This window comes from Aptenodytes patagonicus, chromosome Z (genome assembly GCF_965638725.1).
Source record: "Aptenodytes patagonicus chromosome Z, bAptPat1.pri.cur, whole genome shotgun sequence".
In the NCBI taxonomy this organism is placed as follows: Eukaryota; Metazoa; Chordata; class Aves; order Sphenisciformes; family Spheniscidae; genus Aptenodytes; species Aptenodytes patagonicus.
This window is the reverse complement of record NC_134982.1, coordinates 39,467,826-39,711,618: the sequence shown is the minus strand read 5'-3', so window position 1 is coordinate 39,711,618 and position 243,793 is coordinate 39,467,826. Positions and strand designations below refer to the sequence as shown.

At 42.3% G+C, this 243,793-nt stretch overlaps 3 protein-coding genes across 11 annotated transcripts; all 3 read left to right on the top strand.

The window, feature by feature from the left end:
- Window positions 1-299: 299 nt before the first annotated feature.
- Window positions 300-120,141, top strand: PIP5K1B (phosphatidylinositol-4-phosphate 5-kinase type 1 beta). 3 transcript variants are annotated; one of them, XM_076362761.1, is made up of 16 exons: window positions 300-339; window positions 3,289-3,506; window positions 35,756-35,833; window positions 36,470-36,538; window positions 52,857-52,987; window positions 63,421-63,538; window positions 68,365-68,517; window positions 70,266-70,565; window positions 82,364-82,575; window positions 85,016-85,099; window positions 85,200-85,248; window positions 85,795-85,879; window positions 93,049-93,204; window positions 93,966-94,110; window positions 107,820-107,937; window positions 119,402-120,141. In XM_076362761.1, exons 4-16 carry the CDS (start codon window positions 36,470-36,472, stop codon window positions 119,402-119,404), a joined length of 1,623 nt encoding a protein of 540 aa, XP_076218876.1. In that variant the 5' UTR covers window positions 300-339; window positions 3,289-3,506; window positions 35,756-35,833; the 3' UTR covers window positions 119,405-120,141. The 3 variants fall into 3 exon arrangements, with proteins under 3 accessions (XP_076218876.1, XP_076218877.1, XP_076218878.1); XM_076362762.1 differs by lacking the exons at window positions 300-339; window positions 3,289-3,506 and adding an exon at window positions 4,234-4,250; XM_076362763.1 differs by lacking the exons at window positions 300-339; window positions 3,289-3,506; window positions 35,756-35,833; window positions 36,470-36,538 and adding an exon at window positions 38,676-38,709.
- A 6,385-nt stretch (window positions 120,142-126,526) lies between these two features.
- On the top strand, window positions 126,527-139,359 carry FXN (frataxin). The gene is made up of 5 exons (XM_076362782.1): window positions 126,527-126,649; window positions 128,576-128,673; window positions 130,048-130,168; window positions 133,631-133,728; window positions 137,152-139,359. The coding sequence occupies exons 1-5, from the start codon at window positions 126,527-126,529 to the stop codon at window positions 137,303-137,305; spliced, it is 594 nt and encodes a 197-aa protein (XP_076218897.1). The 3' UTR covers window positions 137,306-139,359.
- A 3,414-nt stretch (window positions 139,360-142,773) lies between these two features.
- Window positions 142,774-210,370, top strand: TJP2 (tight junction protein 2). Of its 7 annotated transcripts, none has more exons than XM_076362781.1 (24): window positions 142,774-142,835; window positions 155,923-156,043; window positions 185,861-185,914; window positions 187,961-188,085; window positions 190,464-190,566; window positions 191,263-191,842; window positions 193,370-193,473; window positions 193,618-193,771; window positions 194,812-194,920; window positions 195,032-195,171; window positions 195,683-195,749; window positions 197,807-197,957; window positions 198,721-198,829; window positions 199,534-199,744; window positions 201,601-201,788; window positions 202,876-202,971; window positions 203,079-203,158; window positions 204,202-204,412; window positions 204,839-204,939; window positions 205,312-205,524; window positions 205,877-205,987; window positions 206,971-207,309; window positions 207,738-207,823; window positions 209,461-210,370. In XM_076362781.1, the coding sequence occupies exons 3-24, from the start codon at window positions 185,870-185,872 to the stop codon at window positions 209,627-209,629; spliced, it is 3,492 nt and encodes a 1,163-aa protein (XP_076218896.1). In that variant the 5' UTR covers window positions 142,774-142,835; window positions 155,923-156,043; window positions 185,861-185,869; the 3' UTR covers window positions 209,630-210,370. The 7 variants fall into 7 exon arrangements, with proteins under 7 accessions (XP_076218896.1, XP_076218895.1, XP_076218890.1 ...); XM_076362780.1 differs by lacking the exon at window positions 142,774-142,835 and adding an exon at window positions 143,389-143,485; XM_076362775.1 differs by lacking the exons at window positions 142,774-142,835; window positions 155,923-156,043 and adding an exon at window positions 163,873-164,046.
- Window positions 210,371-243,793: the final 33,423 nt, after the last annotated feature.

The following is a 243,793-nucleotide window of genomic DNA, read 5'->3' as shown; positions in this document are numbered from 1 at the left end:
GACCCCTCGCAGCCGTGTCTCCTGGGGACCCGGGACCCCCAACCACCAGCTGCTCACCCGCCCTGGGCCCCCACGGTGCTCCAAACAACCTCCCGCGCCCAGAGCGCCCGCAAACACAGGGCAAGAGGCGGCAAACGATGAGGGGAGGCAGCCAGGGCCACGGGGACGCCGGCCCGCGGGCGGGCTGGGAAGGACACACAGTGTGCACACCGGACAGCCGCCGCCGCCTCGGCCCCCGGGGCGGGCGGGAGGAGCCGGCCCGCGGGCGGGGCCTGGGCCGCGGCCCGCCGCGCCGCGCCGCGCCGCCCCGCCTCACGCTGCCACACACCGGCGCTGGAGGTGAGGGAGCAGCGGCGCTGCCGTCCAGAGGGGGCGGGGGCGGCAGTCCGGTCCTCCGCTCCGGCCTCGGAGGGCTCGGCGGGGCGCCGGAGGCGGGGGGGAGGCTTCCCGGGGGGCGGGGGGCGCCTCGCTGGAGGCCCTCACAGGCTGGCCGCGGGCACCCGTTGGGTGAGGCGGGTACATCCGTACGTGCAGTGCCGCTGTTTTTTCTTGCCTTGTTTTTCCCTCCCTGTGGGGTGGGCGGTCTCGCCGCGGGGCGTGGGGGGCTTCGGCGCGTGCTGTCCCGGTTTTTTCTGATTTTATTTTTCGGACTGCTTAGTTCGCCCCCAGGGAGGACGTCTGCGGGGGAAGCCGGGCGGCGCGGGGCTGAGGGCTGAGCGGTGGGGGCCGGTGGGGGCGGTGGGCCCCCCGAGCTGGGCTCGGGCAGGTGCTGATCCGGGCCGGACGCGGCGGGTCCCTGTCCCCGCCGGGGAGCCCCGCCTGCACCCGAGGCCGTGCCGGCTGCAGCCTAAAGGACTGACAGAAAACGCGTCTCATTTCTGGGCTTTTTGTGTTTGTTTTGGGGGGATTTTTTTGTGAACTTCCACGGACTTTTAAGGCTTTTAATTGTAGGATTGTAGCTTTTTAAGGGGGGGGGGAAGCCAACAGCGTGCGAGGGAATTGCGAGGGGTAGGTTCCTGCATGCCTTAGGCACTGGCTGTTCCAGGATTAAACTCTGCTGCGACTGGACGAGCTTATTCAGGTGCGCACAGCCCATCCCCGTGGAGGTCCGGCTGGGCGCCACAGGGCGAATCCTCGCTGCTGCCGGTGCTGCCTCTGGGAGAGCAGGGGTGGACGGAGACGTTTCTGTCCAAGATGCCGATTTTGCTGAATAGCGTCCGACAGCAGGAAACTCTTTAATAGTAAACTTACTTCTTAGTACCGTAAAGTGGCTTTCCTAAAGTAGCAATGTTTCCAATACACTACTTAGGTGATCAGAGGTTGTTTGTTTGGTTTTTTTCCCCTCCTCCTTTTCTTTTTAATGCTGCTTCTTTAAGACGGAGCTATTGTACGTGCTGTTGCTTTAGGAAAACTTTGTGCGGATGTTATGTTAGCTCTCCCAAAGGAAATGTAAATATACTTGTTTCATGTTGCTTCTAAAAGGATATTGCTTAAGGTAAAGAAACAGTGGGTTTGTTCCTTCTATTTTGTTACAGAGTTATGTATTTATGTAAATGATTTGAGCTAACATTTGGATAATGTAAGGTGGAGGAGGGCTCAGATCAAAATTAAAACCACGGAAACTCCTCTTGAAATGAACCTAACATAAGGAGCATTGGCAGTTTGGGAATTAGTGAATGTATATTGTAGCACCCACTGGGTTTTTTATGTCTCAACGTAAATTTATAGCGTGTTTATCCCATGGTTTATTATGGTAGAGATGCTTTTTAATAAAGGTCATTAAATGGTCTCTCAGAATTCTTTGATCTTCAAAGCAGAGAATACATAGTCTCATGAATGCCTAAGGTAGTTGTACTCTGACTCTTCCAGAACCTAAAAAACATAAATAATTCTTAATTTGTCACATCTCTTCCTCCACCCAGATACTTTCTCCCATCTTTAATGTACTTTTTTGCCTTGTAGCCATCTCAAAATTGATTGACGAAAACCAAAGTTGAACACAAATATTTAAATCTGTTTTGTTTTTGAAGGTCAGTTTCTGGTAATTAATATATTGAGGGAAAAATAAAACATGATTGTAAAAATGTTCCTCTTCACTCTTTTTATTTTACTATACTTCATCTCTTTCCTGGATTCTTCCTCTCCCCCAGTTAGATAAAACAGGGAGTGGAAAATCGTGTTCTAAGTTTAGGAATTGATCCTTAAACCATTAAAAACAGCAGGAGGTTTTTTTCACTGAGTTCAGTTGGTGCTGGTTAAGGGCTGTTTATAATCTTAAGTTATGTATTTAGGTCTTCTTGATATCAGGAGAATTGAAACACGTGCCTAAAAATAAGCATATGCTTACATGGTTTGCTGTAATAGTGTGTGTTTGTGGAATGGTGTTGATTTTTTTTCAGTTTTGTTACTTACCTAGCCTGTAGGTAGCTAAGGGACTTCTTTTTTTACTTTTGACACCAGCAGAATGGACTAGAAACTATAAAAAATACTTCTCTGTGGCTCTCATAATGTGGTCCATATAGTGTTAAAAATGTGCTTACTGATTCTTGCATCTCCATGTATACAGTGTCTACTCTGGGTGTTTATGGCCTGTGTAACCAAGGCACGTTAAGTGTGTTGGCGTTCTTGGCTTCTTTAGGATAGAAACTGGCAACAGCCTTTCCTTAGGACCTGGGCAGCTGTTTGTAAGGTGCTGCCTCCTCTTCTTCCCCCAGCTCCTATTTGATTTTAAGGGGAGTTAAGAGCTGGCACAGCTTCTGTGCAGTTTTCAGCACCCTGCAGGTTGCAGTGCTGTGCTAACAATTGCTGAGAGCCTGCCTAAGCATTTGTCTTAGACAATGATTGCAGAATGTATACTTGTTGGTGTTGCAGTGTGGTTACTTTGGTTACTGCTGGTAATTATATGGTGCTATAGTTGAAATTTATATACAGTGGAAGCTAAAAAGCAAACTTCACTAATCAGGTGAAATAAAACGTGCTCTTGGAAGCATATAGATGAGCAGTTTGGTATATGTTATAATGTTCAAAACCCCATATTGCTTAGAACTGAATAGTAAACTCTGCACACGTTAAATGCAATGAAATACTTTTCTAAATGAAGTCTTATTGACAGTGCTAGGCAGGGATTGGGAAAAGGGTCCTCATGCCTTCCCTGCCATCCAGCGTTAGGTACAGCTCGGACCATTCTTCATCTTCTAGGTGTAATTTGTGTTTGAATCCATTTTGTACTGTACCTGCTTGTTGTGGGCCCACACCACTGATACTCTGAATTTTATTTTCCCTAAATAGATCAAGTGTCTGATTTGTCATCGCAGATTCCTGCTGTGGTTATGAGGTCATGCGTCTTGTCTTATTCTTCACGTTTGTACAGTCCAGAAAGAGCTTTTTCTCCTTCTATGTGAGGAAGAAACTTCAAGTCCTCCCTCAGTGAGCTGGAAATCTCATCTTTTACCTTCCCTCTTCATTCTCCAGTTGTGAACTAGAAAACCATATCAGCCTGTTGCAAGGTACAATATCTACCATGTTACTGTTATTTCCACCTTGCTGTAAAACTAGCTGTTTTATTTGTGATCAGCAAAGTAGGGGGAAGTTGTAGGTATTGTAAGGGCCTTGTATATTTTCACCATTGTCCAGATGTGCTTGTGTTTTATATTTTGAAATATGAGATTTTTAAAAACTAAAAGTAATAGTAAGCTAGCATTAGTTCCTTCAGTATGTCACAGCTATGATCTGCATCATAGTCAAAAAGTAAGTTACTTGTAAAATTTTGTGTGGAGCTGTGTATGTGCATAGTTATGCTTCTGTCTAGTAAAGCAGGTGCTGGATGATGGCTTATTTTATTAACTGTGCTCATTTTTATTGCTAGCTTTTTTAGCTCGAGATTCATGTCTTGTGTGACTTCGTGCCACCTGGCCAGCCCCCTGTGTTTGGTACCCTTTGTTTTTTATGTGATCCTTGTTACTGCAGTATTTCAAATTCTATAGATAGTGATATACCTTTTAAAATGTCTCTTTGAAGGCAGGGAACACCCATATTACACACTCAGGAGCTGAGACACAGAGGCTGAAAGATTCATCCAATGCCGTGTAAGAAGTGCGTGTCTGCAGGTCACGGCCCAGTGTTAATAGGATGATTTTTGTCCTCTTAGTGAAGACCAATTCACTGTGAATCATAAAACTCAGCCTATGAAGAAAGTACCAGCGATCTGGAATCAGGTTCCGCTTGGCTCATATTGTCTCTGCACAAACTTAGTGAGTTGGCAGTTTTCTGGCACATGAAGACATAAATTGGAAAGCTATCTTGGTGTCCTTTGACTAGAACTGCTAGTTTATGGTCAGAATTAATATTAAGTATAATGGACACAAATACAAAGATGGTTTGATTAGACAAATACTTAAAAAAATTGAATACCATTCAATAGTAGAAATACTGCTGTAATGTACAAATGCAGTTATTAAATCTTGTTCACAACTCTAGAAACATAGCCATGCCATTTGAACTGAAGGAAACTGCTAGCATTTAAGTTTATAACTTCATGAGCAGTGCAGTTTAATGGGATTTTGCCTTCAGCACCAAAGCTGACTTAAAAATATGACAACTGTTACGGCAGTTTACTACTTTTTTGACTGTGGTTGCACAACTGTTGGTGAGGCTTTGTGATAATATCAGATCACTGAACTGATCTGGGTTAAAAATAACTTTGCAAGAACAAAAGAAATCGGTGTGGAGGGCAGCTGTTTTTCAACTGACTCTTTGACTGGTGCAATTTGCTGGTACGACCGTTTGTGGGGTTGTGCTGTGGGGTGTGTAAACGGCAGTGGAGAGGCAGAAGAGAAGTGGAATTAGTAGAGTGAGACCTGTTAGCTTCTTTTCCTCTTGAGAAAATAGTATGTGAGATTGCTGTAATCTAGTCAAGAGAGAGAAACTTGTTTCTTGGTTGCAACAGCTGTTGCCCACACCATGTCCCCAGTCTGCATCATAGTCTAAATCTCACTTTCTGTGCCTATCAGGGCTTTTTCTCTTGTTGCCGCGAGCTATAGCGTAGCAAAGCCTGTGGGCAGGCCTGTGTCTGCAAAGGGAGTGAACGGGCTGGATTCTCCTTAGGCTGTTTTGCACCCAGAACTTCCTGTCCCTCTCTATCTGGGAAAGTAATTTGCTTTTTTCTCCTGCTGGGTTTGTTTTCATGAGAAGTTCTTGGCCTGAGTACCAGCTAAATGCCAGAGGATACATCCATGCGGCTAAATGATAGCTTAATTGTAGCAGGGGTGTGCCTGTTACTCTCCAGGTCTCAGCATAGCTAGTCCCAGCAGCAGCAGCTGGGGGAGCAGGGAGGTACCTACGGTGGCAAGCTGATGGGAGCCCCAGGTCTGGGGGCTGGTAGCCTGTGCTGGCCTCTGTCCTGTGTTAGTTTGCTGCTCTTGCTGACTGGCGTGTGTAGAAAGGTTTCCTGGTGCTGGGATGGCACTCCCCATTTAGTTACGTAAACTCTTGTGAAGTCTCCTGCCATTAGCTCCAAGACCACAAGAGCAAATAAGCATTTCCTCTTGGATTTGTTACAAACTGTTGTTTCTTCCCCAAATCTAAGGTTGATTTTTTTTCAGTTCATGAAGAGGATGAGCTGCATGAGGTAGCATGTCTCAAACTGTGGTTTGCTCGTTACTGATGATTTTTGAGGCAACAGTAGGGTCACAGACTGTGTGTCAAATGGTCTTTTTTTTTTTTTAGCTTATTAAAGGTTTCTGCTGGTCTCTGAGTGATTTGGAGGACAGTTTGTAATCTGTTGGCTTGCAAAATTTGGGAAAGGTGTTTTCTTCATTTTTTTTTTTCCCCAGAAAACTCAGTTGTTGGTAAACCATTCTAAGCGCTCAAGACCCAGAGCAATGGGGAGCAGCCAAGTTTTTATTTGGGTAATGTAAAAATCCGTTGCAGCCACCACTGCTGCCTATCTCCAATTAGAAGATTAATGAAAATATTTATTTTGGGTCAAGATAGCAGTGGTTACATACCTTCCCTAACCAAGTTGCAGGATTATTAAAAAGGAGTTTAGAAATTTATGGGCTTCCTGTTAGGGCTATCTATGAAAATCTTCAGAAGATGATTGAACTAAGTGGAAAGATTCTGGGATTCCCTGGATACTGCTAAGATAACTTTCTGCCATGAAAGGTTCTGCAGATGTTCTTTCCCTTTGTACCTAATTAAAGTCCCGGTTTTAATGTGTCATGAGTCAAGGCTTTTTGCCTGAGAGTAATGCAATGTTTGTATGAGACCATGCCTAGATTTACAGTGTGGCAGTTAGCACTACACGGCTTGTTGGTGCTTCCTCCTCGGTAGGAAGGTGTGCATGTGCAGTGGTATGTGGTTGGCTTGTCTGCTAATCATTGATAACTGTAGGACAGTGACTTTTTTTTAACCTCTGGAAAAGAATCAAAACCATCTCAGGTAAGGACACTGAACTTTATTTTCAGTAGTGATATCTGAGTTAAGTTTTTTGGATCACTTTATTATTTAAAGTTACTTCAGTGTCAAGTTTGACATTCAGAGCTCCAGTAAGGGATATGTCAGATGTGTCATGGATCTTTGTCTTTAGTGTGCACTTCTCTTGTTCTAATGTCTTACAGATTTGAGAGGGCTTGTGTACTGATATGTTTGAATATACAAATATTTTTGCATGCATAATTCTGAAAAAATATTGCTAAGGTAATAAAGAATCCTGTTCAGCTTTTTTTCTCCAGTGTGTCTGCTGACCATATTGGGAGAGGTTTATCTGAGGATGGAGGGGTGAAAATTTACCTTCTTGGCTGATGGAGAGGTTGCCATGCAGTCTAGTCTTTTGGCTTACGAGTCAAGGTAAAGATTACTGCATATTTACCCTCTTCATAGTGCAAAGCATAATCAGCAGATCCACACCTGCAGGCACTGATTAGGATCTCCTCTGTTCTTCTTTGTGATATGTTTTATGTGAGTCTGTTCAGAGAGCAGAAGTGGTGGTCCTGATTTGTGTGGTGTGGAGATCACCTCTTACCCAGCCCACCCTCCTGGTCACCAGGCTGCAGAGAGGTAAAGTGGTATTTCTGTGGCTCTGAATGGTCTTGTGTAAGACCCCTCAGAGCTCTGGATAAGCAGTCTGGAAAGAAAAATGCACGTGTGGCTTACCTTGCATGGAGGAGCACACCCTTAAGTACCCAGGTTCTGCCAAAACTGGTGTCTTTGCTTGATTTTGAGTGATGTGGAAGTCAGTATGGATAATTGTATAAGGTATATCGCAGTGCATGAAGGCAGGCACACACAGAAGCCTTTGAGGGACTGGTACTTTAGTCCTTTATTCCCCACTCAACCTTGCACACACTTTGAGGAAAAGAAACTTGCACTTTCAGAGTGGTAGTGAAAGGTCCTGGGAGGGAAGAGAGATGTCCCACCAAGTTCAGTCACTTTGTTCAACATGGAAGCAAAGGAAGTAGTATGAAGAGGTTTTTGGCTAGGAAACAGAAGACCTCTTCATGGGAGTCCACTGGTTTTGTTTTTAATACAAACATGATGATGTAACAAGTCATCTCGTTAGGTAATGATACTTGTACATTTAATGTTATCAGGTTTTGTTTACGCTGTAAACCTTTTGCCAGCTATTCACAGATCACTATAGTAGGACACTGAAGTATTGCAAATGGAAAGAACATTATACGTATTTCTGAGTGGCAACAGAAATCTAAATTGGAACCTTACTTTGCTTCGAGGCTTTGCTGGTCTTCACAGTAGAAATAGTTTGAAACTACTAGGAATGTGGATGAGTAAGGATCATAGACTTTCATGATCACTTTTTCTCTGGTTGTTAGACCTGCTGAAATGTGTGGTGGTGATGCTGTACAGAGATGTGGTGCTGCTGGGACTACTTTAATCTTCGGTCGTGTCAATGTGGTGATTCTTAGCATATGCAGAAAGCAGAGATGACATTGTCAAAGAGGCAGTTTGAAATCTGATTTCTAGGCAGAAAAACACACATAGAATATTATTGCTTGGTGTGCAAATAATGGAATTCAAGTATGAGATATTAAAAGTACCTAAAATTGAAGCACAAATACCTGTGTAATTTTAAGATACCTTTTAAAATTCTGTTGTAACTAGATGAAACAATGAATTTAGGAAAAGTTTTAGTGATACTGATTCTGAGAAGGAAGAGTTTCAGACCTCTTCAATAAAATAATCCATAGTAATTCAGAAGGACCTCTTAAACGGCAGTGTGAATGGCAAATTGCTTTTGTTTCATTTATGTAGGAATACCTGCTAAAATGTTCACTGTTAAATTAACATTTCATTTGTTTGGGTTTTTAAAATACAGTTTTTCAGAGCCAGGACTAAAGAATGAGTAGCTTATAACTATAAATACTGAGGTTAAGATGGTTCATGTACTGCTTCACATCTGAAATGTATTCTTAAGGATGTTTTATTCAAAGTCTTATGCTTCAGTGTTTGAAAAAAGAAACTCCAACAGTAGGAGGAGCGTCCTACTTGTTAGCCCTCAAAACTTTAATTAAGCCTTGGAGTATTGTAAGCTGTCATCTTTGCTCACTCCCAAGCTCTTTGTCTGGAATTATGTAGAACATGGGCAACTAATTTTGACCTGTCTGTGGAGAAATATTTTAATTGTCTTCATACGTTAAACGACAGATTCAGTGTACTGTGGTGTTCTCATGCAAAATAGTCAAGAAACATACCAGTGCCTAGCTGAACTGGATATTTTCTAAGGCTGTCCCATGCCTTTGTTTAGGGTTTACAAGGTTGCTCCTCTTTCTTTAGGTTACTATTGTGCTAGAGAACATACCAGTTTTTGCTGTGTGTTATTGTATACCTAGGTGCGACTTCTGTCATGTGCTTTGCATACACTTACATTGGAGCCTGAAGCGTTAATGCAGACAGACGGACCCCGCCTAGGACTATGTTATTTGACTACCTGTTTGTAGCAGAGTAGAGAGTAGCAAAACCTGAGGTTTTGAGCAGTGAATGAATACTTTGAGTCACCTACAGCCTGCACAGCCTGCAATGAAGGCAGTGTTTCCCTCATTTATGTCTCCTTACCTCAGCAGACTAGGTTATTATTATTATGTGAGCACAGGCAGACTAGGTTGTTATTATTAGGTGAGCACAGGCCTTCCTGTTGTGCTGTAATTAGCCAAGAGCGAGCATACAAAGCTTCAGGATAAAAGAAGAAACGCATTTGGAACCACTCTTCAGAGTTACTGCTCTCAAATTGAGATTTTTGCCTTCTATTAGCAGCTGAACTGATCAGTTAACTTCCTTTTTCCAATAGTGATCCAGTAAGTCATTAAAGTAATTAAAGTAATTATTCCATTGCTAATTAGTACTCTCACTTTTTTCCTTTTCTGTATAGGCTTGGTTGTAAAGGAGTGTCTGTAATATGCACTTGTCTCACTCTTAATTTTAAAAGATACTGTGCTTGCTGTGGGAAGGCTGATTGTGTTGTAAGATGAATGTACCTTGCAACACCAAGAAAGGAAATTGTTATCTCTATGTTTTAGCAATGTATATTAACAGTATTTTCTTACTATATAAATAGTTAGAAATGTTGTTTAGAAAGGAAAAAAGAGCTATGGTCTGCTCTGTCTGTGGGGGCTCTAGTTTCTAGATTTAGCTGGATTTCTTTGGGATCTGAACTCCATTGTACCAAAGCCCAAACAGAGCATGTCTTGCATGTTACTGACCTCTGAGCTCATTTTGACAAGTCTTTTCAATGTTTGAACCTACCCAGCTTCTTTCTGTTTCATGAGCTTTATGTCTCAGTGGTGACAGGTACTCTACAGGGTGGAAAATGCATCTGAAGATTGACATGTCAAGCTGACTGTCAGAGAGCAGTACCCTCTTCACCTTAGTTTCTCCAGAGGAAAAGTTGTGTAAGGATCTCTACAGTAGCTGTGTACTGCAGAACTCATCTTTGAACCTGCTCAGAAAAGATCACTGTAGTTTAAGTGCATTTGTGATCAGACTGTGACTTTGGTGCAGCCCCAAAGCACTTGTGCATCGTAGGAGTATCCTACCTCATATTTTTGGTGCTTGAATTTATTTACCTGTGATGTAAGAATGATAATTTTTTAACAGCTGTTTGACCTTATGTGGAGGTCAATCATTAACTAGTAAGCAGCCATGAACATCTGCACGATTGCTAAGTGCATTGACTGTTCCCAGTTTGTGCATACACATTGCAGAGACTACCTACCATTCAGAGCTGCCCTTTGCATCTCACCACTTGAATTGTGTTTCCAAGTTTGGTATGAAGCGACTATCTGCGACCACAGAATGTTGAAACCTAATCAAGACCCTTTTGTATGGTCCCACTGTTCGTATTTCCTTTGTTAGTTTGCTGCACAGGCTTCTCTTCCACAGCTTCTCCCTCTGACGCATGTAGGAGCTGAAGTGGTGAGTTCTGAGTCTGGGTATTCTTTGGGTGAGCAAGGGAAGCCCCCATGCTAGGCGTAGGTGTGTGCCCTCACGCAAAGATTGAAACGGCGCTTCTAACTGGCACAGCTTTCCCATACTTGCCCACGTTCTTTTATGTGGGCAAAGACGCCTCTGGCCCTTACTGGCAGTCTTCCCAATGGCAGCCTTGCCGGTGCCCTAGATCAGCCTTATGGCACAATGGTCTGGGCAGATGTGCCCCAGGACACAGCTCGCAAAGGGGAGACATCAATGCAGTATTGATGCAGGTGACTGATAGCGAGACGATGTACATCTGGGGTACATGTAATGTATTACCATAAAGAACTGATGCACGTACGTAATCTCTGGCTGGTTCAGGTCTATGTTTAACTTACAAATGAATTGTGAAAGTCACCTGTGTTTGAAGGACTGCCTGATCTCTTTGGTCGCGATGTGGTATTATACAGCGAAGTGTAGCTTTGCATGTTTCATTCTTCTCGCATCAGGTTGTATTTGAGTAATTAAAAGTTCTGTTTGAAAAAAAAATGGCTAATGAATGAACATCTTTTTATTAAATTAAGGCATTTAGTGAGAATTGTAGTAAGAAAAAAAGTATCCGTACTAATTGTGTATTGGAAGCTAAGTTGCTTAACTTCATTATTTTAAATAATAACATATATTGCCATGTCATAATCTAACTTTGATTGTACATTTGCCTTTCAACAGGGAGATACTGTAGACTGATGTATTTATTTTATTTTTTTTTTCCCTCACCCTGAGGCAGGCTACCAAAACACTGGAGTGGTTTTTTGCTGAAATATGCACCACAGCAATTATGATAAAATCTCTTTAAAACTTTTTCCATGTATGGCATTATCACAGCACTTACTTGAGCTGAATCTTATCTATTTATGACTGTGATCAGAGGGGCCTTGGAAGTCAGTGGGAGACAGTAGTGTCAAGCAGTTCATAACTTTTTGCAAAACTCAAGGGGATTTCCCCTTGGTTGGGAGAGGCTCAAGGAAGAACTTAAATCTAAAATCATCATGTTCAGTTTATTTTAATCTTAAATTATTTGGCCTATTCTATGTTGTTCATACAGTTATTATAGAACTTTGAGTTGAATTTAAGCAGCTAACAAATACGATCTGAAATTCCCTCAATCTTCTAATTTATTTGCCCATGCAAGCCTGATCTATCTTTTTAATGTCTGGTATATGTCTGATTTAATGTGCAATATCAGGATAGCATCATTAGCTATAGCAGGTGTGAAATCACGTGAGTACATTGTCTGTTTGGAATGGTTAAACTGGAGGCTAAAATGTCAGTGGCAATTTCAGCTGCTTTCAGCTGAAGCTACATGTCTAATAACAGACTGTGGTAGGAAGTAATTTATAAGTTGTTTGCTTGGTTTGGGTTTTTTTTTTGGTCACAGCATGACATTAGTAGAATAATTTAGTTTTGCTTTGCTATACCTGCAAATGATGAAGTGCATGATGAGAAGTGTGGCTTATAAAAGTTGAGTTAAAAACAAGAGATGCCTTAGGATATTTTTGATGGCTGCTATTGAGCAATGTCTTGATTTTTACACAGACCTTCAAAGCAGAAAGAATTTAACTTGAAACTTCAGGTCTAATTACAGGGATAGTAAGTTTCTTTCAGGATTTTAACTTGTTTGTTGAAATGTAAACATTTTTCTCAGTGTTTGCAACACGGTAATATTGTGCTAAAGCATCACAAATTATATGAAAACTGCTAGAAATATGTATGTTTTTATGAAATAGATTGAGGGGGTAAGTAAGTAGGCGTAGTGAAAAATGAGACTTAATTTTTCCATTTGCAATAATCTGTAGGCATATTAGTGATGAACCTCTGACTGGAATTTAGTAACTGCTTGGGTTAAGACTTTGTTGCAGTACCAACCACATTAAATACTTCAATGTTTGCTTGCAGTGCTCATTTAGTATTGTTTATGTTATGTTTTTATGCCAAATACATTTGAAACAATGGGGACTATTCCATTGAGAGGCAGCAAAGCTGAGGTTGAAAAGGTTGGGAGCAAATGATTTTTGACTTAGGTGTTTTGGTGGTACTTCTGCTAATTGAAAGAAGTAGCAACTGTTCACACAGGGAGATGGAGGGTCAGAGTCTTTCAGTGGGACCTCAGAAATACTGAGTATAAACATTGATTCTATGAATTTGTTGCTTCCAACTATCAACTGTAAATGATATTTAGGAATTGCTTTGCAAACTCTGAGAAATACTATATAGTATGTATCTACAAAGTGAGAATGTTAGTATGTCAGTAATGTACGGGAGGGTGGGATTTGCAGGAGCACCCCCAAACTTGGAAAGGGGAGAAATAAAATTCTGGTTTTCTTATAACTTATATGAGGTTTGCTGGATACTGTGTCTTTGCCATTAAAATTAAATGTAAAGTTGCAAACACAGATTTTATAAAGCACACCTGATGCAACTTTGCATTTTATTGAAGAATTAAAGCTAGCTAATATGTGGAACTAAGTAGTTTAGCAAGCTGTAGCTGGTTCTTGTAACCTCAGTTCTGGTTGTGTAGATTTGTTGTATAAGGCACTGAAAGTAAAAACATTTCATGAAGTTCAGTATATATGGCCTAGGCTAAGTAAGTTTTTAATTATTATATTTAAAACTTGCATTTAGATTGTCAAGTTCAACTCAATACTCTGCAACAAGCTGTCACTTAAAACCTGGGATATGAGGCGAAAATCAGGGCTCACCCCGTGAGAGCTGTTGAGCCCTTGCAGTTTCTTCAGGCAGAAGTGAGGGATGCAAAGGTTCAGCCCTCTGTGAGAGACTCTTAAGGACTAAACAAAAAAGTTGTAAGAGCTGTACCTTTAAGGGCTAACTGGAAAAAGAAGAAATACAGTGTACTAAGTATTGGAAAGAGTAATGTCTTACAGTGAGGGCCGCCGTCCATGTTGTGTGTTTCCTGTGGTTTGTCACTGTATTGCAGTAGAGCGGCATGCTCTGCCTGTTACCTGTCTGTACGCGTGGTAAGCAAATGCAGGCTGTGAACCTGCTTGTGCTGTAGGGTTTCTAAGAAACTCCAGCAGCACGCAGAGTCAGATTTGACACTGTGAAGCATCTATGTTATTTAATGGACCTTGACAATGCATTTTATGCCATATATTCTATTAGGTGACTTTTTATTTGTGCCTGTAAAATACTGGAATATGTTCTACTCTACCATACATGTTCTGTTGACCCAAAGCATTGTGTGCATGTAACTGAGAATCAGACCTGGCATTCACTGAATAATTAGCAAAGCCAGCAGCGATGTTGGGAAGTTACAAGGTCATTCTTGATCCTTCCATCTGTTCATTTACATTATCTTCAAGAGAATAGGGCTCTCTGCAGCAAAAGCAAACATTTCAGTGAACTAAACCCTCAGAGAGTGAACTAGCATTTCAGATGTGTGCAATGGCTATTAAATGTAGAGGGAGAAAAATAATACCATTTGTTCCAGTTTTAACTTTGTTGCGCTGATAGCAGATAACAAAGGTGGGTGACAACAGTAGCAAAAGCCAACTTGCAAGGAATATTACTGTAAGTAGCCTGGGAATGGTATGTGTGACATTATTTTATCTCCACTATGTTGCATTCTGCTGAGTTATCACCAAAGATGATTAATAAGGTCTTCTTTAAAAATCTGTGTACGGGGCAAACTGTATCCCAAGGTATCTGGGTTTCACTGGGAAGAGAAATTCTCATTCCTGCTCAGCTTGAATTGGACTGATTTGGACATGGTCCATGAAACGTGGTTGTCACTGCAGCTCCCGTACCTCCTATTGACAAGGAATTTTTTCTTTTTGTGCAGCAATACGGCCTAAGAATGCCAGTAATCGACAGCAAGTTTGGCTAAACAAGGACTTAAACAAATGCAACACAAAATAATTTGTCTGTTTAGGTGCTATGATAAAGATACAGGGATTTGAAAGCCAGGAGTCACTCAGATCTAATACTGTGTTGCAGTGCCACACAATAAAATTGTAAATAATTTTGAATACAGTGTAAAACTAAGTTAAAACCAATTCCTTTTTATGAAAAGTCACAGACTTCCAACATCAGCTACAGTATTGGAGAGGCGACCTGTTATTCACTGATTCGTAATTCTATTATGCAATGATTTTAACAAATAGTCATATATTTGCTTTGATATTCATTGTATTTCAGATATTGTAAGAACATATCTTCTCCTAGGTAAGAATGTATCTTCATTACGTAGTAAAAAAAGTTAGTTTCCTAACATTTCAAATACTACTTTTCAGTAAAAATCTATCTTTTTTAGTATAAAAGAGTTATACGGGAAAAAATTACTTTTCCATTTCACAGTTCTGATGTTATTTTCTGTTGAGGATATTTTGCTATTTGTCACTGCATGTTAGCAACAAATTAATTGTATTTTGTAACCCTTTATCTGTGTGCCTGTGTGTATGTACAGTATACATATGTATAGCATCTTCATAGTATAACAAAATTGTATAATATGTAATATATAATGGCAGTATATATAATATAGGTATGTTTATAAATTGTATATGCATGTATAAAAGCATTCTTCAGCTTACTTCTGAAGAGCCTTTCTAGACTCTGGTAGGGTTTACTTTTCAGCCTAGCATACCTACCTATGGCTTAAATATGTGCTTTTACAGAGATTAAAAGCATATGCTCTTTTCCTGTGTTTTCAAAAGTTTGCTCTAAATAGCAATATTCTTAAATTCAAGTTTGTTTCTAGTAAAATGGAAATGATGACAGTAAGTTTGTGAATACTTACAGTATAGGTTTTTTTGTCTTGAATTACATTATGGAGGGGAAAAAAGGCTGCTAAGGAGGTAATTTCAAGCCACACTTTCTTTGAAAATGTAGGAATGATTAAGGAGGCTTCCCCCCCCCCCCCAGCCCCCCATCTTACTTTGACCCTGTAAGAACTTGAACACATCTTGCGTGATTTCATAGTTTTGAACGTAGAAACTTCACAGGTTGCTTAGGCTATAGGTGTCTGTACTGTCGTCCACATGGGTGACTGTCTCTTGCTACTTGTCCCACTGCTAGAAGGAAATCTAGAATATGTTTTATGAGGTACATGGGGCCTCCTTGAAGTTGTAACTCAAGAGAGCTTCTTGTAAGCAAGTTAGGATTCTTACATACTTCTTGTGCAACTCAGACCCTGGAATTGAAAAATACTCTTTCAAGTCAAACTGCTGAAGCATTAATAGAGCTTTGCTGTGCAGGCATGAAACCAGTAAGCATTCTCTTTTCAGCTGTTCTTAGCTGTCAAGCAAAGTGGGCAAAGCTGTACCCCAGGTGCATGCAAACACTGATGTTTAAGCCTTGAGTTGCTCGACCAAAAGAGTTTGTGCTAGGGGAAAAAAGAATGAAGATAGAAAGTGTTTCCCAGGTCTCTTGCCAGCTAAGTGTGAGAAAGTGTAGTGTACCACTTATACCATTTGAAAACGTGCAGAATTATGTTTCCTGCTACCATTAAGTCAGTGGCCAGGAGAATGCTATGGGTTTTGGTTTCTAGCCAACTTGTTTCCTGCTGATGTTTGGTGAAAATTTGTTTTTCACAACAGAAGGGGAAAGGCTAAAGCCTGTCAGGGAGCTTGGTCTGGTCTCCTTTTTGGATGGTGAAAATTTACAAGGCACTTATGTCCTGCATCAAATCCAGCTTGCTTTAGAAACCACAACTTTTCTGAAGTGGTACACTTCTAGTTCATGAATTGAAGTATGGATACTTGGGGGGGTGGATGTGGGGGTTTTTATAGGGTCGTCTTGCCCCTCTCTGTCCTTCCAGCAAAGGAGTTGAACAGGTGATGTGCTTGCCTGTTGCTCTGCTGGCTGGTCTGCAAATTATATTGCCAATAAGTTGGAGGAGGCTGACAGTTTATCCTTGCCATCTACCTGTGAAGTTAGACAATATGTCAGTTTAATGAAAAACTGAAGCAAACTGTAAGGGTGGGGAGAAAAATGACCTAGAATAACAAACTGGTTTATTTTCAATAAGGCCTGCTTTCATCTCACTTCTCTTCCAACCCTCCCCCTCCTCTTCCAATCCCCAGTGCAGACAGACCACAACAGATACTTATCTGGTAGCGTGTAGGATTCTGGCAGTGAGCAGTGACCAACAAAATCAGGAAAAAGAAAGATTCTTGTTCCTTCATGGTGTTTCAGGAAGCATATTCAGCTCCTGAAATCATTGGAATAAGTGCAGTTAAAGCTTCAAAATACACTGTTTCAATACAGGATTATAAGAAACTGAGCTGGTTTTGTCAGTTTAAATATGCCTCCTGTGTGCTTATTGCTGGCCTCTCTTGTGAAAAGTGATACAGGTTAGTCCTGTCTGGACCTATAGCACATTACAGATACAGCCTCCAGGACCTCGTATTTTTTCAACTGTTCAAAACCGTATTTTTAACTCCAGGACTTTGTTTTGAGTCCATGCTATAAGCAGCTTCAAAAGCTATTATTTCAACAAAAACAATTTTAAGAAGTGTTTTCATGTGAGGTAGCTCCCGTTTTCTTTCTCAAGGTGTTTCCTTAAATACCATTCATCAGAGATGAAGTGCCTGTTGTAGGGTTGTGCGCTGTTGGTAACTTAGGCAAATCATTTGACAATAAAGAGTTTTAGCAATGGAACATCTTAGAGGAGAGAAAGAGTACCAGGTTGAGGATGGGGGATGAAAAGAGCTTCCATTTTCTAGTCTGTGGTAGGACCACACATTTTTTCTCTGACTCTTCTGCACTGTCGCAGGATGCATCCGTAAATTGCCTGCCTGCTCTTTATCTAGCAAGGTGATCTTCTGGAGTGATGGACCTACCTCTCCTGTCTTGTGTTTTTCTTCGTGTTTTCTTTAGTCTCTTGAGATTTACATAATATACTTGTTTGGGGTGACATTTTGTTGTGGTTTAACCTGGCAGGCAGCTAAACACCACACAGCCGTTCACTCACTCTGCCCGCCTTAACCCCAGTGGGATGGCGGAGAGAATCAGGGAGTGTGGGGGGGAAGTAAAATTCGTGGGTTGAGATAAAGACAGTTTAATAGGATAGAAAAGGAAGGGAAAATAATAGTAATAATGATAAAAGAATATACAAAGTAAGTGATGCACAGTGCAATTGCTCACCACCTGCTGACCGATGCCCAGCCAGTTCCCGAGCAGCGGTTACTGCCCCCCTGACCAACTCCCCCCAGTTTATATCCTGAGCATGACGTCACATGGTATGGAATGTCCCTTTGGCCAGTTTGGGTCAGCTGTCCTGGCTGTGCCCCCTCCCAGCTTCTTGTGCACCTCCAGCCTTCTCAGTCGGTAGAGCATGGGAAGCTGAAAAGTCCTTGACTAGTGTAAACACTACTTGGCAACGACTAAAACATCGGTGTGTTTATTCTCATTATTCTCCTCCTAAATGCAAAACACAGCACTGTACCAGCTACTAGGAATACTTCTACTTCTACTTCTGATATTTTTTAAGCCATTCCGTATTACACAAATGTTTACAAGAGCCTGAAGGAGTGAAACCACAATTCAGCTGAAATCCCAGTGCAGAACAAGGTGGTTAAATCAGCTGCCCTCCGTGAATTCAATGATTCTGGATTGTTCAGAATGCACTCTAATTTTGGCAGTCCAATTTCTTCCAAAGCAAAGTCAAAACAGGCAATGGCAACAATAATGGCACTTTTAAAATACAGCTGATCCTTGCAGTAATGTGGCTTGTATATAATTTCTGTTTTTTGGAGGTGAGGAATAAGGAAAGTGGCAGGAGTGTTATGACATGCTTCTGCAAAGGAAATAAGGATGTCAGAGACTCTGTACTTCCATGATTAGACATATCTTTTTGTCCTGTGGGCTCCAGATTCTTGGCTATCTAACTAAAATACAGACTCTTTTCCCATAAGAGATGGACGTGTTTATTATCTGAAGATGCAATTGTTGATGGCGTAGTATGTGAGAATTTCTCATTAAAGGGAAGCTTCACGTGTAAGCCTGTCTTTATACTTACAGCTAATAAAAGCATTCAAGTAGTTTCCCTTTTAGACCACTCTGAGCTGTGGTCTAATTTCAGGAGGGGGTGGTTTCCTAGTCATTGTTTCCTTAGGATTAGTTTTGCTGTTCCTATTCTATGTGGATACTTCTGCAGCTGTTGCAGTAAAGGTGAGGTTTTTGTTCGGTTTGTGACATAGGTACTTCCACTTAATTTTTTTAAATTTTTTTTTAATTTTTTTTAAACAGGGCCTGGTTCTGCAAGCAGCTAAGCATCTGAGTAATTTTACTAAGGCCATAGTGATGCAGGAAGTAAGGAAGACACATTTCTTCAGAAATAAAACCGCTTCTCTTATTTTTGAGCCACCTCTTGTGATACTTAAACTTGTTCACAATTATTTTATAAATATTGTCCAGAAAGACACTCAAGGGAGTAGATGTCGACTGTTCATCATTCACTTAGTCAGTCTTGGTGTTATCATTGCATTTTTGCAAATATTATAGGCCCATGGAAATAATGATGCATGGTGCCAAGTGATAGGCGGAAACTATATTGGGAAAAGTGACAAAGTTAGAGTGTAAGAATGTAGTGGTCCTGCTCATACAGGATCATGCATGCTGCAGCATACAGTCAAAATGACATTGATTTAATGAGCTGCAAAGGCAGTTCTTGGACTCATATCTCAAATTTAACACTGATAAAATGATGCGTTCTGCAAAAAGCCTACTCGGACTGTATTTATGGACTGTCTTCATGTTCAAAAATATTAACGAGTTTAATTTGAGTGTTGGGTGTGGTGGAAAAATCATGCTGTATTTTTTCCCTTACTATCAAATACATGTTTTCCTGGTAAGACTTATATAACAATGAGCTGCAAAATGGGAAAAACAAATGTGTTTCAAGTTATCCTGAGAGCATTAGTATAGTTTAGTGTTGGAATTTGGAGATTAAGCTAGAAATTGTCTAGCGAGAGTGTGGATCAGTTGAAATGACAAGGTAGTCCAGATGTTGAATAGGAAAGAGCACTCCGAAAAATCATCTTTTAAAAATTTCAGTGAGCTCATGAAGGAACAAACCTGGTGAATGACATGTTTGTAGCTAGGAATTATGTCATCGTGTTCAGGATGAGGCACGGTGAGAAAAATTCGGGCTTCTGCAGGGTGTCTCCTCTTCTGTGGGACGAGGAACAGAGGCCTCAAGCACTGCATGTTGAGTGTGGTGCTTTGTGTTTGGGCCTTGCAACAGGCAGCATGTGACTGAGGTCTGTGCAAAAATACAAGAGGTGGGCTCCTTCTGTCATTATAAACTGCTATACTAAAATTCACACATGAATGCTATTTGTTGAAATTGTGGCCATGAGATGTAAATGCAGGTAAATCACAATAGTGATATCCTGTATTTCTCTCTCAGGGCCTATAATTAAAATTGTATGTGACTTAGAAGAAAAATGCTATGCATGCAACCTTTACATTCTCTGTTCTCTTTAATCTGTGATCTATTTTGCATGGTATGATGACAGAGGAAAAGAAAGGGTGCATGAGGCCTAGATGTCCGTGGTAAAGGCTCTCTGTTATCAAAAAACATGTAGCAGAAGTAACTTCACTCATTTGAGCCTTTTCTGGTTTATTGTGGTTGTGCTTCTCATCCCTGCGAGGCTAGTTTTGGCCTCTGGTAACAGCAGTAGGAAAGGAGCTGAAACATGTTGTTCAGTTTGCAAGAACAGTGTAACACAGAACTTTTGAAAGATCAATACAGGTTCACGTCTTGCTCTTTTGACTGCTCCCATTAGCTCAAAGGTTCCTTTTGTAACCATCAAATTATCCCACGCGGAGAGTATGCAAGCAGAAACTCTTTTCTGCATGCAAATGTTACTTTCTGCTGCAGAACATTGTGCACCTAGACTTCCAATTCTGTCTGTTTTGCATGGTAAAACACTATTTGGTGGGTCATCACAGATGTGGACAGTAATGCAACCATAGTTGCTTGACAAGGTTTTAAAATATGCTTTACCAGCATCTCCTACTAAATATCGATGTATTTGAAATAACCATTCAGGAGGATGTTTCCCATTATTGACAGCACGTACTGCAAAAAATAGAAGTAGTGTTTAATATCTTGCTGAATTCTTCAGTATATTTGTTTGCTTTTGTAAAGGTTTAATCTGGTTATTAAGCTGTAGAACTGAAGTCTTACCTCCTTTTGCTTCTGGTACCAGAATTCTTGGTATGATTGCTTTTGTTTTAGCCAAAATTATGCATACGGGTAATAGTTTAGATTGATCCATCTGCAAATATTGCTGTACTTGATGTCTTCCTCACAGAGATGCATCAAACTATGCAGTGGCTAAAAGATACATATATATGGTGGTTGGTTTGGGTTTTTTTTCTCTTAATTAAAGAAATGACAGCAGAAAAGGATATAAATTAGTTGTCTTCAAGCCAGTGATACTCAACTGCCTACTGAAAGAAGATTAGGAGGCTTGATAGTTAGTAGAGGTGTGAAGAGTTAATAAAGACTCCAGACTTTCCGAGAGGTGTGTAGGACTCTTTCTCTGTTGAGGCTGTCTAAAACTGCAACTATTTTTCATAACAGCACCGTGCCTATTATGCGGTGTAACTAAAAATCCTGTTTAAGTTTGGGATCACAATGTTATGCACAGTTAAGAGTAATAGAAATCACATCTTGCACAGTTAAGGGTAATAAAAATCACATCTCACACAGGTACACCAGCTGCAAGTTGGTACTGAGTGGTAGAGGAAAATATGAAAAAAAGTGTGTGTGTGTGTATGTGTGTGTGTGTATGTGTGTATATATATATATAATCTTTCACTGACTGTGAAGACTAAATTTCTGTCTGTAGTTTGTGGTCCACCTAATAATAGTTCGTGGTAAATATCCAAAAGTGATGAAGCTAAGGCAGGACAATCCTTTCTTTTCACAGTAGCTTGATATAAGCAAATGTGATTCAGTGTAGCAAGCTGCTCAGGTCTGCTGGCCCGTAACAGGCTTCTGCACGAGCGAGTTCTGGTTTGTTTGCACAGGCCCCCTCCAGTGGTCCTTTGCAGATACATCTCTTCAGGCTTTTCTGCAGCGCAGTTAACAATGGTTGCCTCTGCAGCTAAGCTCTACTGCACTTTGGGTTTGGCTGGTTGGTTTGTTTTGATCTGTCTCCTTGATCCTGACCATGGATTGACATCATTTTGTATAGGTAGTAGTTGCCTGACAACAGGCAATTGGGGCAGGACTGAATATCTCAGGCCCTTTGTGTGAGATAAGCATGTGTATCTGTGCTTCACAATGAACTGACCTTTCTGTATGTTTGGACAAAAATACCTGAATTGTCCTAGGGATAAAAATCAAGTTTGTTTTCTTTGCTCTCTTCCCTACAACATCACTTTATACTATCAACTGTTTATTGACTTTTTTTATTTTTTTCCCCTCCCCTGAGTATGCTTTTGAGTATTAAAAGTTAATGGCACTGAATGCCTGTTTTTAATAGACCAAAGCAGAAAGCCTTTCCTATCCATGTATTTCCCTTCTACTTTGGCTCCCTTTCTCTTCATCCACTATTGCTTCCCATTTCTCCTTTCCTCCCAGTTCAACTGTGCAAAATTTCTTGCTGAGTCTCTCCCTCCCCTTCTTGCCTGTTTTTCTCTTTTTTTCTTTGTTCCCCATCCCAAATTGCTCAGTGTGTTCACTTGCACCCTTCCTGTCTGTTCTGTGCATGAAAGTCTTCGAAGTGAAAGAAAGTATGCTTTTCAGCTAGTTTTAGTTTTCTTCCTGCTGTGAGGACATAAACACAGCAAAGGAAATGAGCAAAGTGAAGGCTAGCCCAGAGAGACGGAGTTTCAATACCCTTGGCTTCTTTCTGAGCAAAGAAGGGTGCACACCCTTATGGAGATACATTCCATGCAGGTATGAAATACCCTTATAGATTCCTCTTCCATCCACCCACCCCGATACATGTCAGCTCTTGGAAGCTGTATTTGTTATGCAGAATACCCGTGCTACCTTAAACTCGCTGGTATGGAAGGAGATCCTTCCAAACCTGTGCAGAGACCACTCTGGCCGAGTTTGGGACCTGCTGGGCCCATTGATGCAAGAGGTTGTTCAGAGACAGGTGTACCAACACAGGCAAATTGTTTGGTAGAGCAAGTAATCAAGGATTATTTAATTAGAAAACTTCATTATTAATTCCATGATTCAGAGAAACTCTCAAGTGAAGTGTCTACCAAAAAGCATTGCAGGACTTCCACTTTACCCCTGTGACGGGAGAGTGGTTTGCCATCAGCTACTGGATTAAATCTGTGTGTCCTTGGCCATCATAGCCTCACTTAGCATCACCCTAGCAACTCCTTCATCCTCCTGAGCGAAAATGCAAGCTTAGACCTCTATCTCCAAACCAGTGCTTTCTGCTGAAAGCCATTTGCTTTGAAGCGGGGGTATGGATAGTGTCCAGTTTTTCTGGCTTTTATGCCAGACCAGTGTTAGTCACTGTTAGTTAACAGCAGCTTTTTTTAATGTGGTACAGCACCTTCGGTCTGGCCTTGTGAGGCATCTTTACAGTGTCTAGCCTTCCTCTCTGTCACTGTGGTATGTGCATACGCTAACTTGCATGCACACACAAACACACCATCCAGAGCACCTCAGTAAAGATTTTTAGCTGGTCTCCTAATCCGCTTCTTAAACTTCTTAATGGCCTTCTCTTACAAGCATGTGGATAATACAGTGCTCTGCAAGAAAAGCATTCACACCACCATCACCATTTTTGTGACCTTCTGCTGCACCTGCTCCTGCAATGAAGGGGCCATCTCTGTCTGTCCTGTGTCCATCCTTGCTGCTGGAATGATGAGGAGGGGTAAGCACACAGGGTAGCCTGGCTGGCTTTTATTTGTCCCGCTATTTTCATGCCCTTTATTTGGTGGTCATTAGTAACTAGTGCAGGGCTGCAGTTCAGTGCTCTTACAACAGTATCACATTGCAAGCAAAACTGAAGACCGGTCTCTTTATGTGCTATAAAGTAAAAGCATAGCCAGCTAGTCCAAAACATAATGAGTATCCCTTTTCTCTTACGTAGCTAATTGTCAGGCTGCTTACTCCTGGGAACAAGACACAAAAGCGAGAGGTTCAGGGGGTAGTGGGTGTACGCTGCTAACAGCAACTATTGAAAGGCAATTTTCTATAAATACATTTAAACATATGTGCTGTTCAGCATGCTGATTTATGTCACCTTGGACTAAAAAAAATAACAACCCAGTAACCAGTAAAATCATAGGCTGAAAAAGGTATTTATTTAATCAGACATTCCAGCTGATTAATGCCAGGTAAGACATATCAGAAACTGGAGTATCACATTGTATACTTTAAATTGTGAGAACACTCTGTTCCTGTGAGAACGTATTGATTTAACTGATTTTTTTTTTTTTTTTAGTTTAGTTATGGAAACTATATAATGTTCATAGCCAGTGACAATATTTTATCTTGTTGGAATTTTGTTCTCTTTCTAGTTAATGATTCATAAAACAGTATGCATTAAGCAAAAAGCGTGATTAATGGGTTTTTTTATTTCTAAATGCTGAAAGCTGTATTTTTACCTTTTGAAAACCATGGTGTGGGCCATTAACTGACTTACAGATAATACTGTATGCCTTTTCTAACCTAGTCATAATGATGCTTCTAACCCAGTTATAATGATGCATTGAGAGGTGTAGATTATGTTTCAGAAGGCTTCTGTGTGAAGGAAGGTAATTCTTATTCAGGCCTCTCAAGAATTCAGAGTCGTCTTTAATTTGTGGGAAAACTTGCACTCATTTTCCTTGGAAGAGCTGACAGGTTCTGGTCTGTTGTCTTTAAAATTCAGTGGTGTCAGGCTGTGTATGGTTCTGCTACAAAGTGCTCACCCACTGATTGCTCTTGTTGATCGTGGAGAATTGTCTCCTTTTTGTTGTAAGTCCCATTCTCATTGTGTTCACTGTCTTTTTTTAATTGAAAAAGCTAATTTATGTGCAGATGTATCCTTTGCTTGGAGTGATAGCTTAAGATTTTGAATTTTCCCAGCTAGATTATTTAAAAAAAAAACAGCTAGACATTTGCAGAGAACTTCTTGGGGAGAAAGACTGTGGTGGTGCTTATATATTGTTTATGAAATTGCATTTTTTTATACAATAGTGTTCATACTGGTGCAATTAATGTGGAGTAAAAACCACATCTAAAAAACAATGGAATGTTTTGGAACTGGCAAAAATATTTAGTAATGAGTTCATTTTACTTTCTTGCTGCCAAAAATGTTCAGGGACAGGTTTTTCAGTTTGGTTTGGCAAATGAAAGACTGTTGGAAAACTATTTGCTTATATCATTTGGCTGTAAATAACTACTTAAAAATGTTTATTTCAAAACATTTGTATCTCCATTTAAAAATTCTGTGGCTAGGTTTCCATACCTTAAAACAGCTGTACATGTTTCTTCTCAAGATACACCTCATGTTCCTTAATGTCAGTAGGATAGGTACGTACGCTGATGTGGTTTTGTTTCTTAAAGTACACTACAAGTATATTCATAATTTCAGATGAGTGCCAAATTCAGCATACTGTCAGGCTGCTGCCAGGCAAAAAAGTAATCAGTTGCTCATTATGGTCTGCCCATCGAAGACTGACTTGGAGAACAAAAGTATATGGTTCCTTATAAGGGCAGTAGTAACTTTTGCATTTAAGCAGCCACATGGTCAGAGAATGGAATAACTTTTTAAAAATACTAGCAGGTCTTTTGGTGCAGTTCTACTCTAGTGGCTATAAAATGGCTGTCTCAGTTTGACAACTAGACAGCAGCTATAACAAATAGCAGCTATTTCCTTACGTGCTGAGCAGTTCTTTCCTTAATTGTTTTCGGAATTTCATTTTATTGTATTACTCTTCTTTTTTGAACTATTCTTGTCTGATGCAGCTTCTGAGTTTCTTCTTAATCTCAGGGGAGTCCATATAAAAGCTGTGCTTGCCATTGGAAGGAGTTCCATTATGATTAATATTCTTTGGTAGGTTACTTTTTTGTTAGTTTAATTGTCTAGGTGAGTTCTCCTGAGGCCTGAGGAGCACTGGTGCTGTAACAATGATGCTAGCGAATGCGTGCTTGGAAGGCAGGACCATAGCAGCACCAGCTTGGATCAACTGAAATTGTTGCAGATACACAGCCTGAGTGGTACGTGGTGATACTATGGAAACAAGGAAGAATTATGACAGGGTATCCAGACCTTTCCTTTCCTTCAAGACAGTACCAACTACATTTAAAACAGTTGTCTAATCTGTCAAAAAATCTCCAATATTACCTATCACATCCTCCAAGGTAGTCTGTTCCGCTCTTCAGCTATCTTCTTGCAGCTGTATGGAAGTGCCCTCAAATGGACGCAAAAATGGGATTTTAAAGACTTGAATTTCTTAGATAAACCTGGCTGCTGAGAAGCTTAACTTAGCTAGCATTCAGTGAAAGCTGAGCTTGAAGCTCATGATAATCCACTCCAGCATTGAGCTCAGTGTTTCCACAGCATATCCTTCTGTAAACTTTGTTGTGATTGATTACATGCTAATATGCTAATGGGCTGAATAATTTCCAGTGGTGTTTCACTTACAAGTTACCTGTGGAGAACTGATGAACAAATTATGCCATCTGTTCAAGTGCATGTGAATTATTTTAACCACAGTTTTTGTGTGTTGTCCACTCAACAATCTTCTTTGGAATATTGTTCTAAGCAAGTAATTTCTATTATCTTTCTTTATTATGTGCTTCTGTTGTAAAATTATGTTTGCATAGCAATTTTGAGTTGGTGAAGAAAAATACAGTATGGCTGACCTTTTGTTGAGGTGGAAAAAGGTGGATGAGTAGAGAAAAGATAAAGGTCTCAAAGTAGAGCGTTACAACTGTTGTGAAGTTCTTGTTGTTTCATACACATTTCTCATCATAGTAATTTATTCTGTGCTTTTTTGCTTTTGATCTTGGGTGTTCACTCTATGCTTTTTATACTTAGCCTTATCCATTTGACCTATTTTCCATTTTTTTGTATGATTCTTTCTGGAGTTTCAGATCACTAAAGTTGTTGGTTTGACCAAATTCCTCTTTCATATATATTCCCCACCCAGCAAGGTGGGATTGTTTGCACCTCTGTTTGTGTCATTGCTTTAGAAAATAACACTTCCACTGACCTCCTTTACCCCTTGTATGAGACTTCGTTCCCCTTGGATCTTACCTACTGATTATGTGAGTGATGCAGCTTGCCTCGCTTTCCTTCCAAAAATCATGACCACCGTGTTACATGATCCCTGTCATTCAATTTTGCATGTACTGTCAAAGGCAAATGTAGAATAATTTTCCCTCTGATTGTGCTTTTTGCTCTTAATCAACCATTTGTCCCAACATGCTGCAGTATTTTGTTGGGCAGCATGCATTATTTGGTGGTGTTATCTCAAAGTGCAATATCTGATATGTGTTAGTAACATTAGGACCATTGCCATATGAAAATTGCCAAAGTAAAGGAGCAGAGCTCTGATTCTGGACTCTGCAATGTCGTCTACCTGTGCCCCTACCTGTGATACTACCGTAACTTTTATTTTCTTCTTTGCATACAGTTGTATATAGTGTGCAGATGTTTCCTTCTTTCACTTGCTTCAAAGAAAACCCCATCTTGACAGTTTTTATTCACTTGTAACTCCAGTTGGCTTTATAGAAAGATTGCTGGTCTTTGAAAAGCTACTGTTGTTGGCACATGAAATCTCAATTATGAAAACACAAATAGCAATTGGGAAGTCTTCTTTGGCTATGTACAAATATGCCTTTCTACTTCGTATGCTTTCAGTCTGTTACAAAATAATGAGAAATTAATGAGGCCATTTCACTTGGTAGAAGGAGGACCTGTTAGCAGTTTCTGCAAAATACACAATGTGACGTCAGTTATGTCAGGGATCAAATGTTTGTTCTTTCTGATTGCTGCTCTGGGATCAGTGATTTGGAAAAGTCGCATAGTTCTTAATACATGAACACCATCTACTACACAGTAGAAAGTTTGCTCTGCTTTTACAGTTGGTGTTTGGAAAGACATAAGAGATCCTTCAGTGCTTCTGGGAAAAGCAGAAGACACAGCAGTTAACAGTAGAGATTAAATAGGCTAGTAGGCAGTAGAGGAGTAAGATAGATTTAAGACTCTAGGAATGAAGCTCTGAATTTGGAAATTCATGGAGGGGGAAAAAAACAACCCACCTCTTCCTGGAGGGCTTTCAAGTTATCTGTGAGATGCAGAACTTAAAAAGTACAGAAGTTACAAATGGAAAGGGATGTGTTTTGTTGGAGGAGCACAGTATGCTGCGTTTTCAAGGACTCCTAAACTTTGATTCCTTTAATAAATTTGCAGTTTTATTTCCATTGTTGTAAGCAAGTTTCCCTCTGAAAAATCCCAGCAGATTATTTTCAAAACAAAGAGTGTGATTTACAGAAAATATAATATGTAGCTATAGCTTGTGCTCTTGTGGCTCTTTCTGTGACTCTGGAACTACTCCACAACTTACGGTTGTGGAGTAGTCTGTTTCGCCTCAGAGGACAGGTTAATGCACTGGGTGTACCACTTTAAATGGAAGAGGGCAGGACTCCTGTAAGTTGTCAAATCTCCCAGGTAATCAAACTGTATTCTGAGTATTCGTAAACTTTGATGGAGGTGGTATTTGCTGAAGTTCTACCTTTTTATTTGTTTTCCCTTTCTGAAAGCTAAAGGAGGAGGATAGATGATCTGACACTTCTTGCAGTAAATCAAAGTGTTACAATATAAACATACATAGTTTATAATATAAATAACACTGATAAATTACTTTTCAAATTCAGCCTGCAAACTAAAAAAAAATGGGTACTCCTATTACCACTTTTTTAAAAAAAAATTCAAGTATGTGCCATATTCCTGGAAATAGGGGGTCACTGTAGAAATCAAACCGTATCAAAATCTTAGCATTGTACTCGGGTTAGTTACTGAGAGCCTAAAAGATCTGGCAGGACACTGAAACTAATGTGTGTTTTTAAGCTAGGTAAATAAAGGTGGTGTGAACAGCTGAGATGACTTAGACTAGGTGAACAGTCTGAATGGCAGTTTTGTGATGCTTTTTGCTTGCTGCTTTCTCTGTAGCCTTTGTGCTGTCCTGATGTTACGAAGACCATGAGAAGGAGGAGGAGATTTTTTTTTCCATTTTACTTTAGATGTGACTTTCATCACTTTCCATACCAGTTGTGATCTCCATCTCCCTCTTATTTTTGAGGCAAAATAAAAAATGTAATTAGATTTGTAGGCTAATCGAGCCTTGAAACTGGAAAATATGAGCAGGGTTGTCTTAGGAATAATTCTTTTTTTTTTCCTGGGCATAACAGGCTATACAATTTCTGATCTGCTTTTTTTAGCTCGTGTCGTGGTTTAACCTCAGTCAGCAACTAAGCACCACGCAGCCGCTCGCTCACTCCCCCCCATCCGGTGGGATGGGGGAGAGAATTGGAAGAGCACAAGTGAGAAAAAGTCGTGGGTTGAGATAAAAACAGTTTAATAATTGAAATTAAAAGATAATAATAATAATAATATGATAATAATAATAATACACAAAAACAAGTGATGCACAGTACAATTGCTCACCACCCGCTGACCGATGCCCAGCCAGTCCCCGAGCAGCGGCCCCCCCGGCCAGCTTTCCCCAGTTTATGTACTGAGCATGACGTCATGTGGTACGAAATGTCCCTTTGGCCAGTTTGGCTGTGCCCCCTCCCAGCTTCTTGTGCACCTCCAGCCTTCTCAGTTGGTAGAGCATGGGAAACTAAAAAGTCCTTGACTAGTGTAAGCGTTACCTAACAACAACTAAAACATCAGTCCATTATCAACTTTGTTCTCATCCTAAATCCAAAACACTCTACCAGCTACTAGGAAGAAAATTAACTCTATCCCTGCCGAAACCAGGACAGCTCGGTGCAGCTGTTCACTCTGAAATGGTTCATCCTAGCATTAATCAGTAAGACCAGCCCCTTCTAGTTTTCAGTAATGCAACGACAGTACTATCACAAATTTCACCCAGAAGGTTTGACTTTCAATCACTCTTAAAACCTCCATAACCAAGGGGGGCTGAGGGGAACTTACCAGGATAACAGACCTAACCATTCTTTTTTTCTTCACTTTTTTCCCCCCTCTCCTTTACAATTCATACAATATATTTTTCTTCTGCCAGATAGGCAGAAAAGATAGATTTTTTTTTTTTTTTTCTTTTTTAGCAGGATAAATCAGTAGTATCTACGATGCAGTAAAAAGTTTGCTCTGCTTTTGTAGTTGGTGCCTGGAAAGGCATAAGAGATCTTTCAGCACTTCTGGGAAGAGCGGAAGTCACAGCAGTTGACAGTAGAGGTTAAATAGGCTAATAGGGCATTACAGGAATCAGATAGATTAAAGACTCTCAGATTGAAGTTCTGAATATGAAAACTCATGGAGGAAAAAAGAGTTTTTCAGATTTGAAGCTTTTTCAGAATTTCTAATGATTGTCCAGTGCATTGCAATATGTAAATGTTGGCTTCATTCTCAGGATGTACTGGTTTAAAAATATATACTAGGTTTTACTCCTTGGATGTTTCAGGTATGGGGACATACAGGCATGTTTGATCTTAGATGGCTACCTGACTTCTGCTGTAAAGAAGTGAATCCATTCCACAGACTAGTGTCTGGGATGTTATTAAAAAAAAAAAGAAAAAAAAAAAAAGAAAAAAAAGAAAAAGAGGAGGAAAAAAGAAAAATAAATAGCTGAACTGTATATGTATTTTCTTATAACTGAGTGACCACATACATTACCTCAGTTTTTACTTGAGGACTATATAACTGTCCAGACACTCATGTACAAAGAATGGTCGCTGACATTAAAAGACATAAGGTTTTTGGAAAGGGGGTTAACTTGTGATGACTGTTGCGAAGGCTCTAGGATGTTGCCTCTTTTCTTACTCTGTGCACTACACCAAATTATGCTTCCTTTCACTTGTTTACATCTGCTTATTGGCACACTGCCTAGCAATGCTTGCAGGTTCTTAAATACCACTCTGCATTGTCTGGTCACGTCAGAATGAAGGCAATTAAAGAATGAAAATTATAGTCAGCATTGTTTTAAAGTGTAAAGAAAAGCTCTGTAAAGAAGCTAAAATGTAATAAAAACACTTTTCACCTGATGTTAACAATTCAGCTGCCTCCTGAGTGTTCTGAAAATAGTGCAATGCATAAAACCTCTGAGATCCCTTCTTCAGTTCCTGTTCCCAGGGACACACAGAAGCATGCTGATATTTTTAACTTGATTTCCTATGGAAACAAGATGTACGTATGCAATTTGTATGTGTATCAGAGGATGTTTTGTATGTCCCGAGCCCCTTCCTTTGCAAATAATCTTATAAATAATCCTACTGTTCAAATTCTACTGGAGAGGGAAGGGGAAAGCTATTGTCAGTTTTGGTTGACCTAAATTTGTTGACTAAATTTGACAGTGGTCCAGAGTACCAGCAAGTTTCATGGAAAAATAGACAAGACGAGATGATATCTAATTGGGAAAACCGGTGCTGATGTACATATCGTATTAGGTGGCAGAGAATCCAGATGGGAGGGAGACTTTATAAATGTATCATCTGCGAGAGAAGTTTGTGCAGTGCCGCAGAAGGTGTGAGCTTCAGTCTTGATTGTGGCAAGGAAGTAGGGGAGTTAGCTTTATTAGTGCCTTTTGATCTTGGAGCTACTCTTCCATAGCTCCAAGAATACTGTGAATGGTTTTGGGGCACTCGGGGCGGAAGGGGATCACAAGAGGACAAGTACTTAGAGAGTAGGTTTTCATTAATGAATATGTGTTGATAGATTTCTTCTGCTGTGGAGCATTTTTGGTTTAGAAGTTTTTCGCCTTCCCACATAACTATGTAATGAAGATTTGCAGTTTCACACTGGAGCTGAAATCTGGCAGTGTATGACTCTGTCCCCCAAGTGGTTTGGTGGAAACATGTTGCCATATAGATCTGCAAGTCCTTTTAGTGAATTGAGGAACTGACTTGTCAAGCTACTTTCACAACTACCACAAGGAAAAGTATAACCGGTCAAATCTTACCAGTAAAAGTGAGTTTTGCAGTAAATGAAATGGCTGTGATTTTCATAGTTGTACTAAAAGATGCTGCTTTAAAGTTGTAACAGAGGAGTGACAAGGGCCACCAAGGAATTTAACTTGATGACTCTTTTTAATGGAATACACTACAAATACTGTTTATAGAATTAGAAATGCCTGGCAACATCTTCACATGTCATGCTGACAAACTGCCATCGTCAAGTATGCAGTCTTGTGTTGAAAACTTCCAGTTACTTAGGACAGATAAAATGATCATTCTGATCATCTCCATTTTTTGTCTGTTGCTGACTTAATATCCTTGATAACTTAACTTAATTATCCTTAATAATGAATTTAATATGAGATTCTGTGTGATTTTCTGAGGAGTCAGCTGCCCCATTCTGGGGGTTTTGTGTCTTCCTGGAGGAAGAGAACTGTTTAAGGATTAGAAGGTGGCTATCTCTAATAAATAGGTTATCTGAAATGCATGGAAGTATGAGAACCAAATTTCTGGATTAATTAAAAAATTGTGTATTCCATCCCAGTGCATTCACTTACCAAAAAAAAAAAAAAAGTGTTTCCTGAAAATGCAGTTGTGTGTTTCAGACTCTTAAAGATGAAAAATGTGCACCAAACAGTCTATTTTATTTGTATATTATTGGTCTTAAACAGGCATAATTACTTCTTGTATTCTTTAACTTCTGGTATTTTCCCTATGCCCACTGGAAAATTTTAAGTGTCATTTTGTTTTGCTTTTTGTTTGTTTTTTATTCCTCATATTTAAAATGGTACATTATGCCAGGTGAAAAGATGATAGCAATACATTTTCTTTCAAATGAGGTTTCTTTTTCTGAATGTTCTAGCCATTGTAGAAGCCTGCCAGTAGAACACCTGGGGAGATAGCTCTCACAAAAGCTAGGAGGAAAAAAAAAGTAGATTTTAACTATCAGACAGGACAAGGTGGCAGTTGTAGTGAGAAGCTATGTGGCTTGTATTTGGAATGTGATTCTTAAATAGCATGTTTTATCAGTGCTTTTAAAAAATGATTTAAGAAAATGATCTAAAGATGCTAAGAAATGCATTCTTCAAACAAATATTGTTTTCTTGATAATGGAAAGAAGGCAGAACTAATCTTTGGTTGGATGAATTAATGCATGAGGCCTGCAGGAACCTAATGACAGCGTTTGTCATGGATGTTGGCTTTCACTGAAGTTGGTGGTAATTCTCAAGTTCACTTGAAATTGAGCTGAAAGGCCATTCAAATGTTAGTACCAGTAGCTGTTCCTGTGAGCTGGGCCAAAGCAATTAAGGTTGTGTAAAAACAGATAGTTACTTATAATCTGGCAAAATGAATGCCTTGTGCTGTCAGTAAAAGGTGAATTTCTGCTATATAAGGAAAATGCAATTAAAAATTCAAAAACAAAAAAGAGAAGCTGGGTAGGAAGCTTGCATTTGCTGTCTGTCACCTCGGTGCTCAAAACTCCGGCTGCATGGTGGGCAGGGTGGTGCTGACATAGAGGGCTTCTGGCTAGGCAGAAAAATTAAAAAGGCACCCCTGTAGTTTTAGAGGAAAATGAATATGGCACTTTTTTCCCAGAACCATGGAAACTGCAGTTTGTGTTAGTGAAGAAGCGTACGATTCCACAATTCCAGTGGGAGAAACTAAACTGTAAAACATAGATTTTTTCGCTTAAAGGTTGAAGCATATATTGAGTAGGTGTGATTCTTTTAAGTCTGCATTTAGGACAAGGAGATGTTCTGAGCAGAAAGTTGGAATTGAAGGCTGTAGACTTGTGTCTCAGGAACTGAACAGGCCACGCTAGTTTTTGCTGCGAATAAGACTCATGACCAAAACGTTGACTCTTCAAGAGCATTTGGGAAAAATACTCTTTAAATTTCTACCGGACTTTAATGTTTCTCTTTTTTGTCATTAGATGGGATATGTGGCATCTAAGCTAAACAGGAGATCTTTTATAGCCCAGTCTTTCACTGAATACCTACAGTATTTTTGAGACTAAATATTTTCCTCCTCTGCCTCCCCCTCCCCCCCCCCCCCCCTTACTTTATTGTGAGCCTGCACTTTGTCAGATACATGCAGAGATCCAATGCTTTAGTTATGGTAGTTTCCTGCTATTGTAATAAATAAATAAGTAGTTGTAGCTTATCCTGGAAGTAGGTCCAAGACTGTATGTAAGTTGTGACCTGTCTTTGTACTGTTAAACCTCAGCGGAACTGAGACAGTAGCTCTTGCTATGCACAATATAAAGCACGTGAGAAGGCACCCTGTACCATTTCAGTAGCTGCAGAGCAGGGAGAAAATACACAAAATAATACTTGCTTTGCAAAAAATTATTAGCATGGATTAGGAGACGGTTGTCACAGCGAAGATCGTGGAAGATGTTTAACACAACCCGTTAAGTTAGAGCTCTGTGCTCTGTTTCTCAAAAGATTAGGAACTGGAATAATTCTATTCTAGATGCATCTAGGAATGAAATAAACTGGCATAGATAGGAAAAAATTACCTTCTTCATGGTGTATGAGTTTTTGTACTTGGTAATTACTGAATTTGGGATCTCATTGTCTGTTTTCCTATCCTTGGCAATATTACAAGCTGTATTTTCACATGAATAAAGTGTTCTTGAATAATTTGTCTGACTATGCTAGGAACAAACAAGTCTTTGCTTCCATGTCTGGCATGGAAGCATTCCTCAGCTAACTTCGTACTGAAAGGGAGTTCTCATGTTGCATTCATATTTGGCTTTTGCTGAGTATGTATGATCATATTTTAGGAAGTCTTGGGAGTAGTAGAACATCGTATTGTATCGATAGTCTTGGGGATGTGAGGAGAACAACAGTTTGGAGGTTTTTGGTGGTTTTACCCATGGATCAGTTGATTAAACAGTCTTCCTCCTACTAGTGATTAAAATGACATTTCTTTTCCTACAAAAGCTGTTTTAACAGAAGTTCTTGATGTCTGTGTTTGTGTACTGACAGAGTTACAAGCATGGATCAGTATTAATTAATATTAAATGTGTGAGTATAGGTAAGTATAGCTAGATGAACTACACTCAGTTTTAAAAGCTATCAAAACTGCCTTTAAGTAGGAGTTTGATGTGTAGGATGATGCTAATGCACATCCAAGTAAAGGAATTATTGATTAAGATACACTAATTGCATGAAGGCTACAATGAAGAATGTAGCTAGCTGCAGTAGGAAAATACTGGTTTGTAATGTTAGAGTTTTTCTAAGGAGGCATTGTTTCGTCCTCAGAAAATCCAGGTTTCTATTGTCCTTTTTTTTGTCTCAGGTGCAATTCATAGTCTGCTTCTCTGAAGAGGAGGAAAATACTGTTTTGAAGCCTTTTATGAAAAGGTTTCTTACTGGTGTTATGTATACTTTTCAGATTACTGGATAATTAAATTCAGTGAATGAAGCCTGGGAATATTTTGTTTTTTAAAATCAATTTTTAGTTATGCACAAGATGCTATTTGTACTGATTAAAGACAAAATAGATTTTTTTTTCTTCTGGTGTGGTTGAGAAATTAAATTGAAGAATAGCTTTACTGATGTGGCTTCAAACAGATGTGGAAGATGGGAGGGAGAGCTGATTCCAAAGTATCAAATAATATTTGATTATGTAATATTTTCTCATATGTTTAGTCAAACCATTTTAACTATGAAATAGCTCACCTCAGCAAGACTACTCGCAGCAATTATGCTGATAGTAACTACCATTATGGAAAACTTCCAAAGTGAGTTTGTTATCTATGACTATTCAGTGTGCAGCCCTCCAAACTGTCACTCCTATTGCTTATCTTTTTGGCTTTGGTGGAAATAAATACGGCCTATCCCAAGTGAGTGGAGATTATAAGGTTTAGTATAAAGCCCTCATGGAAGAGAGCATGTAATTACACAACACTCCAGAGCATGTATGTCTACTGTTCCACATAAACGTTTTATTGTAGGATTGCTTGTGCCACAGTAGTGAAATATCTAGGGCAAAGGGAAATTAGGCTGCGCTGATTCTATCCTGTGTAGTATTGCTAGTTTCTAAGTACATTAAATGACCCATTAGTAACCAAGTTATTTGAGATGATTCTTGCTTGGGCTGAAGAGTAGTAGAAAAAGGAAATCTAAAGCTATACTGAGAGATGTACATTTGTGATGGCATAGTGATAACAGATTTTTCTTTTAATAGGTTCTGGAAAACATTAACAATACCAATGGCTTGATCTTCTCTCTCAGCTCCAGATGACTTGTCCTGTTGTTCACAAGGGTATGTATACTTCCATTGTGAAAGTGTTGGCAAAATGTAGAATGATTTTAAAACACGTCCTTGTAGCTTTTTGTTTTATTCACTTTGGCAGCCACGCTTAGAGTGTCTGACCTAAGGGATCTCTAACTTAGTGGTTTATTCTTGATCTAGCGTCGCTTTACAGCTGTGTTTAGATGCAATGTCAAGTATCTCCTTGCTCCTTTGAGAAAATACAGTGTGTCAATGCAGCCAAAGGCCTTGGACCTCTGAGACATGTCACTGAATATCTGGCTCCTCACAAGCTTCATAGTTTTGCTCATTATTGTACCTTTCAAGATCATCTCATGCGGTCTGCTGAGGAGCAAGATTTCACTGCAGTGTCTTCCTTTGGACCTGCGTACTGGTGTGGGGAAAAAGAAATAGAGGGTCATGTAGAATCAGTCGTATGCTGGATATATGCCTGGGGCAGTGCTGTCTTTTTAGTCTGCTTGGAAAATCCTTCTAGGAATATCCTAGATATGTCACTGATCTTGGTGACTTGCTGTCCTCTAAAAAGTTTAAATTTAGCAAAAAATGGATAAAAATTATATGATGTTTTCTGAACACTTACTTTTCTAAAGCAACTACTTTGTTAATAACTTAAGCTTCTGTTGTTAGATGTCGTCTGTTACTGAAAATGGAGATGTTACTGCTGGAAAGTCAAATGAAGAGAAAACATATAAGAAGGTAAATAAGACTTACAACCTTTTCATTTCATGTTTTTCCCTTCATGTTGGTAATTAAAACCTGCTGTAAGTGAAATATATTTCAGAACTGACTAAATAGGAGAACAAACAAAACACGTTCCATGGATTTTTTGAAAGTACTTTATTCCTTCTGTGAAATCATAAGACATTTCTACCCACTGCAGAGCTGACTATTTGAAAGCTTGTTCAGTAAAGCTTAAAGTATACACTCTTGCTAGATTGATGGAAATTCTTTGCTCTTAGCAACAGGTACGCCTCTGGGCATAAACACCATTGTCAGAAATTTAGTACAGTAAGTTCCCAAATGCTTTGAATGTTTATGCGATATGTCTGGACTACAAACCTACCCTACCACCTCCTCAGTGCTTTGACAAACAGTATACTTTTTGTTTGCTTTGTTTTTTAAAAAAGAAAACTTGTTTAAGAGAGGACATATTTAATGTAGGAGCATGCATCAACGGTAGCCGCATAGGGCTATTTAGATGTTGTAACAGTAGCTGATACTGGTTTTGTTTTTGTTTTTCTGTTGCTGATTGTCTGGGACCAGCATTATTTAGGTCCACCTAGCACTGTTGATAACTAAGGGGAGCTATAAATGCACATTTTTCTATACATATTTACACAACCAAATTGTTAGCTGCTGGATTTGATCATTTTCTTGACAGATCACCTCAAAGAATTGGTGATTTTTTTTCTTAATTTTTGTTATCTAGCACAGAGATCCACGTGCCCCTACAGTATATATTATGGGTTAGTGTTTTTCATTTTTGAGCGTTGCCTACAGCACTGCTGGTGAAATCAAGGAGAATAATAAGCTACTATTTCTTTTCCCACCTCTTTTGTTGGCAGCTATGTTTTCAGTATCTGGGTGGCCTTAACATTCCAGATAATTTTCTCAGAAATGAAAGGACATAATGTTTGAGAAAATGCCTTTTTTTTTTTTTTTTTTTTTTAAATATAGATATAGGGGTTTTTTTAGCTATAGGTTATCTTCAGTCTTTGAGTTTATGACTTTAAAGTATTGAAGTCTGAATTGTTCTTGACATTTAGTACGAGAAAGGAAGAAAAGTTCAGTGCCTGAGGTAGACACTTCTGCAGTTTTATATTGCTAGACTAGACAAGACGAATCATGGTAGTCCCACCACAGGTGAGTTTCCATTCCCCCCAGTCATCCTACATGCTCTTCTCTGTTCCTGTTCAACTCTAAATTCACAATATTCCAGAGGAAGCCTTGTAAAGACTTCTCACCATGGCACAAATTGTTCTGTGTATTTACTGGAAATACATCTCTGACAAAACTTAGGATTCATGACCACATCGCATTGGGAGATCACAGTGACTATCATCTCCAAATTCTGCTCTTTCCCCTGAACCACCTGTACTTGTATCTTACGCCAGTTTAATTACTTTTCTTATACTTACACCGTCAGTTGTTCTGTGTTCAAGATCCTGTGTTGCATATGCCCCATAGTTTAGTGTTATCACCAAATATTATCATTATGCTCCTGCTTTTTGTGATAACGTTAATAAAAAAAATTAATAAATTTTGACCCCAAAATTTATCCATGCAGGGCTTACTGGTAGCATGTCTTTGCCTGATGGTTTCACTTTTAACAATATATCTTTTGTCTTAAGCCAAATTCCTTACAAACCTTGCACTTTCTGTTAATTCTCACCTTCCCCAGGTATTCCATGTAACATTGTTTCATATTTTTTTACAGAAGTCCAGAGGAATCAACTGCATATGTGTAGAAAGTTGATTACAGGGTGAGCCTGGCACGACCTGTGTTTGACAGAGGCATTTCATGCCATTTCCCATTTAATTCCATATTTTTAGGTAACTTTCACAAGGAGAACTTGCTCTGTTGAAATCTTGTTTACAGTTAAGACCCGCCTGTCTTTTATTGCCCATGTCACTTTTATTCGCTCTTTTATACAGGTATTGCATTTACAGTTCTCCAGTCATACGTTGTTGCACTTGGTTTGTTTGGCTGGAAAATACTTGCAGTTCTGACCTGTGACTTTCTGTGCCACTTTCTCCAGAAACCTGGGCTGGGGAAGAGCTTGTTTCCTCAGCTGGTGCTTTTTCAGCTACTTGGGCAGTTCCTGTTCCCATCTACCACTGCCCTTGATTGCAGTGGAGGCACTTAGGTGAGATACTCATGCAGTTCTGAGGTCAGACCGTGCTTGCTAACCCATTCTCATTGCTCAGAGGCTTCACTTCCACTTTTTTTAAAAAAAAAAACCAAACCATAATAAAGGTGAAGAAGCTTGTGATGTTCAGCTTAGAAAAGCAAAGGACAGTACCTTGGATTGAATTGTGGCAGTTCTGGTTTTTACTCTGCTCTGGTTTGAGGTCTAATGTAGGGCAGCCCTATAACTGCTGTTAAAGATGGGACTCCATAAATTTATGAAGGACTGTGTGGCATGGGACCTGTGGTACTGGTGTGTATCTTTGACCTGGAATATTCTTACCAGTGATGTGCTCCCCTGAAGAGGTCTGGTAGCCAAAGAAGTTGTGTCATGAGGTGTGGGCATGCAGGGTTTCAATGGAGCAATAGTATAGCTGGAAGCAGAATGAGTAACTAGCACGTAGTTCAGAAACACAGACATTAGAAAAGTTTTGTAATGTCAAGTTTTATGTGGGTAATTCAAGGGATTTCTAGTGATAATTCTGGGAGATAATCATCCTGAAATGTGATGACAGTTTCAGTCTCAACTCCACCCCAGGTAAAAGGTCACCCTTGCAAAGCAGAGAGATTAGTGAAGGCAGAGTTAACGTCATCCTGCCATCGTCTCCTGTTGTGGGACCCACTGGTTCCACATGAAGACTTGGTAACAGTAACTCTGTCATTAGCTGTGTGGTTTGGTCTTAAGTTTAAAATATTCCTTGGGCTCTTTATCTTCTCACAGAGCAAAATGCCGGTGTGCCTCTTTTTCCTCTCCCAGCAATTGCAAAGGGGCTTGCTGATTCAGGCTCTGCAGTCGCTTTGTGGCAAAACATACATGATACTCAAATGCATGCTGGAATGTCCGTAATGCCCAAAATAAAATGAAATCTCTGGGGATAAGGGATGCACTAATACTGCCCTGCTGAAAGGTTACATTTTCCTTGCATGGGGTGGGGGGTGAGGGGGAGCAATCCTCAATCTGATCTAAAAAGCAAAATAGCTTTTTGTTTTAAACAATTTTTCATTTTGCCTAATTGTACCTTCTGTCCATTCATCTTCCATAATAGCATGCAAAAATTATGTCTGTGGAGCTTTAGTCATATATATATATATATATATAAAAATTACATACAAACAGGAAAAGTGATGCATTGAAAACATCTGCTTTGTGATGTAAAATCCAGTGACCTGTAAGAGAAAATTAAATAAATGTCTTGGCTTCAGAGGCATTTTCCTTGTGCTAGATCCAGTGAGAAATAAGCCTAACTAATCAATATATATTAAGCACTGTTTTAGTTGCTTGATCTGGAAATGTAAATATACCTTATTAAGAATTTTGAATTGTCTCGTAAGAGAAACCTGGGGGAAAATTAGAAAAAATAATTGCAAATACTTGAATATTTTTTTAATCAATCTGTTTTATGCAAGTGTAAAAAATTAGTATTTTTGTCTTGGAGATAAAGGTTTTTTTATCTAGTGTAAATGAAACTGCTTACCTTAGCCAATACAATCTGTCCCATTGATATAGAGATGAATGATGGCTTACTAAACCCCATTTCCATCAGAAAACAATTTATTTCTAACGGCTGTTTGAAGAAAAACAATATTCTGCTGGGGCATGTAGAAAACCTTCACATTCTTTTCCTTGTGGTTCACTCCCCCTTACTTCTGAAGACTCCAGAGCAGATGATGTAGATACTGCTTTGAGTAGCAGCTGGACTGGACGGGACTGACTAATGTGGAAAGGACATACAGCTGCAGTTGCACCTAGTGACGTGGGAATCAGTTGCAGATGCAGAATAAGTGGGAACGAAAGACTCCTTAATCCACTCCCTCTTCTGTTCCATCTTCGTTCTGTAATTCTGCCTTTTGCACGCTGTTCATACTGTCAGGGTGTGCACTGCTGAGGGTGATATTCTCATCTAGTGTACCTCATCTCTGAGGGCTAGTTAGCTGTGATAAATTAGTTTGTAGCTCTGTGCTAAGAAAAAGTAGCTGAATCATTCACTGGTGAAAATGGGCAGTCCTCAAAATGTGCTTGTCCTTTCTCTGTGTGTATGCATCAGTGTATTTTGGCCTGCTGTAACTCTTTAGAATAGTTTGGCCTTGGAGCGTTCCCAAAGGGATTACTTGCCTGTTCGTCCTGGGGGAAAAAGGAATCTTGTTTATAGTGGAAAAGTTTATTTCTGATTCTTGACATCTTTGCTGTGCAGTAGCAGTATGTTCCAAAGGTGTTTGAATCTATGTAGATTAGTTATAAGAGCTATCCATATATAACAAACATCTGTAGTAATGACTGTTTTTCATTGTTTTTAACTTCACCTCCATCGGGTAAAAACAAACTTTCTCCAAGAGAGCATCTCTGACTTCATCCAGGATGAAGCTTTCCAGAATAATAAGTAATCTGTAGGCATATCAGTTGCATTTCTGGGACTTTAGATTCTTCCAATATTTTCTTTACAATTTTGTTCAGCTCAGCTAAAACAGAGGTAGGTAACATCTTTACCTGAATTACTTAAATCTGCATTTCTTAAATTTCCTACAATAGTCAAGTTTTGGCCCACTTCCCTGGCAGAAGAAAAACTGACTTGCCAGCTGCATGAATGTAAACACCTTGCTGCTCCAAGGAAATGTCTTACATTACTAAAACTTTGTGTGAGGCCTTGCACGAGCATTGCTACAACATCCTTTCAGGCTCTGAAATGCATAACTAGACCAAGATAGTGGCACAGTTTCTATTATGAGTCATGCTTCTTCATTCAGGTCAAATTTTTTTTTTTTAAGCTTTTAGTTTTTCTGCCACTGCAATCTGACATAAATGCTCTTCTGGCTTTTAATTGTCTATAGTCAAAGTCCTTGAGAGGTGATGGAACACAACTGTATGGGTTTTTTTGTTTTTGTTTTCTTTTGAAAACCGCAACCTTCCCTTGCATATCCTCTCTTTATGCGGTGGTGGTGTTATTTAAGGTGGGTCTATTGGGCTGTTCAGTTGCAGTCATTTGCTACAAGCGTTATAATCTCTGAAACTCCTCCTGGGTTTTCTCTGTATCTGTAAATTTCAAGGAGTTGCTAAGTTTACAGTGTGAATATCCTTAAAAAATTTCAATCACTCTAATCAAAGAACTTAGTTAATGGAAGAGAAACTTCACAGATATATGTTGAATGCAGCTTTTAGGGTAGAGGATTCAAATAACTTTGAGATCAAAGAAATCTTAAATTATGCAAACTGTGGCCAGCTCTTTGAGGGTGGGGTTTTTTTGCTTGGTTGGTTTGGTTTTGAGTTGGTTTGGGTTTGGGTTTTTTGGGTTTTTTTTTTTCAGAAAGAAACGTGGCAGGGGCAGGTGGGGTGGAGAGAAGCTGTAGTTATTTGCTCGTTTCATGAGTGAAGATCCTAAGCAAAGTAGCAAGGGAGCCTGGCAACAAAATGCAGTCACCAGACTGTAGCTTCTCTTGGATATCCATCACAGTCTTGTCACTGAAATCTGGAGTATGCAATAGCCACTGTTTTTCATTTCCTCCTGATATTTTCCAGACTTTGTTGTGAGAAGCTGCTGACACACATGCAGCTTTTGTATTGCGATGTCATCAATCACACGGTAGTCCCTAAATCTGCTTCCTGACAAAACAGATTTCAGTAGCATCCTGATGCTTGATGCTAGGATGATGGCAAGAATGGGGCACAGACAGGTCTCTCAAAGCACATTAAGCATGTAGAAGAAAATCACACCAGAAAACAAAGCAGAGAGAGAGAGAGTGCACTTGTGGAAACCTCCTATTAGATTACCAGAATCTCTACTTGTAATCTAAAGGCTGCCACACACGTATACAATTAGACTTTGTTTCTTGTTATTACATATCTTGCGGCTCTTCCGCTTAGTGTATTACAAGCACTTTATGTAACCTGTTCAAAACTGCGTATCATAAGTGTGAGTCACTTTGCCCAGGAGCAAAGGGAATTTGCCTGAATAGGAAACCAGCTACCTATTGTTAGAGCTTGCAAACATGTATGAGCAGCATTGCTGCATCACTTTTGGCATTGGCTTATACCCTGTGTCTAATGTCTGCATGTAGGGTACTTATTCTTGCAGACGTTGAAACTTGGCTACTGGAGTTCTTGCTGCACTGGGCCCTATGTTTTCAATAGCAGACTTTTGAGCACTTTGTACATCTGCAAAGATACTCAAATGACTATCTTTAGTGGCTTTGCCTGGAGTAATGGCTGCTACCAAACTTACAGGTCTCAAATTCTTTTTCTCAGAGAGATAGACAGAAGAACCAAAGTGCTTGGATTCATGGCTACTGCTGAAACTTCAGCATAAATGTTTTCAAATGGAGGAAAAATTAATTGAAAGCCATGGAGTCACCTGAATCCAGTTTTGGAAAATGAAGGGAGATCACATTCAGCTTGGGTCAGAAAATCATTCTGTTAGCAGTTGAGCTGGAAGAATCTAATGTGCGGATGTCTTAACTGTTTCCTGGGAGAGCATCCCGACAAAGTTGTTAAAATTATTCAAAGAACTACAAGAAAACTACTTTCACCAACTTCAAACAGTAATTATATAAAGAGGAAAAAAGAAAGATACAGTATTATCAGTTGCACTTGTTTAATGATCTAGCATTTATGCTAGCATTCAGCATAGTACACCCAAAAAAGATAAGGTCTACTGTTTATATTTTAATAGCACAGCTATTGATATGTATAATTTAGAAAACACAGCCAACACTATATAAAGCAGCATGTGGTGCTGCATTAGTTTGTACTGCTGTAGGGTGCAAAGAAAAAGAATGACAAAAGAACATAGCATAGACCAGTATAATTTCAGCTTTCTGAAAGAAGAGATACACCCTGGATATTTCTATTCTTTGCTGCAGACCTTTATTTTTCTAGGTCTATGGGACCATTTCTAATTACATCTGCATTGTACAAATAAATACCTGTCTGTCTTTCTGGTTATTTTGAGTTACAGATTGCGTTATTATAAGAAAAACATCGGGTAGAGTTTTCCTCTCAAGGTTACAGCTGCTTCTTGCAAAGCAGACTAGTGGCACTAAGGTAATTTTGTTCTGTAGGAAGAAAGAACAACTTAGTAATAGCCATTCACTGCCCCCCCCTAGACCCCACCCCCCGCAGCAGCAAGGTCCAGAGGTGAGGGTGATGGGCAGAAGTCCAGCTTCATAAAGTGTGACCTGCAGCAGCTGGGCAAACATTTGATAGAGAGAAAAACAGTGTGAACTGAAAGAAGAGTGAAGCTGTAAAGCTTCAGCAGAAGCAACTGCAAGAAGCATTGTTTCACTGGGACTGTAAGCAGAGCAGGCACTCAAAGGCAAAGAGGGCTCTAGTACAGAAGCAACAGACTAGGCAATTACCACACATACACCTTGAATCTAATTGCAACTGCCTAATGTTCAAAGAGGGCTCTTTTTAAATGTTGCTTGAAGAAGACATACTGTTTTTCAACAGGCACTCTCCTCAGGTGGTTTGGCTTAAGGGTTTGCACAATTTATGGAGGCTTAGTATCTTTTCAGGAGTCTGGAAAAGATAAGCTGTGTTTGCATGGGAGTGATAGTGTGCATGGATTCCTGGTACTTTAACTGAAGAACAAATACTTACTTGTAGAAAATTCACATCTGGTCTAACCCATGTGGCTTGAATCATTTTGACCAAGTGAGACCCTGTGGATTTTTTTTTTTTTTTTTTTTACTTCACTGAGAATGCTGCCTGAAGGAAAGCAGCTGTTCTACACCAGTCCAGTTCATTAAGTCCCACCAAGCAGCAGAGTGGGCTGGTGAGGGAGTTAAGAGCAGGCTTCTCCACAGGCAGTAGTAGAAATTAACTAATGGCAGCTACGTTGTGGGAAGCATGGCTGCAAAGCAGTGTTAATCATTGGTGGCTTCTGCTCACATGTCTTTTTCTCCCCATCTCACACAGAACTGTGAAAACTAGGTATCTCTGCCATTTCATTAGGCAGATTTTAAAATCTGTTTGAATGACAGTAGTACAGAGGGTGAAAGAAAACAAACATCATCTTGCCTTCCAGAGTGATAATGAGGTGGAGTTGCTGAGGCAGGGTTCATTTTTTTTCATTGCTTTATAGCACCTGCAATAAGGCAGATGTCTGCTGGAAGAATCACCATCTTTGCCCCAGAAAGTTCATAGGCCAAACTTCAGCTGCGATAAAATGAGTTATAAAAAGGGAGAACAGATAAACAAGGACAAAGTTTACATCCACACAGTCCTAAAGGACATCCCCAGGATGTCTACTTTTAAAGAAGGCAAGAATGTTAGTTACATTTTTCATGAGCTGCTTGTGGGGAATGCATAAAGACTTGGCAAAGAACAATTGAGAGTTAAAAGAAGAATGGGAAAATAACTTTGTGAACGAGAGTAGAGGGGAACTTCTATTAAATTAAATGAAGCCTGCGTCCCACTCGGTTCCTCTCTGCTCATGGTTTGTTAAATAGTTTGTTTTCTGCCTTTAATAGTCCCATACAAATATGGAGAAAATACAAGAAAACTTGTTTAAAAGAATAAACCTATTTACCATATCTGAAGTCTTTGTGCACTGTGTACTCAGAACCAACCCTTTACCGTCACATCAGTGGTTAGTTAGGTTTGCCAGCTGTTTACAACCGCCACACTCTAATGGAAATAATTATTGAGCAACGCATAATACACTTTCTGGAATGATAGTACCTATATTTTTGTCATCCCTAGATTTTTTTTCTTTTTTTTTTAAAGAACAGACTTTTCCAATCCTTTCAGTAGCCTTGTCCCTAACTTGCACAGTTGTTAAATAGCTTCAGTTCAGTTGGGTTTTTGTTATCTGAACGTAAACTGCCTTTACATACATCATGTGTGTCTGATTAACACCTTTCTTTGGTGAAAAGAACAAATTTAAATTTTACAGAACTAGCCTGAAAGTGATTCTCTGTAGGAAAAGCAATGTTGAAATCCTACCTAGTACATTCGTGGGGTCATGCACAAACTTAATACCTGATTTGAAAGTATTTAAGTTCTCATTTATTTTGCTACTTTGAAAAAGGATTTCAACTTGGAGTGATACAGAGTGAGTGGAAGACCCATCTGTAGAGAACAGTAATTAATGAGACAGCACATCTAGTGCTAGAATATTTATCAGTGAAGCAGATATTCCATATGCCTAACTGTGTTCTGTATTATATTCTGTTTTCATCCTTTAACCTGTTGTTACGCTTTATGACTCTGCATATAATTTTTCATCTCTACAGGCCTTTAAGCAACACTGTATGACAAAAATAGAGAAAATATGTAGTTACTTTTGACAAAAAGGGGCAAAGGTATGTTTCATCAGAATGAAGACAATTTAAGCTTTTATATGCAGGGATAAAACTGTGGAGAGGCAGTAGACAGGAGGAAGAATTAAGTTTCATTTTGTATATGGTCATATTTTGGACAGCAAGGCAGACTGACTAAAATAAAAAAAGTGGGAATAGTAAAGGTGGAATTACCTAAGCATTATGAGATACAGTGAGGGAATTTTGTAGCTTGAGGTGAAAATAACAAAGTCATTACAATAAACCCCTCTATTATTTGCCAATCTATTACTTGGATGGAGAGCAATCTAAAGAGGTAGGGTAATCCCATTCGTTGAGCGTGGAGCTGGGTCTAGCAGAGTCTGTCTGGAAGGCTTTTTGTCTCAACAGTTTAGAAATTGTGGGACTTCTCCTGGAGCACTTTATCCCCAGTACATCTCTTCCTGAAATGCAGCTCTTTTCCCTTTGCTGCTCTGTGCCCATTTAAAAGACAACTGGTTGTAGGTGGAAGAGAAACATCCCTACCTGCTTTGAAATACTGGCGCTCTGGGGCAGTAGTACAGGGAATGGGCAATTTCTCAGTTTGCATGACTGCAGGAATTGTAATTTACATTATACTTAATTATATAGTTTCACGCTTTCCTTCTCAGTATCTACATAAGGTACAGTTTAACCTGACTTTGTGTGACAGTCTTGCTTTTCTCTCCTGAACTAACTTGTTGAAAACCTAGAGTGGGGAGAAACTGTACCTGATTCTGGTTGTGGATTGGAGAGAAATCCAGGGCTCTCGCTACCAAGACCAAGGGTGTGCTGGCCATATGGCACAAAGCACTGAGCTAGCATAAATTCAGTGTCCGTTGATATGTGTTCAGGAGGAGACGACACATTAATTTTGAGGAGGTAGGTTTTTTGCTAGTTCAGACTTCACTTGTCCTGCTGCAGCCAATAGAAAGACAAACATAAGCCCTATCCAATTTGTTTTATGCTGTGAGGGTGTGATGGTTTTTTTATTCAGCTGGGTGACTGACATTAGTGCTTATGTGAATTGGGGAACTGATCCTGCTGAAGACTTGTAGTTTTATCAGCTCTTTTGTACCTGGTTGGCTGAACACAGAGAAACTGTTGCTGGCACAGTGGGAAGAGTACCAATGCATTGGTTTTGGGGGCTGGAGAGGAAAGAGCAGGTCTGTCCTTTGCAACAGTAGCATCAGAAGTGAAGATTAGTGTCAGTTAGTAAGACCTTGGCTGGTCTGAGAGAGATGAAGTTGTGTGCCTACACCCATTCAAGTTTATGCTGTTATATGTTACCAAGGAGGACAGATCCTGGCCTGGCACATTAGGATCCACAGTATTGGAGCCAATAAAAAGTAGTTTAGTCTGAAACTGGCAACGTTTGTATGGGTTTCTGTCCTCATTGTCAGTACAAAAACCACCAAAGCACCTTTCCAGTAGACAGTAATACCCTAATCAGCAAAAGGAGGATGGTAAAACTTTTGCTTTGTTGTGCGTCTTTAGGTAGCAAAGACAGTTGTTGTCACAGTGTGCACTATTTGCCACAAATCCAATTAGTTTCATAGTCTAAAATTCATCAGCTGAAGTTGTTTATCCTGCTGATGTTCTCATCCTTTCATTTCTTAGATCTTCAGAAGGTGTTGATAATAGGTTAAATGATCCTAGAGTCACTGTACTCTGTCAGCTGTACAGTTACAGCTGATACATGGGCTCAGGGCCACTTTCTGAACGTCTGAATGAGGCTAATAGGAAGAAAAATTTATTTTGGTCTCTAAAAGAGAGAACTCGTGGCACAGAAGGTTGCTGAATTTTATTGCTTTCTCTGCAGCAGGAGAGTATTCAAGAAGAATTGAAAGAAATAAGGGGCTTAGGTTTGAAACTAGATTTTGCTATCTTCGTGGGCATTAAAAGAGGTGCCTGAGTAAGGAAAAATGCGTGAGAGAGCTCAATTTTTCCATTTGCATTTGTAGATACCAATAAATAAATTTTTGTAGTAATAAAACAGATAAATCAAGAACATCTCTCCTAAGGCTTGAGGAGCAGCTTTTTTATCTCTTCCTTGGATTCCATTCTTAATCAAAAAATAATAACAATAATAAAGAAGTTAGACCAAGACAAGTGTTTGTATTGAGACAAATTCCAAGGTTGGTTTTGTTTTCATGTTAAGGCTTCTGGAAACAAAAACTTGTCATTTGCTAAGGGGATATTGGGTGACCAGCCTTTGTTGGGGTTAACTTATAACAGTGGTTCACAAGCAATTGACTTTGGGCCAGCAGCTGCCTTCAGCATGCTGTAACTGCTGTCAATTTGTTTTAAAACAGTTGTTAAAGTATCCTGAATTATTTCATAACGTTACTTTTCTGTTAAACCCATTGCTGTGATTGCTGCAGAAATGACGGGTGATTACTAATGGCACTCTTGAATAGGAGTGGAAATTAACAAAAAGGTAACCTTGCAGGTAAGGTCTGCACCGTACTAGTAGAAGGCCTTACGTTCTGCCCTCCAGAGACTGTAGGTCTTCTTTTGAACTTACAGAAATCCTACAGAAATTGTTTATGAGCTTGAAAGGTGATCCAGAGTTCTCCTCTTGAAATCACATTGCCAGGTTGCCTGCCTTGAGGTTTTTTTGGGTTTGGGATTTTTTTTTTTGTTTTGGAGTGGCTTATCCTCTCTCATTAACAAAATACAGTACTGTGCTATCTGCTGCTTTTTCAGACATAGTCCCTTGCTGTGGCAGTGAACAAAATGGGCATCCAGCTATGAAGCAGAAACTCTATTTGTATGTGTATTGGTTTGATCAAAGTTACACAATTACAGCTTTTGTTCGGCATTAATCATTCATGAATAGAGGCCTTTCAAGGAGAGAAAAATATGAATCTTCTTATGACCCAAAGCCAAATCTTTTTAATAGTCGAAGTAGCAGTCTAAGAATGGTGGTGGTGTTTGTTCCCACCAAATTGCCTGTTCTGAACTGTTATGCAAGTGCAAGTTCTGCTTGGTGGTGCAGTCTTAATTATTTAGGAGCTACACATCTCTGTCTTCTCTTTTCTAAAAATAAGTAGTCACTCTAGCATATGCTGTTCCGAGAACTATAACAAGAGTAGTTTTGTGTACTTGAACCCTTTCTTATGTAATTCCCACTGCTGAAATGTTTTTGTTCAAGTACTGAAGTAGTTCTGACCATGAAACTTCTGGTGTTCTTTGCTTCCACTGATACAGTCTCTTGCTTATTTGGTGGGTGGGAGGTAAAACCTGAAAACAGGCACCAAAATGGTATCTTCAATCTGGTGAAAATACACCATGCCAAGGGAAGATACTCCCTTCCTGATAGCCTTCTTTCCCTTCCCAATGGTTTTCTTTATTCACTCCTTCCATCTTTTCTTAAGAATTCCTTTCTTGACTAATTTCTTACTTTGACTCAGCCCTGCCATTTTTTTAATCCATCCAGCAGGATTGTCTAGTCAGCATGAGAAAGTTTCAGATATGGTCTCAATTTACATATATACAGTATCTCTCATAATTGGGCACTGTCCTTTTGAACTCTTCTCTCCCCTGCAAGCCCTGTTTGTTGAATTTAAGTCATTTCACTCTATGCATATAGGTTTTTATATAGAGATTTTTGTTTCCTCATCACTTTCATTTCTCTCTGAATTCCCCCCAGTTAATGCACCTCTTGCACTGACTGTTAAGCAGAACTTAATAAATACATTTGTATCCAGAATCTGCATTTAAACTGTTAGCCTGCATTGTGATGCCTTGGCATGCATGTACAATCGCCTGGAATTTGTGACTTTTTTCCAGAAGATAATGCATGCTGTTTCAAACTCCTGAAGCAGTTTGAATGTCCAGTTAGATTGGAAATGTCTTAAGAGGATCGTGATGGATGGCTATAGGCTGTTTTGTAAAGACAGGCAGGGAAGAAGAGGAGGAGGAGTCATGTTCTATGTTAAGGAGAACACTGAATGTACAGAAGTCAACTACAGCGATTGTGGAAGCCGTATCGAATGCCTCTGGGTCAAGGTCAGAGGGGTCATCTCCAAGGAGGATCTTATAGTAGGCATCTGCTACTGACCTCCAAACCAAGACAGTAAGGCCAACAGAGCAATATTTGGGTCACTTAGGGAAGCTTTGGGTCAACAGAACCTGGTTCGTATGGGTGACTTCAACTAACCAGATGTTTGTTGGTAGAACAATACAGCAGCTCACATGTCATCCGTCAAGTTCCTGGAAGGCGTAGAGGACTGCTTCCTCATACAAATGTTAGATGTGCCAACCAGGAATGAGGCACTGCTGCACTTGCTACTCACAAACCAAAAACCTGTTTTGCAATATCTTGGTTAGTGATAGCTCTGGCTGCAGTGATCACAATATTGCAGAGTCTGGGATCCTGCTGAGCATGCGGAAGGTTAGTACTAAGACAAAGGTTTTAGATTTTAGAAGAGAGAACTTCAGCTCGCTCAGAGCTCAACTGGGAGGGATTCCGTGGGAAGCTTCCATGGAGGATAAAGGAGCTAGTGAGTGCTGGGAGTTTTTCAAGAACGCTCTCCTGGAAGCACAAAAACACTTCATCACCTTTAAAGGTAAGGGAAGTAGGCAGAGCAAGAGACCCCCTTGGCTTAACTGCGAGCTTCTGAGTCTGCTCAAAACCAAAAGAGAAGCGTACCAGAGATGGAAAAGCGGATGAACACCCATTGAGAACTACAAGGGCATTGCCAGGGCATGCAGAGATGCAGTTAGAAAAGCAAAAGCTCAGCTCAAATTGAAATTGGACAGAGATGTCAAAAACTGCAAGAAAGGGTTCTTCAGGTATGTAAACAACAAGCAGAAACAGAAGGAAAATATTGGCCCGCTGTTAAACAGGAGAGGTGAATTAGTCACCAGCAATGGTGAAAAGGCAGAGGTTCTCAACACTTCCTTCACCTCTGCCATTACCAGCACTGTTGGACCCCAGGCCTTGGGAGCAAAAATCCAGGTTGATGCAAACACAGACCCACCGTCAGTGAAGGAAGAGTTGGTATGTGAACCATTACAGGAGCTTGACCCCTACAAATCGATGGGCCCTGACAATATCCACCTGACGGTGTTAAGAGAGCTGGCTGAGGTTGTTGCAAGGCCGCTCTCCATAATCTTTGAGAAGTCGTGGAGATTGGGGGACATCCCAGGAGGCTGGAAGAAGGCTAATGTCACCCCCATCTACAAGAAGGGCTTAAAGGAGGATCCAGGAAATTATAGGCCCATCAGTCTTACTTCAGTCCCTGGGAAAGTTATGGAACAAATCCCCCTGGGGCTATCACAAGTCAAATGAAGCACGTGATTGGGAAAAGCCAGTACGGATTCACCAAGGGCAAATTGTGCTTGACAAACCTGATCACCTTCTATAACAAAGTAACCTGCCCAGTTGATGTGGGGTGAGTGGTGGACGTTGTCTACCTGGATTTCTCCAAGACTTGCGGTACAGTTTCCCACAGCCTCCTCCTAGAGAAACTGATGCGTTTCAGTCTAGGCAAGTGGTCTGTGCAGTTTGTGGGGAGCTGGCTGACAGGCCGCGCCCAGAGGGTGGTGGTAAATAGGTCCTTTTCAAACTGGCAACCTGTCACAAGTGGGGCCGATATTGGGCCCAACGCTGTTTGATATCTTCGTAAGATGATGGAATCAAGTGTACCCTGATGAATTTTGCCAATGATACTAAACTGGGGAACTGGACGCTTCGGAAGGGAGGGCAACCCTGCAGGAAGACCGAGATAGGCTGGAAGAGTGGGCTAACAAGAACCTTTTACAGTTCAACAAAGACAAATAGAAGGTCTGGGAAAACCTGGGAAAACATAATCCAGGAGTGGAGCACAGGCTGGGATCTACCCGGCTGGGGAGCAGCTCTGTGGAAAGGGCCCTGGGGGTCCTGGTGGACAACAAGCTCAATATGAGTGAACAGCGTGCTGCTGTGGCAAAGAAAGCCAACAGGATGCTGGGCTGCATCAACAAGGGCATCACCAGCAGAGATAAAGAAGTCATTACCCCACTCTACTCAGTGCTTGTCAGGCCACACCTGGGATACTGTGTTTAGTTTTGGTCCCCGCTATGCAACAAAGATGTGGACATACTGGAGAGGGTCCAGAGAAGGGCCACAAAGATGATCAAAGGACTGGGAAGCCTGCCATATGAGGAAAGGCTGAAAGAACTGGGTTTGTTCAGCCTTGAGAAAAGAAGGCTTAGGGGAGACCTTATCACCATGTTCCGGGATTTAAAGGGTGGCTACAAAGGAGATGGGAAGTGGCTTTTTACAAGAAGTCACATGGAAAAGACAAGGGGTAATGGGTACAAGTTACTCCTGGGGAGATTCCGATTGGACACAAGAGGAAAATTTTTCACAATGAGAACAATCAGCCATTGGAATAATCTCCCCAGGGAAGTGGTGGATTCCCCAACGTTGGACACTTCTAAGGTTCAGCTGGAGAGGGTGCTGGGCCATCTTGTCTAGACCGTGCTTTTGCCAAGAAAGGTTGCACCAGATGATCCTTGACATCCTTTCCAACCTGGTATTCTCTGATTCTATCATAAGTTAGAACCCAATGTCTAAATTATTTAGGCAACTTGAAAAGTCTCAGTCTGTACAACCAGAGAATTTATTTTTGTAGCTTTTGCTACAGCAGTGTTTCTTTTAAATCTTTTAATTGAAAAGCAGTCATCTCTCTGAGGTCTAGGAGGTAAAGGTGACATGGCGTTGTTATTACAAAAATTATTAAGAGTTTTGCATATAATATTACTGATAAAGAACAGGAATCTATTTTTAGTAAACTCATGCTTGAATTCTTACTTTCTACGCAGACTGCATCCTCAGCTATTAAAGGTGCTATTCAGCTGGGAATAGGATACACAGTAGGAAACCTTACATCAAAACCGGACAGAGATGTTCTTATGCAAGACTTCTATGTAGTGGAAAGTGTCTTCCTACCGAGGTAAGGACAAGCCTTTTCAATTTACTTTCAATAGAATTTCATAATGAAACTCTAACTAGATATTTCAAGCAAGGATTGTTTTCCAGTTCTAACGAAATGGGCTTAGAGTAAGTTTAATGTATAAGCACTTGAAAATTATCCTGTCTTCATGTTGTCATTGGAAATGAAGGTAGGGAGAAAACGGGAAGATCACACTTCAACTGAAGATTTGAGACTTGTCACTTCTAGAGAAGGAAAGTAATTGTGACACTTTCAGTTAAAGGAACTGTTAATTACAGTTGGAAGTCATTGGTAGATCTATATGCAATTACATCCAACATTCACATGTTTGTTTAGTTTCAGTTTAGTTTCTAAAAACTGAGACTAATACTTGTCATTTTGCTGAGGTGGTATCAAAATTTATGAAAATTCAAGTCCTGCAGTGTTAAGAGTAATATCAGAATTTACACTACACTATAAAATTCTAGCCAGGACTTTAGCCCGTGAGAAGGCTCAGCTCTTACTAGGTGACTACAGCTTGTGCACCATTACTGCTTTGCATTTGGCCACTTCAGCTTGTATCGTTGCCAAGTTGATGGTATAGAATTTGTAATAATACAGTTATGCTGATGAGAGAAATCAAGGTCATATTCATTTTGGGGGTTCAGAAGCTGAAGTACAGTGCCATGTAACTTTTCCAAGTTACATATGCTAGGAATGGACAAAGAAGGTTTAGGAAAAATATACTTCAAAACCAGGATGACTTGCTCTGTTCAGTGCTGTCTGGGTTCTTAGACGTGCTAAGTACCAGCAGTGCCCATCATTTCCGTAAGGACATGCTATGTATGCAGTATTCCCTGAATTTGGGAATGCTTTCTATGAGTTTTTCAAAGTTTTGTTCATGTGCAGTTTGAATGCTACTTCATAAACTGTTTCTAGTAATTTACAATCCTTAAAAATGACTGATGTCACTAAAATGAAGTTAAACTGACAATGTATGAAATAATTGCAGGCACTTTGAAGTTTGTCTCTCCTCATGTAAATTTGATTGATTCAACTCCTGTTTTCCTCTGAACTGAGATTTCCTTTAAGGAGAAGAAAATTTATTTCCTATGTGAAATTAAGCTTTTACATTACATTCTTTAGTTCCTAGTAATTGAGGGTATTGATATCCTTGTTCTGGTGTTAACTATAAGGTTTGTGCAGTTTTGTAGTCTTTCTCTTGTAGATTAAGTAAACATAGAGAAGTTAACTATGTGCATGTGTTTCCATACACTGTAATCACAAAATTTTGTTTGTTTAAAAAAATCCAAATTATAGCTGAGAAATTTGCATATCATGTAACAAAAGATTTTATTCGTCTGAAAAATGGAGTAAGAGGGAGCGGGCCATGGTATTTGTGAAATGTGTGACTGTGACAGCAATGCAGGATTCTGTAGTTTGTTTGGCTGTGATACTAGCTTTGTTGTTAATGGAAATTAAATGAAACATACATGCTAAAACTGTTTTATTACATAGCACAGTTTTGGAGAAAAATCTAATCTCTACCTTTTTTAACATAGTTTTAAAGGAACAAGTAAAATAAAATGCTTTGTAGTCAATAGCATTGCATATGTCTTCTCTCCTGTGAAACTTACATGCATGTAGGCTCAGAAATGAGATTTCCCTGTTTTGTTTTGGTTTTAAGGGAGAGCTGGGAGAGATCCCTTCTGGCTTAAAAAGAAAACAAAGGCAGAAGGAATAGCTTGTTTGCACTAACATAAAATTTATTACAAAAGCTTTAGTGGCACCTTTCTGGACAGTTTCCTATAAATAAATAAATAAATCATATGAGGAAAATTACACAAATGAAAGTAATGGCCAGAGCAGCATAGCTTTTTTTTTTTGTAGAGCTATCTAGTAAGCAGGAGTATACAAGTGAGTCATCTTGACTGTAACAAAGAGCTTCTCTATAAAGAGCATTTGCTGATAACATTCTCTGTGAAACTAAAAATTGGCTATCCATAGCAATCTCTTAAAACCATAACACTTTATTTCTTATGCTAATACACAGAAATGTCAAATTTCAAGTCCTTCCTATGTCTTAATGTAACATGCACATTCATTTATCTAAAATGGTTTCAATCCAAAGTGGTATTAGTTTGCATAGATTGTAATAATTCAGGATTGCACCTAATGTTACAGGCTTCTTTCTTGCTGGTTGAAGGTGTTGGGACGTTGGGTCTTTCATCATGGCATTACATGGATCGCTCCTCAGTCATATCTATAGGTAGCTTTGTTACTCTAGTCGGAGGTAAAAAGCTAAGGTTGTCTGTTCCTTCCAGATAGGGCTGTGTTCCCGAAGTGCACCTCAGGTGCTCTTCACTTTTTCTTAGGACGGTACCTACATGTGAAGGCAGTATTGTTAAAAGTCATTACCTTAATGACTTCCCCTTCTCCCCCCCTTTGGATTGGTCTGGGTTGAAAGCAATTAGTTGAAATTAGTTACAAGAGCAGGTGCCGTGGGCTGACCCTCTACCTGGAAGCACACCAGAGCAAGCTGAGGTTAAGTAAGCTTTTTGCCAGATGTCCGCAGCTGGAGGAGAATCTGACAGTGCAGCAAGTGTGGTGCTGAAAGCAGGTGCTTAGCAAGCAAGGAGCAGCATTTTTCCACTTGCTTTGGGTATGCGTAATTCAGCTGCAACTCCAAGCAGGCTAATAGCTGAACTTCCCCTTCATTGTGGCCAATTCACAGCAACCTGCCTCTTCACAAGCTGTCCTGCTCCACCTTCCACCCATGGTTTCCCTGTGTCCACCTCGCTTCATCCAGGTCTGGCAGTGAGGTGAGAGGACAGCTGTTTTAGAGAGTCACAGGCACACCCACTGCTTTGACAGCAACAGGAGCGCTGTTACGGTGGCAGTGATAAAACAGACCTGAGCTAGTAGAAATGCAATGAAACAGCAGCCTGTGCGCCAGTGAGCAAAATAGTGTTATCTGTGCCCTTTTACTGTTAGGGGAAAAGAGTCAACAGTTGTTTATAAATTTTATCAGTTGCAGAAGATAAATAGTCTCTGCCTATCTCTCAGCCCCTGAAGTAAACCTCAGCACCACCTGTACCTCAGCTTCGGTAACCATAGCAAAACACTTCCAGCAGTGCTCAGGATTCATGAAGGAGGGAGAAAAATGCCAGGGGAAAAAAGTGGTCGGTTCAGACCTGAACATAACTGCCCTGCTTATTGTGGGAGCTACTGATGTAAATCAGGAAGAACTCCATGGATTGCAGGTTATGCCTAGTCCAGAGTTACTTTGTAACTGGGTTAATTAAATTGGTCAGAGTTTAGCCCAGATTCATTTAGATGTTTATTTCAGGAAGTGACTTTGAGTGAAGTACAGGTATGGCTGTACAGCGGGTGGATTTGAATTGCAAAGGTGCTTGCTTTCATTTGTACATTGTAGTGGTGGAGGGGGTGGAAAAGTGCCTTTGTCGCTTTCTGCTTCACATTGTGGCATTCCCTTTGTCCCGTTCTCTTCGGGCTGCCCAGGAGTTTGTAACATGTTGTTTTTGGGAACTAAGTAAGGTATTCTTAGGGGCTGCTATAAAGGAGTTCATTGAGAACCACCATCCAAACTGAGTTTAAATGGCACTATGCAAATGTGCTCCTTGGACTGAGAAACAAATGCAGGCTGCAGTGACCCAGTTGATTCTGAAGATAGTGTCTGAAGTCTCCGCCTAGCTCCCTGAATAGGGTGAAACCATAGAGGGAACTACTCCAAGTAACCTCTCTTCTGGCTTTTAAACACTGCTTTGGAAATCCAGCATTGGAGTTGCTTACCTTGTGCTGGTACTGCTGCAGCAGTGGCTGGAGGATTCAGTGGGAAGTTTGTGCATCCTGCCTGTGCTCTCTACACTCTGTCCTATGAGTCAGCTGCATGGGGCATATTCTTCCCTTCCTGTGTTATGCCTTGTGCTCCTGAATTCCTTGGTTGGAAGCAATTAATTTCTTGGTGGCAGACTTTGTCTCCAAATCAGTCATTTGTACAATGTGGCTACAGCAATGTTTTGACAGCTGTTTGATTCAAGTGTGGAGCTGGCTCCAAGTAATGTGACTAGAAGGGCTCATTGCTGAGCTAATAAGCCTAGCTGTGTCAGGCAGCGGTGGCTCAAGCTGGTTGCTGGGCCATGGGGCCATGCAGCTGCCTATGAGTTGGCAATGTGGGCAGCTTGCTAAGCTCTTCCAGCACACACGTACTAAGCAGGCACATTTTCTATGGTGATGCTTGACAAGCCAAACAGAAGCTGCTCCATTCTGTCAGCTAACTTTGGCTAGTCAGTCATATGCAGCTTCAGAAATGTGGAGCATTTGGAGCAAGGCAGTATGTTTCAAGCTCCATCTCTTTTTATTTCTTAGATGCAGGCTGCTGCTAAGCACACCTGTGAGTTTGACCTTTTTGCAGCAAGCTGTTCATCAGTCTTGTGTGCTTCCCTTGCTAATACGCTTTATTTTCAGGGTCTAGACCCTGCATATTGAGAACACTTGCTATGGTTTCTAATTTAACTAGTAAGTCTGTTAGATGCTGTTGACCTGAATGCACCCTGCAGCTAGTCATCTGTACAGCAAACTGGTTCAATTACAAATTGCTTTCTTGTGATGCTAATGGAAGATTATTCAGTGCTTTCTGCTATTTAATGTCAAAAGCTTAACATTGTATTATGATAGCATTTGGATGACAGCTCGAATAAGTAGTCAAAAGTGGTAAGAAAAGTAAAACCTTGGACATATTTTAACCAGTCTGGGTTTTACCCTACATCTAAAACTGAAGTGTACTGTTTTCTGGTATGTTTTTGGGGAATGATTTAGAAAAATGAGGAAAACTGACACTTGCCCTTGGAAATATCTTTGTACCAAACCTATACCATAGGCTACCTGATGGGCTAAGTAGTGTCTTCTTAATTATAGAAGTATAGAATGCTCTGCAGGCTCGGTGTGAATAGTACTCAAATGTTCACACTAATGCTTAGTTGTTCTGTAATTTATGCCACTGTATTTGTTTCCAGTTGGGCAGTTTCATAAGACAGATAAGAAAGTGGTCTGAAGGCTTTGATAAAGCGCTGCTGTTCTTCTTTGGTGCTTTGGTTGCAGAGATGCACAGGATGACCCAAGTTCTGACACACTTTTTATGGTTTGTGAGTAGAAAGATAGCATAGATAGGAGGAAAACGTTTCTGTTTGCAAAACAAATAGTATTCAAAATGGGGATACTGTGGCAACAAAGCAAAAACATGTTCATTATGAATTACTGCTCTGAGCTACTTATGTTAGTGTCAAATTCTTGTTAAACCTGTGATAACCTGGATACTTGCATGGTTATGTAGACATACTTAAACTGTTTTTAAAGTACTCTGAGATCCCTGGCTTTAATAGCATCTCCAGTTGGTTGTGAAATAGTCATATCATCATCATCATAAGAAAATGTCTATGTATTCAGCTGTTACATAGATATGATTGGCTTGACTTGTTTTGAAGATATTTACTATTCACAGTTGTATTTTAAAGCTGCCTTGCAGGGGACTGCTTAGGATAGCGTAGAGTAACCGAAAGTATAGGAGAACATACAGTGAGAAACAAAGATATTACCACTGGACTTTGTCCCACAGTATGAAAAAACCAAACACACACCTATTTGTACAGGTAACCATAATACCTACTTCCATCATGTGGGAAACAATTGCTTTCCTGAAATGACATATAGGAAATGAATACTCCAAAGCACTACCTGATCTGTCAGTATGTACTTACTGGATACAGTTTGTAGAGTTTAAACACATTTTGATGTATTGTAAAAGAGCAGCTTTATCCATGAACAATGAAACTGAGATTGGATACTCTTAGTTTTTAGTATTGGGAGCATTTAATTTTATATGTTTTATTTTGATTTTAAGATTGAAAAAAGAGTTGCGTTCACATGAGAGAACTGAGGTGTTCCTCCTCTTGAATCTTTTTACATTACATACAAGAAGGGTATACATGGGTCTATGAGTACAGTGTGACTATTTCTTTTGTTAACAGCTACATCAGAGCCTACTGACATTGTTCTACGATGAAGGCTTGCTACCAAGAGATGCAGCTAGCCTTCTCTGCCCCTTCAGATAGGCGTGCTATTTCCTGAGTACGTCCTACCAGGGTGAGGCCATAGTAAAGAAAAGCTGCCAAGAAACATATCTGGGTGTCTTGTTTAGCAAAATTTTTGCAAGCCACAGGGTTAACCATTAAAAATATAATTAGTTCATTTTTAGTTTGATAGTGCACCTTCTACACTTTAAATCAAGCCTCAGCATTTACTAAGAGACAAGTTAAGATGCACATACTGTCATTTCTAGGTGTGCTTGATCTAAAAAAAAAGATCTAAAATTTAAGTATTAAAGCAAACTGGCATAGTAAGCTTAAAGTCTCTCTTTTTATTCTCCTTACCAATCTTTTGCTTTTGTGTGGTCTTACAGCTAAGGTTATTAGAATACGTCATAAGTTACAATTGCTTCCTAATCTTTCCAAAGCCCATATTGTTTGTCATAAGCTCGTATACAGAGTCTTGAATTCCTCAAGATTGCCAGAATCAAAGCTGGTATTAAAAGCCTTTATTTTTCCTTTTCTTTTTTTTTCTGATAGACCTGTGCCCTAAACTATCTGAGAGGAAAATTATACGATTACCTCCTTTTTTTTTTTATAGAGTACATTTCTATTATGTCCAAAGCTTCATTTTGCAGGTTAAGTTTTTTGTCAACAGATCACGTGTATTTTTCTTGTTCAACTTCAAAGACATAATCATCCCCGTAAAACTCCCTAGCCTGATTAAAAGTTGTTATACGTACTGCTTTGTGCATATACATTAATCCGGCCAGAGTGAAACGCACTTGTAAAATGCGCTAAGAAAATGTGGGGAGAAACCACAAAATACATTCTCCCAAGAGCTAATAGAGGGGAAGGTGAATAATTTCATGTCTAAATAAGGTAGAGATGTATTTACATCAAGTGTTCTGTACAGTGGAAACTGTCCTTTTCAGGTAAAAGCAAGGACATACTCAGCCACAAGGAATTTGAAGGTTTTCCATTACTGTAGGAGATTACTGGAAGTGAGGGTGCTTTTTGTATTAAAAGTAGCAACAAGAAAACCTTACAAATCTTCTTCCAGAGGGGTAACCAAGAAATCTTAAATTTGTGTCGAGCTTGCTTCTTGCATCACAGAAGAGCTTACTGTTGGGATCCTGTAAACAATTCTATTAGGCAATGAAGCTGAAACTAATTAACATGTTTAACAGAAATGGTAGGGAATGATAAAAAGCTCTGCAGGCCTTTATAAAAAGGTTTTTTTAAAGATGATTTTACAAAGAATAAGGAAACTTGTCTGCATAGTGAAATTGACTATCATATCTGTAATAAAGTAAGCTGGTGTGCTCTAAATATATGGAATTGCCCTCTGTGTAGATGCTGTTCCAAAATAATTGCTCTGTTTTGCAATTATTCTGGAATAAATCTCCGCTTACTATATATTACTCTCCACCTGCAGAGCCAGTATTGGTCATTTTACTTCATATGCACTTATGAAATGGCTTTGACCCATGGTATTATCATAGCAAACCTCCTATCTTCATTTCAGCCTAGTGAAGTTCCAACAACAGTACATGTTCTGGTGTAGTAAGGACATGTAATCTATTTATTGCCACACTTTCACAAAAGACGCTTTTGAGTTATGGCTGCAGGAGGCAGATTAATAAAGGTATTTATGTACTGAAAGGTAGGACTTTTTTATAAAGTTTAGGTGATTAATCTTCCCTGACAATGATGTGATGCTTCAGCAGAGAACACTCTGTTCTGTTCTTGTCTGCATCTTACAACAATTAACTGCATTTACAAATATGCCCCCAGGTTCCCAGTGTAGCTATATATTACCCTGTGGCATCCTCATATTGCACAAAAATGCAATGAGACTCATCCAGCTATATAAACTTAATGTCATAGAATCATAGAATCATTAAGGTTGGAAAAGACCTCTAAGATCATCGAGTCCAACCATCAACCCAACACCACCATGCCCGCTAAACCATGTCCCTAAGCACCTCATCTACACGTCTTTTAAATACCTCCAGGGATGGGGACTCCACCACTTCCCTGGGCAGCCTGTTCCAATGTTTCACCACTCCTTCAGTAAAGAAATTTTTCCTCACGTCCAATCTAAACCTCCCCTGGCACAACTTGAGGCCATTTCCTCTCGTCCTATCGCTAGTTACTTGGGAGAAGAGACCAACACCCACCTCGCTACAACCTCCTTTCAGGTAGTTGGAGAGAGCGATGAGGTCTCCCCTCAGGCTCCTTTTCTCCAGGCTAAACAACGCCAGTTCCCTCAGCCGCTCCTCATAAGACTTGTGCTCCAGACCCTTCACCAGCCTCGTTGCCCTTCTCTGGACACGCTCCAGCACCTCAACGTCCTTCTTGTAGTGAGGGGCCCAAAACTGAACACAGTATTTGAGGTGCGGCCTCACCAGTGCCGAGTACAGGGGCATGATCACTTCCCTACTCCTGCTGGCCACACTATTTCTGATACAGGCCAGGATGCCATTGGCCTTCTTGGCCACCTGGGCACACTGCCGGCTCCTATTCAGCCGCCTGTCGACCAACACCCCCAGGTCCTTCTCTGCTGGGCAGCTTTCCAGCCACTCTTCCCCAAGCCTGTAGCGCTGCATGGGGTTGTTGTGGCCGACGTGCAGGACCCGGCACTTGGCCTTGTTGAATCTCACACAGTTGGCCTTGGCCCATCGATCCAGCCTGTCCAGATCCCTCTGCAGAGCCTTCCTGCCCTCGAGCAGATCAACACTCCCACCCAACTTGGTGTTGTCTGCAATGTATTGCATGCAGGGGTAACTAGGTGGGTTGGGTAGACTTCTGTCATCGAATTGTTATTAATGGAAGGTGACGAGTTCATATGATAAGCATTAATTGTACAGGATCAAAACTCTTAAATATTTTCATTATATTTAATTTCGCCTTTGCAGAAATGTTGCTTAGAGTCTATTCCTTTTCATATCTGTGTGAATTCCTAGCTTTTTTCCCTTTTTTTTTTCTTTTTTGTATACTTTGGATATTCTTATTGCCAAGCATAGAGGTACATGCTGCATTTCTGAATAATTTTGTTAGGGTAAATGAGTAAAGTGCTGGAAGAGCTGATTTCGGCCACTGTGTCGAGTCTTGGATTTTGTACTCATCTATTTATCAAACCATTTGGAGACTGACCAAACTTTGTCTTAAAGCTGTTCTTGTTTGTGTTGAAATCATAGTGTAGAACTTTACTCTTCTGTTTAAAAGCCTTCTTTTAGTTTCCATCATTAATGAATCCACAGGCAGTTTTTATATATTTTTTTCTTCTGGCAGCGTTTTGCTGCTGACCTTTTCCTTTAGCTTAAATCATGTAGTATTCATCTCAAGACTCATACAACTGCAGCCTAAAAATACAGTGAAATGGTAAATATAAAACAAGGAAAAGAACTAAGGAGGCTACAATGATTCCCCCCCACCCCCTTTAAGAAACAGTCTCTTCCAGGTTGGTTACCCTAGTAGTCTTTGTGCCTCTTCTAGTTTGAATCTGTATCTTGCATATATCTGCATACAGTTTTCCAAAATTCCCCAAAGGGTCTGTACCCTGTGTTCCTATTTAACCAACTGAGCGTGTAAGCTAGTGCTCGTTTAGACTGAGGTGGCGTAAAATGTGTGACATGACAGGCAGACAAACAGAAAACCACTTTAAGGTCAGCAAAGCCAGAGTGACTTCCCAATTCTGGACTGTACTAGCAAGAAAGAAAGAGATACCATAACTGCGGTTAGCCTGCAGAAGAGGCTAATGCTGAGGGTGCGGTTTCATAAATAAGGCTGAGCCAATCAGTGTTTGCTGGTGCCAAAAAACCTGTGTAGTCCTGCTTCCTTCCCGCTGCTCTGGCCACATGGTTCTGCCCTCTGTGTTGTGCTGTCCTTAGTATCCATCTGACTCCCCTGCAAACCCATTCAGGTCACCAAGCTAGCGTGAAGTTGTTTTGCTGCGTTGACTTCCAAACTTTTTGCAAGAGCTTACATGAGGTGGGGTGACCCTTCCTGCGCCAGTAAGCTATTAGACTGGCTTACCTTGGAGGGGTATGAGGAGTTGTAGCATTAGTTTAAACCTGTCCTTTATGCAAATGGATATGGGTGGTGAAAATAGTCATTTCCTTTAAGGCGGGAGAAAGGAATTTGCTGGCAGTGTTCTATCTCTCACAGACATTTCTGTTACACTGATTAATGGTGATAGGGAGGTTTATCTGCATTTATGACTCTTGTCTCAGGTGGCCAGTGGTTGAGTTAGGCAGCTTTACAGTAAAACTAGCTGCAAGAAGGAAGTTGCTAAAAATTGCTCAGTAATAACTGGGTTTGGTTTATTTTTGTTCTTGTTTTCAGTGAAGGGAGCAATCTCACCCCTGCTCATCATTACCCTGACTTCAGATTTAAGACGTATGCACCTCTTGCCTTCCGCTATTTCAGAGAACTTTTTGGTATCAAGCCTGATGATTACTTGGTAAGAGCTTGCAGTTTTCCTTTGAGTTACAAATTTTTATAATGTATACTAGTTTCATAGTGACAGAAGAGGATGCTTTAATGGTGCCCAGATGGGTAGTAAATTTTGTCTGTGGAGTGGTTTATAACTAGTGAATATTTTTAGTGTTTTATGAAAATTTTAATTCTTCATCTTTAAAGACAATTCCTATAAAAACCTGCCTTGTTAATTGGCTAGAGTAACTTGAGTATTACTGCTCATTCAGGTCATTATTTCTAGAGAAGTTATAATCAGTATTTGTGTGACTTCTACCAATTCAGTTCCAATAAAGTGCTCTTGTGTTATTTGCGTTATTTATTCACTTCATTAAAGAAGTGTTTGTCTGCAAATGTTCCCATCTAGCCTTGAGAAAAGTGGGTGGCGGGCTAAAAAAGAAGCATTTTAGAGTATCTCCTTAGTTCTCTGTATTTTATAGTTTGAAGACTTACTCCTTCTCAGTATTCAACTGTTCATGTGAGAAAGAAGTGATGCATTTGCTGCTGTCGTAAAAGCAGGCTTTACTTGGTAGAACCACTTTGTGCACTGCCAGGGATGAGGATCCACTATTTTACTTCTCCTGTAGTTCTGCTTTTGGAAGGGTAGTGTGAAAGCAAAGAGCTAGATTGTTTTCTAGATGTTTGCCTCATGTCCATGTTCCATGCCTGTCCACCCAACAAATCAGAGTCCCAGTACAAATTAGCAATTTTGTATATGGGAGTTTTATTGTTAACTTCTTTTGAATGAGTTTTTAGATCTTTTTGTTCCATTATTGGTAACTGTTTTTTTAAAACCAAAAGAATTTGAAAGAGCTTGAATGAATAAAAAAGAAAAATTGTTAAATGGTGCTGAAACATTACTTAATATATTACTTCACTGACTTCTGTAGTGTTCAAGTGTGTTATAAGCGTTTTTTTCCTTCTTGGACAATGAGCCTAAAAGCAAAACTTACCTGGTTTTGCTTTTATTTAGGTTGAATGTGGGTGTCTCATTTTAATTCTTTAGTACTCTGTATGGATTTTATATTGCCAGCCCTCATGACAATAGTTATGTATAAAAACAGATCATTCCTTTGAATTATAGATGTTAGTAGCAGGGAAGTGCAGTTGGGTTGGAGTTTTATAAAGGTGTCATTTTGTAATGTGTTGTTTATCTATCTCCTTCATGGGGAAGAGTGGCTGGAAAGCTGCCCAGCAGAGAAGGACCTGGGGGTGTTGGTCGACAGCCGGCTGAACATGAGCCGGCAGTGTGCCCAGGCGGCCAAGAAGGCCAATGGCATCCTGGCCTGTATCAGAAATCGTGTGGCCAGCAGGAGTAGGGAAGTGATCGTGCCCCTGTACTCGGCCCTGGTGAGGCCGCACCTCGAATACTGTGTTCAGTTTTGGGCCCCTCACTACAAGAAGGACGTTGAGGTGCTGGAGCGTGTCCAGAGAAGGGCAACGAGGCTGGTGAAGGGTCTGGAGCACAAGTCTTATGAGGAGCGGCTGAGGGAACTGGCGTTGTTTAGCCTGGAGAAAAGGAGGCTGAGGGGAGACCTCATCGCTCTCTCCAACTACCTGAAAGGAGGTTGTAGCGAGGTGGGTGTTGGTCTCTTCTCCCAAGTAACTAGCGATAGGACGAGAGGAAATGGCCTCAAGTTGGACCAGGGGAGGTTTAGATTGGACGTGAGGAAAAATTTCTTTACTGAAAGAGTGGTTCAACATTGGAACAGGCTGCCCAGGGAAGTGGTGGAGTCCCCATCCCTGGAGGTATTTAAAAGACGAGTAGATGAGGCACTTAGGGACATGGTTTAGTGGGCATGGTGGTGTTGGGTTGATGGTTGGACTCGATGATCTTAGAGGTCTTTTCCAACCTCAATGATTCTATGATTCTATGATTCTATGGGCCTGGCAAAAGACGAAGTATCAGGCTGTGTTGCCAGCTGCTAAAAAGGCTGTACTTCCTAGAGTAAAGCTATTGTCACCTGCAATATTCCACTTAAGGAAGCATTTTCAGTAGCATAAATCAAAGATTATAGAAAGGCTGCTTGCGGTTGATAAGAGATTTGTGACACTCAGCTTAACTACAAAATGACTAATCCCTGAGGTAAATTCCCAGTAAAGGCAAATTGTTGCAGATTCTTTTTCCTCTTGGCACAGCAAAAGACACTAGTGATATGTTTCCAAGGAAAAGGGGCAACTAGAAAAGCTAGTTTCAATATTAAGTGCACCTTCTTTTCTTGAAAAGGCAAAAGCAGATTTCCTTCAACAAACAGGTATTTTTGTGAAATACAGTTGGAATTTCAGTGTGTGTTGTTGTAACTGATGCATGCCTCTGTTAGGGTTATACTTGCTCTGCAAGCATGTTTAGAATCCATTTCTGTGGTTTCTGATTCTAAATGGGCATCACATTGTAATCAGAGCGAGTTGTAGTCCCTTGTGATCCAGAGGCAGATGTGATCAGAGGGGTACTATGATCATAAAACAATACTATTTTTAGTTTGGGACCCTTTTCCCAATTGGTTATGACTAAAACATCTGGTTAAGAGTTTGCTCCCAATAGCATGTGTCAGGGTTCTGGCTGAACAGTCCCTCTTGCTTCTATGAAATCTGGATCTGTCATGTAGTGACCGTAATTCCAATTCAGTGTTTAAAACACTTTACTATAACAATATGCCAACTAATTGTCCAACTGTGTCTGAAGGGGAAGGGAAGTAAAGTAAAAAGAGGAGAAATTACAGGAGGTGTATGTGAGTTTACACTGTGAATTTGCAATGACAAAGCCCAAAGATTTACAGTTTCACTTTTCCCAAGGAGGTTGAGTGGTAATGCACTGTAGGAGTCAGACTGAGTAATGAGGCTAAATACATTTGAACAGCTGGTAGAATTAAATTCTCACTGGAAACCTCATGGAGTACTGGCATTTTGCAGGGAAACTTCTTGATCATAAAGTACTTAATTGTCAGGGGTTTGGGGATTTTCTTACTTTCCAGTTTTGATTTGGCTTTCGTAAGTGTCCAGTCAAAATTAGCTGGGCTCTTTGTGTAGCAGCACTTGGTGGTTAGACTTTATTTTACAGGAATGAACTCAACTGTAAAATGACCAACATACAGTGTAGGTTAATAACTTGTGCTTATGCTATACTGGTTTATTGAGCTTTAATGTTTAGGGTAATTGGTTTCACATGCTTACAACGACAGTTACTCATGAAGCTTTATATATTTTGGCAAGAAAAACGCAGGGGTTGCAATACAACTGCTGATTTGCTCTGAAGGTCTGTAGTGTTACAGACCAGTATTGCTGTTCTATCTATAGACAGTTGCAACTATAGGATTAATAAGAAAGGTCTCTCGTATTAATTGGGATTAAGTAAACTGGAGAAGCAGGGAGAGAAACAGGAAACATTTTTATAGCATGCAAAAGTCTCTTAAAAATTGCAAGCGTGGGAAGACCCTCAGCTGGAGCCAGGATAAGAAAATGCATTAAGGCAGTGATTTGAGTCCATAGGAAGCATGCTTCTTTAGTTCAAGTGCTCACAAAAGAACATATTCATTAGATTTTCTTGTATCACTTTTCTTTGCTATCACCACCCGCTGAAATCAATGGCAAGACTCCAGTTGAATTTAATGAAAGCTGTTTTCAACAAACAAAACTGTTTTTTCTTGTGGAATTGCTCAACTCATCTCAGGCAATGACCCAATAAACCAGATATTTGTTACTGAAACAGTTATTTCTTTTGTTCTGAGAAGACCAGAAGACATACTGCACTGCTAAGAATTATTCCCTGGTGCTTATACTACTCAGAATTCACGTCCTGTGTAATTTTGTTTCTTTCAAAGACTGAAGCCTTAAAATATTGGACTGTACAGTAAATCTCCAAGTGTGTAAAATTGATGATATATAACAAAGGAAGAGAGTGTGTGAATGAAAGTTTAATGATATTATATTTTAAACAAGCTCTTGAGTTTAATATAAGCAGATTTTTCCATGTTTTTGAGCTTAATGTCTCCTCTCCATTTAGTTTGAATAAGCATGAAGTATGAATTAATGGAGATTTAATAAATGTACATTAGCCTGTGTGTGAGATCTGGTTCTACGACTAAGGAATACTCCTTGGTGTCTTTTTCCTCCTTAATGTGATCGTAATTATTACTGTCTCCCTGTGGAAGAGAAAGCCTTTCTAAGCATCCAAAATAATGGTCCTCCAAAACCCAATTTTTCCTACTTACTGGTATTTAGTTTTTCTGTTTCAGGCAGTTTTCAATCAGAAAACTACATTAGCAGCTATACTGAGATTATTATTCTAATGGTTTCAATCCCAATTTCACAGAATAGGACTTGCCTATTTGTCTATAGTGAGAAACCTCTACTGCCAGTATGTTTGTCTAACATCTTCCTGTACCTGTTTCATAAATGTCTGTGAAAAGTGAACAGTTGCAGTGAAAATGTCATCTTAAGGCTTCTGACTCAAGAATTTGCAATGCTGACGGTGTGGGGATGGACTCTCTCCACCTCAACCACTCGCTTCACTCCAGGGAGAGTTCAGCTGGTGCAGTGGGACGTGAAGAGGGACCGTACGCTCAGCTGCCCACTGCTCTTTCATGGTTGTGCAGCATGTCCTGGGCAGAGTGGAGTGTAACAACTGCCCTGCCAAATCTGAGCCAAATTACTGTGACCCAGCTTGCTGTACAGTAGTAGAGTTGCTGCAGTTGAAGCACAAAGAATAAGCTCCATGATTCTCCTGTGCCTCTTTGACCATGCAGTTCTTTGTATTAAACTTGTGTTTGAGTAATGCATACGTTGGCAGTGAAAAACAATTTTTGTCTCTTCCAGTACTCAATCTGCAGTGAGCCTTTAATTGAATTGTCCAACCCAGGTGCCAGTGGGTCCCTATTTTTTGTAACTAGTGATGACGAGTTCATCATCAAAACAGTTCAACACAAAGAGGCTGAGTTTCTTCAGAAGCTCTTGCCAGGTTATTATATGGTAAGTAATTGAAGACTGTATTTTACCTATATTTTTCCTGTTTCATGTCACACTTCTGAAGATTCAGTTTCATTTGTTGTCTTTTAATCTTTCATTGGCTTTTCCGTATTTTTCATAATATTGTTATTTTTTACCTTTCAATTTTGTACCCCACACACCCGTCAGAAAGAATAGATATAAATCAAGAATATATTTAAGATAATAATTGCTGTTCTTTCAGCATTCAAGGTGAAACTGAATGTCAGCTTCTGATTTGATACCAAACTTTGCTTCTAATAAGCTAGTAACAAAAAAAGGTTTCTAAATTTCTAATTCAACTTTTTTTCTCTATTTTGTGTTTGTCTACCCTCTGCATTGCACTCAGAGTGGACAAATAAACTAGACCGGTCAGTTTCACTTTTGTTTCTGGACTACTTCTAATTTCCATTTCTCATGTATTAAAATGATGTGAAAAATATTTTTATCCATATAATTTGTTCAAATTTTAATTTTTAAATTGAGCTTTTAGAGGGCTAATGCTAAGTCGGTGGCATTGTTTTATGTGTGTCAGTCATCAGAAAGGGAAACCATTGATCCAAAGTAAGTAGAACTTAATTCTCCTTTCTTTTTTTTATAAACAAACGACACTTATACCTATGAACAGAGATCTTCTGGGTGGTATGCAGGACTTCAGAGTATTAGACCTGTGACTGACTTTCTTTTCTTTCTTTGCTTTCTTAAGTAAACACTTGAAAAGTTACCCTTTCACTTGTACTAAAAATGAGGAATATTGTCATTATTACACTAAAATAACATGGATTCACTGTTTGTTTAAAAAAAATTATGCACTGACAGCATCAAAAAGAGCAATGGTAGCAGGTACTTTTTTTATTGTTTCTAATCATGATAATCAGCTCAGCATAAGTTTGAGTTATTACAAGTAAATATAAGGCCACTCTGCTTTGTTTCTGGGAACTTCATTCTCACTGCTACTATATGCAAGAGTTTCCAAAGTAAAACTTTAATCACTGTGATTATTTACTATGAAAGTAACTTTCTTCCCATGGTTGTATGTTGTGACTTAGTAATCATGTAAGACTTGAAGTAATTTTTCCCCTTCTTGCTTTTTCATGCCAAAAACTGGCAGTAGTTGTATTCAGAAGGAGGATTTTCACTGTCACCTCTCTTATCCTCTCCTGGTTAACTTTTTGCCTGTTGTGGAATTTGGATTATTTCACACTTTTCTCTTCTGATGATCAGTTGTGGTTCTGTTATGACCTCACACTCCTGTAGAGATAACTTGGTCATTTGGCACTAACTCTCAATGTGAAAAGCTTCATGGAGACAGGGGTTCTGTTTTTCAGAATCCAAATCAAGGTAATGAGAACTACATTTGACCCAAACTCCTTCCAGCAGGTGGAATGCAAAGGTTGTTCAGGTCAGAATAAATAAATTAAATCTTGGGGATGCTTTTGGGTTTGGCCTAGTCTGCTCTTTCATGGGATGTGAGAAAGAGAAACCTGGCATAAATGCAGTTACTGCTCTGCTCTTGGCCTATGGAAGTTCCTGGCAAAAAGGCAGTGTTTATGCTAGCTTTCTGAAATACAGACCCACAAAGAAAATCAACTGGTCAAAGAAACTGTACTGAATAACAAAACATGCACAGTTTTCTTGATGTTTGTTAATGTCCTTCGGTATTAAAAAACACTTTCTTAAGCATGGAAGTTTATTGAAAATAGACACATTTAACAATATCTCTTTTGTTTTAGAATCTGAACCAGAATCCAAGGACTCTTCTACCCAAATTTTATGGGCTGTACTGCGTTCAGTCAGGAGGCATTAATATTAGAATTGTTGTAATGAACAATGTTTTGCCACGAGCCTTGAAAATGCATTTCACATATGACTTGAAAGGCTCCACATACAAACGGAGAGCATCAAGAAAAGAGAGGGAGAAGTCCAACCCTACATTCAAAGACTTGGATTTCTTGCAAGACATGCATGAAGGGTTGTATTTTGACTCTGAAACACACAGCGCACTAATGAAAACACTACAGCGGGATTGTCGAGTGAGTAAAAATTATTGACTCTTTAAACTTCTGTGTTCACATCTGTTCTAGATTTACCTCAGCAAAACAGAGAGCAGGACGTTGCTCTGGATATTGTTTAAGCTCCATTCCTTTTCCATGCAATTTAATTAGGAAAAACTATGGATGTCAAAGCACTGATGAAGCCTGTATTTTAGTTAAGCTGTTGGGATCTGAGATCATAGAATCATAGAATGGAATATCCTGAGTTGGAAGGGATCCGTGAGAGTCATTGAATCCAACTCCTGACTCCACACAGGGCAATCTCAAAGTTAAACCATATATCTAAGAGTGTTGCTAAATACTTCTTGAACACCAACAGGCTTGGGGCCATGACCACTTCCCTGGGGAACTTGTTCTAATGCTTGACCACCCTCTCACTGAAGAACTTTTTCCTAATATCCAATCTGAACTTCCCCGATGCAGCTTTAAGCCATTCCCTCACATCTTATCACCAGGCACCAGAGATCAGCACAACTCTTTCTGCCCCCCTCATGAGGAAGTTGTAGACAGCAATGAGCTCACCCCTCAGCCTCCTCTTCTCTAGGCTGAACAAACCTAATATCCTTATCCACTCCTCACAAGTCATGCCCTCTAGTTCTTTCACCATCTTTGTTGCCCTCCTTTGGACACATTCTAATATTTTTATATCCTTCTTATATTGTGGAGCCCAAAACTGCACACAGTGCTTGAGGTGAGGCCATACCAATGCTGAGTATAGTGGGACAATCACTTCTTTCAACCAGTTGGCTATACTGTGCTTAATGCACCCCAGGAGGGCACATTGCTGACTCATTGAGCTTACCATCCAGCACAACCCCCAGATCCCCTTCTGCAGGGCTGTCCCCCTATTTTTCTGTACATTCAGGATTACACTGATCCATCTGTGGAAATACAGATTAATATAGGAAAGTAGTCCAGTAGAGGGTTTTTTTTTTATTCTTGTTCTTGCTTTCCATTAATTTGGAGATTTTAATTATTTTTTTCTGAGGCACAGTAAATAGCCCTGTTGTACCATTGTTACATATGACAAACTGTATGTAGAGCTGCAAACTCAGTACTGCTTCGGTAAGTCTGCCTCTTTATAAGTTAACAAGAGCCAGGAAACTGAATGGAGGAGGCGTGTCTAGCGGCAGCAGTCTTATTTCTGGAGCAAAGTAATTTGTTCCTCAGCTGAAAGGTAGTGCTTAATGTCCACATAACATTTCCAAGGTCGGAGAAGGATATCTGCCATTGTCTTTTGAGAGGACCTTGGTGAATGGAATTAGTACCTCTTGTGGATAGGGTGAATTGTTGTAAAATGGAATTTTTTATGTAGCAAAGGTAAGAAAATATAAAGTAGGAAAAAGGGAAGTTATCCAGGTCTCTCAGAGTTTTGCAAGATTCACAGGGGTTGTGGGAAGAAAAGATTGGCTTTAAGGGGAATCCTAAGAGTTTTGTAATAAAACAGCAGAATGGATAGACTGAACTCATCACATAGAAGAGGCATCCGGAACATCAGAGTTTGTTGTTCGCTGCCACCTGTGGTGCAAGATGGAAAGTGTTGGTTTTGCACATGAATAGTACTTCTTGTTTACTTATCACAGAAGTCTGCAATGCCTTGTGCTTGGTTTGTAAAGCTGGGTGACCTAATGTTCAGCTGCATAATCAGTGTGAGACATTTATCTAACACCACACATTGTTCTTTCTGTAGCCTCTTGCAGTGAGCGTTTCCTGAGCTCCTGCCATGTGTGATAACGCAGAATGCATCAGTATGTCACATCTGGGGATCTGGATGCCCTTTTGTGCATCCCCCCCACTTGTTGAAGGTTACTTACCCAGGCAAAGCCTGCGGGGATCTATTGTATAGAAAATAATAAACAGAATCTAAAAGAGGGAACTGGACTGAAAAGTAAACACAAGAATCAATCATTTAATTGTTACATACAAAGGGGACTCTTACTTATTCTTTGATAGTACAGGTAAATTCTTGCTACGTGTTATTTGAGTGCTGAAATAAACATCAGCTTTTTCACTGTGTAATCTTAGATTAACAACTCTAAAGTTAGTCTGGAGTTCTTAAAGGCCCAGCTAAATCTTAATGTTAATAAAAGAAAAGAAGAAAATTATCTTTAAATAATCAGTGTGTATACATAAATACAAATATATACACTATAGTATAGTGTGTGTCTGTGTATGTATATACACACTGAATGTTACATGTATATAAAAAAAATTAGACTGGCATTTTTTTTCTGTTCAAATAAGTCTTAGTCTCTGTTGTAAAACAAAGGGAGCAGACACTGTTTTCTTTCACATAGCTGAATTTGCTCAACAAATGAGGTTGGATCTGACTACCTGCCTTGTACTGCTGCCTTTAGAAAGAATAGAAATACTCCACCCATTTCAGGAAGAGGACATCAGTTCTGCCACTGCTTTTTTCTGCCCATATGGTATTTGGATAGCTGCTTAGCATGAGTGATAACTGATCTAGATTTTTAGGGCTTGAAAACTTGTCATCTCTTTTTCTTTTACTCCAAAGTGAGAAAGTTAGTGTAGGCACTGGAATTAAAAATTCCTTAAAGAAAGAAAATTTTTTATCTTGCCAATATTTCAGGGCTAAGAAATTCTCTTCTGTGTTGCTTAAATTTGGATTATATTTTCATTGTTCATATTTGCAATCAGAATCAGTACGCAATTTTTTTTTTCCAGCTTCTTTAATATTAACATCCTTGGCTGGTAGCCCCACTCTTCCTTAAGCCCCATCATTAAGTGCAGAGGCCTGGCAGAACTTGCTGGTGACAACAAAGGTGGCCGTGGGGACCTGCTGTGATCTGTGTCTGCTGCCACTGCATCACCTGCCCCATTCAGCAATGGGCCCATGTTTTCTTTGGTCAGCCTTTTACCACTAATATAGCAGAAGAAGCTCTTCTTTGTGCTTTTGACATCCCTTGCAAGTCTCAACTCTATCTGAGCTTTGGCTTCCTTGACAATAATTGCCACCCCTACATGCCCAGGCAGTGTTTCTCAATTCCTCCTTTGTAGCCTGTCTGTACTCCCCCATCCTGTACGCTGCCTTTTCACATTCAAGCTGTGCTGTCGCTTCCTTGCTTAGCTGAGCTGACCTCCTGGTACATCTCCTCAGGTGACACAGAACATCTCATCAGCTGACACAGAGCACCATCCCCAGAGAAAGGCAGTAGCGGGTACAGCAGTGGTGGACCACTGCTGGAGTATCAGTTCTTGTCTGTCACACCTTCCTGCAGCTCTGATGAGGAGATGCATGATCTACACGGTTAGAGGATGGAGCTGAGTGGCTTGTGGTGATCTGTTGTGGGCTGATGCCTCCAGTAGCCACTCCAGATTGTCTACTTTGGGACAGGTACAGATTGATAGCGTTCTCCAGCTCCTATGTCCCCTGCTTGTTATGTTCACACTCAAGGTGACACGGTCTGAAAGCTCTGCTCACAGAGCATTTTGCACTTTTTGTGCCTTAGCTAGACTAAGGAGTATAACATTACAGTGTTCGTTAAGATGTACTATTCCTGAGTTGATCATACATACAATGTGCACAATTGAAAATTTGAACTAGCTTTCAAATTCCAGACTATTGCTGAGACGACTTACAGCTCTCCTATCCTTGCCAGCAGGCACTATCACAGTTACTGGGGACGGGGGGGGATGAAGACAGGGGACACACTACAGGCAAATGGTACTAAAAATAAATAATTTCATTTGCCTGAATAGCTTTCCTAAAAATCTTTGCTTTGAAGCCTTATTCACTTCAGAGTGCTTTAATTTGTAAAGCCAATGTGCCTGTATTTTGTATCATGGTAAATACTGAGAGTATTGGAAGGTAGTTTCAGTAGCTGTGATTTATTTTTATTAATCATGCTGTTAGCTACTCTCATCGTTGTATAAAATTATGAATTATTAAAGAACAGAGCAGATTCTCCAATTTCCAAATAAAATTAGTCTTATAAATATTAACAGAAACTGTTCTGCTCATGAATGAGGCCAAGATTTAAAAGCTTTACAGCACATAAGCAAGTACTAAGTAAAAACAAAGTCAGTAAAGACATTAAAGATAGTTTAAAGTGCATTTGGGGATTTCTTTTTTTTTTTTCTTAAAGGTGCAGAAAATTAAACTCCATGTCAAACTTAGCTGCTGTTATGTTTTGTTATAAACACGTAATCCTGCAGAAATTCTTTCTGTGTGGAGGAATACTTATGTGGGGCAAAGGATAAGCTATGGCACTAAATGATGTGTTAGGTACAAGTAACATTAGCACAACTCTGTGTGAGAAAGGCTAGAAGTGCATTAATAGTATTTTATTTTTCATAGTTGATATGGAATCGAAGTAAAGCTAGGCATCCATTATTACTTATTTGATCTTTACTGGGGTATTAAGCAGTTTAATAAATACAAATTACCTCTGTTCTGGGCAGAAGACATGGGGAAGACACCTGTTCTCTGTTACAAGGAATTCACAGTCCAAACACACAAGTAACAAAGTTTGTCTTTTGAGCATCCGATGTTAAAAATGAAGATAGAGTTTTACAGAGGTCCATGTCAAACATTACTGTAGGAAAGGTACACCAGCACATCTCATCAGAATATGGTTCAGTGGTTTGATTATGAAAACACTCTTAATATCTTCCCTGTAATCCCTTAAAGTACAGAAGAACTGGTAACTGCTTATTAAAAGAAAAAAAAGAAGGAAGTCCCTTTTAAAACTGACAGTGTCATGGTTATACAGAGATATTATTCTACAAACTGTTTCTCATCCAGTTACCTAGCAAAGCATGTTAATATAACTTTAAACAAGAAACATGAATTGCAGGAGAATAGATAATCACAGGATTCTGTAGTTGTAAATCTTTGCTTCACACGCTCACACAGGTGCAGTATGTTCTTGAATGTCAACTAGTCATATGCAGGAATTTGGGGTATTCCTATTAAAAATAGCCTGGTTGTGTTTTTCTCTTTCCATCTGCTGCTGAATCCAAGAGAAAAGAAGATTTGAAAGGGCTAAAAGGAGGAGTGCATGTAAATGCAGTTAGCTCTATTAACTAGGCAAATGGAAAAAAATTTTCCAAGTGCTGTTCCTCTTGCTCTTTACTTTGCTGTTAATGTCTGCTTAGTAAGATGTTTATCTGTATGCACTCAGATAACCTCTTTTTGTTAGTCAGTGGTCAATTCCCAGTATTTCTCCCTCCTCTTGCATAACACTTTTTCATGTATATAAATATCAGAGATGAAAAAACTTATCAATGCAAATCAAGCATTATTTATTTATGCTGAAACTTGGGATAAAATTCCCCAGCGAAATTGCAAAGACATGATATTTTAAAAACTGAAGTTAAGTTTTGTTCCCCACCTAGAATTTACAAGAATTTATAGTCCCCGCCAGAGTTTATAAAAGCACTAGTGATCTTCATTTGTTACTTAAGGATGACTTTTTTCTTAATGAAGCATATTTAAGAGCTGCCCTATAAACTCAAAACTAGTTCTTCTCAGTTAACTTGGTGACCTTAGGGATCCTGTGACACCTGTCACATTTAAAACTATATTAACAAATGTTGTTTTACACAAACAGACAAGGCAACTCACTGTAAAACTAGGGAATTTTCTCTTGCAGTAAGTAAGTAGATTTTTCTGTCTCAATAGGAAGAGTATTTTTCGAGCTACCAGTCGAAGTGCTAATGACCTACAAGTAGGCAAAGTATGCATCTTTTATGATTTCTTGCTGGGGATATGTCTTTCAAATTCATGAGGGTGGAAAAATAAATTTGTTCTTCTCTCTGTAAATACAGCTATTACTAAGAAGTGAGATTCAAATCATCTTTACTGTTTCCTTCTTCACCTCTATCCTTAAGGCATGTCTTGCTGCAGATGAGGAAACCAAATCCTTTCCTGATGGATGAAGATTGACTGGGTGTTGTTCCTTCTGTGGCAGAACACTTAATTTTTATAGTGTAATTTTGCATTAGAAAATTAAGAGAATTATTAGATGCGTCATAGGAGTATTGTCATGTATATAGCTAATATCTCCACACTATCTGGAGGATTAAAGTTTGTGAACGCCATTTTTTGTCTGGTGGTCAGAGTAGGAGTTTGAGTCATGGGGTTTTTTTTTTCTTTCTCATTGCTTAAAATTTTTCAAGACATGAAGGACAAAATGCATTGCTGCTAAGACTTATAAATAGAATTAGAAACCAAACAACAGAATTCAGCTTTTTGTATTATGGGATTCCCCTTCTGATAATTTTAAATGGAAATTGAGCCTATTTATTCCAAAGTTGCACTTTACCAGAATTATTATTTAGTTTGCTGCGATACTGTTATGGTTTCTGCTTTGTGTTTTTCCTTTTCAGACTTTCAGTAGCAATGGTTGGAAATGATCCTGTTGCTGGAAAAGCAAAAGGCATAGTTTGTTAGGGATGCTCTCTACATTTATAAGAATTTCATGCAAGTGTTGAGGAATGTTCTAAACAAAAGTATGTGCTTACCCATTTTTCAGTTGTAAGTTAACATTAGAACAATCAATATATTGATACCTGTATTGCAAAATATCTGTTACAGAAGCAATGACAATCCAATTGTGGTCATGCGGTTTTTAAGAACAACAAAATAATTTCAAGATGTTTTTACTAGTGAGAATAGAATGGCTTTTTAGAGTCTGCATTTTTCCTTTATTGTATTAGCAAAGAACACTATGGACTTTTCTAAGGAAATCACCTTTTAAAAGTGGCATTAATGGCCTGACTAACAAAGAAGCCTGTAAAGGCAAGAAAATTGAAAACTGAAGACAGAGGGTTATATCTCATAAATTTCAGGTCTGGGTATTATTTTCATTACTATTGTTTTAGCCAGTTGCTGCAAAAGTCTCAAGCTTTATGGCATGAACACATACCTGTTTTGTGCTGAAGCAACTGTGACAGAGACCTTGTATGATCAAATTTATTCACTGGATTTTTCAAAACCCTTAGTCATGGGAGGGGTTGTTGATTTTCCTGTCTTTTTTCTACCTCAAAGGGTCTACGCAGATTATTCTTTAACCCAAATAATTTCAGTGACCCTTCAGTGTCCTTACAAACAAGTAGTGTTGACACAACTTGAAGGAGTATTGAACTGCAGCATAGGGCAGAAATAATAGATGGCATGGCATGGAGGTGGAGCATGTGCTGATCTTAGATGAAGGGCCGCTTTGTCAGAAATGGTAGTTTGAGGAAAATGAACATGGACGGATACTGCAGATCTCTTGTATCTTTATATATTATCACTCCTGTAGTATCAATTGAAATTCCCTATTTCTCTTTACTTCTACTTTGAAAATCAGAAACCAGATTGTAATTTTAGGAGTGTTAGTTAACCATATGTTTCAAGAATTCTGTTGAAATGGGAAGTGACTCCATATATGCTTTGGTGGGTTGGTGATTTATTTTCTTGGGATAGATTGTTTCTAAACCAGAACCATCACTAGACATTTGACATTTGCGAACTTGTTTCTAAGAAATGCTTATTTTGCAAGATAGTCCTTTATTTTGTGGGATTTTTATATATCTCCTTATGTTGGAGAGTAAGTATTGATTTGGTGTAAAATCAGTCTTCTTTCTGTTATGTTAGTTCCTATGTTCCTTTTCCAAAATGTTTTTATGAGAGGAAGTGCTAGCTTGCGTGGTCATCCTTTTAGTTTTTGCATTTCATAAGCTTGGGAAATTATATTTTTTTGAGTAGTGTTTTCCGTGGTTCTTTTATGAAAATGACCTGCTGACTTGAGTTGTTTTGCCTGGTTAGCAACGTGAATGCCGATTTCTCTGTCAGACAGTACACAGCTTGGGCTGGCTGCATCTAAAATAAAAATGACATTCCATGGCAGAAATACTTGCTTTGCTCTATTAGTCACTGGCTGAGATAATTGAGTGTAACCATGTCTAGGATGATTTACAGAATGCTTTAACATCTGATTAGCTCAGAGAAAAGAAAATCTGATTCAGGGAGTTATTTTTCCATGTTCTGAAACAATGCATTTTGTGATGCCATTTCACTGGGTTTTTTATGTGGTATGAAAGCGAAGTAGCGCTTAAGGCTAGAAGGGGATGAGCGATGCTAGCCATCTGGAAGTTGTTAGAGCAGCTAAAGCCAGCCTTTCAAGCAGCGCTTGGTGACCAAGTGACATCATGTTGACAGAATCTGTGTAGCTAGTGAAATAACACATATATAAATACAAACGAGATGAACAATTTAATGTCAAGTTCATGAACTGAACATTTACTTGTCATTATAACACTTAATCATGTGGTGTACTAACAAATAAGAGTATTCTTGCTGAAATCTTCCAGTGCCATTTTGCTAGCAAGGTGCATTTCAGAGTGGTTACATGAGTAAAGATTGCATTTCTCTCACTTTAACTACACAAGGGTTGTATTTCTGGGGGTTAATGACAATTTCTGGTGATCTCACATGGATGACATCAAGTGTTTTACAGGACTTTCTCATTTTGCTATGACTATAGCCCTTTTAATACTGTGATTTGTTTTGAGTGTTTTTTCATTAGATTAGGATCTCATTTTGGTACCTTTGTAGAAAAAACTTGCTGCTGCTTCTCAAAAGCAGTTCCATCTAAAATCATCAAAGGTACTTGCAAGCACCCCTCAACCCAGGAAACGGCTTATGCCTTTTTGTGTTCTCATAGGATTCTGCATGTTCAGAAATAGCTCGATGTGCTGCATTCTGTAACTTTTCCTTGGCAAACCAGATTAATTTGTACAACTGTCTGTGCAAAATGTTAATTTAAAAATAATAATGAATTGATATTTTAAATATTAATGATGATACATATGTGAGAACCCTGCAGATATATTCAGCTGGAAATCCCACTGACTGAAGTAAAACTTCTTCCTTAATACAGACCGAAGAGTTTGACACGAAGTGTGTTTTTGTTGAATGCTGATGTTTGAGATTCTTCCTTGTTATTCTCATTAATTATTTCTTAGAATTTCTCAGAATTTTCTTAGAAACAAACAGGGAAATAAAACATGCTTAGATCTGGTCAAAAGATGTGTGTTTGCATTAGGAGTGGCTGGTTTGGTTATCGGATTTCTAAGGGGAGGTAATCAGAACTGTATATCAAACCAGTAGGCAGACAGAGGGGCAGATCATATTACGGTATCCTGAAGACACTTTGTAGACTGGACAATCCTGCCTCTGAGTAGGACCATGAATAGGGTGCCCGGGGGACAAGGGCTAGAGTTCATACGCTACCTGCTGTTTGTAAAAATGTGTACTGCAGTTAATCCATTGGATGTGCAGGTGTTTCAATTTCATAATGAACTGGAATAACAAAATAGCTACTTGTTTTTATGATGTTTTTCAGTAATCCTAGAACAAAGTCATAAATAGTCAAAGAGATTTTTAGTCCATTGTATAGTACAGGTAGTATGGGTTTAAGTGACAGTGGTGAATTGATGCAGTCAGAAAGATTAATTTTATCACTTAAGAGGTCCCTGTGGAAGAAGCAGCAGCACATTGTACCACAGCCTTCCATGAGGCTACATCCAATCCTGGGCGTAGGTTATGTAATTAGTGCAGTTAAATCATAATGTGTCTAATGTAATCTAATTCAAAAGGTGGTAAAGAATAGGTTGAAGGCAGAGCTGTCAGCAGTTATGTTTATAACTGTAAAATAAAAGTGGCAATCTTTTTTCCAAGCCTGACTAGCTGCTGTAATCTGCATAAACAGTGCTGCTGACTGTACTACTAAGGTAAGTATTTTTATAGAGGATTAATTGTATTATTTTTTTTTTCAGCCTACCCAGAATCTACTTGCAGTATTTGGCACCAAACATCCACTGATTACATATTTTTAATGAATACGTTATATCGTAATTTCTTTTTGAGAAGGTCTGAGTGAAAGGTAGCAATAAGCAAGCAGTAAAGAAAATCCTAGAACTTATTTGGCACCAACTGTCTGTGCCTTTGTACCTGTTAGCTGTGCTATTTTTGCAATTCTTGATCGTAAAACAGGAAGTTATTAGCCACCAACATTCCCACACAATGCACAATAAAATTTCATTATCTTGTTTCAAGATGTATGGTAATTTAGAATATGCTTTTTTGTTGTGTCCTGAAACCCTGTGTGAGTTCTGTCATCAGAGGATGCTGTGGAGTACTGAGGGCCATACGTTAGCAGCCTTTTTCTTGTTCCATTTGAACTAACCCACCTCGGTGCAGGATTACTCTGAGCAAGATCAAACCTACCATGTCTTCTAAACTCCTCCTTTGTATCTGGAAATCTGAATGAGGCTATGCCTTTCTACACTTAGATTACAGTGTGTTATGCTTTGTTTCTTCACTTTAAATGCTTACAATGGTGCTAAAATTAAGACGCCATGTTTCTCATGGAGTATGAATGCCAGAGATTGAAAAGAATTCAGCTGTATTGTATATTTGGCTGCTTCTTAATATAATGAGTACATAAGAAACACAGATGGAGTGGAACAGAGCTTTCCTACCTCTTTGCCTATATACTTGGACATTGGAGTTAAAATTATCGCTGGGGATGTATTAATTTCCTCCTCCTACAATTTTGCAGACCTCTAGACCTTTCCTGTTGATGGCCAACAAATCTCATTTTAGATTTGCAAAATGTGTCTTAGAGTTCACAAGCTGTCTCAGTGTTTTGTGTAAAAATATTTGTACTTTGATAGTCTTCATCAAAAAGACATACCTGAAGTTACTGCTCTTTGTCATCTCTGCAAAATCACATGTTGTTCTTGTTCACATAAAAAGATGTACTATTGCCTCTTGCTTCCATGCCAAAAATTACACCATTATCCTGGGGCATTGTGTGCCAAAATGTGTCATGAATCATTGCTGAGCTGCATGAGGTAAAGGAGAGGTGCATATCCTTCCTGGTTGCTACCGGTTTTTCTCTCTCCACTTAGCACTGCTGTTATATAAGATATTTAACAGAGTTGCTGTCTGCTAACAGTTTGGTTATATTACTAGATGTGTTAGCATATTGACTTGAACTGTATTTCCTTTTAACGGCAGTATGCCAGACTTGATAATGATGTTACTGACTAGAAACTTATGACAGTACACGTGCAGGAAAGAAGAAAGGGAACTCGCCTACCGACAGAGGCAAAAATGGTTGGTAGAGCTAGAAGAGAAGGCTGGTTGGTTAAGTCATGCTTCAGAAATAAAACTGCCTTTGCAGTTTAGATAGGCCCTATTTAACCTAATAAAGAGAGATGCATGATTTTTGTACCCAAATTCCATCAGCTTTTAATGAGAGGGTGGTAGCAAATGCTTTTTTTGACATTTGAAAGTTCTCCAAGAATGCTTTCTCGGTTATAAATAGGAGGTGGAGGGGAGGTAGAGTGTAGTCTAGGCAAAAATGCTCAGTAAAGTCTGGAATATGCATTAGAGGTGACTTTAAAAATGTCTGTAGTTCATAAGTATATGGTGGAACTATTAACTGATTATTTGCTATAAATAAAAAAGATGCTGACTGGACATACCTTCCTTGGCTATAAAATAATGTTGGGTTACATTTCAGCTATGCATCTTTCTTTCCACTTGTAACAAGAGCATTGAGATAATTAGATAACTAGCACTTTGACTTACGTGGGGTAGTAAAAGACTTTTGTTTCATTGCAATTTCACACATTTTCTTAATAAGAGAAATGTGTTTTGAAGGCCTGTTTTTACTTAGGTTTTCAAAATGCTGCTGTGTAATTCACATTGTATGTAGTCTTCTTTTGTTTCAGTATAGCCATTTCTTTGTTGATAGGTTCTAGAAAGTTTTAAGATCATGGATTACAGTCTGCTACTGGGAATCCACATACTGAACAGTAACATGAAGGAAAAAGACGGAGAGAGTTCCCAGAGCGCATCAGATGCAAAACGTCCCGGAGGGCAGAAAGTTCTCTATTCCACCGCCATGGAGTCTATACAGGGCCCTGGGAAGTCGGGGGACTCCGTCACGACAGAGACAACAAACACGTATGTGCCATAACCTACTCTTAAGGTTACTATTAAAAGTTGCACGTTCTGTTTCTTCAGTCTGTGCCACTTGGTATTAAGAGGCAAAACATTGAAGAGTACACTGCATTTCAGGAATTGAAAGATTAAGCCGCCTTCTTTTTTCTTCCCAAAAGCTGGACCATCAGAATTTGCTGCAGAGCAGGAAATTAAAACATTGATTAGTAGATTGATTATCTTTAAATACATGATAGCAAATTCAGTTAGTTCAGAGTGACTTATGTATGCACAAGAGATGTTATGAGACAGCTATTACAAGAGTCCCAGGCATAATCTAATTTTAACTGGAAGCAGCCTGATGAGCCATAAGGAAAAACTATTTATTAACATTTAAATGGATATTCCTACAGTGGTTATTTTCATTTCAAAGTAATATACTGAACACGTAGAACTGTATCATCAACCACTGAAGTGCAGTCATATCTATGTATGATATTTCCTGAGATTAAGAACTGCTGCTTTCTAGCAAAAACTGCAGTAGAAATTTAAGTATATAGACGATAGTTATTCTGTTGTTTCCTTTGAAATACATTCAGTGCTAGTGAGAGCATTATGTTCACCATTCTCATTCTGTATAATCAGTCCTTCCTTGTAATGAGTGTTTAATTTCAAATTAAGGATTTACTCTTCTGGTTCTCAAGGGAGCTATCTAGGTAAATACAACTAATGATATAGAAACATGTGCTTAAACCTACAGCAAACAAGTGGGAGAATTAGGATATTTAGCATTTATAGAGAGTTTCCAGATGTTCAGAGGTCTAGAATATAAATTAAACAGAGCTGAATTTCACTCAGTTTTTACAGCATTACTCACATTCACACAGAAGATGGTGAATGCTCTTGTATGGTGACAGAGGTGCAGTTGCAGTGGCAGTTTTGGGGGGTGCTGGGGTTTGGTTTTGGTTTGTTTTTTTAACTAAAAGCCAAAGCTGATTATATAGGTCATCCAAGAAAGTCCCTGTGGTTATTATGTATGGAAACCCACCCTGGGCTCCCACATCACTTGAGCTAATGTAGTGCTGCCCAGATCCTGACCGGTGTAGTACCACTGCTGAAAGCCTGCTGCAGCAGTTGAGTGCTTCCTTGGCCCCTTGCACTATCTCCTCTCTCGTATTGACATAACTGGTAGTGTGGCAAACCTCAATGAGGTGGATGAAAATAAGCCTAGGTCTTACAAAAAAGACCCCTAGGTCAGTCTTCTGCTGTGGTTCATTGTAAGGCCATACAAGCATGAGGATGAGAATGGACACCCAGCAGCAGTAACTGCTGCTTGTACTGGATTGAATTTACAGTCATAGCTTCCAGGAAAAGCTGACAGAATATAGTTTTGTAAACCATTTAATGCTTCTGAATGTCTGACCAGTTAATTGAGGTGGAGTTTACGGTAACGGGGTTTTACAGTAATTTAAACTCCACTTGTTCTAACATGGTTTCCTTTGTGCCTAGAATAATAATAAAACTTCCCCTCCCGCCCCCCTCCCCCCCCCCAAAAAAAAAAAAAAAAGATTGAGTAGATGGTAGCCCTGTTTTGTTGGGGGAAGGGACTACTGTGCTTTAGTGGCAGAATGGGGAATATACTCTCAACTATGTCTTTGGTAGCTGTTTTCAGGTGTGTATTATTTGTTTCTCAAACTGTTAAAAAAGATTTGGAGGTATTGCATGTATTGCATCTTCAGTCTCTTTTTCTTCTCGTTTTGTAGTGGGTCCATCAATGCCACAGAAGCTGACAAACTGAAAATTGGATTTCAGTTTCTGGTTCTAAAAACAATGGACCCTTTTCTCTAGGTGGTGGAGTAGGAAGAGAGGGTCTTAGGATGAGCACCTTGTTCTTTAAGGTCATAGCTGAGTAAATACTCTGAATCAAGTGGAGATCCAGGCAGTCAGGCTTCTCAGCTTGATACTGTTACTTTTTCTGTCAGTAATCTGTCTGTAAAGAAATTTTGGAAAAGAACATACTTAATTTTTAATGAAAACTATACCAAACAACCTTTTCATACTTGGAGTAATGTGCAGGCTCTCTACAGTTTTGTTACATGTAATCAATAAAGTGACAAAATTCTCCTTCAGCTAGGCAAAATTATTCTCCTTAGTAATAAACTGATGTATACTTTTTTCCATTTTTCAGATAATCTAAATATTTCCAATTCTATCTAAAAGTTATCCTAAAATACTCTTTGTTTATAATGGATATTTACCACTGGATCCCAGATACTTTAGGTTTGCTATATAAAATCAGTTGTATGCTAAGTGACTCACATTTGACTGCCTTTTGCACGGTGGCATCTAGCTTTAATGTTGTGCCTGTTTCTTTGGGTTTGCAAGTGGGTACAGTTCACCTGCTAACTGATGATCAGAGATGTCTTAAAAGATAATCTAACTACATTTTTGTTGTTTCTCTCAGAATGGGAGGTATTCCAGCTAAAAGCCATAAAGGAGAAAAGCTGCTTCTATTTATGGGTATTATTGATATTCTTCAGTCTTACAGGTAAGTTGAATTTCAAGTTTTTATTGAATAAGCTATTCTGAAATTACTTACAAATGTGGAAATTTTATAAAGCAGTTCTGATTTTTTTTTATATGCTTAGGTTAATGAAGAAGCTGGAACATTCTTGGAAAGCTCTTGTTTATGATGGGGTAAGTAACTTTTATTTTTTTAACTGCTGATGTTTTAGCTAATGGAACTTTGACTTATGTTGACCAGAAAGGAGCTAGCTCCGGTATATTTGTAATCTACCCATCACCACGTGATGTAGTGTCTACCATCATCACAGGTTTGGGCTGTTGCTGAAATCTTTTAGGTCCATTTTCCAATACATGCTCTGATTTTATTTGTTGACCTTTCAAAAAGCAAAGAAAATGATCAGCTTGTCCTTTTAACTTTCACAAGACAATGGCCACTTAGCGGGACATTGATGAATCTGTAACTCAAAAATGTACATAATGTGAAAAAAACCATTTCAAATGCTAGGAAGATTTTGCAGAATATGGCTGTATAATTCATAATTCATAATTTCATTAATGAAATAGAAAAGTTCTTGAAGAATTAACCTTTATAAAGGAAAAACCTGTTAGGATTCATTTGTTTTGAGTATGCCTGAAATGTATGACGTAGTTTACCTAAGGTGTCCAGCTTGTTTCTTGTCAATTTACTTGTGACTGAGACCTTTTTCAATCTTGTAGGACACTGTTTCAGTTCACCGACCAAGTTTTTATGCAGACAGATTTTTAAAGTTTATGAGTACAAGAGTTTTCAAGAAAGTTCAAGGTAAGAAAGTTGTGACTTGTAAAAGTCATAATATCAAAAATATCTTTTAGATATTTTTATAATCATTACTTTATAACACTCCTGTCTTGGCAATAAAAGAATCCTTTCTTCAACATCATGTAGCACTTACATTGCCAGAAGTTGAGTTTCTTCACTGGAGCTAATGGGATTGTACTCTAATAGTAAAATTACAGAGAATTATTTGCTATGTATTTTTTGTCACATCAGGGGCATCTGAAGGTAAAACAGGTTCCCTTATATTAGCATTGATATAAAGATAAATTTCATGATCTAATGATGTGTCCAGTCCTGCATCTGTTACTCATAGGAATACCCCCATTGATTTTAATTTATTTAACTTGCAAAAGTAAAGATTGTATACATACCACATGCAGCATGTTTGAAAAGATAGGCATTCTTCCCTTTGATATGGATTTCTTCTGTGCTTTATCAAGGAAAAAAATCAGAAGTTGGATATTAATAAAGTCTTTTGTCTTTGTCACTATCACCTGTTTCTAGTTTTCCCTTCCATTTCTCCTTCCTTAATCTTTTACTTCATTCTCAAGGGCACGATACATACCACTATTAGCTACTTGCAGGGTGTGGTGGGTTGACCCTGGCTAGACGCCAGGTGCCCACCAAGCTGCTCAATCACTCCCTGTCCTCAACTGAACAGGGGGAGAAATATGTAACAAAAGGCTCGTGGGTCGAGATAAGGACAGGGAGATCACTCACCAAGTACCAATCACAGGCAAAACAGACTCGACTTGGGGAAATTAGTTTAATTTATTACCAATCAAATCAGAATAGGGTAATGAGAAATAAAATCAAATCTTAAAACACCTTCCCCCACCCCTCCTTTCTTCCCAGGCTCAACTTCACTCCCAAATTCTCTACCTCCTCCCCCCTGAGCGGCACAGGGGGATGGGGAATGGGGGTTGCGATCAGTTCATCACACATTGTCTCTGCCGCTCCTTCCTCCTCACACTCTTCCCCTGCTCCAGCGTAGGGTCCTTCCCATGGGAGACAGTCCTCCATGAACTTCTCCAACATGAGTCCTTCCCATGTGCTGCAGTACTTCACAAACTGCTCCAGCGTGTGTCCTTTCCACGGGGTGCAGTCCTTCAGGAACAGACTGCTCCGGCCTGGGTCCCCTGCAGGGTCACAAGTCCTGCCAGCAAACCTGCTCCAGCGTGGGCTGCTCTCTCCACGGGGTCCCAGGTGCTGCCAGGAGCCTGCTCCAGTGCGGGCTTCCCACGGGGTCACAGCCTCCTTTGGGCATCCAGCTGCTCTGGTGTGGGGTTCTCCATAAGCTGCAGGTGGATATCTGCTCCACTGTGGACCTCCATGGGCTGCAGGGGGACAGCCTGCCTCACCATGGTCTTCACCATGGGCTGCAGGGGAATCTCTGCTCCAGCACCTGGAGCACCTTCTCCCCCTCCTGCTTCACTGACCGTGATGTCTGCAGAGTTGTTTCTCTCACATACTCTCACTCCTTTCTTCCAGCTACTGTTGTGCAGCAGTTTTTCCCCCTTCTTAAATACGTTATCACAGAGGTGCTACCACCATTGCTGATGGGCTCAGCCTTAGCCAGAGGCGGGTCCGTCTTGGAGCCGGCTGGCACTGGCTCTATTGGACATACTGGAAGCTTCTAGCAGGTTCTCACAGAAGCCACCCCTGTAGTCCCCCTGCTACCAAAACCTTGCCATGCAAACCCAATACACAGGGGAAGGAAAAAAAGCTAAGGGAAACCCACCATCACTATAGAGGGACATGGCTACCAAGAGTTGTCCAAAGGCTTAAGTGTAAGCCTTGCAGCAATAATTTAACTATTGATCATCACTTCTCTCAAATAAAATGAATTGATTTCTGTAACTTAAAGTAGACCCTGAAACTGTAGATCATCTTAAGGCATTGGGGATGGAGGGTAAATTGATCCTATGTAGGTGAGTTCTTCCTCTATGTTGTGGTTTAACGCCGGTGGGCAGCTGACCCCTGCACAGATGATCACTCACTCCCCCCCTGGTGGGATGGGGGAGAGAACTGGAAGGGTAAAAGTGAGAAAACTCATGGCTTGAGATAAAGACAGTTTAATAGGGAGAGCAAAAGTTGCATGTGCAAGCAAAGCAAATTAAGGAATTCATCCACTACCCATCAGCAGACAGTTGTTCAGCCATCTCCAGGGAAGCAGGGATTCATCATGCATAATGGTTACGTGGGAAGACAAATGCCATAACCATGAATGTTTCCCCCTTGCTCCCATCTTTTATTGCTCAGCATGATGTCATATGGTCTGGGATATCCCTCTGGTCAGTTGGGGTCAGCTGTCCCAGCTGTGTCCCCTCGCAACTTCTTGTGCACCCCCAGCCTCCTCGCTGGCAGGGCAGTGTGAGAAGGCCTTGATGCTGTATAAGCACTGCTCAGCAATAACTAAAACCTTGGTGTGCTATCAACACTGTTTTCATCACAAATCCAAGACATAGCACCATAGAGCTACTACAAAGAAAATTAACTCTGTCCCAGCCAAAATCAGTGCTCTCTAGCTTCCAGGGAGTCCAAACACTGCAGTAACTACCATGTAGGCATATGAAGTTAGATTTCAGCAAAAATACTGGAGAAATAGCTATCACATTTTGTTTCTTGATTCCAAACTGAAAAGAACAAATTAATGCTGCCTTAGTCCCATAGAGTGAGCAATATAGATATTTTATCATCATCTGGGTATAGCTATGAAGCAAAACAACAGAATTTGCCAGTATTAAGGAAGAGATTTATTTTCAGACTTGCTGCATTTAGCCTGACTTTGAAAATTAACAGGGGAAAATCAGCTATCATTCAAGAATACACATCTTGAACATAAGTTCATATGTTCATATGTACCTTGAATTATAGTTCCTGCAGGTGTGATATTCTTATTGCACAATCAAAAAAAAAAAGTTTAGAAACTCATCTTCTTACAGGCTTCTTCTATCAAAAGTTCAGATCAGGTTTTATTTTCACTAAAATTTCTACCACTGGAAGTCAATATTTTTCAGACTGTACTGGCCTTTGTTACTCTGCATTTTGTCTAAAGACAATATCACTTTTCTGGAGACCAGTACCCAACTGTTTTTGGAAAGAATCAAATTATTTGGAGTGAGCTTGTGAAACTCTGACCCTGTCCATGAAAATCAATGTTAGAGACATGGCAGATTAGAACAACATACGTGATTAGGTCTAAAAGAGCAAGAAAGAAGAGGGAAAACTGGTAACTAAGAGCATAAAGAAATTAGAAGTGTAGGTGATAAGTACTTTGTGAAATTACTAAATAAGAAGAAAAAGAATAGGATAGATGGATGAAAGGAGAAAGCTGAGAGGAGCTGAACTAAAAAAAATAAGGAGATATTTAAAGTGAAGGAGTCTTTAGAAGAAAAAGAATTCGAATTAATGCTAATTAGTGATTCCCTATATTCATGATATGTTGTGACAGCTATTCAGGAAAATAAGACTTGGAGAGTCTTATAAATATTAATGAATTGATGGATAATTCCTCTATGAGTTGGTCATGCTACTAAAAGGAAATTCAGTCTGAAGCATCCCAAGTGCAGAGGAGGATGGTGATGACTGCTGAGATGCATTTGGTGTGTGTGCAGTGAGGAGGGCTGTATGGAAGACCTGATAGATATACCAGGAAGGCAAAGAATCCCACAGCATTCTCCTCGAGAAGCTGGCGGCTCACAGCTTAGACAGGTGTACTCTGCGCTGGGTCAAAAACTGGCTGGACGACCAGGCCCAGAGAGTTGTGGTGAATGGAGTTACATCCAGTTGGCGGCCGGTCACGAGCGGTGTTCCCCAGGGCTCAGTACTGGGGCCGGTCTTGTTTAATATCTTTATTGATGATCTAGATGAGGGGATTGAGTGCACCCTCAGTAAGTTTGCAGACGACACCAAGTTGGGTGGGAGTGTTGATCTGCTCGAGGGCAGGAAGGCTCTGCAGAGGGACCTGGACAGGCTGGATCGATGGGCTTGAGGCCAATTGTATGAGGTTCAACAAGGCCAAGTGCCGGGTCCTGCACTTCGGCCACAACAACCCCATGCAGCACTACAGGCTTGGGGAAGAGTGGCTGGAAAGCTGCCTGGAGGAAAAGGACCCGGGGGTGTTGGTCGACAGGCGGCTGAACATGAGCCGGCAGTGTGCCCAGGTGGCCAAGAAGGCCAATGGCATCCTGGCCTGTATCAGAAACAGTGTGGCCAGCAGGAGCAGGGAAGTGATCGTGCCCCTGTACTCGGCACTGGTGAGGCCGCACCTCAAATACTGTGTTCAGTTTTGGGCCCCTCACTACAAGAAGGACATCGAGGTGCTGGAGCGTGTCCAGAGAAGGGCAACGAGGCTGGTGAGGGGTCTGGAGAACAAGTGTTATGAGGAGTGGCTGAGGGAACTGGGACTGTTTAGCCTGGAGAAAAGGAGGCTGAGGGGAGACCTCATCGCTCTCTACAACTACCTGAAAGGAGGTTGTAGCGAGGTGGCTGTCGGTCTCTTCTCCCAAGTAACTAGCGATAGGACGAGAGGAAATGGCCTCAAGTTGCGCCAGGGGAGGTTTAGATTGGACGTGAGGAAAAATTTCTTTACTGAAAGAGTGGTGAAACATTGGAACAGGCTGCCCAGGGAAGTGGTGGAGTCCCCATCCCTGGAGGTATTTAAAAGACGAGTAGATGAGGCACTTGGGGACATGGTTTAGTGGACATGGTGGTGTTGGGTCAACGGTTGGACTCGATGATCTTAGAGGTCTTTTCCAACCTCAATGATTCTATGATTCTAACTATGTAGTTTATAGAGGAACATATACTCTAAAATGGATCCTAGTTAGCAGTTTGATAACCCTACTCATGGAATTGTATTTGGTTTGGAGTTGAATGTCAAAATGTGGAATGGACACTTGGCTGAAATACTATAGAAGGAGTATTGAGCATATGGCATTGTATCAAACTGATAAAAGGTGTTTTGTAAATACCTTTTTGACCAGCGTTATGCTAGTGTCTTAACACTGTCATTAGTTATCTGGAGTGAGAAACGAGTCTATGTGGATAGAGATAGAACAAAATACAAATGAAGGACAGAACTGAATGAGATTTAAGTGAAAGAAGAATGACTACAAATACTAGCACAAATTAACAACTTATGGTGTTATGTGGGAATGGGAGTCTCACTAACGGACATTCCTGAGTTTGATTTTAATGAGCAAACACTGTACCACCTGGCATAACAAGGCACTTAAGCAGAAAACAACGGAGAAAGGAATGTGCAGCTGGAAGGAGAAAAACAAGATAAAGACCATGAAGGCATTTCACATGATCAGAAAGAACGGGCCAATCTGCTAGAGCATAGATGCGCGTGAACACAAGGCTGTAACCTATCTGCAAGCTGCAGGTAGCGCGTGTCCATAGTAGTTAACTATATAAGCCCTGTTATAAGTGTAAATAAAGGAGAATGACCATACTCATATTGAGATCTGTCATTACTCCGGAATCGCAACTCCCGCTCTGTCGTCGACACTGAACAAAGGGAAACTCCGACAGTGTTAAATGTTAAATCCTTCAGGAAAGGATGATTAATATCAAAATAAAAGAATCTGATGTAATATGACAAAATATGAAGCGAAATTCAGCTGCAAGGAGGAAGGAGCCTCCTGAGATTCAGATCTCTTAAACCCTGGAATAATTTTGCCAGAGAACTGGTGAGAGCTCTGTTGTCTGAGACAATACTTAAAGGAACTCATCTGTACTGATAGAGAGTAAGGAGTAGACAACTTGATACTTCTGTTTGTTGGACAAAATAAATGTCTCATGCAGCCGTATATGTTTCCTGAACATCTGAGTCTTTTTTTTAAATTCTGACTGCTAGATTTATGTCAGCACAAGACACAACCCGTTCTGTATTTGAAAACTACAGTGTACAATTAAGGACATCATGCCTAATTTTCTCTCTGATCGTAATTTGTCTGTCTCATTTTTCCAGGCTATTAACCTGTCTTAATATCCCACTCTTATTGATCTGTTCTGCATACAAGGCTATTAATCTACTTTTATATGGATTAATGGTTCAAATGCATTATCATTCTTTCGTAAAATAAAGAATTGGGAGTATTCCTGCCTTCAGGAACATCGTTTCTAAACTTTGAGTTAGACATTTCAGTTTAAACTCCTGAGCCCTGAACTGAATGTGTGCTTTTTCCCCTAGTGCACAGAACAAGAGTCCATAAATAACAAAACATAATAAGCAGATTTAGCCTTGGGCAGAGACTAGCTCAGCAGCTATCTACTCTCTGTTATTTTTTAACAATATCCTGGAGCTATGCATCTGATTCTCTTCTTCAGTCTTTCACCAAGTGGCTTTGATGCTTTTAATTTGAATTTTATAGTAGAGCACAGTATGAACTATTACAGTGCATTTGAAGTAACCTTGCAGCCAGTGCATGGAGTTCAGCAGCTGGCAATTGAAAACCACTAAATGAACTGGCTGGCATCCTTATGGAGAAGAACTACAAATGGGGGTCATGGTTCAGTAGTAGTGGCAATGGTCAGACTGTAGAGTTTCACCCAAAATGCCATTGTAAGTAGGGAGGCCCTGGTAAGAATTATAAAGGGGATGCTCATACCTGAGTGTACAAGCCATCAACATTTTGGAAGTGTTTAGTTTACCCAAAGAAGATGTTTGACACATGTCACTGAAGTGAAAATTCTGCAGTAGCACATACATCATTATATAGCAGTAGTTCACAGCTCAAGGAAATGATCAAAACTTCTCAGAATACTCCAAATGTCTTTTCAATTTTCCTGTCTTCTGTTTTTTTTTCTGTATCATTCTGTCTCTGATTACATGGGTTGATACTCCATAGGAGATTTGTAACTTAGTGATGTCAAATTTGGCTAACTGACTTGATTTTTTTTGCCCTATGAGCAGTAAAAAAACCCAGAAAAAGACAAAAGTACTTCACTCATAGATGAAATAACAATGCCTTTGGCTCTAGTTTTAATATAATATTTGGTAAGTGGGTTTGTATCTGGATGTGTTCTTTGTCTGTATTCAGAAACTCTAGCTTTACAGATGGCTTGCTTTTCTTTATGCTGTGGAAGATGTGCAGGGAGATAAGATGACAGAATTCAACACCTATGTTCATTTGGTAATGCAGCTTTAAAGTCTTCACCTTCAAAGAAACGGTGCAATTCCATCACAGCCCTAAAGGCAACATCACAAGAAATAGTGTGTGTGGTTAGCCAGGAATGGAAGGATGAAAAGCGTGGCATTCTTGCTGAAGGGCAAAGCTACGCCAGCCTTGATGAAGAAGGTAACGTCTTTCAAATCAACAGCCTAAACAATGTTTTTAAAGGAATTTAGTATAAGCTGTAGAAGCCCTATAACTAGAAAGCTTCCAATCTGGCTGATCCTTCAAAACTTCAGAGTCAGGTTATTCTCATGGAGAGAGTTGTTAGTCATATTTGGCAGAATGGGCCTTCGGGAGCAAGAGGAAGTCAGAATCAAGGTTATAGTATGATGTCAATCTTTTGGATTTCAGGGAATCCTAAAAAAAATTATCTAGCCCAGGTAGCGGATTAAGGCCAGAGCCAGTGCTATTCTTTTCACTGACTTTTAAATAAACATGTCACATGAAGTGTTCTGAAGCTCAGTTCATTGTTCCCAGAGTCTTTTTGAAAAGATACAGACTTTGCCCCTTTCAGAGCTCATCTGCAGCCAGGCTCAAAGGAGAACGAGCCGCCTAATCCCATTTGAAAACTGGGCCCTGGTAGTGTGAGACCAGTCCCAGAACTTAGAAGAATTCATCAAATATTCATACCACTGTTTAATGTTTGACCTTGGGGTTGCTCTGTATTCTGCTGAATGTACTGGCTATCAGCTGAAATTCGCCCTGTAACGCAAAAGAGCATGGGTATGGGCACATGAATATTACAATCTCATCAATTCAAACATACTAAGAAGCTTCAAGAAGCTGCTGAGAGCACTATGTGACTCCATACACTTGCATGAAGATTCTTGCATTTGATTTGAAATGAAATTTGTTAATGTTGTTCTTTATTTTTGCGTATGTAGTACTAGGTTCACGCCACCGGCCGGATCTAGTGCCGAGCACTCCATCTCTGTTTGAAGCGGCTTCCTTGGCAACCACAATTTCTTCTTCTTCCTTGAATGTAGATGAGCATTATCAACGTGATCAACCTATGCTCTATTCTAGCAGGTAAAGGCTGTATTTGTGGTAGAGGATTCCCCACTGTTCTGCTAAAAGTCTGACAGCGTGTGCAATGGAAGAGGGCTCTGTGAAAGAAAAAGCAGAAGGGGCAAGTGTCTCTGTAGCTCAGTCTTGAGCCTCTCCAGTGAAGGAGGGGGGCTGTAAGCCCATAGGATTTGTTACGTATTTGTTTGTTATTATGTATTATCATGAATTATGATTGCGGTCACAAATAGAAAGCACAAACACAACAAAAATGTTACAGTATACTTTGAATTTTTTGTCATGCTCCAAAACTAAACTGGGCATTAAAAACTTGCTTAGGTCTTAGTCTGTGCCATAAACTACACTACATTAAGATCAGGGTAGGAAATACTTGTAACTCAGCTGTAGCCTAAAACAGCTGCAGAAAACTGTGATGTGCTAGGAAAAGGGACCTACTTTCAACTTGATCTTTATTCTGGATGTGCAGTGCTGAATGGTCTGCTTTAAGTTGTTCTAAAATGACCATTTTCTGAAGTGAATTTCTACGAAACTTCACCCATGAGTGTGATTAGAGCCTGTCTCATTTTAACCCAGGAAGGATAAAAACAGGAAGCTCTCAAGAAAAGTTGTGCCAATGCTTGTGAGCTAGCTTGAATGTGATTTGAGTTGTGTTTGAATGTACTTTAGCCATGACTGTCCAATACCATGCTTATGCCAGTAAGTCTTGCTGGGAGATCGTCTGTGTGTGTGTACCTGTACCTCGTACACCTGAAGTGTGCTGTGTTGTGCCGTCTTGTCTGCTTGCAGATCTCTTTACCATGTGTTGTACTGCAGAATAGACATTTCTTTATCTATTTTTGTCAAGAAGGATAACAGCTCTGAACTCAGGTATCTTGAATTTTGTTTGGCATAATTTGGAATCCTGGACTACACAGTGTCTGTATAAATTTGATAAGCTTACTCATGTGCCAAGTTGTAGTTCTTTACTTTAAACTCCATGTTGTCCAAAAAGATCAAGTTATTCTAAAAGCAATCTTGAGGCAGTAGGGTTTTACCTCCTATTAAAATTTGACCAATTGCGTTTTCATAAGAAGTAAAATGACTCGCAGAGTTACTTGATCAAAGTGATATTTGCAGCTTCCATTTTCATTAAGTTGAAATAAATCTCACTGATGTGGCATCAGACATAGGTCTGATGTTTTGCTATAAAAATTTGGAATGAGGTATGGTTTGGGGTGTAACAAAGATGAAGTTTTAATTACAGAACCATCACAAGTTGTCCCAAAATGCATCTACACAAGCTTTAGGAAATAAAATTACTAATTAATACACATTAGTAGAAATAGAGCTCCTTCAATTCAACTTCTGTCAGTCTTGTCCAGTTTGTGACAAAGTTAGCTGTAGGACTTCAATATTCTGTGATCTTTTACCAAGTTTTAGCTTTGCTAGAAATAAGGTTATAGAGTACTGTGGGGTTTTATTTGCTTTAAGCATCAAATAAAACTACAGAACTACTTTGTATTAGCATCAGTTAGCAAAGGAGAACTGCAGAGTTGTCAGGGTAAAGAGTTCAGATTTACTGCAAATAAAACATTTCAAGTACTCTTTACTCTCCATAAATTAATTGTAGAGAAAAGCTATGAGTAAGTCCGTGATATTTTCCTGTAAAGATATTCCAAAATAATTCTAAAATAAATAGTTTTTAGCTGATCTACACTTTGATTGTATGTTTAGACTTGTTTACTCTCCAGTTGTGATTCAGTCAATGAAATAACCTAAAATGTAGTACATGTCAGTTATGTGATTACCCTGCACATCCTTATCTTACAAAATCAGATTGGAACTGTAGTGTCTGCAGTCCAGGTTTGCATACTTTCAATTCATCAGTACAGCAGGGCACGTTCTCTAACACAGCAGACCTTGCACCAGCATTCATAGATGTGTGGCTCTCTCCATGTCTTGTGTCGAAACAAAAGACCTTGCCCTGTAGCCAGGAGATCTGCCACAGGGGCTGACCAGCTAACATCCTTGCTAATCTAGATGTATCCTCTTCAGCTAGGGCTTGGTGGCCATTTTTTCTCCCGACCAAGTACTGGTTCATGTCACAATCTCAGTGTGTACGATTCACAAGGATTAGCTTCTCTGTAATAGCTAGCAGCTTTCTTTTAGAATTTAAGAAAGCTGCTAAGCTTGCTCAGTATTAAACTAATTTCCACAAGATGATTCTGGGCACTTGCAGTTTTGTATCCACCTCTTCTTTCTGCATCAGTGCAGGGAGGTCCTTCCTTCTTCATGGCACTAAATAATATATCCAGCTGAAGTTTTACTTATTTTTTTATGGTACATTGGAGGAACTTCAGTCCTCCCATAAGAAAAGCTTGCAGGGAAATAAAAACACCAAAAACCCCATGCTACAATGATACATTGAGTTGTAGATGTCTTAGATTTTTCTTGACGGAGTTCTGCTTTTGAGTATTACAAAATGTTGTGATGCAGGACTCGTCACTTTGCCATTTGTCTCTGATAAACAGAAAGTCTGGTGCAGTCTTTGAAACAAAGCCTGAATGAATAATCTGTTTACAAATGTAAGCCTGCTTTCAGTCTTTAAATATGTAATTGACTATGACATTCTCCTTCAAGTTAGTTAATGGAATTACAGTTTGGCATCTTCTTCATCAGGCTTTTTCCTCCTCCTTCAAAGCGTCCTGGCACAAAGTAGAGAGTACGCGAATTTCCTTGTAACCAGTCAGAAATCGCTGGTTTAGGGTAACAAAGGGAGATAATCCTGCATGCATAGTAATAATATGGTATCTGTACAGCTCCTTGACTCGTATTAATGCTAACGAGCAGTATGTGCTCATACCAGTGAGAAGACAGATGCCGTTATTTGCCTCATTAAAAAGAGAGCAGTAATACTTACGGATACCTTGAAGCACATGCTCTATTTTTAACTTTGTTTTTTCAGAATTACCCTCTGTTTCTATCAACCATGAATGTAATCGTTCTCCAAGGAGAGGGAAACGGCATTTTCTGTGAGAAAGGAGCTCAGCACCATCTCTCTTTCAGGGTGCTCAGCACTCACGGTAGGAAGCGAGGAACTGCTGCCAGTGTGGTGAAACAGACAGAGGTGGCTTGCTGAGCCGAGCCAACTCCTGAGGCTGTATCATGTGAGGAGGGTTTCTGTAGGCCTGGCTTGGTATAGATTAGAACTAGCATAACTAATTGGTAGATAATGCAGAGCAGCATTTAGGGACTTGTGATTAAAGCAAAAAAGAGAAACTGAGGAGCAGTCATAAACACACAGCTTATTAGGAGTGTTTTTCCAGACTGCTAGCTGATTATTTTTCTCCTTTATTATTACTGAGTTATTCCTCAGTCCTTGAAGAGTTAGAGGAAACTCGAGGTGTTACCCAGGCAGTGTGAAGAGGAACTGGCAAAAGTAGTGAATGAAGGAATAGTGAGGAGAGGAAAATGGCTGTATTTTTCAGTACAAAAGGAACTTTATCTAAAAAAGGAAAGTAAAAAGGAAAAAATGGACAAACGTGACATAAGTTATTCAGCAAATGTAGGCTTTCTTGTTAGAAGACAGCTGGTTTCTGTTCTATGAAGCTGTTTCTCAGTCAAGTGGTTCTGTCATAAGTACTGTCAAGTATTCGTTTAGTAAGAGAACAGAATTGACAATTTATTGCTTCTATTAAAATATTCAAAGATTTTCCACTCCTCCTCAAGTAGGTTTATATTTGGTGCAGAGATATTTTAGTACCTAAAAAGTCTGTTTTCCACTAGAATATATGTTCAGTTTTGAGTCCAAATACACTTCCTTGAAAAGGTTTATTTGCTTTCTCTTAGGAATTGTAATACTTACATATTATATCAGGGATTATTCTTAAAGCAGAAGTGATAACAGATTTTTTTCCCCCTTCAGGTAAAGTTTTCCTAATAAGTACTGATGAATTAAATTAAAGATGACAAATCTGAATGTTCTGAGCAGTATGACTGTTGTCTCAGTTGACATTGCTTTTACAATTGCAAAGAGCTGAAGGAGGTTAATGCCTTTACAGGTGCTTCTGGAAATGTTTTAAACAGGAGTTTCAAGATACAACAGAAGATCTCTTTCCAGTGTATCTTTCTGCAGGTCTCATGGCTTCCAGACACAAACCCAAACAAAATCCCATGATGCATAAAGGGGTACTTCACCTCTCTGTCTTTAGAGCAATGCCAAGATACTGCGGGTTATATAAGGAGGATTGCTGAATTCTTCTGATATGTTTGATCTTAGGAAAATAATCTATATGAAATCTAATTCTTGTTTCTCTTCATGTATTCTGTACCTCCTTTCTGCAAGATGTATATGTAGTATGGACTTCTGCCTTCTCTTTCCTCTTCTTTCTGCTTTTCTGTATATTTTTCAATTGTTTGTTTGCCTTACCTTTGCATTGCTGTTTTTTGGTGCAGACCACTTGAAATTTTGGAAGGCTTTGAGGGGTTGTGGTTTTTTTTTCTCTTACACAGTCAAAACTTCCTGAAACGTCCAAACTTTGAACTGAAATGTCCCATGACTTGACATTCTATCAAACAACCTTTTCAAAGGCAGCTTAGAAAATAAAAGTAAAATCTTCTGCAGTTTTTTCAGTGGAAGGGATTTGTAGGTATTAGTTTTTGTGTGGTAAGGAATACTTAATCACACCTTTTGCCAGTCTGGTTTTCTATGTAAACAAACTTTTGTGTGGGAAGTTTAAATGTTCTGTCTGTCCACCCGCCACCCTTAGCTTCTGAAGCTTAGACAAATTTGCCTGAATGTGATTCAAAGAGGATTAAATTCATGCAAGCTTCTTGAAAATAAGCAGCTAGGTGGAGGAAAAAGACTTGAATGCTCTAATGCTAGGAACAGATGCACTGAGACATCAGGGGAATCCCCATGGGAAAGAAAGAAAATTTGACTGTGATTGAAGCAACATGTAATTGTGGCTTAAAGAAAAACAAGGCTTTCCTAGTTCTCCTGTGATGTAATTACTTTTGCTTCTTTTTTTTCTTTTTTTAATTAAGAACCAAGATAAAATAGACTGCTTTAGCACTAGGAGGGCAACAGCACAGTTGAGCACACTCGTTGTGCCTGATCACTACTGAATGGCAGAAAGTAACTGTAAAAATGGGGGTTTTTGCTTGGCTTTTCTTTCTTTTTCAATCCAAAAATTAAGGATGAGAACTCAGTTCACTGTTGAAGTTGTACAAAACCTCTGTTCACGGAAGTGTTCTTTCTGATACATGGTGTATATAAGAATTTCTCTTGTTCTCTCCTGTGCCCCCACCCTCCAATTTGTCTTTGCCCTCCCAGGAGTCTGCAATAAAACTGCTGATCAATGCAGCTATGATGATGCTGTTGCAGAAATTTGACCTTTTAGTTACCAACTGCTGACAGCATGTGTGTTGCTGTTAAGAGATTAATTGCAAGATTTTTTTTTTTACTCTTTTATGCAGAAGTTCCATGTACTATCAGTTTCAGCTCAGTTATTTAATTGGAAAAAAGGCTGTCATTTGTAAATCTCATTAATGTGCTGGTAGAAGCTATATTTTGTTGTATCTGAAGAGCTTTGTATGCTTTAAGGTGTACTGTCATTCTTTTTTTTTCTTCTTATTATAGGATTACAACTGTAGTAGTTAATAACATGTCTAAATACTAATGCATAATGTCTAAAAGCGTTCAGGGGTACTTAATCAAATAAACAATTTGTGTTTGTTTGCTTATCCATTATACTCTGTTGGAACAAAAATACTGTGACAAGGTTAACAGAGCAAGAAACTTAGCAGAAAAGCAGATTGAAGAATACTGGTTTAAAGAGCATAATTGATACCTGCAGTCCTGAAGAAGCATCAAAAAAGCATTGTTGGACAAAAGACTAATATATATTTCGTTTAATATTACAGCTTGATATTTTCTTAATGATACATGCTTGCATTAGAAGAAAACAATGCCATCTAAGTGAACAGAATTCCCCCCTCTCCAGTGGTGTTGGAAGTTAATATTTGGGTTTATTGTAGCCGGTTTATGAAGTGTTTGTAGAAATAGAAGAGAGAATCTTTCCTGGCATGTAAATGCTTGTCCTGGACACATATCAAAATATAAAATTTCAGTCTCTGGCTTCAAATGTGAAGTGTAAAGCAAATCTGGATGATGCATCAGTTTTGTTAACTTACTAAGGCACGTCTAAATTTCAATGGTTTAAGCCTCATACATATACTTAGTATGATGATGTCTATCTTGTGGAGTTCATAGTCTTAAGAAAGATTAAGCCAAAATTTGCTTTTCCTACTAGCTTTTCACTGAATGTAATGTGAGTTAGTTTCATAGCTAGAGGAATACTGAGTAATCCTGGAATTCAGTGTAAATGGTTAAGGATTATCAGTCCTTAGCACAAGTACCGAGTGGTTAGTATCAGTGCCAAGGGATCAGTGAGGCATCTAGATTTCCTGAAAAAGAAATACAGTTCTTTCTTCATTTGAAGTTTTCTGAGCCATTTACACTTAATCTTTCAGTCATTGAGATATTAGAGAATGCTTAATAATGTATGAGTCTGGAAAAAATTAATGTTGCTTTGTTACAAATCTTATTTAAAGTAATCTGTGTGGTTATAATGCTGCTCTGATGTATTATTTAAGTGTGTGAAACTACGCTATATTAAGTATTTTCTTCATGTAGGTATTTAGATTCAATATTAAATACCATATAGCAAGTAAGAATGCAGAACAGACATTAACTCCAGCAAAGCGAGGAGAGCTCACTGATTCTCAGGTGTAAACTATTTGCTTGCCCACTGATATTCTGAGGCTTGTGTGTAAAATAAAAGCTAGAAACTCTAAATAGAAATTATTAGTAACTGTGGCAAAACTAGAGACTTCGTATTTTGCCATAGTATATTTGCCCTTATTGGAGATTCTGAATAATTTTCAATAATTTAGCTGTGAAGGGTGGCAAGAAAGCAGTAACAAAGATAATTTTTATAGAAGACCTAGCAGGAGTATTTCCTTAATGAAAGTTTGTAAGATACGCAAGTATTTTGTAAAGGAGAGGTTCTGTCCCTGGAGTGGATCAGTGCTGTCCCAAACGCAAAGGTCAGTGTCCCTGACAATGGAAGAAGGACCTAACAAAGACTAAAGGGCTAGTCCTGGGAACAAGCCCTGTTCCTCAGTCTGCTTTGAGCAATTGATCCAGTGTGGTGTTTTGTAATTAGCCTTGAGTGACCCTTTAATTTCACCTGCTCCTGCTCCAAGCCTATAGATACATATTGATATGTAAAAGGTACATAATTTTTTCAGAAAAGTAGCCTCTGTGATTTCATGGATGACTACATTTCCTGTTACAAAAGTTCATCCTCTCACAACATCTCTAGAGAGAGTACCACTGCTGTGTGACTCAACAGGATATTAAGCAAACATAATCATTAACAGAAGAGAGAGCAGTAAATAAATATAGTACCCTGTTTACATCATACCTGTTTAATTTATTTTTTGCTCAAAGGTACTGCCTAGAAATTTCTGATAAAAGTTCTGGTGAATAACAAGAGATGTCACCCCCTGCTTCTGAGTCTTTCCTCAATTCTAGTGCTATATAGGTAGGCAGCCTCAAGGCAGAGTAAAAAGACTTTGCTCTGTTCCAAGGTTTATTTCACTTTCATGACTGAGGGACCCTTCCTTTGTAAAATGTTCACAAGGTGGCTCCACCCATTCAGAAAAATAAAAACCTCCTGAAAAATTGATGTTCTGTTTGCAGCAGGCCAATGCAGATCTGAGGTTCTGCTGATACTTGTGACGTTACCTGACCTTACCATCAGGTAATTGGGATTAGCAATTGCTAGGGAACAGACATTGGTAGCCCTATGGAAGGAATATTAGCTCAAGAATGTCTCCTTCACCAGCAGACATATATATGACTTTTTTATGGAATTTTTTTTTAATCTCACTGCTGTAAGTGTAAAAGCAGCACTATATACCTGAAAGCAGGGAGCCTTCCTATAATTTGCACCGAATTGCAGTATCATGAAATACACAATGCTGCTTCATACTTTGGTTCTCTGTACTATCTTCCCTTGAGACATACTACCATATCATAAGCCAGTCTGCAGAATTATCATAAATTTCATCAACATCACTTTGAAGAGTGAGTATCATTTTCATGTTTCCTAATTTGATGGGATCCTTTGTCTCTTTATGCTGGATGAACAGAATGACATAATTGGACATTGCAGTCTGAACAGTTTGGTGGTGGTTTTTTTTTTTTCTTTTTGGTACACTTTAAAAGCAGCCCCTTATGTTGCTGTGAGCTTTCTTGTGAAGATCTCTGCATATGTACTGAAGTAGGAACGCCTCTGTCTGTGCTTATGAAATTAATTGGATCTAATCCCATTCAGCTGTTGATGCCCTGTTTGCAGCACTTTTTGTTTTAATTTGTTTTAGTAGAGCCCTAAAAAGATCATAAGTGTTTTCCTTCACAGAAAAAAGACGTTTTATAAATTGCTTAGCCAATGTTTCTGGAAACAACTTGGTTGTTGAAAAGTAGAAAGAAAACCTGTATTTTAACTAGAAATTTAAAATTATCGTTCAGTTAAATACACAGATGTGCATGTGAAACTGCAGTGGTAATAGTAGTTATTTAATACATAAGCAAATGTTTCCTTGACTGAATTTGTCCCTCTGTATGCTGCTTTTCATATTCCATACTCATCCTTGCAAGTCTCAATTTCATTACCTTAATTTTTTCTGATGAGGAGGATCCAGAGGAGCTTCTCAGAATAGACTTCAGGTGTAGATTCCTCTAAGGGCTGATACACGTTGATGTGTATGTCTCAGTGGATTTGGCTCTTACTATTGAGTATTTTGTAATCTAGACTGAGTTCCTAAATTCTGATTGCTTACACCATCTCTTTTCAACTACAATACATATGTCAGGTACAAAAATGACAGGTTTCATGATTTTAATTGGCACCTACAAAGGTGTGTAGGTTTGACCGTCATGAAATTTATGTGCTTACTGTGATGTTTACTGATTCACATGTCATGGTTTCCCATTAGAGTGAGTGTAGTAGCACAGACTCACTGTCAGACTTTTTCACTTGAAGCAGCATTTAGAACATCAGTCGTACCTATTGTTTTCTCAGGTCTGTAGTTTTGATGTTTGTCAACAGTGTTAGTGAAATATTACAATGGAGTTTTACTGTGTTTGACCTACTTTTTTTTTCCCCAGACACATGTAATTTATAAAAATGAAATGCAAGGTTGGGTTTTAGAGGCGATACAATATTTCTACATTATAAACACTAGACTAATTAATGCATTTAGTTCAACAGGTCCATAAATACCTGTTGTCCCTGTTCACATTTATATGTATGCAGGATAGATTTTCTGCAATAGTTGGTACTGAGTTGTTCCTTAGAACAACAGTTTTACTGCTCATTTATCCTACAAGACATTTTTCTGACTTCTATACGCAGAGATTTTAAAGATCAAAACTCACGATGCAGTGAGCTGATAATTTTTTCCAAAGCTTATATAAGAGTGTTCAAACACATTGGACATTGCAAATGTGCTCCTATTTAGGGGATAAATATTCTGTGGGATATGCTACAGGAAAGCATATTTGACATCCAAAGATAGACATCAAAGCCTATTTTTATTACAACTCTAAACAACGGGGGAGACACAGTGGCTCATTCTGATTTATGGCTGTTGTATTTTGGCACTGTCTGAAAGAAGCTGATAATTATATTCCTATAAGAGCTGTTCTTCACACTGCAGGAGAGAAAAAAACAACCAACCAGCCAAAACCAAAATATGGCTCAAACTTCTGCTTTGGTCAGTTGTTACTACCTGGCACCGTTTCTGCCGTTCTTCAAAGGCTGTGCAATGACTTGGAAAGGAGACTGAAGACTTCTACCTGTCTTGCAGGCTGCCTTGCAAGTAGACACATTACGATGAGCCATATTTGTTTTTCCGTGAAGAAAACAGAAGTCTCTTATTTCTAAAACTGTCACTTCAGTTTAGTATAAATAAAATATGAAGGACAGAAAGAGTAATTAAGATTCGGGAAAGTTTGAAGGACACTAGTCTTTTGATTGTTTTTTTTATTATTATTACTATTTTATTTATTATTTTAGATAATCCTGCCTGGTTATGCTAGTTCCCTGACAAAGTGTAATTTTTTTCCTTTATTCCTTAGAAGCTTAATAGGATCTTACATATATCATCCTCAGATTAAAATGTGTAAGTTACTCTGTTCTACCAATCTGCAGAAAATCAGTCTAATTTAATTGTTCCTACTGAAGATGTTGTGCCCAACACCCCATTTTTCACATTTGCAAGTAGCAATCCCTAACTATCTTTAACTTTTTGAGCTAATTTGAGTGAGGATTTTTTTGCATCTCATGTCCAAGACAGCATTTTAGAAGGACTTCGGAAAATGAAGAAAAGGCCTGTTTTTTGATTAAATGTGTTGAAGTGTGCTTGTTTAGAAGGTCAAAGTATGGGTTTTCTCCTCACTTCAGCATAAGGACAAAATATTAGTTCTTCTTAAAATAGGATCCACATTAACACTAAGGATGAGACCTTAAAAAAAAAAAAAGCTTCTTGCTTTTCCCCCTTTTAATAGGAAAATTGGAAATCTTGTTCTGCATATCTTCATGTAGTTCATAGTCACTTAGCCAGTTGGGATGCATGTTCTTCATGCTGTCATTGCAAGGTAAGTACAACAAACAAAATGATTGTTGTATTCTGCCATGAAAATGATTTCTAACTAAGCAGCTGTAACTAAGAAGGTGTTAATACATTATTACACATAAGCATGTAACTAAGAAGGTGTTACTACATTATTACACATAAGCATGTAACTAAGAAGGTGTTACTACATTATTACACATAAGCACTATACTGTAGTTGCAGCAGAGTTCAGCTCCTGGCGCAAGTGGTTGCTTTCATACTGACACCAGCATGGGCTCTAGGTGCAAATTAACATGGCAGTGACTTGGAATTTCCACTTTCTCCTTTATACACATTACAGATTAGCTTCCCAAAGTGGTCAGTTCATGTTCTTTTAAATAGAGGAGAAACCTCTATTGAACTTAAGGTATATGAAAGAAAGCTCTGTCTTGCAACAATTTTCCTACGCTTCTCCTTTTAATAAACAATTCTTCATGCAGGAGATGAGTCTTTGTTACTTGCAGAGTTTATCTCTAATTATTCAGTGTGAAAGTCACAGCAGCAAGGAGATTGCTATCTGCAAATAAATTGTGGATCTTTGATTGTAAGAAAAAGGGTGGACTGGCATCTGTGTTGTTTCGTTCCCTTCTTTCATGCCTGATATTGTTCAAGGGACTTTAGTCACTGCTGGTTTTCTGTATGTAAGATTACTGTATCTTTGTACTCTCTTCTGCCCCTTTTCTCCCTTTTCTTTCTGTATGTTAATATATGTATTTTATATATTATTTGTTTCTATATATTAAATCTCTTTTTTAGGAAGTTCACTACTAAATAACCAAATTGTTACATTTATAGGAGCTTCTCTTTGACTTCTCTTAATATGCTGGTTTTGTTTCAACCCTCATTTTCTGCCTGACTGTACAGTGTGTTTCTGTAACAGGTAGGAGAAAAAAAAAAAAAAGAGGCACGCTCCAGAGGGGAGATGGCATTGTCTTTATGTTATAGGTAAAACCAGTAGTTTAACAATCCCAAGACCGAGTGCTGAACTCACATTGCTATTGTTTGCTATCCACAGCATAGATTATAATTTAACAAACTAAGAGCAAAAGAAGCGCAGTGCCTTCTAATGGAAAAGTAGAGAAGAGAGGAAGAAAAGTTAGTGTCACAGTAAGCCAGTGAATTAAACTGAAATAATAGGAGGACTAGGTCTTAGTCTTCTGATACGTTAAGGGTATAAAATAAAATGCCACTGGTGTGAATTGCAGAATCCTCACCTCGTCTTCAGTACAGGTTCCAGAGGTTTTCTGGAAGTGAAAGAAGTTAAAAATAACAGCAGTAAAGGTGGCAGTGATGTGGCCTGATACGTATATGAAAGGAATAACTATTTCAATTTTTTTTGCATTTAAACCTAACCTGATGCAGGAATGAAAGCCAGGTAGTCACCACAGCCTGCCCAACTTGCTTTACAGTTAGTAATGCAGAGCGCTCTTCCAGAAGGAAGGGTTGACCACGGGGTTTGCATATTTTTACAGCAGTAGTAGCTGCTCGCTGCACATTCATCTCGTGTCACATGGTTTCCATATATGGGCCTTTGCACATTCAGAGGCCTGAACTGGGCAACAGCGGAGATCAAAGTTCTGCAAGCAAAAGTGACTCTCTCCGCCCACCTCGCCTTTTGCCAAGAGTAGTATCTTTCATGCCAGAGCTTATTTTGTGGGAGATGATAAAACATAGTCTAACATTTGGCAACAGCCCGTTTTTTCCCTTCCTGTCTGCCCTCCCCCCTTCAGTAAAATGAAGCATTGGCACAAAACTGATGTGACTGAAATGTTGCTCAATAGAATACAAGTAACGGGTGTGAGAAAAACGTGAAGTCAGTGGGAGCTGGGTCACCCTTGGGACAAAAGAAATAGTCTTGCTGTTGAAAAGATGCCTAATACGCTATATAAAAAAAGGAACATTGTAATGTGGCTAATGTAATGCTGTGCACTTACTACTAATATGACATGAGGTTGACTGATGATTCATTATTTTGTTGAGCATCTGAATTTGTTTTCTGTTTTGCATGCTAGCTTTCCCCTTCCTGAAATTATACCCCATCTGAAACACACTTAAACTACAAAGTACTGCAAAGGGAGGGGGAAATTAGTAATTTCTGGACTGATGGCTGTAACCATGTTTTCATACCCAGTTATAATGCAGAATTGTTTGCTTTTCACCTTGTGTGTAAATAGATAACTAACAGTTGAGTTTTCAAGGCAGCCTGGAGTCTCTTAGTTTCTGGCAGTTAGTGAGGACAGGTAATAATGGGCACCTAAGTCCATTAACATACCTTTGAGAGTTTCAGCTTTGTGGTTCCAAGTGTGTTTACAAAACAAAACAAGATTCCTGTGCGGATGCATTTGCAGTTTCGTATTCTTTCTGGATAGGAGAGAACAAAAAATCGTATCTATGAATGAAATAATACAGTGCACCTGCTATGTAAATACCACTTCCTTGCAGAGCTGTACTAATTACAGTACACTCTTGTTCTTCTCCCACTTTCCCTTCTGAACTGTTGGCTGCAAGTGATCCCATATCTACATGAGAGAGTCCAATGCTACTGTGCCTAATTACTGAATCATTTTTCCCTATTTTAAATTAAGAAATGCTGCCAAAATTTACACCACGTGTAATGTGGAAGTAACTTCTTTTGAAATTAGTGAAATTATCCCACATTTATTGTGACATAGTTTCATTCTTTAAATAAATATTAGAGTTCAGAAACAGTGTTACTTCCTGATAAAATTTTAGTTAATGCAAAAATAGAAACGGTGGTTTGTGTACATTAAAAATAGAAACTGTGGTTTGTGTACATTAGTCAAATATGAGCTGCCAATTATCTAGCCATTGTCAACACATTTATATTTGTCTTATTTACATTCCGTCTTTTCAAGTATTTGAAGTGTTAACATTTAAGAGAGAAACATATTTTAAAATTTTCAGCTATGACTGAGCTCTCTGTAACTTGTAATTTTGCTTGACTGTAGTCTCCCTTCTCTTTGCAGTAAAGGGTTGCCTTCGAGTTCAACATTCACTTTAGAAGACAGTGCCATCTATTTGACTTCAGAACAGAGCACACTGGAAATGGAAAATGATAATGCTTCAGTTTTGGATGTCTACTTAGTAAGTTGCCAGACTGTTTCTGATGGGCTTTTTCCCCTGTAATTCCTTTGACTCAGGCTCAGTAAGTGACTAAAATACACGCTTAACTTCAAGATCCAGAGGTTCGTTGAGGTATTTCTTATATGAGACATATGCTTAAGTACCTTGCCAAAGCAAATCCTTCAAGAATCTGTGTGCCTATTAACTATTGTGTTAATAATGAAGTATGCCAAAATACCCTTCAGTTTTTCTCTAATGGTAGGAGGTTTTTTCCTATTATTTGTTTTCCATAGGAGAGTGGGGAAGGGGGAAAAAAAAATCTTTCCTCTTCATGTTGAATATTCCACAATGTAGAAATTAAATTTTCTCAAAAAGGAAAGTTCTGTGTTTACACCAGTGATTTTGAAGCCAGTGAAGTAGAGCTCAATATGAAGTACATTAACAGCTCCCCTTTCTGTTCTGAAGGGTTGTCCAGTTGTAGTGGCTGGCATATGATTAAAAATGTATCTTTTCTTTGCTGTTTTGATTCCTAGTGAGCAGTTTATCTGACTGCTGAAAGATAAGCTCAGGTCTACATCTTTGGTTGCCTTCCTATCACCTGTGTTTTAAAAATTCTATTGGTATCCATAGCTCACATTCCACAGACATAAAGGCAGTAGGCACCCAACTCCAGTTCCAATTGAGTGAAGTTTTGTGCATCTAACCCTTTTAGGCTGTTTTGAAAACCTCAGTGTAAATATAGGAGGGAGGTATGTTAAGCTTGGCTTTTTTCCAAAGGTTTGTTTTCCTAAAGCACTAATTAAACAATTCTGATATTATCCTAGTAATATTTTCCCTCTATTTTCATAAATAAATGTCTGTGACTTTTGTGGCAAGAATTGTACTAGGGAGGAAGGGTCAACAAGGAAAGTCTGTTCATTAGGTTTCTAATAAATGTTTCACACAGGCATCATTGTTTCCTTTTTAGATAAAGTTCACTGCATTCTTTATTTTTCTTATGTCTAGAGTTTCCTGATTTTTGTCTTAAGAGATCCAGAATATCATAGAATCCTAGAACAGCCCAGGTTGGAAGGGACCTGGAGAGATCATCTGATCCAACCTTTTGTGGGAAGGGAGCCTAGATGACATTATCTAGCACCCTGTCCCATCGCATCTTGAAAACCTCCAGCAACAGGGACGCTACCACATCCCTGCAGAGGTTGTTCCAGTGATTGATTGTTTGTCCTGAAAAAATTTCTCATGTGTTGAGATGAAACATGTTTGTCATATGTTTGTGTCTGATCCCCATGCTGTTTCTCTGTAGGCTGTATCACCCTTTTTTTTTTTTCTTATTTTTAGCCAGCACTGCTTGAGTATATACAGTACCCACTTAATAGCTACTAATTTAATAGTCCAGCACACCTAGGGGAGTTGTTGTCTATCCTGCTTCCACTGAAACAAGACAGTAGCAAGTACCAGTGGCCAATTAGATGTAGAATTGACTTAGTTAACTGTGACCTCAAGTAGCTCATTAAATCAGCCTATTCCTGTAGTACTTGGGTTAATTGGGCTTGTTGCTAATACAGTGTTGACATGAATCGTCTGTTAAGAGGGACTCACAAATCCTGAAATGTTATAGGAAATGGGCAAATGAGTAATTGCATGCAGCCTAACCTTGCTAGCAGATTGGCTGACTTAGTAAATTGTGCTTTAAACTAACAAACTTCAGGGGTAGGATCCAGAGCTGTGACACCTACATATTCATAAGCAACAGGGTGAATAAGCATACCTACTAGAGTAGTGGAGAATGCTCCCCAACCCTTTACAAAGGCAAGAACCCTAAGTCCAACCACCTCAAGTGCATGTATACCAACGCACGTAGTGTGGGCAGCAAAGAGGAGGAACTGGAACTCCATGCCCAGTCTGAGAGTTATGATCTGATAGGAATTGCAGAAACTTGGTGGGAAGACTCACATGACTGGAAGACGATGATGGATGGCTACAAACTCTTTTGGAAAGATAGGAAGGGAGGAAGAGGAGGTGGAGTTGCACTTCATAAAAAAAAGATAAATTTGAGTGTATGGAGGTAAGCTATGGAGACCACAAAAGTTCTATCGAATGCCTTTGGATCAAGATTAGATGGTTCATCACCAAGGAGGATCTTACGTTAGGTTTCTATTACTGACCTTCCAACCAGAATGACGAGGCTGACGAAACCTTGCTTTGGCTGCTCAAGGAAGTCTTGGGCCAACAGAACCTGGTCCTCATGGGTGACTTTGATTACCCAGACATTTGTTGGGAGAACACCACTGCGGTGCACAAGTTGTCCATGAGATTCCTGCAATGCATGAGGGACTGCTTCCTGCTACAGGTGCTGGACATGCTGACTAGGAACAGCACACTGCTAGATTTACTGCTCACAAACCAAAAAGACTTACTTGACAACATAACTACCAACGATAGCCTTGGATACAGTGATCATAACATTGTGGAGTTTAAGATCCTGCTGAGCACACTGAAGGAGTAGGACAAAGGCCCTGGATTTTAGAAGAGCCAGCTTCAGTATGCTCAGAGCCCAGATGCGAGGGACTCCATGGGAAGCATTCATGGAGGGCAAAGGAGCTTGCGAGTGCTGGGAGTTTTTAAAGAACAGCCTCCTGGAAGCACAAGAACAGTCCATCACCTACAAAGGGAAAGGAAGAAGGCAGAACAAGAGACCACCGGGGCTTAACAATGAGCTTTTGGATGTGCTTAAAAGCAAAAAAGAAGCATATTACCTATGGAAAGGCGGCCAAATACCCATTAAAGACTATGAGAACCTTGCTAGGGCACACCGAGATGCAGACAAGAAGGTTAAGGCTCCACTAGAACTGAAATTGGCCAGAGATGTCAAGAAGAAGAAAGGGTTCTTCAGATATGTGAGCAGTAAGCAGGAGCACAGGGAAGACATAGGCCCATTACTAAACAGGGCAGGGAAACTAGTTACAAATAATGCTGGCAAGGCAGAGGTTCTCAATACCCTCTTTGCCGCTGTCTCTACTGGCGTAGCTGGACCCCAGATCACAGGATCAAGCAGCTACGACAACGCATGGTTGACCCACCGGTAGCGGCCCTCTGCAAGGGCTCAACCCACATAAATCGATGGGCCCAGAGGGAATCCACCCCAGGGTGTTAACAGAAGTGGCTGACATTGTTGCAAGGCTGCTGTCTATAATCTTTGAAAAGCTGTGGCGATCGGTGGGCATCCCTGATGACTGGAAGAGGGCAAATCTCATACTCATCTACAAGAATGGCCCAAAAGAGGACCCAGGAAACTACAGGCCCATTAGCCTTACTTCAGTCCCTGGGAAAGCGGCGGAATGAGTCCTAGAAACTATTACAAACCAAATTAAGCAGGTGACTGGGAAAACCCAGCAGAGATTTACCAAAGGCAAATCATGCCAGACTAACCTGATCACCTTCTACAACAAAATAACATCTTCTGTCAACAGGGGGAGAGCAGCGGATGTTGCTTACCTGGACCTTAGCAAAGCGTTCAACACCATTTCCCACAGCCTTCTCCTGGACAAATTGGCAAGATATAGACTGGACGGGTGGTCTGCGAGACGGAAATTGTCTCACAGGCTGCACTCAGAGGGCGGCGATCAATGGTTTTTACTCAGGCTGGCTGCCTGTCACAAGTGGGGTCCCCCAGGGATCGATACTGGGCCCCATGTTGTTCAACGTCTTCATAAATGATCTGGACAATGGGACTGAAAGCACCCTCACCAAGTTTGCTGATGTCACTAAGCTGGCGGGTGAGGTGGACACGTCAGAAGGGAGAGCCATCTTTCAGAGAGACCTGGACAGGCTGGAAGAGCGGGCTAGCAAGAACTGTATGAAGCTCAACAAAGGCAAGTGCAAAGTCCTGCATCTGGGACAATGTAACCAAAGAGCCCAGCACAGGCTACGATCCGTGTGGCTGGGGAGCAGCCTTGCCGAGAGGGACCTGGGGGTCCTGGTGGATGGACAACAAGCTGAACATGAGTCAGCAGTGTGCCACTGCAGCAGCCAAGGCAAATTGGATCCTGAGCTGCATCCGCAGGGGCATTACTAGCAGAGATAGAGACATGATCATCCAACTCTACTCAGCACTTGTCAGGCCACTCATAGAGCACTGTGTCCGGTTCTGGGCCTCACAGTTCAAAAAAAGACATGGACAGACTAGAGAGGGTCCAAAGGAGGGCCACAAAGATGATCAAAGACCTGGAGAACCTGCCATATGAGGAAAGACTGAAGGAGTTAGGTCTTTTCAGCCTGTGGAAGAGAAGTTTCAGGAGAGACCTCATCACATTTTTCCAGTACTTAAAGGGTGACTACAGAGAATGGAGGCTCTCTCTTCACAAGGGGCAACGGGTACAAGTTCCATCGGGAGAGGTTTCATCTTGATAGAAGAAAGATCTGTTTTTATAGTGATAGCAATCAATCACTGGAACAACCTCCCCAGGGACGTGGTAGCATCCCTGTTGCTGGAGGTTTTCAAGATGTGATGGGACAGGGTGCTAGATGATCTCATCTAGGCTCCCTTTCCCACGAAAGGTTGGAGCAGATGTTCTTACGAGGTCCCTTCCAACCTGGGCTGTTCTGTGATTCTCTTGGCCACACTTAACAAGGAAACCACTTCTTGTTGGTAACTTTTGAATTTGGTTTATAATATAACAATCTTGTTTACCACTAACACTGGTCAGCACTGTGAAGTTTTTTAAAGTTTGAAGTCTAGAGGGTGGAATGCTCTGAAAATCTAGTGACAGGCATAGGTAATGCCTTCTGTAAAGCTGTCCTTATGAGTTTCAGGTGTGATGGTTATCTCTTTAGTTAGTTTTTGGCTTGTAAAACATTCATTACTATTATGACTGGGAGACTGCAGTAAGGTTATGTGTATTCCACTGATCAATATGGACAGAAAAATAAATAAACCCCAACTCTGGATGTTATACAAACAGCCAGTGTTTATTCCCATGAGCAAAGGCCTTGAAGAATAAATAGGTCTTAAGTGGAGAGAATCGTAGATGCTTTTTTGTCCTAGCAGCACCCTTTCTCTGCACCCTGAAAAATCCAAACTCGAAATTCAATAATGAAGACAAGGTAGTGGCACATACCTCAAGTGTCTAGTTATGCAATGGCTGACAGCTTCAAGGAAATTGGATACAGTGGCTAAGCACATGTTACTTCTTAATGGCAAACTCATCTTGAGAAATTACTTACCCCTGCCTTCTTGGTCCTGTCCCACACGCTGTATAGATGCCTCCTTAACTATTTTGAGATTGCCGTGGAAGTGAGCTGTAACTTAATCACGTGTACCCCTGTATATATGCTGAGGTGTTTGTGGAAGAAAGAGGCATAAGATACTGTTTTGTGCACTAATCTTTTACTTCCTAATGCCCCCCAATATCCTTCAGTGGACCCTGAAACAACAGTTAGCCTCTGGTTGGGAAAGTCTGACACTAAAGGATCAGTGCTGTGTGTTATCAGTTTGATTCACTGCTGCTGAGGCAGAAGGCAGTTTATTTTTATAGGAGGATGATTACATGCAGGGTAGAAGGGAAAGATGCATGTTTTTGAGAACACTAGGAACAGGTCAGTCATTTCTAATGTATGTCTCAAAAATAAAGCAAATCAATGATGTTTGCATTAGCTGATTTAAGCCTCAATTGAAAAGGTTACAAGATACATTTTGACGTTTTAAAAGCATCAGGAGAAAATGTAGCTTTAAATGGCATTCCCAGATTTTCCTTTAATCCCGTAGCTGTTAATCCTTGTCTGTTTCTACTACAAGACAAGCTGCTGTAGTCTTACCCGCTAGATGTTATAATGAAAAATATCTTAACTTGCTTAATTTCAGTCACTCCACTAATCCTTTGATGTCTTTGCCTCCTGCTTTGAAATGCTAAACTTCTTGGACAAATTTTAGTCCTCTAGTAAATTAAGAGCTGTGAATTTTTGATCCAATGAATGAAAAAAAAGGACATTGTAGTAAAATGACATTGTGCTAACTTACTGTAAAAAACAGCTTAAAAATGGCATTTGGCTGAACAGTGTTGTGTACAAATTCAGACAGTCAAGTAAGGTGGGGTGGAGCAGAGATTGTAAAAAAAAAAAAAAAAATTCCTCTTACAGGTAAGGGCATTGATTTTGGGGTGTTACATTAAGGGCACACCATGCAGACTCACACTGTGCAGTGATAATCAAAATTGAGAATTTACCTGGTAACAGCAAGAATTTTTGTTCCGGGACACAGGTACAGAGATATCTTGAGTTTGCAACTGAAGGGGTGGTCTGGGCCCAGAGTTCCTCAGTTCTGAACAAAGACCAGGTTCAGCAAACCAGCATTTTGTGCATCTGCCACTCTAAGCAGCACTGTTAGGAACATCCTCAAATCCCACGTTTACTTTAAAATTCCATTGATTTATTTTCTCTTAAATCTTTTAACCCAGATAGTAAGTTAAGAAATCTAGCTTTTATGAATAAAATGTGACTAACCATGATCTGCACTGAGCAGTATGTATAAGCCCATCTAAATTATTTCCAAATATTCTACTACCATACAGTGGAAAACAAATAACTGAATATTAAAATAATTTTAATTTTTAATTAAAGATTGCAGAAAGATAGAAGCAGATATATAAAATGGTTGGAAATTTGAAATGTTTCTCTGCAGAGAATTAAAACATTAAAGGATTCTTGCTTTTATGAATATGTAATACAATGACAGATCAGATACTTAGAAGCAAAAGATGCCGTTTGAGATAAACAAAAGGTGTCCTGTACGTAAGCCAGTAACAGAGAAGGTAATGCTCTTCTATTTAGCACTTTGATGTAGAAATCCACAAAACAAGAGAGTAAAAGTGTTTCCTTCTTCCTCTGGAAATAAACTTAGTCTCTTTTTAAAATTCCCCTGAAGCCCTATTTATTGGTGTCAGTTCAGGTATCGTCAGCTGATACATAAGCAGAAAAGCATTAAATGTCAGCAAATGCTGTTGAACACAAAAGTCTACAGTGTTCTATGGAATTTGATTAGTAGGAAATATAAGCCCAATCCTGCAAGAGTTTCTTAAGAGAGATCAGCAAGTGCAGCTGATCCTGAGGACCTTGGTCCAGTGTTACTAAGGACTGGTACCTAAAATGGAGGACCTTAAAAGTGATAATTTCACTTAGAAAGTAAGGAATAACTTAGTCACCTTGTTCCTTCTGCTCTGCAGTGAAGTCCCAAATTCTTTTGATTGAGCTTTCTGTCCCTGAAAGAGCACCATGTGCAACTATGAATGACTCCACTGTGTTTTCTCAGCCTACCCCTGAAATGACTTATAAAGGTAGCTGACATATTGTTTTGACAAACTACACTATCAGTAAAATCAGAGTAGTAAGGCTTACGAATTACTTTAATTGGTTCACTGCAAGTAGCCTTGATTTCCTTAACACTTACAATGGAACAAGAACATGCGTGTAAATAGCATAGTGACAGACTTTGAAGTTTGCTCCATTGTGATGCTGTATATCTTAAGTCATCTGGTGGTAAATATAGGATTTAAATACATATATGCCCTGCCGGTAGGATTTCATTAATGAACTATTTTGCTTGAAGGATACTTCTGTATATTTAACTATAATGGAAGATTCTTAGGTAGTACAGATCGTTATGTGGAAATACAGCATTGCCTCCTGTTGTTGAAGGAACAGCTCACAAAATTTTTATATAATTTAGAAGTCACTACCACTGAAGATATGGTTGCAAAGGGTTGATAAGGGCTTCAATAAAATAAAAGAATGGAATAACTGTAGTGATAAGCAAGCCCAGCATATTTAGAGTCTAGTTAGTGTAGCTGTGATTTGTGTCAGATGAATTGCATAGATAATATTACTACATTTAGAATTACTTATGTTGTGGTTTATGTCCAAATGCCAATTTTATTATAGGATTTTGAAGTCTTAAAACATCGCTGGAGATGTTTTTTGAATTTCAGAGCTGCTGCAGATGCATAGATAAGCAGATTTACAAATATTGGTCTATAAAATGCCTGTTCAGAAACTGTCAAAACTGTCTGCCTCTTCTTACTCTTCAGTGCTCTTCCTCTTTTCTTCTGTTCTCACTCCCATAGTTCTGTATTAAAGCCTGTCTCTTTGAGCATTTCCTAGTTCATATTCAAACCCTTGTGACTGCCAGGTTACTGTCTAACTCTTCATCTTCGCGGTTACTTTCTCTTACAAATATTTTCACCCCTTCGGCTATTTTCAGTTTAGCAACCTAAGCTCTCTCTTCTAGCATAAACTCATCTTTCAGAGAAGAAATTACCACCTCGCTCTGATTGAATGAAGCATCCTAGTCAGATCCAACTTTGGCTAGGGGATTGTACTTCCACCATAACTCCTTGATGAGGTGTTCAGTTTTCATTCAGAAATATTTTGCTTCTCGGCCTTTCATAACATTTGATTCAATTCTAATCATGTTGTAGTTTTCTTCAGGGTGCTGTTGTGGAGTAATAACAAGTGAGGCTGAAATTAAAGCAGTTCCCAGGCAGGATGCATGTAAAAACAAGCTAAAAAGTGTACAGTCACACTGTGCTGCATACCTCAAATTTTGGCATGTTGCCGTCTTTCTGGAGGCATCAGTTTCTCTGCCTCACCATTTCCTCTGAAGATACTGATGGAAAAACATGGTAGATTGAACATTAATTCTGAGACTATGAGAAGGGAATTCAGGCCTCCTCACTTATAGAGACCCTTTCTCTCCCCTGAGAGCAGAATAATCCTTAAAATGGTACATGCACATACTAGAACCAATCAAGCACTCTTTTCTCAAAGTAGAATCCTGTTTAATTAAGGCTGAAGGGGGCAAACCTACTTGTTTTATGCAGTGAGGTAACTGCTCCTTTCCTCTGTTATCTATCTTATCCCTGTATCCATCCATGCATGATCTTAAAAAGGAGAGGAAAAAGAGGCCTATGTCTCTCATAAAACTGAAACCTGGTGTGAGGTGAAACAACAACCAAGCACTTGAATGTAGTTTGGCAGAGGTGTTCTTGCAGAAGCAACGTCATGTAGGAAGCAACGTAACAGCAACGTTTCAGTCACCCTTGCATGAAAATCAGACACGGGAATTATGTGCTTGATTAGATTACAAAGGTACCATTTCAGATTACAAGTAATACATTACCTGAGTAAGCCAAGTGCTAAAATGCCAGCACATATTGTCACTAAACTACACGTTCTCATGCCTGGGGCTTTTAATGCACCATATGAGGAAATCAATCAGCTCAAAAACAAATCCATGAAAAGAGAACTGGAGCACAAAAAGGCTCCAATACAAAAAGCCTCAAGTAGGCTCAAACATTGTAAATCCATTATATACCCAGTGTGAGGCATCTCAGACAGTGATTACAGGAATGCATCCTGTAGTGTCATTTGCCCATTATTTATAATTTTGGACCCAATTGCTATAGCTAAACTCAGTCTCTTCATGTTTCTTGTGTCTGCAATCAAAGTAATCCCAAAAGTTGTGCAGTGGTTACAGAGTTGCTTAGAGGATCATGTCCTGCGCCTTGAAATAGATGGGAGGTTTTTCCAGAATAATATGCACAGAACTGGACTGTACCTGACACAAAGATGAACATCTATGATCTGAAAATCCCACCTCCTTAAAATGGCATCAGTAGCATGAACAGCATTTCTGTGACTGACTCACGCAGTTAGCAGTTGCTACGAGTTCCTGTCAGGTCTGTTTTCTCCAACTCTGTTGTGCAAATTTTGCTGATATTTTTTCCATCGCTGATCCCTCTGAAATGCTTTGGAAGGATCAGACGAAAGGGAACAGGAGTAAGCTGGTTAGCATAAAGCTAGTATCAGCAATACTGCTAGTCTCCTTAGAGAGTGAAAAGTAGTGATAAGGCCAGAGGGTCTGAAGTTGTGTTGAGTGACCGTTACATGTCAAAAATGGACCTGCAGTCATTCAGATCTGAGCTTTCAGCCAGAAACTAGATGGTGCTAGTGAAAATTTTGCCTAATTTATCTTGGCTTCATAAAACATAATTTTGTTTATTGATACTAGCATTTTTCAACTTTTTTTGCCAAACTGATTCTTAAAAAAAAAAATGTTTTAAATTCCTTGTTAGCCTTATGTCATATTCTTTTTAAAATATCACTCTCTTTAATTTTACTCACTTGTCCAACAATTTCACTTTGCATGTTAAATTGTTCTGCATCCTATAAGTACATACCACTTCACTCCCTTAGCACATTCAGGTGCTAATATGGCAGTAGATAGACTTTCATTGCCAGACCACAGCTATCTGGAGAGAGAACAGCCTCTGAGAAACTAGCACTGTGCACACTAGCATCAGTGATTATGAACACCCTAACACTGGTGCACAATACAGTAACAGGTTTACAGGTTGCCACAGAACGATATTGAAATATCATTCTTCAAGGTTCAAGGTCTAGTGCTAGAAGGCGTAACTAAAGTATTGATTTAAATCTACTGGTTACCTTTTTCTAAGATAAGCTTTAAAAATGCCTTTGGAGATTTTTTTTGTTGTTGTTCATAGACAAGATTAGATTGTTGTTGAACTATTTAAAGGTTAGTTAAATGCTTGTATCGAAAAGTACAATTTAAAGGTGACCTTAAAAATCTGTTTAATAAATGGGAACTTATGCCTTCATTATATTTTTAATAAGGTTTTAGAGTAAGGTCTAAATGTCTTTGTTTTGGTTTTGTGTCCTGCTCCATGTTGTATACATTAGCTGAGATGCATTCAATTTCCTGCAGTATTTTGTTCAGCTGTCAGTTTATCCTTCGAGTTGTAGTAATAAGGTGTTCAGCAAAGAAGTTTCTTTTCAATTCATCTCTGATTCCACAGAGATGCTAAGAAGTGATCAACTATTTGTATTATGTAACTGCTGCTTCTGTAGAAGATACTATAGAAAATTCTAATTCATTAACATTATTAAGTAATTTCTTTTGTTAAATAGAATGATTGCTACGACATTGACTAGAACATTAGTTGTGCCTGAAAGTTTTTGGATAGGTATGATTTTTCAACTGGGGAAGGGTATCATGTGGAAGCTAACAGGACTTTTATATGCGACGTATGAAGACTGCAGTTTTTCCCCTAACACTTTGAAGTAGCAAAGGCCCCAGTCAATTCTGCAAGGTAATAAAAGCTGCTGTGAACTGCTGAGTGCTCTCTGTTTGGACTGTCTTCTCTGATGTCCAGAGTGTTCAGCATTTTGCAGCAGCCAGTGGTTCTATTTCATGTAAGGTAAGTGTACTGCAATGTCTGCAAAACCATAGGGGTTAGCTGTTGTACAAGAAAAGAGACCCAATGCTTTTGATTAGGGGGGAAGGTAAGAAAAGAATCACTGCCAAACTGTGCTGTAGCCTGTTTAGGGGAAGAAAGATATTACCTGTTTATAATTCTGTAAGAAAACAAATAAACACAACTCTTGACTTTACTTGTCATTTCTGTGTTTCTAGTAACAAAGAATACACGAAGAGTAAAACCAAGAGAAGAGACCATGGTTAATGAAGAGCACTTTCTGCACTCCTGATTTAAGAAGGAGGAATTTGCTGAGCCTAATAGACAAAGTAATAATCAACTGAACTTTTTCTAAGAAGTGTCAGGATCTTTGAACCACAGAAAGGATTGATGGTCTTGGCAAAAATGACGTGAAGCATTCCACACTCTGCTATCATCTGCTGTTGCTTGCTGAACTGTGAAGAACTGTGTATTCAGGCTGCTTTCTACTATATCACCAATCACCTTTTTTGGACTTGAAAGTGATATTTTCTTATCAGCTCTCTAGTAGTTTCATTCGCATGCATTCTGTAACTATGCACAAGCAAAATCTATTATCTGCTTTACCTATTTAAAAATAATCACAGTGGTGAATAAAATTAATTTCATTTGTTTTGACCCTTCAGTTCTAATCACTTAGGTCCACATCAGTGGCAACTGGAATTGATGTCATACAAGGGTTAGGGTAAACCTCTGCACATACTATATGAAAATGAGCCTCTAAAGATATTTTCACTGTTGGTGAAAAGGAGAAAAAAATGTTATTTATAACAAGGCCTTATGTTGTATACATATATTGTCTTTGAAATATTTTTGATTTTAGTTTATTTCTTGTAAAAGAGAAATTATATAATTTATTTAGTAAATACTACTGTAAACTATAGTTTTATTGATGAATAAAATATTTTGTTCTCAAGACTATCACAGCTGTCAACCTGGTCTTGATCTGTACAGGACTTACTGTTCTGCTATTTCTCTACCTTCATGAGATAGTCTTCAGAGGCATCTCAAGAGATATGACAACCACTCTATAACATGGCATCTGTCTTTATCTTCTACCAGCTCTATAATGAAGAGGAGAATCTTGAAATTAGAGCAGAAAAGGCAAAGGAACATACTCAACAGGCATTGCTTCACAAAAGCATTTCATGTTTTTCAGTATGGGCAGTCATTTTAAGATAACTATAGAAACTGTTCTGGTTTCCTTAATTTCCCTAGCAGCAGAGAGATAATCCCAAACACCAGTGACCATCAATCCAAGATTTCATGCTGCGATGCAGTGGTGTATTTAAAAACTACATAGGTGGCACTTTGAAAGTTTATGAAAATTATTGGTAATAACATTTATTTTAGGAGTAAGTGTAGCAAACCTCCTGGATTGGCAAAACCAGAATTTGGCACTTTAATTCCTAGAATTATGCTTTATACTTCTGAAGAATTTTTCATTTAAGGTTTTGGTGTGTTGTGGGGTTTTTTGTTGTTTTGTTTTTTACTTTGATGTAAGCCTATAACCCTGACAAGGAGGAGGGTATTACCCTTAATTATGCACAGAATAGAGAAATGGAAAGGTGTGGGTTTTTTCTCTAAGTATGTAGAGTCTCTGGCTTAACTTAGAGCCTGTGTCTCATGATTACCTCTTTTCCAGGCTTTAAAATTAGATTGCTTCATCTCAGCAAGATAATTCTTCTGCAGCATTCCTCTTAGAAATGCAAGAGACTTATCTGCATGGCCTGTAAGCAAAAACATTTTGTACATCTATGTGAAGTGTCTGCTCCTTCATGCACAGTGTATAGCATATTTAGAATGTGTCTCTATGCAAAGTAGATATTTCTGATTAGTCTTACTTGGGGAAAACCATGACATTTCTTAGTTTAAGCACCAGATTAACCTTCATAAAGCACATACATGTCACTTTTTTCCCAATTACCTAGCAGACTGCAGTGTCTGAATCATTTGTCCTGAGGAAGGCCCCAGAGGACACACAACTTAACTGCAACAGTTCTGTTCAAAACCAGAACGTCTAGACTAAACGATTCAGAGACTGAGCCATCCTTTGTGTGCAATCCCTTTAACACAGTCATTTATAAATTAAAACAGTCATTTAATACTTCCCAAAGGAAATCCTGTATAGAATCATAGAATAGTTTGGGTTGGAAGGGACCTCTAAAGGTCATCTAGTCCAACCCCCCTGCCGTGGGCAGGGACATCTTCAACTAGATCAGGTTGCTCAGAGCCCCGTCCAACCTGACCTTGAATGTTTCCACAGATGGGGCATCCACCACCTCTCTGGGCAACCTGTGCCAGTGTTTCACCACCCTCAGCATAAAAAATTTCTTCCTTATATCTAGTCTAAATCTACCCCCCTTTAGTTTAAAGCCATTCCCCTTTGTCCTGTCGCAACAGGCCCTGCTAAAAAGTTTGCTGCCATCTTTTTTATAAGCCCCCTTTAAGTACTGATAGGCTGCAATAAGGTCTCCCCAAAGCCTTCTCTTCTCTAGGCTGAACAACCCCAACTCCCTCAGCCTTTCTTCATAGGAGAGGTGTTCCATCCCCCTGATCATTTTCATGGCCCTCTTCTGGACCTGCTCCAACAGGTCCATGTCTTTCTTGTGCTGAGGGCTCCAGAGCTGGATGCAGTACTCCAGGTGGGGTCTCACCAGAGCAGAGGGGCAGAATCACCTCCCTCGACCTGCGGGCCACGCTTCTTTGGATGCAGCCCAAGATACAATTGGCCTTCTGGGCTGCGAGCGCACATTGCTGGCTCATGTCCAGCTTTTCATCCACCAATACCCCCAAGTCCTTCTCAGCAGGGCTGCTCTCAATCCCTTCATCCCCCAGCCTGTATTGATACTGGGGTTGCCCCAACCCAGATGCAGGACCTTGCACTTGGCCTTGTTAAACCTCTATTGTTTAACCTTGTTAAACAGCCATGTATAAACTATGGAGCCTACTGGGAAAACCCTCTCCAAAGCATGTGCAGTTACAAGTTTTCTTGGGTTTTTTTTTTTCTGTGTGTGACTACATGGTTCCACTGAGAGGGAAGAGGGATTACAGCTAAGCAATGTTAATGATCAACAACTTGGAACCCATTTCTTTCTCCAACACATTAAATGGTATAAAGCTTCAAACATCAAAGAGTACAGGAGCTTGTAAGGATGTGTATGTTTCATGCCTAAGGATTTCATTTCTCTTCATCTTGCGTTGGTATTTTGCATTGGTAGCACTTTGATGAAAATGTAATGACTATTAATACATACAGAAGGCATCATCAACTCCCTGGGGTATTAAAGTAATGTATTGGTCTATTTCTCCAGGTCTAAACAGATGGAACTCGCCACAGGGAGCAATATTTGAAGAATTAGGTCACAGACGTGGGCTATCTGTGTGCAGTGGTATCTGAATACTCTGGCCCTGCAAGCTGCCCAGAAGGAAAAAGCACAGGTTGATGCCTGCTTAGAGAAAGGTAGGGAATAACTCCAAATTTGTATATCTGACCGTGACTTAACCATACAGCATTGAGAGGGCAAGTTTTGCCTTTGGTGGTAGCGTGTAATAGTTGTCCTCAGTTTTAAAAAAAAAAAAAAAATCCTGTCCTTGTACTAGAATTCAATGGTTTGAAAATACTAACACATATCCCTAGATCTGTTTTCTTGTTGACTTTTCCTTATGCTTCAAGCGATTTAATTTCATGTAACTCAATGCTGTTTTCCCAAACCCTGAACACTAGACAGTGATAAAAGAATAATCAGTAGTTCACTCCACCTATGCTTCATAGAAGCCATTTGCTGACCCATTTCCAGTGGTGCACGCATTTGCTTGCAACAAGAAAGGTATCAGCTCTTTCCAGACTGAAGGCGTGTGGCCTGACCCTGCAACTATTTTGCATCTGGAACTGCTTCACAGTTATTTTACACCAGCCTAAAAAGATATTGATACCAAAGTGCTGTGGTATGAACAACATTAACCTAAGGGACAAGGATCAAGATGAAAAATGTAAGAAATCATTGTTAAAATTGCTAACCCCTAAATCAGGCCTTTTGAAGTTGTGTGAGTGATCCTTGCTGGTAGTAGCGTCCTGTAAAGTTCATTAACTTGAACATTGCTGACAATTTTTTAAAATATTTGGTAAGTGAGATGGTTAATACCAGAGAAAATATTTAATTACATGAATTCATTGATTTGTCATTAACTTAGAAACAAGAGATGAACATTTCCTATTGAGAGTTGCATATGACCTTGGATGATTAGAGAAAAATCACTATGGAACTACCTGGATAATACCAGAAAATATCTTCTGATGCTCTTTTTATAGGAATGGCAAGGTATGTAAACAAGCACCATCTTTTACTAGATCAAATGCTACATAAAAGAACAGGCATTCCTCCATTCTTCCAGCTGCTTTCCCCTCTCCCCACCAAGGTATAAAAAAGGAATTGTTTGCTTTACTAATGCATTTTGCAGTCTGACAAAAGTTATTTCTCCCTACATGCCTTATCTCAGTATGTAGACCATTATAGCTGCAAAAACATAACTAGTTTCTTCCAGAAGTGATAAGAATGTGGGTTGGTCTTCAAGGAACTATAGTATCTTGTATCTGCTTGATGTATAAAAACTTCCCTCACAAAATGCAACAAGAACACAGACCCCTACAAGGTCTGAGAGAAGATACTGGTAACAGAGAAACACACAGGACTCTGCAGGAAAGACAGGAGGCTGACTAAGCTAGATAATAAATATGGTTTGTACAGAGAACTCTTAACTACAACAGACGTCAAAGTCTCAGTTGAAATTTGCACAACCGACTCTAATTGTCTGGGCTTTTGCCCCCCGTGTGGTAGAAAATAATTTCAGCTTAAAGAAAAAAATAATAAAAATCTTGGTGAGAAACTTGACAACTTACTCCCTAAAGCATTGTGCGATGCCAGCTGCTTACTTGAGTGACGAGTCTTAGAAATGTAAAAATGCATCACAGTAATCAGTGGTAAGCTTCTTAATACTTGTATGCTTTACATATTTATGATTTTACTTGGAACTGTTGCATCTTGCAGTCCTGTCCTATGGAAGGATCTGAAATAAAATTTGTCTGTGTTCCCACAGGTTTTTTTTAAGAAACTTTTTCATCAGAATTATTTCTTCTCTGTCGTCTCCTAGGTGAGCCTATTTTATTTTTTCAGTTTAAGTAACAATAAAAGATGTCTAGCTGAGACTCTTGACATCCTCACATATCATTAATAATACAATATCACCAGCATTTAAATAACTCAGTAGGAACCTGGCCAGTCACCTACATTAATTCCCTTCTCTTTCTTCGCTGCTTTTTGAAGCACACCATCAGAAGTTCTATCGAACATATGTCAGGTGTGACAAACGATGTGCTTTATTTTTCCTTTACTGACTCAGGATAACGTTTTACCCACAGGAGGTAATGGATCAGAATACTTGCTGTCACAGAAAATACTGTCCTAGAATGGGTCCCTGGGTGGATGCTATATACTGTAATAATGTACCTTTCCATGGACTCCGGTATTCACACAGCCAAAATAGCTCCTGGACAACGGGTGACTGTCATCTCAACTGGTCCATATTAGCTGCTCACATCAGTGCAATTACCTAGAATTAATTAACTGCAGTTAACGGGAATTGGAATCTCAACAGCTTTTTTGAGTGAGTTGCAAGCTACTCCAGTTTTGGGGTGTGAATCCGTTCTCTGACTGGCCTGTTGTAAAGTTTGAACCCAAGATGCTAGCCCTGGTCCTTGTCCCATTGCTCCCTCTCTGTACTGCCAGTGTGTCCTACAGTCCTTGTCCTAAATTGTCAAGAAAGGGGGAATCCCTCTCTATTACTGCTTAGGTCTGGAAAAGCTGTATTGTACTTTGAAAATCTGGCAGAGAAGAGGACGGGAACTGTAGAACAGCACAACTACAGGAAGTGGATTCTTACCACGCAGCTTAGGAAATGACTGTGATTCCAACACACTTTCCATTTCCAAGTGTTTTGCTTTGTAGCTCAGGCTGCTCAAATCAGACTGCTGTCAGCACCTGCAGTGTGTAGGCACTGCCTGTATGTTACTATTGCTAGCCTTTGCAAGGTAGAAATAAATAGCAACCTTCCTTTGCACTGCCTGTGGTTATTTGGGGGTTTTTTTTGTTTGTTTTTTAAAGCGGTGAAGGGGGGTGGGTAGTGTTCCTTGTAATTTCTGTCCTTTCCAGGGTCCAGCTCCTCGTAAATCTACCCACCAAGATTGCTTTGCCTGAATAGGTACCTGCAGAGACTCACCCACGAGCAGTTATTCCCTGGCCTGAGAATAGTAGCTGAGGTGAAGGTGCACAGCAGGAGCAGTCCTGTTACCAAGTGACCGTCGCATTGTCCTACGATACCAGTCCGATTCGAGATCCTTAAGTTCTCCTAAGTACGCAAAAAATTCTGAACGCTGCACCAGCACCCAGCACCTCCCTTTTCTAAATCCAGCCTTGCTGCGCGATGTTTGTGTCGAACGGTGCTTCTGCTGGGGGAAGGACGCCCTCCCCCGCTACTGTACTGATGGGGAAAGCGCCACCTCCTGGAAAAGGCAGGTCCTGGAGAAAGACCGTTCTGGACTCCAATACAGCGTTGTGGTCTCAGTAGCAAAACTCGGTTTTAGCGCAGCCCGGCTGTACTGCGGCTGAACTCAGCAGGGGCTGGGGCGGGGGGGAAGAGTCTACTTTTCTCCTTCAGGCGCGCGTACGCGGCCGCGCGGCAGCGCCGGCACGCGTTGTTCTGCGTCACGCGCTGGGGTCCGCCGCCCGCCCGGCGGCTGCGCACGCCTGCGCTTGGGGCGCCTTGGCGGACGCGCTGACACGAGCGCAGGGGGAAGGCTCCGGCCGGTGGCCGGTGCCCCGCAGCCCGTTCGCACGCGTGGTGCCCCCCAGAAACACCTCACCAGGTCCCTGACCCGCCGAGGCCCGGGAATTCCGGACCCGACCAGCCCCTGCGTCCCATCTCCGGCCGCAAGGGGAAAGCGCTCTGCTGCCCGGGCCCACCGGCGGCGGGGCGGGGAGAGGGGCTGCTCCGCGCCCCGCTTCTCCCCGGGAGCGGCCCTCTGCCGACGCCCTGACAGACCCGCAGAGCGGCTGGGCCCGGCCTCGCCAGCGGCTGCCCCGCTCGCTCGCACCGGGCGCTAGCCGAGATCAGCCCCGAGGCGGCCCGGCGCGGCGTTGCTCCCCGCGGCGCCGGCGGAGGGCGGTAGCGGCCGCGCCGCCTCTCGTTCGCCGCTGCCGCGGCGGGCTGACTCCTCCCCGGCCGCTTCCGTAGCGAGCGGCGGCGGCATGTGGAGGCCGGGGGCGGCCGGCGCGCTGCGCGCCGCGCGGCGGGCGGCGGCGCGGCGGCGGAGCGGAGGTCCTGAGGGCGCCCCGCTGGCGGGGGCAGCCGCCGCCGGCTGCGGCCGGACGGTGAGCGTGAGGCGGGCGGCGAGGCGCGGCCTGCGCCGCCGGAAAGGAGGAGGCGAGCCGGGAGGGAGGAGGCGAGCCGGCAGCGCTACCGCTGCCCGGCAGCGGGCGGGGCAGCCTCGGGCCGGGCTCCCGTTGCGGCCGGGCCCTGGGGGGCGGGGAGGGAAGGGCGGCTGGCGGGGTTTCGTCAGCCGGCCGCGGGCTCCTGGCCGATCCTGGCCAGGGGCCCGCGACGGCGAGGCGAGACAGGGCTCCCGCCGGGCCTCCCTGCGGGGTGGGCGGCAGGCAGGCAGCGGGGCGCGTCCTCCCTCTCTGGCGGGGGGAAGGCCGCTCCGCTCCCCTGCTGCGCCGCCCCCTTGCGAGCGGCTCTGAGGCGGGCGGCCGGGCCGAGCACGGCTCGAGGGCTGAGCCGCGCCCCGGTAGCAGCTGTGCTCGCCAGAGCGCGGCTCGGCCTTGCGCCCCTGGGAAACACAGGAGCCCAAGTGTTGGGCCGCTGGCCTCGGTGGTTCCCAGCCCGTGCAAATACAGCCGTGCTGCGCTGTAGGAACGGCAGCAGCGAGGGCTGCCCAGCGGGGAACCCCGCCTTTGCTGTACTCCAAAGCTGTTTACTTGTTTGCTACACTTTTCCGGTTGCAGAAGATGCATGCTGGCCACCCTTAGCACTTGGTAGGTGGAGGGGTGATACCAACTGTATGCTAGCACCTTGTTGGCAGCTTCAAGTCATAAACTGAGTATAAGCACACTAACGGAGTTACAGCCTCCCAGTCTGGCCAGAGCCTGAACGTATTTATGGTCTTGTAGCTTTTGATCCTAAGCGTGCGTTAAAGAAATGCTAAAGGGTGCAGTCAAAAACACGTAGGCATCAGTGTGTATTTTGTCAACCTGTATCATTGTGATGGTACAAGGAGTTTGCTGTTCTCAGTCCTTTATGTCCATGTCATGGCTTTGGACTAACAGACCAGTTCATCTGTAGTGCCTGAGGATAGATGTCAAACCATATGCAGAGAGATGTTTCTGTGTTTTGCTCTTGTGTGTGCTTGAGGAGGGGCTGTCATAGTTCCTTTTTAAATGTCATTTGCTTTTCAACTCACTCTGTTAGTTTTCAAAACGTTGTGTAAGTACACAAAAAACAATCAGGAACGCTATCTTACCATTCATCCAAAAATACATACCTTCATAGCCCAGGTTAAGAAGAAAATGGCAAGCATGCTATCTTTCTTTCTTGGTGGATAGCATAAGTGCTTCTGCTAGCGTGTTAGACTAGGGGGTCAACTTTATTTTTATCCATGTTGATGCATTGCTTTCCCTCAAAGGGGTTGCCCATTTTGCTCCCTTGTCTTATATTGTCAGTAAGTTGATACAGCTTTTCGGTAATTTTGATTTGTTTTTTAAAACTTTTTTTTTAAACAGAAGAGAAATTAGAAATTAACCAGCTTGTTTTACAAAAGAGATCTGGAATGTGAAGTGTGACGTTAGCTCTTTTGTCAGTAAGGAGGATTCAGGGCTTCTGTTTATTTCAGTTGAATATATTCACGGCTTCTAACAGAGGGACACAAGTTGTTGATAATGAACCATCTGAATTGTGGATACTTGTGAAAATCTTGGCCTAAGCCAGTTGTCTGAAGTTGCTCAGTAATTCTGTGGTAAAGCAATAGAAAAGAAAACAGTTCTTCTCTTTCCTAGTTCACTATTCTATGAATAAATTTTTTTTTTTCATTAGTTTGTATCAGAAGACAAGGATATTCTAGTTTGCCTCAATCATCCAAGGACTAAAGCTGCATAATTCTTTCCATATTAGCTCTGTGATATAGAATATGAATATTTTACTTGGGGGAGGATGGAAGGGTCTTCAAGGATCTATTTCATTTATGTGAGAAATACGTAATTTATAATTCTTTGTGTTTTAACTTTTAATTCCATTTTACTTAGGCTTACTTACAACAGCAATTACAATATGCTTCAGAAGTTAAAAGCAAGACTGTTCGGTTAATGAACTTAAGAAATGCAGGAACTCTGAATGACACCAGGTAAATTTTATTTTGAGATATTCATATGAAAATATCGTCTCTGCATTTTAAAATAATTTCTAGACATGGTAAGACTATCAAACTAATGTAATGTTGATACGATGATGTAAAGGAAAAGTACCGTTTTAGCAAAAAGCATTTTGAGTGAATTTGGGAAGTCAGTACATAATTCATGTAGCTAAACATAGGTGTCTAGCACCATTTCACATACGTCAGGGTACATGAAATTTCTCCTTGCGCTGAGAGGATGTGACACAGTACCTGTCAGAGACTTCTCCCCCTCCTGGTGCAGCAGTTGGAGGCCCAATGAAGGATTGTGCAGATGTCTAAAATGGTTCTTCGCATTAAGTGCCTGAACTGCACCCTGAACCAGTACATGAATCCTGCCTAATCCTAAGGCTTTCTGTTCTCCACGCCCCTAGGTGTTTCTGTGGTGTCCCTCACATGAGTGGCATAGAGTATATTTCAGTAACTGGCTAGCAAGAAACTTTTTCAAAAAGTTACGTTCTGTATCATCAACTGAAAGATACTGAGTCACCATAGTTCATAGTAACTGTTGTATTGCCATACCCATGAGCAAAAACTGAAATGATTTCACTGAATTGTCTGTTGCTAGGTACCCACCTACACACTCAGCTAAAAGTTGACACTGATACGGATGGAAAAATTTAACCTAATTTAATTACATTTGGTTAATTAAACTGATCTAGACTTTGTTCCCACTAACTTTTTCTACTTATTTAAAGAGGATAACAGAAGCAGTCTCACAAGTGCTGTAAGCCTTACATAATAGCTACAAGGGTGCTTTGAGACTCTCTGAAGAAGGTAGTAATTGTATGTATTAGTTCATAAGCACACTTTAAATAATGTCTAATTACCGGGCCGCGTTGGTAATTCCAGTTGAGAAGTTAAATGCTGTACATAGAGATGTCATGTGGTATTGATGTTTCTAAACTGCTTATAGCTACAGCGAGTTTCTTAGAGTCAAATGACACGTGCTTCTAAACAGGAGATGCTTGTCTCTGTTCGTAGAGTTCAGAACTAATTCATTCTTGCACAAAGTCCTTTTATGAAAATCCCTTATTTTGAAATCTAACTCTGTCCTCTTAGTACACAGGGGTCAGTATATCTAAGGAAAGAAGTACAGATTTCTCAGTTAAGAGCTCTCTACTACCAACATTTCAAAATTCCACCTCCATTTATAAGGTAGATTGTTAACCTACATTACCTTAAGAAAAATGACTACTTGTTTTATATGATCATTTCATGGTTACTGTTTCCTCCAAGGTCATGGTCTTCGTATGTTTTTATTATAGGGAAAATACTGTCTTCCATGTTTTTCCTCCTAATTACGGGCTTGTATGTCATTTGTAGCTCTTTAGATGAGACCACTTACGAAAAACTGGCTGAAGAAACACTGGACTCCTTAGCAGATTTCTTTGAGGACCTAACAGATAAGCCTTTTACCCCAGAAGATTATGATGTCTCTTTAGGGGTATGTTTTAAACATTCTATTACCACTGTAATTATTGTAGATTTTTTTTTTTTCTTTGAAGGAGAATTTTAAATTAGTCACCCTAGTGCCAACACTTAAAATACAGTGAGTTTTTACAGCTTTATTGTTAAAATATGCCTGTTTATACTGACTGGAGCAACTATTCTGGTAAAAAGTAACACATGCTGTTGTATGATTTGAGGATTTAAAATGTTTAGTGTATAGAGAAAGACATAATATAGAATTATAAATGAGCACAAGAGGAGACAGAAACTGTTTTCTAATTTCACAGTGGTCTATAAATTTTTCTAAACATGCATCGACTTCTGACATCAGCAGTCACTTCTCTCCTGGTGAATACTAGGACAGGCCTACGTGGCATAGTACATGTACACCACATGTAACTGGTAGAGCATTTTCTTTGATTGCCCTGAATACCGAGAAGCAGCATTTGTCTTGACCAGGTAAGAGTATGTTTGTCCTGGCTTTACTGATGACAGCCTGTGGTGGCGAGAAGCAACAAGAGGATGCAATGTTTGGATAGGTGGTTGCAAAAGTGAGACCATACATGGGGAGAAGGCTGCTGTCACGGGAGACATTGGGTGGCTGCTAGCCTGATAATTGGAGCCTTTAATAGGTCAGCCACTCAAATTCTTTTACAGGAGTGACAGACTTAGATTGAAAATGTCCATTCTATTTGTATAGGGAATTTATTAGCTTCATATACAATTCCTAAAGTTGTTTGTATGTTACAGCCCTCTACGTGACTTGGAGGAGAGAGCAGTTTCTCCCTACATTGCCATCTGCAACACAGGTCTTTCACTACTGCATTTTTTTGATGTCGTATAGCTGCTGCTCCCTCTTCATGTCTTACCACAAGGAGGTTGCTTTCTACTAGCCCTGTCAGTTAAGGTTTTATGCTCAGGGACGTTGAAGCAGATGGTTTGGGTTGCACTGTGGGAAAAAACCCAAACCAAAACAAAAAACCCAATGCTGTAGTTTTCAGACTTGCTCCTGTGTAACTTTGTCATCATAATGTTCAATAGCTCGGATAGAAAATAATGTATTGTTAGTAGGATTCTGTTGTTGCCCTTAGCAAATACTATTTGCTGCTTTAATTAAGTGTGTAGATAATGTTATGCTAATTGCTTTTCTGGTGAAAAGCAAAGAATTGTTTAACCATTACTATTCAGTGTGTTTTAGCATATCAGCGCCTATTAGTCTGATTTAAAGAGCTTAGGACAAAAATCAGCAAAAAGGTTGTACTTACCTCTTTAATATTCTTAGGCACTTCATTATGTGAAGGTGATGAGTCATCTTATGTCAGGATTTTCTCTCCAGCCACTGTAGAGTGGATTGTTTGACATTGACTCACTGTGAAACTCAAAAGGAATTATTTTTACATCCATCTTAGTTTTGACCAGTACTCCTTTGTTGCACAGACTGTATGATGACATAATAATACATTGTAGTTTCTGTTAAGAGCGAAAGGTTAAATAGTCCCAAAGTTAATTCCAAACAAAGCTAGTGCTATAGCAAACCACAAGGTGGCGAACGTGATAAAGGTCTGTTATGACCGTGAATTGTTATGAACTTGATGTCTTCATGCAACCTTCGTGTCCAGAGAAGAAGATCTCTTTCGAAGAATATTCTTGTTACCAGGAGCTAACATTCATCCAGTAGTACAAAACACATACAGTAATATTCCTTAAAATATGTTAAAAATATCTTGCAATTTAAGTGCTTAACAACTCAAGTTGTATTTTCTAGTGTTCAAAAGTATTGCAAAATGTTTTAAACACAGCATTCGAAGTTAACCTTTACTTAATTGCAATGACAGAGCAACAATACTCCAACAGCTGGCACACAATGTAAGCAATAGTATAGATTTTTTGTTAACTCTTTGGAAACCTATTTACTTACAGTGTTTCTGTAGCATGCAGCATAACATCATGCTGAATACTTAATATGGCACTAAAGAGCACGTAGAAGAATAGTGAAACCTTTCTATTGCTATTCAGGCCTAATCCCCCAACCTGCTCTTATTCTGTTGTATCTCTACAGATCTAAGACCGCTGAGATACAGAAAAGTTTGAATTCTGACAACCAGAGAAGTAGCTTGTTCTTGTCCTTCTTTGCACTAAACCAATATCCAATTAATGTAACTGGCAGGACAACCTGATGACAATATTAACCAGGGGAGCCTTTTATTTTTATTTTATTGATTACAGATATAAATCCCTTATCAAGCACAGAAACAGCATGGAAACTAAGGTAAAAAAATCAGACCTTGAGAGTATTATTTCATGGCTGATGATCCTTCAAATATGTCAGAAACCAGTAACACTGAGTTACTTTGTAGGGGAAGGAGGCTCTAAGCTGCGGCCTGTGCTGCAGAGTAAGTTTGCAGGCAGTAGGTACTCATAAATGAAAGTATATTTTTCCCCACAGTAGGTGTTTATACATAGCAAATAGCCCTAGCAATGATGATAGCTCTAGTAGTATCTTTTGACTAAAGCATGAAAGGTATGATTCCCTTAAAGAAGCTGTATCGTGCTATAGGGCATGAAGTATTTGAGAAACTGTAGATTAAATATGACTAACCTATTACCTGAATCATCAGACTGTATTCTGTAGAGATACCCTTTTTAATTAGCATAATTCTGATCATGTGTAGGTTAACTCTAGTCCAAGTAGTGTTGTTCTTTTACTCCTAAAGTTAGGACAGAAATATTTTTGTCAGAGTTATGTATGCTTTTCAAATGCACTTGTGAAAATGTCGGAGAAATGTGAATCATGTCAGTAAGAAATGCGAGTAAGAAAGAGAAAATAAACGCTCACTAGGATTATGGTCTAAAGCTGGCATAACTAAAACAAACCAGACCTCATGGAGTTTTGAAGTGGAACATTTTTGAGGTATGATTCAGGATCTAGGCACTTAATCAGAATTATTGGAGAAAGAATTGTCTTTATTCACTGGGAAACTGTTACAGTTATTTAAGAAAAGTTAGGTAAAATTGCATGGCTCAGGAATCTAGCAATGACACATAAAGCTTCTTGCCTTTGAACCACACCAGTTCTGCATTGTTCATGAATAGAAAAAGTTGTTATTGGATGATGTTTTAATTGTTGCAAAATGAACTAGCAGTCCTTTCAAGGTGACAGGTCAAAGCTCAAGAGTATTATTTAAGTAGTGCCATTGTGAATGGTGCAAACACACTAAATCAAACTCTGACCAGAAGGTTTAAAGTCTAGATCAGACTCAAAGATATGCAGCTTGTCCTAGGTATTAACACAAGTTTTTGATACCTATCATTCTTCCAAGCTATTATTATTTGGGAAGTAGTTGGGAATGTGATACAGATATGTAAGTTTCTGTTTATCTACTGCAGATAATGTAATTCTTGTCAAGTAACAGGATGCAAATTTTTAATTTCTCACTTACTTTCTTTGTGTTTTAAGAGTGGAGTTCTAACAGTTAAATTAGGTGGAGACATGGGAACATATGTAATCAATAAGCAAACACCAAACCGGCAGATTTGGCTGTCCTCACCCACTAGGTAAGTTATGTGTAAGTTAGTTATGTAATATCTGCAGACTGGGTGGAAATGTACTTCCCCTTTTTTTATAGCACGGCACAGGCTATGTAATATCCTTTTCACAAGTAACCCTTTTACTCAGTATAATCTCAAAACATTATATAATCTACATGTTTGATAATAATTTGTTACAGGGGTTTGAGGCACAGTGCAGTATACCGACATACCTAAATTAATCCAGGAAAAGTGTAATACAGAATTTTCATACCCTGTTCTGGTCCAAAACCACTGTCTACAGGAATATAGCTTACTCACAGAAAAAACAAACAGCCGTGATTAAAAAAAACCCACAAAGCTTTTGCTGGAAAAAGAGTGATGATGATGTTATGATCTAAACCTCTCTTTGTATTTAAACAGGGTGGCTCCTTCCCCTTTAAGCTCGTGGGATTTCCTGCTTTTTATGTTTATGTGCTCTCCCACTGGTTGTTTTTGTCAAGCATCTGCACTTTACAGGAGCATTGGCTAGCTGTTCCCTCTGCCTTCTCGAATGCTGTGTTTTGATCCATTCCAGGTTTTCTGGTTGGTTCAGCAGGGAGGGCAGCCAGATATGTGGGAAAATGTTGTAGCTGTCTCCCCAAAAAATCTGTATTCTCTGCCACTATCCTGGGGAAAGAACTGAGGGAGTTGGTCAGTGTTGCTGGTGAAGGAACCAGCTAGCTGGAAAGTATGAGCACTCCCAGTAACTATGCAGGCGTACCTCTTGAATGTTGCTCAGAAAGAATGTATTGATTGCAAAACCGGGAATGGTTTTGCAGTAGTGGAATTCTGCAGTAGGGTTTGTGTCAGGGGAAAAAAAAAAAGCACAATGGAATTTAAGATTTTAAGAGAAACAAATTTAATAGACATAAAACTTACCTAAAGAAAATTCTAATTTTGCTTTAGTGTACTTATGTACCGGCTGGTGCACAGCATACTAGGTTAGTAATTTTTTTCTGCTAACTCCTCCCCTATCCCAGGATCCTTTTATTAATTAAATAATTCACTTAACAGGTACATGACTTGCTAAGGCACAGGCCTAGCAAGCTAACAAACCATTTTGTTTAGACAGATGCAGGCTGTGTGTCAGAATTTATTCATTCCATATATTCTGCAACAAGCATAATTTCCAAACCTTGATTCTGCTTAAAATGACTGTAAGATCTTTGTGTCACTGACACAAAGGTTTCATCTATTTATGAAAACCAAAATTCAGAGAATTCTATCTGTTTGAAGCCAACTCTAGTTGAGCTAAGACATACATGCTCCAGAACATGGAATTTGTGAAAAAAATGTTAAACTTTTTTTTTTTTATTGCTCCAGTAGTGAATAAAAATACACAAGGAAAGAGATAAACGTGAAAATTCTCTGAGGGTATTTTTCATCATCTGTGATGAAAAATGATTCACCTACAGACATTAAGTTTTGTGCTTCCTTAACTGGTATTATGGTAAACAGTGGTATTTCCTGAAATATGATGCTACATGTTCACTTACTTCCTAACTTCTGAAAAGCAACTCCAGCAAATACTATATAATTTGGAGTGACATACTTCTTAAGTGCAATATACTAGGAAGTGAAAGAAGCAAACGTTACTGCCAGTGATCATTTGCATTGAACGTTATATTTGAGAAATTTCTACAGTACACGTAGAATCTTGAGTCTTTAAGAACATATCCCAAGGGAGACAAATTCTTAAGATGTGAGAGAGAGACATTTTCTTGAATTTTTTTAACCTTCTGTTTGCTATCATGCATCTATACACTGAAGTGAACTTAAGCTTGTGTTTCTAAAGCTTTACTTAGTTGACAATTTTTAAAAAGGGGGTGAGGGGGTGGGTGCAACCTGCCAGCAGTGTGATTGCAGGAATTTCATGTAACTCCTTTCACGGAAAAGACTTTTCAGCCTTACACAGCATCTCTTAATAATGCCTTAATGTGATTTCAGTCTTCTCTCTTACTGTTTAAAAACGTATGCAGACTTTCCATGAGAAATATATTTAGTCTATATTTAACTTTGTAGGCATTTAATAGAATTCACAAGATGACTTGCTAAAATTATTAATATAAATGAAAAAAATCACATTTGTACAGCATTTTGGAGATTCAGAGAACTATGGAGGTGTTCCGTATACTAACTGTATCACTGGTATTTACTAGGTAACATTTGAAAACAATTCAAATAACTTACGCATTTATTTTCTTTGTCATCGTTGATTAAATGGCCTGCCTTAGCCTGATCTTCATGAATGGCTGCATCCCATTCTGTCATTCTCTAGGTGCAGGACAGTATAAACATGCGCTTGTGCTGCAAAGACAAAGAAGTGAGAAACGCGTAGTAAAGTAACTGGAGCACATAATCTCGATTCCAAATAGCTACAAGTTCACATACAGCAAGTGAGATTTCGGTGGAAGTGGCTTTGATTTGTGTTTGCATTTGTGACTTCTCATAGTTTGGTTAGTGGTTAGAAAGTTCTTCATTTGAATATTGCAAATAAATCAGGATATTCATGGTGCAGATTAGTGTTTATGTTTGTAGAAAACCTGCAGATTGTTCGTGTGTATATGTAAGATGGTCTGTTTTCTAGCAGACCTTGTGTGTGGATTGTCTGAGTTCCAAGGCATTTTGTCCTACGAGTTCAAGGATAAGACTGATGGTTTTTGTGTTTATCCCAGATGACCATTTCATTCCTTTCTCTCTTCTTAGTTTCTCTAGCTGACGTTAACAGTAGTGAGAGCCTTTCAATCATTCTCCTGTTTCAGATGTGGAGAATTGGGTGGACAGAAAGGTCTGGAATGGAACCTGAGTGTTCAAGTTTCTTTCTTGATACTTAGTGTAGGCCTGAAAAATCAAGCAAACAACTATATGATAGCACAGAGGAAAATAACATTTTAAATATAGATCTCCCACATGCCAATATATTTGCTTTCAGCTGGTAAATTCTTTTGTTGCATCTGAAAAGAAAGTGAGAATGGTGATCTGTGTTCTGCAGTGCTTATAATATCTGCATGTGACTGCTCCAAGAACTAATCAATAGCATTAATTCAGCATTATACAAATATCCCTTGTAATATTCGTGTGCAAGAAAATTATACGGGTGAGGGAAGAAGGGGGTAGGGAAAGAAATTGGGGAAATGAGTGCCAAAAGCAAGAAGGGAAGGAGGGAGCTTGTGTCCGCTGGGAGTGACTGATCTATCTTGTCACCTTTCAGATATATTTCTTGGATGGCTCAGCAGTTCCTGGCAGATCTGGCCTTTTCTGCTCCACTTCCCCAGACTGCCCACCAGTCCTTCTCCACGCTGTCCGTTTCCTTTACCTGGGCACTCTCTGGGGTACATTATCAATACAGGCTTCCAGTGGCTCCCCATGAGTAATCTGTACTTACACAGTGTGTATTTTGTTTTCTAGTGGGCCCAAGCGCTATGACTGGACTGGACGGAATTGGGTGTATTCTCATGACAGAGTATCCCTTCATGAACTACTATCAAAAGAATTTTCAACAGCGTTAAAAACTAAATTGGATTTGTCCTGCTTAATATATTCTGGGAAAGAACATACTTGATATTCTACCTCATGGAATTTTAAAGACTTTAACCACAAGCCAAGCCCTTCCTTGGTTTCTGAAGTACCTGAGCTTAATTCTGTTGTTGTTTTTCTTGACGTCACTAGGCTGTGCAACAAAAATGAAAATAATACATTTTTCTCTAGTGCTCAGTCTTTGGGTTTCTGTGTCGCTGCTTGAATCTGTGTCCATGTGGTACAGGTGGTTGAGGTCGCCCTTCCTGTCACTGCATTTCTTACTTTGTTACTGCAGAAGTAAGTCATAAATTCTTACTGTCTGTAGTCTTGTTTGGATGTAAGGACTGACCCACCTGGTGACTTCTGACCAGTGCACAAATGCTAAACTTCTTTTGGCGAGATATTCACCCAAAACAAGAAATGCCTGCAAATTGCATTGACATAAGTTGTGGTACTGTGAATGCGTTGCATTAAAATTTGTGGCTATTGCAAGTGAATAACGCATCACAGTCAAATTGAATATGTCATAAATGAAATGACTGTGGCAGGTAGAAACTTTTCATTTTGTGTAATGCATGTAATAAGAGTTTTTCTCTCAGCATTGCAGAACTTGCTCTTTTCTCCCAATTCTAAATTCTAGTTTCTTTCACATTCAGATTTTTTTTTTTGAGCTAAACTTTAAATTACTTAGAGGTCTGTGTGGCTGTAAGCATCATACAGAACTGGAAAGGCTCGTATGTGATGTTTAAGCTGTGCAGCAATCTCTCTGCAAACACTTCATTCTGTTACTGTGCATTTCTCTTTCTGTTTCCTTTTGTTCTTCAAAGAGTAAAAATACATAATTTATTGACTTTTTTTTTTAGTTGAGCAAAATTAAGATCCTCTTATGGTAGCAAAAATTTGCACTAATTTTGTTCTGCTGCATTTCTTAAGTGGGCCTAGATTGTCTTTTTTCAGCATGATGCAACAAGGCTCCCCGTGGTACCATGCTGATGCAGAAACTTTTCCCTTTTCACTTCTTAGAACTGAGTATGGTACTTAGGCTGATGAAGCTGTCTTTTTCAGGCTGTTAAAAAATAAGAATTAAATAAATTATATACTCTGGATCTTAAACCAAAAAGCTTTAAAAGAAATTGTGAACTGCAAGAAGAACATTTCAACACTTGCACTGTTATATTATTACCACTGGTGGTTTTTAATTGTCTATAAAATGGAAGCACAAAACTGTTGACTAATTCTTGAGGAAATGGTTATACCACAGTCTTACAAATTGTTTATCAATATATGAAAAGATGTTCAGTGCAAACTATTTTTCTTCTTGGTTCCTCTGATGCTTGTGGTTAGTTTGGCATGATTCTCTGGCTAGCTAGAATTATTACAGATGTGATTAACTTTGTCATTGAAAAACAATAGCTATATAGTATTGTTGCCCAGTATTTGCATTTAAAGTATAAGCGTTATTACTTGCTATTTCCCACCATTAAATAGAGAGTAGCATTTCACTGGGAGCAGCTCTTGGTTAATTGTGCATGCTGTTTGAATGTTTTTCAATCAAAATAAAAAATATGACAATTACCTGAAATTTCAGCTCTGCTGGATGAGGTAAATACGATGACTACCAACTCATACGAGTACAAGAGTAAAAGATACCTTTTTTTTTTTCACCAAAGGAAAGCTGAAAATAGAACATCTTTTTACCGTTTTGAATTTAGAACACTGAAAATAATTTACAGCATATGGAAAACGATAGTATTTAGCTCAATCTCCTAGTAGTTCAAATAGCTATTTAAACACATTTGTCAAGATGTTAATGACTTGATATTTGAATCAAGAATACTTCCTCCTGGTTCTTCCTTTGCCTGATCATGTACAGCTTGTGTAATTATTTTTCTGACTGACTTTTCCAAAAATTATTTTCTTAAGTAATTTGCATGCAACATATTCACTAACATGCATCTGATTCGTATTTGGAGGTTCATTCATTCCCTTAAGTCTTGTCCAAATGTTTATACCAAAATAAAAGTTGCATGTAGAATTTTTAATTCATTATGTAAAGGTGTGATTTCAGGCTATGATGATAAAGCTAAAGACCGCAAACGTGCATGTTATTTTGAATTCTTTGTGTTTCTTAAAACACTTACTGGAAAGATCCCGTTCAAAATCTGGCCAATTGGGGTGTATTTGATAAGAGCACTTCAACTTTCACATTTGACATGCCTTGCCCTTCATCCATAATGCTATTGCTATTTATGCAAACAATTTCCTGGTTTTAGGTAGCTGAGTAACAAATGGATTTAATCTCACTGGTGAAGATAAATAGTGTCAGCAAGTTAGAATGAGTTTTATCTCAGTGTATAAAATGAATCATAGGATGTGACTCATTTTTTGCTCTGATAGTTGCATCAAATTGTAAGTAAGGGCAAGGACTGTCAGCCATCACGCTCCTACAGTGGAGGCACAGGAGAAGCTCTGATCCTGATGTCAGACTTCGCATATTGCCCCAAGACAAAAAACTCTGGCGTACTGTTTTTTACTTCTGTAACTTACTTGAATAAGCAGATTGTTCTACAGTTACACAGCTGACATCACATCAATAGTTTCTTGCTTCACCTCTCCCAAAAGAAAGAGCTGAAGGAAAATCCTTTGATACAGACTACAGACAGTTAGTATCGATAAGAACTATCGCGTTACTGGCAGCATTTTTCCTGTAAGACAGTTGCTCCATCTTCAGTAAAGGAAAACATACAGAGTACTTTGAAAGGTGAATATTGGCATTTGTAGCTGTACTGGATGCTCAAACTCGGCAGAGAAAGTGGGGTGTGTTGGGTTTTTTCAGGTATATAAGAGTTTTTACCAATAGCTAATGACTTTTTCTGATGATTGTATTTTTCTGCTTCTGGTCTACAGTCCGAAAGTCCTAGCATGTCTGACCTTGCTAAAATTCATTGTTTCCTGTGTGCCAGTAAGTTCTTTGGAAGTCTGGATCAATTGATGAAGTCAAGTTAAGTTTACAGCAACTGCTCGCAGTCTGTATTGGTCACAAAATACTACATTTGTTTGAAGGAGTTAGGTGCCTAAATGCTTGTCCGGTGTTTGTTGGTTCATTTTCCTTTCCACTTGCTACAATTCTTAAGACACGTTGCCTCTTCCCTGCAAGACTGTTCAATGTGATAAAATCATCCCATCTTGTTTCCTTAAAATTCCCGAAGTCTTTTAGCAGCTTCAATAAATGGGATAAAGACCCGTCCTGAAGAGGTGGTAGTCGAGTAAGGGAAGGGGGATTCGCAGGGAGGTTTGTGTTTGATTACTTCTAGCTTCTGGTTAATGGTTGAACTTTGTGATTGTGCTAACGAGCTCTGGAATGTGTGGGAGTCCTGGGAAGGAAGGCAGAGGCTTGCCAAAATACCTGGAAGAGCATTCAGAATAGAAAAGGAAGCATGGGAGGGGCAGAAGCAAAGGCTATCAGGAAGAGATTAACTTTGCCCAACGGCTGATGTCGTTGGCAGGGCAAGGAAAGACATGGGGCAAGCTGCGTCATGTTGTGGCCCTTTAGGGGATGGTATTTTAAACTTACTGCACACCACTGTTTGTAACCAATCAAACATGTTCCATTCCATTTTGCTATCGAGGTTTTGGTTTTTTTTTTTAATTCCTGTTTAAAGATAACAAAAAGTTGTTCGGAGTTACGTCCCCCTCTGTCCCAAATTGTCTTTTATGTAAATTGTACTGTTGGCAGCTGTAGAACAAAGACAAGATCCATGACCGCTACCAAAGGAGATAGCCAGTGGAGGCTGTTTCACTGGGGGTAGAATAAACAGAGCTATGAACAAATAATGTTTTTTAAACAGTTAGTAATTATAGACTTTTTTTTGAGTTCAGGTTAAGGAAAGACAGACAAGTTTAGGTATGGAAACAGTAGATGTTTAAAACAAGCCATATAATGTTGTTGCTGCCTTCCCCAGTTTGCTGAATTGTTTTAAAAATTGTGTCATGGTAATTATGCTAAGTGATCAGTATTACAATGAGTAATTTTGTAAGCATTGTTAGTTTCCAGATGCAGGTTCTCCTGCTAGCCATCAATGTCCTCTACTGTTCTACTAAAAAAAATTGGGAATACATTAAATATGTTAATAGTATTACTCCTCTTCACAGCATTTTAGAACCATTAACCAAGCATCGTAAGGCCACTATTACAAAAGTAGCTTCAGAAAAAGGAAAACATTTAGAGAACTAGCAGATGAAGGTTTTAAACATTCATTAAGGAAACTGACACCCAGCACCAGTGTAAACCAAATAATCTGACACATACCTGGAAGTAAGACTAAATTTCCACTCTTCGTGGCTTGATTCTGCTTGAATGCAATATTGTATTACGTACTGATTGCTGTCTACAGCTGTCAGAAAACATTGTTACTGAATTGGTCCTTTTTTTTTTTCCTCGGTTTTGCTGTTTGGGGCTTTTAGACTGCAACAGTCACTTGAAGACTACTGTATGCACATGCATGTTAATTATTAACTATAGCTACAAGCAGGTGTTTTCAATACGACGTTTGAATGCAGTTTCATATTTGCTGTCAATAAAATAGGCTCTTGCAGTGCCTCCTTCAAAAGTCCACACCTTCGTGAAGAACACTGTTTGCCGCCTTTATCTTAATTTCTGTATGAGGCGTACTGCACAAACATCATCTGCACCTAACGAGGAAGAAACCAATCTGAATTAGGAATGCTGTGGGAATCTAGAATACTTAGCATCTGTTGAAAAATCATCTGCCCTTTCTCACCAGCAACTAACAACAAACCAGAAAACTTGTTAGTGGATTTTGTTTCACAGGCCCGATACTGGGGAAGCACACCGTTTAATTTTAGAAGGGCTTGCATTGCGTTTAACTGCCCAAGAGAGCAGATAAGGAGCTCCTGGTGACATTTAGTGTTTTACAATGCAGAAGAAATACGATTCCAAAGAATCCTGTCAGGGCTGTTCGGCCTCGCCGTTCGGACATCAGCGATGCCTGTGGAATGCCAGCCTGAAGTGCAGTTCCCTTTCGGTAAGTGAAGGTTTCGGGAACAGTATTGGTAGGACTTGTGGAGTGGCACTGCGTGTTCTGGCCTGGAAACGGAGCTGCTCTGCCTTCTGCTAATCTTGGGTGTTTCAGCTATGAGTGATGATGTGAACACCCAGCTCCTCAGAGCTGCCAGAGCACACCAGTAGAGCGGAGGGAAGTTGGCCGTAGCTCTTCTGCGGTAAAAGGCAGGAGAAAAGCAGATCCAGAAGCATACGTGGAACACTGCACCGTGGTTTTAAAAGCTGTTTGAGAGGCCCTCCAGTTAGAAAAGTTTAGATGGGCAACGATCCCAAGTTCCTAACAAAGCGTTGATGTAAACGGAAAACACACACAAATGCAGGGCTGGGTGACAGCGCACCCCGGGAGGAGCCGCGGCGAAAGGGCTCCGACGGCCCCGCCCCGGCCCCCCAGCAGCCGGCCCGGCCGCGGGAGCTGCTGCGGCCGCCCGCAGGTCGGCGCTCCGCCCCGGCCCCGCCGCGGGGGCTCTTCGGGCAATGCCGGGCGGCGAAGGTAGGCCGGGGGGAGCCGAGCCGGGGGCAGAGTCGGGGCCCCCTCCCGGGAGACGGGACGGGCTGAGAAAAGCCGGGGGGCGAGGCGGCCCGGGCGGCCCCGCCGCCGTGACTCAGCGGCGCGGAGTACCGGGCTGCAACCGGTATTTCCTGTTCCCCCGCCCGCCGCCGCGTGTGTGAGTGTGTCTGCGAGCGTGGGCCGGGGGGGAGCTGGGCGAAGTCACCCCTGAGTCGGGGGGGCGGGGGCCGGCCGCAGGTGGAGCCGCGCCTGCGGAGGGGACGCGCTACCCGTCGCCCGCCTCGTCCGGCCGCCGCCGCCGCCCCTCCTCTTCCCTCCCGCGCCCTCCCCTCCGCCGCCTCCCCACCTGGGGGCGAGGCCGGCACCTGCGGCGGGAGCCCGCCCCGGCGCGGCCGCGCCGCCCCCGCCCCGCAGGAAATCACCCGACTCGGCGGGAGCGGCCGCAGCGGACGCGGACCTGGCCTCGGCGCCGCACTCGGACTCGGCGCCGCCGTCGCAGCCCGCTCCGGGGCGGCGGGGCAGGGCTGAGGGCAGGGTAGGTCGCGCAGTCCCAGCGCCGGGCCGCCTCCCGGGACCTTTGCTCCCGCTGCCGGACGCCGCCGCCGCCGCACCGGGGCTACCTCCGCGAGCAGGCGAGTATCCCCGCGGGGGGCGGGCTGGGCTGCCCCCGGCTCCGCGCCTCCCCGCCGCTCCCCTCTCCTCGGGCAGGTGCGGCGCTCCGCCGCCGGTCGTCGTCCCCCGCCGCCCCTCGTCGCCCCCCCGTCCGGCGCCGCCGCTGCTTCTGCTCCCCGCTCTCGGGGCCACGCTGCAGGAAAGAGCTGCGCGACTTCTCCCTCTCCCTCCTTTGTGCGCTTTGGGTTTTTCTACACCCCTCCACCCCCCCGCCGTCCCTCGGGCGCACTTTGCCTTCTTTGTCCGCGGGAGCCGAGCCGGCGGCTGCGCTCCCGCCGCGGGGAACCCCCCCGGCCCGGCCCCGCCGCCGCCGCGCACCTGGGGCGCGCGAACAGCCGGGCTCGGGTCGGGATCGGCTTTTGCCTAACGGGATTAAGCGGCTCTCGGTGGCTTTTTCCGTACTAAGTACTTTCCGGGAGAGTGCGATACTACGTGGGAAGGGGGAGAGATGTCACCGATGAATCAGGGTTTTTGTTTACCCGGGGTTTTTTCCCCTTAGGAGGGGCGGGTCCCCCGACAGGCGCACGCCCCCGACGGCGGGGGCTTGGGCGGCCTTTGTTAGACACAGAATTCCTGAAATCTTTATGTTGGCACATCCCGAGTGGATTCCAGCCGTGCCTTGGGCTTTGGCTAACTGGGTCAGGGGAAGTTTCAAGTTAACAAGGAACTGTAAAACAAAGGAACAGGCAATTCCAGGAGCCAAATGCTTGATTGCCCTGTTAAATTGCCTTGGCACCGGCCTTGTTTGCGGTGCTGGAGCCCAGGTACCTTAGATTTGCATCATGGAGTGTCAAGGTTGATCTACCAGTGGCATGCGCTTGCTTTATTAGACAAGTCTGCCCTTACTTTCCCCCTACTTGAAACCTGTTTCCTCTGCGTGTTTTTCCAGAGTGAAAAAGTACACGCTGTCTGAACATACTTGCCTAAGAGTCATATACTGCTCTTTCAGATTGGTTATCTGAAAACTTTCATACCTCCAGTGTTGCTTTCTAATAGTTACTCACTTAAAACAGCTGAAATCTCTGAAAAATCTGCTTCCTAGCTTCGATTTATAAACTGGTATCGAATCCAACAGCTAGGATGGTATTTAAAAGCTCTCAGCCCCACAGCTGTGCTCCAGCAGAGGCCACCAAAGGTCTGCTTTGTTTAAACCTTTGGATGTAATTATCAAGGTGGGATGGTTTGAAACAAATTAAAATGACTTACTTTTTCTTTTGCTCAGAAAAGTTTTATTTTAAAGGTTTAGGACTGTGATTCATCTGTGGTTCAGAGAAAAGTGAAGAAAAACAAACACGTGCTATGACTGATATAATCGCTGTTTTTGTTTCTGAAGCAATCATAGTCTAAGGATCCATCTGTAAGCTCTTCCAAGCAATGAGCCTTGCCAGGATCCATGAGGTCTGCATGGCAAGGATCAGGTACTGGAAAGCAGGGGAGGTTTGCTTGTGTAAATTGTTACTCATTGATAGACCATTAGGCTGCTTGAAGAGACTTTGAAATGCTTTGCGTGTAGTAAGCATGTGTCTGCCATTTAAACATGGTCAGTAAGATTTATACTTAGTATAACCTAGTACTATGAGGGCTTTCATCAGGCTTCTGAGGAAGCTTTCTGCAGGTATTTGACTTTTGGGTGAGTTTACTGTTATAATTGCTTCCAGGCTGGTATGTGCAAACATCTTACGCCCTAAACATTGCATTCAAGTAGCAGTAGTGACTGCGCTTCCCTTTGCAAATGGAAGTCGCTATGGATTGGAGAAACTGCGCCTAGCTTTAATTGCGTTCTGCATTGCCCTGTATCACAGTATCAGTAACTGTTACTGTGCTCAGTGCCACTACACTGGGCTTTTGTGAGACTAAAGATGAGTATTGGGAATTATGCAGTGGGGTTAGGATGATCCCAATACTTTGCATGAACTATAATCTCAATAGAGCTCTTCAGAATGAAGCATTAAAGTAATTAAGTGTCTGATACTTTTTTGATTGCTTAATCTCCCCTTTCCTGGTTCAGTGTCTTCTGAGGACAACCGGGAAATCTTTCCTAGTGATTAAAATAATGTTTAGGCACTGACATGGTTCACAAGATGGGATGTGTTGTACCTTTAGAAAACCTAGATGCTTAAAAGCATCAGAAAGTTCCTGGATCATAGTAATCCGCAACTGGGGAATGGCCTGATGTTTCAGGACTACTTCAAAGCTGTATTTAACTTAAAGCAAATTTAGATGATAGCATTTGTGTGTGTGTTTTAACAGTTACCAACATTGTCTTTCTCCAGAACTTCCTCGCAGGGTAAAGGAAATCGGTTGTTACAAGACTGTTCTCTTTTAATTGCTGAAATAACAGTATCTACATTCTCAAGGACAGTGTAACTTTTGTCATGCCTTGGCTGCATCAGTTTCATCCTATTGTAGTAATCCGGGAACCAGTCATTCTAATAACAGGGGAAAGAAACCACTTTGGCGTGGTGTAATGGCTACAGTTTGTTGAGGTTAGAGATTTTTTCAACACTGGTTTATTTTCAAACAGGTAAGAAAATACTCATTGCTGGGAAAAAAGGAGTTTATTAAATCTGACAATTGATCCTTGACATCAGCTGCATAAGGCCTGTGAATCTTAATCCCAAATTGCTGTGAATTTCTATGAACTTTAGAAGACTCCTCTAAAATGAGACGATCTACTTGTAAAACAAAGATTTATGGCAATAAGGATATAGGGCGTAATTTTTAGGCCTGTCTTCTAATATATGGATCTTGCCATAGTGAAGAAAGTTTGCAAACGGTGAGTTACCTACAAAGATTGCAGCAGCGAAGTGGGTATGACAGGTTTTGCATGGCCATGCTGACATATTCGCACTGGTGCGTGTCGTCTTTCACAGTTAAAGTTTTGGTTTCAGTCTCGTGACCAAGTACTCTAAGTTGTTTGGGAATCCCCAGAGAAGTACTCAGGTTTTATTTCTATACAGATTTCTCTCCCAGATGCTTTTGTCAAAATAGAGCTGTTCCACCACGGCGTGCTTTTCTCAGTTATCTGAACCTATCCTCTTCCTCAGAAAGAGCAGCGCTGTGTTAGACCCTTATGTCCGCTCCCTTGTAAAGTGTGCTTACTTCTTGTCCCAGAGTCTTTGGAGCCTTCTGTTGCCCTCTAATGGTCTTTCACCAGTACTAGGGTTATCCTAGTCCCACTTCAGAAAGTAATTTTTTTTTTTCTGAATAGGTAAATTGTGATTTAGAATTTGCTGCAATAATTTTTTTTTTTTAACCAAACAAAGCCTGCATTTAACAGTGGAGGGCTGAGGTTACTTTTTACTTAAATATGACATAATTAACACAGGTACTGGCCGCAGTATGGGAATTAAACAGTTTCATGCAGCAGCAAAGACCACTCCAGGTAGTTTCTCAACTTAAACTGTTAATGTTTGGGTTGTTTGTTAGTTGTTTTGTTATTGTTGGTTTTGTTTTCTTTTAAATCAGATGATTGCTTTTTGAAAGTGCATGTCGCTAGGGAATATTGTGGATTTCTGTTTCAAATGAGAATGCAGACTGTGGCAACTCCTTTCTGTCCAGCATTAGATAACCCTTGCAGTTGTGGACATATTTAGGATGTTTATCATCCAAGCCTAGTAATGGTGGAGTGAGCTGTGGGAGCTCTGGTCTGGTATCTTGTATGGCATCTACCCTGGTGTGTATTCATCAGCTGCAGGCTTTGTTTTTAGGAAACATGAGCTACCCAAGTCTTCCTGAATTTAGGTCAGCATTGTCATTGTGTATCTGAGTGTTGGAACCTCAGATAACCATGGTTCCTAATGTAGGAAGAAAATGAAACTCATTAGTGCTGTATTTTCACATGTATAACGTGAAAATGACAGACAAAAATACTGTGTGTTGCAATGGTAGGGCCAATAAGTGTGCAAGGAAAAATATAAATCCTCTTTTGTTCTGATTTTTCACAATGCCTGCTCCCTTTCCATGCTGTTGTCTTTGCTTCTGTTTTGCACCAGCAATCCAGAACTGCTTTTGAGAAACTTCTTTTTATTTCTTAAAGGTATGCAGATTATCTTGGGTGTGGTCTATATACATGTGAAATGTCAGATTTAGGATGTCTAGTTAGGTGTGGGTATGTTTTCATTAAGCTAGGCATGACTTCAGATATTTTGGACCACTTTGGGTTTTTCTTCAGATAGGCTCAATAATACCTCTCTCAAGCGTTTTGTTGTGATGACTCTCTCGTGCCAAACAAGTTATTTAACATCAGCCTGCACTGTATTGATAAACTGAGCCTGAACTCAACAATATTTGGCTTCATCTAAACCAAGGTTTCACATATTTTTTCAAGCTATTTGTTATTTGCTTTGCCTCATTAGTTATCTTTTCTTTTTTTTTTTTAAGAGACATTAGAGAAAACCTATAAATCTCTCTTGTATGTCACTGTTAACAGCAAGGCTGGCTGTAGTCCGGCTTGCTCTCTCTGTTCTAACATCTGCTTCATCATCTAGCTCTGCTTAATAGCCAGCAGATTTGACTGCTGGTGTCTCTAGCCTCCTTAGCGCAACTTTGTATAAGCTGATTCTGAGAATCTCCAGGAACATATGGACTGTTCAGGCAAGGGACAATCTCTCAGGAGGGGCCAAAAGCAACTGCGATCCGTGATGCTGTGTGAAAGAAGTTTCCAGGTCCTCCTCTTCTCTTTCCATGAAACCATTCCCACCCCCATGTCCCCAGTCTGATCCTTGATGCTCCTTTGCCTCAAGATTGTTTCAACAGACGAAGCTTTACATATGTGTTGATTGTTTGTCAAGCTATTTCTTAGCTATATGGCCCAAACAAAACACATGTATGTTCTGGAAGTTAACAGTTGTCTGTCACAGTTATTCTTGTCACCGGAGGAAAAGCATGTAGGAAGAGATCTTTGTTTCTTTGCTCTCCTCATGAGAGAATTCTTTGGTCTGTAGGTGTTACAGAGATTTTTTGAGAGACGAGAAAGAAAAGAATTTTGTTTCTTTCCAAAGATGGAAAGTAATTTGTGGCTACATTGGGCAATGGTTGTCTCCTTTGTAGTTGGGTCTGAAGTGACTGAAGATGTGATCATGCTTCTGTCATCAGTTTTTACATGAAGTATGCTCTACATCTAATTAAGGGAGTATGACTGTTTTCATCTGTCAAGGATTAGAGCAAAAGGAAGCTTTTGCTTTGATCCCGTAAATGTTTCTTTAATGCAGAAAAGAGCTTCTGTCGTTCTTTCCCTGTTCCCTGAAATATGTCTTGCTTTCCAAACCATCCACTGCAATTGAGTCTACAATTTTTACAGTGTGAATGAAAATAAGCAAACTTCAGAACTGCTTTTGCAAAAGTCGTGTAGAATTTCAGCCAGGTTGAACTCACTGCCCCAAGACTGAAACTTCCCCCCAGCCCCTGCTCTGTTTCAGCTAGGGAAGCACAGAAAAGAGTAGGGGACTTTGGAACGTATAAAGAAAAGCTGACAGTTTTCATGGAGTCCTCTTTCCTTATAGCCAGTGTAGCTGGCTTGGTAAGGCTATGACAAGTGCTCCAAGCCTTTTGGTACATTGCCACAATGCACTATATCAGTTTGATAGAAGTGCGTGTTACTGGGTTTTCTTTGTTTGGTAAACTGATTAGTAATGTGAGAGATCCTCAGGGAGAAGGCTAGCAGAGAGTACAAATACAGTGAATAAGCAAAGAATCTTTTTAGCCAAACTGTGAGGCCGTTTCTTGCTGTTATCTTTTTGGATATGGCTGAGGAACATGAGTTCCTGAAGTTGACGCAAATATTTTTCTTAGCAGCTTAATTCTTAGATTATGTTTGTTCACTTGTGTGTTCCCAGTTAGGAAAATTGCACTGTGTTCTTTCCAATAAAACTTGGTGTTCATTCTTCCTGAAAAAACAGAAAGCCAGAAGAAGGGGAGTGGATGATAACTCCCCAACAGGAAACAATGGTTGAAGGTATGTTTTAGACCTTTTGTTTGCTCTGCAAAAGCCATCCTTCACTAACAATGGATGTACTAGCAGCTTGGAATTTCTGTTTTCAAATAAAGTTGAAGGAAGTTGATAAATGTGAGTCGTCTTACTCCCTCTAGATATCTGGAGATTTCATGAACCATTTGGCCAAAAGCAGTACTTGGGAGAAACCTGTGCTTATTGTGTGAGCTTGGCTTCTCTGTGTACAAGGCTAGCTGTGGGGCACCTATTCTAGTCAGAATTAATTGGCTTTGCCCAAAGAGACAAAAGATGGACCAGAGCTGCACTAAATGTTTTTTAGACTTTGCATAGGACTCTGGCTTTGAAAAGTACTTTTGGGAAGTTTTTGTAAGAACTGTTTCTTAAACCTGTAAGGGGAAAATTTAGGGTTAAAAAAGTGTTAAGGGGGGGACAGAAAGAAGTACCAAAACTTCGTAGGAGAAATTGTGATAATACTGATGTTGCTAACAAAACTGACTTTGAGGGAAGACTGGATTTTATCAAAACATTTCTGCGTTTAATTGAAATTGAATATTGTCATGGACTACTACAGTCAGAAGGTTCTTAAAAACTGGAATAGTCAAAAAACTGCCTGCTTCTTATCTTGCCTTTTCCTAGTCAGTACTGCTTTTGCAGTAGAGCTGCCAAAGCTAGCAGAAGTCAGGATGTACGCAGGCTTAATGACGTTAGCTGTGCTTGCAGACTTCTAGTAGTACTTCGCTCTCCTAAGCTGCTTAATACTTCTTATACAGATGTTTGAAGTTGTAGTTAAGACAAGACCTGGGGAAGTCATTCTTTGCTTAATTTTATTTCTGTGTTTTTAATATCTTAATTAATTTTCTTAATACACCACAAATTTTCAGACTGCATATTCCTTCCATATCAGCATGCAACTAGGTAGGTGAAAACTGTATTTTTCCCTCTGACAGTTGTTTGTAGTGGTACTCCCTGAATCTAAAAAATGCTTAATTTTATTTTGCTCTTCTAAGAACAGTTCTATGGATTACTTTTTAGTAATAACTTGAGAAAGTTCAGTGTGTGCATGTGATATTAATCCAAATTTGTAGGTTATGTTATTAAACACCAAATATGGGTAACACAGGATTGTAAGTAATATAGGACCTGGCAATGGCTATACAAATCTTGTTGTTAAGAGCTGAATATTATACAGTATAAGTAATGAAAACTTGTGGTTTTCATCTTAGCAGTTTCTAAATAAGTAGCATGCAATACGAAGTCACCCCAACAGAAGTATAGACGTGTCTAATAATGCTAAGGAATAACTAAAATCCATGGTTTACAGAGGGAGTTGTAGCTGAAGTCTTCAGTCTTCCCGTCCCATCTGTTCTTTTTACGTTTTTATCTATATTGCTGCATAAGTACATAATGTTTATATGATATGTATAATTATATATAAAACATTCATATCTTACTTAGTATCTAAGTAGCATTACAACAACACTTCCTCAGTCTTTTTGCAATCAAGTATGTCTCTTTTAACACTGCAATTTGGCAGTGCTGCAGCGTTTCCAAAATGTCACTGTTACGTCAAAATGTACATCTGTCTCCAGCTTTGTAGTTAGTACCTGAGGTCTTTGGCATGCACAGTTACTTACCTCATGGCTAGAACAATTTTGACATGGAAGATGGCTTCTGGCATTGTGTGAGACACATTTGAATGACTAGTAGGTATCATAATGGGAGTCTTTAGCTTTCTTAATTCCATACAAGTCACATAAGGAAATATTTCTCCATGCCCTTTCTGAACAGATCAGATAAATCTCTTGTAACACTTCCACCTTGTAACGCTTCCAATGTACAGACCTTTCTGGTGCTGAGAAGAAAAGTTGAAGCAAAAGCTACTTTTGTCTGTCACAGTGTCTAAAACAGTCTCAAGTTTTCTGTGCAGATCTCTCTTATTCCCTGGATGGATTTGACAGAGAAGTTACCTAGTGCTCCATTAGTACTTGAAAGATTACAGACAGCAGAGATTTAGCAAAGGATTAGTCAATTGGAGAGTGTGCATTATCCAGCCAGGCTTAGAACCATGATTGTCTCTTCAATCATTTTCATTAGTGTCTTATTCAAAGATGGAATTATGTAACAATGACGTTTCAGGGGAATCTGGTAGTAGTTTTTCTTTGGTTTCTCTCTCCTGCTAACTCTTCAAGCCTGAGAGAGGGGAAAAAGCATTACTTCTATGCTTCAAACTCGCAGCATGTTTTGAAAAGCAGCAGTTCAGATGATAAGTGAAGAGGCATGACTTCAGTTGCAGCATCTGCGTTTGGATGATAACTTAGCATGGTGGAACTCTTGAGAGAGGCAGGATGCGGTACAAGAAATATATAACTATTTTAGAAGCAGCGATAGGTATTACTCCCCTTAACAAGAGGGAGCTGCTTCCTGAGGGTAGACATGCAAATCTGTGGAAACATCCAGGGTAAGTGGAAAACCTGTGCTCACCTTGAATCATGCAATTTTAAACCTTGTTATCAGAAAAGAGGAGAATCATTCATAAAACAGGTAATCTTTTTTGTACCTTCCAAATGGTGTATCTTCTGCAGTTGTAGTTAAACTTTCTGGTTTCATTAGAGATTTCGGTGTACTTCTTGTCCTTGACTAGTAGAGTAAGTAGGAGAAGGTGTTGTTTCTCAATCAGGAGTTTGCTGAAGAACAGAAAGTATAAACAGGTGTATACTCATCAGAATGAAAATTGAATTGTTGGTTTGTGTTTATTGCTTACTGCTAAGCTGTTGTGTGTATGTTTGCGTTCCCCCTCCCCCTAATTTAAAAATATACATTATTTAAGTTTTATCCATGAGAGAACTAGCAGCTTCTAAAAGTGGAAAAGAAAAATGCTTCTCTCTGTGTGTGCAACTTTCCTTCTCTGCTAGGAAGCAAGAGTTCATCACACTTAGCAATACTGTTTCCCTGAAGGAAAGTTTAGTTATTAAGAGAAGTCAATTAAGGCTATTAATGTTAAAAATGTGAAATACTGAGCATTCTGGTTTTGTTAAAAAAAAAAATCCAGAGTGCTTTCTTGTACCACACAACTTGAGTATTAGGCTTCAGAAAATTCTTTCTGTTCATAACTGTTTCCCTCAAAAACTTACAGTATGTGTGAAAGGGGATTGTCGTTCTCTCCCAACTTCCCCTATATGAGTAGCATCAATGGATGGGTGTCTTCAGCCCTTTTAGTCTTTCCTATTTTTGTTATACATTAGAATGCTGTCACCTTGTTTCAGACATTGCAGAGGAGTGCAAAATGTGAGAAGCTTTTGTTCAAAAGCAATTAATATGTTTGTACTGGTTTGGAATAGTTTTGTGTAAGCAGGACTTCAAAGAAAAGCTCTGACTGTTTGGCTATAACTGAACTCAGATTTATCCTGTAATTTTTCCACAAGAGCACTTCCTCTAATGGTGGTAGCAACAGTAAAAGCAATTAAAATACAGTGCACCATATGATTTTTTTGGTGGTTGTTGTTGTTGCATCACCAAGACCACAAACTAGTCTAGAAAATACGCTGATGCCAACAGTTTCCAGCCTCTTACCAATGTAAGTATTCTTCAAGTTGGTCCTAAGTTTCTGATATTGTGTTAATGAGTGCTTTAGGGCTTTTTGTTAAAAATCTGCCCATTAAAAGGGGTTCTTAGTACAGTGTGTTTGGACACAGGACAGTGGAGTGTCCTAGACTGTGACTTCCTTTGATTGTTTCATTTAAGTTATCTACATGCCAATCTCTTTGAATTTTGCAGCCACTCTTTACATGTTGATAAAACAGTACTTGATTGCTCTTGATACTTTGAGGAGCTGTGTTGGAAAGTAATGGTACATTCTTGCAGAATTCCTCTTTGTTTTCAAGTAGGTTTGTTTGGACAGAGTCACAGCTTGAAACAAGCCATCTAAAAATGAAACTTGCTAACTTTAGCACCCATTATTTTTTGTTTTGTGACTGGGACTGCTTGGCTTTCATCTACTACTGAGTGTTAGTATCAAAGTGCAAAAGACACTACCCCATTAATACTTGTTTTTATTTCCAGCATGCTTAATTGGGCATCTCCCTCCTTTCAGGGAGAGGTTTAGTTGATGTGATTGTTGTACACATTTGGAATTCCAAACTGGTTAGGATGTATTTGGATTATGTTTGGATTTGCCATTCCAACAGTTTCACAAAAGCAGAAAAGCTGTTGTTATTGGACTGTAATAGGGATCCCTTTTATGTTTTCATTAAAACTTTCAGGGAACTAAAGGTTGGTAACCAGCAGTTGCGGCAAAGTGAACTGTGAGTTGAAGAAAAAAGCACTGTTCTTTTTGTAGCTGCAGACTGCTCATTCTATACAACTGGAATAAGCAAATCAACTTGTTTTGCTAACATCAGTTTATCACTCAACTTCTAGAGGTACCCTGTCACGTTCATATAAAAAAAGTGTTTTAAAAGTGTGCGTGTAATAGGAAAAAAACCCCACCATAATGAGATAGTTTCCAAAACCTAGTACTGAATGTAGGATATAGAGGTCCTTGTCTGTCATCTCCTCACTGCGCAAATTCAGGTGCATGCTTAACTCAAATACTTCCTTTATTTCTCTTAATCATCTCCTAAAATAAAAAGTAGCATTAGAGTGTGATGCCAGTTCCAGTGCCATCACTTGAAAGTTGTAAAAATCCTGGTTAAAAACCCAGACTAAGATGCAAAAGAAAGCGGGAAAGACAAATATGTTATTTTGCTAAAGCATTCATTTACGTTTCCATATCAAAGGCATTATAAAGTATGTTTTTCTACCTCCATTTTTGCTTGGAATAGTGATGTGATTTCTGTGACAGATCGATTCCCCCCCCCCCCCCCTTTTCTTTTTATAACTTTTGGCATCTTCACGCAGAGGCAAAATGGTGACAGCAGTGGTAGTCTGGGTTTAGCTTGCTTGTGTAACTTTCCTGCAGCCTGCATAATAGTACTCTGTGCACAGCCTGGAACAATAAGGCTGATGTTTGTTCATAATGCACAGCGTAGCTCCTTGCGGCTCTTTGGTGATCATGGAAACTCATATTAAGCATCCTTTTGTTCTGTGAGTTCAGAAATCATGCCTTGATCTAAACCAGTAGTTTATTACTTTTAGAAACATGCTTTTATGCTGGAAGAATCAGCAGAGAGGAAAAAGGACCTTCTAATTTCACAATGTGATGTCTGGCAGGTGCTGGCATTTTTGAAGTTTTTAAGAAGTTAATCTGAGACCAAATGTATTTTTAAAATATCTTAGAAGTTTTCAGTTTGCTTTTTTGAACCTGGGACCTCATTATGATTGTGCTCAGGAAAAAGTGGGTGCCACACACAAGACACATCAATAAAATGTGGGGAAGACTTGTAGATTGGGGAAGTTTTGCAGAATTCTTTCAGTATCTCTTTCTTATGGCTCTCCTGCTATCTAGAAATGGCTAATGGAGTATTAGCCAGAATTAAAAAAAAAAAAACATGAATTGGAGAGAAAAAAAAACCAACACAAACCTGTTACAAGTATGAATAACATACTCTTCTAGGGAAGTCTGGCTGTATCCTTCTTTAAAGATGGAACACTTTGGAAAGATGCTCTTTGAGAGGAATTAAGATGATCAAGATGTGTGTTGGTTTTCTTTTAAAAACAAAACAAAACCCAACCAACAAACCCTAACCACTGGCTTCTGTTTCTATTTCTGTCAGAAGTTCCTCCTTCATCTTAGTTAAACCATTCATTTTCTGGTTTCCTACGCAGGATAGTCAAGGGCTAGGACAAGGGGTGGGGGAGAGGAGGAGCCTTCTGACAGGGATGCTGAGTGGAAGCTAAGATACTGCTTGTGCAGAAGAGGGGTAGCTGAGGCCTGTTGAGCAGGGGAAGGAGTAGAAAATTATATCGGGAATCGTTTCTTTTCTATCATTTGGCAACTGGAGTTGTTAAGTTACCAACTGAAATCACTGGAGCACATTTATCTGATTGTTCTTACTGAGGTTATGCTCAAGATACAATGCTCTTACTGGCTTAACTTTGTACAATCTTGTGCAAACTAAGCTATCAGAGTAAGACTAAATGAAAACAAAAGGCCCAAATGCCTTGTGGAGAGGACCCGTGCAACAAAAGGAATATAAGCACATGTCCTGTCTGTACCCTGTTTAGTTTGCAAAAATGCATTGTTGCCTTGTGTGCAGGCTTGCGTGGATGCCTGATGAAGGGCAGTGCTTGAATTGAAGTTTGCAGTGTTGCTGCAAGTGTAAATATTGCCAAGTATCTCCTTTATTCAAGCACTGTTTCCCCTTGATTGCCAGGAAAGCTAAAGCATGCCAAACTAACCAGGGAAATATATTTTATATCCTCTTTATCTCTAGGACTTCAGCATCCCAGGCTTCACAGTCACTCTTTTGTGATTATGCATGACTTAAATGAAACTTTGTTTTTCAGGGAGCAAACTACTGCACTGCCATCTCCTTGTGAGTGGGACTGGGAGCAGAGCTGTACATCAAGCCCAAAGCAACTCACAGCAAGTAGACAGAGACACTCAAAAATCGTCATTCCTCACAAGGTACTAGTCAAGTTGCAACAGTTAGAACTGGTCATTAGTTTAAAATGATGCATTTGTGTCGTGTTAGCTATAATGTTCATTCTTTTAGGTATGTTTTTAAAAGGTTTTAAGAAACTGTACTTAATAGAGTAATAAGGTCAAATCGGAACTAGTTCTTTTGGATTCCTGAAGCCACTTAAAATGAGCACACACACATTTGATGAAAGCTTGGTGATGTACAACAGGCCTCCAGAAGAGGAGAGACTTCTGCAATGAACTCAATATTCCGCTGAAGTTATGCAAATAATAATGCACAGGCCTGTACTAGTTCATCTCTTAGCTAAACATTGGTAAAGAATGGATTTAATCTCTGGTGATGTCTTCAGCAAATATAAATATTTAGCATGAGTTTGGGGATAAATAAATTACTTCAAGCACGGAGGGTAATATTAATGGGAATTGCTTAGTGACTCAGTAGAGTCCTGGGAACAGAATAGCTACGCACAGGGAGAGTTGTTTTGCTGCATATTTTCTTATAGTACATCACTAAGGTAAATACAATCTTTTGGCATCTTAACCTTGCTTTTGAAACCTTTTTTCAAGTGCTTCCAAGAGAGAATATAAAATGCGTCCTTAGGTTTATGTGTCAATCAAACATGCTTGGCTTATTTTTGTAAGTCATTAACAGATGGCAATTTCAAGAGGGCAAAGGGGTTTTATGCTGGTGTGTTGCAAAACTATAATTGACTTATCTTTCATTCTTGAGAGATGAATAGCTATTGCTGCTTTAGTAATTTACTTGGAAATGTGGGTATCAGTTGTTCTGTCTTTCTAATTTGTGATATACTTAACCAAAGCTACTCATCTGTTAGTTTAATGTTCCAGGAGTGAGGGGAGAGGATGCTAATTAATAAGACTCTAAAGATACAATAGAAAAGCAAAAAAAAAAAAAAAAATTGGCATTATATAAGAGAACAAACAAGCAAACCCTGTTCACTAAGGGCACTGTGTGGCGGAAAATATGATACAAGAATATCAATGAAGCGTAGCTAGGCAGGAACGTCCCAGTTGAGGTCTCAAGCAGACTCTAGCATTTTCCTCAAAATAAAAAACTTTCAAGCATATCATATGGTATGCAAACCTTACACTAGGGAATGTGGATACTTGCAAGCCCAACTCTTAGCAAAAGAAACTCCAGAACCATGTACCCACTAGAGAAAGATGCCTCAGAAGCTGCATCCAGCCACCTTGCCTGGGGGCTCCCAGGAGTTGTGGAACTGGCAAATGAGTGACTGGGGTGGGTGTGTCCATCTGCTTTCTCCCTGACGATTGTTCTCACTATTATCCCTTGGACTGTCACCAGTTCATTTCAGTCCTTCCTGAAGAGCAGCACCCAAAAGCGAGCACAGTACCTTACTTGGGACCTTTGCTGTTACTGAATAGGGCTGCAGAACTGCTTTGTTTCTTAATGAGCTCGTCAGCAGGAGGTTTGCCAGTTTAAATAGGATGGGGAGAGGCAGAGCTTTGAAGCATAGTTTTAGTGCTCTAAAGGACTAACTTGGCTGAAGAACTGCTGTCTGGAACTTTGTGTTTTAAATTAACCTCTGTATCAGAAAAAAATTAACAAGAAAGTTTTGTGTATGTTAGTCTTGTGCATTCTGCATATTCTTTTGCTTGTTCTTAATAAGTATAATGATCTCCATGAGAATGGGATCTTTGTTTTCTTTACTGTGTTTTCTTAATTAATTTGAGCTGTAAGAGATGATTACCATGGTAAAGTTTTTGATGTTGTAAGGCTTGACTTCTAGTGAGGGAAGGCACATAAATTGCTAAAAGCAGAGGATTGTTTCACAGCCTTGCAAGGAGTAGTCAAGAAACATGGAGAAGAGAGGAAGGAAATGAGATGTAAGCAAAATGATTGTTCAAACAGAATGTGCTCAGTGTGGTGCCTTCTGTTTAAAATGAACAAGTTGGGGGTGGGGAAGAGGTTTCCTTTCAAGTGTTGATATGCACTTTTGTATGGTGTTTGAGGAGAAAAAGAGTACACACTTGTGTGGTTTGGATCTGTTTAAACTACTTCGTTATTTCATTCTTTAGAATAACAGCTTTTGTAGCTTCTTAAATTAATAGAGGTCAAAGTGCTTATGCCAAAGAAAGTTGCTTCAATTTCCATAGTCCGTAGAGGAAGGGGGGTGTGTGTGTGTGTGTTTGGATGGAGTCACTGTTAGGTCCCCCTTTCACGCTTTAGCCATAGGTCACACTATTTCATTTGCGTGCCATACTTACCGGTGTAATTTTCAAGACACTGCAGTGTAGTTTAAAACATTGCACAGATGAAAATGTGTTTAGAATAAATAGACTGTATTTCTTTATTCTCCCCACTATCATTTTTTATTGACTGTTATCAAACACCTCTGCATATTCTCATGCTGCTTTTTATCTATCCTGTGAAACGTGCTATACATCTATATTTTCTAACTTGCATGTTCTTTGCAAAGATGTAGCAAAAACAAAACAAGCAGTCTTGTGCTGTTTTTCAGCAGAATAAACCTGTGATGTGTGAGATCTAGTAGAACTGATGACTAATATTTCAAAACTGTTGAGAAAAATATGCTATATTACTGTATTTCATACTGTTAATATCTCTAGTGCTGTTCCCAGTTGTTCAGCATATCAGTGTTTGTCACAGTTTTTTTCATTTTTGTGAACTTGAATTTGAGTTTATAATTGGCTTAGAACAGTGCTGCTTATTGCTCTAAATCTTTATCTACATGTTTTAAATTTTGTTGATTTGAAGTGTCTAGGTTAAAAAAAAAATCTTTTTTTTTTTTTTGAGAAGGTCAAAATAGGTGGCCAGGTGAGCCACAGAGGATTTTGTACTGTTGATTACCCCAGAAAAAGTATGTATGAAGTGTGGGATGCTGTTTATGTTGGGCTCTGTGTTGCTTCCAGGGACATCTGTGCTTTCTAAAATTATAGCCTTAGAATTGCTGCTTTGAAACCTGGAAAGTGTGTATAGCTGTGCATCCTTACGCTAGACCAGAGATGGCAAATGTACCAGACCCTGCAAGCTGCATGCCAAAATCTTTATGCTGCGTAATTACAAGCTGTACTTTGGAAGCGGAGACAAGGGGCAGGATAATGAACATGTCATACTGCTTTAAGCTGGCACTTGAGTCATGCAGTAACCCAGGAATGATAGGCTAATTCAGGTGGAAGGGTACCTCAGGAGGTTTCTAGCCCAACCTCTTGCCCAAAACAGGGCCAGCTGTGAGATCAGAACAGGTTGCTTGGGGCTTTACCCAGTTGGGGTTTGAAAATCTCCGAGGACAGAGATGGTACAATCTCTCTGCGCCCTGGGTCCATGGCTTGGCTGCCCTTATGGGGAAGAATTTTCTCCTTATATCCATCTGAACCTCCCTTGTTTGAACTTTTGCCCATCATCTCCTATCCTCCCACCACACGCCACTGTTAAGAACCTGGCTGCATCTCCTCAATCTCCTCCCATCAGCACCAGTGGGCTGCTGTTAGGTGTCCTGAATCCATCTTTCATCCAGCCTGAACAAGCCCAGATGCCACAGCCTCCTCTTGCAAGGTCAGTGCTTCAGCCCCCCCCCCCATCTTGGTGGCCCTCCATTGGATTCACTCTACACATGGTAACAAGTGTCAAGATAGTATTCATGGCTTCTCTTCTCTAGTCCCTTCAAGATAGAGATTAAGATTACTGTGCCATACATGTGACTTAACCCCAGCGTAGAGCTGGATGTTTGACCCATATGTAGCTCCTGAGCAGTTCGAGAGTCAGAAGTCAGCTACCTACACATCCTCTAATCCTGAAGGTTGAATCTGTTAGGGCCCAGCTTGCTATATAAAGAAGCGGGTGTAATTGGATTTATGAATCATTTAAGTAGGTCTGGGCTGACTGTTTTGTGTGATTTTGCAGGCTGATGACAAACAGCAGTCTAAAGAGATTGCCTGGAAGGGAACGGGGAAAGGCTGTTTGGCAACATGATATTTTTAGAAACTTCTACAGTGCCTTTCATCAGAGGATCATGAACACTTGCTTAAAAACAAAAACAAAACTGACATCTCTGTTCAGACAGTTCAACAACTGACTAGCAGCCTACATTCCCAATTTCCCCTGCTGAGATCAGTTCCCAGCTCTTTAAGGAGGTTGCCTGTTTGCCATGCTGTTTAGCAGCACTACTAAGTGTTGAACTCTATAAACATTTAAAAAAAAGAAAAAGAACTGATTGTCAGAGGGGCCAGTTAAAAGGCTTGATGGTGGGGAAGAGGCAGAGAGAACCTGAATCACAACATGGTAACTAATCTTGGTTGCTGCAGGCAAGTTGCTGAATAGCCTTACTTGGTTGGCAGGAGTAACTGTGAGAGACAGCTGCTTGTTTTAAATTTGCATCCTGTAGTGTAGTGTTAAATGGGTGTTCCCTCTGCTGATGCTGGAAGCAGGACAACTGCTTCATTCACAGTAGCATAAGATAATTTATGGAATATGTCCTAGGTTTTGTATGACTCAAGCTATAGTAAGTGATCTCTCTAAATTAGTGCTACACAGACCGTACATTCAATCTCATTGTAGGCAAAAAATGTCTGCCTTGATTACTTAAACTGAAAATCTCAATGGGAAATGTGGTCACTAGAAGTTATTTGCATGTTTCTCATAAAGTTAGTACCAATTAATCTTTTCATGGAAGTCAATTTTAAAATCTCTACACACCTACGTAACATGAAATCCCCTGCACATGACACTGCTGTGTTCATTTATTGCACATGCAAAATAGCTGGTCCCAAACACTGCAGAGGTCAGAGCTGCACATTTATAGCCCAGTTCATGTAATTTTGACATGGTGTTGGTACCCGGCCTTTACTTTTCATGATGCAGTATCCCTTCCAGGACTGACTACAACTGTACCTGCATCTCCCATTTCAAAGGGAGACAATGAGTGAAAAGTGCATGCAGCCATGCCTCCAAACACTCTGAAGTGCAGAGACCTGCATAGACAGAACAGACCCTTTTGCTGGGTCTCCTGCCCTTCTTCTGCTTGTGCTGCTGTCCCAGGTCAGTCTTGGCTAGTTTGTAGGTATTCTGTATAGTCACTCGTGATCCACAATGCAGAGTCTTGTGGCATTTAAGAGAAGCTGAGTCAGGAGGAGAAGTTATATCTAATTATACACTTGCAGAAGTGCTGCTTTGAGCTGCAGTTTATGGATTTGGTTTTGTTTTCCTTTGGCTTACAAAGGAAGAGAATGGGGATGCTGTCCTCCCATGGAATGAGAGTACCTGTTCTCCCTTTTCTTGCCACAGGAGGCAGGAACTTGTGGTGCTGGAGGAGTTCCTACAGCTCTTGTCACTGGTTACACTGCTATCTTGTATCCTTCCATTTTTGATTTAGGTGGCATTATCCCCCCCTTGTAAGGCCTACCTACATATCCACTTTGGGAGGACAGCTTGGTCAAAGGGCATAAAGTACGCAGGAAGGCCTGAAAGTCTGTTCTCTGTGGTTGAATTGCAGGATAAGTAACTTGTAAATTGTGATTACGTTGATAGTTACATCAGTCCATGCCATCAGTATGGGCATCTGGGCACTTGGCCAAGCTGTAGCATGAGCGCTAGAGGTCACTTACTGCTCACATTTGCAGGCTGGTATGGGATGATTTATCTGCCCATCGTGGCAGAGTAGCTGTTTGATCTGAGAAAAGAAGTAAGAAAGGAGGGAAAGATATGTGTCCTCTGTACTCTTAGAAGTGAGAAATTTTATGGACAAACATAGGAAATATTTTGGTAAGCCCAAATGGATTGTTTTCCGTCTGTTATTGCAGGAAACTGAATGGAGACAAACTGATAGGCCCTTCCCAGCTGATGATTTGTGGTAAGGGATTGAAAACCAGCCTCTTTTGCTTGCATAACTGTGGTCAGTTCCTGCATCTGTGTTGCACTTACCTCAGGCTAGCTAAGTGTGTTAACCTTGATTGCTGCCCTACAGCTCAGGGAAGTATAGCCTGATAACCCCACTGTTAGTGATAACACTGCGTGGCTTTGATAAAGTCACAGAACATGCCAAAAGGAGGCTTTAGGCCAAGCCACAGCTTTTGTCTGGAACAAGAAGTAATCCTCCTTGGCCTTGGGCAGGATAGGCAGACCCTTACATTGCTCTGCTGGCACTGCCTGCACTCCCCAACAGGCTGTGTCTAGTGGGGGAATTGGGGGTGCTAGCTCATCATCTTCTGCCAGAGCCTGTGTGGAGGGAGGCTGCTGCAGGAGGCTGGTGCTCTATTTTATGCTGCCATGAACTTGGTATGTGTGTTAAGAGACTGAAGTCACAGGGTCTAATGGCTTCTCCTTTCGCTGTCCCTCCTTGTGTCTGACAACTGCTCTCTTTGAAAAAGTATATTGCCATCTGGCTAAAAACAAAAATTGTTCTTGCATCTAAAACTATGTAGTCATCTGCAGCAAAATCCTACCATAGCCTATCAAAGCAAAAACCAGCTCATGTTGGTTTTATCATGTCTTGTCATTTCAAAGAGATAAGTATTGGACAGTGGCTTCCTCTGCTGACACCGTGGCATAATACCCTATGCTGATGTTGCCAGCCAGTGCTAGCTCATTGGAAAGTTGCCACCAGATTGCAGAGATGTGTGGAAGCGCTAAGCGGTGCGGAGAGTGCCAGCTGTTTTGCCTTGCCCTGCTGTGTCTCATGGAGAAATTCTTGATGCCAGATGCTATCACAGAACCCCATGTGCGTGAGGAGTCTGGCCCCCTGCGCTTCATTTTTCCAAGTGGTCTTGACTTTGGTTGTGTACCAGACTGCTAGTGTTGCAACAAAAGTTGGATGGTATCACACACGTGTAAAACTGCTCTTCTTTCATCTGGCCTCTCCTCTCAAAGTTCATGCTTTGGCAATTTTCTGCCTTTTTCTCTCCAAGTTTGAGGGTAGGCCATACAAATTAACATGCCCTTTGTATTCTATTTTTAAAGTGTTGGCTTAAGAAAGCTCTTCCCTTACAGATTGTCCTCATTCTTAATTTCTTCCTTGCAAGAGTTGATTCAAGTATTGACTCATCCACCCAAAATAATATTAACTGCAGGAAGACAGTAGCACTGGGAAAGAAATCTTTATTTCTGAATACAAGTGTGGTTGAACTTCTGCCAGTTTTCTCCTCCTTAGTGCTTTCAGTGACTAGTCATTTCTGCAAGCTCTTGAGAATACTGTTGCCTCAAGAACATGCTTTTTAAAAATATGTGATTATGGCCCTAAAACCAAGCAATTCAGACTCTGAATTAATAGCAGCAGTGTTGACTTTGAGACTGATGTGGAAGGGCTGTTGGGAAGGAAACCCAAGCGAGGCTGTAGACTTGGGGAAGCTATCAGGTGTGTGAGGGCTTTCAAATCCATGTCCTCCTAAAATCAAAACCAGAAAAGGTAGAAATGACTGGTGCGTTTCTGTTTGACAAAACAGGGCTGTGGATACTGTCCGAAAGCTTCACGTCAGAAATGCTGGCTGGGCTTGGACCACGGGGCCCATCTCTCCCGTTTACCCTGTGACAGGCGTCGGCTACTGGCCGCTGCCAAGGGCAAGAATACAAGAAATATTTTTGTAAATGGAGAATAACAATTCTTTTCTTCCCAGGGAGAATGAAAATGTTTCTTCGCCTCCCCGAGGCGTTTGCAGGCTTGATTGGCTGGCGGCGGAGGGCGGCCGGGCCGCGGCAGTACAAAGTCGCTCTGTGGCGGGCTTCTCAGTGCCGGCTTTGTCCCTGGCGGGCTCCGGCCGCCGCCGCGCCGCTCCCGCCGGCCAGGGGCTGGACCGGTTTCCTCCGGCCCTTCCCGGGCAGCGGGGCCGAGGCGGGTGAGAAGCATGCCCGGGGCTGGCGGATTTGACCGCTAGCACCCGGGGCCGTGGGCGGCAGCGGCCGGCGGCGCGGCAGGGCCGGCGATGTTACTATGGGAGCGACGCAGGGCTCCGCCGGGAGCGAACCACTGGAGCCCGCAGGGGGGGCGGAGCAGGTCGGTAGCCTCCCCTGCGCCCACCGCGCTCCTCCTCCTGCCGGGCTCGCCCGCGCGCACCCCCGTCCCGGCCGTGGTAGTGTCCCCCCCGCCGGGACCCCGCCGCGGCAGGGGGCAGAGGAGGGGCTCCGCGGCGGGGCCGGCTCCCACCGCGGGGCGGGGGTGGCACCGTGTGAGCAGCGTGTGCGTGTACGTAACGCGCGCTTACAGGTGTTGACGTGTATTTCAAACCCGCTTAATGTTCCTGTGGCCGCTGCGGGGGTGCCGCCTCCGAGCCAGGCCGGGGCCACCCGCCCTTCAGGCGGAGGAGCCGTTCGTACGAGGGGGAGGACTCGGTTAGTGCGGACTTCAGGTTTGCTCCGTTCACCCCCGGCGCCTCGGGCTGGCCAGTGACGCTGCTGGAGCCGAAGGGCGGTGGAAATCCCGTATTTTTTCAGTTGAATCGGGGCGGGGAGCGTCAGGCCGGCGGGCAGGAGCAGAGGGGCGTTCAGCTCTCGGGTGCGTGGACTTGCCTCTCTGTAATGCTGGCCTGTTTCTTACGTCTTCAATGCCGGAAGACAAAACGTAATTTTGTATTTTAAATACTGGTTGTGCTCAGGGTGCAGGTCAGTGTTTTAACCAAAAGTACCCCTGTTACTGTGGAGAAACAAAGTCCCAAGTTTGAAAAAGAAAATCCTATTCTCCCTGGCCCCTGCTTTGTTGTTCTTGTTTTTAAAGACTGTTTAATTTTTATGGGAAAATGTGTTTTCCTGCACCTATTGCTGAACTGCAGTAGTCAATATAGCTATGAAGCACCTAGGAGTAGCAAGCAGCACCTGTCGGGACTGGAGAGGCGTGTGGTGTGCATGCCGGCGTGCAGGAAACTGAATTTATCTGTAGCCATGTCCCCCACCCCCACTGAAACGTGGATGGTAGCCGTAAACAGAGCTTATTTATGCCTCATAGTTTGTTTTGTGGCTTGTAGAACAATTCTACTCTAAGTATCCTTTTTGTGTATGGAGTCTGTGTGTTAGCCAATGTCACGTATTGTACGTTACGGGTATTTATTGGCCATCAGTGAACTACCAGTTGATACTTTCTTTTTATGTGATTATTTCGAGAGTATGTGCTTTTGGGTTGGTTTTTTTTTGTTTGGTTTGGGGTTTTTGTTTAGTTTTTTTGGGTTGGGGTTTTTTTTAAATAAATCACAAAGGTTGTGCAGTTGATCTGGGTAACTATCCCAGTCTTACTCCACCCTTCTTGTTCTGTTATCTTCATCATTTCCTGTACTTGTCTGTTTCATCTCTTCTGAATCCATCTTGTAAGCTCTTTGACACAGATCCCGTTGTTTTTGACACTTCTTTGCTGCAGTACGTTTAGTAAGTAGGTGTAAGTACTTGCTGGTGGTTCTGGGGAGAGAAACAAAAATATCCATGATAATGTGTGGGTGACTTGCCTTGCAAGGGCCTCTTGGGGGTGAGGTTTAAATGTGTTGACCTGAGATGGATGGAAAGCCTGACTCTGCATGTGTGAGCTATAGTAGTTACAGGCTTGTATTTACAGATGTGCACTTTAGATGTACACTTTACATGGCTATTGCTTAACTACTTCATTTAAACAAAATCATAGTGAGTATGGAATGACTTCTGAAGTAAAAGACCTTGCAGTATATTTCAGCAAATGGTGTACTGGTAGACCGTGCTGTCAGTCTGCTCCCATTTGTCTCAAATAGCAATATTTTTTGGACCTACTTTTATTAATCCTTCTCCTTTTGAAGTTAATGACGACACTTCCATTGACTTGATAAAAAGTGTGGGTTGTCAGGTCTCTACTGAGTGTATGGGGTTTCTTCCAACTGTTTTAGGGTCTGCCTTTCATGTAAAGAAATAGAAATTAAACGGTTTGGATGCAGCTTCTTTTTGTTTCACAGCTGTGAGTCCATGCAGAATGGAAGGTAGGCTGCGTTGGCTACGAATTCAGTGGCAGCTTCTCTGTCACCAAAAAGGGAGCTTTGGCTGATCTGTCCTCCTGCCTATTGTTTGAGACTGTGAGAAAGCTTATGTTTCTTACACTTACTGAACTGAAGTAGGGAGAAATCATCAGTGTGGCTCCTGCAATAGTTATATTCCTTATATTACAGTTATTAATAAGACCACAATTCTGCTTCTGTAAAGACAACAGTTTGTTCATTATTTTGTAGAAAGAGACAGAAAAAATAATCTGGAGAGATACTACAGTTACGATTTCTAGTTTCCTCTTTATTTTTCTTAATGACGCTATGTAAACAATATAAAACTTATGACTATACTAGGAATTCTATTTTTCACAGCTTGTGATTATTAGAAGTATAAGACAAATGAAGATTCAACTGACATCAGAAGCATTTTTGGAGTCCGTTGTGTAACAGAAGGTGGTAAGCTGCAGTGTTTTCTTAGGAAGGTGACGACATTGATGCTGCAAGATTCTCTTTTTTGGATGACCTGAACTATATATGACTTATGAGCCAAATAGTATAGTGTAATTAATGACTGTGTTAAAATTGCAAATTAACTTAAAATCACTTTGTATTTTAAAACCATATTTGAAGTGTATTTCTTATCATCAAAATGAGGAACTTGCCAAGAATTTTGTGTGATTTGTGCTGATAAGACAGACATGGGCTACAAATACCAGCCATAAGGCAGAATTATATTCCTGAATGCATCTTAGCTGGAATGTACAGTGGAAACTAATATATACATGCAATTATTCTTGATGCTATGTAAGAATAAAACATCATCTAACTTACTAAACAGCAGGAGAGATGCCTTCATGAACCCTCCAAGCATCTCTATCCAGTAAAAATACAATAAAGATGAAAATGCTCCTTCAAGGCCTACAGTGGTAGCAGTTAACTAAGCAGGCAGATGATTGTCAGTAGCTTTCTGGGTGTTTGTGCCTTGTGTTGTGCCCTATTAAATAATCAGAGAGCAATATGTTTTTACATATTCTGCTGCTGGAGTCTCTAGATCTGATTAACAATACTGCATTAGTGTTTCACAACTGAATTTTGGAGAAATGATTCTTGTTTAAAAAAAAAAAAAACAAACCACAATATCAAAAAAGAAAAAATCTTGCAAAAAAACAGCTGTGATCTAACGGCTTCCTTACACAGCTACAAGAGATGATACAACTATCCATTATTTTTTTTATTTATTACTTAGTAATGTAGGTACTCAATCTGCCATATCTTTCCCTTGCACATGCATGCCTGTTCTCTGATGGGAAAGCATTTCGGACACTCACCCCGTATGATTCTTAGTCAGTACGAGCTTTTCAGAGAGAATGCAGGATGTCCAGCTAGACTGTCGTTCCAGGCTCCACAAACAAAGCTGTGAGAGGCAAATTATTGGCCTTTGACTGAACTGAGCAGCTTGCTGCCAGGGTCAGTGCTTGGCACTGCTTGCTCTTCTTTCTATGTTCCAGCACTGCAAAAATCTGCTGGATAATGTGGGTTTCTTCTAGTGGCCAGGGCTGAGGATTCTTCTGTCCAGTCAGTGTTTCAGAAGCTTTTTGAAGAGTTGCAGAACAGGATGAAAAACAATTTACACTTTTGATTACTTCGTTTTCCTAAGTAATTTTTATTCCAAAAATAAAAAGTGGTCAGTGGTTTTGGTTATTCTGTTCATAGAGTTAAGTCGAAACAGTGACAGTAGCATAGCTGATGGGTAGCATGTGTGTACATGCTCCTTAGATGATGCCATCAGAACTCCTGTTTCTGTGTAGAATTGTATTTGCATTGTTTTGTCTGTGGACTACATAATGGTTACAGTTTGGCTGTAAATTTTTATTTTCTAGCAGTTAAGGTTTCCTGAAAGTCTTGCAGTTTAGCATCAAAGTAGGGATGTTGTTCCTGACCCAGTACTTTGGCAGGAACTCCCTTTCAGTTGCTGACAGTTGACAAATAGTTGTATGTGCTTTACCTCAGTATGATGTGTTACAGTAGGTCAGGTTGCATAAACCGTGGGGTCAGACTTTTAAAGACACAGTGTTGATTGCAGATGGATGCCTACTGGCATTTCCAATAGCTGCTATGCACTCATTTCCCCTTTGGCAATTATGCTTCTGACATATGGGGAGAGTATGTTTTGTCATTTTCTGTGTGGCTTTTTGTTTGACAGGTTGTTATGATGCTTTCTTAATTTTAATGTTGCTGTGGTGTTAAACTATAGAATTTCATTAATTAAATTTCATCCATAAACTTCTCTGCCTATTGTAGTAACTTGACTTAATTTTCCATTCTTTTCCAAGCTTTCTTTTCCTGCTTCACCTTGTAGAAGCCAGTTCCTAATGTCTTCTGCAGCGATAAGGATGGACCAAAACTCTTGGATCACAATGATTTGAAAAGGGATTAAATTTTTCTTACCTTTTTGTAAGGCTTGCTTGTCTATAGGCGGGTACATAACTTCTTTTTCTTTCAGATAGGAAAAAAGCAGAACACTTCATCATGATTTGCTTCTGCTTTGTGTGTCAGAAGGTCCTTGAAGTGTATAATGCTCTTTTACGTGGCTCAGACTACAAGAAGAAAACTTTCTGTTCCAAATCTCAGTTGAGAATGAACTTTCAGTTGCTACCAAAGTGAGCTTTGCTCTGGGTGGTAACTTAATGGAAGCATTTCTAAACCTTAATGATTCTGACATGTTTAATTTCCTTTTAGCCACATATGCAAAAGGATTTTGTTGTTCTTCTTACCCAGTTCTTTTCAAAGCCTCATGTGGTTTATGAAAGTGACTAATAGTCGCAAAAGGAGGAATAAAATTCGTTCTGTCACTCCCTGATCTTGTTCTGGTCAGCTTATTCTTTGTGTACTTCAGTTTGCAGTTCGGTGGAGATGGCACTGTTTCATAGGGATGCGTCAGTTTGGTTTCATTTAATGGTTGGAGCAAAGCCTGAAGTTCCTTACGTTGACATTATGTGCATGTGAAGTGTTGACTTGTAAGAAAGATTGCATCAAGGGTTCTAGTTTCAAATTGTTTTGCTGGCATCCTTTCAAGTGAAGCAAGAATGGCCGCAGATAAACTCGGATTAGTGCTTTGGGAATGAATCAGCCAAGTGAAAGTTACTATCTTGATACTAAAGGCAAGGTGCAGTTGACTTCACCCCCCTGCTCCTTGTGTTGATTTATTGGTTATTGGTTGACTGCTGTCATTAACATTATTGGTAGGAATAATTTCTACATAAGTTGGGGGGTGTTTGAAATGTTATAACAGCATGTTCAGATGTTGGTGAAGTCATGTGGTAGTAGTATATAACTGCATGGTATACCTCAACTTCACATCCAACCTTGCAGAAGGATTGAGGAGAAAGAATGGAAAATACTTGTATTTTACCACTCTCATCTGCCTGTCTGTTGCTTTCTTACCTCAGAATGTTTTATTAGTATCATCAGGTACATGGTGAGTTTCAGTGTTACACAACTTTATATTGGATGATAGGTTGCTGGTGATGCTGTCCCAGAAAAATCCAGAGCTGTGGGGAGCATTACGCTTAGTTTTATTCTTTGAAAAAGCAATTAGACTCCTTTGGAGGCCCTGAGGAAGAAACTTTATTGTGAGCAAAGGGATTCTGGATGTGTTTTACTGAAGCAGGTGCAGCTGGCTTAATCCACTATTTCATGGTAATTGAGGTGTTGGGAGGGGCTTGGTGATTTGTTTTGTTTGTTTGCTTGTTTCCTCTTCTTCCAAATGTACTGGGACGAGTATCAGTGTAAGACTTACAGATCTCAACCCTTCAAATGCAATCCCCGGATTTGCATTTGCATCCATGCATCCCATTGTATGGATGACAGAAAAATTACTGAACTCCCTTTTGCGCCAGAATTTGCTTTCATTTTAGATATGTGCAAGACACGTTGAAGTTTAGGGGTGAACTTCAGCAATGCTTCCTGGCATGACTGAGTAGGCTGTTGAGACATCTTGAGAGGGGAGAGGTGAGTTGCTTAAGACCTTAAAGGCAGGAGTATGGTGGTAGAAAAGGAATGCGAAGAGGTATGACTAGTGTGACTAGAAAACAGCTGAGAGTTGGCTAATAAATCAAGCTGTTTGTTGTGGCATGTATCTGAATGATGCTGAACATACGACTTCAAGCTCAAAACAGCTTAATTTTATAGATATTTGATATCTTTTGAATTGTCAATTTTTAACTTGTTTTTTAATAGAAATTTGAATTAGGTTCTTACTGTTATGGAAGTTTAAATGCATTTGAAGCTTTTATTTATCTACCTTGTGTATCAGTAAGCTTCTGTTTGACGTTTATGTTTTGTGAGGTTTGTGATATGGCATTGATAGTTGTGTGAAATGCATTGTATTCTGTGAATTTTATGGAGTTTTAGTCTTAGATGTGGTCAAATATACCATTAAAATTTACACATTATACAGAACTGTATTCAGGTTTATTTCCGTCAGCCAAGAAAAGAAAGGAAATGTGACAATATGTAATCTTACTGCCACAGGAATGCTCGAACAAAAGTAAAATGCTTCCAAGAATACGGCATATCATTCTTCTATTAATGGAGTTAGAACAAAGGATACTAGAAACCTTAACAGGGAAAGAAAATCTAGTCTGGTTTGGGACTAAGCTCAGAAGCTAACAATGGTACCATTGTTTGAATTGTCTTGCATTATGACTGGATGATTAAATATAAATGCTGTCCTGACTGGATTGTATCCCAGCAATGAACTGGCCTTTTAAAAAACAGTTACAGGAAGTAGTAGACAGGTACCCAGCTTGTTTTTCTCAGATTCAGGAGCTGTAGTTGTTGAATAACAAAGTTTATGCAATCACAGAGTCTGTAAGGACCATGGAATAGCAGAAATGCAGTTTCTCACCAGTAGTTGCTTGATGCTAGAGTTGGTCACTTCTACTGCTTGGTTTGCTATTTGAATGTGGGTGCAGGAAGCCGAAGCGTTCAAAAACAGTAGCAGCAGAAGGTGTATCACTGAAGCTGAATAAAATTGTAATCAGTGCTTTGGACTATGTAATGCATATGGTGCTTTGTTTTTTTCTTTCAATTTTTTATTTTAAGATGCTACAAGAGTAAAAGCTATGCTTTGGCTGCAGAGAATAACTTGATTCTGAAATGAGACACTTAAGGAATGGCAGCTGCACTTAGATTTTTCACGGTTAACTTAAATGTTTTTTAGTAGTTTATCTAGCATAATGAAATGATTATGTGCACCTAGTGAGTTTAATTTACCTCCCCATCAAATCCTGATACTGCAAGTACATCAGAATAAACACTTTTTTTTTTTATGATGCCAAGCAAAAAGTGGTCCTCTTGAACTTAGCTTATGCACAAACTGCTTGAGCACTTTGATTCTCAGACTTCATTTGCATGGGCATCTTAAGGAGCAGAAAGTACAGAAACAGTGTGACTGGAAAGAAATGCATTAGGTTTTACAGTTGAAGTGAATGGTGGTGGTTAAATCAGAGATAGCCTTTAAAGCTGGTGTTGATTAGATGAACTGAAAGTTTAGTGTCCCTTCAGTAGCGTTACCTTCTTGTAGTGTATACGAAAAAACTTATTGGAACCTTAGTCTGTGTGACAAGGTGAGTCTAGGAAAACAGTTTGGAAAACGAAACAGCAGCTAAACTCTCTTCACTTTCCAGTGTGTATATACATATGCTACATACACAAGTATAACCTGTCAGCCTTTTACCTAGGTTAATTTTGATCTTCAACTGAAATTGCTTGGCTTCAAGGTTTTTATTTCCTGAAGTCTTGCTGTGTTTTCGAAAAAGGGGTGTTGGGGAAATCTACTTATTGCAAGATTGGGCTGTGCTCCAAGAGGTGAGGTTTGTTCTTCAACATCTATGGGAGAGTAAATTAGTGTTTCCAAGGCTCCTCTGCTGGACTGGTGCTGCACGTCCCAGAACACTTGGGAAAAACAGCTTCTGGCTTTCCTCTGTGAAGCAACGTGTGAAAGGGAAGAAAACTTTGATGAAAAAAATGTTAGTTCCCAGAGTGATGTTAGTTCCCAGAGTGTTATTTCTCAAGAGGCAGAAATTGTTTTCTAAAAAATAAAATAATTTAACTTGGGGGGGGGGAGGAACGGGACGGAATCTATTTTCTTCTCCAAAATGGCAATTTCATATTTCAGTTGAAGCTGTTCCCTCACGAATTTTGAACAATTGGTTGCTTCCTGTTGGGGGAAGCACTGGAACAATTGCAGTGTAATTTCACCAGGGTAATGACCACAAAAGGTAGTGGAGGGACTTGCTCCTGAAATAGATCTAAGCTATATTTTTACGAGTTTTAGGTTTTCAGTAGGTAAGACCTGTGTATCTTGCAGCTGTGTTTTGGGTACAATCAGGTTTTTGTTTTTTTTCCCTCCCTATCTTGAATAGGCTTTTGTTTAGTTTGTAATGGGATATTGTACTGGTTTTTGATGATGCATATGTATGCATCTAAGCTCAGTAGAATTCAGCTGTAACAAGTGTAAACTACTCCGCTCATGTCTTTCACCCCATCCCAGAAAAGTTTAGTTTTGCATGTATATTTTTAATTTGTATAGCATGCAAAGGTTGTAAATAACAAATTCAGAACATGAAACTCAACATCTAGTCTGCTGGGTAAATACCACTTTCTGCCCTTCTCACCACTCCCCACCCTCCAATAATGGTAAATGAGGATCCACTCCTGGTAGCGTACCATCAAAGCAGTTCAGGTTTTGCATTTACCCCCTTCCAATATTTAGAGAGGGAACAGGCAGTTGTTAAAAAGATAGTTGTTCAGTAAACGCCATAGTTTTAAAAAGGCACCACACAATCCTAAGTAGTTTCTGGGTACTGAATTGAAATGATTAATAACTGTTGTTCTTATTGGCAGATATCACAAGTACTGTGAAATACAAGTGAATGAATTTTAGAAAATTCCAGTGTGTGTGTGTGTGTGTTGCTTGACTTTTCTGGTGTAATGAGAAATTAGGCCTTTGTCAGCAAAATCAGGACCTTAAAGGACCTCATGGTGCTTCTTGGAAGTGTAAGTTTATGTTCAGGTTAAAAGTAGCCTGGAAGAAAAAGCTTCACTCCAAAAACGTAACTATAATTGTCCTTTTTATTGTTAGTGCGAAAATGTAGCATTTCTAGCTTTAGGTGCAACTATCGTGTAGTATTGGTTCAAAATCTTGTTTAGAATTTTTCAGCTACCCATTTCCATGGTGTCTTGGTGTGACTGATGAGTAATATGCATGGTTTATCTTTGGAGTACCAGATGTTTCTCTCTTTTCAGAACATAAAACTGCTTGGGGAATATGTTTATTTCCTTTGTATAAACAGTGAAATTAATTCTTGAAATAATTGTGGTGGAAAGGCACTTAAACTTAGTAAAGCTGGAATTAAAAAAAAAAAAAACACCAGTCTGTTTGACTGATGATAGGATATGTGCTTGAGATTAAAGAAACAAAACAAAAAACACCTAACACCTTGTTTTAACATCGCATTTCCTGTCATTTTGAGTCTGAAAGGAAAGTTTTGAAACAGAATTTTTTAACTTACACAAATCATATTTATGAAAATCATTCAAATGTCAACCTGTTTGAGAAATAAATAAATGAAGATATTGTGTAGTACTGAGTCTAGTTCTTCAGAGCAATAATACCATGCTGTGTGCCAAAGCAATAGCCTGAATTTGTATTTCTAAAACTCGAAAGAAATGCTGTATTTAACATCTTTTTATGGGGCAGGGAAGCAGTGTGTGCCTCAGCTGCAGCATCACTGCACCACCTAGTGTCTCTCTGGGTTAGTCGTGAGTTGTACACCTTGAATCTCGGCTCTGAGTTTTGCTGGCTTGCATGGATTGTCTGCATTGTGCAAAAATAACTTGTCAAAAACTTGGTGGGTTTCTTCTGGAATATGAGTTTCCTACTTGTTTTGCTGGTCTGCTCTCGACTTCTAAGTGCCCTGCAAATTCAGTAGGAGATGGAAATGCAGCTCCTGGTGCTTGTATGCCTTTTTAATATGCAGCATGAGGTGGAAAAAGAAGCAGGCTTTCTTTCTATTCATCTGTGCTACAGGGGCAGATACATTTAGTGTGTCTATATATGTATATAAAAGTATCTTTTTATTAATGTATCTTAATATATTTATATACCAGATTATATCCTAGTATTACATTAGTACCTGCAAAGCCTTCATAAATGTTTCTTCTAGAATATGGGCAAACAGACAAGATACATGACCTGTTAATGGCTATCAGGGTATGCTATGGTAAAGTATATGCATAAGGGTAGTAATCTGTTGTTTTATCAAAGGTGGATTAAAAAGCAGGAGAGAATATATTTTCTCATAGTCTTAAGTACCCTTAAAGCCACTCAGGAACTTTCATCTTCCTGTCTTTTCCATTAAAAGCTTTTTCTGTGTTGCATTTATCTTCCTGCTCCTGGCTGGCTGGCTGGGCCCAAAGAGTTGCAGTGAATGGAGTTAAATCCAGTTGACAGCCGGTCACGAGCGGTGTTCCCCAGGGCTCAGTACTGGGGACAGTTCTGTTTAATATCTTTATCAATGATATGGATGAGGAGACCAAGTGCACCCTCAGTAAGTTTGCAGACGACACCAAGTTGGGTGGGAGTGTTGATCTGCTCGAGGGTAGGAAGGCTCTGCAGAGGGATCTGGACAGGCTGGATCGATGGGCCCAGGCCAACTGTATGAGATTCAACAAGGCCAAGTGCCGGGTCCTGCACTTCGGCCACAACAACCCCATGCAGCGCTACAGGCTTGGGGAAGAGTGGCTGGAAAGCGGCCCGGCAGAAAAGGACCCGGGGGTGTTGGTCAACAGGCGGCTGAATAGGAGCCGGCAGTGTGCCCAGGTGGCCAAGAAGGCCAATGGCATCCTGGCCTGTATCAGAAATAGTGTGGCCAGCAGGAGTAGGGAAGTGATCGTGCCCCTGTACTCGGCACTGGTGAGGCCGCACCTCGAATACTGTGTTCAGTTTTGGGCCCCTCACTACAAGAAGGACGTTGAGGTGTTAGAGCGTGTGCAGAGAAGGGCAACGAGGCTGTTGAGGGGTCTGGAGAACAAGTCCTGTGAGGAGCAGTTGAGGGAACTGGGGTGGTTTAGCCTGGAGAAAAGGAGGCTGAGGGGAGACCTCATCGCTCTCTCCAACTCCCTGAAAGGAGGTTGTAGCGAGGTGGGTGTCGGTCTCTTCTCCCAAGTAACTAGCGATAGGACGAGAGGAAATGGCCTCAAGTTGTGCCAGGGGAGGTTTAGATTGGACATGAGGAAAAATTTCTTCACCAGAAGGGTTGTCAAGCATTGGAACAGGCTGCCCAGGGAAGTGGTGGAGTCCCCATCCCTGGAGGTATTTAAAAGATGTGTAGATGTGGCGCTTAGGGGTGTGGTTTAGTGGTGGACTTGGCAGTGTTAGGTTTACAGTTGGACTTGATGATCTTAAGGGTCTTTTCCAACCTAAATGTTTCTATTACTGTATATTTAATCTGTACCTTTTATAAAATTTAGCTTTCCTACCCTTGTGCATCCTTGAAGGTGAAGCTTTATCTGATGGCTGAGTTGATCTTAGGTGCAGAGTTCTAACATTCCTTCTGCTTTAATCTCTTGGTGTTCAGGTGCTCCTTGGCAAGCCAGTTCAGCTCACAGACATGACAATAGAGTAATCCAGTAGGAAAAGATGAGCAGCTTTTTGATGCTTTAGGAAGCTGTTTTGGCTTACTTTGAAGAGCCAAACAGCAGAATGCATGGAGTGAGTAAAGGGGCTGCATGTAAATGAGCAGGAGGACTGTGGAAATTGTTATGGTCAAAAGGAAGTTGTTGTTTAGTTCATATCTTGTAAAACCATACCCAGTCTAAGAGACAGATGCGTGTTTGGGAAGAGAAATCTGTATTGCCAAAGATGAAAAGGGGTGTTGGTCTTCTGTGAACCTTCCAAAGGTGCTCATTTCTAGAGGCAAAGAAACCTTAGTGAGCCTGAGAAGAAGGCGGCATCCTGAAAGCAAGAAAACAAACAAAAACAAACCCTTTGTATTTTTATTAACTATTTCTAACGTGAATTGTGACTTGAACTCAAAATGTTTTAAGAAAATCCCGATCCTCCCCTTTGTTCTTTTCAAAGTGCTTGTCCTGCTTTCTGAAGGTCTTCAATATAATTGGTAAATGTTTGGCTTTAAATATATAGGAAACACAGTTTACCTAGGCAGTCTCTTACTGGCATGGAGAGATAAAAACTTCCCCTGAAAAACAGTTGATTCCCACCCACCCCCCCAAAAGAGCCTAGTGTATGCATTACTCAGATATTTATATGTACAGCCTCCCCAGTTTTATTTAGGTGTTTCTTTAATACAGAGTTGAAACAAATAAACCTATTCAGAGATTATGTGCTTTACTCAGTAATCCAGCAAAAGGATGCATAATGCCACATTCTTTTCTGGTGTCTTTTCAGTGTTCAGGTTACTTGTTATTCCCTTTATTTTTTGGAATTGCAGAATGATTAAATATTTGCAAAACTCAAATCCCATGCCTCTATTTTGATGTGTTCTTTCCTGTGCTTGGGCAAATCTCTGCAAAAACTCTTTCAATAGGGGATGCTATTTCATCACTATGAACCATTCGAAGAATGCTAGTGCAGGGACTGCTATTATAGGCAGATTGATAGCCTTCATTACATTTAAGCATCGTTTGTCATTGACATGCTGTGAGCTGTATTAAGTGATATATTTTGAATTAAAGAGCACACAACTTGTCAAAGCTCCAGATCAGCGGAGATCTTCTGTGTGTATGCAACTTTTTTCCATCTCCTTTGGCTTATGTGTTAAACAATTTTTGTGCACTACAAAATCTGGGGCATTATGCTGTGAATGTTAGTAACAGGGCTACAATACAAATGGGACCTAGATGTGTTTGTCGATTAATATTCTCATAGTCTGGTGAACAGTGCTGTTGCCCTGCATCTCCTCAGTTCTGCATGGGACTGGATTCTAGTTCAGTTTGCAGTCTGGAAGGCATTTGGAGTGTCATAGTGCAACGAGAGGTAGAAATGAGTGCAAGTTCTGCCACCCTGGAATTTTCCCCCATCTGTTAGCTGGCTAAAACTCCCACAATGGGGGAAGATTGACCTCTGTTTTCCTATGGGGCTGTTTTGGCGTGAGACTTCTATTTGACAGAAATGGAGGAAATCTGTGTGTTTGCTTCCTTGCACAACATGATTCAGTGGATAGGCTACTTGACTTGAAGTCAAGAAGCCTGAATTATGCTCTTGGCTCTGCAGCTGACAGCTTTGGCGGTGGGTATTTTTTAAGAAGGAGTAGTTTTGCTAACCGGAAGCAAAATTTGTAGTGAAATAGCACTGAGCACAGTGTCAAGTAATGACTGTGGGCATTGTCATCATGCTGGATTCAAACTGTTCCTGAAAGAAGTAAAACAAAAAAACCCTTAATTATTTTCTAGTAAGCAGTTCTCATTTGAGGGTTTTAAAAGTTTTCATGCAACTTAAGAAGTAAAGGTTGGTCTTTGAATGCCTGGAATAGGCATGTTGTACTTATGTAGCATTTGCCAGTGTTGTTGTAGATAGAATTTACAAATTATACCAAGTGAATAGAGTAACTTTTAAGTGAAATATGATTAAGAAAAGTTTTTTACTTCTGCACTTCTTTTGCATTAAAAACAGTTCTGTTTGTGTTTCTGTGTAATGACATTCAACTTACAAAATCTATGAAGAACAAATGATTAGAAATGTTATGCTCAGTTTGTATTTTCTTTAAATAGGTCTTTTTAGACACCCTTATCTTGAGATGACTGCTTCTAAGTGCATTTTGGAAAAAAATGTTTCTTGCACAAAGTCTGATAATACATGATGAATGTGCTTGTCACAAGCAAAATACCTTTGCTCTGTTAGCAAGGTATTTGTTCTTGTCAAGTAATCTGGGAGAAAGCAAAGGCTGTATCTAACATAATTTTCCGTTGGAGGGAAGGAGAAGAAAGGATTGTCTGCATGGCTCATTTCTACATGAATTTTTTTTTCTCCTTCAAAAGTTATCAGTCCAGTGCAGAGGTATACATACTTGTACAGTATATGACTTCTTTTTAAACTACTTGTATCCTGATAATATAACCATCTTGATGTTAACAACCATCTTGATTTACTCGAATGTGAAAGTAGAACTGATGATTTCTTAACATGGAGTTGTCCCTTATGTGTATTTCTCCTTCATGACCCTAGGAGGAGAAAAAAAAGGGACTTTCTTCCTTGTTGAAGAGCAATTGCATGTTACTCCTAGTGGATATCTTTTGCAAACCATTTTTTATCACTTCTCTTCCTTTAATCTGAGCCATTCCTCATTCTGGGAACCTGTTTCTTCAGGACAATCTGTTGCTCTTCTGGGAGTTGCTGTATTGGTGCTGGAGCCTACACAAAAAGTAGGAAATGCTTCTCTGAATTAGAGCATTTATTGGTAGAAAACGAGGTACCTCCTTTTTTGTGAGATGTTGGCTGTATTGTAAAAGATCCATGGGTAAATAGTTTTTCTCATCCTCCTAGATCCTAATCAAAGATCTGCCATACCATATGCAGATACTTCATGAAAACGCTTCAGTCGGAGTCTTCTTACTTCAAAGTGGCCTGAGTGTCCTTCCTTACTGCAGGGGAAGGGCCTGGTAAAGGTCCTGTTCCTCTTCAGTAATTTTTGCACTATGTTAATTAAGAATACTTGGCAGGTTCTGGAAATGCAGCTTGCGTTACGTGATCATCTTTTCACAGTCATCTTTAATAGCCTAGTAGGCTATGGCCTACAGCTGAAAAAGAGGAGGTTTGGACCTTCACACCACACACTGATGTACAGGTTGCTTCTCATTTCACTCAGCCTCCACTCTCTGTTGAGGGGATCTCTTGGGGATCCTCCAGAAATTAAGTGGATCAGCATCTTTCAATGCCTACAAATCTAGGGCCATCCAATTTTGTCTGTCATAATTGCCTTTATGCAGGCAGATGATATGTGAGGGCAGTTTCTGAATCCTCTGATAATGTGTATCTGGTCTTTGAGACCAGGTATGCTGCTGACATCTTGATGCAGCTCTGGAGTCCCTCCACTTGGCTGCTCGTATCAGTGGCTAGAATAGCTTCTGTCCCCATCCTTTACAGGTGGGTGACTTTCACTTGAACTTGAAGGTCTTGATCATCTTCAGTATAGGAGTCTGTCTTTAGGGAAAACCTGGACTCAGCTTTCAAGGCTTTTATGCTAAAGTCCATGGTAGCAGATGAAGGGTGCAGTGAGGTGTGGAAGGACCTCTTTTTTGTGTCACTTCCATAACGGAGGCAACAAGACCATTTCATGTTCCCCTTCTGCTTACTTACACAGCCTTGTCTAGATTATGTGTGAGGAAATACCCTTTTTCTTCACTGGCTAGAGAGGAAGAGATCAAAACAGAGTGTGCTGGGTGTAAGACTTCTAGTTAGCTTTTCTGCTGGGGAGACCGTGCCAAGGTAAGGAAGCTCTTTCTTCACCTAGGTGAGTGGAGAGCTGCCTTCTGCTGTAAGGCTTTGTTGTGACATTCTGAGGTTGCTGTGTTGAATTTTCTGGGAGTTCTGCTTTTCTTTTCACAGTCCCAGTTTATAGAACAGATCATCATGCTTAGTTTTCAATTTATGTTTCGCCACATGATTCACAAACTTTTTTTTTTTTGTCTGGATAGACTCCCATAAAGAACAAGGTGTGTGTCTCTCATTGGAGTTGAGCTTGCTTTCAAAAGGAGTTTAAGTTTTAAATGTCTGTGGAGAATAAATGTCAAACAGGTGTGAAAGGCTTGTAGTTGCATCTGTAATCTTGTACTGGGGGTGAAGTTAGGCTTTAGGTTCCTTTACCCTTTGTAAAGAGGCATGCAGGTGAGGTCAAAAGATAGTGTCTGGGACAGTGCTTGTTCGTTTTTAAAAAAAAAAATCTTTCCATCTCACTTCAAAAAATTGAATAGAGGAATTCCTATCCTGGAGAAACTGTTTTCCTCCAAAATGAAATATCCAAATGCAAAAGCCTTCATCTTTCTCTTAACTCAACAGTCTCTTCACAGCTCCTGTTCTGACTATGCAAGAAAATTTGCAGTAACATTCCCAGACTTCCTGATTATTTTTTTAAAATTTCTTTTCAAGTTCCTTTTAAATTTTGGTGGAGTCAATCCATCTTTTTCATTTTCCTTTAGAGAAAAGACAGTCCAAAACCAAGGAAGAAAAGTCCTTGCTGTTATAACCACTACAGCTTATGGACAGTGTTTCGCCATTTTTGTTCTCCATGTCATCGCAGTCTTTTTTTGGTGATATTTCTCTATTTGGAGTGCTGCTGAAGCTTTGTCAGGGCAAGGAGGAGGAGAGCAGGAGAGCTAAGACAGGGCTAGAGGGGTCTCAAATACATCCTTACATGTGTTTCTGCTTCCTGCTGTTTTTGTAAAAATAAATACATACATTTAAAACATGGTTTTGGAAGCCGTGAATGTGAGTCTGTTCAGAGGAACGAGTTTTTTCTTCAGAAATATTGATGGAGATTCTAAGCTATTTTGACCAAACTCTAATGACAGTCTTAAACTACTTAAATTCACGTGTGTGCTCTGAAGTGGTAAGCCCGAGTCAGAGGCTGGTGTCAGTGCGCTTCTCCTGGACCCTCTCAGTGCAGGCTGAAACGTGTTCACCCTAGGCAGCTCAGTGCTGAAGGTACAAGCCTGTGTTCATCATAGTTCTACTGGCTAGTGCAGGGATGGGGTCACAAGTTGAAACACAGGATGTTGAATTCAGTCTTGATTTTAAATGGAAAAACCTAAAAAAACCCCAACCACCAAACCCACCAACCACCCTTCCCCCCAAGCCCTCCCACGTTTTCCACTGCTGTCTGAATTCTTACTCTTCAGTAGTTAAAATTGTTTCACTAATGAAAAATGTAATCTATGGGTGGAGGTTTTGGTTAGCATTGTGTACTGAACTTGGCATGTGTTCCTATCTGTTTGCTGCCTGTGAAACTTAACATAAAGTCTAGGGGAAAAGTTCGCTTAAGGCTTAAATTTCGCAGCATTCATGCGGCATAGATGGAACTGATAGCTTGACCTATTTTCCAATAAAGTCATCTGTTTGGCTGTATGATTAGCTTATCATTCTTAAAATACCTTACTAAATGTTTGAGGGCAGAGGGAGTGCCTGTTATTTGCAGCTATTACAATTTTGTTTCTCCTTCCCTTTTTGCTTGCTGGAGCCAAGTCCACAGTTCTGCAAGTGTTTATATGTAACTTTACACGTGCAGTTAAAAGGATTACTCACATGTATACAGTTATTTCTGCATAAGGACTTCCTGGATTCAGCAGTTAAATTGTTAAGACTTGATAGAGGCTGCTAAACCATAGTGTTACTCAGTATAATGGATCAAGTGGTAATTTTTAGTATAAAATATTATAGTCAGAATACGAATTTTTAAATAATCTGCACTGTGCTTCTTAAGCCACGTTTCTTGAAAGTTTCAAGTGGGTTCCTGGTGGGGTGAACCCATATGTGCTTGGCAGAAGAATAACTTGCTACATATTGATCTGTTTCTGACACTTCATTTTTAAAAAAACCCATAAGATTATAGTATTGCTTTTTCCTGGGGTCTTTTGAAGTGAGAGTTAGTTAAACTCCTGGTAGATTTCCCTGCTGTGGTTTTAATGTGTTTCTGTGTGAAACTGACAGCAGGATTTGTTCGAGTATGTAGGCCACTATTGTATTAGAATTACATAACCGTGTTGAGTAGTGGAAACAGATGAATAGACGGGGATGTACGGTATCCCCTCACAGATTATATCCTGCAACAATGAAGACGGCTCAAGCTCTGCAGAGAATGTGGTCACATGCAGTCAAAAAGTTGGGGATTTTGAAAGGGCACGTGAGTTGCTTTTTGTTGCATCTTGCTCCAAGTCTTTTCTTCCCCCCCTCGCCTCGTATATCCCTCCCCTCTCCAGCTCACTTTTATAGCCAGATAACTGTTGTGGCAGGTCTTCTGGTTTTGTCCTTCTTTCAGTGTGAATGAAGTTGTCTTTGGTGATGTCCCAGTAGCAAGTAATTGCATAAATCTCTGATGACTGTCAGTGAGAGTTGCAACAGCTGCCTGTTAGTAGCACACAGATGATTTTAGCACTTTGTCTAGTTTCCTGCCAAAGATTCTTGGTAAGCAGTCTATTTTGGGTATGTAGAAAGTACCTGTCGTTTTGGTATATGAGCATTAGGCAGATTTAAGCAAATCCTGACTACTGTGTTCTAATTAGAAATGGACTGACTTTAGTCATTAATGAATTTAGACTAGCTAATTACAGTAATTTGCATTTACTGCAGGTAGCCTGCTATCTGTGTGAAACCTGGGTAGACTTGCAAAACAGTTACTATTAGTAACTGGAAATGGGGTTCTTAACCATTTTGCCTGCCTTTCTCTCTCCAGTGTTTTGGTGTGCAATCTTGCAGTGAAATTGCGATCCTATAAAGGATACACAGCCTGCTCAGGATCCCTTTGCGTTTCCTTACAGATGAAGTATGAAGAAATTGGCAAGGTGATGGAGGTGTTTTATAACCCATCACTTGATGCATTCAGAGGAGAGTCATATTATTAGACGTGGAATACAGGAGTTTTGCACTTGTGGTGGAGACTTCGATCTTAGTTTTGATCGAGTCCTTAACTGATGATTTATAACATTTGTAGTCTCTCCCTCCCTCTCAATCTTCTCTTCTCCATTAATCTGTCAGTATGGGTTAGCAGCATGGCAATGGCAAGCAGCAGTACGTTTTATAATGTTGAAGAGATTATTGCTTAGAGATTTGAGGGAGTACAGATGTGTTTTGTGCGTTATGGGCTTCCAAGGTGACCATTCAGTTCTCTGAACTGTGATACAGAGCCTGCATAGCTTTATCAGTATGGCAGAACTAGTCCTGTTGTCTTGGTAATTATGTTGCACAAAATCAGCTTTGCAAGTACATAGTGTACTTTCCTTTGCTAATGTAGCATACAGCAAATGGGCGAGTTTCCCAAGGAGCAGTTTATGAAAATGTATTACTTTAACAAATACTTAGGAATTTAAAAGTGAATTATTTAATTAGCTTTTGTTTAATGCTTAGTGACAGTTTCAAGCTAAAAATAAACCCCCAAAATTTACACAGAAAGTACCTGAGACAGTCACTGATACTACAAGGAACTTTTTGTAGTCGCAGGTGAGATGATACTATAGGCTCAACATCTTGCAAGACCTTAATTGTAGTGTCTGTAGGCAGTAGTTTCTCTTCCATTCTTATTACTTATTTTTGTGACCAGATACCATGAGACTTATTTGTCAGAGCAAAATAAACTTAACCCTGTTAGTTTACGATGCTTTGATTTACTACACAATGCGTCTCTCCAATTGTGCCCAAGGTTCTGCCTTCTCCTTCTCCTTCTGTGCCCAATTTCCTGGAAGGAAATTCCTGTAAGCTTACCTGTTTCATACCCATAAATCTGTCCCCAATATCTTTACTCTGCTTTCCTCAGTCCTTTTTCTGCAGTGTTGTACTGAATAAGCAGTCATTTCTTAGGCCTTTAGTAGATAGCATGTTGAAAGACCTGGTGTTAGAGTTTCTGGAAGAGTAAGGCAACTGTGCTGCTCTTTGTCCCCACGGGTAGTAAGCTCTTGTCGATTGCATCCTGCCTGCCTTGCTATTTCGCCTGTGCAGAGCTGGACTCAGTATTCTAGGCTGGAAGGTCATGTTGGTAAGAACTGCATACAGTACAAATTGAATTTAAGTGATGCTCTCATTACACATGTAAGTTGTTGAAGCTTTTATACCGTGAGAAGGATGGAAAAGACTTTCCATCTCCCCTGCTTCTACAAAATTTGAACCCACCTAATTGTCCTTCAAATTTTATCCATCATTTCATACCATCTTTCTAAAACTTTCTCCATTGAAGTCAACTGGTGTTTAAATGACACTGAGGCCCTTCTTTAGCACAGACTGGTTTTCTGCAGAGCTTAAAAATATCATACAGAAAAGCAGGACACTGATGGTGTAGTCAAGGGTCAGTAGTAGGTAAACTGTTTACATATTTTCATACATACCAGACAAGCAAGCCTAGTCACTTCTATATACCACAGCATCACAGCAGCTCAGAAAAAGCACTTAGTTAAGGAGAAGTTTTTTCCTTATGGAAGGTTCTCTGTGTAAAGGAATATATGTAGTGAGACAGTTCAGTGTCAGCTAGTTGAAGGGTTAGACATGTCAGCTGGTTAAATGGGAATATCAGCTAAAATAATTTCACCATGTGCTTCAGCAGAGTAATTCATTGACCCAAGAAATATTTGTTTTAATACCAACAGTTATAAATGCCACTTACTCTTTCTTGTCTGATCTAGATGAGTAGAAATTTAGAAATACTTACTTGTATTGGTTTTAGTATAAGCCATTGTCTCCTCCAGCTATTTAAAATTAATTTTTTAGTTAGACCCAAAAGGTTCTGGAAACTGGAGAGCATTGTTCATTTTCTGGGAGAACAGTGGAAATTTAACACTGTTAAGTGTTGTAAAATTCCTGGTAAGAATGCTGAATGTTTTGCGCATTCCCTCAGGAACTCTGAGCAGGACTTAGGTTTTAAGTTTGTTTTTTCAGTACAGCAAATGTGCAGTGGAAAATGTAAACCTAGTTCCTCTTTGGGGTGTTCAGAATCCACTGGAAGAATCATCATGGTGTTCTTTGCATTTGAGAAACAGCATCCATAGCTTGCTAAACAGTTGTGTACTGCCAGAAGACTTTTACTCTGGAAGTATGGGGGATGCTTTAAAGTACAGGTATACGCTTCTTGTGTCATTTCTGTCTGTTGTTTTGGAGTTTAGTTGCCAGTAATCCCTTTAATGCCTTTAAAAAGACCATTAAGTCAAAACTGAGCTTCTGTCTGAACTTCAGTTTTCTGAGCAAACTCTTAACTTCCCAAGAAAGAAGACTACTTTTAGCAGTAAAAACAAATAAACCTACGGCTTGAGTATGTGCATGCACGTACTCATGCAACGCCTGGATTTTTCTTCTGCAATGGATGCTTTGCATTTTGAAATGTTTGCAGTGTGTCAAATATTGTGGCTCATTTTTCTCCTCATTTTACAGGGCAGGCGCTGAAGGGGCTGGCTGTGTACTGTATGATGCATCACAGCTGGCTGATTATTCTGTATTATATTTTAAGCTGTGATGTTGGAAAAATTTCAGGTTGTATCATGTAAGATAAACTGATCAGTTCAGGATCAGTTTTAACTGGAAATGTGGAAAAAAATATTTCTGAGAAGTGTCACAGAAACGGATATACCAGTACTATATAGTGATACACTGAGTTTTCCTGTAAAACTTAATTTCTGGAGGGGAACCTAAATACTCAGTTACATAATTCATAGTGGACGAAACATTTTGTTAAATCCACATGAACAAGAAGCAAAAGTTCTGCAGGCTAGTTCATTTTGAAAACCTCAGTTTCAACTTCTAATCTTACTGCATACTGGAATGGAGAGGTCTTCCTTAAGTGTTTTGTGTATTACTTGAATCAGGGCTATATAATGCTAGTGTGATCTGAATTAAATGCTTTTGCTGAATGAGCAAAAGATTTTCCGGAAAATCAGAATGAACTGTTAAATCGGTGAAATGTGAACGGATTCTACCACCCCAGACCTATTAATATTTTTTTACCTTTTTACACTAATTGAAATACATACATTTCATACTAACTCTACCAAATTATTAGAATATGCATATTATTTTTATACCTGTGTTTTAATGGGGTATTTCACATTTTTAATTTAGATAGTTGTATGCTTTGTGTTGTCCTAATTGCTTTCTGTGCGCAACAGGCCCCAGGCATGGAAGAGCTGATATGGGAACAGTACACTGTGACCTTACAAAAGGTGAGTGAGTGCCTGTTATATTTTTACTTTTCAAATATTCAGGCGCCGGTTTAGTCTAAATATGTTTTATGATAGATGTTATTAGCGTATCTGAGTCTAGAATAGGATTAATTCGTTGTCCAAATCAGATGTTTTTCATTTTAAAGCTTAATTGCGAGTTACTCATACAATAGCATGACTCTTTAATGTTAGGAGTAAATTCAATTAACAATTTAAGTGCTATATTTGCTATTGTTTGGTCTTTGTAATGACAGTATAATATACCACATACCAGCCACATAGCTAAATTCATCATTGAATAACCTTTAAAACAAAGCAGATGGTTCTATCAAGCAGTTGTGGTTAATGTCCAAGCTTTATAACAATCACTGAACATGATTCCACTGACTTTTTTTTTTTCATACTTTAATATCTACCAGTGTAGAATCTAGTGGAAAACTACTGTCATCAAAATTTCTAAAATACATGGACTATAGATGTCACTTTTAACAATTCTTCTAAGAAAAGAGGAAGTATCTTACTATGTAGAGAGTCCTTTTGAGTTAAAGAAAGTAGACTGCTTGTTTCTGAGTTCTCTAATGGCTAGGCTGCCACACCATGGTACAGGATGTGCTCTTTGGTGGTGGTGGTGGTCTTCCCAGCTGTTCTGGTGATCTGGGTTCAGTGAGCAGCCCGTTCTGTGCTGCTTATGTTTTTTCACATGTTCTGCAATGAACTCAACTTGATGACCCAAGGTAAAATAGCAATCTTTTCTACACAGCCTGTTTTATGTGCTGAATTGCTGAGAAAGGACTGTTTTTCAGCTTACAGAGGTAGACAGGAGAAACATTGCAGAAGCAGACCTTAGTTCCTGTAATTTCCAACTTTTCAGATCATGAATATCGTGTAAATGAGCGTTACTTCTTTGCCTCAGAGACAGGCTTATACTACTGAATATGCAAAGGGCTATTGGACTTGCTGCATCAGCCACTACCAATGAATTTTACCGTTATTTTGAATTCTGTATTGTTTTGGGTTGAAGCATCAAACTGCTTCCTGTAAAACTAAGGTGCAGCAAATGAAGTGCTGTTAAAAAAAAAAACAAAACAAACACATTGCTTTTTTCCTTCTCAAAGAAATAACCACTTAATATTGACATTAGTGGAACATGAGCTGGCATGTGATGAGCTACATACGCTGAGTGTGAGTTGGGGGAAAAGCACCACTTTAATTTGGTATATTACTTTGCCACTATGTTAAAACATTTTGTTTAAATGTAGCATAATTTGTATTTTATAGTGATAGGAAGTGTATGTTAAATAGCTGATAAAATTAAAACTGTGTGTTTAGCAAAATGTATGGTTTTGTGCACACCTTCTTGTCTGCAGTTCAGTTACGCTAACATCAGGTCTAGTGTTAATAGACATGCTTCCTTCGCACCCTATTAAGTATTTCCCTGATTTTATGAATGCCATCTTCAGGCTTTTATGGATCTGATATTTCTATGATGACACGTTTGACATAAATTACATATTTAAAATAGTTGATTGTGAGAGAGGATAATTACAGAGAATTCACAAGTTCACTGCTTGCTTTTTGTAATCAGCCATGATCTTGTTTAGTTTCTGTTGAGAAGTAAGTAGTTATCACAAACTTAATAGCAGTCGTAATGAAGATGAGATCCTGGAAAAGCTGTTCCAGTTTCCCAAGCATCACTAACAAAATAGATTTATCTAACAATAAATTTGGTATGAATAACCAGTGGGATGGTGGAGCAAAATGCAGGCTAAGTTAGTGAGTCCTTTCCTTAATTACTAACCATCACAAGGCTGTAGACTGAGGTTTTGGAACACAGGAACATGTCTTGTTACATGGATTTGTAAACCCATTCCTTTTTAAAACTAGAGGTGCTGTGTATTTCTGTAACTCTCTGCACGCAACTATCATATTTTAGATAATATCTAGGTAGAGTGCTATCACAGGAACATTCATGTTACTCTTCTTTCTCCCTATCAAAATTCCTATGGATGGAATTGAGTTCTGTTGTTGTTTGTTTTTGTTGTAAAGGATTCAAAACGAGGATTTGGGATTGCAGTTTCTGGTGGCAGAGATAACCCTCATTTTGAAAATGGCGAAACATCGATAGTAATTTCAGATGTTCTCCCAGGTGGTCCAGCAGATGGATTACTTCAGTAAGTAATTTCTCATTTCTCTGTCTGGCATATTTTGAGGAGCATGGCTGTAGAACGTGTAAACCTTCAGACAGGCTTGGTTGAAATCATGGTGATTTAATCCACTCAAGATTTGATGCCCTCTTGAAAACATAGATGTCTGTTTTTTAAATTAATTTTTAAAAAATCCCATAACAAACAAACAAAACAAAAAACCCCCAACAAAACAAACAAACTCCACCTGGAGGTGTTTTTATTTGCTATTTTGTAAGAAATTAAATTTCAGTGGTGTTGAAAAGCTTTTATAGTTAGGTATGCTTCTCTTAAGATTGCATTTCTTTTAAAGAAACAGTAGCAATACTTAGTATCTTAAAACATTCTCCCTGTTCCTCCTCCAGGAAACATTTAGTGATCAATCATTAGTTTTCAAGAGAATGGCTTAAGTCAGCCCGAAGAAGGGTCTTCACTCCTAAGGTGTCAGGAGCAATCACGGGGGAAGGAAGAGAAACAAAAGTGTTCGCTAAATATTTATTTTTATATTTGAAAGAAAAAAATAGGGAAATAAAGTGTTTCTGAAGTCCTCTTGGTAACATCATCCTTGGTGAGGCAGCATCCATCATGGACAAGTAATTTTAAATCTGTAGGCTGAAATAAACAGTTTCTACCCCACTGCTGACAGTTTTTCATCCTTTGACCTGGAATACCTGGTGAGGACTAAACAATTTGGAAGAATGCCAAAGTTGTGCAGTAATAGTGATTTGAAAGAGTAGATTCTGGCCATTTTGCCAAACATTAATTTTTGGTGAGGTAATGAAAAGGCTGACATGGGAGTAGTTATTGAAGGACTGGAAAAAAGATTATTGTGAGGCAGGTAACAAACCATTCTCAACATAAACATACAAAGCCTTCATTTTATAGGAGTGATCCCTGCACAACACCACTATCGCCCATCCTGTTACACAATTGCCTGTGATTTGGGAATAAAATCATGTCCACAAACTATGTAAGATCCTAGGTAAATTGATGATGACAAGGCAATACCAAGCAATTTGGGCACATTCAGACAAAACGCATTCTGAAGAAGACTGAATGCAAAGCCGTTCCTCCAACAAACCAAGGAATATAGGCCTAATCTTCAGAGCATGGAGGAATTACAATCTTGCAATCTTTTTTAGGGTGGAGTGAGCACAAATAGATGGGAGCTCTTGATGTAGTGTTACCACATTAAGTTTGATACCGTCTTTGGATGTAGGGACTGTGAAGAGAGCTATTTTATCTCACGTAAAGCCCGGATGAAACTGATGCTGGAATATAGTGTGCTGTTCTGGCATACTCATTCAGTAAAAGGAATTGGAAGGGTATGAAAACAGGCACAAAAATCATCCAGGAGTTAGAGGAAGTGCCATACAAAGAGAGGCTTAAAGTATGTAATCTTCTTATTTAAAGAGAAAATTGTGATGTGACTTGATTACAGTGAAGAGAAAATAATGGGTACTAAAGATTTCTTTTATCTAGCAGAAAATGGCACGGTAACCAGTAATTGGTTGAGCTAATGCTCTGACTGTAAGGTTAGTAACTGAGTAGTCACCAGAATAAACTAATATGAGGAGTGGTAGATTTTTTTTTTTTTAATATCCTGCATTTTTTGCACTGAAGTGCCTTTCTGGAAGATATGTTTTTTAATTAATCATGTGTTATGGGGCTGTCTCCTGGGGGTGACTGAGTTAAGTCTCAATGGTCTATTTGACATGCAGGAGGTGTGAACAGACAAGTTAGTAACCTGTTTTGGCCTGTGTTTTAGGGCAGGGAGGACTTTTTGTGTATTTTAGTTTGGTTGGTGTCCCCTGAATCCAATAATCTTTCTTCAGAGTAGATGGGACCTGAATAGCAGTCTTTCAGAAAAGTGTGCTGGAGTGGTACTTGTCAAGATTTGTCTGAATACTGCATGGCTGCAGCAATTTGAAGCTCTCTTGAAATTCTTACGTTGGTGTGAGAAAAATCTAGCACTAGGTGTGAAAGACTAGAAGTTCTGAAAGAACCAAAATAAACAGAATAGAAGTTTTAATGGTAATCACAAATATCCTTTAAAAAACAAAATCTTCTTTGACATTATGGCAAGGTACTTAAGCTCGATATAGTACATGTACAAAGATACGCACTGCTACCTAAAGTCTAATTTTTAAACACACTGAAAGCTTCTTTCAGTATTCAGGTATTGTAGTGTTTGTATAACACACGCAGTTTTTTAAGCAAAACTCCCTGTTAAAGTGAATGAAATCCATAGGTTCCCCCTGAGAAAAAAAAGAAATTTTGTTCTGGTGTTTTCATGAAGACTCCTCTTAAATCCTTTTTCCCCCCCCCCCCCTTCTTCTTTCCCCCCCCCCTCCCCCCTCTTCCAGAGAAAATGACCGGGTGGTCATAGTTAACGGAACCCCAATGGAAAATGTTCCACATTCTTTTGCAGTCCAACAGCTTAGGAAAAGTGGAAAAGTGGCCACCATTGTAAGTAAATTACAAATGTATTCACTCTACAGTGTTATGTACCTGTGTAACCAGTCAAGATTTTGGTTTTCTTCTGTGAAGTGTACTATAAATGCATAAAGCAAAGCAAAGACATAGTTTCTACAGGTGAAACAAATGGAAATTAAATAACAGTGTCACAAAGTTATCCTGTTGAAAACCTGGGAATAAAATGTATGTCCTCAATCTTTAATTTTACTGAATAATGAGCGGTAGTTGGAAAAAACAAAAGTTATGTGAGGCAAATGATGTCCTGCATACACAGACCTTGTCCAAGAATTGTCTGTCCAGATTGGCTTTCATTAGTTGAGGGAGGCATCTACAACTCTCTCTTTTGGGGGCTTGTCACATTTTTTTTTTTTTAGAAGACATCTAGAAAAAGAAAAAAAGTATTCATTACTCACACTCTTGCAGAGGTAAAAGAATGTGGTTGCTGATCTGATTTTTTTTTTTTTAATTCTCCTACTGTTCCTTGTCCTTCCAATTAGTAAGTATTTTTTCTGCACATGTAAATAATCTAATTTACTGGTTGTTCTTTAAATAGAACATTGTTCTTTTTTTTTTTTTTTTTTTTATTCCCAACATCTATTTGAAGTGTGAAGAATATTCATCTGTTGAATTTCACATTCTAACTGTTGGAGGGGGGGGTTTTTGTTTGTTTCTTATTGCACTGAACAGGTAGTGAAAAGACCAAGGAAAGTGCAGGCTGCTGCACTGAAGAGAAGCCCCTCTCTTGACTATGAGGACAGAGCTTTAGATGTAATGGATGACCATGCAGAATTTGATGGCAAAAGTGCTCGAAGTGGCTATAGTGACAGAAGCTGGCATAGTGGTAATGGCGGGCGCAGCCAAAGCTGGGGGAACAGCCTGGATCAGAGCTACAGAGATGAACAAGACAGAGGGCGTAACCGAAGCAGAGACCGTGATAGGGAATGCAGCTACAGCCGTGATCGAAGTCGTGGTAGGAGCGTTGACAGGAGTTTGGATCGAGACTATAAAAGAGATCGGAGCAGGGGAAGGAGCATCGACAGGGATGGTGGCTATGAACGGGACTACAGAGGAGACTACAGCCCACCCAGTTATAGTCATGGATCTCAACCTGATCCTAGATATGGGAGGGAAGTGAAGAGTCGAAGTCGGGACAGGCTTCATTCCCGAAGTCCTTCGCCTGAAATACACCATCAACATGAGTACCTAGGACTGCAGGATCAGAATGGACCGATCAGTGTTCTCTTAACAAAAGGCAGACATAATGAAGGTAGGTATAGTATGGGAGGAGAGGAATTGACTTTTAATATAGCATGTTATTTTGGTGGGAGAGGAGCTGAATATTGTCTGCTTGTACAGGTTAAATGTTGAGTTTTCTAAATGATTACTTAAGTTGTTCTTTCATTCTTCCTGGCTGGTTTGGGGTGCTTTTTCCCCCAGCATCTTGAACTTTACCTTTGTACAAAGAACTGTTCACCCACATCGTTTCAGTCTTTTCAAGCCATGGTGTTCTTTGGTTTTCCATTTTGTCTGCCCTATTCTTCTGGTTCTGGTGGATAACATGGATCTCATCATGATTCAGATTACACTTGGCACATCTACAAAAGGGACAGCTACAAAGGGTGAAGAGTAGACTCTAACTTTAATAGTGCACTTACTTCTTCCCTTCAGTATAATTAAATTAGTTCCAAGGATTGTTTGGTTCTGAATACTTCAGAATGTAGTTAAAGAATACTGAAATAGCAACAGCTGAAACAGCCTTTCCTTGCTGAGTGCTGGAGTGTGTAAATGAAAGCCAAAAGCCTGATCTTTCGTGTGCTGTGAAATAAAGACTCTTGTGCTATAAAGCACATCTGAGATTAGGTTGTGCATCCTTTTCTGTTTGGTTTTTTTTGGGGAGGTGTGGTGGTTTTTTTGTGGTGGGGTTTGTGGGTGGTTGTTTTTTTCTAATCTGCCCTGTTGTGATTTGTAAGAATTTTCTGCTCATGTAAGCTTTGTATGCAGGAGCTAACCTCTTTTTTTCATTGACTCTGGCAAGGATCTCTTTCCCTCCTTCCTCTTCTTCCCCTGCATATAATGTTTCCACTTGTAAAGATAATGCAGATAGGTATACAAATAAGGAGAAATTTAAGGTGTCTTTGTTAAGTTTTATATGTAGCTCGTAATTTCATAATTTCTGCCATTCACATGGATACTCTGCAGACTTGCTCAAATGTGGTGATTTTTTAAAGCTGTTTCTTTCCTTTTCTGTTGTTCTAGGATGTGTGTGTTTTAGGAGTGTTGCCTTTCTTTTTAAGTCACAAATACACTGATCCAAGTAACTTGGATCAAAGGGGAAAAAGGTGGGGAGGGAAAATCCTTTGCCTGAAACAACTGAGACACTTGCTGGGGTACAGATAGGACAGGGTCAGCATGCAGCAACTGGTAAAAAACCCAGCTTTTCTGTTAGTGCTTTTTGACCCGTTTCCTTCTCTACGCCATGCAAAATATGATACAGAGAGAGAACCTAGTCCACCATGTTAATAAGCACCTCAGAACAAAGGCATTGTTTTGCTGTTGAAGGTGCAGACTAATCATCCATCTGTGATTGTTTTTGGACTGCTGTTTGTTCTTACTGTGGTGACAGCACAGAAATAGGGGAGTTAGCCTAGAGTTAAGTGCGTTTACTAGGTCTGCATTTTTTCCTTTTTCTTTTCTCATGGTGTAATGGGGGGTACTGCAGGTACACTGTGTAGTTTTAAAAAAATGCATCCTTGCTCATCTTCTAAACTACAGTGGATTATTTCCCTGATTCCAGAATATGGTCTCCGGCTTGGAAGTCAGATCTTCATAAAAGAAATGACCCGTACTGGCCTAGCAACCAAAGATGGCAACCTTCATGAAGGGGATATCATTCTCAAGGTCTGTTCTGGTTATACTGCTAGCAGTTTAGCAGGCATTTGTTATAGTGGTTACTCTGGAGTAAGTTATGTTATAGTCAAGTTTAACTTGAGCACAATATGGACTTGTTTACTTGTAGTGTTATTGTTGCCTTTTTATGTCCAGATCAATGGTACAGTGACAGAGAACATGTCTTTAGCTGATGCCCGCAAATTGATTGAGAAGTCACGGGGGAAGCTGCAGCTGGTTGTCCTCAGGGACAGAAAGCAGACGCTGCTCAACATTCCTTCATTGAACGACAGTGACTCAGAAATGGATGGTGAGGTTTAATGTGGATAAAAAGTTCTGGACTCTGTGCTGGGACAGAATGGAGCTTATAGTGTTCTGCTGTGGTAGAGTGGTACTAGGTTCTTTAAAAAAAAAAACAAACCAAAACCAAACCACCACAAACAAACCTAAGTAATAGCCAATTAAGCATCAAACCCACTTCCTTTAGGTGAAAGAATATTTTTGTAGGAGTCATATAATTACATTTTGGGCAGGGGCAGAGATAGAAGAAGCCATGTCGGTCTGGCAAAATCAATCTTACTTCTCAGAACAAGCAAGTCAGTTGCTTTAATAAAAGACTTCCATTTTTAAAACAGGTGGATTGGACTGGTCTCTCCTTCTGAGGGCATTAACATTCATGACAACATTCAATAGGAGGGAAAAATGTCAGGACAAAAGGAAATTAAGTCCCCCTGGACAACTGGTTTCTATTTCCAGTATCTGTTCTGTACAAATGATCTCTCACATTGTATGAGCTATATGTCTCAACATAATCTCGCTTTGGGAAGGGCTCAGGATGTTTTGGGGAGCAGGATGTTACTTTATTTAGTGCAAGATATTTGCTTCTCTGATGTCAGAATACTGGGTGCAACTTTTTGTAGGTTTTACTGTGAAGACTGAGATACAGTTTAAGTCTGAGGGCTACTCTGTTTCTTTTGTCACTGAAAAGCAATGATGTGAGGACTGTTAATGTGAAGGTGGTCTTCTGTTTGGGAACCTCCATGAGACCTCAGATAAAAGGCTGCTAACACTAGTTAATGAGTCTGTGGTATGCTCAAAGTAGTTGTGTGATGTCAGCATGTTTCTTAAAGGTTGTGTGAAACCTTCCTGAAATATTTTTGGGGGAATGGGAGGTGGAAGCACTAAAAGGCATACAGCACTTTTTGAACCCTAGTCAAATCCAACTTGGAATGGGAGTATGCTTAAAAATTCAGCATATTTTATATGTGAAAGCTTTGTAAATAAATGTGATCAGATGTGCAGATAACTTAAACAAATCCTACATTTCTTGATTTGCTGCTCTCTTTACAGACATTTCTGAAATAGAGTCAAACAGATCATTCTCCCCTCAAGATGACAGATTGCATCATTCTGATCTAGATTTGCATTCATCCAATGAAAAGCTGAAAGAGAAACCAAAGTAAGAAATGGTCTAGTCCATTTCTCTAATGCTTGTCAAAGAAATTCTTAAAATACATGGCATTCTTACCTGATTTCACTACACTGTTTTTCTTCTTTTTCTTTCTTTTAGTGCAAAAGATGATCCATCCAGTAGGATGTCCAGGATGGGAGCAATGCCTACACCATTCAAATCGACTGGTGACATTGCTACTCCTGCTGTTACAGTTGTAGACTCAAACAAAGAACTGAAGCACCAAGATGACCCAGCAGGTCAGCATTCGAAGTTTTTGGTTGCTTTTTTTTTCCTGGCCACAGAATCATGCTCCCCCAATCATGTTGACGTATCTAGTATACTCTTCATGTCAGCCCCATCCTGACACACAGAGAAGAGGTCTGTCTTTGCTTTGTGGTACACAGAGAGAGAAGAAACACCTGAGATTATTTGAAGGCAGTTGCTTATTAGAATTATCACCTCAAAAAGCAAGTACTCTCCTAGAACATCTACTGTAGCCTATTGCCCTAAGCAGCCAAATGAAGCTATTCCTGAAGTTTGATCTGGCTTGCCTGAAAGAGTTGTATATCTCTCCCTTGACTTTTTTGTTCTTTTTCAATAATTAAAAAAAAAAAAGGAAGTAAATTAATTCTAGTCAGAGATGCTTGACATTTAAATCTGTATTAATCTTTGGCACGGAGGGGCTCGATTGCTATCTGATAGCTAAAAATTGCTGCCATTTATAACTTCTTTAATAGCTCAGTAACTTCTGTTGGCTTTTACATACAGTGTCTCAACCAAAAGCAGTTACAAGAACGATTCTTAAACCCAGCCCTGAAGATGAAGCAATCTATGGGTAAGGCGGCACTTGCAGTGTTCTTTTGCACTCAGTGTTCTTCCAGTGACTTGTACCCGGTTCTTGGTTGCATGGGTTTGGGGATTTTTTGCCCATTTGGAATGATATTCCCTTTATAGCTTCATGCCAAGAAGAGATGACAAGGCTTCTAACTGACTGTATTTGAGTTAAACTTAGTTTTAGAAGTATCTGCCTGGAAGGTATAGACTTGCCTTCTACCTGGAAGGTATAGAACACCCTGTGCTTCTGGGTTTGCATGGGAATGTACACAGTGGTATATTTTTATATTTTTATTCTGCTGTATTTTGCACTTTGAGATAGTATTTCAAGTACTATGTTCATTTTGGGGCTCTCCAGGACAAGAAAGACACTGACACACTGGCATGAGTCTGGGGAGTCAGTGGCTGCAGCATATGACATATGAGAAAAGACTGAGAAAACTGGGTTTGTTTAAGCCTGGAGAAGAGAGGACTGAAGGGACATCTTATTGCTGTCTGCAACGACCTAATGGGTAGTGGGTGTAGAGAAAACAGAGCCATACTCTTCTCAGGGGTACAGTAGTAGGACGAAGAGCAAGGGACACAAGCTGGAACACAGGAAATTCTGATTTGACATAAAGAAGAAAACTTTTTATTATGAGGGTGGTTAACCACTGGAACAGCTTTCCCTTGTAGGTTGTGGTATCTCCACCACCAAAGATACTCAAAAATATAACTGGTCAAGGCCCTGAACAACCTGCTTTGAGCAGAGGGCCATTCTAACCTGTGCAATTCTATGGAAATGTATTTTACACCTCATTCATTGCTTTATATGTACACAAAAGACAACCCTCCCCTTCCCTGCAATATTAAGATACAAAGAGAATGTCCTCTATTTAATTTGTAAACAAGCTTGTTGCAAGACAAGGCCAAACATATGTGTGTTTCTGTACAAGCTGGAAAATTCTGTACAGAAATTTGTGTCTTTTCTTCAAATCCAAGACTGTACAGTCCATATTGCTGTTCCAGTCTCTGCTTAGAAGTGAACAAAATATTGCTTCCAAAGTTTATTTTTGTGGGGTTTTTTTGATTATTTTTATAAGTGGTCAAGTGGAACCTGGTACTGTTGATTCTTTAACAATTAAGATACTAAAAGTTGCAAACTGTATTAATAGGAAATCAACTTAAATGTTTTCTTTTGAGAGCTTCCAAATACAGAAATTGAAGAGAGAGGAGCAGTGAGATTGTAAAGAGAAGCCTAAAGATAAGGTTTTGAAGATATTCTGTAGCTTGATGTATTTTCTCAAATGGATTCTCTTCTCAGATCTTTTCTGGGTTGGACCCTGCATATGTTGTCATTCATGTGCAAATTAATCAAGTGATTATTTTGGTGAAGGGGAATTTATAATACAGGCTTAGGGTATTACTGAGAAAGGCTGACAGATAAGTACTGTCCTCTGTGTTGGAAGGTCACTCAGGCATACAGCTTTTCTGACAGCAAAAAAGCTGAGCCTAGTCCAGTGCCTCTCCCACTGCAGTATGAAAGGACTGCTCATTAACATACCAGGAGAGTATACTTGGAAATATTTCTCATTACAAGAAAACTTGAAGACTTCTGTCTAACAAACATTTAAAACTGCAAAGAAAATAGGTATAAATTTAATTCATATGACAGTTCTCAAGCATATAGAGGGAAAAACAATGAGTATGATTACTTGTAACTCAGGCTGTTTTCACAAAAAACCCAGCTGTTAGTCTGAGAGAGGATCCAATAGGTGAGGAACTATTTTGGAACTTCGAGAACAGGGAGTTGTTTTCCTGTTCTGTCAAATCTGTGTATGCCACTTAGTTGCTCTTCCTAGTTCAGTTTCCACTCTGAAAAATGCAAATTCTCCGCTTCCTTCCCTCACTGAAGAGTTACCTGGGTAATTATAGCCTATATAATAAAATAAAGGGGCTAAGAATATTATTAATATAATTTTGTTGAAAGGTTTGCAATTTTTTTTCTCTTGACAACCTGTTATTGTCATATGCCTAACATCTGGCCTTACTTCCTTTTTCTGTCTGTAAACCTCTTAGTCCGAATACGAAAATGGTGAGATTCAAGAAAGGGGACAGTGTGGGTCTACGACTGGCTGGTGGAAATGATGTAGGGATATTTATTGCTGGAATTCAAGAAGGCACCTCAGCTGATGAGGAGGGACTGCAGGAAGGAGATCAGATTCTTAAGGTATAACTATGTGTTCCTGAAATGCAAATCACTTGTATTTTTTGGTTTGCTTCTTAATGGAAATATGGAAGAAATTATAATCTTGGGAAGTCAAGTTATTGCTTTGCAGGTGTGTATGTGTGGTGGAGGGATCTTACTGAAATGAGTTTCTGAAGGAGAATTGTATATCAAGCTTTAGTTTGTTTAAGATTCTGTGTAAGGGGTAGGTAGGAGAAATATTAATCAAGAAAAATGCCCCAAGATGGGAGTATAAATTTTCTGTACAATGCTTCTTCCTAGTCCTGGAGGGGGAAAAAATTGAGGCCAGCATATTTTTCTTCTGTCATCTTTCTCCAATTTCCTTGGGTAACGGTGATTTATTTTTCCAGTTTCTGAATTATATCATCTGTGCCATTTTGTCCTCTTACATTCTTCTTTTTTCTGAAAATTCAAATAGGAGGCTAATGTAATTTTCTCTTCTGTCTCTTTTCTCTTGTGATAGCCTTGATTTTTCAAGGCCTTTTGGAGCCTGTTAAAGTAGGAGAAACAATCTAGTAGTGCACATCCAGGACCTTGTTATTTCAGCAAGATTACTGTTAATGGCTGGAATAAAATATTCCTTATGGCAACAGACATCCATATTGACTTTAAAAAAAAAAAAGTACGATAGGGAAAGAGAATATTTAAGATTTTTTAGATGAAACAAAAATCTTTGGTTATTCCTTTTATTGTTGATCTTTCAGTTGTTGATTTTTTTTAACTTTTTTTTTTTTTTGCTACATAGGTAAACACTCAAGACTTCAGAGGCATTGTTCGGGAAGATGCTGTTTTGTATCTCTTAGAAATTCCCAAAGGTGAAACGGTGACAATTTTGGCTCAGAGCAAATATGAAGGTAGGTGCTTTGAACAAAATGTGTGTATATCCATAAAGCTTTTAAGCTCTGTTTTGTCCGTGAAACCACAAATAATCTCTCTTGTGCTTATTCTTGATAGCATTTTAGTTACGCTCCTTTTCAGTAGTTTAGAAGATAGGTGTATTCCATACCACAGGGGTCATACAGATGTGCATGTGTGATGTGTTTTTCAGAGCACTTCTCCATCTCTTTCGTTATTAGCAAATAGCATCTCCTCTTAATCCTGAAGAGTGGCAATGTACTGCTTGTTCTTTCTGCTCTTCTGTCTGTAGCAGCTGGCCCGAGATCTCCTGTTAGCATTCCTTTTCAGCTGTGCCTTGGCAGTCATAAGGGATTCAGTAAGACAGCAGCAAATGGACAGTTTTATTGATGAACGGTTAAGGAGCAAGCAAAGCCTCTTGCTTTCCTGTTGGAGACACAGCCTGCTGTAATATTGAAGTACCATAGCTGCCTTTTGCTTTGGGAAGGTGCAAGTACCTCCTTCCCTCAGAGCTGTAAGGGCTGTATGTGTACAGGTATAGAACACTCTTGATAATGTGTGTTTAGGGCAATGGATGTGAAGGCTGGTTTTTTGCATCTTTTTGAGTGGAGGGGAAGAGTTTCAAAACTATTCTCTAGAATGACAGTTTAATCTTTCTTTCAAGTCTAAAAAAATATAAACTAAAGGGGAGTTTCTGTTTTAGTCTACAGAGACATCATGGCCTGTGGCAGAGGAGATTCATTCTTCATCAGGAGTCACTTCGAGTGTGAAAAGGAGTCACCACAGAGCTTAGCATTCACCAGAGGGGAGATCTTCAGAGTAGTTGATACACTGTATGATGGCAAACTGGGAAACTGGCTGGCCGTGAGAATTGGAAATGAACTGGAAAAGGGCCTCATTCCAAATAAGAGCAGGTAAGGTGGCGTACTATCGTCTTACCCATTGTTAGAAGTAAGATTTTTTTTTCCCCAAAAAATGATTTTTGCTTCCTATGTCATACCTTTCTCCCCCCCTCCCCCCCCCCCCCCCCCAAGATGTGGTTTAACCTCAGTCGGCAACTGAGCACCACACAGCCGCTCACTCAGTCTCCCCCCACCCCACCCCCCTGCCTCCCTGTGGGATGGGGGAGAGAATTGGAAGAGCACAAGTGAGAAAAACCCATGGGTTGAGATAAAAACAGTTTAATAATTGAAATAAAATAGTAATACACAAAGCAAGTGATGCACAGTGCAATTGCTCACCACCCGCCGACCGATGCCCAGCCAGTCCCCGAGCAGCGGCCCCCCCGGCCAGCTTTCCCCAGTTTATGTACTGAGCATGACGTCACATGGTATGGAATGTCCCTTTGGCCAGTTTGGGTCAGCTGTCCTGGCTGTGCCCCCTCCCAGCTTCTTGTGCACCTCCAGCCTTCTCAGTCGGTAGAGCATGGGAAACTAAAATGTCCTTGGTTAGTGTAAGCACTACCTAGCAACAACTAAAACATCGGTGTGTTATCAACATTGTTCTCACCCTAAATCCAAAACACAGCACTGTACCAGCCACTAAGAAGGAAATTAACTCTATCCTTGCCGAAACCAGGACACAAGAATAAATAAATTGTTTTGCCTTTACTTTCACAACAATTGTGCCTGTAAAACTGTAGATTTTAGAACCGTGGCATTATGTGAGGACAGGATGAGAGAGGATGGTGTTACCTACATACTAGATCAGGTATTTGCAACACAGACCTAGAGCTCCTGTCTTGGCAATCAACCAAGCTTTGACCACTAGCTGCTGCAGTTCCTCTTCTAGAAGATGGGTGGAGGGTCCTATTTTTGCTTTTTTTTGCCTTTTTTAACCCCTTCTCCCCCCCACCCTGTCCCCAACCAAATCAAACCAAACAAAAAAAAACAGCAAAAAACCCCTGCACCTTAGGAAGCTTATGACTGTGCGCAAGAATACTCTGATGATTTATCTTTTAAAAGAACTTCAGTGGTTGATTTTCTTTTGTATATCCTTACGGGAAATGTTTCAAGAATTTATTCCAAGGCTAATATTTCTTGGTAGCTGTAGTCCTTATTTTTGTGTGAAATATTGAGTGAATCACAGCAATGTTTTTTGCTTAAATATGCTTTCCTAATAAAAATTCATGTGAGGTAATAGTAAGTGTTCAAATGTGCACAATGAGTAAAAGTATTAAAATTCATCAGCAAAAAAATCAGGGTATTTTTAGACTGTATCTAATGTCTTGAGCATGGTTGTGATTTTAAGATGGAAGAAAAAAGCTCACAATTGCATTGTACAGAAGTTCCTGAAATATGTTTCTTATGTGACTCCCCTGCCTCTATCCTGGCTAGTACATTCTGTCCTCTCTGTTAATTGATCTGACCAAACCAGGCTTTGTTTCTGTGCTGTAGTGACTTAACTTACAAGGCCTAATGGAGAAGAGAATAGTGACAGTAATTTCTTAGGTCTGCAGTCCAGAGTTGCACTCTCTGACTACCTCTTTGCAGTTGCATTCTTCTATTTATGCTTGTGTGAGTTACAGTTTAAGACCTGAGGACTCATTCCTGTCCAGCAATCTTGTAGCTGTGGCGAGTCAGAGCATCATTCTGACACTGTGTTTGTTCCAAGGCAAAAGAACCTGGACGTCTCTATTCTTTCCTCCACTCATGGCTGTCTGTCTGGCAAATTACCTGTTGCAAATTCAAAATCCGTTGTTCTTCAGTGAAAGCACCTTTGCCCTCTTTGACTAGTTCTGTACATATGAACTCTGTGCTTTCTCTGTCAGAGCTGAGCAGATGGCCAGTGTTCAAAATGCCCCAAAAGATGGCTCAAGCGATAGGGCAGACTTCTGGAGAACACGTGGCCAGCGATCTGGAGTGAAGAAGAATCTGAGGAAGAGTCGTGAAGATCTGACAGCTATTGCATCTGTGAGCACAAAATTCCCAGCTTACGAGCGAGTTCAGTTGCGTGAGGGTAAGTGAGACTGCTGTGAGCCAGCTGCCTGGCTGGTTTAGCGTCCAAATGTTTGGTCAACTAAGTAAGTGATTTCAAACAACTTGGGCTCAATGTTAAATTTGAGCAACAGGAAGGGATGACATTTTTCTCAGAATGCAAATTTCTGGATGCTAGGAACTACTCTTAAGAAAAAAGGTTTTTATGTTTTTTAAGTGCTGCTGTTCTCATTTGCCTCCAAATTGCATGTGCCAATTTCAAGGTTTAAAATGAAAAAAGGAAGAAACAAGCAGGGTGTTCTTGTTTCCTCAGCTTCCCTTTGGCTAGCTCTGAAAGTACAATCCATATGCTTGTGATCAATCACAATCTTTAGCTTGCTCATAAATACCACTTTAACATTACTTTGAGAGCAAATAAAACCCAAGTATTTTCAGCAGTTTGTCCAAATGTAATCAAGGTTGATGTGGTCCATCTCCGTGACTCTAAACTAGCTATATTACTAGTGATGTTGAGCAAGTCAAGATAATTTTCTGGGTATTCACACATGACAGTATCGTGGAACAAAACAAATAGTAAAAAGTATTTTAAAGGAGCTCCCAGATGTCAAGATAAAGACTGAGCAATAGAATGGCATTCCCCCATTAACTTGTGAGGACTGTGTTGCACTTGCTTTGACATAAGCATAACAGAATTTTGCATTTCTTTGCTTCTTCAAGCTGCCCTGCAGCTGGTTTAGCGTTTGTATCTTTATTCACACAAAACCCACTGGGTCAATGTTCATGCTATCTTGCTGGATGGAAAGATTACTGAAGATCTGCTGTATGTTTTCAGAATGTAGAATCCTCTCAGTACATCTTCCTTAGAAGGAATAAGGAAGCTGTTAAATTAAAACAATCTCCTTTGCTTTCTCAGCTGATAAAAATAGCTTCTGTATGAGTTACGCTGTTGCGCAAACTTTTGAGAAATAAAATTTTTAAAATACATTTTTTAATATCTTCAACTTATTCATAACCTTGCATAGTAATTGAGGATCTTGTCTGTGCCACTTCACTTATCCATAAAAAACCAGTCTTATCAGATCTCTTTTCTCCAAATATTTTTCTTTCAGCTGGTTTTAAGAGACCTGTGGTGATATTTGGCCCTATTGCAGATCTCGCTATGGAGAAGCTGTCAAATGATTTGCCTCACCTGTACCAGACAGCAAGTAAGTTGTCTTCCTAGCTTCTTTATCATCCTTAACTGAGAGAATGGATAACTTAATAATCACAGCTGCCCAGCCACTCTAGATAAGCTAAAATGTTGTCTTTGCAGAGACAGAACCCAGAGACGCAGGTTCAGAGAAGTCAACTGGGGTAGTGCGCTTGAACACTGTGAGGCAAATCATTGAGCAGGTAGAGTATTTCTCTGTGAAACTTGCTTACACTCAAAGGCATGCTATGTGATTTGTTTGCTCCTAAAACTTAGAGTCCTCAAATCTTCACTGCATCTATTTCTGCAATAAGCAGACTTAATGGCTTAATGATAGGGCTGTTTCAAAATTGTTCAACAACAATTTTTGTATTTTTGATAGCTGTCCTCCAAGTGGGAGGGTGAACCTGATATTGGAAATTAAATTCTCTTTCCTTAGTCCATTCTAAATTTGAACAGAACGGCATCTGTGTTTTACTATATGCTTTCTGAATTTGCCATGGAGGCTTTACTGTTGTGCAGCGCCCTACTTGCTCTTACTGTTATCAGAAACTTAAATGTTTTAGATTTCAGTTCAATAGTAGTAACTCTGAAGCACAGGAAGTGACTATCATAGCTAAGTGGCATCTACTGAGACTGCATTGACTCTTTTTATAATACTGTTTAGAGATCAAGTAAGTAGGTGGTAATCAAGAAGCCTAAAAAACTTAGGCAAAAAGAATGTACTCCACAGCTTATTGTCCTGAGCCCAATAAAACTGATGCCAGAAGGCCTCACTGAAGCACACATTTGACAATCCCATTCATCTTTGCGCTAGAAGTAGCTAAGAAGGAATGTATTAAATGAAAAAAGTGAGATTTTTCTCAGCTAGTAAGTGTAGATAAAAGTTCACAGATAGCACCCAAATAGTTGTGGTAGTGGAAGCTGTGGTAGGGGCAGGTAGAGAGAAAAGCTAGTTAACTTTCACTACTTCTTTAAAAAAAAAGTGGAATAAGTGCATTTTACTTAACATGAGAGTTAGTTAACATAAGAATGTGGATATTATGGCAAAAGCTGTTCAGAAAAATGGAGCTGAAAGAAAAAGGCTGCCTGCTGTGCTTTCTGAGTCTGATATAACTGCGAAAAAATCAAACAGGTTGTGGTCTTATTTGGACAAATATATCCTGGTTTTCCTAGGATACCATGTTCCAACCACCTCCTCTTGTTCCCCACAAGCAGCACACTGACTGGGCTTTCTTGTTAACAGGATAAACATGCTCTGTTGGATGTGACTCCTAAAGCAGTGGACCTGCTAAATTATACCCAGTGGTTTCCAATTGTGGTCTTCTTTAACCCAGACAGTAAGCAGGGTGTGAAAACCATGAGACAAAGGCTATGTTCCACATCTAACAAGAGCTCAAGAAAACTTTATGAGCAAGCAAACAAACTGAAGAAAACTTGTTCCCACCTCTTTACAGGTAAGGAAGACAGGTAAGGTGTCTAACCTGCTTTCCAAGAGAGCAGTGGATGTGACTGTGTGAGTCTTGAGACATCCACTTACTACTCTGCAGATTAACTCATGCAGGCTGGAACTAAAAGGGTGTGAAGGTATGGTCATGAGCAATCCCTGCATTGACTTTTTTCCAAAGTTCCTAGTTCAGCCAAATTGTAACACAAAAGAAATGGTGAATCGGCATACTGTCATTAAAAGATAAGTGATTTAATAAGCTTGGGGAATGGACAAACAATAAAATAAAAATACCATGCTTCTGTCAATGATCTAAATGAAATGGCTGTTTAACATTCTCGCATAACTAAAACAAAAAGTGTTAAACAGCAAAGACTGGATAAAGGATCACATTGCATTTGCTGTGTATATATACTTTTTCCTTCAATTTTTACAGCCACCATCAATTTGAATTCAACCAACGATAGCTGGTATGGTAGTCTGAAAGATACAATTCAGCAACAGCAAGGAGAAGCAGTATGGGTATCAGAAGGAAAGGTAAGCAGTCAGTCCATACTGTATGAAGCTATACAGATGTCTCAAGATATCTCTTGCCAGTAGAAATTGCGCAAAATTTTGTTTGCCCATGCTGGATAGGTTAGACAAGTAGTCAGCTGATATCTTTCTTGGTAATAAAACATTACTTACTATTGTTCTTCGGAGCTTTCATCACTAATGCTGTGGCTAGGGGAGAGTGGTGAGGAGGGATAAACTTTTACAGGACTTCCCTTTATGATTCTGCATTGGAGTTTCTTTCAGTTCTGCAAAGTCATTCTTAAGGAATTGTTTGGCATGAAGTTGAGACCTAACTAGACTCTAATTCTTATATATTTAATCTTTGTTCCTTAATTCTTACTAACTTTTCTCTAGATGGATGGCATGGAAGATGATGCAGATGATCGTATGTCTTACCTTACTGCAATGGGTGCTGACTATTTGAGTTGTGACAGTCGGCTGATCAGTGACCTAGAGGATACAGATGGAGAAGGAGGTGCATACACTGACAATGAACTTGATGAGCCCTTGGACGAACCAACGATTTCATCTGTTAGCCGGTCCTCTGAACCTGTGCATCATGAGGAGGTGAGATGACTGAATTTTCAACAAGACTGTACTTTCTGAAAGTCCTGTATGTATGGCTTAATAATGAGAGTTTTTTAAACCGCAGCTATATCTTACCTCTGATAGTGTTTTAGAGCTCCATTGTGTAGAGCAAAAATAATAATAGCTCTGCTTTTCTGCCTAACTTGATAGGTTTCCTGATGATGTCTCATCACCTTGAACTTTGCAATTACATCTGCAGTGATTGTGGTCAGGTTGCTGACAGTCATTTGACTCCTGGTTACTGTTCCCAAAATAGTAAACTTGAGAGAGAGAAAAAATGATTGAATTACTGGATACTGCAGTGATTTTTATCTCCTGTTTTCCTTCATAGACTTCAAAAAAATTTAGTCCAGAACCAAGGGCTCAGTTGAGAAAAGCTGGTAGCAGGGAGATCCTTAGAGAACCGAGTCCACCTCCAGCATTCAAGCCTGAACCACCTAAGGTAAACTTGTAGAAACAAGTCTGAATATGAAGTTCCTCTTTCTGGAGAACTCTCCAGGGTGGCACATTAGGAGGAGCAATAGGAATGATCAGAGACTAGAAAACATTTTAAGTGTGGAGAGAGGCAATGACTGAAGGTGTTGCAGGATCAAACAGAGAGAAAACTTAAAGAATAACAGTTCTCTTCAAATATGTGTGATCTCTATATGGAATAAGAAAGTAGGCTCCTTTTTGTGTCTGCTAACAAATTGAAAGGCAGTTTTTTAGCTCAGCAAGAACAAATGTAGGCTAATGGTCAGGAAAAGCGTATCTGATGGCCGTTATTGTGAAGCACAAAACCAGAATCTACCACCTCTGAAATCAGTCTCCATCACTAGAAATTGATGTTAACTGTTTATTCACACCTTGCTCAGGAATGATGGAGGGAAAAAAATTACGATGTTTGGACACCAAATTCTCTCTTAGCAATTCCTGATTTCTCCTGACCCCAAAGTCCATTCTTTGAGAATGGGTGCCCTCACATACTGCATGTATTGAAAATATATTCAAGTATGCCTTGACAAAGGAGATTGGGCAGAGTAGGACACGTGTAAGGAAAATGAAGATGGAATAGAAAACAGACTTGGGTCCTGTGCACTTCTAAACTCCTGGTAGTGACATTCTACATTAGGTAGTACTGACAAATCATTTGGGAGGTCAGTTTTCTCTGTGCTGTCCCCTAACACATGTTGTAGTTCTGGTAATCCTTAACAAATGGGACAAATAAGTCTAAATGTGCTAGTCTTCTATAGGTTAATGTGTAGTGTATGAGTGTGTGGCCAAAATGTTGCAGCAGTTCTAATACCTTTCAAGTATTACATTGGATGAAGATTGACACCGTTAAACACATAGGCAAAATGATTAATTTCAGTTAAAAGCCTTCATTTGAAAAGAAAATTATGAAGTTGCTGATGTGAACTTTGTTTGCGTGTTTTACACTTACAGGGAAAGTTACAAAACAAAGAGGATCTATATGACTTCCCCAAGAACTATGACTCCAAATCAAGTAACATTGCTGTCAGCAGTGAGACTTCAACTGTATCAGCTAAGGCAGCACCACCACCTGTTTCTGTGAAACCTGCCTTTGGGCGTCCTATCCTGAGAAACTCTCAGCCAGCAGTCCCACCTGCAGAGGAGGAGGAGGAGGCAAAGTTGGAAGAAGAAGGAAGCGAACAAGAAAATACTCCAAAATCTGTGCTGAGGAAAGTAAAAATATTTGAGGAGATGGATCATAAGGCGAGGATGCAAAGAATGCAAGAGCTCCAAGAGGCCCAGAATGCCAGGGTATGAAGAGATGCGTTCTCCCCCTGCTGTGCTTTCCAGCATATAGAACAGCCTGCATCCTGAAAATGAAAATCATGCCCTTGCATTGTGTTGCCTCTGGAGGGAGAAGTTTGGGAAACCACACATACAGACATACCATTGTGTGGATTCGGATGTAAAAAGAGGACGTATTTTAAGGCTTCCTATTGTAACTACAGAAAGCTGACTTCTAATAGTCCTGTTGCTTTTGGCAATCCATTGTTTTCACGTGCACTTTGAATTGCTACTCTAGCACAAGATTATATAATTGTAGGAATATGAATAAGATCAGTTATCAATTTGGGCTTTAATTGTTTCAGATGTAGCTGTGACCTGCTAGATCTACAGTCTAAGATCCCTAATGGATAGACTTAAAAAGAACAGTTATTTTCTCCTACTTTCTTTTAAAGCTTGAAATAGCCCAGAAGCACCCGGATATATATGCTGTCCCTGTCAAAACACCGAAGTCAGAACAGAACTGGCCCCAGCCTATGAGGTAAGGTGTATCCAGTTTAAAGTATTCTGTCTTGATTGTTTACTTCACCAGCAGGAGGAAAACCAATCTTGCCAGTTTTTATTCATACAAATAATCCTGCCTTGGTATATCACTTTGTTGTTGTGCCTCAAAGATTATGTAAAGGTGGGGCAAAATTTCAGTGAACTCTTCTTGTTTTTCAGGATACTTTTTTCTTTTTGTTCATTCATAGTATTTGAGTTACCTAAGGAGAAACACTATATTCTTTTGCTGAAATATTTGCAGAGCCAGTTTTTTGCCCCAATCAGTATTACTCAGAAGCTTTTCTGCATTCATGTCCTCTGATGTCCATTCTCCTGTGCTAGATATTTGATGACTGTTAGTCTATCCTAAAAATAATTGCTGTTTCAATTACTTAATAACACTTAATTACTTAAATGCTTATTCAGTTAGAGATGCATTTTGTGGGTAGGGAAACTGAGGATGAAACTTGCCTGAGGTCACCCATCAAGTCTCATGAGAGTAGTAGTCTTTCATTAAAATCCAATGAGTTCTTACCCTACACACCCCATATTTCTATGACTTGAGCAGTCACCTCTGCAAGAGCTAACACACTGTATGATGCATTTTGTTTTCTGCTCTGCAGGACTTCAAGTTTTTCTTGCCTCTTAGTAATAGCCAATAGAAATGGGACTTTCTTTCCTAGTGAATCAAATCCTTTGATGTCATAGTATATAATCTAAAATGCAAAAATGGAAAACATGAAGTGATTATTTTCAGGTTTCCTTGGTGTGTTCAGAAAAGCATACTTCTTTTTATAGCCTTGGAAGCTTTTTAGAAGTACTAAAAAGTAATCTTTAACCACGTGCAGAGTGTTTGCTTACATACAGAAATCAGCGCTGTTGCCTTTTTACAGGAATGTTAATGATTGGCCTAGAGGGAGTGTTTAAGCACTGGGGCAATATGGAAGGAGGATAACATCTTGGTTTTGTACAATGCAGGATTGCAAAAATCATGGCTTTTGAAACTGAGGAAATGCCCTTCCTTGGCAGATTTTATTTCTATATATCTGCTTAGTGTCACACTAAATGAGTAGCACCACAATGTATAAAAAGCAAATGTGTTGGTTAGTTCTGCCCACTTTTAAGGATAAGAGCCCTAGTGAGAACCTTGAGTGAGGAGAGAAGGCTATCAATTTTAGAAATGTCACATAAGAAATCTTCAGACTTTGAGACAGGAAACTGGGGATGCAAAAGAAGAAGCAGGCACAGAAAGAATCTGGTGCAAAAATAATTGAGGAAAGTGTCAGTTGGGGTAGCAGCAATGGCTGAAAACCTCTCTGCTCAGGGAATAAAGTGCTATAAAGCTCTTGATGTGTGTGCAGGGGTGTTTAATCGTTTTAAATTTGGCATTCTTCCAGGTAGGTTGAGTAGATCAAATCAACATCAGGCTCCAGCTTGATGGAAATAAGATGCCTCTCCAGATAGGCTTACCATGGCCATGCAATTGTTTATGGGCTAGAAGGGGTTTCATTTGCTCCATGTGCCTTTCTAGGTTGTACATGGCCATAAAGCCGGTACTGAGTGTAATTTATTTTTCAGCTTTTCAGAATGGAAGTAAATATTATCTCTCTCTCTTTCCCTGTCTTGCTGTGTTAGCTCCAGACCTCCAGAACCCCAGAAACCTCCTATTAGACCTTACCTAGAGAACCGTGGCAGTTACGGCAGCGATGCAGAGGAGGAGGAGGAGTACCGTCGGCAGCTATCAGACCACTCTAAGAAGGGGTATTACGGACAGCCATCCAGATACAGAGACACAGAACTGTAGGCTTACTAGTATCTGCGTGTATAATGCTCCTTTTGAGGTTTCTTCCTTCACAGCCAAAGTGGAGCAGTAGTTAGTCTTGAAAAGCTATATTTTTATTGCGGGTGGTGTTAGAGGGTACGCTACTCAACTTAGACATATCTATACGCTGGAACTGGAAGAGTTCGTTTTTGGGGATATTATTTTGTTAGCATCTAAGAAAAGAAATCACTGTTGCCTGAATGCTGTTGCCTGTTTTATAAGGACCAAATCCTGAAAGTTTGTGTTAATTCTTGGTGTTTTCGTATTTTAACATAAAAACCCTTTTTTCCCTTTTATTAATGCTGCCTTTTTGGACTGTTCTGCCGTGTTATGAAAGTATGATCCCAGAGATACACTTCTTAATGCAATAGAACTAAATTTGAAAGTGTATTTGAAGAACAGTAAGTGCCTTTAACAAGAAGCATCTTAAACTGTTTGTTTTGACATCTGATACTTGGTGCAAAGCCATAACACACTAAAAGGGGATTGACTGTTTTACCTATCTTTTTTTATCAGTTTCATGGTAACAATTTCCCTTGCATGTTATTTTTCTAAGTTTGTAGATGCATATGCAATATTTCATAAATACTGACTGTACATAAGAGGTGCAATTGACTGGGTTGTTGGAAAAGACCAGGATGTGCTTAAACAGAGGAAATGATGTAGGAATTCAATCATGTATTAAAATTTACACAGACTGCAAATAATAAAGGATATATTCTAGACAAACCTTGTGTATCTTATTTTTCTTTTCAACAGTGTTAGTCTTCTAGCGTCTCTGACTTTCATGAGTATACTTACAGCAGTACACTGTTCAGTTCAAGGTCTCATCTCCTGCTGTTCAGGTAACTGGGAAATGTCACTGTTGATGTTGCTTCCCAGTGTTCTGAACATCATTTTAAGATTTGTTGTGATTTAAAAGAAAACTGACACAGAACTACGGACTTCCTGCAAGAGACTTATCTTTTAGAGTATTTTCTGCCTTCCCATTCCTGCTCTTTATCCTTAATTCTGCTGTATAGAATAAAAATTCTTGAAAGGCTCATAGAGAAATTTATTTTGCTCATGTGCTAGAAAAGATGGTTTTCTAATGTTCTCCTAAAGCAAAAAAAGGTAGAATTTTCTTGTTGAAACAAAGGAACAGCTGCATCTCAAATGAGGAAATACATTAGAATCATAGAATCACTCAGGTTGGAAAAGACCTTATGATCATCAAGTCCAACTGTAAACCTAACACTGCCAAGTCCACCACTAAACCACACCCCTAAGCGCCTCATCTACACGTCTTTTAAATACCTCCAGGGATGGTGACTCAACCACTTCCCTGGGCAGCCTGTTCCAATGTTTAACCACTCTTTCAGTAAAGAAATTTTTCCTCACGTCCAATCTAAACCTCCCCTGCCGCAACTTGAGGCCATTTCCTCTCGTCCTATCGCTAGTTACTTGGGAGAAGAGACCAACACCCACCTCGCTACAACCTCCTTTCAGGGAGTTGTAGAGAGCGATGAGGTCTCCCCTCAGCCTCCTTTTCTCCAGGCTGAACAACGCCAGTTCCCTCAGCTGCTCCTCATAAGACTTGTTCTCCAGACCCCTCACCAGCCTTGTTGCCCTTCTCTGGACACGCTCTAACACCTCAACGTCCTTCTTGTAGTGAGGGGCCCAAAACTGAACACAGTATTCGAGGTGGGGCCTCACCAGTGCCGAGTACAGGGGCACGATCACTTCCCTACTCCTGCTGGCCACACTATTTCTGATACAGGCCAGGATGCCATTGGCCTTCTTGGCCACCTGGGCACACTGCCGGCTCCTATTCAGCTGCCTGTTGACCAACACCCCCGGGTCCTTCTCTGCTGGGCAGCTTTCCAGCCACTCTTCCCCAAGCCTGTAGCGCTGCATGGGGTTGTTGTGGCCGAAGTGCAGGACCCGGCACTTGGCCTTGTTGAATCTCATACAATTGGCCTCGGCCCATCGATCCAGCCTGTCCAGGTCCCTCTGCGGAGCCTTCCTGCCCTCGAGCAGATCAACACTCCCGCCCAGCTTGGTGTCGTCTGCAAACTTACTGAGGGTGCACTCGGTCCCCTCATCCAGATTGTTGAAAAAGATACTAAAGATATCAATACAAAAATTGATATGAACATAGAAATACAACTATATAGCATAGAAATATACTTAAATGTAAAAATAGATATAAAAATATTGATGATACTACTTTCATTAAGCCTTTTTACATTTAGCTGGAGAGAATTTGAAATTTTTAAGTGCTGCCTATATCTGAATGTAGTTTATAGTTTGGTTGCATAATAAGAAAGCTAAAATAAGCGTCATGATCATCAGTTCTTACATGTGATTTTTCCCCACCACAACCCAAGGTCCTTGACTCATTCATTTCATCGACAGTTCTTATTTAGTGGGTAATTATTCTGTGGGGTTTTTTTCTCCTTGGTATTCAGTATGTGGATACCCTACCCTTTATCCCAGTCAACAAACAGTGTTAAAAAGTACATTTTTTTTTTTATTTTCATAATTTCAAACAAAATCCTCAGTGCACTTGAATGTCTCGGTTATCTCTGGAAATCTAGAGGGAAGCATCTGTTGAAATACAGTGATCAAGCTGCTATGTCTTAACACCTGCTTGCTCCTGAGTAGCTCAACAAACATCAGGAAATACACTTTCAGAGCAACTCAGCAGTGTAGGTGACACGCAAAACTAAGTGTTGTTGTGAAGCTCATCTGTTTGCTTCCTTTGGTGTAGGAGTGAGAGAAAGTAATTTGGGATTGCATCTTTTTTTCTTTTTATTCTTTCCCTACAGAGGAGTGGTCTTCCCTTCCCTTCCCTTCCCTTCCCTTCCCTTCCCTTCCCTTCCCTTCCCTTCCCTTCCCTTCCCTTCCCTTCCCTTCCCTTCCCTTCCCTTCCCTTCCCTTCCCAGGAGGGTAGGTTGAATCGAAGTTGATGAGGGAACAAATCGGAAGCAAAGACTGAGCCATTTCTCCCAGCCAGTTCCTGAGTCTGTAATCCAGTTGGTAAACAGTTCTGGTACTGTGCCTTTATTTTGCTCAACCGAATTTTTAGGGATAGATGTCGATTCCCTTGCTTCAGGAGACTTTTTAAGGTGCCACGTAATGCAGAAAAAGTACTACTCCTTCGCAGTCTAACAAAGGAGTTTAAAGGGAGAAATGTTCAGCTTTCAGTCTCGTTGCAGTATCAGGGTGTCTGAACTCTGGAAGAATGTTTCAGTATTCTGTAGGGTGCTGAAAGTCTATGCAACATTGCTAATATATCCTCCTCTCCCCCCAAGTCCCAAGGGAGACTTAAATCTCAGCAGCCACAGAATAGACTTTGGTCTTGGAATGACCAGCTTTTTCTCTTCCTCCACATAATGCTGAAGACAAAGTAGGTCTTTTTTTATTGTCCTATTTTATTGGCTTTTGTACTAGTTAGCAGTTACAATTTGTGACACGTTCAGTAGAGTCAAACTTTTTTTTTAATGAGCCTGCCTTATGCTTGTGCTGTTTGACATGCGTAAGTTCACTGCTGCTATTAAAAAAACAAACAATGGAATCGCACTTCTTTAACCAGCACCAAATTTGCTTTGCAAGTTTCCCTTGAACATGCTTGTAGGCAGCAATTTTACCAGGGGATTTCAACCTTGTTTAATTCCAGGATATGGAATTTAGTACAGAAGCATTATAATAAGGTGCTGCCAAGTCTGTCAGCCCAACTGTGCCCAGCTCTGGAAAAGCAGTAGCATTTTCACAAGTATTGTGATGAATATTATTAGAGGCCTCAGACTACAAAAGTCTTATAGTCAGGTATTTAAATTCTGTCTATCCTTACTATCCTTTGCTGTGTCAAAATCTAACCTAGAAAATCTAAGCCCTTTCAGAGTACACATACTGATTTTCAAGGACATTTTTATCTCAGAAGTTGCTTTAAAATACCAGAAATTCATCAAAATAAAAGGGATAAGAAAGGTCAAGTGATGAACTAGAACATGGTAAAGCCTTCAAGATACGAAGGCAGTAACTTTAGAGAAAATTGACTTTGTTTTGTTATAACGCTTGACTCTATCCACCTTTCTACTAGTTAGGTTATCTGATTGCTGACATTCTTAAATTTTCCTTCCTTCTATGTGATTTAACACTTGCATATTTGTGCACTCTGTCATTGCTTACCTGCAACCACTGCCTGTAGAAGATTGTTTTGACTTCTGAGGTAACTATCATGAAGAGCAGTCAGAAGCAGAAATATAAACTGTGTGGATGCAGGGATTTTTCATCAAACAAGTTGTTGGATTCGTTGTGGTTTTGACTTTTTTTTTGCCATGAGTCTAACCACACGTACTTGTTCTAGGCATGTGTCAGCAGCATTTTATCTGTGGATTGATACTTTTTGTGGCTTCAAAAATGATCACTTTTTAAAAAAAAAAATATAAACAGTCTAATGCTAAGCTAAAAGACTGTTCTAGCTGTGTGATCTCCACCAGATCCCAGTAAAGATTCCAAATCTTTCTGGAACTTCTCAGCATACAACTCATTTACTTGAGCTAGCCAAACAGATTAAGAAAACAAAAATAATCTGAATTCACTATAGCAGTGGACTTCCAAAGGCCTCTGCTGTCTCAAAGATGCTAAAACATGTAGGGAAAAACAGAGCTCCACCTACTTTTCAAGACAGTGGAATGTTTATTTAAATTGGGTTTTATCTTAATAACTGCTCATACTATTTTGCAGACAAAATTAAGACACTTAAAGCTTCCTTGGGCTTCTTGCATCACTTAAAAAGAGGGATGTGGGGTTTTAGTATTAGAAAGAAAATCTTTATCTGATGTGGCACTATTACAGGAACACAAAAACATTCGACATGTTTGGTATAACTAACATCATTAAAAAGCTAAAATAGCTGGTGCAACCCCATAGCCACCTGCAAACACTTAACTTCTGATTACCAGCCAGAGATCAGAGGCTAGTCATGCAAACAGTATGCTTAGGCTGCCTTAGAAGGTTCAGATGCCAAGTTAAGAGACATCACAGCAGGTAGTGTTGATTTATTTTTTAGGTACAGGGGCTCAGTACATAACATATTCCAAGCCCCACAAAACTGTTCAAAAGAAGGAAGGAAGGAGAAACCTTAGCGGGGAATGAATTCTGCCCTGTATGATTCTTACTTTTGATAAGAGCTTGCTCTATTTTCCTGATAGACCAACACATGGCACTTTATCCCTTCCAAAATCTTTATAGTAGCTTCAGATGTGTCTTCTGATGAATTACATTTGATATGAATGTTAATTTTCATAATGTCTAGACTGCATCTCAAGAACTTAAAAACAATTTTTATTTTTTATCTTTTTTTTTTTATTTTTTCAGATATGTGCATTGCAGTAACTGAGGAAAACCGTGTGTAACTCATCTTAAAAACAGGAGCAGGAAAACACACCTGATCAACGCGTGGCTCAGGGGCTGGTGCCATCGGAAGAATTTTGGTTTTTTTGATCATGGGGAGGTTTACACGGCACCGGGCCTGCTGGTGACAGATGGAGTTCAGCTGTCTCACAGGGGAAAAAGGATCATGGCTCATGAATTGGCAGGGCTCATTGAGAGGGCTTTAAACTAGGTTCGAAGGGGGAAGGGGATAAAACCAGGCTCGCTAGAGATGAGCCTAGGGGTGGCGTGCCGATGCCGGGGGCGAAATCGATAGTCCAGCTCAAGTGCATATACACCAATGCACGCAGCATGGGCGGCAAACAGGAGGAGCTGGAAGCCATTGTGCAGCGGGAGAGATATGACTTAGTCGCCATCACAGAAACATGGTGGGGTGACTCTCATGACTGGAGTGCTGCAATGGATGGCTACAGACTCTTCAGAAGGGACAGGCGAGGAAGGAGAGGCGGTGGGGTGGCCCTGTATGTTAGGGAGTGTTTTGATTGTATAGAGCTCAACGATTGTGATGATGGTACGGTTGAGTGTCTATGGGTAAGGATGAGGGGGAAGGCCAACAAGGCAGATATCCTGCTGGGAGTCTGTTATAGACCACCCAACCAGGATGAAGGGGCGGATGAAGCGTTCTATAAGCGGCTGGCAGAAGTCTCTCAATCGCTAGCCCTTGTTCTCGTGGGGGACTTCAACTTCCCGGACGTCTGCTGGCAATACAACACGGCAGAGAGGAAGCAGTCTAGGAGGTTCCTGGAGTGTGTGGAAGACATCTTCCTGACGCAGCTGGTAAGTGAGCCTACCAGGGGAGGTGCCTCGCTCGACCTGCTCTTTACTAACAGAGAAGGACTGGTGGGAGATGTGGTGGTCGGAGGCCGTCTTGGGCTTAGCGACCATGAAATGACAGAATTCTCGCTTCTTGGTGAAGTAAGGAGGGGGGCCAGCAAAACCACAACCATGGACTTCCGGAGGGCGGACTTTGGCTGTTCAGGACGCTGGTTGAGAGAGTTCCGTGGGAGACGGTCCTGAAGGGCAAAGGGGTCCAGGAAGGCTGGACGTTCTTCAAGAAGGAAGTCTTAAAGGCGCAGGAGCAGGCTGTCCCCATACGCCGTAAGAAGAATGGGCGGGGAAGACGACCGGCCTGGCTGAACGGGGAGCTCTTGCTGGGACTCAGGAAAAAAAGGAGAGTTTACCGCTTGTGGAAGAAGGGGCAGGCGACTCAAGAAGAGTACAGGGATCTCGTTAGGTCGTGCAGAGAGGAAATGAGAAAGGCAAAAGCCCAGCTAGAACACCATCTGGCCACTGTCGTTAAAGACAACAAAAAAAGCTTTTACAAATATATTAATGACAAGAAGAGAGCCAAGGAGAATCTCCATCCTTTATTGGATGCAGGGGGGAACATTGTCACCGAGGATGAGGAGAAGGCTGAGGTACTCAATGCCTTCTTTGCCTCAGTCTTTAATAGTCAGACCAGTTATCCTCAGGGTACTCGGCCCCCCGAGCTGGAAGACAGGGACGGCGAGCAGGATGAACCCCCCATAATCCAAGAGGAAGCAGTCAATGACCTGCTACGCCACCTGGACGCTCACAAGTCTATGGGGCTGGATGGGATCCACCCGAGAGTGCTGAGGGAGCTGGCGGAGGTGCTCGCCAAGCCGCTTTCCATCATTTATCAGCAGTCCTGGTTAACGGGGGAGGTCCCGGACAACTGGAGACTTGCCAATGTGACGCCCATCTACAAGAAGGGCCGGAAGGAGGATCCAGGGAACTACAGGCCTGTCAGCCCGACCTCGGTGCCAGGGAAGATTATGGAGTGGTTCACCTTGAGGGCGCTCACAAGGCATGAGCGGGACAACCAGGGGATCCGGCCTAGCCAGCACGGATTCATGAAAGGCAGGTCCTGCCTGACCAACCTGATCTCCTTCTATGACCAGGTGACCCGCCTAGTGGATGAGGGAAAGGCTGTGGATGTGGTCTACCTGGACTTCAGCAAGGCCTTTGACACCGTCTCCCACAGCATTCTCCTAGAGAAGCTGGCGGCTCACGGCTTAGACAGGTGTACCCTGCGCTGGGTCAAAAACTGGCTGGACGGCCGGGCCCAGAGAGTTGTGGTGAATGGAGGCAAATCCAGTTGGCGGCCGGTCACGAGCGGTGTTCCCCAGGGCTCAGTACTGGGGCCGGTCTTGTTCAATATCTTTATCGATGATCTGGATGAGGGGATTGAGTGCACCCTCAGTAAGTTTGCAGACGACACCAAGTTGGGCGGGAGTGTTGATCTGCTCGAGGGTAGGAAGGCTCCGCAGAGGGATCTGGACAGGCTGGATCGATGGGCCCAGGCCAACTGTATGAGATTCAACAAGGACAAGTGCCGGGTCCTGCACTTCGGCCACAACAACCCCATGCAGCGCTACAGGCTTGGGGAAGAGTGGCTGGAAAGCTGCCCAGCAGAGAAGGACCTGGGGGTGCTGGTCGACAGCCGGCTGAACATGAGCCGGCAGTGTGCCCAGGTGGCCAAGAAGGCCAATGGCATCCTGGCCTGTATCAGAAATAGTGTGGCCAGCAGGAGTAGGGAAGTGATCGTGCCCCTGTACTCGGCACTGGTGAGGCCGCACCTCGAATACTGTGTTCAGTTTTGGGCCCCTCACTACAAGAAGGACATTGAGGTGCTGGAGCGTGTGCAGAGAAGGGCAACGAGGCTGGTGAGGGGTCTGGAGAACAAGTCTTATGAGGAGCGGCTGAGGGAACTGGGGTGGTTTAGCCTGGAGAAAAGGAGGCTGAGGGGAGACCTCATCGCTCTCTACAACTACCTGAAAGGAGGTTGTAGCGAGGTGGGTGTCGGTCTCTTCTCCCAAGTAACTAGCGATAGGACGAGAGGAAATGGCCTCAAGTTGCGGCAGGGGAGGTTTAGATTGGACGTGAGGAAAAATTTCTTTACTGAAAGAATGGTGAAACATTGGAACAGGCTGCCCAGGGAAGTGGTGGAGTCCCCATCCCTGGAGGTATTTAAGAGACGTGTAGATGAGGCGCTTAGGGACATGGTTTAGCAGGCATGGTGGTGTTGGGTCGACGGTTGGACTCGATGATCTTAGAGGTCTTTTCCAACCTTAATGATGCTATGATTCTATGATTCTATGATTCTTGGCCAACTCCCCCCAGTTTATGTACTGAGCATGACGTCACATGGTATGGAATATCCCTTTGGCCAGTTTGGGTCAGCTGTCCTGGCTGTGCCCCCTCCCAGCTTCTTGTGCACCTCCAGCCTTCTCAGTCGGCAGAGCATGGGAAGCTGAAAAGTCCTTGACTAGTGTAAGCACGACTTAGCAACAACTAAATCATGGGTGTGTTATCAACATTGTTCTCCTCCTAAATGCAAAACACAGCACTGTACCAGCTACTAGGAAGAAAATTAACTCTATCCCAGCCGAAACCAGGAACTAAATAGTGAGTGAAACAGCAGATTATAGGGACCTGATGATATTTGATGCATTTCAGCACGATTTTAACCATGGACTATCCCTAGTCTGGTACCATGAACTGAATGCTTGTTAGCAGTTGTAGCATTATCTTTGTATGATTTAGTTTCATCTGAAAGGAAACCCAGTTCATGCATTCTGAGATGTCTCTGTGACTCCAGTCGAGGACAGGAATCTAGAAAGATGTTTCACTGGGGACACATCCATTTCTTTTGTCCCCATTGTTGGCACTCTTCCGTGATCCAGGAGAATCACTGAGATTCTCATTTGGTTAGTCAGTGAGCTAGGCTTCGAGGAGCCTGAATGCAGTTTCTTAAGACAAAGGGAACAGGTACCTATTCATAAAGAGGGTGTTCCAGTGTATCTTGGGGTACAGAGCATGTATGTATGGAAGGACATCATTTTTGTAAATACGGCTTTACATTCAGGACACCATTCAGAATATGAATTTGATAGAACTGCAGAACTTTTCAGGTTTAACCCATAGTGCTTATTGCTCCTATTGTGAAACAGCAAAAATTTGCATTTTAGTACATGCGATAGCAGAGGCTGTGTTGTTTGTAAAAGACTCTAGGATATTTTTCATTTTTTGGAAAGGCTGGATAGTTACTCTGAGAGTTTTAACATGGTTCTAATGATAAGCAGCTTTAGTGGTCACTTGCGTTTGTATGGTTTGGCTGCTAAGTTGTCCAAGCCTGACTAACTTATTCCAGACAGCTTCAAGATCTATGGTATTCAGGGTTGCCCCTGCTGTTTCTACTGATCCCAAAACAGTTCCAAGGTCCCTGACCTACTTCAAGGTAGTAGTGAGCCTGAATTTTCCCAAGTCAATAAAATTGAATTTGGCTACAGAGAGCACCATTGGTGTCTTTTAGCTATGTTTGTTTCATGGTTGCATGATTGTTTAATGGTTACATAAGTTGAGGGTAAGAATACAAATGTTTTGGGAGATTGTTTTCCCATTCCTGAAGGAGGGATTTTACTAACTGTGGGATTTGCAGAAATCCAGAAGGACAAGTGTCTTCAGTTTCTGTACCCCAATCTCTGGCCTTGACTTAAAGTTAGAATGGGGATTTTATCAAGATTAACAGAGGGACCACACAAAAGATTCCAGGTAGCACAGGGTAAGGGGTTATGGCCTGGTAGAAAAATAGGCTTCCAGTTATACTGTGCATAAACAGAGTGAAAGCTATTTGTAGTCCCTCAGTTATATTATGAATACATATCCCAGTCGAAACAAATTTGGATTGATTTCTTAAAAATTCTGTGAGGTTTCTCATCTTCTATGATTAGACTCCAACTGGTTCAAAGTCAGGCAAAGATTTAATAGTAAAAAATGGCTTCCCGAGGAATCTGGTACAGGGATAACACCGTGCTGTTTTCCCTACATAGAGGCTCCAGGCCCATCACCTCTTTTATCCAGATGCACCAGAGGACATTATACTGCTACTGTCTTGTCTTGACACCGTTTTTTCTATCACATGAATTTTGGGCTACTGCTGGTTCAGGGCCTGGGGCTATCACAGATGGGCTGCACCAAAAAAACTGCAGGATCAATCCCGTCTCCTGCCCACTTGTGGCCCCAGCTGTGATGTCACAGCCATGATGTAACACCATGGTGGGCTATTTTTCCAGCTAAGGTGGCTGGAGCCGGCAGTGTCCCCAGGCATTCCATGTGCACTGGTGTGGCAGTCAAACGTAGGACTGGCTCAGCACTCTGCCCTGCCCCCCCACCATGCCCATCGTGCATCCCCAGGCACAGCCCTCGGGCCTGCCAAGGACATAGCACCCCTGACACTCCAGCCCAGCCAGAGGGGCCTTGTGGAAGGGCACAGGCATGTGAAGGAGGCTGAGGGGAGACCTTATTGCTCCCTACAACTACCTCTTCTCCGAAGTAACAAGTGATAGGATGAGAGCAAACGGCTTCAAGTTGTGCGCGGGGAGGCGTATATTGGATATTAGGAAAAATTTCTTCACCAGAAGGGTTGTCAAGCATTGGAACAGGCTGCCCAGGGAAGTGGTTGAGTGACCATCCGTGAGATGTGGTGCTTAGGGACACGGTTTAGTGGTGGACTTGGCAGTGTTAGGTTTACGGTTGGACCTGATGATCTTAAGGGTCTTTTCCAACCTAAATGATTCTATGATTCTATCATTCTCCTTAGCAACCCCAGTTGCCTCCCCCAGCTCTGATCGTCCCTTTTTAGATGGGGCGAGGCAGGGGTAGGGGGAGATGCAGAGCTGCTGGGCAAAGAGAGAGCTTTTCTTCCAAGGCCTGACTCAGGTGCGGGGTATCAGATGTTTCACGATGGGTATTTTCCTCTCCTGGGGAATTCAGCGAGTCCTCTTTCCCCAGCCGGGAAGATGTCCGGGCACTTCTGTCCACCTCCCAACACGCCACTCATTTCGAGCACAAATACAGCCCGCAGGCACTGTGCCGCCAGTGCTTCTGGCTGCGCTGGTAGCAGCACGGGCCATGTCGCACCCTCACCGGCCATTACCGCTGCCTTCTGCTTTCAGCTGGACATTTCTCCGGGATACTGCTGGCCTTTCCAAGCATCTCGGAGCCAGGTGGTCTTTAGGTTGCCCACACAAGTCCGACCAACCGCGATCACTGTGCAGCATCCCTTGAAGAAGTCCTCTGCGCTCGGGGACATCAGCAGCGCCCCCCGAGATTTCACCGTCTCTGTAAGTCTCTGCCAGGCACTTGGGGCTGGGACCTGGTGCTGGGGAAAAGCCGTAAGGGGGACTTGCTAGTCTCTGCGCATCTGCTGAGATTCATGTGCTGGTCTCTCCCGAGCACTGCTGTGCCCTGAGGTGACATTTCAGGGGACGTGCAGGGGGTGTCATCCCATCTTAGGACTTGCTCGGTGCGTTTTGGCCCAACAGCTCAGCTCCACCGCATCCTGTGCCAGACTGGGCTGGAGAGGGGGTGGGTCGTGGGCCCGGATGCGGCATGTGTGTTTCCTCATGGCTGAGTTGAGCCTGACCTGCTCCCCTGTGCTTTATCTCCAAGGGAGTGGATGAGGAAAGAGAAGAGGAAATTCTGCTTGGGACGTTCAGCTATGACACAGAGAAAGAGCCGACCCAGACTTTCCCTCTGCAGGTACGGGAAGGGTGCGTGGGCAAGAGGCCAGGGCAGAAACGCAGGTTTGCCAGCAAGTCAGTGGCAGAAAGAGTGTGGACGGTCCCTCCCGGGGCAGGGCCCCAACCCTGGCCGAGAGAGACGTGGCAGGGTTTGGAGGGCTGAGCAACACCCAGCAAGGGCAGCAAAAGTAGAGCGAGACCCAGGGCGGCCCCCCACGCCGTACGGGTCCCAGAGCTCCCCACCTATGGCCTGCTGCTTCTGGCAGAGCCAGCCACGGCCTTGCACCCCAACGTGTGTGTGCTGCGCGCTGCCCTGAAAAGCAAGTGTTGGCTGGCGCCAGCCAACAGGCAGCACCACGCGCACCCAGTTGCAGGGTGGCCGGCATCCCCGGGCCTGGGCTCTCCTGGCGAGGCAGGTGGAGGAGCTGCTGGGTGCTGCCACACCCCATGTGCAGGAGCGCTCCTTGGCCACTCTGCCAGCACAGAGGCTGCAGCGAAGGGAAGGGGTGGCAGGACAGGGACCGAGCCCCAGCTGGGCAGGCGGTGGCAGGGACGACACCCAGCACCTTGCCCCAGCAGCAGGACTTCCCCAGGCTCCATTTCCCCCCGAACCCCAGCAGGCCTCAGGTTTCCACAGCGGCCCGGCCCGCTCTCTGAGGCCAAGGCGTTTGCTCTGCAGAGCACAAGGGGTCCTGGGTGGGAGAAGGGAAGGAGAGAGAAGCTGTTTCCCTCGGCCAGGGCGGGAGCTGCGCCTCCCGGAGCAAGGGCCAGCTGGCAGAGGAAGGTGCGCGGGGCCTCCTGCCACTCCTTACGCACCAGGAGTGACGTGTCTCTTTGCCACGTTTTCTTTGCAGAATGAGCTTCCCAGAGCCTTTCAGTTTATCAGACTGTCATACAGAGCAACTGGGGAAAGTCAGGCTACACCTGCATTTATCGAGTGCAGGTTCATGGGAAGATAACGGGAATGAATGCCATCGGCCAGGCACGAGGAGACTTCTACCGTAAAATAAAGAACGAAAAAAACAACAAAAAAAACCCCCCGAGCAGAGGGCATGTTAGTCTGGAGCAGAGCGATGTTGTTTCACAGGCCCTCTCAAAGGCCACACGGGGTTTAGACATAGCGGGGAAACCTGGGCGGGCCTGAGAGGTGGTGTGGAGACACCTGGGCGGCGGGGGGGTGTCCAACATACCGTCCACACTGATTCCTTGCACAGCCAGGGAGAAACTCCTCTGATTGGTTCACAGGCACAACAAGCTGCTCGACTGGTTGTGTCTGGCATGGTGGGACGGTTTTGTCCATTGGCGAGGCGGCTGGATCTGGCTGTGACCGGCTCAGGGCAGTGTCCACCAGGCATCTGGTCTGCGCGCACTGGTGTGGCAGCCCCCACGTAGGACCCTCCCACGAGGAGCAGCCAGACCCCTGGGGGGATCCTGCCTCAGCTCTCCCTCCCCCCCCGCCCCCATGCCCGTGGTGCCTCCCCAGGCACAGCCCTCTGGCCTGCCAGGGACATGGCACCCCTTGACGCTCCGGCCCAGCCACAGGGGCCTTGTGGAAGGGCGCAGGCGTGTGAAGGCCTGTGCAATGTGCAGTGGGCTGGGAGCCGCCATCAGGGGAGTGCACGTGCCTGGGAACGGGACACTGGTGTCTCATGGCAGCTGGAAGCAGCCAGGGAAGCCGGGACAGGAGGGCTCTGGAGGTGTCAGGGGTCCCCAGGGGTCCCCAGGGGCAGGGGGGGCTGGGGCGGTGGGAGTCCCAGATACGGGGAGCTGGGAAACCTGTGGGAGCCTCTGGGAACCTGTGGGATCAGGAGAAGGAAGTAGGGGCCAGAACAGCCATGGGGGGCTGGTGGGAAGACGGGGGCACCTGGCAGGCACGAGGGGTGTTGGGTGGTGCTGGTGGAATCACCCAAGGGACGAAGTGCCTTGGCACAGGTGGCACAGCCCCGCCAGATGGCCTGTGGACCCAGGTATGTAGGTATGTGGGGCAGCCAGCGCCAGACCTGTCCATCACTTGGGAAGTAGAGCCCAGCTGCAGTGGGGCTTCTCAGGGGCACCGTGCAGGGGGGGCGGGTGGAGGGGTCTTCCCCCAGCCCGTGGAGCCTGGTGTTGGTGCTCGCCACAGCAGGGAGGGGAAATGGGGAGTAGCTGTGGGGCCCTGAGCACTATCGCAGGATCCCTTGGTGATGTGAATTACAGCTGGTGCCTCCCAGCTGGCTGCTCGGACTTCACTTGTCTGGGCAGCTCCGCCAGCACCTCCCTACGGGGCCACTTCAGCCCTACCAGCTGCTCGCCTCTAGCGAGCGAGCGGCCTCCCCTTTTGTGTTGAGCACTGGCTAATGTCCCTCTTGGCAGCCCACTGCTCCACCAGAAAAAGTCACTTGGACTTCCCAGGCCGTCCTGCTCTCCAGGGGCTCTGCTCGGGGCCCACGGCAAGAAGATAAGAGGAGAAAACTTGTGTGTTGGAATATAAACACTTTAATAAGTGAAGGAAAGAGGGAAAAACCGCAAGGCATGTAACAGCAGTGGCTCACCACCTTCTGCAGGCAGGCTGATGCCCAGCCAGTCTCCAAGCAACGGCTACTTTGCAAAGGCCGGAGACCCAGTCTTTATCGCTGAGCACGACGTTACACGGCATGGAATAGCCCTTTGGTCAATTCAGGTCGGCTGTCCTGGCTCCGTCCCCTCCCAAGCTCTTGCCCACCCCCAGCCTCTTTGCTCGAGGGGCCGGAGTGAGAAACAGAGACAGCTTGATGCTCTGTAAGCATTGTTCAGCAGTAGCTGAAACAATGGTGTGTCATCAACACTCTTTTAGCCACAGATGCAAAGCACTGTACGGGCTGCTAGGAGGAAAGTCAACACCATCGCAGCCAGACCCAGTACAAGGGGACGGACGTTAAGGCAGGGTCAGCATGGCTGGGAAAAACCCTCTGCCTTACACAGAGGCACCATTCCACCTCTGGAAGCACAAGGGAATGCTTAGTTTCCCTTCTTCTCTGCAGAGAAGAAGATTCGAAGAGCAGAACACTGCCTGAAGCAGCTGTTGGATCAGGCGAGAGCAAAAACCTCCATCCACTCTCCGTTCCCGTTTCCTGAGGGCTCCCTGGGAGTGCTGAGCCCTGCCCAGGGGACACAACGTGTGGCACCCGGCACAGCGCCCAACAAGGCTTGGGGGCTCGGATGCACTGGCTCCCGGGGGAGCTCCCAGGGGAGCCAGTGCTGCCCCTCAGCCGCAGCCCAGCACTCCCCGGGTCAGGGCCCCGGGTGGCTGCGGATGGGCTGCGCCAGGAAAACTGCAGGGTCTCTCCCCATCTTCCGCCCCCTCGTGGCCCCGGCTGTGATGTCACAGCCATGACCTCACACCACGCGGGCCCGGGCCTCTGTGAGGTCAGGGCCTTGCTCGGCCACGTGGCACTCTGGGCCACGACTGCCTGGCTGGAAGCAGCTCGCGCTGTCCTGGTGTCTGTGTGCCCGTGGCAGGAGTGCTTCTGCCAGGGATCGGTTCGGAGCTTTTGCCTGAGTGGTTGTGCCTTGGGCAGGCAAAACTCCTGGGGCTGAAGGAGGGGCCCTAAGATTGCCGGAGAGCTTGCTTCCTCCCCAACATGAGGCAGAGAAAGGCTCCCCGAAAATCACAAGGGGCACCGAGAGCCCCGTCAAGGAGGAGAGCTGGCAGCGACACGGAGAATGGGTATGTAGGTGCGGGGTTTGTTCCTTCTGGGGGCCTCAGCTGGAGGGTAGCACAGGCAGAGCCTAACGCGGGGCTGGCGGGGGACGTGGCGGGGAAGCTGACAAGGGCTATATGCAGAGCAGCAGCCGTGGGGCTTGGGAAACTCGCTGAAAGCCCCTCTGACCCCCCCCGGGGCCAACCCCTGCGGTGCTGCTGCTGGCGCCGGCTCGAGGTCCTGGCCAGGGGACTCGGGATATCCCTACTGCTCTCCTGCACAAGCCGCCTCTGGGTACCTGCCGCAGGCACTGTGCAGGTGTGTCTGGGCAGCCTCTAGCAGAGCCGCGGGAGAGCTCAGCCCTCTCCTCGCCGGGTCTCTGCTGGGGAGAGCAGCCCCGGGGGAGTTTTGGGGAGGGCTCTGGCCCTTGTGCTGCAGGGGCCTTGGGAAGAGGTGGGCGGCTTTGGAGGAGGGCAGCCTGTGCCCTCTCCCCGAACGACACGGGGCCGCTGGGATGCCTGCCCAAGGGCAGGCTGGTGCAGCAGGGCCCGGTGGGCAGAGGAGGACGGGGTGGAAGTGGCTCTGCCGCCTTGCTGCTGCTTCCCTTTCCCGCCACGGCGAGGCCATCTCCTGGGAGCCTTCCCAAGGCCTGTCTTCTGGCCAGGGCCTCTGCGCTGGCAGCTCCCGCCTGCTTCGGATCGCATGGCATGGAGACAGTGCACAACAGGGCTCTGTTTTTTTCCTTCCCCAGGGTCACCCACTCTCAGGCGGCCCAGGGCGCGACCCAGCAAGGGCCTGCATGCTGCAGGGACAGCTCTCGAGAAAATGAGAGTAAGTTCAATGCTGCTTTGCTCTGCAAAGTCCTCTGGGATGCACCCACAGAGCTCCTCTGCACCAGAGCTGGAGGAGATGATGCTGGCATGACTGCGCCGGAGAGGGGAGAGGGGACTGCAGGCTGCCCTGCTCTGGGCATGACTCTGCCCGACAAGTTTTTGCCAGGAGCTTCCATCAAAAGGGGAGGGCGAGCGCTCACAGGCTGCTACCACCTGACCACAGGGTGGACAGCTTTCTCAGGAAAGATGCCTGAGATTCTCTCCTGCCTCCCCTGGGTACGCTGGGGCCTGGTGTTAAATGAGCCAGCGAGGGCTGAGGAGAAGAGGCTGCCTGTCACCCCGTGCTTGGGGCCGGGCCCAACAGCTCTGCAGAGCCACCGTCATCCTGCCCCAAGGAAGGCCTGGGGCCACCTCAGCTACCCAACTGCAACAGAGCTGGCTAACATCTCCATGTCCTCGTGGGATCCCCTAGCAACCACGGGGTACACCCATATGCTGGGAGCCCAGAAGCCAAAGCCTTGTGCCGCTCTCCTTCGCCGTGCCTGCGAGGGGATCTTGCCCGGCCCTCAGTCTTTCGCTCCCAGGGTGCACGCAGCTGCCCACAGGGGCAAAGCCCTGGCCCCTGCCCTTGTCACTGCCCTGGGGAGGGAGTGCGTGGGACCAGCCCCCACCTCCCCCACACCCAACGGGTGTCCTCAAGAAGGGTCCTCAGGCTTTTCTCTGGTTTCTTTGCCAGACTTGGTCTTGATCGTTTCTGGCGGTCTGGCGCTGGCCCTGGTGTCCCTTCAGGGATACCTCAGCACCTGCGTCTCTACCATGTGAGTACAGCACGCGTCCGGTGTGGACACAGAGGGGGGTGCCGGTGGGTCAGGGGGAGGCTAGCGGTGCTCCGGCCCAGGAGAGCATGGCTCCTGCTGGCAGCAGGTCAGGTGCTGCCAGGGCTGGGGCAGCTGCTTGGAAAGCAACGAGAGCAAAATCCCTCGGCAGCCCCACTCAGCACGTGTGTCAGTGGCCGAAACCTCGGCCGCCAGGGAGGTACCTTGGGCGCAGCGGAGTGCTCAGGGTCAGGGCCGAGCCTCTGCAGGAGAAGGCTTTGCCGTGGCCTTGACCACCTCTGGCTGGGGGGAGAGGGGGAGGATCCGTGGGGGTGGCAGGAGAGGAGCAGTAAATGCCTGCTGCTCCGCCCAGTGCTGTGGAAACACCCCAAAACAAGAGGCGTTTCATCTCAAGTGCAACCAGGTCTGCCGCCTTAGCGAAAGGGAGAGCGAGTGCACAGCAGAGACTGCCAAAGAGTGGCTTTCCCTTGCTCGGCCTGCTTACTTCCCCAGATCATTTTAACTCCGTGTCCGAAGGTGATCTTGGAGCGCTTCTTTTGGCAAGTTCTGCCCGCAGTGTTGAAGGGTGCAGACAGAAGCCGTGTGCCTTTAGAAAGGGGCCGGTCTGTCAGCTTTCTGTCAGCTGCTGACCTCCAGAATCGGTGCTTCTCAGCTTGCAAGTGAAAATGCCCCCGTACAGGGGTCTGCCCCAGTCCCTGAGCAGCGGTAAAGCCAGGACTCTCTCTTTTTCAGGAAAGAGATCACCCGGGAGAGGAGCGGGCTCTTTATGACCCTGTGCCTCATCTTCGTAGCTGCTATTGGTGAGTATTCACCCGCTGCTCGCGGTAGCACGGACGTGCCGGGGTGCAAGCTTCAGCGTGAGGGAGAGGCACTGGAACACCCGTGGGGACCTTCCAACCTCCCACTTCTGCAGCTCAGGGAGCTCCCTACATGCAGATCCCAGCCGGCCCAAGGGCCACTGCAGACGCACACAGCGTTAGGAAGCGCAGCCAGTAGGACCCTTTTGGACAGAGGTCCTTCCTCTTGTGCAGCTTTCCTTTGTGGACAGGCTGTGCAGAAGCTGCCACGGCCCAAGGGAATCACTTGCTTAGCCTGCAAGCCTGTGAGGGGAGGCCGTATGTGCTTCCAGCCTGGCTGGCATGATCAGGTGGGTATGCGAGAGAGGCAGACGGGCAGAGGCAGCAGGAGAGAACAGCCTGTGCAGCTGTGAAGGGGAGGTTGGAGAAGGTCTTTCTCTCTCACAGAAACGAGTGCCAGGTTGCAAGCCCATGCTGGGGACAGGCCCAGCTCCTGCGCTGCTGTGCCACGGCTGCTCCAGTAGCTCCCTGCTCGGAGGTGTGCTGGAGGAAGCGGTGACAGCCAGGGCCAGAGCTGGGCATCGCTTGGGAAGAGGAGCCCAGCTGAAGTGGGGCTCCTCAGCGGTGCCGTGCAGGGGGAGGGACGGAGAGGTGGCTGTATCGCAGCCCGTGGAGCCACGGCTGTTGGTGCTCGCCGCAGCAGGAAGAGAACCTCTTGCCACCCTGCTGTGGGAGGAGACAGCATGGCTGTGGGGATCATTAGAAACGCTAGTAAAATAACTCTCTCTCGGTGATGTGAATTACAGCTGGTGCCTACTGCGGGACCTTGCTGCCCGTGTGGATGCTGTGGGCAAAGGAGGTGCCACAGGTCAGTGACTGTTGTTGTGGGACAGGAACGTCCCGCAGAGGAGCACTGCTGACGGTGGTTGGGTAAATCGCCGAATCCTCCGTCTCCAAAGAGGTCTCCAAATCCTCCGTGACCCAAAGAAGCAGCAGCAGCTTCTGCTGTGCCTTCCTAGGGCCACCAGCTCTGGAAAGCCCCGGCAGCTCTGGGACTCAATCGGAGAGCCTTTCCCTTTCAGGTGCTGCTGGAGCAGCCTGTGGGTGAGCTGAAGTCTGTGCGGTAAGAGCCCTCTCCTGGCCCGCAGCTCATTTGGTGGGGTAGCGGGAGCCGGCCGCGTGCTGTTTGCACTCCCGTGCGTAGCACCCAGGGCTCGTGCCTGTCCCTCTCTCTTCGCCTTTTGCTAAAGCTGGAGGTGAAGGGAAGCACTTGCAAAGCAGGGAAAGAACAGGGGGCTGGAGCATGTGCGTCTCTGCCCGTCTCTGAGCTTGGAGGCTCTGGGAGGGGCTGAGCAGCTCCCTGACAAGATCCGCTTTCCCGGCGTCTGCAGGAACTCGCTCGCTGTGCTGGGGGAACAAGCCCAGGAGGTGCGACAGCTGAGGAAGGAGGTGGCGCGCCTGGCTGCAGAGATGAGCCGTGTGAAGAAGGTGATCCTGCGCTTTGGGAAAGAGGGCTGGGATAAGCAGGGCCGCACACAGGGTGCTTTCCTGGGACTGCTGGTGCGGTTTTCCTGCTCACTCCACCCACCCATCCCTTACCAGGGGTTGCTGGTTGAGCACGTCCACTATAAAAGCCCCTTCCTCTGGCCAAGTTTAACTGGGCCACGTCCGGCAGTGGAGAACTGCCAAAATCATCCTGGTGCGCTGGGGCCTCTGGTAGTTCTGGCCTGACCCCAGAGAGCAGTGAGACACAAGTGCCCTCCCAGAAGCATCTGTCCCTGGCAGGGCTGAGCCCATCTCCAGGCTGAGCTGGACAGCATGGAGGTGGAGACGCGGATGTGGGGCCCAGACCCACGCCCGCACTTTGGCTGTGGACACGAATGCTGTTGCCGAGCCCTCGCTCTTCTCATCAGGAGGCTTTGAGCCTGGCAGCTGTTTGGACAAGGCTTGTCTTGCGCTTTCTGACACAGGCTCCTTCCTTTGCTCTGTACCAGGACTCCGTGGTCACACTGAACCGCCTGCTGACATGGTCGCCTCCCGTGTTCCTTTCTGTCTTTCCCAGGAACTTCAGGACATGAGAATGGCAATGTCCGCGATGCCTTTGGAAGAGAGCGTCCAGATGTCTGCCTGGGCTCTGAAAAGCGCAGGTATGGATGCGGGCAAGCAGGTCTTATTGCGCTGGGCTCCTGCTTAGCACTCCCAAAAGGAGGCCGCGCTGCAGACTCTGCTCTCCAAGACAGGGGGAGATGAGACAAAATCACAGGGCCCAACAGCACGCCTGTGGCAGAGCAGCTCCCTTGGGCTCACCCCAGTCCTGCCCTCGGGCCCCCCACAGGTGCCCCTGGCATGTCCCTGCCAACATTTCTGTGCTCTCCCTCTCCGCTGAGCTTTTCTGGGGACCGAAAGCGAGTGGTCGGGTTGTCCTTTGCTCTCCGTGCAGCGGGGCCTCAGCTTGGGCCCCCTGCCCTTCCTACGGGGGCCTGCAGTCTCCCAGCGCCCACAGACCTCCTCTTTGTGCGGCTGTGAGAGAGACACTGTCACTGGGCATGGGGATCCCCTCCTTGCCTGTGTCACCTCCGAGGGCACGGGGCTGGTTGCAGGACTGGCAGGCAGCCTTAGAAATACCCTACAGCCACCGGGCCCTCCGAGCCTGGGGCCTCTGACAGTCAGCTGCTCTCTTCTCCCTTCAGGGGTTACCATCGACCTGCAGAGATCACCCAGGAGCTATGCATGGCCCTGCAACGTGTTCTGGTTCCTTTGTGATCTGAACGCTCTGGATACTTTTGTGCAGGTATGGTAGCAGAAATCATCAGTGCTGGTTTTGTTCCCCCTGGTAAGGTTGAGGGCAAGCCCCGGGGTGTCTCCCCTCAGGCCAGTGGTATTGCCGAAGCCCATGGTACTGGTCAGGTGCCAGACACCTGGGGTCTCACATGGGGCTTGGCTCACTAGAAACCAGCAGCTTCGCCCAGGAGCTGAGTTGAGCTGAGCTGCTGCATCCTGCCCACCATCCCTGGTCACCGCTGGGTGAAGGAGCTTCTCTGATCTGGGTGATCTGAATGAGGGGACCGAGTGCACCCTCAGTAAGTTTGCAGACGACACCAAGTTGGGCGGGAGTGTTGATCTGCTCGAGGGCAGGAAGGCTCCGCAGAGGGATCTGGACAGGCTGGATCGATGGGCTTGAGGCCAATTGTATGAGATTCAACAAGGCCAAGTGCCGGGTCCTGCACTTGGGTCACAACCACCCCATGCAACGCTACAGGCTTGGGGAAGAGTGTCTGGAAAGCGGCCCGGCAGAAAAGGACCCGGGGGTGTTGGTCAACAGGCGGCTGAATAGGAGCCGGCAGTGTGCCCAGGTGGCCAAGAAGGCCAATGGCATCCTGGCCTGTATCAGAAACAGTGTGGCCAGCAGGAGTAGGGAAGTGATCGTGCCCCTGTACTCGGCCCTGGTGAGACCACACCTCGAATACTGTGTTCAGTTTTGGGCCCCTCACTACAAGACACACATTGAGGTGCTGGAGCGTGTCCGAAGAAGAGCAACGAAGCTGGTGAAGGGTCTAGAGAACAAGTCCTGTGAGGAGCAGTTGAGGGAACTGGGGTGGTTTAGCCTGGAGAAAAGGAGGCTGAGGGGAGACCTTATTGCTCCCTACAACTACCTCTTCTCCGAAGTAACAAGTGATAGGATGAGAGCAAACGGCTTCAAGTTGTGCGCGGGGAGGCGTATATTGGATATTAGGAAAAATTTCTTCACCAGAAGGGTTGTCAAGCATTGGAACAGGCTGCCCAGGGAAGTGGTTGAGTGACCATCCGTGAGATGTGGTGCTTAGGGACACGGTTTAGTGGTGGACTTGGCAGTGTTAGGTTTACGGTTGGACCTGATGATCTTAAGGGTCTTTTCCAACCTAAATGATTCTATGATTCTATCATTCTCCTTAGCAACCCCAGTTGCCTCCCCCAGCTCTGATCGTCCCTTTTTAGATGGGGCGAGGCAGGGGTAGGGGGAGATGCAGAGCTGCTGGGCAAAGAGAGAGCTTTTCTTCCAAGGCCTGACTCAGGTGCGGGGTATCAGATGTTTCACGATGGGTATTTTCCTCTCCTGGGGAATTCAGCGAGTCCTCTTTCCCCAGCCGGGAAGATGTCCGGGCACTTCTGTCCACCTCCCAACACGCCACTCATTTCGAGCACAAATACAGCCCGCAGGCACTGTGCCGCCAGTGCTTCTGGCTGCGCTGGTAGCAGCACGGGCCATGTCGCACCCTCACCGGCCATTACCGCTGCCTTCTGCTTTCAGCTGGACATTTCTCCGGGATACTGCTGGCCTTTCCAAGCATCTCGGAGCCAGGTGGTCTTTAGGTTGCCCACACAAGTCCGACCAACCGCGATCACTGTGCAGCATCCCTTGAAGAAGTCCTCTGCGCTCGGGGACATCAGCAGCGCCCCCCGAGATTTCACCGTCTCTGTAAGTCTCTGCCAGGCACTTGGGGCTGGGACCTGGTGCTGGGGAAAAGCCGTAAGGGGGACTTGCTAGTCTCTGCGCATCTGCTGAGATTCATGTGCTGGTCTCTCCCGAGCACTGCTGTGCCCTGAGGTGACATTTCAGGGGACGTGCAGGGGGTGTCATCCCATCTTAGGACTTGCTCGGTGCGTTTTGGCCCAACAGCTCAGCTCCACCGCATCCTGTGCCAGACTGGGCTGGAGAGGGGGTGGGTCGTGGGCCCGGATGCGGCATGTGTGTTTCCTCATGGCTGAGTTGAGCCTGACCTGCTCCCCTGTGCTTTATCTCCAAGGGAGTGGATGAGGAAAGAGAAGAGGAAATTCTGCTTGGGACGTTCAGCTATGACACAGAGAAAGAGCCGACCCAGACTTTCCCTCTGCAGGTACGGGAAGGGTGCGTGGGCAAGAGGCCAGGGCAGAAACGCAGGTTTGCCAGCAAGTCAGTGGCAGAAAGAGTGTGGACGGTCCCTCCCGGGGCAGGGCCCCAACCCTGGCCGAGAGAGACGTGGCAGGGTTTGGAGGGCTGAGCAACACCCAGCAAGGGCAGCAAAAGTAGAGCGAGACCCAGGTCGGCCCCCACGGCCGTACGGGTCCCCAGAGCTCCCCACCTATGCCTGCTGCTTCTGGCAGAGCCAGCCACGGCCTTGCCACCCAACGTGTGTGTGCTGCGCGCTGCCCTGAAACGCAAGTGTTGGCTGGCGCCAGCCAACAGGCAGCACCACGCGCACCCAGTTGCAGGGTGGCCGGCATCCCCGGGCCTGGGCTCTCCTGGCGAGGCAGGTGGAGGAGCTGCTGGGTGCTGCCACACCCCATGTGCAGGAGCGCTCCTTGGCCACTCTGCCAGCACAGAGGCTGCAGCGAAGGGAAGGGGTGGCAGGACAGGGACCGAGCCCCAGCTGGGCAGGCGGTGGCAGGGACGACACCCAGCACCTTGCCCCAGCAGCAGGACTTTCCCCAGGCTCCATTTCCCCCGAACCCAGCAGGCCTCAGGTTTCCACAGCGGCCCGGCCCGCTCTCTGAGGCCAGGCGTTTGCTCTGCAGAGGCACAAGGGTCCTGGGTGGGAGAAGGGAAGGAGAGAGAAGCTGTTCCCTCGGCCAGGGCGGGAGCTGCGCCTCCCGGAGCAAGGGCCAGGCTGGCAGAGGAAGGTGCGCGGGGCCTCCTGCCACTCCTTACGCACCAGGAGTGACGTGTCTCTTTGCCACGTTTTCTTTGCAGAATGAGCTTCCCAGAGCCTTTCAGTTTATCAGACTTGTCATACAGAGCAACTGGGGAAAGTCAGGCTACACCTGCATTTATCGAGTGCAGGTTCATGGGAAGATAACGGGAATGAATGCCATCGGCCAGGCACGAGGAGACCTTCTACCGTAAAAATAAAGAACGAAAAAACAACAAAAAAAACCCCCGAGCAGAGGCATGTTAGTCTGGAGCAGAGCGATGTTGTTTCACAGGCCCTCTCAAAGGCCACACGGGGTTTAGACATAGCGGGGAACCTGGGCGGGCCTGAGAGGTGTGTGGAGACACCTGGGCGGCGGGGGGGTGTCCAACATACCGTCCACACTGAATTCCTTGCACAGCCAGGGAGAAACTCCTCTGATTGGTTCACAGGCACAACAAGCTGCTCGACTGGTTGTGTCTGGCATGGTGGGACGGTTTTGTCCATTGGCGAGGCGGCTGGATCTGGCTGTGACCGGCTCAGGGCAGTGTCCACCAGGCATCTGGTCTGCGCGCACTGGTGTGGCAGCCCCCACGTAGGACCCTCCCACGAGGAGCAGCCAGACCCCTGGGGGGATCCTGCCTCAGCTCTCCCTCCCCCCCCGCCCCCATGCCCGTGGTGCCTCCCCAGGCACAGCCCTCTGGCCTGCCGGGGACATGGCACCCCTTGACGCTCCGGCCCAGCCACAGGGGCCTTGTGGAAGGGCGCAGGCGTGTGAAGGCCTGTGCAATGTGCAGTGGGCTGGGAGCCGCCATCAGGGGAGTGCACGTGCCTGGGAACGGGACACTGGTGTCTCATGGCAGCTGGAAGCAGCCAGGGAAGCCGGGACAGGAGGGCTCTGGAGGTGTCAGGGGTCCCCAGGGGTCCCCAGGGGCAGGGGGGGCTGGGGCGGTGGGAGTCCCAGATACGGGGAGCTGGGAAACCTGTGGGAGCCTCTGGGAACCTGTGGGATCAGGAGAAGGAAGTAGGGGCCAGAACAGCCATGGGGGGCTGGTGGGAAGACGGGGGCACCTGGCAGGCACGAGGGGTGTTGGGTGGTGCTGGTGGAATCACCCAAGGGACGAAGTGCCTTGGCACAGGTGGCACAGCCCCGCCAGATGGCCTGTGGACCCAGGTATGTAGGTATGTGGGGCAGCCAGCGCCAGACCTGTCCATCACTTGGGAAGTAGAGCCCAGCTGCAGTGGGGCTTCTCAGGGGCACCGTGCAGGGGGGGCGGGTGGAGGGGTCTTCCCCCAGCCCGTGGAGCCTGGTGTTGGTGCTCGCCACAGCAGGGAGGGGAAATGGGGAGTAGCTGTGGGGCCCTGAGCACTATCGCAGGATCCCTTGGTGATGTGAATTACAGCTGGTGCCTCCCAGCTGGCTGCTCGGACTTCACTTGTCTGGGCAGCTCCGCCAGCACCTCCCTACGGGGCCACTTCAGCCCTACCAGCTGCTCGCCTCTAGCGAGCGAGCGGCCTCCCCTTTTGTGTTGAGCACTGGCTAATGTCCCTCTTGGCAGCCCACTGCTCCACCAGAAAAAGTCACTTGGACTTCCCAGGCCGTCCTGCTCTCCAGGGGCTCTGCTCGGGGCCCACGGCAAGAAGATAAGAGGAGAAAACTTGTGTGTTGGAATATAAACACTTTAATAAGTGAAGGAAAGAGGGAAAAACCGCAAGGCATGTAACAGCAGTGGCTCACCACCTTCTGCAGGCAGGCTGATGCCCAGCCAGTCTCCAAGCAACGGCTACTTTGCAAAGGCCGGAGACCCAGTCTTTATCGCTGAGCACGACGTTACACGGCATGGAATAGCCCTTTGGTCAATTCAGGTCGGCTGTCCTGGCTCCGTCCCCTCCCAAGCTCTTGCCCACCCCCAGCCTCTTTGCTCGAGGGGCCGGAGTGAGAAACAGAGACAGCTTGATGCTCTGTAAGCATTGTTCAGCAGTAGCTGAAACAATGGTGTGTCATCAACACTCTTTTAGCCACAGATGCAAAGCACTGTACGGGCTGCTAGGAGGAAAGTCAACACCATCGCAGCCAGACCCAGTACAAGGGGACGGACGTTAAGGCAGGGTCAGCATGGCTGGGAAAAACCCTCTGCCTTACACAGAGGCACCATTCCACCTCTGGAAGCACAAGGGAATGCTTAGTTTCCCTTCTTCTCTGCAGAGAAGAAGATTCGAAGAGCAGAACACTGCCTGAAGCAGCTGTTGGATCAGGCGAGAGCAAAAACCTCCATCCACTCTCCGTTCCCGTTTCCTGGGGGCTCCCTGGGAGTGCTGAGCCCTGCCCAGGGGACACAACGTGTGGCACCCGGCACAGCGCCCAACAAGGCTTGGGGGCTCGGATGCACTGGCTCCCGGGGGAGCTCCCAGGGGAGCCAGTGCTGCCCCTCAGCCGCAGCCCAGCACTCCCCGGGTCAGGGCCCCGGGTGGCTGCGGATGGGCTGCGCCAGGAAAACTGCAGGGTCTCTCCCCATCTTCCGCCCCCTCGTGGCCCCGGCTGTGATGTCACAGCCATGACCTCACACCACGCGGGCCCGGGCCTCTGTGAGGTCAGGGCCTTGCTCGGCCACGTGGCACTCTGGGCCACGACTGCCTGGCTGGAAGCAGCTCGCGCTGTCCTGGTGTCTGTGTGCCCGTGGCAGGAGTGCTTCTGCCAGGGATCGGTTCGGAGCTTTTGCCTGAGTGGTTGTGCCTTGGGCAGGCAAAACTCCTGGGGCTGAAGGAGGGGCCCTAAGATTGCCGGAGAGCTTGCTTCCTCCCCAACATGAGGCAGAGAAAGGCTCCCCGAAAATCACAAGGGGCACCGAGAGCCCCGTCAAGGAGGAGAGCTGGCAGCGACACGGAGAATGGGTATGTAGGTGCGGGGTTTGTTCCTTCTGGGGGCCTCAGCTGGAGGGTAGCACAGGCAGAGCCTAACGCGGGGCTGGCGGGGGACGTGGCGGGGAAGCTGACAAGGGCTATATGCAGAGCAGCAGCCGTGGGGCTTGGGAAACTCGCTGAAAGCCCCTCTGACCCCCCCCGGGGCCAACCCCTGCGGTGCTGCTGCTGGCGCCGGCTCGAGGTCCTGGCCAGGGGACTCGGGATATCCCTACTGCTCTCCTGCACAAGCCGCCTCTGGGTACCTGCCGCAGGCACTGTGCAGGTGTGTCTGGGCAGCCTCTAGCAGAGCCGCGGGAGAGCTCAGCCCTCTCCTCGCCGGGTCTCTGCTGGGGAGAGCAGCCCCGGGGGAGTTTTGGGGAGGGCTCTGGCCCTTGTGCTGCAGGGGCCTTGGGAAGAGGTGGGCGGCTTTGGAGGAGGGCAGCCTGTGCCCTCTCCCCGAACGACACGGGGCCGCTGGGATGCCTGCCCAAGGGCAGGCTGGTGCAGCAGGGCCCGGTGGGCAGAGGAGGACGGGGTGGAAGTGGCTCTGCCGCCTTGCTGCTGCTTCCCTTTCCCGCCACGGCGAGGCCATCTCCTGGGAGCCTTCCCAAGGCCTGTCTTCTGGCCAGGGCCTCTGCGCTGGCAGCTCCCGCCTGCTTCGGATCGCATGGCATGGAGACAGTGCACAACAGGGCTCTGTTTTTTTCCTTCCCCAGGGTCACCCACTCTCAGGCGGCCCAGGGCGCGACCCAGCAAGGGCCTGCATGCTGCAGGGACAGCTCTCGAGAAAATGAGAGTAAGTTCAATGCTGCTTTGCTCTGCAAAGTCCTCTGGGATGCACCCACAGAGCTCCTCTGCACCAGAGCTGGAGGAGATGATGCTGGCATGACTGCGCCGGAGAGGGGAGAGGGGACTGCAGGCTGCCCTGCTCTGGGCATGACTCTGCCCGACAAGTTTTTGCCAGGAGCTTCCATCAAAAGGGGAGGGCGAGCGCTCACAGGCTGCTACCACCTGACCACAGGGTGGACAGCTTTCTCAGGAAAGATGCCTGAGATTCTCTCCTGCCTCCCCTGGGTACGCTGGGGCCTGGTGTTAAATGAGCCAGCGAGGGCTGAGGAGAAGAGGCTGCCTGTCACCCCGTGCTTGGGGCCGGGCCCAACAGCTCTGCAGAGCCACCGTCATCCTGCCCCAAGGAAGGCCTGGGGCCACCTCAGCTACCCAACTGCAACAGAGCTGGCTAACATCTCCATGTCCTCGTGGGATCCCCTAGCAACCACGGGGTACACCCATATGCTGGGAGCCCAGAAGCCAAAGCCTTGTGCCGCTCTCCTTCGCCGTGCCTGCGAGGGGATCTTGCCCGGCCCTCAGTCTTTCGCTCCCAGGGTGCACGCAGCTGCCCACAGGGGCAAAGCCCTGGCCCCTGCCCTTGTCACTGCCCTGGGGAGGGAGTGCGTGGGACCAGCCCCCACCTCCCCCACACCCAACGGGTGTCCTCAAGAAGGGTCCTCAGGCTTTTCTCTGGTTTCTTTGCCAGACTTGGTCTTGATCGTTTCTGGCGGTCTGGCGCTGGCCCTGGTGTCCCTTCAGGGATACCTCAGCACCTGCGTCTCTACCATGTGAGTACAGCACGCGTCCGGTGTGGACACAGAGGGGGGTGCCGGTGGGTCAGGGGGAGGCTAGCGGTGCTCCGGCCCAGGAGAGCATGGCTCCTGCTGGCAGCAGGTCAGGTGCTGCCAGGGCTGGGGCAGCTGCTTGGAAAGCAACGAGAGCAAAATCCCTCGGCAGCCCCACTCAGCACGTGTGTCAGTGGCCGAAACCTCGGCCGCCAGGGAGGTACCTTGGGCGCAGCGGAGTGCTCAGGGTCAGGGCCGAGCCTCTGCAGGAGAAGGCTTTGCCGTGGCCTTGACCACCTCTGGCTGGGGGGAGAGGGGGAGGATCCGTGGGGGTGGCAGGAGAGGAGCAGTAAATGCCTGCTGCTCCGCCCAGTGCTGTGGAAACACCCCAAAACAAGAGGCGTTTCATCTCAAGTGCAACCAGGTCTGCCGCCTTAGCGAAAGGGAGAGCGAGTGCACAGCAGAGACTGCCAAAGAGTGGCTTTCCCTTGCTCGGCCTGCTTACTTCCCCAGATCATTTTAACTCCGTGTCCGAAGGTGATCTTGGAGCGCTTCTTTTGGCAAGTTCTGCCCGCAGTGTTGAAGGGTGCAGACAGAAGCCGTGTGCCTTTAGAAAGGGGCCGGTCTGTCAGCTTTCTGTCAGCTGCTGACCTCCAGAATCGGTGCTTCTCAGCTTGCAAGTGAAAATGCCCCCGTACAGGGGTCTGCCCCAGTCCCTGAGCAGCGGTAAAGCCAGGACTCTCTCTTTTTCAGGAAAGAGATCACCCGGGAGAGGAGCGGGCTCTTTATGACCCTGTGCCTCATCTTCGTAGCTGCTATTGGTGAGTATTCACCCGCTGCTCGCGGTAGCACGGACGTGCCGGGGTGCAAGCTTCAGCGTGAGGGAGAGGCACTGGAACACCCGTGGGGACCTTCCAACCTCCCACTTCTGCAGCTCAGGGAGCTCCCTACATGCAGATCCCAGCCGGCCCAAGGGCCACTGCAGACGCACACAGCGTTAGGAAGCGCAGCCAGTAGGACCCTTTTGGACAGAGGTCCTTCCTCTTGTGCAGCTTTCCTTTGTGGACAGGCTGTGCAGAAGCTGCCACGGCCCAAGGGAATCACTTGCTTAGCCTGCAAGCCTGTGAGGGGAGGCCGTATGTGCTTCCAGCCTGGCTGGCATGATCAGGTGGGTATGCGAGAGAGGCAGACGGGCAGAGGCAGCAGGAGAGAACAGCCTGTGCAGCTGTGAAGGGGAGGTTGGAGAAGGTCTTTCTCTCTCACAGAAACGAGTGCCAGGTTGCAAGCCCATGCTGGGGACAGGCCCAGCTCCTGCGCTGCTGTGCCACGGCTGCTCCAGTAGCTCCCTGCTCGGAGGTGTGCTGGAGGAAGCGGTGACAGCCAGGGCCAGAGCTGGGCATCGCTTGGGAAGAGGAGCCCAGCTGAAGTGGGGCTCCTCAGCGGTGCCGTGCAGGGGGAGGGACGGAGAGGTGGCTGTATCGCAGCCCGTGGAGCCACGGCTGTTGGTGCTCGCCGCAGCAGGAAGAGAACCTCTTGCCACCCTGCTGTGGGAGGAGACAGCATGGCTGTGGGGATCATTAGAAACGCTAGTAAAATAACTCTCTCTCGGTGATGTGAATTACAGCTGGTGCCTACTGCGGGACCTTGCTGCCCGTGTGGATGCTGTGGGCAAAGGAGGTGCCACAGGTCAGTGACTGTTGTTGTGGGACAGGAACGTCCCGCAGAGGAGCACTGCTGACGGTGGTTGGGTAAATCACCGAATCCTCCGTCTCCAAAGAGGTCTCCAAATCCTCCGTGACCCAAAGAAGCAGCAGCAGCTTCTGCTGTGCCTTCCTAGGGCCACCAGCTCTGGAAAGCCCCGGCAGCTCTGGGACTCAATCGGAGAGCCTTTCCCTTTCAGGTGCTGCTGGAGCAGCCTGTGGGTGAGCTGAAGTCTGTGCGGTAAGAGCCCTCTCCTGGCCCGCAGCTCATTTGGTGGGGTAGCGGGAGCCGGCCGCGTGCTGTTTGCACTCCCGTGCGTAGCACCCAGGGCTCGTGCCTGTCCCTCTCTCTTCGCCTTTTGCTAAAGCTGGAGGTGAAGGGAAGCACTTGCAAAGCAGGGAAAGAACAGGGGGCTGGAGCATGTGCGTCTCTGCCCGTCTCTGAGCTTGGAGGCTCTGGGAGGGGCTGAGCAGCTCCCTGACAAGATCCGCTTTCCCGGCGTCTGCAGGAACTCGCTCGCTGTGCTGGGGGAACAAGCCCAGGAGGTGCGACAGCTGAGGAAGGAGGTGGCGCGCCTGGCTGCAGAGATGAGCCGTGTGAAGAAGGTGATCCTGCGCTTTGGGAAAGAGGGCTGGGATAAGCAGGGCCGCACACAGGGTGCTTTCCTGGGACTGCTGGTGCGGTTTTCCTGCTCACTCCACCCACCCATCCCTTACCAGGGGTTGCTGGTTGAGCACGTCCGCTATAAAAGCCCCTTCCTCTGGCCAAGTTTAACTGGGCCACGTCCGGCAGTGGAGAACTGCCAAAATCATCCTGGTGCGCTGGGGCCTCTGGTAGTTCTGGCCTGACCCCAGAGAGCAGTGAGACACAAGTGCCCTCCCAGAAGCATCTGTCCCTGGCAGGGCTGAGCCCATCTCCAGGCTGAGCTGGACAGCATGGAGGTGGAGACGCGGATGTGGGGCCCAGACCCACGCCCGCACTTTGGCTGTGGACACGAATGCTGTTGCCGAGCCCTTGCTCTTCTCATCAGGAGGCTTTGAGCCTGGCAGCTGTTTGGACAAGGCTTGTCTTGCGCTTTCTGACACAGGCTCCTTCCTTTGCTCTGTACCAGGACTCCGTGGTCACACTGAACCGCCTGCTGACATGGTCGCCTCCCGTGTTCCTTTCTGTCTTTCCCAGGAACTTCAGGACATGAGAATGGCAATGTCCGCGATGCCTTTGGAAGAGAGCGTCCAGATGTCTGCCTGGGCTCTGAAAAGCGCAGGTATGGATGCGGGCAAGCAGGTCTTATTGCGCTGGGCTCCTGCTTAGCACTCCCAAAAGGAGGCCGCGCTGCAGACTCTGCTCTCCAAGACAGGGGGAGATGAGACAAAATCACAGGGCCCAACAGCGCGCCTGTGGCAGAGCAGCTCCCTTGGGCTCACCCCAGTCCTGCCCTCGGGCCCCCCACAGGTGCCCCTGGCATGTCCCTGCCAACATTTCTGTGCTCTCCCTCTCCGCTGAGCTTTTCTGGGGACCGAAAGCGAGTGGTCGGGTTGTCCTTTGCTCTCCGTGCAGCGGGGCCTCAGCTTGGGCCCCCTGCCCTTCCTACGGGGGCCTGCAGTCTCCCAGCGCCCACAGACCTCCTCTTTGTGCGGCTGTGAGAGAGACACTGTCACTGGGCATGGGGATCCCCTCCTTGCCTGTGTCACCTCCGAGGGCACGGGGCTGGTTGCAGGACTGGCAGGCAGCCTTAGAAATACCCTACAGCCACCGGGCCCTCCGAGCCTGGGGCCTCTGACAGTCAGCTGCTCTCTTCTCCCTTCAGGGGTTACCATCGACCTGCAGAGATCACCCAGGAGCTATGCATGGCCCTGCAACGTGTTCTGGTTCCTTTGTGATCTGAACGCTCTGGATACTTTTGTGCAGGTATGGTAGCAGAAATCATCAGTGCTGGTTTTGTTCCCCCTGGTAAGGTTGAGGGCAAGCCCCGGGGTGTCTCCCCTCAGGCCAGTGGTATTGCCGAAGCCCATGGTACTGGTCAGGTGCCAGACACCTGGGGTCTCACATGGGGCTTGGCTCACTAGAAACCAGCAGCTTCGCCCAGGAGCTGAGTTGAGCTGAGCTGCTGCATCCTGCCCACCATCCCTGGTCACCGCTGGGTGAAGGAGCTTCTCTGATCTGGGTGATCTGAATGAGGGGACCGAGTGCACCCTCAGTAAGTTTGCAGACGACACCAAGTTGGGCGGGAGTGTTGATCTGCTCGAGGGCAGGAAGGCTCCGCAGAGGGATCTGGACAGGCTGGATCGATGGGCTTGAGGCCAATTGTATGAGATTCAACAAGGCCAAGTGCCGGGTCCTGCACTTGGGTCACAACCACCCCATGCAACGCTACAGGCTTGGGGAAGAGTGTCTGGAAAGCGGCCCGGCAGAAAAGGACCCGGGGGTGTTGGTCAACAGGCGGCTGAATAGGAGCCGGCAGTGTGCCCAGGTGGCCAAGAAGGCCAATGGCATCCTGGCCTGTATCAGAAACAGTGTGGCCAGCAGGAGTAGGGAAGTGATCGTGCCCCTGTACTCGGCCCTGGTGAGACCACACCTCGAATACTGTGTTCAGTTTTGGGCCCCTCACTACAAGACACACATTGAGGTGCTGGAGCGTGTCCGAAGAAGAGCAACGAAGCTGGTGAAGGGTCTAGAGAACAAGTCCTGTGAGGAGCAGTTGAGGGAACTGGGGTGGTTTAGCCTGGAGAAAAGGAGGCTGAGGGGAGACCTTATTGCTCCCTACAACTACCTCTTCTCCGAAGTAACAAGTGATAGGATGAGAGCAAACGGCTTCAAGTTGTGCGCGGGGAGGCGTATATTGGATATTAGGAAAAATTTCTTCACCAGAAGGGTTGTCAAGCATTGGAACAGGCTGCCCAGGGAAGTGGTTGAGTGACCATCCGTGAGATGTGGTGCTTAGGGACACGGTTTAGTGGTGGACTTGGCAGTGTTAGGTTTACGGTTGGACCTGATGATCTTAAGGGTCTTTTCCAACCTAAATGATTCTATGATTCTATCATTCTCCTTAGCAACCCCAGTTGCCTCCCCCAGCTCTGATCGTCCCTTTTTAGATGGGGCGAGGCAGGGGTAGGGGGAGATGCAGAGCTGCTGGGCAAAGAGAGAGCTTTTCTTCCAAGGCCTGACTCAGGTGCGGGGTATCAGATGTTTCACGATGGGTATTTTCCTCTCCTGGGGAATTCAGCGAGTCCTCTTTCCCCAGCCGGGAAGATGTCCGGGCACTTCTGTCCACCTCCCAACACGCCACTCATTTCGAGCACAAATACAGCCCGCAGGCACTGTGCCGCCAGTGCTTCTGGCTGCGCTGGTAGCAGCACGGGCCATGTCGCACCCTCACCGGCCATTACCGCTGCCTTCTGCTTTCAGCTGGACATTTCTCCGGGATACTGCTGGCCTTTCCAAGCATCTCGGAGCCAGGTGGTCTTTAGGTTGCCCACACAAGTCCGACCAACCGCGATCACTGTGCAGCATCCCTTGAAGAAGTCCTCTGCGCTCGGGGACATCAGCAGCGCCCCCCGAGATTTCACCGTCTCTGTAAGTCTCTGCCAGGCACTTGGGGCTGGGACCTGGTGCTGGGGAAAAGCCGTAAGGGGGACTTGCTAGTCTCTGCGCATCTGCTGAGATTCATGTGCTGGTCTCTCCCGAGCACTGCTGTGCCCTGAGGTGACATTTCAGGGGACGTGCAGGGGGTGTCATCCCATCTTAGGACTTGCTCGGTGCGTTTTGGCCCAACAGCTCAGCTCCACCGCATCCTGTGCCAGACTGGGCTGGAGAGGGGGTGGGTCGTGGGCCCGGATGCGGCATGTGTGTTTCCTCATGGCTGAGTTGAGCCTGACCTGCTCCCCTGTGCTTTATCTCCAAGGGAGTGGATGAGGAAAGAGAAGAGGAAATTCTGCTTGGGACGTTCAGCTATGACACAGAGAAAGAGCCGACCCAGACTTTCCCTCTGCAGGTACGGGAAGGGTGCGTGGGCAAGAGGCCAGGGCAGAAACGCAGGTTTGCCAGCAAGTCAGTGGCAGAAAGAGTGTGGACGGTCCCTCCCGGGGCAGGGCCCCAACCCTGGCCGAGAGAGACGTGGCAGGGTTTGGAGGGCTGAGCAACACCCAGCAAGGGCAGCAAAAGTAGAGCGAGACCCAGG

Coding starts and splice junctions, on each gene's coding strand:
- PIP5K1B (XM_076362761.1), top strand. CDS start 36,470: ATGTCGTCTGTTACTGAAAATGGAGATGTTACTGCTGGAAAGTCAAAT. Junction 52,988..63,420: donor GAAAGTGTCTTCCTACCGAG/GTAAGGACAAGC, acceptor TCTTGTTTTCAG/TGAAGGGAGCAATCTCACCC. Junction 63,539..68,364: donor TCAAGCCTGATGATTACTTG/GTAAGAGCTTGC, acceptor TGTCTCTTCCAG/TACTCAATCTGCAGTGAGCC.
- TJP2 (XM_076362775.1), top strand. CDS start 163,984: ATGGGAGCGACGCAGGGCTCCGCCGGGAGCGAACCACTGGAGCCCGCA. Junction 198,830..199,533: donor GGCTCAGAGCAAATATGAAG/GTAGGTGCTTTG, acceptor TTTCTGTTTTAG/TCTACAGAGACATCATGGCC. Junction 201,789..202,875: donor GCGAGTTCAGTTGCGTGAGG/GTAAGTGAGACT, acceptor TTTTTCTTTCAG/CTGGTTTTAAGAGACCTGTG.
- FXN (XM_076362782.1), top strand. CDS start 126,527: ATGTGGAGGCCGGGGGCGGCCGGCGCGCTGCGCGCCGCGCGGCGGGCG. Junction 126,650..128,575: donor CCGCCGGCTGCGGCCGGACG/GTGAGCGTGAGG, acceptor CATTTTACTTAG/GCTTACTTACAACAGCAATT. Junction 133,729..137,151: donor TGGCTGTCCTCACCCACTAG/GTAAGTTATGTG, acceptor TTTGTTTTCTAG/TGGGCCCAAGCGCTATGACT.